The sequence below is a fragment of the Antedon mediterranea genome, chromosome 7, assembly GCF_964355755.1.
Source record: "Antedon mediterranea chromosome 7, ecAntMedi1.1, whole genome shotgun sequence".
NCBI classification, from domain to species: Eukaryota; Metazoa; Echinodermata; class Crinoidea; order Comatulida; family Antedonidae; genus Antedon; species Antedon mediterranea.
The window spans coordinates 25547344-25777561 of record NC_092676.1 but is presented as its reverse complement, the minus strand read 5'-3'; the positions used below and the strand labels follow the sequence as shown (position 1 = coordinate 25777561).

Here is a 230218-nt window from a genome sequence, read left to right as displayed (position 1 = left end):
AGTACAAAAGGTCTGAGGCATAGAATATGTCAAGTGGGGTCCAAGGACCATCAAACGGCCGTTCTTAAGTTTCCACCCCTGTATCAACTCTAGGGAGGGCATTCAAAATACCCCAAAATTTAAATTAATTAGCATAATCGAGTACATAAATGAAACCACTGCTAAAATGTTTATTTTTAGAGTCTAATTGAAGATCCATCATTCCTAAGTGTCAACTACCTAGTCCGCTTAAGAAAGCCACTAATTAGCCTTTTAATTAGCAATAGCATGTTCGAGTACATCGACAATACAATAAGTATGTTTACCCAACCGAGAAAACGTAAAGTGCCAACTCCTGTACCATGACCCCTTAAGAAAGGGTCATAGGTCAATGTATGTCCCACCTGAACTTTAATTAGCATAGTGAGTACCTGGGCTCCGGCCCATTGCCACCTGGCCTTTTGCCACCTGGCCTTTTGCCACCCGGCTTATAGCCGGCCTTTCGCCACCCGGTCTTTCGACACCTGCCTATTTCCACCCGGCCAATTACCACCCAGTCCATTTTGGCACCCGGCCTTTTGCCACCCAACCTTTTGCCTCCTGATCTGAGAGTGTCATTTGCCCTTCTTAATTAGGCCTGCAATTAAATTAAAATGAACGCCGTTGTCTCAATTCAAGATAAAAATGTGTAAATCATTTTAACTAATAAATTTCTTTTCTATGGTATAGACCCAGAAGTTTTCAGATAATTGTTAAAGTAGCCCACCTTGTTTACCACTTAATTTGTATTTATCTAAATAAATGTATACAATTTCGTTACCACCATTGGTCACAGGTGGGTCCCAGAAGGTTTAATGAATTGGCTCCCTAGTCACAAATAATTGTACTGAGAGCGGGGAAAAGTATAGACCTATATATTCGTCCAGACGCCACACGCCTTTGTCGCGCCACTCCAGTTTGCAGCAGGCCGGGTGGCAACTAAAGATCCATCACCTGTAGGCCTACCTATTCCGCATAGAAAGCCACTAATAATAATAATTTAAATATTAATGGACGAAGACGGAATCCCAAAAAGATGAAGATCTTGTGGCAGGATTGAATGGTGTTATTGGTAGCAAAAAGACGACATAAAAAAAAATAATACAAAAAAAAAAAAAAATAAATAAATACTAAAAAAATAAATAAAAAAATACACCTTGCTGGTAAAAGAATTAATGTCCGTGATCATTTGAGTATAAGACAGTGGATGGGCAGAATGAAAGGTTACGGATGCTTGTTGGGTTGGCCGAGACAATATTACGATAGCTCGAAAAAGGAAGGATGAGTTAAGGATAATGGGTTTTGAGAATACTAGCGGGGAGGATGCCAAGACACACTTTGTTCTAATTTTCTTAGAGAGTTTCCATGATGAGAGGCTGTTATTAATGATAACCCAATGACATTTAATAGATTTAACTGATTGTATTTCATGGTTTTCAATAATGTTTTAAGTATGGACACATCATTATTATAACTCCAAATAAGATGTTATGATTGGGTTGAGGGAGAGTTTGTTAGGAGTAAAGTAGTGGGACAAGGAGATAACATTATTACAGCAGTATAATTAGTATTAAAGGTGTCAAAAGAGTTTTTATGTTTTCATACAGTGGTATGCATCAGCGTAACAAAAAATTAATTTTACACCAGAGATGTAAAGAGTGAAAAGGGGCATCAGGTACTGATATTGCAGTCATCCTGCTATATTAGTGTGGTTAGATGTTGGAAGAAAAACCGTAGATTGATCAGCACCACCAATGTACGAGTTACTTTGACATCAGTTGTGTGTCGCGCTACCAGGATTCCATGCCTTTACGGGTGTAACTATCCCAGTTCATTTCTTCGTAAAGGAAAGGCCAGATCTGCGTTTGACATGTTGAAAAAAGACAAATAGGCTCAAAAAGCTTTTGAGGAGCTAACTAAAGAAAAAGTACAAAGTCAAAATAATCAGAAGATTCATAAAATATTGCTATCATGTAAGGAGCCAAGAAGTAAAACACCAAGTTGCCCTAAACAAACATACTGTAGATAGAAGATCTTTGAACAATTTTACAGATTAAAATCATCATCAAACAATCCATTGGAAAAACTGAAAACAAAAAATATCAGTTCCATTCCACTGTGTGAGGCAGAATCGAACTGTTTTTGTTACACAAATGTGTGAAAATGCTGATGAAACACCCATGTATCAAACGGTAGGGATCTGGAAAGTGGATATGACATGAAGGAACCCAGATGCCAGACCAGGAGAAAATGTGATGAATGATAACGACAACGCAGATTCTCTTCCGATTAGTTTGCCGCTGTGATTTGTAGTATTAAACTTTTACTACAATTCATAATTTTAAACTATTTAGACATAATTCTCATACTGTATTGCCATTTCATTTGCCAGGATTGATACGTACTGGAATTTAATTTTTTTAAATTTTATGTTTACTTAAATCTTAACAGAATACTACTAATTTTAATAAACGTTTTCAAAATGCAATGGTCTCTATCTATGTCCTTTAAAAGCATAACTTTTTATGCTATAGCCAATCCTGTGCCTGAGTGAAGTTTATAGCATACAATCATGCTAATTAATATTCTAATTAGCAGCTTTCTTTAGTGAAATTAGTTGACAGAAGTTTCCATTTAAGGAATATAAATCTGTGTTAGAAACTGAAAATAAATATTTTATAATTTTCTTCAAAAGTTTAGGGCTACTAAGTACAGTATGCATGCATAATCAAGTTTTTTTGCAACAGAAATAGACCTTTGACCCTTTCTTTAGGGGTCGTGGTACAGGATTTGGCACTTAAGAATTACGTTTTCTTGGTTGGGTAAACCATGGAGAAATCAGTTAGGAATTTCTCCATGGGTAAACATACTTATTGTATTGCCGAAGGTTATATATTGATATACTCGATTATGCTAATTAAAATGTTAATTAGCGATAATTAGTGGCTTTCTTAAGCGGACTTGGTACATGAGTTGACTTAAGAATGATAGATCTTCAATAAACTTAAATAGACGGAATCAAATACACGATAAAAATAAACATTTTAACATGGTTCCATTTATGTACTCGATTATGCTAATTAAATCAAATGTTTGGGTATTTTAAGCGCCCCTCCCTTGAGTTGGTACAGAGGCGTGAACTTAAGAAAGGTCGTTTGACGGTCCCTGGACCCTACCTGACATATTCTATGCCTCAGACCTTTGTACTCGCAATGCTAAACAAATCTTCATGGGCTCCCGGACGCGCCTCCCGGACTATATCGGGCCCTGCGCTAAGACGATCGCTGGGCTCGGAAAATTCCAAAATGCTTATGGGGTTAAAAAGGCACACACCGCCTAAACTACCCACCATCGGCATCAAAACTAAACTAAACTATAGCTAGGCTATATATAGGCTTAATCTAATTTCTATTGAGACGTGACATATATAGATTTAGATATAATATACCAGCTTTTTACTTTCAAAATCTCCCCGGAATTAACGTTGAGAGAGACTAACTCACCAGAGAAGGTTCGAGATGTCCGATGGTACAAATACAGTACAGTATAAATAAATGCGGGTTTTCCCCTTTTCTAAAGAGGGTCAAAGGTGAAAAAAACTGTTGCGCAAAATTTGCGCAACTTGAAACCAAGTACTGTACATAAATAATTAAATTTTGAATTCAAAATCATTTTTTGAATAATTATTGTTAAAAAATGTATTGATGACTTTCCGGATCCGAATTTCCTCCTGGGCCAACGATGATGGCGAGAGTTTTCCCAATATTCCCGATGCAATTTCCTCCCGGCCCGATATACCTAGACGATATTCGTGCTACGAAATAGAATTTTTTTTTTCACCGCTTCAAATCCATCGAAAAAACACGATTTTTAACGTTGATTTTTAGGCAATACCTATTTTCGATACCGCCCTCTACAGTTTGAATTTTTTTCCAAAATATTTTAGCGCCCTCTATAGTTTTTATATGATTTCTTAAAATATCTCGATGTTTCATTTTTCTAAGTTGGGAGGTCTAGGCAGTAAAATTGCGCTGAAAATCATGATTTTTTTGTGCAAGGATAGTACTGTATAGTATAAACTGCACATAATGCACTAAACAAAAGCAGCAGTATAACACATTAGCACACTAAATTAATAAATGCCGCTATAAAACCCCTATAAAACACCCCTATTTTGGGTGTTTCGAAACTAGAGACCCGAGACTAGAGACCAGAGACCCGAGACCCTATACGAAAAGGGAGACCCCACTATACGAAAAGGGAGACCCCAAATATACGAAAAGGGAGACCCCAAATATACGAAAAGGGAGACCCCAAATATACGAAAAGGGAGACCCAAATATACGAAAAGGGAGACCCAAATATACGAAAAGGGAGACCCAAATATACGAAAAGGGAGACCCAAATATACGAAAAGGGAGACCCAAAATACGAAAAGGGAGACCCCAAATATACGAAAAAGGAGATCCAAATATACGAAAAGGGAGACCCAAATATACGAAAAGGGAGACCCAAATGTTCGATAACTTAAATACGTCAATTTAATGTTTTTTTTAACTTTCTGGTTATCTGCTCGTGGCGTTATTGTCAGAAGGGTTTCTGCCATTTTGGTGTATCGCTTTTCACAAAAACTTACAAACAAAATATTACCATGATGCTGTTTACAGTTGCGCAACATTTCATGAATTTTGCGTATTTTATCAGAATGAGAATTTTGAATTTATGAGAATAGGTTGCGAGCTTACTTATAGTTTGAGCATATGAGGTTTTTTTTATGTATTGAATAGGCCTATCGTTTTTTAATATATTCATTTCTTTTTTTAGAGCGCAATCAAGTTTAAACTTTGTTATGTCCGACAGCCAATTCAGGCCCGTAGCCAGGGTGGATTTTTTATGGTTCGGGTGAAAGTATTTATTCTCTCGTTACTAATCATTATATCATTACCATTAAAATTATAATTTTACATTGTTTCATTATCCACATAAGTGTACATTGATTCATAATGAATTGATTGATTGTATTGATTGAAAACATATTTTCACAAATCATATTAAAGAAGAAACTTGATGTAAAAAAACATTGAGTAATAGCCTGGATTTATTTATATATGTTCAAATTCAAATATTCTTTATTCATCCTCTATCATGAAAATATACAACAACAATATATGAGAACATAAAAAGATGAAAAGGAAACACATAAAAACTCAAAAGAGCTTGATTAGTTGTGTCCCCCTATGTCCCTAACTAGCCTAAAAAACTAAAACATAAATAATAAAAAAGCTAAATCCTGCAACAAGTATAATTTTTAAAATTATTTGTAAAATGATAATAAATGTTCTTTAAACAATGATTTAAATATATATATTGATTTGGTACTTTGTAGTTCGTAATTCAAGTCATTCCACAATTTGGGTCCCACACATGACACAGTAAAACTAGTAGAAGTACGATTACGTTTTCTGAGTCTCATTTTGTCTTTAGATCTTGTATTATAATTATGGTAAGAACCATTTTTAATAAAGAGCGAGGAAAAACGCACGTCCTGATTAGTAGTAACATTATACATGAAAAGCCCAATTTGGTACTTATTGATATCCGCAATTTTAAGAAGTTTAAATTTATAGAAACATTCAGTCATTGAATCATTAAACTTTGACCATGTTATAGCTCGTAATGCCCTTTTCTGGAGTTTAAATAACTCATCTAAATAACTTGGAAATGTGCTACACCATATTATGTTGCAATAATTTAATACTGGTTCAATGAGTGATTTGTATATTGTCCAGAGAGCATAGGTTGGTAAAAAATGTCTTACTTTATATAGTATGCCTACATATCGAGATATTTTCCTAGCTGTAACATTGATGTGGTTCTTATATGTGAGAAATTCATCAATATGTACTCCAAGGAATTTAGTCGATTTAACTCTATCTATTCTTTTATTGTTGACATAAATATTTACATTCTCTAAATTACTTGGATTTCGCTGATTGCGGAAAATTATGTAATTAGTTTTTTTAACGTTGATTGATAGTTTATTGCACATGAACCAATCCGAAACATTTTTTAGTTCACCATTAACTAGTTCTATGAGCGTATCCAAGTTTTCGTGAGATGCAGATATGTTTGTGTCGTCAGCAAATAAAACAAAAGATAACGAGTTTGAGCAATTAAATACATCGTTAATGTACAAAATAAAAAGTAGAGGCCCCAGAATTGAACCCTGTGGTACACCGCAATTTATATCCATCAAACACGAACTTGTGTTATCAATAGACGTAAATTGTTTCCTTCCACTAATATAGTTTCTAAACCATTTAAGGGCCGTGCCTCTTATGCCATAGTGTTTTTAAGAAGTATATCATGGTTGATGGTGTCAAACGCTTTTGACAAATCAATAAATATTCCGATGGTATTTTTTTTCTTATCAAGCGCATCGGTTATTCGTTCAACCAGATCTATAACGGCCATAAAAGTAGAACTGTTTTTTCTGAAACCATATTGTGCATTATTAAGGATGTTAAACTTTGTGATATAATTATTTACTCTAATTTGAACAATTTTTTCAAGAATTTTTGAAGCGGTAGGCAGAATAGAGATCGGCCTATAATTACTGACGTCACTTTTATTGCCAGATTTAAAAATTGGAACTACTCTAGCTACTTTCATACTATCAGGGACCATGCCTGTCTCAAGAGAGAGGTTAAAGATATGTACAAGAGGAGATGCCACAGCAGCAATAATATGTTTTAGAATGCGATTACTTAAGTTATCAACACCTTCTGAATTTGAATTTTTGATTTGACTAACTATTTCAATGACCTCTTCTTCATTCGTAGGATTGAAAAATATGGATTGGGATTGACTCTCTTTCATATATTGTTTAAAGTCAGAATTGTTTACATTCGGTATTTTGTTTGCTAATTCATTTCCAATGTTGGAGAAGAAGTCATTAAAAGCGTCAGACATACCTTTTGGATCACATACCAAAGTTTTATTACTATGGTTAATTACCTCATTTGGCTTAACACTCGATTTTTTTCTATTTAGAACTTCATTTAAAACTTTCCATGTTTGCTTTGAATCGTGTCGAGCTGCATCCAGTTTTTTGGAATAATATTGTTTTTTTCCGAATTCTAATTAAATGAGTTAATTTATTTTTGTACTTTTTATATATATTTTTTAATAATTGTGTTGGGTTTTTAAGGTATTTTTTATAAAGTTTATTTTTCTTTTTTATTGAAATCAAAATTCCTGTTGTGATCCATGGTTTTTTCTTTGTATTACCATTTGGCTTATTACTTTTTGTAGGTATGTTATTATCTATGAGATTGGATAGTTTTTTAATAAATAGGTTATATGATGTATTGGTATCTGTGCATAAATATAGTTCACCCCAATCCTCATTAGAAATAGCAATAAGCAAGTTATTTAATGTTGTATCATTAATTATTTTTTGTTTTGTAATTGGAGCTTGTGTGTTAGTATTTAATGACAAGTGTGTTGTCATGAAAATGGGTAGATGATCGGTAATGTCAGTGACTATTACTCCACAATGCGAAATGTTATCATCATTTGTAATAATATTATCTAAAATTGTAGCAGAAGACGATGTTATTCTGGTGGGTAAGTTGATTAATGGATTAAAAGATGTTGAGTAAATAATGTTTGTGAATTCCTGTGTTGTTTTTTGAATGTCATATTTTAATAAGTCTTGATTAAAATCTCCTAAGATATAGCAGTTTTTGTTTTCGCGATTAAGTTTATGTAAGATTTCTTCCAGATCAGAGTTAAATGAGTTGACGTTTGAATTTGGTGGTCGATACAACATACCTACAATAGTATTTTTGCCGTTTGTGTTTATTATTTCTAGAAAAAGTGAATCAATGGAGTTATCATTAAATACAAAATCATCACGTGTTACGGTGTTGATTTGTTCTTTTAAATATAGACAAACTCCACCACCGACTCTACCTTCTCTATTACAAGTGTACATATTGTATCCATTGATACAGTGAAGCTTTTAACGCTGTGTAAATAAGCCTGCAAACTCTCCTCCTACCCATCCTAGTAAAATAAAATCACTCGCGCCGCTTCCTTATAGTAAGGGCAACAAGGGCCTTGTATATAATTACTAGCCCAGATACTAGCCAGGGCGGGAGTACGTTGTTGCATTGATGAAAGTTTAGAGAATCGACTGTCAATAGGAAATAATGATATATATTTCAATCTTTTGTGTTCCCATCTATTTTTATAAAATGTAAATATTAATTAATGCGAAAGAAGTAAAAATAGAATGTAACATTCTCGGCTGTATATTAAATAATACAGATGTTTATAACATCTGCTCTGTGTAATGTGTCATATTGGATAATGATTGAAATTGTTCGGGTCGCCTTCATAGGGTCAACTATATTGTGTTTTGAGAATATCCCCTTCCCAGCATGCCAAGCGAGCTGCCTGCCTGCGAGTTCGGCGGAAAACAACTGTTGTGAACGTTCGAAAGGCGACCCTCGGCCGACCTAAAACACTGACTGTGAACAAAACTTTGGTTTTGAGTTTTTACAGTTAAGGCGGCTCTGGGCCGACGTAATAACTGTATATTTTAGGTTTCCATTTTCGTATATTTGGGTCTCCCTTTTCGTATATTTGGGTCTCCCTTTTCGTATATTTGGGTCTCCCTTTTCGTATATTTGGGTCTCTGTTTTCGTATATTTGGGTCTCCCTTTTCGTATATTTGGGTCTCCCTTTTCGTATATTTGGGGTCTCCCTTTTCGTACATTTTGGGTCTCCCTTTTCGTATAGTGCGGTCTCCCTTTTCGTATTGGGTCTCGGGTCTCTGGTCTCGGGTCTCTAGTTTCGAACCCCCCCCCCCCCCTATTTTCCATCTTTTTATAATAGTCTAGTCCATAAAAGTACAGGTGGCCAAAAACCGGCACCTCGTAGCTGCGCAATAAAGAAATGCGCAATAAAGAAATGAACAAATCATTCAACTGCATGCGTTTTTGAATACGAAAAGTAAGTATCAAGGTTGATGCACTGTGAAATAAAAACGAATGAATGAAAATATACTGTAAATAATATTTTATTTTCGATTTAAGTGAACGGTCATCACACTTTACATTTTGTTGTGCTTATACATCCTTGTTTCGTTGTGCGCGTCTCCAGTGTGGCACTATCTGGATATATATATACTGTATACTTAACTATTATATGTGTACATGCCATGTACGAATATAATACATAAATATAATAATATATGTATATATGCACATTAATATAATTCTCTTATTTATGAGGTACATTGTTAAAAAAATACATATCTTTTGAACAGTATACATAAGACTAAGATTATTTTGATGTTAAAAAGTAACCACATTTACATTCATATATATTTTTAAAAATACAATTAATTAAAATATGTCGATGGCAATAAAATGACGATAAAAATTGATTTAAAAAAAACGTACTTATGAAAAAGTGATTATTGTTGTTCTATTCTGTTCGTGTCCGTGTCTGGGTAGAGAGGCTATAAACTCAGGGGAAGAGTATAAAGAATCTTCCCTTTTCACCAAGAAAAAAATGGATGAGATGAAAACGAAGAATGCAAAAGCTTGAAAAAAAGGGTGTTAAGAATGGATAGGATGGAATGATATATATAATGAAAACCGTTTTAAAAATTAATTTAGCAATAGTAACTCTGCCAGTGGTGGAACGGTTATGAGCAGTCACCCCAGAACATGAGCAGCCCCAATGCAACTACCCTTAAGAGTGCTAAACCTGCATTACACCACTGAACACATAACATCTACATAAAATATTTAATGAACTACATTAATAAATACAGCTTACTTACTTACTGAGTATATGAGCATATAATAATTATACAGTGTTATAGGAGTATAATATAATATAATATTAATCTATATATAAAATATAGTAATTTTTCTTTAAGTAGCATTAAAATTATACAAAAACATACTATTTTTTTTGGTCCCTGTTCCATCAAGTTCAAGGTTTTTCTTTATTTTGAAAGATCAATGATAAAAATCATGGACTGGCTTAAACTGGCTCGGAGTTTACAATCAATTACATCTGTAAATGGCAAGGGCATATGCTGGTTTACTTCAGCATGGAGTGGTTTTAAGTTTATAGAAATTGCTGGGGTGGAGAATGAGAATTTGAACCTGTACATGGAAATTTAAACCTGTACTTTTCTGGAAATTGCACATGTTCACTAAAAAATCCCAGTACTGCACTATATTCAATAGGATAAAAATACAATTAGTACAGATAATATAACCTGTACTATTGGGACAGAGTGGAGTTGTGGCTTGGTGGTTATGATGCTTGGCTACCATTCCAAGGGTCCTGGGTTCAAGTCCAGTCACATGTCAGGATTTTTTCTAAGGACCAAATTACAACTCCACTCCCAAAGACCTGTAATAAGACTTTGTTTATGTAGAGCATCTTGTGTATATATTTGTCTTATGAACCTCTGAGGGTCCCTAATGATCAGCATTAGCTGGATGGATCACCCTCATTAAATAAATTTACTTGCCCAGAATGGCAAAATTTTATAAATGAAAAACCTTGGCTCCAATGGTTGGCCGAGGTGGAATCACATTTTGAGAATATAGAACCTATTTCCCTGGAAATTGCACTATTCAACCATTTTACTGGTAATGTATGTATTTATTCAGAGGATTCAAAACAGTGCTGATCCACTGCGGGCAATGCCTCAGTGGGAGGGTACACATGCCCACTACGCCCTTGAAAGGGGTGAATTCCTCTATGCTTAAATACACATACCTCAAAACTACTTACTTTAAAAAAAAATAACTACTTAAATTTATATATTATAAAATTAGTAAAAACATCTAATAAAAAAACTACTCTATGTACAGTGTACTGATAAAATGCTTAAATGCAATTAATTATTTATTTATACAATACCTATTAATACTATGATCATGTCACTGAATTTTGTTTTATACAGTACATCATAGGTTTTGGCCAATACCCCAAATTTGAAGCACAGTACTGTATAAACAATGATTGATGTTTTGGTAAATTTGAGGTACTGTAATTTTTGTCTACCTGTCAAGAAGACTAAAACAATTCTTTTTTATACTATTATTAATTAAAACAATTAGTTAAATCCTTACAAATGTTATAAGCTATTGTACAAAACTGTATAAAATTTAGCTCATCATTATTAATCCACTTCAAACCACCATAAAAAATTAAAATAAGAAGAAACACACATGATGTTGTACATTGGCCTGAGAATGTAAACAGTTTACACACATTAATATCAAAATAATGGTATATTCCATACAATACTATTGAAAGGATGACCAGAATCACAGGAATTAGTACAGAAAGAAAAAACCAATTATCTGCAACAAAAAAAAACAAACAAATTTTAACAACCTAATAACCATTTGTTTCTAGGAAACTGCAGTAGGAAGGTTCTAAACCAATTTTACTGAATAAAAAAGTGTTTGGTTCATAAGATACAGTAGTGTAACAAGTTAACAGTTTTACCAATAATTTATTTATTATTTACCTCCGCCAAGGAGGTATATGTAATCGGTAGCGTGTGTTTGTTTGTTTGTTACTTGGCAAAAAGAATTTTGCCAAGTATAGTATTCACTTTGTTTGTTTGTGTGTATGTATGTTTGTATGTATGTTTGTTTGTTTGTTTTCAAGTTATCGTTCTGAATTTTTGGGTGTAGATAGGTTTATACTTTCAGACCATGCCTATTGAAAATCAACAACATTGGTTTATTAATAACTTCACAAATAACAAAAATGATATTATTTTCAGACCGGCTAGTGTTACAAGATAGGAGACAATTTTCAAAAGCCGGTGAGCAGTTTTAAAGTAACACGTAAACTGAAATTACATTTTCTCGAGAACTACAGTACTTGTCCAAAAAACCTCATTTTTGGACAAGAGGCAAGGGTTATAATTTGTGATTTGTAATTTTAAAACAAAAGTTGATTCAATGTACCGGCTTTTTCATACGAGTACCGTATATTTCGGTGTATAAGTCGCACTTTTGACACGCAAATTTGACCTCTAAATTAAGGGTGCGTCTTATACACCGAACATAAATGCCTCACCACACAGATTGTACATAGGCCTATGCTATCGTCACCTCGTTTGCTACTGCTAGGCTAGGCCTAGCTACAGTAACGAACTAACGTAACGGCAACCTGCTTCTGCCTAGTTTTCAAGGCATTTTAGCATGATGTTATACTAAATATGATGAAAAGATTTGTTCATTATGGCGCTCCCATAAAATTTCATTTGTAAACGTTTACGTACGATTAGAATAGTATTTATTTATACAGTAGTTATACGCACGATCGCCGTACCCCCAGCGCAAGCCCTTTCTTGGTGGCCACATGGTGTATTTATAGTTATACGCATGACCGCCGTACCCCTAGCCTAGCGCAAACCCTTCTTGGCGGCCACATGGTGTACGGTATTCGACTAGTATATTCTCCAGTTGATTATAGCATGGACCTAGCGTATACACTTCTCGGATACATAGATACTAATCGAATACGATTGTCCGTGAAAACGTGCGCCCTCTCGAAATGATCGAGCGAGGCTAGCCCACACACGTACGTGTTACACACACGGTCATCATGCACTCGATGTTGCGGCGAAACTCATGAATAACAAGTTAGAAAGAACTTGTTGAGGCTGGGCGCGGCCGAGCCTAGGTATGAAAAAACCTAAATAAAGGACGCCGTTGTAGATATAACAAAATATATTATTACAATAATATTGATTACAATTTAAAAAAACATTGTTTTGATGAAAAATAAGGTGCGTCTTATACATCGACGATATAAAAAATACCGATATTTTACTCTCAGTTAGGGGGTGCGTCTTATACACAGGTGCGACTTATACACCGAAATATACGGTAGTTTTAAAAAACCTGTTTCTTTTTAAATTCACCCGTTTGTTTTTGGCGTTGCTGTTCTATTGTTATTCAAATTTAACTATTGATAGTTGATAATTAGTTTTGTTAATACCAGTGTGTGTCCTTCCTTATTTCATTCTGTACATAGGTATATACTTACAGAACAAGCCTATTGATTTTCAGGTAAATTGATATATCTTTCGTACGATATATTAAATAGCACGCATTCTGTCTTCTTTTAACATGGACATATTCTTTAATATGGACCAAAACATTAGTCGACTGGTCAAGCGGTTAAGCTTACTACATGGGTTAAGGCAGAGGCGCCGCAAATCGGCACAGCTTCAAGGCACTCCTCGGTCATTATTCTGGTCAATCTTGATTTCAGAAAGGTCATTGTTGCAATGCCGAAATTGTTTGTATCAAAAAATTATTTAAACAAATTATTAACCCCAGCAGGATTTTAACAATATAAAGCTAATGCCTAAAGCAAAAAAAATGTATCTTTTAACATGCTCCGAGTCAGTGGATATATTTTGCCAAGTACTTCACTCAGTTTCTGAGTGCTTTCATTTGTTTGTTTGTTTGTTTGTTAGCAGGATTACTCAAAAAGTAATTACAAGATCTTTACCAAAATGAATATACGGATAGATATGTGGTCAAGGACCATTCTATTAAATTTTGGGACCATTTAGGACCATGGTCCCAATTCTGGACCACTTTTTCGTTTTTTTTTTTATGCGAGTAGTTTAAAAAACCTATTTCTTTTCAAATTCACTCGTTTGATTTTCACGTTGCTGTTCTATTGTTAGTCAACTGAAGCTATTGTTAATTGAAAGGCTTGTTACATAACCATTACACCAAACTCGCATACACATGCTTGTAGTGAAATTAGCCTAAATCACAAACAGCATTAAGACACAGACAAATATATATATATATATATTTCTTTTTCACCGGAGAAATCTTATGTAGGAGAATTTTACAGTAGGCGGAGGTATGCACTCTCGGAGTGTCTTTCTAGTTTATTTATATAAACAGTTACAGTACCTTCATTTTCCTGATCCTGAGACATTTGTTTACGTTTTGACTTCTTTTTTTGTTTTTTCTCCCATTTGGAGTTCTGATGTCTCTTTGGTCTAGATTTGATAAGCTTTTTCTTTTCAGTACGCCTATTGTTACAATCAGAAGCCCTTTCTTCTGATGATGCTGATGCGGAATGAGGATCCTCATTGAGGTCAGAGTCTTCAGTTTAAAAGAGAAAACAAGATTCTGATCTTTAGTTTTGTTTTTTAAAAGTTACATGAAATGGTAAAGACAAAATCTTTCGCTTCATAAACCTCATCTTTATTTATTTATATAAACAGTTACAGTACCTTCATTTTCCTGATCCTGAGAAATTTGCTTACGTTTTGACTTCTTTTTTTGTTTTTTCTCCCATTTGGAGTTCTGATGTCTCTTTGGTCCAGATTTGTTAGGCTTTTTCTTTTCAGTACGCCTATTGTTACAATCAGAAGCCCTTTCTTCTGATGATGCTGATGCGGAATGAGGATCCTCATTGAGGTCAGAGTCTTCAGTTTAAAAGAGAAAACAAGATTCTGATCTTTAGGTTTGTTTTTTAAAAGTTACATAAAATGGTAAAAACAAAATCTTTCGCTTCATCAACCTCATCTTTGAAGAAAAACACTATACCAGAATTAAAAATAAAGCCAATTCCTCAATAAAATTTCCATCAGATTCTACAAACAAGGCTGAAGTTGAAAGTATTAATTTACTAATATTATTATTTGTTACTTATAAAGCGCATTTACAAAGATCAAAGCACAGATTCACCATTCATAAGATTAAAGTGCTGAACAGAATTCATTTGTCTGTGATGAGATCAAAAAGAATTCTGTCTTCCCATCATTCAATCTATCAACCATCCAGGTTTTTTTTTATTTGAAGGACTAGTTTGTGCCGCATGTCGGTCACCAGGCACTTTAGGATTGCAGCTCATTACAGCTGTATTGTAGTTGTAATTACTGTACATTATATGACAATAATGTATAACGTCTTACACAAAAACTTTTAAATTTGATGATGGATCTGATGATGATCAGAAAATCCTGCTGATGATGCTGTTGGATAAGGAAGTCAGAATCTTCAGTTCAAAAGAGAAAAAAAGTGTAATCTTTGATCATTTTTTTGGTGTTGATTGTATTACTTATAAAATGATAATGGGAAAAACACTTCTCTGATTATATAAACTTTTCAAATCATTGATCAACTTCATGTCTTAAGGGAAAACTAATAATTACCTGAATTAAGATTTGACAAAGAATCAGACAATTCTTCACCGTCAACATTTTCATCAGATTGTACAGCAGCAAGGCTGAAGTTAAAAGTATTCAGAAGAGAAAATTATATGACAATAATATATAACAATGGAAGGTGGTAGCTACGATACTGCAATAAAATATAAGTAAATATTAAACTAGGAGAAAGGTCATTAAAAATAACAGAACCTGTTTGAACATTGGCCTGAAAACTTTCGTCACCAAATAAATGTAAACATTTATTATTGTTTTATAAAACAAAACAAACTATACAAAAAGTTGGGTAATTAGACACATTTACTGTATGATGATTCAATATTTCAAACTTTATTTGTTCATCTTCCTGAAAATGAACAAATAAAGTTTGAAATATTGAATGATAAACCAAACCAAATATTAATCATTGTCGAAGATACCATAGATAAGCAAGCTTAATTACCTTGAATGATGTGTCAGGCCTGGATGTGTGCTTCTTGAGAAATTGTCATTTACTGAAAAAAGTATAAGGTTAATACACTGTGATCACAGAACACAGAAATACAACAGTCTCTGATCATTTGATAGGAACTTTATGAAACAGGAAGCCACAGGACGGTGCTCATGAATAATTTATGCATGAGCTTTAACAAAGTGGGCGGAGCTTACGAGTGAAATTCTGTCGTCTTAACTTTTTGACGATACTTTGATAAAGTTGCCATTTACCCGTTTACGGAGAATGACTAGAAATAATACATTTCTAGTCCCAGTTATGGAGTAAGTATCCATAGTTTCACAACACCAAATATATATTTGATTTTTATTTGGTTTAAAAGCGGCCACCCTTGGGACCACAAGTGGCCGCTTACAGGAGGTTCTTGCTAATAGAGGGCTAAAATCATGTATTATGGCTACAAACGATATTTTTCAGCATTCTTAACGCAACAGGGCTCTACATTCTCCATTTTAAAATTGTTTATGATCAGGTGGTTTAGTATTATTTATGATTTTCAGACAAATTTTTAAAGCTTTATGCATAAAAATGATTGGTCAAAATCTGTGTAGTAAAAACACAGGAATGTTCTTCACAGTACAAATGACAAAATCATTACATAGTCACAACCATTTTCTTTTTCTATTTGCATAGTCTGAATCCTGTCATTTATTGTCACAAACCCTGAAAACAAAACAACAGCAGGCCTATTAAAAACGTCAGGTGTAGGCCTACTAGTATTTATCTTTATTTTCATTTATTAGTCGTGTGGACGCGACTCTATAGTTCACTATGTCGGTCGGTCGGTCTGTCTGTCGGTCCGGTATCACTATGCGTTTTATCGCTTTTCTGTACTTTTGAATTGTTTTGATGTACAGAAAAGTTTTAAAGTACATTACTTTTTGAAAGTTCATTTTTTCTGAGAGCACGCGACTTATGGCTGTTGTGTTGGCCTTGTTTTTTAACAAGTTTGGTAAATTTGGTAACAATAAAAACATGATTATGAAATAAGTGTCACAGGGCGTTTTATGTACCATCCTTGGTAATGATTTTGTACTGTTGTTATTTTATGTATGTGATTGATACGGTTACCAAATAAAATCAATCAGTTCATGGTTTGAAAAAATTACTAATTAACTGTTGTTTAGCAACACATTGGCTAATACTGTACGTCGCAGACATTAGCGACTGCTGTGAATAATTTTGGACACATCCATCCGCTTATGGGGAATGGCCGCATAAGAGATACCAAACGCACTAATTAGAATAGGAAGAACAGGCTTTTCAAAGTGTGGCCATTAATGTATAAGAGGTTTGGCATTAACAAACAACAAATACTCTACTTACAGTATTTCTCAACATACGTCTTGGCTTTATTCAAGTTCACAGTTTCCAGATATTCACAACATTTTTTTAGGTTTTTTTTGTCATTTTTCAAGACATTGCTATCCAAGAGGCATTGTAGGGTGCAGTATATACTTTTATTATGATTGATTTGAGGACATTTCTTTTTGTACATAAACAAAAAAGTTTCCCATCTATCTTTAAAAGGATCAATGTTTTTACAAACATTTATAAGCATTATTGTGAACGAGGAAACTAATTGAGATTTTTGTTTTGGCTTCTGTTTGCCTATTTTTTTTAAGAAAGCTTTTTGTAAGTCATTACGCCCCATGTATTGCAATGCGTCATATAGAATAGCAAAGTCTGTTTCAGAAAGAAACTGTTGATGTTGTAAACTCTGAAAAACGTTTATTGCTTTCGCTTTGAATTGGTTAACCAAAACAGAAGATCCAATAAATCGCAAACAGTCAAGCTCATCCTCTTCACAGATTTGTGTTGACAACCACACTAGACCGTGGTCAAAAATGGAACTAGCCATTTTTACTAAAATCTAGAAGAATTATAGATTAGTATTGTTTATAGCCACTAAAAAAAATCGGCAACATGATAAAAAAAGAATTAAAAAATACACAATTTATATATACTTTATAATATTATTTTGCCTGACGCATAATTAATAAGGGTCATTCTTCAGTAAGTGTCTAATTTCAGGTTTATAACAAAATCAATTGTAAAACTTGCATTTTTAAAATTTTAAAAGTTTATTCAGATAAATAAACATGTATTACATGGCAAGCGTATGTTTGGCGCAATCTTTATTATATATTTCGTATTTTATTCGTATTTATAAATACATGGTTCAATGTTGTTGTTGTCATATCCGTCACATTTATGGAATATACAAAGATAGAAAAAATAACGGGTTAGGAATTATTTTTAATGATGAATTTTCAGTCTCTATCACACTAAAGTATCGCCGGGACACGATTTTAGACACATACTTTACTGAAGATCACACTGCTAGCATACTGTACATACAATTATTAATTAAATCACTTCCTACAATAAATTTGGTAGCAATATGTAAGATTAGGCTTTAAAACAGAAGAATACCTAATAGGAAGAAACACCGATAGTAAATGGGAAGAATGCAAATACCTCGGTAGTAACTTGGACACAGAAAAAGACATTAAAAGAAGAAAATCACTAGCAGCTATGGTATAACAAGCTGAAGTCGTCGCTAGAACACAAAACGATGTCTATAGACGTGAAATGCCATTTGTTTGATGCATACATAGCAAGTATTTTCTTATATAACAGTGAACTCTGGGTACTAAACAAAAAATTACAAGAGAGTATAGATATGATTTCGATCCAAGTCGGCCCTATACCGTCTCGGCCAAAGTCAAGTCGGCCCCAAGTCAAGTCGGCCCCAGGTCAACTTGGCCTCACGTCAACTCGGCCAAAAAATAATCGGTCAACTCGGCCCCGTTAAAGTATGGAACGCAAAAAGTGCAAATGAAGGGGATTGATAAAATAATATTTATTCACATTTTTGATTGATTAATAAGCATTCATACTATTATTAATGATTATAATGAACATTTGGATAATAAATAGGAACACATTGTTGGCCCAATAATGATGATGCACGTACGTGGGCGCGTATGTTCGTTTGTGCGTCAAAATTCAATAAACATGTCCGATATGCGAGGACATTTATTAGGTGTAATAAGATTGTTTGGTTGAATCATTGATGTATAAAATAATGTTAACTCCATTGTTGAATCACGCGTAGATTTCTTCAGTGTATGCATTTGATTAGGCGACAACATCTGAGACCAATTCGTAGCTGCGCCTCCCTACCTGCGCCTTTGGCAGCTATTTCGATATACAACTGCTACGTGTTTTCGCTGGGGATTCCCCTTTTTTTAAAACGCAAATCATGGACAAAAACGATATGTACGATCATTTTTTCTATGGCCAAATGGTGGAACGTAGGCCTACGTTTTCGATTTACTAAAATGTGATAGGCCTACCTGCACGAGTTTTTGTAACACACAGGTACTTCTATTCATATCGGCAATGAGATCATTTTTTTATATTATATTTTTTATTTCTTCATTTTTTTTAAAGCGTGGATAGTAATAATCATAATAATATTAAGCACTTTTTGCGTTCCATACTTTATTGTGGCCGAGTTGACCGATTAGTTTTTGGCCAAGTTGACTTGAGGCCGAGTTGACTTGAGGCCGAGTTGACTTGGGGCCGACTTGACGTTGGGCCGACTTGACTTTGGCCGAAACGGTTTGGGGCCGAATTGACCTGCACCCATAGATATATATCACAGGAAAATGTTGCGAAAGATGATAAATATTAAATTAACAGATAGAGTGTGTAACATGAAAATATCCCTTACAAAAAGTTCTATAGAATTCTATAGAGTTCTATAGAACATTTTATAGAGCTCTATGGTATTCTATAGAAGTACAAAATTTCTATAGAAACATATTTCAATTTCTATAGAATTTATTTAGTGTCTATAGAATGTTTCTTTTTTTCTATAGAACCTATAATTTTATAGAATTTCTATAGGATTTATTTATGAATTTATATATGTGATTAATACATTGTCTCACCATTATTGAAAGATCATGGAATAAATTGGATTGATAATTACGTTTTTATTTTGCCAATAACAATAATACCGTACTTTTTTTTTCATCCCTTAAAAAAAATTATATGATAAGCAATTTTGCATGTAAAAGAATAGGATGTTTCTTTACCAGTTTATATGAGATAACAAAACAAGAAGAATGGAGTAAAAGAATTAAACGAAGGAGACTAAAATGGTATGGACACATAATTAGATTACCGGATGATACCCCAATCAAACAAACAATGAAGGAAACTAACAGGAAAGTAAAACGACCCGTAGGAAGACCAAGAAATAACTGGATGAATCAAATAAAGAAAGACTTATGCACTTGTCAATTGCATGACCCACTATACGACCCCCGGGAGAGGTGCGTCATTTGTCAGATGTGCGTCATACTTTTGAATACCATGACGCACCCGTGCGTCAAAAAGGTGACTTACCTTTAGGTGACCATGACGCACCCATTTTGACGCACTGTGGCCATGTTGTTTATGATATGGTGGGTGGTAAAGTGACGGACATTGACAAACCTTGTTCATTGATGTGACGTACCATCTAGGTTTTTTGACGCACCCCTGCGTCAGTAATTATTTGTAAATGACGCACCCATGACGCACCTCTCCCGGGGGTCGTATAGTGGGTCATACAATTGACAAGTGCATTACAAGGACATGTAGACACTAACACAATAACCATAGAGATATTATTATATCTCTATGCAATAACAAACCACCCTGCCGTAAACAGACAAAAATGGAAACAAATTGTGGAAAGCGTAATGTCGGAAGACAGAAAACGTTAAAAGAAGGAAGGAAAGGCTTTCTTCAAATTTTTAAATAAAACTTATTTTTCTATTATTATTATACCTAGGCTAGGCCAATAGCTAGCTAGCTATCTAACCGGGCCTATACTAGGCCTGCCGCCTACTACTACTCTAGGTAGGTACTAAGGAAAGGACTGTACTAAATTTCGCCTAGCCTAACCTCCCTCAGGGCAGGGCCCATCTAGGCCTAGCTAGGCTGTAGGCCTAGTTAAGTTAGGGATACTAAAATATAAATTAATTGGAGGAGTTTTTAAAAATCTTACCAGTAATAAATGATGGTCTTTATTTAGACTTTGGTTTGAAAATAATCAATCAAGGGAAAATTGTACGACTGCTATATTGCAACTAATTTACGATACACACAAGCCACGTACACGTTTGTTCTTTGGTGGCAGCAGCAGAAGCAGCAGCGAATCAGGGATTTCCCCCGTTTTGGGGTACGGTCGATGATGGCCAGCAGGGCCATGCCATGGTGACGCTGGAAAGACACAGGAAGAGTGTCTGACCAAAAAAATGGACCAAAACACACTGGAAGAAGTAAATTAAAACAAATGAATGACCGGAAATACCAATGTAAAGGCTGTGTAGGCCTAGGCAGGCTAGTAGAGTAGTCCTAGATTATAAAACTTCTAGAAGTAGCAACATGCTGCTGGCAGCAAGTTAGCGCGCGAGTAGTTGAATTTTGAAAATAGAGGGCGCAATATAGGCGACAATCACAGAGCCATAATAATTATTTCGGAACTTCACTTTTGTAGCAGTGGCACACTTCACATTTTGAAGGTGCATCCAACAAAAATATATAAAAAATGAAAAGCACAAAATAGACAAAAACATAGGTAATCTTACTTAAACTACATACGGTAACATGTAATAAAACCCATTCATTTCCCTCCTTCCCCTTCTCCCAATATAACAAGTAGGCCTACAACATATAATTTAAATAAAACCAATCACTAATAATGACACCCCCCCCCCCCCAACCCCCACCTTACGTACAACAACCATGACGGAAATATAATTACATATTAACGTTATTTTCTCCATAACTACAATAGAAAACATATAATAACCATACCAAATTAGCGTATCCAGATATTCACCCCCTGGACTTTTAACCCCCCGGAAAACTACCCCCCGGACAACCACCACCTGGACCACTACCCCCTTAGGACAACTACCCCTTTAGGACAACTACCCCTTTAGGACAACTACCCCCGGACAAATACCTCCTTAGGACAACAACCCCCTTAGGACAACAACCCCTTAGGACAACTACCCCCCGGACAACTACCCCCCGGACAACTACCCCCGGACAATTACCCCCTAGGAACAATTACCCCCCGGACAATTATCTCCCGGACAATTACCCCCCCCCCCCCCGGGTAATTACCCCGCGGACAACTACCTCTGACACAATACTCCCCGTAGGACAACTACTTCCTGGACAATACTCCGAGGGCAAATAATCTTTTAGGACAACTACCTCCGTAGGACAACTAACCCATGGACAACTACCCCCGGACAATTACCCCCTAGGAACAATTACCCCCCCCCCCCCTCCCCGGGTAATTACCCCGCGGACAACCACCTCTGACACAATACTCCCCGTAGGACAACTACCTCCTGGACCTGGACAATACTCCGAGGGAAAATAATCTTTTAGGACAACTAACCCCTGGGCAACTACCACCCAGAAAACTATCCCTTTAGAACAATTATCCCTTTAGAACAACTATCCCCCGGACGGACAACTACCACCCAGACCATTCAACAACCTGACTCTGCAACAGTGTATAATAGGAATTAATAACTATATTTTAATTCGTTACTTTGACGAATTACTATTCATTATTGTAAACAAAAGTAAAAGATTGAACATAAATATAGCCTGGTTTAAACTGAAGATTGTCACACATGATCATAGGATAGTCGAACGTATTATATAGTACTCCCTGTATTTACTGTAAAGACTGGGTTCGCTAATAATAATAATAATTTTTGCATCAGGACAATGCTTCGATAACCACTGGTCTTAAAAGAATTAATTTTTGTCTCAAATTTGTCATATATGTATTTTTGTACACTTGAAGAATAATATCACTTTTGATATTTGACCTCAATGTTCACTCACCGAATAAACGGCGATCTTTAAATAAATTCCCCTCAAATAAACGGTGATCATGTCACTCCCATGAAATATCATATGGAATAATCGGCGTCTATTTCCATTAGATTATACCCCCTCCCATTGAATAAACAACTTTCTTCCAATAAATGTCCACCTAAAAACCACCTAAACAATAAACAGCCCAGGCCGTTTTGTCAATAAATACGGTACTTTAAATCTAGCACATCTAGGGTCTAGCGTGCTGTTAAACAGAATAATCGGTTAAAAACGGGTGTTTCGAAACTAGAGACCAGAGACCAGAGACCCGAGACCCAAACGTACGAAAAGGGAGACCCCACTATACGAAAAGGGAGACCCCACTATAGGAAAAGGGAGACCCTAATATACGAAAAGGGAGACCCTAATATACGAAAAGGGAGACCCAAATATACGAAAAGGGAGACCCAAATATACAAAATGGGAGACCCAAATATACGAAAACGGAGACCCACTATAAAAAAAGGGAGACCCCACTATACGAAAAGAGAGACCACACTATACGAAAAGGGAAACCCTAATATACGAAAAGGGAGACCCAAATATAGGTCTCCCTTTTTGTATTGGGTCTCGTGTCAGGTCTCTGGTCTCGGGTCTCTAGTTTCGAAACACCCGTTAAAAACAGATGATTTCATTTTTACAGAAACCGGTCCTATATATTTTTCTACTTTTGGATTGGGGGTGGGGGGGGGGGGGGGGGTAGTTGACCGGGGGTAGTTACCCGGGGGGTAGTTATCCTAAGGGGGTAGTTGTCCGGGGGGTAGTTGTCCGGGGGTTGTTATCCTAACGGGGTAGTTGTCCTAAGGGGGTAGTTGTCCGGGGGTAGTTGTCCTAAGGGGGTAGTTGTCCGGGTGGTAAACATCTGGGGGATAACTGTCTAGGGGGTAGGTGTCCTAGAACCCTAATTAGATATAGAACCAGTATTGTTTATGCACTTAGACCATAACTGTTAATATGCATACTATTGTATTTACAGTAACTGTTTATACAAATATAACTAGGCAAAAGTATATAATAAATATATATATATTGAAACGATAAAGATGAGGAAATCTGTGAGAATGAGAAAAATCTGTTATAGAGTCGCTATCCAATCGAGTTTGAACAATACCATGAAGTGGTCTAATGGTTAGGACAACTGCATATCAAGCAGACGGTCCGAGTTCGAGTCTCGGTTGGGGTGACTTTTTCTCATTCTAACAGATTTCCTCATCTTTATCGTTTCAAATTAATTAATTAAATTTCAGTATATCACCGGGCTGTTTAGAATTAATGTTCTTTGCCCGATGTGTTTATATATATGGCTCTGGACAATCACACAGACGACATTCAGTTCACGGATTTTAGAAAGTCACGTGGTAAACTACCGGCCATCTTTGTGTCCAATATTCCTATGTAGAGCATGCCGTTGAATCTTGTTATAATCTAATAGACCACCTGCCAACTTGTTCATTGGCCAATTTCCGAGACATTAAATTAAGTGTTGGCAGGACGTATACCATTCAAAAGGCTTATTATTATTTTGGTAAAATAATAACGAAATTATAAAGTTACAGTGAAGATTTTAAACAACAAAACAAGATGTACAAATATTGCATTAATAACTATAGAGAATCGCTATGCAATATTTTGGACTACACAAAAATCAATCAATAACTCTTTCAATATGGCTGGACAATCCCAGGCAGCCATTAGGTTAGGGCCTATTTCTTGCTCTGGAATCTCAACAGTTTCTTGGCAAGGGCAGAATGGAGCAATTTATCAAGTAGGAGTTTATAGAAAAAAAAGGCACCATTAATATCAGTTCTGGTCGTCACACAAAATAAAAAGCTGATGTAATCAACTATAATCAAGGTTGAGGTTCCTTTTTTGCCCTCGCAGATTTTGATTTTTAAACGTTGCACATAAGAAAAAAGTTACGAATCTTTGATGTAAGCCATAAACTTTTACACTTTTACATCTTCAGCTCGACCCATATAAAATCTCATTCTATGTACTGTCACATCAATCTATTCCACAACATTGAGCAATTGTCAGTTATAAACACTTATATCCCTTTGAAATTTTCCAGCAATTCAACAAACAAATTGATATCCTTAATTGTTATCACTAAAAGGCAAATACCACCCAAAAGTATTGTCAGGAAACAAATAAAAAATACTAGTGTTTAAACTTTGTAAACACAGGCAAAAATTTATAGGGGAAAAAAAAGAATTTTTATTTTTATTATCTTCTTTAGGTTTTTTTTTTAATTTTATATTTTTATCGAAATCTTAAATTTTTATATACTGTAAAAGAATTTTATTGTAAATAGTGTTTTTCATAATTACCAAATCTATATATTTTTATATTGTATGAATGAGTTACTGACTCATTGGTTCATAGGTCGCTTTTGTTTTTCCTGACCTGATTATTTGTTGTTTTTTTTTGGTCAAATAAATAAATGAAAAATGAAATGAAATGGAGATTTACTCTACTCTAGATTTACTTTAATAATAACAAAATACAGGTACATATTTTCTGCAAATAAAAGTTTTAATACATGAGGCTTATAACCTGCTTTTCTATCTAATGTCACAATAATTGTTCTTTTCCTCTAAATTTCGAAATAAACAGTGATTTGATATATATAACAGTACATTTTAAAATTGCCTCTTTTTTTTATACAGTTTAGATTTTTATAAAAACACATTTTCTGCATCTTTTCATGTTTTTAATTAATTTGATATTCCATTTTTTGTACACAAAATGATTAATGCCAAAAAAAAAAGACACAAAAGTCAAATAAATTGTATGGAAATCATTGTCTGTGTTGATTAATATAAATGTATACATATTCCACAGTGTACTTATTACTTTTCATGGAAGTTAATGAGTTGAGATATGAATTTAAAATTTGGCCTATTAGATGTTGGATTACATCATGGGGCCAGGATTAGGTTCTGTGCACAAATTTCACATCATTTTGTAAAAATGACCTAACTCATCCTAGTAGCGAGTTCAAATCTAAATATAATTATTATTATCAATTAGTGTCTAAATTCACAAACCTCTAATTACCACAGAATGTATCGAGATATTTGGCCAACAAATCATTAGGATTGTTTACCTTGGAAAAATATAAGCTTACATAATATATAATACATAGAGCCCTAAGACTGTGGAACACTAGATTTATATAAACATGTTATATACTTGGTACATGATTGAATATTATTACAGATATATATTCTGATTCCAATACAGCATATTGGGATCAAATTTGAAATCACGGATTAACCACGGTGTTCCCACGAACAGCGTTCTTTATATTATTGACTACCGTTAAACAAAGAGATGCAGGTTAGTCATTTTATCTTTTACAGTTTTAAAACTAGCTGGAAGTCCCTATTTAATTTACACAATTATGATGGACATCTCCTTTTTAATGTGGCCATTTCTTGAAATACCGTCATTGTATTGCCTGTGCTTGATTTTAATTCTTTCCAAAAATTCTGCTTTTAGTTATTTATATTTTATCACCATAAACCATTGACACACTTTCAAAGAGCAACCTACTGTAGTAGTTTGTTTTTATCCACAATCAAATTTACAAATATATATACATTATAAAAACATGAATTACTAAATCACTTGAAATAAGGTCAATATTAAAGCATCACTGGAGTCCGGTGGTGTTTTTACTATAGATGGGTATGCAGTTGTCGTACACAACTCCACAGACGTGGTGTAGTGGGTTCACAATGCCACTGCCTAGTTGACATTCAAAGTGTATAATATGCCAGCTGTACGTGTGTACATGTTCATTTATTCTGTGGTTCAGTCGTAGAATCCCAAAAACATGTCAACTGAAGCTTTTTTTCAGTTTCAATCAAATTGAAATGTTGACATGTTGTCTCTCTGAAAAAAAATATAAACAAATGTTAAATAGGCCATTTTAAAGCTCAGGTACATGGCATGAATTGCAAATATAATATTTGGTAAAATGTACATAAATGAAATAACAGAAATTATGACAGAAAAAAACATAATTTCTCTTAAAATGAAGGTCAAATAAAGAAATTAGCAAACTTGTTCTATAAAAACCAGTCAATATTTTTTAATTTATTAAACTACAAAATGGTTTATTCAAATTTTAATTTGATTCATCTTTATTTTTCATGTTTTGGGGTTACAATACATCTTTAACGAAATTTGAAAGGAATGCTTCCAAGCTGTATAATCAGATAACTTTTATCTCTACGAACTTCATACTGTACCATTATTGTTCAAAACATGTCTTTCATAGCTTCTCTACAATATCTGTTCTTCCAACTTTCTTCAAGACTTCCCTTACTGTTTGCCACTGGTTCACATCATCATTCTGCTTGTCTCTCCATTGAATCAGAGAATGCATAGTTGCATCTACAATTGCCATTGGATATTTTTCTTTATTCTGTAACAATTTCTGTCTAGGAATTTCAAGTCTGATGCAAAATTCCATCCAATTTTCATCCATCATCTCAGAAATTGTTAAAAGATGTAAGTCTGTTAAGCATCCTGTGAAATAAATGAAGTTTACTCTAACAATTTAAAAGTGGACTAGATGTTTTTTCTATATGCCTACTTCAAATGGCATTTGATTGGAATTTGGTTTTTTTTTATTTTAAAATTATGATTGGTTTGCGATCGTACCTTAAATTATTTACCAACATTAATAGTGTAATCTATATTTATATTCATTTTTATTGATGGTTAAAATAAATGTTACAAATTGAAATTTATATTCATTCTCTAAATAATTGTGATAATGTAGTACAAGAAAGTTGACACAGTAAAATTGTATTATTATACAAATAATGAATGTTTATGAGTTGGATGGTGAGAAAATTTTACAAGTTGAAAGATTGACTTCTCTACTTTTAATGAGGCCGAGTTGAAAATATAAGAGCAGTCGATTTGTCATCGAATGAAATATTTTCTCCATTCAACGAATACAAAACATTCATTATTTGTTTTATAACAAACTTAATTTAACCATCATAAATCATTGACAAATGCTAGAGGAGAAGCTAGGTCCTTAAAAAAGCAAGTACTCAACTTTGGACACAGAGCAGAACAGTTACAGACGGTTGATTTTCGGACACGATCAGCCAACGTCACATGGCAAAAATTCTTAAAATGTTTACAAAAAGCTGAACGTGCATTAGAGCGGGTTAATTATCACCATTAGATATTACTTTTCTGTAAGGTAGGCTAATTCCAAATGACATGTAATGCGTACTTAACCAATCAAATTGCAAGAATACAAGGTGTGTTATAATTCAAAATGTATAGATACTATAGCAAGTACCATGTATGCTTATAGAACAGTATTATCTAACCATTTTTTGATTGGTCTTGAAATACTGCGACTTCTTCAAAACTCTTATTCTCTAAGTAGGCATGTCTTCTGCACAGGTCGCAAGCTAAACTATTAAGTTCTTGTTGTCTTAAAGCCTTGATTATTGTAGGAATTTGGTTTGCACATCTATCTCTCCAAGAAACCAGGGAATCCATCATGCTGTCTTTGATGTTTCTATTTGTGTCTGTGATTTTATCGATATCTATCCATTTAATGCCAAGTCGCACTGCTAGCCTTCTCCATTCCGAGCCTAAATGATTGCAGATAAATACAAGGTCTCTGTCTTCAAAGCATTCTGCCAAAGTCAGAAGAAAAGATAAATGAAAACAAATAATGTAGTTGATTGGATTTGTTTCAATAAAAAGTGCCAGTTGTGAAAAGTTTGATTACAACATCAGCAGGATAAAAGTTTTTAGTGGACTTTAACGCCCGTATTCTTAAACCGGACTTTAGTCGTAGTTCGAGCTAAAACTAAAAAAATGACGTCATTTTAATTCATAAACCGAACTTCAACTAAATCACCGACTAAATCAGGCCAACCTCGACTAAATCGAGACGGATTTTGATCGATTTTTTTAGTCCTGGAGGGGGCAGGCTAAATGGTCGACTAAATGGTTTTTAAACGATGTTTATAAAAAACATAACAGTCATTGAGTTGTTATATTGGCCAGATATTGAAGAATGAAATATCTATATTTATATTAGCTTAATTGTTATAATAATGAAAATCATCTTTATTTACAACTGTATACAAATTACATTATTTTCTTCGCGCAAGTCCGACTTGAGCTACGTCACGCCATAGCGACAATGGGAGATGCGGCAATTCACCACGCGATGGAATGTTTAGGGGGCCTAGCGCTTTCTTGTCACCCTATGAAGTGCGTGGTTCGTGGCGATCATACTTTGTTGGGGGCCTAGAAAATATAAAAGTTACCGTACCGCCATGGTTCCTAAATATATTTTGAAGATTTTATTTTTTGTTAATCAAATATACTTCACTGTTAAATTAATACTGATATTGTTCTAATAATTAACGATTAAAATTATTTTTCATGCATAGTCCTGATGCGTAAAAAGTGTTGTAAGAAATGGAAAGTGATATCAATGCGCAAAATTTCGTCTGCTCCTCAAATACTCTCTTGTCATTGGCCAATGTATAGCCTTTGTTACCCAGACGTGTGCAACTCGACTAAAAGCTCTACTTCATTAAGTCGAACTGCAAACTTCGACTACTTCGTTTTTTAATCGAATTTGAAGTAATAGCTCGAACTACGACTTTTTCAAGTCGAACTTCGAACTACGACTAAAGTCCGGTTTAAGAATACGGGCGATAATCCTGGGAAGCATGGTTATAATTTTGAATGATATTTACAAACCATAATCTTATGTAAATTGAAATATTATATGGATGCCTGGAATCATAACATTTTATAACGATAATACATACCTGCTTTTGTTTCACCAAATAGCCAATCAGCAAGGTTTGTTAATCCATGTTCTGTTAGAGCCTTGTGCAATACTGCAAGTTGATTTTGTTTACTACTTGTAGTTTTTCCCCTCCAATGATGCATCATTTTGTCAGAAGCCTCAAACTCTTTTGTCTCTGTATAACTAAATCCTAAACAAACACCAAATTGTTTCCAGTTGTCGTTTATTTCCTCGCATACTCTTTGAATTGTCAAGTCATCTACACACCCTATGAATTGTAAATAAGAGATCATGTTGTACAATGGTGACTATAAATCGGTTTAAAGTTAGGCACATTTTGAACAAAACTTGAATGCTGCTATATTATGAAAAAAGAGAATCATGATGACTTTGTCTCACTTTTTTTGTTTGTTTTATATTACAATATGTATTTGTATTTTTCCCCAACTTCCTAAACAAAATTGCTTGTTTGAATGGTCTTATATTTGAAGTAAAATATATTTTTGATATACCATATAAACACACACACACACCCCATACAATGCTTTCATTTTCTTATCTAGATTTCATGTAAACCCTTTTATCCAAAACTGATACATTATTTTGTTGTCAACTATTATGTGAGTTTTAAACTACAGTATTATCATGCATTGTGAAACTTATATTGTCAGTTTCTGTGACGTCCCCAATCAAGGGTAAAGACATGCAATGCATTTACCTTGCGGTACTGCACTATCACCTTGCGGTACTACACTATCAGCAAACAATCTACAGTAATGAGTCACATCCATTGCATTGCCTCCACAAGGCAATACAGCTTGGTCAAACTTGCTAATAATATGCAGATGAGCATTTTCAATGTTTGGACTACATGCACAAGGGATGTACATCTTAGCTTTAAGACCTTGTGTGTTACTCTGACTGAACACTTTTAATTCAGTTTGAAGGAAGCTTAGCACCTAGAAAACATTATAGAATAAATAGACGCAGAATAGGCAAGTTATTTAAAAAACATATGACTATCAATATAATACAATGAAGGCATTACAAAAAATATTATAACAATATTATTAAAAATATTATAGGTATCCTAAAGCTATGTTAGTGATTTTTAAATATAAATATTTTTGAGAAAGATAACTTTCTTGTTGTATCATAAAGGGAATTTGTAGAAATGTATTGACCTACTTTCTTACAGACAGAAGGTTCTGGTTTATCTTCTGCAGACTCCACATTGAGGATTTTTGTTCTGACTATTGTTGTCTACAATAAGAAACAAACAAAATTACAATTAAATGATGATGTGAGCATTTATAAAAGGCGAAAGGCCGAGCTGCGCTGAATTTTCTTGCCATTGGTTGGTGGATCAGTTCAATTTTACCCTCCAAAAAAAGACATTTTTAAATTCAAGAACTATGAAAACAACGTTGAATTCCAGATTAACAAACAAAAGAATAACATACAATCTAATAATATTTACATCATTTACCGAACCAGAAGTACATTATTTTCGGGGACTTCCCCTTGATGTTTCCATTAAACGCAAAATACAATTGTTTTGCCGATTCCTAGCACGCTATGGGAGTGTCATTTCCGGCCAACTAGAGGTACCATTTATCATAAATTTTACATGCGAGAGTAATATTTCCGGCCATCTAGGAGTGCTAGTGAAATAAATTTGCTTCGTCAAAAGCCCCACGAGGGGGAGGTGGCAAAATACTTTGTCTCTGAACCAGAATGGAGGCAGAAATATCAATGGATCGATGTAAACAAATACATTGCAACATACATAATAAATTATTTGTATTCATTATTCTTTGCAGGTACATAAATGTACATTGTAATGTACAGAAAAATCAAATTGAATGTATATTTATAGTTAGAAACATAATAACATAAGTACTGAATCCTTTTGTTTCTATTTTTTACTAATGCCAATTAATTTATGTTCTAGGCTTTTGCTGCTACCTATTAAATGAAAAAAAATGTACCTGTAACATACGGCGCTGTCTAATGGTAGCCACATACAGAATGACTTGATGATGTCCATCAATATTCAACTGTACATGCTCAAAAGATAGTTGAGGTTCATAATTATCGATTTGGAATTTCTCAACAAATTTAGTTGCAGCACGTTGAAACAGATCATCTGGAAGGTAGCTACCGAAATCATGAAAAAGAGAAACGGCACGCTCTCTGTCATATTTAGGTGGTGCTGAGGCTTCAGGTTTCAAGCGTGAAAGAACATAGAAAATTCTTCCCTTGTCCTATTAAAAAAAAACAAGTGAAAAAAGGGAATTTTGTCAATTTTCAGTCAATTTTTTATATAAAATAAAAATTTAGATGGTTTGTCAAAAGAAGTGATTGAAACTAAGTGTCACATAGATGTTTATAGGAAATCTGAACTTTCCAATCATAAAACTTTTTTTTATCAAGTAAAGGGATAAAGAAAACTACAAAAGAGATTTTTTAAATGTGTCTGTAACCTTATTTAAAACTATTTAAAAAAAAACAATTTTAAACTTTTTATGATTTTCTTGTCTTCATACCTTTGTATGCTTTTTTTCACACAGTAAACCAAACTTTTCCATGAGGGACACAAAGAAGTTAAATGTTTTATCATCTGATGAATCACAGAACTCCTCCTTCTCCCATAGATGCCTCAACAGATGTTCCTCTAAAATACCAGTGTTCAGCTTTATCCAAGCATCTCTCAAAGCTGTTGTCTATATTTAAAATTTATAACAAATTGAGTTTGACAATGACAACGTCTTTTACTTTCTTTGAACAATAACAATTTAAAATTAAATTTACTGATTTAAACAAAGAAAAATGTGAAAATTCAAGAAGCAAATTCTTATAAAAGAACCCCATTTAAATATCAATTTCATTAATATGAAAATCAGTTCTTAATAAAAATTGCAAAAGGTTTTTCAACAAAATACAACACTAATTCTATGCAAATAAATTTTAAATTTTCATTCAATTTTTCATCAGTTGACTTTTAATTTGTCATAGACATTAATGGGAATTGTTAATTACAGTATACTAATTTGATTTACTGTGTCACTCATTTTAATGAAGATACTTGGTACATATAATACAGAGCACCAGATAGTAAAACAAAGATTTTCTGGGGTTAAAATGCAAAAACTAATACTACTTTCAAATCGCACAAATATGCAAATGTTTAACCATTTACTTACTATACAACATATATTTGCTAACCTGAAGCTTTGGATCTTCAACAGTGATGACTGTTTTAAACATGTCAACTAAACGCATCAAATTTAAGACTATTATATCCTTTAGAGCCTCATCATCTGGATAATAGAGAATCTCACCAATGTCATGTAAATACTGGAGCAGAACATCTTGGTTATGTATTACTTCTAAGCTGACAACTAAATCAAATATCTGATGGACAAAAAAGTTTTATTACAACATTTATTTAAAAAAAATAAATCTGAAAATGAGTTTTTTACTCATTTTTCACTTAATTACATGTGTTTTTCTTCCGATCTGTATATTTAATGTTTATCTATTGAATAATTAGTAGTTCTCGTCGTGCTTAAATTTGCAATATACTGAATGACAGTACTGAGAATATAATTAAGTATGCAATTGAGGTCATATTCATTTTAAGAAAGCAGGTTTCATATTATTTACATATTTTGATTTAAATTAGTTTTTAAACATGTTTATACCTGCTTAGTTAGATAGAGGTAGATAGATGTGTTTCTTCTTTAACTTTTGAATTTCCTGCTGGATTTGCAGCCATTTTATTGGTAAAATTTGAATCATTTTCCTTGATAAATCAAGTATTTCTTTTATGATGTCACAACCATTGCTCCTTGAAAATGGTAAACTGTTTTCAATGGTAAAGATAGTTGAGCGCACAAGAGCAGCAAATGGTTTGCCTGCCAGGGCCTGCCAGATTTGATTCTTTATTTGTGCAACCTGAAATAAAGATTCATCTGCTGTACATCTGTACACTACTGTACACCTAAAATATGCACTGACAATAACTTGTAAAATGTTAGTAAGTGGCCAGCAGTTAAGACAGTGGAATCCTAATAACGTAGCCATAACATCGGCAAGGGTTTGAGGCTCACTTGCTCCATAGTTCTGGTGGTAGAACAAGTCTTCTTGGATAAGGACTATAAACCATAGGTCCAGTGTACACATCTAGCGCATGTGCACTTTAAAGGACCTACTGTAGTACACCTTTTGAGACGAGTAGTGGGTTACTCAGGTCTACTAGTACATCACAGCCACTGATCATAACTCGCAAACCTGGGAGACCAGTCTTGACTGAAGAGGGCGCCCAGTATAAAAAACTGATAACAAGACATTACATCAAAATAATATAATGGAAGTGGAGCACCAAGGTTAATTATTTATATCACAGTGCATTTTACATTGTTTATATACTATACTATACCCTTTTTTTCTTTTCTGCTTCGGTTCCTTTAAGGCTATTAAAATGTGTACCAATCAGAAATATAGGAGGAGAAGGCTGACCATCATTTGTCTTTGCGTCAGGTCTACTGTTTGTGTATGCAGACTGAATCCAATGAAGAATGAACTCAAGATTTGTCATTCGATGATCATACACCTCACCCTAAATGCAACATTTCATAGAAACCTTTTTAAAAATATTTTTATCTTTCAATTCTTTTATTAAGAGAATTGACAAATTACCTTCTGCTTTGGTTTTCTAAATATGTAATATACAATAAGGGTCATTCCATCTCAGTTCACCCAAAAAAAATGGAATTTTAAACCCTACCTCTTCCAATTTTGATGAAATTTGGTATATGGGTGATTCATAGCAATTAAAGCCAAAATTTCAAATTTTAACTTTATCGGACCAACGGTTTTCGAGATATCGCAATTTCAATTTTCGGTTTTTACGCAAAAAAGGGAGCGGCCGCCACGTTTCAAAGAGCTGTATCTCGGGAACTATAGGTTCGATTTTAAAAACAAAGGTATTTTTGTAAAGGGGAGACCATAAGGAACCTAAATATACTAATTGTGTGTGTTTTATGTTAATTTTAAGTTGAATAAAACTTTGACATATATTTTGACCTTGAAATTGACCCCGTGGAACACGCCCGATTTGTTGGTGACTATCACGAAAAATGTAGCCCTACTTGTCAACTACAACATATAACAAAATTGGAGGGGTTTTTTTGTTTGTTTCCATGAAATTACAATTTGAAGTTGACATACCTCTTCCTTTTAGTGTATTTTTGGTGTTGTTATATACTTATACACAGTGTGAACACTAACTGTTAAGGTGTCTTATTGTTACGCTTTCTCATCAGGCCCACTTAAACAGTAGATATACTTTGATATGAGAAATACTGGGTAACTCACATACTTTTCAAATCAATTTTGACACATAGTTTAGTGTCCTTACTATGTTATTATGCATATTAATGCATAATAAGTGATTGCAGAGAACATACATCAGTTACTGATGCCTTTTTAAAGGTTGTCATCCCCTATTTAAAATCAAAACTACCAACCATGAAAAAAGTTCATTATTTCACAGATGGATGTGGCGGCCAATACAAAAACAAATATAACTTTATTAACCTTTGCCACCACCAGGAAGATTTTGGTTTAGACGCCGAGGGGAATTTTTTCGCTACATCACATGGCAAGAGTGCATGTGATGGCATAGGTGGAACAGTTAAGAGGCTTGTCACTAAGAGAAGCTTACAGCGTTTGACTGAATGTCATATTCTCACATCTCTCAGTATGTTCGACTACTGTGTAATTTTTTATTTTTATTTATGTCTTTAGGCAATGTGGCCAAGGATTACCAATAGTGAATTAATCACTGTCCTATCAGATAGGTGGTAATCCCCCTGATACAGGGGCTATTGTGTGAACCAGTTCACCGGGATAACCCCCTACTCTTTTTCGAATAATGAACTGGGTTCTTTAAAGTACACACAGGTTATAACTGTGTACACTGGACCTACGGTTTATAGTCCTTATCTGAGAAGACTTGTTCCACCACCAGAACTAGGAGCGAGTCGGCCTCGAACCCTTGCCGATGTTGTTGTTGGCTCTTTAGGTACGGTAAACGACGCCCCTGCCTTAACCGCTCGGCCATATGACTCGCTCATATGGACATTCCAGGCATCAACTTTTTTCATGTGGGAATAGATGAGGTATCTACTGTGGAAAAAGAAATAAAGCCGAGATTCAACCTCGCCCAGACCATCAAGGGTACATTACAATATCATCGCTTTGTTCACGTTTATCTGGCACAGATGCAGGTCTACAAACTTAGTACCCAGATAAACCCTCCGGATGTGGTAGTGATTCAAGAATCTTTCAGTGATGAAAATGAAATTGTTGCTGATACACAACCCACCATTATTAGACTTCAGAATTTGTGTGCTGTAGTTATGATGGTGTCCCATTTGGTTGTGGATGTCTCAGAAGAGTTTGGGGATTATCAAATTAAATTTATGCATCCTCATGGGCCAGCGAAAATCTTTTATTGGCCGTCCAAAGAAGACTGTTGTTGGATTCCTGAATCAAATGTACATTGTATTATAGCCTCTCCGTTTATAAAATCCTCTTCGACTAGGAATTACAGTAATTTCCCAAAATGAACGCCACAACATTTCTAAATACTGTTTGAATTGGCCAGATGACAAGGAGTAAAGGCCAGACATAGACAATTGTAACATTATAATAATATTTAGTTTGTAAATAAAATTATTTTTGGAATACATCAAATTGACATTGAAGTAATGCATGGACAGACACCAAAATACACTAAAATAACATAGTAAGGACACTAAACTATGTGTCAAAATTGATTTGAAAAGTATGTGAGTTACCCAGTATTTCTCATATCAAAATATATCTACTGTAGTGTTTAAGTGGGCCTGATGAGAAAGCGTAACAATAAGACACCTTAACAGTTAGTGTTCACACTGTGTATAAGTATATAACAACACCAAAAAATACACTAAAAGGAAGAGGTATGTCAACTTCAAATTGTAATTTCATGGAAACAAAGAAAAAAACCCCTCCAATTTTTTTATATGTTGTAGTTGACACGTAGGGCTACATTTTTCGTGATAGTCACCAACAAATCGGGCGTGTTCCACGGTGTCAATTTCAAGGTCAAAATATATTTCAAAGTTTTATTAAACTTAAAATTAACATAAAACACACACAATTAGTATATTTAGATTCCTTATGGTCTCCCCTTTACAAAAATACCTTTGCTTTTAAAATTGAACCTATAGTTCCCGAGATACAGCTCTTTGAAACGTGGCGGACGCGCCCTTTTTTGCGTAAAAACCGAAAATTGAAATTGCGATATCTCGAAAACCGTTGGTCCGATAAAGTTAAAATTTGAAATTTTGACTTTAATTGCTATGAATCACCCATATACCAAATTTCATCAAAATTGGAAGAGGTAGGGTTTAACTCATTGGGTGATCTGAGATGGAATGACCCATAAACTAGTTTATAAAGAAACTTAACTGTGAGATAAAAATATAAATTTAAATTCTTACAGTTGTTGGATTCAAAACCTTTGCTGGGGCATCAAGATCATCACACAGGTTGAATACTACACAGACAACAGCAAAAGATACCATGAAGATCTGAGATACATGACAATTAAAATAATGAAATTAATAGCTGAATAATATAATAAATAACACACATGTATATGAGTTCTGCCCATTGAATATCTTGTGATCTCAATGGTTAAATCAAAATAAGTTGTTCTATGTTTATTCTATTTCTATTTTTTGGGATACCAAAATTAACTCTGCTTGAGCCTTCTGTTGTACTCATGATTTAATAGTACAAATAGAGTAAGTTATGTTCAAATCAAATGCCTGTGATTCTTCCTATTATTTTCAAGATTCTTTTAGCACATTTTCATGGCACATGGTGTGAATATGATGTTGTTTTAAGGCTGATAAATTTTTGTTTTTTAAAACCAAAGGAAATTAAACAATTTTTCGTTCCAAAACTATAGGATAGTATTTTTTTAAATCCAATAAAAAATCCAATCAATAAGAACAATAAAATCGATAATCATCACGGTAATATTGCTCTAGTCTCTCTTATTGATCATGTCATTTGATTGGACGTGTGAAAATATTATTTTCATCAAAGGTGGCATAGATGGTTATCCTATAGTTCTAGGATGAAAACTTTTTAGATTTCCTTTGTTTTATGTAGGAAAATGCATTATTTTTTTTATCGTCAATCATTATCATCCTAGTGCAAATGGGCCTTGAGTCTACCATATTTATTTTTAAACAAATTAGTGAGGAGAAATATACTTATATGTATCATTTTTGTTTTCCAACTATTTATTCAACAACTAATTTTATTCTCATCAAATACCAATGAATTTTTACACTTTCCCACAATCTTTTGGCACAATCAAGCTATTTGTTGTTGTTTGAAATTTGTATTGTTTAGATAAGTTCTGCATCAAAATGTTCATATCTCGTTGATTTGTTTTTTATGGTATACTAATAAAGTGTATAGCCCTTTTATTTTCCAATTTTCCAAAAATATTCAATAACAGAAGGTTTTTAAATTTTAAATTTGTTGATAAATTGTGTGACTTGATGTCATCAGTTGGTAAAGCAAAACAAGAACAATTTGTTGCCCATCAGCTGACTTGTTCATTTTGAGTCCACTAATCCAAATAGTTGTGTTCATATATTTAGTTTTTTGTTCTTATACTATTTTAGGCCTCAGTCTTTGTATATCTTTATATCTATATATTGTACTGGAAACCTCTACCCCACAAAAACAAAGTAAAATTTATTTAAGCAAACTTGATTAATTTACCCGCTGCATCACATGATAGATTGGTTGGCCTCCAAAGTCCCAGATATTCATAACAAATTCTTTGCTTGTCACCTTTGAGTCACCTTCCTTTTGAAACACAATCTCTCTTTCTCTTTTTTTAAGTTTTTCCTCCACAGTTTTTTGGATGTTTTTAGGCATTTCTGTCTTTTTTTCTGATGAAATTAGTAAAAAATGTTGATTGTTAATTCTAATTCTAAAATGCATTTAATTTTTAGATTGAAGGTTGCCCGAAAAAGGTCATGGTCACTTGCAATATCAATCAGTGCTTGAAAATGTACTTGTTTGTGCCTGTGTCTCCTCTCCAAGCTCCTGACTGCAGCCGAAAGCCACTCATATAGTGTAAGTGGCTTCACTCAGAAAGAAATCTGATGGAATGCAAAGTAACCATCAAAACAAAAAATGCCCTTCTAACAATATTGTTTCCCCCACTTAAATTTATTAAATCTGTGTGGTTACGTTCATAATGTATTATAACATTTTGACCTGTTCACCAGCATTTGTTTTTTTTCTATTCATTTTTAAAACCTATTTTTCATTCTTCAAAGCAACCTGCTTAATTAATGTGTGTGAATTAATATATTAGAATTTATAAATTATAATAAATATCGGATTTAAAGGATCTCTCTATTGCCCAGATAAATTAACTGCATGTGCATAGCACGTATAACGCATGTAAGCATGTTAACAATTTTTACAATTTTCAAAATTCATTTTCAACAAAAATTAGAGTATGTTTTAGGCAATTTTAAACATTTCAAATATTGCTACGAATGCAAGTATTTTTACACGATTACTGTTTTACAACCTTTTCGTTGACAATTTTATCCTATTTTATTCACTTTTCAACTTGAAATAGCATTATACGAGCATGTTAAAAGTGACAGGCCATGCACATGTAAGGCAAACAGAATGTTAAGAAATATGCTTAATTTTAAAATAAGACGTGTTTGATCGATGACAAAACATGCTGTGCAGGGAAGTGTAACCAACAGAAATAATAATTTATTTTACCCATTCAGTAATGTAGGCCATAATGTATGCATCTAGTAAAAATTATTGCGGTATGTAATAATCTTATATCTGCACATAGCAAATGCACGGAGGGATCTTTCTTTAGGTTTTATTGAAGTGTAGGTGGCTCGATGTGAAGTGATACTGGTTATAGTATTTGTGGTACCAAGATTGAATTCAATCAAGGGGAAAATATAATTGTCACTAAATGAGAGAAAATCCTATTTTAGTGTGATTTTCGTTTTTCTTTGCATTGTTATTTTTTGGATATGAAATTTTGCTATTCTGAAATCAAATAATCAATCAATATATTATTCTGACAAAATCAATGCATATAACCATGGATAAAATAGCAAAAGGATATGTAGCAGTGCCGTTTAGAATAGGCTAGCACATTAGAAAATCTCTTTATGTCACCGTCGATATATTCTTGTTATTTGATCCATGATATAAACCTATAATACGTCACAGAGGCAAATTAAATCTATTTTATTCCAGAATTATTTCTGAAAATGTTATAGTTACTCTCTTCAACTGTGTTCATAGGACTGTACCATTAACTTTATAGTCTACATGAATTGTAGGATGCTAAATACTTACCTTGTTTTGTACGTTTTGACGTGTCTTTATGCTTCCCTTTTTTTTTTCGCTTGGATCCCCGATTTGACTTTTCTGGTACGTCTACTTTATATTCCTTTTGGGGTTCACTCTCTAACAGTGGTTTTATAGATGTTTCTCCTTCAGAATTGTCAGAATCAAAAGCTGCTTTTATTGATGCTTCGCTCAGTCTCTTCCTCTCTAAAATTGTCACCATTTCGTCTGCGATAGCATTCTCATAAAGGCCATAAGCTTCAATTATAAAAGAAAAATAGTGTCTTAATGTTCCATACAGAAGTATGTTTTGTTGCATACAAAAGAAAAGCACTCTTTATTATTCATTACTCAACTTCATGATACAGGGGCAGACTTGGAGTGGGAGGGGATTTGGGGCTCCATCATCGTTATCGTTATTTATTTTTAACTTTAACCATGTGAAAATTCAATGCAACTCAACGCAACTTGTCATAACGTTACATCGACAGGAAAACAGCCTTTATATTAAATATAGTCTATAAAATGCACTATATTCATATAACTATATGACAAGAATCGACCGGTCAAAACGACTCAGATAATATCTCCGGGCATCTAGAAAAAAAGACGTATATTTTCCCATATCTGTCCCCTCTTTATCAAAATCCTAAATCCGCCCCTGTGATAGCCTAGTAAAGTAGTGACAATGCCGTGATATTATACAGAAATTGCCTGCTTAGATCTTTCATTTGAGATCTTTCAAAGCAATTATTTCATAAATACAGTCCAGAGAGATATTTTTCTCAAGGAGGATCTAAACTGTTATAATACAACTGTTAAAAAGGAAATATCGGTTATATAGCCAAAATGTTTCTATAGCCTATGACTTTGGAAAATCGGCCTAGAGTGTTATAATGCAGTTAAAAATCATCAGGTCTTGATTCAACAATATTCTTAGAGAATTTTAAAGCAACTTTACATTGTCAAAAGGATGCAATGCAAGGACGTGACCAAACCAAACTGTTGCTTGCTTTGTGTACGTTGTTTTTTTAGTCCAATTAGGAATCAATCTTTACAGGAGGTAAACTATACTAAAAAAAGTATAAAAATTGCACACAAAAAAAGTCCACTATGAGAGTCACTAATTGCAATGATTAGATAGGAAGAACAACAAGGCATTTGACTACTGCACACTTACAAGTATCTTGTGATTTTTCTTCCAACATTGTTTCATCAGCAGCATCTTGAGTGCACACAAGCTTTGTTGTTGCTATGGCATCAGTTATTTCTTGCTTAGCATTAAAACTATCCAAAACAAAAATGTTTACATGAAAGTATTATAATTTAAACTACTGTATACAATGCTTTCATGTTTTTAAATTAACTGTACAGTAGGAGAGAAACGATAAAAATTATAGATTATTTACACAGCAATATAAAACTGTTTATGCTAGTTAACAGACCTCCAACTCCAATTTCATCTTTCTATCACTTAATTATCAGTATCCTGAAATACTTCAAAATTAAGCTTACAGTATGTCTTTGTAAATAAACTTAATTTGAGAGATGCTTACTCTTTCCGTAACAGAGAATTGATAGTAGAAGTTTTTCCAACTCTTTCAAGGCCTACAAAAATAGTTCTTCCTTGCTTAACTTCAGTTTCCCCTTCCTTCAGAGCTTCATTAAATGCTTTTAATGCTTCTGGTCCTCGTGAAAGTATTTCTGCTGGAGTGGATTCTTGGAAATCAAAATAGAAACAATTAGCACACATTTAGCAATAAAGTATAATTACATCTTTACTATAATTTTGTCAGTGATGTCGACTGCTACACTCTCTTACATTAAATAATTCAACCATCAGACTTAAGATTGACGCATTGCAAACAAATTTAAAATCAGAATGTCATAGAAACAGAGAAGTTTACAGACTTTTAAATTTTATAACCAAATAAATCGCAAAGGGCAGAGGTCAACATTCTATAAATACTCTAAAACAAAAAACTAGAATACATATAAACCTTTCAAAACTACTTTCCAAATGGATGTTTTTGAAGAAGATTGCACTGTACCTTTATAATTGTTGACCGCATAATAATTAGAGACTTTACGCACAACCAGCGAAGCGCTAGATGACGACAATTTAAAATAAAGCCCTGCCTACTTTTAGACTACGCATGTCACCATCTCCCATCCACAAAACCGTGCTTTAGTGGGATGGCTATTCACCGATCGCTAGGAATGAAGGAATCACATTTCACACTCTGGCGAACACAGACACTCTATTATGAATATTATTACCACTTCCCAAGTTTATATAAACCCATATGGCATTTTTTTCAAATATTACTTTCTAAGATCTTTGGTTCTACGGAAAAGTGATAACAAATAGTATTAATGAACATTCAGCTTTTGTAAACAGCCGATAGGCCGGCTAGAAGATAAAAATGCAATAATTAAGTCCTACTGTATAGCGTGTGCAGCCTGTAATTTCTAGTGCCACCTACAGACGTATTTGACATTCAATACGGCAGAATTATCTCAAATACATTTTCGGAGACTTATTTAAATTAACCAATTTGTCTGATTTTGGAATGGAGAGAATCAACGTACATTCATTAATTATTTGTATTAACACCTAAAGTAGATCCTTGTCATTTGATATGGTCACATGATATTCAATTAATACTGATAATGGAGGATTTGATCTTGTTCAGAAAAATGTGCAATCCACGGTTTTCCATGCAATAGTAATGTTTTCCATTAGGACGCAGCATACGTCGGGACGTACTGTGTACAATTTTTCATGTTAAATGCTATTTGGATATTATACAATTATTGGTTTCATGCAATTTATTTAGTAAAAAACTGCCAAATAGACAGTTCACATCAACTGCCGGGCACTTTGTTGAGGAATTTTTATGAAGGATAGTTTAATAATATTTCAATATTTGACTTGTTTCTGGTAGAAAAAAAAAATATTAAATAATTTTAACTGTTAAAACTGTTAAAAACATTGTCGCCTATTATTAACATGTATTTTATAGTAATTGACATCATAAACACATACTTACCGTACTGACGCGGGTATAAGCCCACCCCCCTTGAACATGAAATCACGTCAAGTTTGGGGGGTGGGCTTATACCCGAGGATCCAAAAATGCAGAATGTCAAAAACAGCACATGGACACTGTGTATTTCCACCATGCGAGCGAGCGCCCTCACGAGGGGTTGCGATGTGTAATACGATGTTGCCTCTAAATACACAGGGTGTAGAGTGTCGGAAAATTAAGCTTATAGTTCGTGTAATTTATCGTAGAATATCTTATTTTAAACATCAATTGAACAAGAATTTATCAAGCAGAAAAGCAAGTGTACAATGTTCGTTAAATAGAAATGTACCAATGAAATTTAATAAGCTTGTTTATGGCAGCCGATACCAAATAGTGGTTTTCCGTTTTGGCGACTTGTAGCGTCATGTGAAGCGATCTTCGACCGCGATGGAGTGTAAACAAAACAGGACCGCTAGGCCTCATATGGCCTAGCGTATATTAGCCTAGCTTGGTTATGATCAAAGGTATGTGTATTCGGTGTATGGACTTCGCCAAATACAAAATAATGTATTACGGCACACACTGTAGATCTTCGAATTAATTGGTGGGCTTTTACCTGAGTGCTTCATTTTTCATGAAAATTAGTCAAAAGTCGGGGTGGGCTTATACCCGAGTATGGGCTTATACTCGCGTCAGTACGGTAATTAATGGGTGTATATTAGTATGCGGCAATGGCAAAGAACAAGCAATTCTGGGTAATGCATGGTTGATTTTTCTTGTTGCTGTTGAGCCTTTCTTTGTGAACTAATTTAGCATGGTGGTAAAATAATTTGTTTCTAAAAGTAAATGTACAATAATTTGTTATTAAATATTTTCTATGAAATGTTATATAATTGCAAAATATATTATTATAATTTTATTTAATGTACTGTATAATATCTACTGTATGTAAATTTAGTCTCAGGTATACATCCGCTCAAGTGAGGGCACCTATACTATGTTAAAAGTGCTACAAATGCAATGCAAACACCACGGATTGCTCATTATTCTGGTATTATTCTTTTTTCAGATTTATTGTTTATCCGCACTTGGCGGATAACCCCTTGTTATTGTCACGATCTTTTTTTTTCTTTCTATATTCTTCTTTCTTTCCCAGAATTTTGTGTCACGTGTATCTCATATTCTTATCAACATTACATCGTATAACTTTGTCAGAAGATTGGCCTCTAACTGTAGAAGTGCAGGACATTTCGTTTTTTGACTTTAGAGTCGCGCAGCATAAGTTACGCGCAATTTTATGAATTTCAATGATTGATCATAGATTAAAAACCAAAAGTCATTTTGTATTGACACTTGGATTAAAATGGCATGTTTCACACAAAGTTAAAATTTCAAAATGCGAAAAATCATTCCACGCGTTTCATGTCATTTTAAGCATGTTAAAAATTCCCACGCATGCGCAATTTTTTACGCACGTAGCGCTAAAAAACACTTTTTTAGCTTGATTTATGTTTTTTCAGCCTTTTCTAGTAATTTTACCAACTTTCAAACAATTTCGACTTAAAATCACGTCATACGAGCGCGTAGAATTGGACAATTTGCGCGCATTTATTCCTTTCTAAACTACATGATGAAGTTTATTTTTTATTACATATTCTGGAAGTAGATAAGTTGTTGATATCGGATCATGCATCAACATGGCTAACTGGACATTGTGACTTCATCGTATGGCCACTCAAATATAAAATATAGGATTTTTGTCTCTTTCGACATAGCTCATCACATTTAATAGAGCGCATCTCCACTTATCCGTATTCCATTTTCCCCCATTTTTTTATATTGTCTAGGTCAATCAATTATCTTTCGCATGATTTAAAATTTTTTAAATTATGATGACATCATCATGTGCAAAAGCGTCAATAACTTTGGTCACTTATTTTCACCTATTCTGCACTGTATGTAGTACGTAAACAGTATAAGTGTATACTTTATACACTTAGATGCGACACAAAATAGAGAGCGCACTAACATTTTTTCACTGGCATAATCGTTTTTCTGTGCACAATATTCTAACGTATGACATGCACGTGGCGTTTGCGCTGCGGATAACCTAACTCGTCTGTAGTGACGAGTTCAAATCTAGTTTAAATGGTGGTTGCTCATTTGCATTATACATACAGTTATTTTCTAATTTTTTCCGTATTATAAAACAGCTAATTTGATCAAATCTACACTAATTATGTGCTATAAACTACTCTACCAATTTTCATTACATCTGTACCATTGTGATACAAATAATAATATTAGTTCTTTTATACTATATAACCTACCTTTATATTTGTGAAGACTATTTAGCAAATCAATATAATGATTCATTATTTCTTGGCTAGAATATTCATCACGTTTACTCGAAGATGGTTGACCTTCATCAACATCAATCCTTTTCCTTCTTTTAAGTGTTACGGGTATTTGGACATCTTTAATACAAACAAATAAAATGGTTGTTGAGATAAACAATATTGTTTGCACTCTTTACAATAGACTATTTGCTAGAGCAAATTTAGTACAGTAACAATTATACACACATTTGTTACATCTTGTATAGAGTGATATCCATTTAAGTGTAGCATTAAAGCAAAAATTTTAAATTATTATAACATATATTTAATTGTTATAATAATGTTACTTAATTACTTCAGGTTACTAAAACTAACAATGGGGGAAAAATATTGCTTCATATTTTGTTTGTTTTGTTTATATATTTAGGCAAATTGCCAAGGATAACCATAAGCGAATTTATTCACTATCCTTAAGTTCTTAAAGGTGGCAATCCTGTTCACAAGACAAACATATACACAAGATGCTCTACATAAACAAAGTCTTATTACACGTCTTTAGGTGTGGAGTTGTAATTTGTCATTAGAAAAAATCGTGACATGACAGGACTTGTACCTACAGTAGTACCCTTGGATTGGCCAAGCAACATAACCACCAATCTTAGCATTTCATAAGAATTTTCAATTAATATATAATAAGTTAAATAACTTACAGATAAATGACTTATTTTTCCAAAACTGACATTTTAATCGGTTAATAACTACATGCTAAAATGTCCATCCGTAACATAAAAAATGTAAATAAGTTTTTGCATGATCCTGTAAACATTATAATATTTCCAAAAAACATTTACTGTAACTAAACTGTATCTCATTGGGTTTGATAGATAAAATGTATGGAAATTGCTCTCCAAGCAAGCAACATCGACATACCTTTGACAAGACTTCTCACAGCTCTATGTAGTCCAAGACCTTTTAAGGCATTAACAAATTCATCCATTATTTCCTCTTCTTCACAAATAATTTGTCTGTACTGTAAATCCATGATAAGACTCCATGCGTTTTGATAGTTGTTGGGTGGATCATTGTACATATTATCAATTTTTTTCACATCCTCTTGTGTCAGTGAATTTCCAAAATCCAGAATCTTTAGTTGATGATGGCTGAATTTTGTAATAATGATATCTTTAACATTAGGAAAATAAGGAATGTAAAATATAAGTTGGTCTACAATACCAAACTGTTTAGTGGCCTTTATGGTATCATACAGAATGGTGAGATCTGTTGGACTCAGCTCTCCAGAATCAATTAAATGATTCATCAAGTCCATTGTTGTAGAGGCATTATCTAAGTCAACTTCTGCAATGTGACCATTATACAACACTTTCAGTTTCCTGGTGAGTCTTCGGTCATCATACCAAGTTGAAAAACATAATAAAGTCTGATTAAAAGATTTGCGAGATATTCCTAGAAAAAAGTAAGAAAACACATTAGAAACACTTTTCAAAATAATGTTTGACAATTTATCAGAATCTCTATTCTTATTACTACTGTACCATACTGTAGCTATCAAGTTGCTAGGGATGAGGAGTACATTAAGCAAATTAGGAGCAAATAGGTACCACATTATAATTATACTGTAATAGGAAAAGACACCATCTTTTGTTGTCTGAATGAGGTACAGTGAGTACCATATGATTACGTTATTCTAATCTGTAAGAATGGATATGATTTTAAAATTCAGGATTTGAAAATTGACTAGCACTTTTAATAAGGATCTACTGTACCTGATGCAGCCATCTTATCAAACAATACTTAGTTTCTATCGTCTTTATTTTACTTCTGAAGAAATATAACAAATAACAATGTTGGTTAGCACTATTTGGAAATGTCATTCCCTATCAGATTAGCTTATTTTTTAGTCTAGGACAGTATGTTAGAGTAGTATACTTAATTACAGTATAATTTTAGATTACAAATTTTGACATGCATTTAAAACAAATATGATACAGTTATGACCATGCCTCAATTGAATATACAGTAATAACAAACTTACTGCAGTACTTTAGAAATAAAACGCATTCATCACATCGCATTAAATTGATTTTAAAAATGAAAGTACTGTAGACAAAAACAAATAAATTAAATCTTATTCACTTTTTGTACATTTTGCTAAAACCTAATTCAGAACAATCCAGTGGCGTAAGGCAGAGGCCTGAGGCCCCTGGTTTAGGAACTCTAAGTGTGCCTCCAACACTTGAGGCATTGGGCGTTTTTCGACACATTTTAATGCCTGTAAATTCCGGGGCCCCTGGGTTTAGCCAGTGAGTGCTCATAACCGTTACGCCATTGGAACTGTAAGAGATACAGTACAGTATGCGCTATACAGTAGGTAACATTCAATCCATTGAGTCAAACGGCCAAGCGGTTAAGGCAGGGGCGCCGTTTAACGTACTTAAAAAGCCAACAACATCGGCAAGGGTCTATTAATAATTTGTTATATAATGTGAGTGGCCGAGCGGTTAAGACAGTGGAACCGTAATCACGTAGCCATAACATCGGCAGGGGTTCGAGGCTCACTCACTCCATGGTTCTGGTGGTAGAACGAGTCTTCTCGGATAAGTTCTATAAACCGTAGGTCCAGTGTACACAACTTGCTCGTGTGCACTTTAAAGAACCTAGTACATCTTTCGAGACGAGTAGGGGGTTACCCTGGTATATTAGTACATCACAGCCACTGATCACCAACTGGGCCCTCTGGGAGATCAGTCTTTGACTGAAGAGGTCACCCAGTATAAAGATAAAACAAACAAACTAACATAATGAACTGTTAAAATTTCTTGGTTTTTATTTGACTTTTAATTTCAACTAAGTTTGTGACTTAGGAAACACTTATTAAAGTAAGTTATACTAGTTAAATATCAAATTGTATGGGCAGCCATTGGGTCAATCTAAAACAATTTTTAAGTAAATAATTTTTATACCCCAGCCCGCAACTTCAACTCTTGCATTAACCAACATGTTGTAAAAGAAATTTAATTTAATAATTAGAATGAATTTTCTGTACAATTTAAATCAAGTAATTAAAATATAATTGTATTTATACACCTTTCACATCGCTTAGCAAAACTTAACAAAAAAGAAGTTTACAAATTACACATTTTGTCACTTATGGTGTGAATAAAAACAATTCGAACAAACTCCAGAGTTCAAAACATCAGAGTTGAACAACTGAATGCAATTCGTTCTACAAACTTCAGAAAAGCACCGAGGATAAAAAGTATCGACTCTAAATGATGGTGTTGTTCCGAGTCACAAGGTAATCCTCAGCTGAAAATTTATTTTTTTAATTGTATTAAAATTATTTTTAATACAATTTTTATTGAATGTTTTTAATTGTAATTTTTTTCTATGTATGATGTAATTGTGAATGTTTTGTTTGTTTTCCCATATTTTCTGTCGAGGAAAACAATTTTTCCATGTACACATTTTATATATGGAATAAATAAAGATTTTATTTGACAAATTTCGAGCCAGAGTGTTGACGAAATAAATAATTGAATTAAACTCTGGTATTGCAGAACAACATCATCATTCACACTAAATGTGAATAGGGTCTCTCTGGAGTCGATGTAAAGTCTAATACTAACAGCGTCTCTCTGGAATTTAATGTGAAAAAAGTTCAACATAAACCATAAACAAAATCCAAGATAACAATAATGAACCAGAAGTATATAATAATAATCGTCATTACAGCCAAAAGATACTTAAAAAACACTGCAGTGATAATAATCTGACCCATCCCTGCTTTATACTAAAAGGCCTGTAAACAAGGAGTTTGGTAACAGAGTGGTTAGGACATACTGTCATACAGAGAGACCATGAGGGTTCAATTCCCGAAAACTCCCAGTCTACTTAGCTGTAAATGAGTACCTGGTTGAAAATACTAGGGAGGATAGGCATAGGAACTGGCCACCCTACCACATAATGCCTAGGCTTAGTGACATGAGCTCCTAACACTAGCTCTACCCTACATTCAGAAATTAATACAGGACTTACCTTTACCTCCTTACGTATAATATAACTAAAAATGCTGATAACAACATGTATTCCGGGTTCAAACTCAAGAATAATATAATAAACAAACAAATGCTGTAAGCGTCAGCGTCACCACATGATATGTTACAGCCAATCAATAGGCCTACTGCTACTGCATATTCCTCAATATAATTTTTTTGTTTATTGTTATGCCAATTACCTAAATGAATGCCATGGTTGAAATTTATACTGTTCACTGCACACAGGCAAAAATTATATTCACAAGGTCATACAGTAGGAAATAGATTATATAAATACCCACCACCTAGATTGATTTGTTAAATTTCTGTTGATGAATTAGGGTCGTTTTTTTTGGCTTATGTATGCCATAACATTTTACTTTATATAAATAACACTAAACTTAGTATTAGTATTACCATGAAGTTTATGAATATGATATAAAATATAAAAACATGTAGGATAGGCCTAAGACTTACAAATTGAAATAGAAAGAGTTTTTTTTTTGGTGGCGTAACTTCACCACTACTTTTATTCATATTTATTATTAACTTTAAAACAAATTAAGGATGACTATATGTTACTGTAGTTTGGACCACTATTTTTTGAAAAGCTTTGACTTGTTGCAGTTTATAGAAGGGAATGGCGACTTCTTTTTCTTCCATCCGACCCTAGCTAGGCTACCTACCTAGCCTAGGATTTCTAAAAAAAACCTCTATTAATAGGTAGATCCCAAGGCTGGGTGGGGTCTTAGCTAGGCTAGTTTTACAGTAGCTATCGTAGCTAGGCCTAGGAGGAGTGTTGACAAAGTGCGAGGCAGCGAGGCAAGCGAGGCATGCCAAATATTTGTGCGAGGCATCATTTTATCATTTCCAAAAGTGCGAGGCATGCGAGGCATATAGTTTACAATTTCAAAAAGGTGCGAGGCATATCTTAACGTGCTATTATGCTATATTATAGGCCTAATAATCAATCGATACAAGCGTATCTAAATAGATTCGTGTATACACTCATCATGTTGTTTATTTTTATGTAACGATTGTTTTTTCATTCAAGTCATATCGTGTCAAATTTTACTTTTACAAAAGTGCCCAAACTACGGTTCAAAAATCTGAACGACAGTCTTCAACTTTCGATAAACAATAATTGTTATAGCGACACACTCATTAAATGACTGCAATGTTTGTTGGCATTTCGAGCGTGTTCACTCACATGTCTGTCGAACATAGCAGAGTGAAAATAATATTTTGTCACACCCCTGCGCCTAGATCCGGTAGACCCGAGAGATGGAAAATCCCTCTTTACTATTTAGCAGGTAGCGGAATGATTCAGCCCTCAGCTCAGAGGATTGTGGTGCATTCCCCTCCTATAGCACGTGGTTTCAGCAGCAACGCACACTACAGACTTCTCTCTGAGCGGCGTGCCAAAGACATTTTTGACATTCCATTCTCTAGGAACAACATGTGTACCTCTCTCGCAAATAAGGTGAACAGCGATTGCCAGGACAAGTTCAATAACTGGCGGTGAATAAAAGGTAACTGATATGCCGATCCAATAACATGCCGCAAAGAAAAAAATTGCGACAGAAATCTGGAGCGCGTGTGAAAAAAGGCTTACGTCCGACAATTGTAATACTAGGCCTAAAATTAAACTTTAGCTAATATGCTTAGCCCTAACCTAGATAAGAGGCCTATGTAGAAAATAATTTAATAAATTTTGATATAATAATAATTGGTGTAATATTTAATAATGATACACTATTCCTGTTTTAGTAAGCTAGGTATATTACGAACGATTTTATTTATTGTTGTCCATGTACGTACTAATAAACCTGGCGCTAGTTTCCTTCGCTTGTATTTTTACTCCAAATTTGATAACTAACTTTATCGTGTGAATACCACACCTTAGAAGTATACCTCATGAGTACTTTAATGAAAGAATCACATAAAAAGTAACAAATAAATCCTTAAATTAATTATTTTACAGGCGTGTTTCTCGCACACTGTTCGCGAATTTCACTTATTCAATGTTCAATATTTTTGTTTCTATGGAGCGCCAAAAGAGCAACGATAATAGAGGACTAAAACTCAGTGGAATGCGTCAATTTCTCAATGCATTTATTGGTGAAAAACACGTTTTATTTCAATATATTTGTTAATTTGTCAATAAAAATGTTGTAATATGTTACTGCTGATACTGTTCTGTTTTCAAAGAATAATAATCGATCCTAAATCAACATCACTACCTAGTCTAGACCTAGGACATCCTACTAAGGATATTATGATGAATTTTTCTATTTTATTCTTTAAAAGGTTAACGAAACCGTGTATATTATCAACAGTAACATTTTTCCTTACTGACAGTGACAAAATCTATTGAAATTGTACTTGATTTTCACCAAATAATGCGTTAAATATAAATGGATTCCACAGAGTTTTTAGCCCTCTAATTAATTTTGCTCTTTTGGCGTTCCATAGAAACCAAAATATTGAACATTGAGTGTGCGAAATGCGAGAAAAACAACGTCTGTAAAATCACCAATTTAATGGATTTATTGTTACTTTATGTGATTTTTCTTCATTAAAGTAGGCCTACTAATTCTAAGCTGTGGTATTCAGGATAAAGTTGGTTAAAATACAAGGCAGGTGCAAAAGGAAACTAGCCTAGCGGGCCTAGGCCTAGGCTACTTCAATTTCGGTGATTTCCTGCCTTGCAATTTTGAGAAATGATAAAATGATGCCTCGCATTTTTTGATGATGGTAAAACGATGCCTCGCATAAATTTCTGACTTGCCTCGCATGCCTTCCCTGCCTCGCGTGCCTCGCACTTTGTTACTACCCGCCTAGGAGGGGCCTACTGTCGCCTATATAGTTAGGCTAAATGGCTGTATTATTTAACGCCGTGGTTAGGATTCCGGCACCGGAACCCAACTGCCCAGCGTTAGGGAATCCGACACGCTATTGCGCATGCCCAGAGCGAGGTAATCGGCGACTCTATACTATACCAATTCTTTGACTATACAGCGATGGATCATTTCATAGTTGCGCCACACGGCGAACTAGCCTAGATGCCTACTAATGCGGGATCCACTAATCTAGGCTAGGGCTACCAGTTAGGCGTGACCAGTGGGCCTATTTATTTTGTAATTAAAAAGTGGTTGTTCATTCATATATAAACTTCATATCATTATGAATTATATAATTACATGACTAGTTTTATGATTTTTCATAACGCATTTAATATACTGTACATAACATGCAATCACAAGTTGATTTGTTGACGGCAGCCACCGCCATGTGAAAAAACTGTTCGGAAATTCGGGGTCGCAACGTTAAAAACAGCATTACGATTCTTAGATAGATACCGATTCTTATTAATATCATTATAATTATTTTAACGCGTGGCGTAGTCGTATTTTAATTATTAATTCATGTATGGCATAGGCCAAGTTTCATCCATCTCTCGCTCGCGCAACGACTCGACTATCTAGGCTACAGTAAATCCCTATAACACTCCGACTCTCGGTGGTGTGGTGTGTGGCACTATTAGTGCAAGCTATAATTCACTTCCCAGAGTTCTGGGCATGCGCAATATCGTGTCGGATTCCCTAACGGTGGGCAGTTGAGTTCCGGTGCCGGAATCCTAACCACGGCGATTATTTAAAGGAGGCCCTAGCCTACTAGGAAGGTTACCTCAACTCAGTCTCACTCAGCTGAGCCTCAGTGTCCAGTAACTGCCAGGGCCTAGAAGCAGAGCCTAGACCTAGTTCCCATCATAACAATTATTTATAATTACTAATTTAAACTAACATTAATTAATTGGCAAATATTTTACAGTACTCACTCACAAGTCTTGAATGCGAACTGTACTGGTAGTACAAATTGTGGGACCACAGGAGCTACTAACTAGGCCTACCGCCCCATATATCATCCACGCACGTTTTGAGTCGAGTCAAAGAATATATATCACAAGAATGAGTATTCCGCGATTTTTGCATGAGAAACTTGTAACAGAGAGCTCCAGTGAATGATGCCCGCCCTCATAAGGGCGGATGTATACATACTAAATAAGACTTGATTTAATAGACATGATACATGTCGCATTAAATAGAATTATGATGATAGTTTTTGCAATTGTAAACTATTTTATAATACATATTTATTAACAAACTAGTGTTTATTCACTTTTACAGACAATTATTTACTAACATGCTAAGTTAGTTCACAAAAAAGGCCTAACACAGCAACACCAAAAATCAACGAATATTACTCAGCACGGCATATTCTTTACCATTGCCGTGTACTACTGTACGCCCGGTAAATTAAGTATTGTTTTTATGATATAAATTAGTATAAAACACATGTTATTAATAGGAGAAAATGTTAAATGTCATTAACATTTATTTGTTTTACCAGAAACAAGTTAAATATAGGAATATTATTAAACTATCCTTCGTGAAAACGCGTAAACACCAACACGCCCGGTCACGCTATCGTAGCGCCCGGTTGATAAAGCAAACTGTTTATACGGCAGTTTTTACTAAATAAATTGCATAAAACGAACAATTAAATATCCAAATAGTATTTAACATGATGTTGGCATGTAGTTGATAACATTTTTATCATCGGAAAATACTCCGGTGGTCCAGCCTTTGATTAGTGAAACCTTCACAAAAAGTTGTATACATCCCAGATACATCCACACTTATGGCGGCGCCCTACCACATGGACAATATTACTGTTACAGGGAAAATCGCGGATTACTCATTCTTGTGATATATATTCTTTGGTCGAGTACACAAAATTGTTTCTCGGAAAAAAACACATGCAATAAAAAAGTACGATAAAGATTTTTGATTGGTCAAAATCGGTATAGAAGGGAGGGGCAGCGGCGGCGTATTTATACCACTCTCCATATTTTATATAGATTTAACATATACAACAAATTCAAATTCGAACCCGAAACCATTACATTTGAAAAAAAAAAAATGTTGGTGGCTGGGTCATATGTATCTGGAATAGGCCTATAGCATGTACGAGTACTTGGTTTTGTAAATAATAAATACAGACCATTTTCCTATACTATTCTTTAGTTTTATTAATCACATAATACAATTTTAAGACAGACGAACCTGACCAGCAGGCCGCGTTTAGGAAACTTTAAATTTGCATCAACCAGAAGAAGAATGAAGCAGATCAGATGATTAATTTGTTACTGGAAACTGAATCCTAGAAATTCATCGCACTACACAGATCTCCACATGAAAAAGAGAATTATTGTGATGGGTGGTTAGAATTTGCATTTAAAATTCATATATTCCTGGAGACCTGCATTGCGATGGCTGTTATGCTTTAAAAATATAACCATTGACCTTATTTTTAAAAAGTAAGAATGTTTCTAATACTCAGTTATACTGTATAACATTTTAAAACTGGCCTGCAATTTTATGGCAAATTGATATGTAGTTTAAGTAGACAGTGTAAATAGTATCATAATGAAATATACAATCATACCTCCCTAAATCACAGAAAATTATTACATTTTTTTTAAAAAGAACCGTCAAGTAATATTTCATAATAATGTTCAATCTACATTCATAATACATTTGCTATAAAAATTAACACCATTTAAAAAACACAATTAATGGCGCCACAGCTTAGTGCTTAGTATGCTTCCAAAGCCCATAGTGCGGGGTTCAAATCATAGCTTTTGCCACATATCAGTGTTTTTTTCAAGGCCAATTTTTATTAGTCTTTTTTTTAAATCAAGTTAAATATTTGGAATCAATATTCAAGCTAGCATACATTGTATCTATTACAGTTACACATAATACAGTATACAACAATCCAAATGAATTAACTTTCATTAGACAGAATTTCACAATAATAATTCTAATATTGATATGTAAAGGTTACAGCAAAATCAATCTTTTGAAAATAATATTTTTGCAATTGTAAAAGTAGGAATGTTCAGGGTAAATAAGGCACTGCATTTTTAAATATGTTTGTAGTGACTTTAACAACATGATAGTTTCCATTTAAAATTATCTTAAAAGATGCAGGGTTGAGCATAGCTCACAATGTGACTATTTGACCTACAAAAGTCTAAAGACACTTGAAATTATTCTATTTGATTTTGGTCTCAAATTATAAAGGTATCCCTTAATAATTTAATCTCTTAAACAATTTTGAAAACCATGACAATGTTATACTTGGCACTTTCTAAGCACAATGTAAAAGGCAAAAACATAAAATGGTTTAAAGCAAGAGAAAAGATAATTCAAATCAAGCGAAAAGATAATTCAAATCAAGCTTTTGTTGCTGATGATGTGCGTCTTGTTTACTGGCCATGTTTATACTGACCACGCACACTATATGGCAACATCATATAGCCTACCATAATGCTGATTGGAGAATGCCATCCATTACAGTATACAGTATACTGACCACTGTGCTCATGGCTTACTGTACAGTATGTTGATGTGTTAATTTGTTAGGCTTGGCTACCACTCCAAGGGCCCTGGGTTCAAGACCCGTCAGGATTTTTTCTAAGAACAAATTTACAACTCCACTCCCAAAGACTTGTAATAAGACTTTGTTTATGTAGAGCATCTTGTGTATATGTTTGTCTTGTGAACCTCTGAGGGTCCCTAATGATCAGCAATTGCTGGATGGATCACCCTCATTAAATATGGTCAAAAAAAATAAATTAAACTGTATTATAATACATCTGATTGTATTCATACAATTATATTGGTTAAATACACATCACATGACATTTGGAATTAGCTCTATCTCATGGAAAAGTGATATCTAATGGTAATAATGAACGGCTTTATTGCACGTCCAGCTTTATTTAAAATAGAGCAGTCAATTTTTCAACTAGTAAAATATTCTCACCATCCAACTCATGAACATTCATTATTTATATACAGTCGACTCTCCCAATACCGGACTCTCTGAAAACCAGAAACTCTCACTATACCACACTTTTCTTGAGGACCAAGGTCCCAAATTCTTTTTGACAATTAAAAACACATTCCGAATACCGTAATTTCAGGAAAACCAGACATTTTGGCCAGCCCAAAGTTGTTTGGTTTTGGGAGAGTTGACTGTACTATATTATATACTAATTAGGAACAGAACCATTGACCAATCATTCTTATATAGTGATTTCTGGTATCTAATGTTATCAATATTCCACTTAGTAGTGCATTGAAGCATGAGGTCCAATAGAATCTAATGTTACCAATATTCTACTTCTATGTACATTGAAGGTCCAGTACAAATCAATAGCTCTTTAATGCGAGTGCTTAACCCTAGCCAGGTACAAAGCCAACAGTTGCTTCGGCGTCTTCTTCAATGCTACTATAATATTCAAACGTGAGCTTTGTTGTTGCTTACTTGATGACTCTAGCTCACCTACAAGATATAAAGGTCATCATTACTTCATATACACTATGATTGCCATCAAGATGGGAGCTAATGGATCTTAAGAATTTCTGGTTTTGGTAGAGTTTCTTGTTTTTAAAAACTGAGGTTTTAGTAGTTGCATTACGACAAAATCTCTATTCTGCTATAGCATGTATCAAGCATGTGCACGTCTATTAAAGGTTTATCGCAAATAGCTTGATTTCGCGAAGAACACCATTTCATAGTGTATAATAATGGGAAGAGCAAATGTCACGACGCGTACATACAAACAAAGACTCATGTACGTTGTAACGTTTGCTCCCCAACCCTTCCCATCATGCGTCGCTCACGTTATTTGTGATAAACCTTATTGCATTGTAATAATAATAATAAAAATAGTGTCACTTAATGCAAATATAAAATGTCTCAATAAGTATAAGGATTATCACAAATACCTTAATTTCGCAAAGAACGCCATTGTACAGTGCATAATGGAAAGGGATTAGGAACAAATGTCACAACATGTACAAACAACAAATCACATACATACCCGTCTAGACTTGCCCCAAGTCTGTATTTATTGTCTTTTTTTTTTATTTATTTGTTTTTATTTCGACCGCGATTTTTGTCTGAAAATACAGACTTGTGAAACACGTATAGAAATCGATTTGCAAACCGCAAACATCCAATAAGAATGACGTAGGTTATCATACCGTATTTGGCTATATGGGGCGGGCGGTATGTAAATATGGATTTCGAATCAACCAATGATCATTTTGTTTCAAAATAAAAAAGATCGAGTACGTACGTACAGTATGCTGAATCATAGAGATATTCTCTATGGCTGAATGTACGATGAGACTGAACAACTGTTGAAATATAAAATCGTGTTGCCAAGTTGTTTTGTTTATTAATTGTTTAGTCCTGGCCTAGGCCTCCTTCGTAGGGCTACTCAACTCGTACGTATGACCTTCCAAATAAAACGCCAATAAGGTAGGCCTACATACCACCACCGACCGGCACACAACAGGCTACACCACCACATAGAACAGGACAGGGTCTGGGTGGGAATTAAATCTAATTTTTTTCGCATAATAAATGATCCATTCAATGTTTGATTTGGCGGAGAAGCTAGCCTATCATATTAAGACGAGTTTTCATTTTCTTGGGAAAAATCTCATCAAATGTTTACCAGACTACTAGGCATATAAAATCATTTTTAGCCTTCGGAAACTTTCATCAATGTACCCAAGTACACATTGTCTAAACGTAACATAGCGCATGCGCATCGTCTTAGACGTTGAGTCTTTGAAATTCTGAAATATGAATATTAAAACGATGTACGAGTGAGCAGCCAATGGCATGCGGCTGAAACTAGTCAACTGGATAATTTATGCACCAAGAATTCTTGGTGTCAAACCACGTGACTTATGCGTGTTTCCCCAGACGGAGTATCCAAACTCAAGTAATACACGTATGAAACGCCATATGTGCAAAAATATTTATATTTTTACAAAACTCCGTCTGGAGCCCAGACTAATACCCGTCGTGACAATTAGTTCCCACACCTTTCCCATCATGCATTGTGCACACTATTTGCGATAAACCTTATTGCATTGTAATAATGATAGTGGCAAATATATAATATCTTGGTTACCTTGATGAATGGATGTTCTAAAAGTTTGTTAGCAGTCCACCTGTCCTCAGGGTTATGCTGAAGGCAGTGAGATAGGAAATCTTTAGCCTCATCACTAGCTGTGTCGGGAATCTTTGGTATAGCGCCGTCTCCTACCTTGTACACAATGTTGTATTCATGTTTGTACTCGTGCCAAGGGCGCTGGAAAATTGAAGATAGAAAATACAGGATGAGAGTAAAACTGCTCAAACAAGTTGTTTATTAAGATAGAAAATAACATAATCAGACAACATACAGTAAATATTTCCAATTCTAGTGGGATTAACAACTATTACAGTTAACTCTCCCAATACCAGAAACCTTTGGGCTGGCCTAATTTGTCTGGTTATCGGGAAAGTCTATTCGGTATTCGGAACGTGTTTTTAATGATAAAGATGAATTTGGAACTCTTTGGACCTAAAGAAAAGTCTGGTTTTGGGAGAGCGTCCGGTATTCAGGGAGTCCTGTATTGGGAGAATTGATTGTATAAGACAGATTATCAAGAAATAAGAAATAGAAAGCACAACATTTTATACACAATTGCATAGAAGTCAAAACAAGCCTTACCTTTCCAGTGAGCATTTCTATACCTACACATCCTATACTCCAGATGTCTGAAGCACGACCATAGCCCTCTTTCTTCTCACTCTGTTTGATCACCTACAGTAATTAAATAAATTAATCAATTACAATCATTGCGGTGAGGTGATATTTTTTAGCAAACATACATGAGAGTCTACATGGCCACATCTGCAGCGTAGTTAGGATTGAGAATTTTACAGAATATGGCTACCTAAGCTGCTGAATATTATCGTAAGTGGTACCATTGATGGTTAACATGTTTGCTTAGAAATCACACGATCCTGGGTTGAAATCTGTACTGTACATATTCCATGCTCTCTTTATTCTAGTATGGGTAAAAGCTATGTACACATTGAGTCCAGATTTCGGTGTGGTGGCTTGTAGTGTTTAGGAATAGAACCATTCACACTAACTTAGCCCAGAGTGTTCTCCAGCAATCTGACCAAATCTGTGTTTAGTGTGCGTGTTTACATGATAAACTGATAGTTGATTAACACTTACTTCTGGTGCCATATATGCTGGAGTTCCAAGGTATTCTGATACCTCACCAGGCAGTGTATGGCGTGTGCTCAACTTAATTGCACTACCAAAGTCACCCAACTTAAGGTGACCATCGGACGAAAGAAATATATTTGCACCTATCAAGAATAAAAATTTGAATATTAATTATTTAAGGTATTACTTCCTCAAATAAGTGCCAGGCACAGACTGTGTATCTTTCAAAAAATAAATTATAGTGCATGTGTGTGTTCATGTGAATAAACATCAGTCTACTCTTAACAATCTCAGGATTTTATTTGAGCAGAATTGTATCAAATCATACTCCCAGAAAACTAAGAATGTTCTTATTGTCACAAATCTCTTTTACTTTTTAAAATTAGGTACATTCTGGGAGATCAAGATATTGGGCTTGTACAAGTATATTCTTAAATTGAAAGAATCTTATTAAATGTCTTGCCTTTTATATCTCTATGAATAATGCCACGCTCGTGTAGCACACTAACAGCAGTCACAATCTCATACATATAGTGCCTGATCATGTCTTCTGGTAGACACTCTTCTGCAGCATCACCTAATGTACCGTCATCGCAGTATTCCATGAAAATCAACAATTCCTCCTAGAAAATATATTATAAGTTATATCAATATTATTAAACTCTGTCTACATTATCAAACCTTATGTGACAAAAAAATGTGATGTGCCCATAAATGGACATGTTGTCAAATCACTACTGTATTTGGGCATATCACCACCATATTTGTGATCACACATTTTTGTCAAACTAGTTTGATAGTCTAGACAAAACGTTAGTTTCCTTTCCAAGTATTCAAATTTTGCTTCCCAATCCATGAAATACACCAAGCCATTTTACCAAATATAATTACAGGATTTGTAGACTCATCTCAAACTTAAGCTATGTCCGCACGGGTCTACCATTTTGTGGAAACAGAACAGGTATGACTGTATCTCTATGATGTAATCTTATGCATACCAGGATACTCACCCTGTGAATCTCAACACCATAATATTTCACAAGATTTGGATGTATAATGCTTTCAAATATCTTAATCTCATCTGCAAGGTCCCTTAATGCACTGTGATCATCAAAACGCTGTAGTCGGATCTTAAAAGAAAAATAAAATGTTAAATGTATTTTTCTGATCCGCAAGCTTAACTGAAAACTGAGGAAATTTGGATTAGGCCCTACACGGCAGCCAGCAGCCAGCACTGGGAGACAATTCCCTACTCTTTTTTAATAGTGTACCGAGTTCTTTAACGTGCACTGTTAAGTACACGGGACCAACAGCTTTACATCTAATGAGAGTAAAGCATCTTGCCCAAAGCGTGGTTCCCACTAGCGACGCAACGCAAGAACGTAAGGCAACGCAAGTGAATTGACTGCTAACTGTCTATAACTTCGGTTGCCATTGGTTAAAACGCTTGCGTTGCGTTTACGTCCTTGCGTTACGTTCTAGTGGGAACCAAGCTTTAGGATGCAATGGACGATACAAATAACCTTGAACCCATGCCTATCAAATGCTATTCCGATATTATCATTAAACTCATCACATTATCACTCTCTGGTTAATATACAGCACCCGGTCTCCCATCCAGAATGCAACCGGGCCCAACGTTGCTTAACTCAGTTAGGACCAAAACCAACAGCAGACTGGAAATATGCACTAAGGTGTTAATGGTTATGATGAATGAATGGTCTAGGGTAATCTGAATGTCCTATTTACCTCCTTGACAGCAAGTGTTTCACCAGTATCCATATTGATGCATGCATAGACAGTTGTTCCTTGTTGTCCCTCACCTTGAAAAAGAACAATGAATTAACATTAACAAGATACTAGCGATCTATCTGTCTGCCATATCAATTTATTTTTATGGTGCATTAAGCTCTGTCTACACTATCAAATTAGTTTTACAAAAAAAATGTGATGTGCCCAAATATGGTAGTGATATGACATAATTGTGTCCATATATGGGCACATCACATTTTTTTGTCATATAAAATTTGATTTTTCATTTCAAAAAGACATTTATTTTCCTCCATAGCAATACAATACAAAATAGATTATGTAGACAGAGCTTTACACAATATAAGATTGAACTTTGACCAATAAGCTTTAATCATTACCTATTTTGAATCCTCTCTGCCACCTAAATTTGACCTTACGACAGTTGAACACCATGTTGTTATTGCTTGAATGGTTACTGACATGACCTATGACCCCATCTTCTTGTAGCTTTTTCATGCGTGCTTCTTCCAGCACCGATACAGACTTGCGCATTTGTACAATACGTTTGCTAGGAACCTTATCGCTGAATTGAATTGGACTTGGTCGTTTATCCACTGGTTTGAAATTTAATTCTGTTTTTAAAGAGATAGAAGATGATAAGTAAGATAAGTAGGCCTATGGAGGAAGAATAATATAATAAGGGAACAACATCACCAAACTACTAAAATACGTTTGCCATAAATCTATCTAAATAATATTTGTGTTTCTTATTTGTTGCTCTTCATCAAATACAAAAATGCAACTATAAATATATACATATAAACAGGATGAGAGCAAGAGTATAACCATAAGCTCTACAGCTTGTTTCCATAGGGGTCCCAATAATATCAGTGCCATATATATATGACCAAGATAATAGTCCCAGGGGTGCAGGCTACAACAACATTGTGGAAAAATTAAGGATTGGAATTATAGTATTGCATTAAGAATGGATTCTTGTGTTAGCCTACATTTGAAAATTTGAGCAAGGGATTATTGGCTATAGAGTATAGAGTATAGTTATTTACCAAGTCTATCTTCTGTGGGGCTACAGACAGGCCTGAATACGTCACTAGTGCTGCGGTGAAAGTCACTTGGCACTGGTGAACCTGGTGTAGAATGAATGCTAAGCCGTGCAGACTTGCTCATTGCAAGACTCTCCGGGGTTGGACTTGCTGGCCGATGAGTAGGGGCTATAACAACAACAAAACATGTTATTTTCAACTCTATTTGGTGACAATATCATATTCAAGAATATTTTCAAACAATCTTTGAATTTTTAAAATGAAAACAATTTGAAACGTTTTCCATCATTACGCTTTTCACGATTATTTTTCTGTTTTAGGCAGGATGGTTTGTTATTGTGCTAACGTCTGCATTTTGTCTTTTTAATTCTTTTTTTATTAAATAAAAAATAGAGTGCTATAAATAAAAACTCGGCTTACCTGGGCTAGCAGGGCAAGAGGTAGCTGGTGGTGATCCAATTACATACTGAATACACTTATACATAAGAGTCTTTATTTCCTAGTAAACAATAATAAAAAAAGTTCGTTTACTCTAAAGGTCTGTCTAATCAAACTTCATGTGACAAAAAAGTGTGATGTGCCCATATATGGACATGATGATGTCATATCACTACCATATTTGGGTATTATCACACTTCAACCTAATTGATAGTGTGGACAGAACTTTACAAATGCATGGACTAAATGTGAAGCATGTTTTATCTTTCCTTCTTTGACCAACGAATGAAATCAATGTTGTGTACACAGCTTTCGTCAACAAGCAAATGGCAAAATATTAAATAATTTATTTAGGCTTGCAAATTAAAATCCAACTTCAGTACCCAGTAATAATGATGCCTAAATAATAATGCATACCTCCTAATTGAATCTGATGTACCTACCTGAAATTCACCATCCTCTAGATGAGCTATGTTCTTTGGATCACAGGCAATGATAAGAAAATCTAAGCCATGCTGAGCCCATCTACACAGAAAGAAATCACAAAATAATGTTACAGTTATTGTTGTAACCATGGACCTATCTAATTTATAGGTCCATGTTGTAACTACAGTACCATCAGACAACATGTGCATTAATACACAAGTACTGTAATTTGTAAAAGTACTGTAAAATCAACGTTAATGTACAAAAATAAGTGTTGAAAAGTTCACGAAGAGACATAGTAGAAATATGAGATGCTGAGAAACATACCAAAAATTAAGATACAGAGAGACACACCAACAACATGGAACACAGAATTTTACAAATAGTTGTAGTAGTGCTAGAGTAATTGTATTCTGGGAGCAGGAAGGAGCGTTGGTATTGCTTCCTGCCTGAATGTTTTACCTTCCTGTTTAGGGCAAGGTGTGAGAACTTTCTTTGAATTGTGTTCATAAATAAAGAGAATTAGATAAATTGTAGCTATTTTTTTTTCAGGTGTGCTTTTCTGTACTGATTTTGAATAAGAAATTTAATTAATTAAATTTTGCAACTTCATAAGCTCTGTCAACACTATCAAACTTTATGTGACAAAAAAAGTGTGATGTTCCCAAATATGGTAGTGATATGCCCAAATATGGTAGTGATATGACATCATCATGTCCATATATAGGCACATCACATATTTTTGTTGCGGAATAAAGTTTGATAGTGTAGACATGTTTTTTATTATATATATGTTGTTTTGATTTTATCAATCCATTCAAAAGATGATCATAACATCATCATCATCATAACAGGAAACCTGAATGTCAGCCAATAATAAGTTTCTAAAATTAGTTTGAAGTTCCTTGTTTATAACCTTTATCCCATCCTTATTTTACCTGATGATGATTTATTTCAATACAACAAATTAATACAACTAGATGGTACGCTCGCTTCGCTCGCGTACCATCTAGGTCGTGCCCACAGATGGTTCTCGAATACATAATAATTTCAGCGTTAAAGAACTGGCGATTTCAAATGTACAACAATAATACATGTCGTTTACAGGAACGAATAAATAGACACTGTGATTTATGTACTCAACTAACATTAGCACCCTGGAAATATACATCCGAAAGAGAAACTTGTCACAAAATGAGACACATTGTTTAAGTCAAATTTAAACAAACTTAATTTGTGTTTTGTATGTAACATTAGGGTTGAGGGATGGGGAAGAGGATGGGTGCAAAGAAGAACAATTTTTAAATATATTCTTTATCCATTTAGTAACGAAATATTAATTGTTTTCATGTTTTACAAATAATATACCACTATACACAGTAAAACATTGCGATTTAATACTTGTTGAAACTATCACCGTCGATTGAAATAGTATAGTACATGTAACGATACATCACTACGACGTGTATGTTTATATAATTTAAAACAATTTGTGAAAACCACCTCTATTCGGGGCAAAATCATAAATTCGATTTAATGGTCAATAAATATTAAATTATCTAACTCAACTTAATTAGTAGGCATAATGGTTTTCAATTGTTTCTTAGAGCCAATTCATACTTAAGTTGGTTCCTACCCTACCCTCCAAAGTTGTTCTGCGTTTAGTTAGGGCATGTGATGTACCGTAAAGGCCCATCCTCTACTGGTTTTACAACGCTACTCATGCCAGCGAGGGAAGGGTGGTGATGTGGGTGGTTTAACTGCAATAATAAAGATGTGTACATAATATACGGCGAGTGAAAGCGCTAGCTCATTATCTGTTAAAAAAAATGTATATCCAACCTCTGCAGCACAGATTGAAATGGTTGGGTTGGTTGAAAAAAAAATGGATCGAATTTCTGTTATGAGTATACAGTACTTGCCTTTACGACGCCTGAGGGAATAGACACTTGTGGAACAGAGATTGGAATGTTCCATTCATCGCAAATCAATACATTTATTTGTATAAACGTATATTAAATCTATCAAATTAGTATTTTTTTTTTTTAATCGGCCTGTCTTCAACATTATGATGCTGTACTCGAGCTGTTCAACCGGTTTTCAGCCATTAAAAACAATTATCGTAGGAGGAGATAGAAAAATGCGAAGCATCCTCGTATTATCGTCTGCGGGTATTTTTCAAGACGGACATCCATTAGACAGTGTATACCGCGATCGAAAAACACCCCTATTTGGGGCAAATCGTTGAACCTAAATTCGTTTTAATCGTCAATAACTAATTATCAAACTCAATTTAATTAGTAAACAGGGTTACATCTGGCGGTTAAAATCAGTACCGAAAGTACGAACCAACTTTATATACCATCGAGTAAACATTCTAGAAATAACGCGTGATTCACCGAATTTTGCCCTTACGTAAATTTATATATAGATACCTAGGTTTTCTTCCTTTGCCTTTTTCACATTTATCTACAACAAATTTCATCCAAGTTGTAGCAAACGTGAGAGATGATTTGCCTAGCCGTTGACGCAATTCACCGGACAGAAGTCGTGCCACTTCTTTATGATACTACAAATTTAAAAATAAAATCATAATAACATTTTTTTGAGAAATGAAAGTAAAGGGAATGGTTTTACTCAACATTTTATTTTGTTGTATCTAAAGCTCTGTCTACACTATCAAACTAGTTTGACAAAAAAAGTGTGATGTGCCAAAATATGGTAGTGATATGACATCATCATGCCCATATATCACATTTTTTCGTGTAGTGTAGACAGATCTTAATGTTTTATTTTACTGCTTGCTTAATGCAAGCAGTAAACAGCAGGACACTGAGCTTGCCTTACCAAGATATGAACTCGTAAAAGTCCTTTGATCTTATGTCTGGCTGTGACAAATACCAACATTACTGTATTATACAGATTCCTCGCACTACTCTGTGTCTGTTAAGGGGTGTGAAACTGAGCGTGTCACAGCCACAGATAAACTCTTTGATCTTCAGAGTTCAGCATCCTGTTGTTAGATTGCCTTGCTTAATGTAACATAATCTCTTTAATCTATTCTCAGTAATAATTTATAATTACCTCAAATCCAACGGCAAAGCATCTATGCATAGTTTCTTTGAAATACTTGCAGAGTCTAGACGTGTCGTTAGGGTCAATATCATGGATGCGGTCAATGTCAAGATTCTCACGTATCTTATAAATACATGCAGTTAACGTTTCACCATGCTTCAAGGCATTTGTCTGTCAAAATAGATAATATTTGTATTAAAGTACTTTTACAAAATTACATAGAAATTACTATTCAGGTATTATAATTTGAAAATGTCTATTAAGCTCTATCTACACTATCAAACTTTATGTGACAAAAAATGTGATGTGCCTATAAATGGACAGGATGATGTCATATCACTACCATTTTTGGGCATATCACCAACATATTTGGGCACATCACACTTTATTTATCAAACTAGTTTGAAAGTGCAGACAGAGCTTTAGAGATAATGTGATTATGAAGCGGACTGTAATACTTAAGTAGGATTTTCACCTTAAGTTCTGACAAGGCATCTGATATTGTGTTATGACTTGAGGTAGTTTCAATGACTAGAGCAACATCACTACCCACAGCTTTCTCAAAAGCTTTGCGTTGGCTTGACAGTTGAGACGAATGGTTAACAACCAGTAAAAGATTTTCAACCTAAATTTTAGAAAACACAAATATAAGAAAAAAGTCATTCATTCATTTAAACCATTGAACATTCTTGGTCTTGTCCATAGACTAGTTTTTAAAATGCAAAATAAGCACTTTACAAAGTGTAAATGATCTTGTTAGGTGTACTATGATCTTCAAATCTCTTCACTAAATGGGAGAACATTTTAGTGTGATTTTCCATTTTGTATTGTTTGTTGTATATATGGAATTTTTATTCTGAAATAAAGTGATCAATCAATCAATTCAATCTAAAAGTCACAAAAAATGTATAGACACTGAATCTGTACAGAAATCCAAATTACCTGTATATCGACCAGTGCTATAGTTCTCTCAACATTTAGGGGAACATCCACACAATCTCCACGCCAAATGTCAACTTCTTCAGATTTGACCAATAACAGATAGCCTTCCTCGCTGGATGGACTTGACTGGATGAAGTCGTCACGACCGCAGAGGTCGCTCAGTAGCTGACGAATCTGTTGGATATTCTCTTTGATATGTTCCGGCACAAACAACATGTGACCAGGACTGTCTAGTTTAATCTATCAAGAAAATACCAATATGGTTATTTTTTTAAATAATAAAGTCATATTAAATATTTTATTGTAAATTTTATTTGGCATAAAAGAGTTTTAAACTCTGTCTACACTATCAAACTAGTTTGACAAAAAAAGATGTAATGTGCCATATATTGTTTGTTTCTTGTTATTTATTTATACTGGGCGACCTCTTAAGTCAAAAGACTGGTCTTCCAAAGGGTCCAGTTATGATCAGTGGCTATGATGTACTAGTACACCGGTGTATGGACAGGATGATGTCATATCACTACCATATTTGAGCATATCACTACCATATTTGGACAAATCACGCTTTATTTGTCAAACTAGTTTAAAAGTGTAGACAGAGCTTTACTTATACATACTATATTTCTATTAACATGGTGACTTTATTATTTCAGGAATAATATATTTTTAGAAAAATCAAATTATAATAATATAATAATAATACTTACCCTAACATGTTTTGAATTCTCTAAATCTTGAAGCAGTCTGCCCGTTGAAACTGATAAATGAAACTCAGCTGCAATTTCCAAATCCTGCAAAGAGGTCAACAAAACAAATCATGATGCTCCGTTTACACTATCACATTTTATGTGACAAAAAAATGTGATGCACCCAATATATGGACATGATAATGTCATATCACTACCATATTTGGGCATATCACTACCATATTTGGGCATATCATTATCATATTTGGGCACATCACACTTTAAAATAAAGTTACCTATAATCTTTCTCTGCAAGCTGATGACATACAGATTACAAAATTCTAAAATTAAACAGTCATTTATTCAGTACATGACTACAAAAATCATAATAATAAATAAGTCTTACTTTTCGCAACATTTTAGCAAAACTCAGCGCTCTTGAGGTTCTCTCCCTTGCTTCATAAAATAGCTGTTTTATTCTTCTACAATAATCTCTTGTGCTCTTTCTGAGAAGGTAAAAACAAAGATCAAGAAGGGTGTTTATGTACTCAACTTTAGGCGAAAATACACTAAAGCAACTAAAATAAATCCATTTTACGTTCAAACTATAAATTATTCAGTTATTCTTTATAATGGGTAGCTTCTTCAGTCAAAGAGTGCCAGTGTAGTACTATGTTGAGTTTGTGAAAGTGGCTGTGTGTGAACTAGTATACCGGGGTAACCGCCTACTCATTTTAAATGACGTACTAGGTTCATTAAAGTGCACATGAACCAGATGTGTACACTGGACTTACAAATACATAGTTAACATAGATGTAGCCATGTCGCTATGTATACAGTATTTGTACTCCTTAAAGCTTGTGATATGACTTATATAAAGTCATTAAATTGCAACTTACATAATATTTTTAAGATCCAATGTGCTGTCTTGAAGTCCAGAGCATATTTCATCAGTGTCGCCCTCAAGGTATTCACTTGTAGAAGCCAGAAGACTCTTTGCCATAATGCTATATAATAACAAATGTTGACTAGTTCACTTATTGCTATTGTTAAGCTCTGTCTACACTATCAAATTAGTTTGATGTGCTCAAATAAAGTGTGATATACCCAAATATGGTAGTGATATGACAACATCATCTCTATATATGGGCACATCATATTTCGTTGTAACATTAAGATTTATAGTGTTGTCATAGCTTTAAGCTCAGTGTACACTATCAAATTAGTTTGACAAAAAAAGTGTGATGTGCCCAAATATGGTAGTGATATGACATCAGCATTATGGGCACATCACATTTTGTCACATAAAGTTTGATAGTGTTAGGCATGGCTTTTAAATAAAGTCTTCTTTTGAGTAGAAAAAAGTTCTCAATATACAGTCTTTGTTCAGTCATGCATTGCTAATGAGTTACTTATAATTTATATTGATTTTAAACTCTAAAAAGATCTAAAAATCTATTACAAGTTAAGTACAACTTCTTACCAAAATCTTTTCCCAGCCTCGGATTCTCCACTTCTGATATGAGGGCAGAATTCTTTTGAGAAAGCCCACTCCTCTTCTAAAATGTTCTTCAAACTCGCTGAAGCACGAGGTGATCGTTGAAGCATAGACATCCATATATGGAGATATTCAAAATACACCTATAACAAAGAGGTTATATAATTTACTAGAGAGTGAACTCCAATGTCATCTTATGGTCAAAAAGTGATTCACCATGAGGAGTGTCCACATGATACGGTTGCTGAGAATTGTTCTTATCACTTAGCTGCTGATAACTGTGTAATACTGTATTACAATCATCATCTTATCATCAGAATTGCCCTTGCATCTAAATCACAAAAGGCCAGTAGCTAAACATTAATTCATTTTAAAGACGAAAATATGCAAAGATGAAAATATTAAAAGATGAAAATTTGTAAGATTTAATTTATTTAGCTAGATACCCACATCACTGAGAACACCTGTGAGTTGAAATTTTTTTATGAAATTTATATATTTATACTGGGTAACCTCTTCAGTCAAAGACTGGTCTCCCAGAGGGCCCAGTTGGTGATCAGTGGCTGTGATGTACTAATACACCGGGGTAACCCCCTACTCGTCTCGAAAGATGTACTAGGTTCTTTAAAGTGCACACGAGTTAGATGTGTACACTGGATCTACGGTTTATAGTCCTTATCCGAGAAGACTCGTTCTACCACCAGAACCATGGAGTGAGTGAGCCTCGAACGCCTGCCGATGTTATGGCTACGTAATTACGGTTCCACTGTCTTAACCGCTCGGCCACTCACTCACTCTTACGGTTCCACTGTCTTAACCGCTCGGCCACTCACTCACTCAGTTATGTACTGGCTGGTCTATGCACCTTAAATTGCTGGTAAACGGAAGCAGTGAGGTGGGTTCGATTGGTCTTGTTTTTAATTTGGTTTTTTGTCAAAATTATCAGTTGTATTTAGGTTAAGGTTAATATGTTTCATGATTTTCACAAGCGCCTTGAGCACTTTAGTGGATATGTGCGCTGTATAAATCTTATTATTATTATTATTATAAAATATACAAAGATATCCAAAGTACCTCAAGCATATTCTTTAAGTTTTCTTCATACTCTTCAATGTCTGTGTCAGCATCCAGACTGCCACAGGCAACGGCTTGCACCATTCTATGGTAGTAACCTTTGACCCAGACCGCCCATCGAATCACCTCTTTACACTCGTGTATTAGCTGAGAAACAAGAACCACACAATCACAATCATACACATAGCATGGAACTATCTACCTACCTATAGCTACATGTTTATAGCCAGTGCTAACAGAATTGACTGCCCGATATCCCGCGGCAATTCCTAATATACTTATATATCGTCTATGTTGTAGGAAAGGTGACCCCTGAATTTTCTCAGGTGTGCTTTTGGAAGTTATCCATTCTACTAGATGAAGCATAGCTGCTTGGTTGACGGTTTCTTTGAATGCCAGATAAAAATTGTCAATTCAATTCAACTTTATTTCAGACAAACTGTCCATATGAAACATATAAATACAAAAACAAAATAATACAAAGCATTATGTGACAACCGTCATGGAGAGAGGACTAATAATTATTTGTTGACATATAGTGCCTCTTAAAATACATGTGGATTATGTTTTGGGATTTATTGGATGTAGACTGTAGACATTATTATATTATTGATTACATTATAAACATTATATTTATCCATATGGGTAGATCACATTTTTTGTCACATAAAATTTGATAGCGTAGATAGAGCTTAAGACACAAAATACAATATTTACCTGATTTATACTGTGGATAGAAGGTTCTGCAACTGCAGCTGGTTTTTGTGCAAGGCGGAACTGTAAGCTTTCATGCATGACATCCAACAGAACACGAAGCAGAAACAGATAAGCATTCCTAACGAACAAAACATCGGAGAAAATGTGAATATAGTCAAAGGAGAATGGGTTCATTGTCTATTTATGAGGGAGGAAGGGTGTTTTATGTCAAAGTACAGGTGGCTGATGAGTAATTATAAGTTAATACAGTGTAGTTGTCATTATAAGAAGTACAGGTGGATGATGGGTAATGACTTGATACAGTGTAGTTGTCATTATAACATTGGAAATACCCATATATCATTTAAACCACCTTGATACCACTCTAGACTCACTTCTGAATGTGTTCATCAATAAACTATACCTGAATGATGGTAGATTCATTTCTTGAAATTCTTGGCTGTGACAGCCATGTTTAATAAAGCAAGAAGTCTTTGGATCATTGAGACTAGCTGAGCAGGTATCCAGACAAGGGTGGCTAGGATATTCCTCAACCTGCAAGGAAGTTAAATATAAATTTAACCATCATTAAAAAGTATACTCAGCCTCAGACAGAACTTCCTGTATTACATTATAATCTTTGGGACCCAAAAAAAGAGTAATACTGATAGTAGTATTCCCTGATATAGGAGTTGAGAGTCCCCTCAAAAGAGGTCCCCTGAATAGGAGTTGAGAGTCCCCTCAAAAGAGGTCCCCTGAATAGGGGTTAAAAAGAGTCCCCTCAATAGAGGTCTCTCCTAAATAGGGGTTTCCCCTTGTTCATTTCATTTGAAAGAGTTCCCTGAATAGGGGTTGGCTGTAGTATTAAAACATATTTCCTCTTGTTTGTTTCATGTTAAACTGTTTCCTTAATAGGGGTGTTTAAAAAAAGGGAGTTCTACTGTAAGATTGGTTAAGATCAATGTGGATAGTCTACAGTAGTGCTGTATATTGTTAAGTAGTTGCTACTGCATTCATATGGAAATACAGCATACAGACAGATGTAGACTCCCACTTCTAGCCCATGATCAACTTTGTATTTCTCGTTCAACTTACCTTTGAGGAATCAGTGACGATATCGAATTGTGATGGTTTTTCAAGCGCCATTTTTGCTCGTGTTAAAGTTGGACCTATGATGGACTGCAGCGCAATCATTGTTTTTTCCAAACCGTTATGCTTCAGACCGCTGTCCACGTAAGGTCTATACATATACGCTGTACCCTCCTCATCAAAACTAAAATGACATGAACTGAAAATGCGCGTAATTGGTGATTTTTCCGACTTAGGGGTATTGACCGGGGTGCTGCTAGGTGTGTCATCAGAGAGGGCAACTGGTGTGTTTTCGGGTGTGTCATCAGTAGATGACAGAACATCATCTTCTATCTCCAGATCTTGATGATCGGCAGAGTCTTCTCGAACACTCGCCAGACTCCGACGACTTTTTTTCGCATACGGTTTAACGATATCCGAATTGCCGTTAATTGAGTATTGTGCGTTGTATGCCATCCCAGGCCAGTTACCCGTGCCATAAACATCAAGATGATGGCCTAGCAATTTCAATTTATGTGAAATATCGACAGTAATGTTAATCCATAAATTCAAAGTGTTAATCTGTCGGGTAAACGATGGGTTGGTAAAGTCTGATATACCGCCCTCTAGAGCTCTCGAAGATATGAACAATTTTTGTACATTCTCAAAATCTCGCAATAGAGGATGGATTTGTCGGTGAGCTAATTGCATCATTTTCATCATTGCTGTTACTTCAAAGCCGAACGCAAGCGAACATCTTCGTAACATGGGAGCCGAATCCGAGGTATCTGAAAATATGCTCCCTTCTCTGCCTCTGTCAATATTGGAATCTGAAAGACTATGTGGAATGTGAGACATGTCATCGTCTTCGTCTCCAAGAGCAGAATCATCGTTGCCATCAGAACTAAATAAACGACGAGTCGTCTGCAGTGATTTGCTCCGCTGTATCCCGGATATTATTGGCTCGAATCTAAATTTCAATATTCTATCGACAACTTCCTTTGCTTTTAAACGAGCTTGGTATAATAATACATCTTGTTGTTCCATGTCTACACAGTTATGCCACGCTTGCAGTTCCAACCATAACAACTCCGACAGCTCAGCCTGCCAGAACTCCAGTTGTTGACTGTTCTGTCTCTGCACACTCAGCTTACTGCTGATATCTGTACTTTTTTCCTTTTTCGAATTACTTGCTCCCATTTTGATAAGTAACGAAAACGTTTTATGGAAGGTAAGGCGGTCTTCTGAACATTCACTTATTTGACTTCCAGTTGATGTTGGTCGTTTCTTCGAGGCATTATTCGGTGAAAGAGGAAGACTAACTTGTTGGTATGTTAAACTCTTGAAACGATTACTTGAGTAACTTGACAACGTTTTCATCGGTTCCTGTACAATACAACTTTTATTATCTCTGATTGAGATCTTCTCCTCCCGTTGTTGGTCTCGTTCCTTCATCATATTTATCTTCTTTCTATTGTACATCTCCTTCGCATCGCCTCCGCAACCCTCCTGCGAGTTTTTACGTGTTACAGGTGGGAAATCACATTCATTAAAAGAATTATTCTGTCCTTTGAACTTGTTCGGTTTTGAATACCCGCCATAAATGACTTTTGCTTTTTCTTTTCTGCCAGCACGTTTCAGTTCTCGTTGATTGAGAGGCGGAGTTGTTCCATAAGTGTAATTACGAGCGATCTCTATGTCTAGAGAATGGAATGGTCCGTCATCATCGTAACTGTTGGATGCATCTCTTTCTATATCCAAAACTTCAAACTCATCATCATGGTCTTGTAATCTGCAAGAACAAAATATGTACACACTGCAGAAAGGCACAAGAACCTGCTCTAAAAGGGGTGGGGTTGCAGTGACATTGCATCAAGCCTAAATAGGATTGTACCCCACTCTTAAACTCAGATCTGCATCACTTGATTAATTAGGTTGATTAGGTCCCTCATCTTGTTTATTAAAAATATGAAATGAGCTTTTAAATAATATGTAAAATACTGTATTAAGATTATAAAGGACTAGGTAAGGTACAGCAGCTACTCTACCCCCAAACTTGACAATTATGCCTCCTACTGTAACTTGAAAGCATTAATCTGATCAACCATAGTAGGCTAATATCCTGTCCTTAGACCTGTATGTAGCCTATCCTATGCGTCCGTTTGTCTGTTCCGATTGATTGTGATGTAGGCTAGACTGGCCTCTAGCCTACCTATTTACTAAATAATCATATTGGCATAAATCCAAGCACGGCAACCTCAATTAAGTCATTCTTCGAGTGGTTTATTAATAAATAATAATAATTGTGCCAAATAAAATCAATTTCCAACCTCTTATCATCATCAAAATAACTTTTTTCCTTGACCCTAGCCATTTCACGTCAAAACATTGTTGTTCTTCCGAAAAAGGAAAAAAATAAATAATCGTATACAGCATAGAGGGCGGTACTAATGTTTTTTAAATTATCACACACACACTCAGTACAGAACACAGGTGGTCGGTCGTCAAAGTTGTCAATTATAAAAATTAAATATTGATAAATCAGCTATCAAAAATGGAAACTCAGTCCTCGCCTTTATCATAAAAATACACAAAGTGTTTTGTTTACATATAGCAAATAAATAAAATATCCAAAACAGAAATTTAGTTCTTTTTTTAATTATTTTTAGAGCATTAGGCTATTATAGAAAAACTATACATAGGCCTAATCATATTATCCAGAGTAACATACTTTTCTAGGATGTAGTTATTTCTAGTGACGTCTTTGAAGAATAGATTTTATACTTCAGTTACTTAAATTATGCGTTTACCATTATTTCATATTAATTTGAGTTGTTGTTTGCATTCCGATTTTTCCCAACTGACGGTTCTTTTGAGGAACTACAGACTACAATTCAGACTTTTCTTTGGCTTTTATGAAACCATTATCTTTTATGATTTGAGCAAAAGCCTTGGCTGATGCACGTGCTGTTCTAGGTCTATCCGGATCGTTAAAGTCCACATGGAAGAGACCAAATCGCTCGTTGTACCCTTCGGCCCATTCAAAGTTGTCCATCAAAGTCCAGGCGATATAACCTTTTAAATTCACCCCATCAATCTGTTGAGCTAAAAAAAAACCACATAAAATGATTATGGTGCTATAAGGTGATGGTGACGTCAATGAAGACACTTCATTGCCGAAGATGACCATTGACACGACGACAGTGATATTTTACCTTTTAATATCTCATTGATGTACGCTCTATAATACGTAACTCTGTCCGTATCCTCCAATCTCACTGGCCCGTCATTCTCCGACATTCCATTTTCCGTAATGTATACTGGTATATCACCATACGTCTTCTTGATCCATTTAAGAGTCCTACGCAACCCCCATGGAACCGGTCTCAACCACCAAGAACCAGTTCTGTCCCAAGAATCGTCTTCGCTGGCTTTGTAGTCAAGGTCGGACATGATGTTGGGGATCAAAGAGGCATCTACCTTATTTTCGATGTAACTGGTCGAGTAATGGTTCAAGCCAAAGAAATCCGCCGAACCTTTCAACATCTGTTTCTCTTCCTCTGTAAATTCTGGGAATCTAGATGATGTTAGGCCGACTGCTCGGCTCTTTGCGGCAATTAGTTCCTTTGCAACTTCAGGATAATCCCCCGTTAGGAAGACCGGATGAGCAAACCAGCCAAGTTCACCAGTTAATGCACGTTGGGCAGCTGCACGGTCAGCATCAGTGTCCGTTTTAGGCTCGTACCAACGCGCGTGAAGAGTAATACCAACAACTCCATTTTGCGATGCTCTGTATTTTTTATCGTACAGATGATAAGCGCTTGCATGTGCTTTTAGGACAATGTGACCGGCTCGGTAAGCACCCCAGCCCAGGTGGGTCTTTCCAGGTGCGTGGTAACCGATCTCGTAGCCAAAAACAGTGAACACGGTTGGTTCATTGAAGGTAATCCACTTCGTAACCTTTCCTCCGTATTCATTAAAGCAAAAATCTGCGTACGCTACGAATAACGCATGCATAAGTTCGTTTTCCCAGCCGCCGATATCCATCAACACCTGTGGCATATCCCAGTGGTAGAGCGTCACCATTGGTTGGATGTTAGCAGCAAGAAGAGCATCGATCAGGTCATGGTAATACTGTACGCCAGCTGGATTGATCTCATCTGGTGTTCCTTTTGGCATGATGCGAGACCAGGACAGTGAGAACCTGTAATGATTGACACCCAATTCTTTAAGATTTTTTACGTCTTCTGCGATCTTGTGGTAACTATCACATGTCACATCGGCTGTCTGGTTCAAATGCGTCTTTCCAGGTGTATGGGCGAAAGTATCCCAAACACTTGGCCCCTTGCCGTCTTCGTTCCACGCCCCTTCGATCTGGTACGATGCCGTGGCAACTCCCCAAGCAAAGTCTTCCTGGAACTTTCCGTAGTGGAATGCATCTCGTTCGGGATCTGTGAACTGTTTGTAAAGAAACTCGTCTTCTGCCAACGTCTCAACGCACAAGGTGACGAAGAGTATAGCAAACATCAACTGCCCCTGCATATCGGACCCTATTCAGTCTGTAAACTATAACAAAAAAATACACAAAGTAACATTAATTGTTATATAATCTGAGCACGACGAAACAGAAAGAATGAAGCCGGTATTATTAAATTCGATTTACACGTGGTAATTCGTAAGGCATGTACAGGATTTTATTTCGAAGATCTCCTTGCACAGCCGGCCACAAAAAAGTACATGCTAATTTTTCTGTTGCATAGTTCTGATTTGGAAACTGTGTGAGGATCTAATGTACGTATATAAAACGGCAACTAGTGCTAAAAGTCTTGTCTTAAAACAACAATATAAATGTTAATTTTACCTCTTTTGAGATCGCCCAGTACACCTACTGAAAAACCCCCGGTAGGAAAGAATCCAATAATCTATGCAAAAATTGAACAAATACGCCGCGTGAATACAGTTCAATATCGGGTTATCTGCAAATGTAAAGTTTAGTCTGACCATGGAGGAAACTGAACCCTTGTAATGTACATATCAGATTAATATTATCAGGCCTTTTGTTAGATAACTAGTCAGTTGTGCCCAATTCCGGTGGATAGGGTGCGGTCGGCCTGGGACACTGGTAGCTTTTTCGGCGAGTGTACACTTCCCAGTCGAGTCGCGTGCAAACGCAACTCTACATCCCACTATGTCGTCGGTTGGTCGGTCGGTAAACACTAAACTCAAATTTGCGCACGCAACTGCAGCCATGTATATGACCTTTTTAACTTCCAATTATCTATTTAGTTCTGCACATTTTGTATATAGAATGCATGTTGTGCTCTTTTATTTGTGATGCGCGACGGCACTTATTAAAATTCTTTGGAATGTTGTTTTTGTTATTTTATTACACGGCCTTAAATACGTTCGTATTGTGGAATAAGGCAAATAAACCTGTACATGTCCAACATGTCAAATTGTGAAACACAAAAACACTGTATACAAAATTACATAAACTGCTTTATCTTTTAATCGTAAAATTTAAACATGCCACAAAAGAAAATTAATGCATAATGAAAATATAAAATAATATAAATTATAATTTCTTTGAATATTCTGTACAGAAATATATATTACACATGGGATTCATAAAATGCCCATTTGATTCTATTATATAACGTATCTATTAGGTATTACGGTGGCCAAATGAATACATACAAATCAACAGTCAAAAGGTGTATTGTAATGATTTCTATTTATTGGTGGTGTAACGACATGATTTTTTAAATTTGATTTAATTTAGGAACATCCAATGCTGGGTAGTTGTATTGGGTTGCTCATGCTCTGGAGCCCTGAGTTTAGCATTCCTAAGGGGCCCTCCAACGCTGGGTAGTGGTATTGGACTGCTCATTCTCTGGAGCCCCTGGGTTTAGCACTCCTAAGGGGCCCTCCAACGCTGGGTAGTTGTATTGGACTGCTCATTCTCTGGAGCCTCTGGGTTAAGAACTCCTAAGGGGCCCTCCAACGCTGGGTAGTTGACTGCTCATACTCTGAGGCGTCTGGGTTTTGCCAGTGAGCACTCATAGCTGTTACGCCACTGGTGACATCTTGGCAACTAACTCATGTTCACTCTCCATTTAAAAATTAATCTTCTTTTACCCCTTCTTTCAGACACCCCTATTCAGGGGACAGTACATCCTTATTCAGGGAACACTCCTATTTAGGAGACACACCTATTCAGGAGACACTCCTATTCAGGAGACACTCCTATTCAGGAGACACACCTATTCAGGAGACACACCTATTCAGGAGACACTCCTATGCAGGAGACACTCCTATTCAGGAGATACTCCTATTCAGGAGATACTCCTATTCAGGAGATACTCCTATTCAGGAGACACTCCTATTCAGGAGACACTCCTATTCAGGAGACACACCTATTCAGGAGACACTCCTATTCAGGAGACACTCCTATTCAGGAGACACTCCTATTCAGGAGACACACCTATTCAGGAGACACACCTATTCAGGAGACACTCCTATTCAGGAGATACTCCTATTCAGGAGACACTCCTATTCAGGAGATACTCCTATTCAGGAGACACTCCTATTCAGGAGACACTCCTATTCAGGAGACACACCTATTCAGGAGACACTCCTATTCAGGAGACACACCTATTCAGGAGACACTCCTATTCAGGAGACACACCTATTCAGGAGACACTCCTATTCAGGAGACACACCTATTCAGGAGACACTCCTATTCAGGAGACACTCCTATTCAGGAGACACTCCTATTCAGGAGACACTTTTCTGTGAAATGAACAAGGGGAAATATATGTTTAACACTACAGCCAACACCTATTCAGGGTGCACTTATATTAAAGGGACACTTTCCGGTGAAACGAACGGGCAAAATACCCTATTCATGGGACTCCCCTATTAAGGCGACATTTGGATCCCAAATGTTTCCCCTTAAAAGGAATTCTACTGTATATAAAATTGTATAAATATTTTTATACGATACGTCCACAACTAAAAAATAGCAAAATGCCAATAGGCTACGATATAAAGTTGCAATAAAACACGGACCATAATAAATAAACTATAAACTAAAATATAAATAAAATCATTAAAATTTACATTTTTGTATATGCAACAAAATCATTATCTATGAGAATTTTAGCATCCAAAATTTGACATAGAAACACGACAATATCGAAACAATATTGATAACTACTAAAATTAAATTTCTTTTTGTTAATATATTCCAGTCAAATTGTATTTCCTTCCATAAGCCTTACCTAATAATATTTGTCATTTTTTTCTTGCAGATCTTTATCAGTCATAGAGACTTAAGCCGATTTTCCATTAGGTGAATTTGTTCAAGCGAATTCAATGCTTCGCAGAAAAAAAAATCTTCCACTCAAGAGCAAATAGCTGCGATTTTCATGTTCATAGCATGTCTTTTTTCGATTCGCATGAGTGCTCATGAATGCATCATAGCTCATTTCCCGAGTTCTGATTGGTTGCCAAATTCGTCGCTTTGCAAAAAGTAGAAACAATTCGAACTACCAATTTTGCTGAAGCAAAAAACTCAAGGAACTAAATATTTGTCGCAGAGATGGATTTGGAAGATGGAAACATGAATACGCATGTGTATAAGCTGACGCTTTTGATTCGCATGAACAAATTTTCATAGTGGAAAATAGGATGTAAGTCTGGACCAAGAAATGCTCTGTCACGGTGCTGCTTATTCTCTTATTGTAATTAAGCTATCTCTGTTACACTTGCATAATATTTTGAGTATATTTCATAGATTGTTGGTATTTAAAATTGTCTGTAAATTGTTAACTGGTGGGTTCATTTTATCATAGGTTTAATTGTACAGTACTTGCTCTAAGCTAGGCCACCTCTCTTCACTAAGTGATTGCATGGCTCAACAACTGATTCTTGTCTATTCCCAAAGATCCTCAGTTCGGCCAAACTTGAATATCATTGAACTAAAAAAAAATGTTTAAAAAATGTATTAAATTTCTATGCATTCGGTGTCTGGGGACTTTTCTCGTTACACTTATATTTTTCCATTTTAATGTATATAAGTTAATAGAGCGGTAATGTAGAATATTGTTTTCTACTGATTCCATTTCATTTTATATACAGAAGGCTCCGGGTTCGAATCTTGGCAGGTTGAGTCGACTTTTTCTCATTCTCACAAATTTTCTCATATTTATCGTTTCAAATTAATGAATTAGATTTCAGTAAAAATGGTGAGAATGACCCCAAACGTGATTCCAACGCGGAACCTTCTGCTTGATATGCAGATGTCCTAACCATTAGACCACTGGGGCTTTGATTGAAATGGAACTTTGGTAGTAAAGTATATGATTTAGACTATTAATAATAAAGTGTTTACTTACGCAATAAATATAAAAAAATTCTGCAAAAAGATGGCAACTCCAGGATACACAGCTTCAAAATTATCTACAATTAATTAATAATTAAGATGATAATTAATTACTTATATGTTTCTAATATAGGACACCCTTGGGCTGGGCTAGTAGGTCTGGGATAGGAACTTTTTGAACCCTTCCCCATTCTCCTCCCCCCCCCCCCCACTAAAAAAAAAAGTATTTTTTGGGAAAATTAGAAAATTACTAGAGAAAACTGTGAATCTTATATATTAAATATTTTAATAAATGTGCATGATGGTCATTGGTGTATAACAAAGTAATTAGTTGGTTGCATAACAGTTTATTAAGAAAATAACAGAAGACAAAATAAGCCACACCCATGAAATGAAGCAGCAAAGCAAAGAATCTGTAGTTATTGATACTTATTATGTAAAGAGATGCTACTTAACTAATGTAAATGAAAGTTTTAGTAATAATTTAGACCAACAAGTTAGTGATAATGGCAAATTTAAGTAGCAACAGCAAATGCACAAAAATAGTGTTGAAAAAAGCAATTTTAATGTGATGTGCACATATGGACCTGGTGATGTGATATCACTACCATATTTAGGCATATCACACTTTTGTCGAACTAGTTTGATAGTGTGAACAGAGCTTTGAAGCAGCATGGAAATTTGTAATTCCTCAAAATGTATGTCACACAGAATTCTGAAATGGTGCTTCGGAAAAAAATTGTGGGCTGTTAACTTTTGATGTACAATATATGTTATGAGAAAATGGATGGAATAGAATGAGATCTTGTAACTATGGGTGTTGTAGGTAAAGAAAGTGTAACGAAATGAAGCATATATTGAAGTGGCTCTATTTAAACATGTTTTAAACCAAACAGAATGCTTAGTTAAATGGGAACCTTTTTCCTCACCCACAAGTATGACTTATTGCACTCAATTTGTGCTATTAGCCAGGGTAATACTTCACACTCATGTGACTGTAAGCACAACTGATGTTGAAGAATGCCAGAGCAACCAACAACCAACAAAATAGTGGAGTTAAAAGTAGGTCACAGGTGGGACAGGCAACATATGCTAAACTTATAATGGATGGATGCATGATAAGTACTAAGCATTGTATGTAGTAATGTTAAAATTGTATCTGTTTTGTTTTTACCCTCCTGTTACTGACATTTAAGGCAGTTTGCCTATTTTATCAAATGCCTCACTATCGTTTTTTTAACTCGAAATTTCTTTTTGCTGTTGGTTGGGTTTGGAAATAAAATAATAGAAACAAATTAAAAAAATAGATGCATGATTAGTACTAAACAATGTATTGTACATTAATGTTAGAATGGAGGATGCATGATTACCATATATCAAGCAACAACATTTACATTTCTTACCCTCTAACGTTGTTGTCATTATTGAAGTAGTAGGACTTACAGTTGAGTTGTTTATAGGGCTACTAGGGGATACATCATGTTTATCTATAAACACCAAACAGTTAAATACAACATAATATTAGATGATAACTCAAAAATAAATAACACAACACCTTAGGGTTTAAAATAACATACAGTAGAACTCCTATAAGCTTGGTTCCCACTAGAGACGTGACGCAAAGACATTGACTCAATACATGCGAGTTGACCAATGACAAGTGACAGTTAATAATCCATCGCTTTTGGTCATTGTTCAAAATCGGTTGCGTTGCGTTTACTGTATATCCTTTCATTGCGTCGTAGTGGGAATCAAGCTTATATGGGACACCTACAAGGATACTATTAAAAAAATAACTCCTATTAAGGGGGACATCTTTGCAAGTGTTCACTTAATAGGGGTGTCCCTAGAGTATGGATTGACCCCTAAGTAGGGGTAAGCCGTAAAAAAAATATTTCCCCCTTTTTTTTGTTTCTTAGGAAACATGAATTGGGCATCTCCTGAATGGTGGGTGTGTCCTGAATGGTGGGTGTGTCCTGAATTGTGGGTGTCTCCTGAATTGAGGGGTGTCTCCTGAATTGGGGTGTGTCTCCTGAATTGGGGTGTGTCTCCTGAATTGTGGGTGTCCCAGAGGAGAGGTTCTACTACAAACACGTTTCATAGGAAATATATCTTCAAATAACTAAATATAAAATATAAATAAAATTAAACTGAAATAACTTTGAATAATACATGAAAAATGACAGAAGAAGCCTTAAAAATGATTTGTTTGCAGTCAATCTCTGGCCAAATTTTCTTTTTTTCATGAACAAAATAACTAAGATATTTTATTACAATTGTAGTCAAATTCGTATCGGTATATGTAACTTGAAAAAAGTGATGAACAAACTATAGGTATTGTATTGAGCTTTGGAGAGCATTATCATTTTCCATTTGACAGCAAACAAACAGATTTTGAAGGCCATTATTTTATATCCTTTCATGCTAATATATTATGAAGCAAACATTGGGAATTGAATAAAAGGATAATTGGAGGGAATTGGATGGAGATGGAGAATTTTATAACCAATAGATCAGTATATGATCTGTATATTAGATAAAGAACTCGCAGCAAAGAACAAGTAATCAGAAAACTATAGTGAAATCTTCATGACTTACTTGTGACGTATCCGCCAAAGAGTATCCAGCAGGAGCCAATCAGGGATCCAAATGCGAGCATGAACCCAATGAAGAGCCAAATCCTCGCACCTATTTGGTAACAAAAAACACCCCAAATTCATTTGGATGTGAGAGCCATGAGGAGAAAGGGTTTAGATATTTATTAATGGAGCTTGATCTGTGTATTGAAAAACCCACTGTATGTGAGTATATAGAATGAATACAAGCTCTGTATTATTAAGCATTTTGTATAGTTAAAAGGTCCATCCTGCCCATAACAGAGGAGAATGGCAAAAGATAGTGGAAAGTGTCATGACAACAGGCATAACTGATGATGATGATGATGAATTAAAAGATGTTACAAAGAGCTCAAAATTTGTTAAATCTCTGTCTACACTATCAAAAAAGTGTGATTTGCACAAATATGGTAGTGATATCATGTCCATATATGGGCATGTCACATTTTTTTGTCACATAAAGTTTGATAGTGTAGACAGAGTTTAACAAATCAAACTTAGTGCCAATGTTTTTTTTTCACCATGCCGGTTTTACTTCTGTATTTAGCAGACTGACCTGTTTGACCTAAACATCCCGAATTGTAGTTATCACCTCTAATCTGACCACTTGACACCGCATTTATCCTGTAAAAACAAATAAATAAACAATATTATTTTATTAATTACTTTATAATATTGTTGATTTTTGCTAAAAGATACAGCGTTTATCTATACTATTCATGTTAGTTTTAATACCCTCTATCACTCTGGTTGCTTACCATACAAAACGTTGGCATCCCGATGAGTGTAAACTCCCGAGATTTAGGCCTACTGAGGCGATGTAAAAGGGGGATAGGTTCTACACAGCTTCAACATTAGATTAACTTACATAAAAAATGCCACCGTAGAAAATATGCCAACTACGTGGTAGGCATGCTTCATCTGGCTGTTATCTGGATACAGAACAGCAGCATCGATGATGATCCACCAACCGTGAAAAAACTATGAGACAAAGAAAACAAATTACTTTTATTTTCTGATGGCAACTCAAGGCCGTAGCAAGAGGTTAAAAACAGACAAGGCAAAGATGCTTTAAATATAACTATTAATATCAATATGACGTTCTCTGCTGGGGAATTGGGGTGGGTGGTTAAAATTGAACATTTCAGACTTGGCTCGTCTGTCTCATGTTGGCTACGGTTCTGCAACCAGTTGCTGCAACTGTAATATCAGGGATCAAGGATGTTAAAAAGGGGGTGTTTAGGAGATAGAAAGAAAGAGACACCCTCAAATTAACATATTCTATTTATTATATTCTTGTTTGATGACCGACTTACAAATATTCCAGCCAACACTGATGCAATAGCATTTCTCTTGTCCCCAATGCGACAGCATTCTGGCAGGTGGCATTGCACATTATCCAAACAACCCGACATGATTCACGACACGATTCACGACACTTGTTTACGATGATAAATTTCTAAAAATCTAAAAAGATACAAGATTAAGAATCTAAAAACAGTAAAAAAACATACCTAGGTTTAATTTAAATTCACTTACAAATAAAAGTCTTATTTATTTAGGTTCACCTAGTTAGAATAATAATAAATATTCATATTATATTTTTCAAGGATCATGCATGGAGGTATAAAAACAGCAATTATTGTTATCACTTAGCCTAGCACTGGGGGAACAACCAACCACAGCAAATTACTTCTGCAGCAGCAGAAATATGCGGGTGGTAAAGCCCAACGGGGAACAGACGATCGGGACCACGGACGATTGGGCCCAAGACGATCGGGCCCAGAAAATGTGGTCCCGATCGTCATACCAGTTGGGCCCGATCGTTCAGTGTTTTTAGAACCACGTTGGGCCCAATCGTCTTACCAGTTGGTCCCGATAGTCTTTTGTGTTATATAAAATAATGTGCCACATTTCATCATTTTTCATTCCTAGTGCTTACTTAGTGCCAACGTGCTTTTCTTGCGTAATTAAGATTTTAATTAAAAAGGTTATAAATTAGATTTTTTCTGATTTATCATAATTTTCCCCTATTAACACAACTGGTTTTAAGAATTTCTTACCAATACTCTCGATTTATGAATAAATGTGATTGATTTTGATTGTTATTATTGTGTCTGTATTCGCATATTTATTTTTTTTAATTTTCCGAGAATGTTTTTGGCCCGATTGTCTTGTTTGTTGGGCCCGATCGTCTTTCACCGTCTCACGATTTGGGCCCGATCGTCTTGAAGTGGGCCCGATCGTCTGGGCCCGATCGTCCGTGGTCCCGATCGTCTGGGCCCGATCGTCCGTGGTCCCGATCGTCTGATAACCAGCCCAACGAAGATGGATTATTAGGCCTAATTATAGGCTAGGTAGTCTACATAATATTATAATTTATGACGTTATCCTGTAATGTATATCTAGTTATGCATATTTTCTATTATCAACGAATGTTGGTGTACAACATTAGATACTTTTTAACCAAATGAAAAGGGGAAACATACCCTTTTAAACAACAAAATCATGTAGGCCTCAGCTAGCTCTCTCCATCTACAAATAATGAGAAATCCAAATAATTACTCACTCCATTAAAAAAAACATGTTAGCGCCCTCAACATAGGTCTATGTACGTACTATAATGTTCTGTCCCTAAAAACATTGTGCTCCAAAGGCTTTCAAACAAACAAGGTGATGGATGGAATATGTTATGTATTTTCTCCATTTGATTAGTATTATAAATCGAAAGATTATGTTGCTAATATCATCACCATTGCAAACCAATTATTGTGATGGTTGCAAAACCTCAGAGCATTGGAACTCTTCATTTGTGTATAATCCTCTATTTGTGAATTTCTTTATACATTATAGTAGAAAACGTAGTCACATTCAGGTATATTTAGTCACATTTATTTTATTCCGCCTTATTGACTATATACATTATTGAAACATTTCTTTAAAAACTTTTACGTATAAAGACAAAAAAAAATACCATCATTTTTTAACGGAAGAATAATTCATTACTAGGAAATTATGTGACAGTATATTAAATACAGAAATTTGCTTTCATAATTTAGTAAGCCTAGTCTAGACTATCATCATAGTTTGACATAAAAGTGTGATGTGCCCTAATATGTTAGTGATATGACATCATCGTGTCCATATATGGGCACATACATTTTTTTTCACATAAAGTTTGATAGTGTAGATAGAGCTTATAGCAAATGGTTACAACACAATTATTTGTTCTTTTCAGAAATTTAAATTATATACACAAACACTTTGAAAAATTAATGTTAAAATTATAATTATATTAAATAGTTTTTAATTTCAAGAAGAAAGCAAAATATAAACAAATCTAGTAAAAGAAAAAACCAAGTGAAATTTTGAAAAAATGAATAAATCTATAAATATATCAAAGTATAAAATACTTGAAAATGATAGAAAGTACCAAGTTCTTATTATTTATTTACATTATACTGTACACATTAATAGTTTATTTTAGGTTTAAATATAGTTAAGAGTAAAATTCAAATGTAATACATTTGTTTATGAAGGGCAAACATCCGTTGTTGTATTAAACAGTAGAATCTCCCATTTGTGACACTTTTATTGAGACGACATACTTGTCCGAGAAATAAAGGCGATATATAATTTGACACTAGTCAGGGGATACCCACAGACGAGAAGAACGGTAATTGGAAAACCGTAGAGCTTGTCCCAAATAGAATTATATCTATCATGAGCAGAAACCCCCTGTCTGTGTTTTGTATAAGAAATAACAGATTCTAAATTTGCATTACAGTTACTGTCCGTCTGTGCAAATTGGCCTGTAAGGGGACAATCTGTTGGGCCTGTAAGGGGACAATCTGTTGGGCCTAGAAGGTATTCCTATTACTAATAACACTGTAGTACCTTATATTCAACAGTATTATAGAATTCATTTTAAGCTTACATATAATATCATAAATCAGTTCTCAGAGTTTTAAACAGCTTCTGGGTTGTTTGACAAAGAGCGTATTTATACTAAAAAATGCAGGGGATCGGTTTTCATGCACGGCTCATCATTTACAAATCACAATATTAATAAACTGTGAATGTTGTGTGTTTTATTCATGTTGTATGACTGCGTGGTAGGCGTGTCTCAACAGAGCGTAGGGAAAACAGGATTCAAGCAAGTCTTGCGTTAAGTACGGCGATTCTTGCACAATCTAAAAAGGAAAAAAAAAATTTTATGATGATACAACAATTTAATATTTTAACAAATCTGTATTGCAACAAGACAATCTCATACATGAGTGGGGGTCATAGGGGTCCTGACCCCCTAATTTTTAGAGAAAAAAATGTGAACACATCATCCCCTTCACAAAAAATCGTAATTTTATCAACTTAAAAATTGAAACAAATGATGTATCAATACAAATTGCTGCACAATACTCTATTATTTGTTGACACTCCCCCTCCTTGATTTCAGCGCTGGCTGCGCCCCTGACTATAATAATAATGTAATCTTGTATAATATCTAAAATAATGATCTGTACCTGATCCAGAAGTAGGTAGACAGACTCTCGACCTTTCATTGACACTTTGTCCGTCTCTTGGCTAAGACGAAGTAAGCTTGATGATGCCAACTACAACAAGGATATTAAAAATCATTATTTTATTCATAAGTAATGGTAGAGAGGGGAATTCTTAACTCCTAACATAATTATTTGTAAAGTAGTGGTAGGGAATCTCCAGATCCTCATAATTCACATGCATGTTGAAATATGTCTTTATGATCAGATACAACATTCTAAGTTAAGCTCAAAAATTGCCCAAATATGGTAGTGATATGCCCAAATACGGTACTGATATGACATCATCATGACCATATTTGTTGTCACATAAAGTTTGATAGTGTAAACAGAGCTTTAACCAATGGTTTTGAACAGGGAAAGCGCTAACATATAATATTAATAGTCTTTCAAAAGTGGGGATCCTAGCACTCTCTTCCCTCAGTTACATAAACAGAACAGTATCTACACTCACAGCAAGAAATTCTTGAAGTCTCTCTTCTGTGTCATTCTTATTGTGTATAACAAACAGTGATGCTGCGATAGTGTTAATAGCCTTAGCTAGACAATGGCTGTTGTTGGGGTGGGCATCCAGAACAGAGTTGTACACTGTCTGTTCACTCTTTGCTAGCGTTCGTAAGCTCAACGCTATGAACACGATCAGGAGACACGAATAATTGTAATCTTGATCAGGGTCAACTGAAATAAAAATTGTACATTGTAAAAAATAAAATCCATTCTTAAATTTACAGGTATTAGTTCAACATACACAGAAATATCGGAAGTTATGATGTCTGAAGCTATACTAAGAATTGGGGTCAGTTATGCAATCTATCACAACACAAATTTATTAGGAATGCTAAGAGTTTGTATTTACGTTCTATTGGTTTTATAGTAAAATATAGTGTGGTGTAATTGAAAGATTCTTATTCTTAAAGATGTATTGTCCCCCTGAAAAAATAATTCTTAAAAAAATTTTGTTGAATATTCCATTTTAATGCAACATAATAGTTATCCACTTTGACCAAAAATTGGATTGAAAAAATATGTATTTACCTGAAAAAATGTAATTGAAGGCAAAAAATTGTCAAATTGGCTGCCAGCCAATGCATTTTTGGTTGAATTTAACCATTTATTTTGTCATTTTACTAGTGAAAACATAATTTTTTTTTGTTTTTTTTTTCTTTTTTTTCATAGTGTACACAGAGCTTAACTACAAATTTGTTGATGTAAATAATGTCGATTTAATATGTGGATAATCAATAAAAATATAAACCAACTTACTGCTTTTCTCAGATTGCAAAGCACGTACAAGTGCTGGGTCTACATTCACAGAAAGGCCAACGCTGGAGGCCAACTCGTTAACGATCATGGAGCTACCATCCGGCACATGTTCACGGAAGTCGATGACCGAGTTGTTTAGGAACGGTACTCGTATACCCAGCACCTAAATTGTTAATAACCATTAGGTAAATAATTTGTAATTTATTGCAGTAAAAATAATGTAAGATAAAGGAATTTGGACAGTATTTAACAGGTTTAATTTATACAAATTACACTTACATCAGCTAAAGCCTCTTGAGTGAGACATTTAAAGGCCAAAATGACACCAATAATGTTCAGTCGAGTCATCAAGTTATCAACATCTAAAAGCAAGACAACAAAAATGATTAACTAAAATTATTTAAAGCTAGCTCTGTCAATAAAGCTCAGTTAAAGTAAATTAGTATAGCTTTGTCAAGGGACTATTGCAAATATTATTTCTTCAAAGAAATGTTGTTTTTGAAAATATTTTCAGAGAGAGATTTTTTTTAGCAATATGTCTCGTATATTACTATTAAGGGTGGTATAATAGTAGAAAACATTGTTTTAAATCACCTACAGTATAGCAAGTTACAGTTAAGTTTAATCATGTATATCAACTTACATTTAAGTTGCTGGAAGAGTTCTGTCATTTTCTCTGGCTGGTCAAAACTTGTTCTGAGTTGTTGGAGAACATCATGATTTTCTACGACCAATTTCTATCAGAAAAAGAAACAAAATAATTATCAACAATAATAAGTATGGACCTTTTCAGAAGATAATTGTTCTCATTAGAAGTTAAATGAAGATGGTGGAAACTTTATTGCATTGACCTTACCTTGAGCTCACCAATCTGACTTGCGATATGCCACATCAAACTCTCACGCAGAAACTTCATTCCGTAAGCACCAAGCAATTCTGCCAAAGCCCGTAACTCTGAAACATAATCATCATTATAACCATCAATATCTTATATCGTTTGCATGACAAAATTCACTCCAGAGGACGATCAAAATATATTGATCAAAATGTCGCAAACTAAACTACTGTATGTGGTGTAACGCAAACTTTATATTAACATTTGATTTTGCCATGCAAATCTTAACAATAAACTATTGTAAATATGTGGTGTGATCATATTGATTTCGCCATCTTCCCATCATAGATCCTGTCTGTTACAGATTAGTTATAAACAAATTAAAGTAGAAGAATTGTATATTAAGGGCACCTGTGATATCAGTGTACTCCTCAGCATTGAATGGAAGCTGTGGGTCTGGAGCCAGGCTGACGAAGGCCTTTTGGTAGGGAGAGTAGCAGATCTGGCCAGCAGTCACACGGCGCAGCAATGTCTCTAAATACCTGTTAGGAAAAAAGCGAAACACAATAACACAAGCGAAAGGAGTAATAAACCAAGATTGATAAAACTGTAAGAACAGACATAGACATAGGAATAGACATGTAGGGACATAGAGACATAGGGCACATACAGACATAGGCACATAGAGACATAGTAGGCACATAGAGGCATTAGGCACATAGAGGCATTAGACACTTAATGACATACAGGTATATACATAGATACGTTTCTATGAATATGTCAGTACTCAAGGTTCGTACTCTGCATTGAAGCTGATTGGTGACTGGTTAGCATAATAAAAGTCTTCCACTATTTCATTTTTTAATATACCTTACCATTTCTGTTTATTATTTTGTATTGTATTGCTATGGAGGAAAATAAATGTCTTTTGAATTGAATTTAATTTAATTGAATAGATAAAACTACAGTATTTAAATAAATTAACATTGTTACATGGTTTTATTCCAAATTCTAGTCATGGTAGCTAACAAGACAACAATTGGTTTTGGAGCAAGTTTCTGACAGCCATCACCGACGGCAATGAGTACAAACTTACCAGTTTGTGTAGTTGAGTGTTATTGTCTTTTCACCATGTGCATCTTGTTGTTGTGTCTGCTGCAGTAACACACTGTTGAACACTCGAGTTATATCAATATGAACTAAAAAAAATGTATAAATACACCATTATTTTATTATTAATATTCAATTCCTTTATTGGATCAAGTAAACAGTGATGAAGTTGACATAAATATTTAAAAAAACTTTATCAAAGAAAAAAAAAGAAAAAAAAACATAGTATAACACAAATCAAACAAGTTACTAAAATATATCATAGTCCACAAATCAGTCTTTCAATGGCCATCATAGTACGTCCAGGAACATAAACCAAAAGGGGTTCACAATTTGCTTATCATAACTCAGTTTCTGATCATTCAACAATCATTGAAAACTCCGTGGAAAGTAATGAAGTTTTTTGTGTGTTGTGTCCTGACTTTGGGGAGGGTGAACATGTCATTTGTCTCGCATTCAAAAATCAACATATCAACAATTACAGGATGAAAACACATGCTTTATAAACCAAGTCTCAGTGTGAGGTAGGCATAGAGCCATCTGATTGGCCATACTCAGTTGTCCATTGTCTATAGTAAGTTGTATAATACCTCTATAGAGATAGTGTAATATATTTTACCTTGGTTCTCAATGCTCTGTAGTACACCCATGTATGTTTTAACACTAAGCAGTAACTCAGACGGCTTGGCTATTTCTTTAGTGTCTGGATTGTACATCATCATTCCCACAAGGGCTCTGTGAATCAGAAATTAAAACAAATTGTATTGATTTACTGATAACGTATGAATGTAACATAATAAGATTATTGGTACGTCAAAAAAGGAAGGATTTTAACATTTAACTGTTAATTATCTACATTTGCTGAATGCCTGATGACGAACCCTGCAAAGAGTACGCTTTGTATGTTCCTCAACATGGGAAAAGAAAATGAGGAAGGCAGAGAACCAACTTTCTGAGATACATCCAACAGCTTTTAGGGGATGAAGGAGGCATGATTACAACTGATAAGCTGTCAGTGTTAGCCAAGGACCGTTGTGGCTGGAGAAAGCTTGTAGTCGCCTGCTCCGCAGCCGACTGATGATGATCTACATTTGCTAATTATTCCTCTTTTGATTTGAATCACTAAAATATGATATTTAACTTAATTCTGCTTAAGCCGTCTACACTGTAGGGAGTGAGTGGCCGAGCGGTTAAGACAGTGGAACCGTAATTACGTAGCCATAACATCGGCAGCGGTTCGAGGCTCACTCACTCCGTGGTTCTGGTGGTAGAACGAGTCTTCTCGGATAAGGACTATAAACCGTAGGTCCAGTGTACACATCTAGCTCGTGTGCACTTTAAAGAACCTAGTGCATCTTTCGAGACGAGTAGGGGGTTACCCAGTATAAATATATATTCAATCAATTCAATCAAACTATAAAAAATGACAAAAAAATGTGACATCATATCACTACTATACTTAGGCACATCACCATCATATTTGGGCACACACCTTTTTTGTCACATAAAGTTGATAGTGTAGACAGAGCTTTAGATGTGAGATGAGTACAAAATTAAAAGAATTGTCAATTACTTTGAGAAGCGAGACTCAAGATGCTGAATGAGATATTCTCTTGGAGAGAACACATGATCCCAGACAGTGATGGACGATGAATAATTAATGGCGAAGCAAAGCTCTGTCAGCTGAGTGTGAAGTTCATCAATTCTATAATAACAAAAAACAAACTGTTAACTTCATATGGTATTGTACAATTGGTACGTTTTTTTTACCTTTATCTTATAAAGTGAAGTAATGAAGTTTAAAAAATAATAACTGCAGTCTTATATAGCACCTAATACAATGTTTTACACACAAATATGATACATAAAATATCCTAAAGCTCTGTCTACAATATCAAACTAGTTTGACAAAAAAAGTGTACAAAAATATAGTATTGATATGCCAAAAGTAAGGTAGTGATATGACATCATCATGTGACTGTCCATATATGGGCATATCACATTTTGTTTGTCACATAAACTTTGATAGTGTAAACAGAGCTTTAACAGAGCGATAACCAAAAAAGGAAAAAGAATCAGAGGAACAATTTTCACCGCTCTGTTCTCCGGAACAGAATTCATAGAGTAAATCAAGTTTGAATTGTTGGTCTTACTCTGTGACGTCTTCTCTGGTCTTTCGGAAGCTTTCTAGTCCAGGTTTCCGAGGCGATTGTACGTTCTTTAACTTCTTGTTTAATTCTTTAATTGCATTCTTCTTTTGGAGGTCAATAACCAGAACAATTGCTGCATTTTTCGGGAGAAGCTACATTCAAGAAAATCACAAATAATAAGAAAATATAATGTATAACACACACACACTATGTTGGTGGAATATAATTTCTCCATGGGACAACTATTTGAAAAATGACATGAACTATCGCTGAACCTCGAGTAAGATGGTTATGAGAAAAAAGACAGTGAAAATTAAAGCAACTCTTAGAGTGGCTAGAATAACTGTATTTTTATTTCCCAAGAAACAAAAGGTATTAATTACCTGATCGCTGAGAGTGCATTGCTCTGAACAGATCTTGGTAACAACATTCTTCACCGACTTGGCCATTTCATCTAAGAACAAATTTGTCACAGATACACTTCTCTCACCAATATGATAACGCTGTTAAAAAAAACCATCATTATTCAACTCCAAATTTGTTTCAAAACCCTTCTGCCTGATTGGTGCTTACATGCAACATACCATTTGGTAAAAAATACCCAAGAAATATTTAATTATTTTAACTTTATTTTTCAATGTTGAATGTGGTTATCTATCCAAAAATGTTCAGATTGACTAAATCATTAATTCCATAATGTGTATAAGGTCTTCAATGTTTGGTATGTGTTACCCTACACTGTATTATGCTGTAGTACGGTATCATTAACCATTTGCAGTTGTTGCTATTTAGTATTAATGAAGACAATAGGGTAATTCATGTTTGGGGTGCGCAGTACATCATGGACTGTTCCATTCCATTATGAGGGCTGAATTTACCTTTCCTAAGAACACAAACCATTTCTACACATGTTAACCCTGTGTTTCATGCTCTCTTAACAAATCATTATCTAAATTTTGTTTCTAGTACATCAGAAATTTAAAATCTCATGCACATGACAAAACAATCAGAAAAAAAACAATGCAATGAACAAATAAAAACAAAAACAACCACACAAAAAGAGACGTTTATATTTTTATATGAAAATATTACTGTTTGTTTCTAAAATGTATTATAACTATGTTGGTGCAATCATGATATTTATTGTCTGCTTGAATGATCAAGTAATGACCTTTGACCCATTGTTAACAGCCTTCATTGACCTTTCTGACATTCTTTCAATAATGAAAATTTTATAAAGACTCAAGCTATGTCTTTTTTTTGGTGACAACATTCAATTTCTAAAAAATTAAAATACATCGTTATGACTAATGATCTTAAATAAATAATATAATTCACAAAAAATAAAAAATGATACAAAGCTACTGAACTCAAATTTAACAACTAGAAATTAAAAAATTGCAACCAAACACTGTGAACAACTTTAGGGTGGGCAACCAACAATCCAAATGGTGGATTCTTTTTTTTTTTCTTACCAAATCCATGAAATAGGTTTTGTTTTCACGGAAGTCCCATGGCATTTTCTGAAACAATTATTTAGATTACCGTATCATAACTGAATAAACTGCGCATCAAAACATAAAAATAAATAGCGGGAAAAAATCTATAAAATTTATACGCCAGACAGATAACTTTACCAAGCCTAACTGGGGTAAAAGTCAACCTTAAATTAGAATAACGTTGGATTTGAGACAAATTAAAAAAAATTTAAACTTAAATAAACAATGGAAACCGTATAATTAAAAAAATTACAAATAATGTACATTACAAAGAAAAGTACAGTAATCATTGATAACATGAAAAATAGTTCCTACCACATGACTAATATTATAGATGACAATTTGACTTATTTTGGAAACAGACAGATTTATTACTGATAATATAACCTTTTCCATTTTTAGATAACGATAACGAATACTGCCTTGATATAAAAAGAAATCAAACTTACCTCTTCAGGGCAAAGGTCGTGAGTACAATCAATGAAGTGTGAGCATATGAGAGGGTATGCAATGGTGTAGCGTATCTGGGAGAAATCCTTAAGGCCTTGTTCAAATGACTTCTCAAAGAATCGGCCAAAGTGACTGAAAAAAATAAGTCTTTGATTTTAACTGTAATTATATAACAAACTTTATAAGAAAATTCATTGAAAAATAAAAACAGTAAAACTCTGTCTACACTATAGTGTAATGTGTCCAAATATGGTAGTGATATGCCCAATTATGGTAGTGATATGCCCAAATATGGTAGTGATATATGATGTCATCATGTCCATATGGGCACATCACATTTTTTGTCACATTAAGTTTGATATTGTAGCCAGAGCTTTCTTCTTTGCCTTGAATGCAAAATATGATAAACTGAACTCACCAGAAGACGCTGAGATCAGAAGTCTCCAGAAGAAGTTCATCCAGATGATCCACCATCATGGTATGAAAGACAATGGAATTCATTGTTCTACCAAGATCCTGGTTGTCAGTCAACATCAGCGTTGCCTTACTGACGCTGGTGTAGGCTTGCAGACGGAACCAATCCAGTCGGAATCCACGGAAATCAAAGATTTCTCCCTCTTCAACTACGAGATACAAAAGATCATGCTAAATTAAGATGAGCAATTTACACGCTTTTGATTTGCGACTACCTTGCTAGGTCAGGTCAATCGATGTATCATTGGTCGTCACCTAGACTTACTATAGAGACCATCTAAACAATGACAAGTTGGGGAAGGAGGAAACACATCACAATACAGTACTTTGGCATACTCACACTGAATTAACATGACATACTTTGGTCGTCGGTCGTCACAAATTGATCCCACTAGAGAGGCAATGCAAGGACGTAACACAATGCAGGTGATTTGACCAATCACAATCGATGGATTATTCAAACGGTCGCTTGTCATTGGTCACTCGCCTTGCCTCTCTAATGAGAACCAAGTCTAATAATGGGTATGTTTAAGTAACTTGATGCTCAACACAATCTGTAACACTTAATTATTACGGTGTTTAATGTGTACAGATTGATGCTAGCAATGTAAAGTGGGCGAGTACTTACTCTGTTTCACACTAAGACTTTCCATTGTGTTGACAAATGATGTTAAGATAACAGACTCATCTTCAGGACATACAGTTAGACTCTAAAAAATACAAAAACAATTTAATATATAATTATAAGATGAGGGTGTATCAATTTGATCTGTGGGGACTAGTGCTGTTCTGCCGTAACGTGCCGAGAGTGTTAAAGAGTCGCTATCCATTTGAGTTTAAACAATACCATGAAAACTCCAGTGGTCTAATGGTTAAGACATCTGCATATCAAGAAGAAGGTTCTGGGTTCGAATCTCGGTTGGGGTTATTTTTTCTCATTCTCACAGATTTCCTGATCTTTATCGTTTCAAATTAATTAATTAAATTTCAATATATCACTGGGAGGTTTAGAATTTATTCTGTGCCTGTGCTGTTTATATATATATATATAAACACAAAATGCACATACAAAAAAGATTTGTAACAAGACAACACAAAAAAAAAAAATGCAATAATTTTACCTTGACAATGTTGTTCAGCACAATGGCGTCATACCCTCTCAAGTACTGAAGATAATAACGTTGAAATACCTGGTTGTATTTTTTAACAAGACCTGAAATATAAATAAACAAATGTTTTTTTTATTCTGAAATTATTAAAATCGCTAGTCCAAAGTTGGGCAAGTTGACAGTTAAGAATTTGTGATTTTTATTTTTTTCTGTAACATTATTTGCCATAATCTGTTGATACTTACTGCGTAATTCCTCCACTAGGAATAAAAGCTCCGGAAGATTTTCATCTACTAGATCGTCAGTGTTAATCTTGACCTTTGACCTAGGTGGTCTGTATTCAGAGTGTCTGACAAGCCACAATATTTCATCCTTTGTGAATGACAAGGCCATAAAGACATACAATGCCTAAGGACAAAAATGTAATATTTGTAATTTTAATTATTTCAGAATTTTCTGGCCGATTTTAGATTGGTTGTTCTTATATATATAATCTACCGGTATGGTATACTGAATATTTTTACCTTAGGACCAAGGAGTCCAGGCTGGTCACTAAGAATGGTCACCAACTCTCTTAACGCCATCCTCAAGTATTTGCGTCGTTCGCGATGCACTTCCGGCCTGAAATTGAAAGGTAGAAAAGAACATAAAGTATATATGTACCAAGATGTACTGTAATTTTAAAAAAGCTGGTTTGAACAACTAGAAATGACATACATTTCAGATGGTACATGTGAATTTTTTTGTTTATTTTTGTGCTAGTGTTTGTATAAAGAAACTTACGCATTCTGCAAAGCATGTATACTGCATTCTTTGACTTCGGCCGCTTTCTTGTTATACCTGAAAAAACCCATAGTAATGGCATTATATCCATGCTGTAAATATCAAGTATCAAGCATCATAATACCCATATATAGTAATGGCATCTCCAAATTTGGACTTCCATATATAGTAAAGGTAAGATGATGTATTAAAATCATTGAAGCGTGGTTCTCACTATAGCATGCAACTGACACAACGTAAGAAAATGCCCTTCCAATAATTTTGTTTGCTGCCGCCTGCGTGAAATCTAACCTGCTTGTTGCGCGTCAATGTTACTTGCAGGTAGACTTTGACCTGGTTCACCCCGGATACTGTTTTCCAGTGTCCTTTTGACTTGCGTTGCATCAAACGATGTTTCCCACTTGTGATTACGCAATACATCACTTTGCCTCGAGACATCACTGCGTTACATTCTAGTGGGAACCACGCTTGAGATGCTATTCTCCGAGAATAAAAATGATGATGTACTTACCCCTTGATAGAATCAAAGAAGACTTCAATGTATTTGTGAAATGTAAGGATTTCGTCACGAAACAAGGTGATACAATAACCACCTTGCAGAGCTGGCTTCCACAGATGGACAGCTCTAGGTTGATTCAGTAAGTTAGGGCACACCATAAAACCCACTATAATAATAAAGACAAGACAATTTCAATTCTACATGATAGCATAGAATTCTGGGCTTCTTTATGTTTCTCAAACATAAGTGCATTCTAATTTTCACAAAAAACACTGTAATATTATTTCACAATGATGTATGTTATGAAAATAAATTGAATTGAATTCTATAAATGGTAATTTGTACAGTACGGTTTGATCATTTGTGTGAGTTTATTTATGGAATTAAATGAGGCAATTCAATGAAACATGGAAACCCTAACCCTAACACTAACCCCAACCCCTAACCCTAACCCTAACCCCTAACCATTTTATGCCAGCTATACACTTACACACACCAATCTTGATTACTGTATATTTTGTATTTTAAATGATGTATTTTATCTGTATTTTAAAAGATGTGTTTTACCTGTATTTTATCACAACTTTTTAACTCATTTTTGTATTTTTATGTGAATTTTTAACTTCTAATGAAAATAATTTCAAACTATGTACTATATTTTACAGTGTTTGACCATGAATAAATGAATTGTGAATTTGTATATTTTGAAATGTATAGAAATCAACTTACAAATAATCCAACGCTCCATTGCATCTAAGGAAAAGTATTCACAACGCATCTATTAAAACAACCATTATATTATAATTAGGTACAAATATAGTTCATATATTTTGAATAATATTATACGATTGATATCATCATTACATAAGACAGTCCTGTAAAATATGTTTAAGTGCCAATTACTTTCCATTTGTCTGGAGAAAGTTCTGAAACTATCCACAGATCAACAGTTAAAAATCATACATATTCATGACTTTATATCATAATGCCCATAGTATTGTATCTCCATATTTGGTTATAGATGTAAAAATGCCCACATATAGTAATTGTATCTCCATATTTGGTCATAACATATGTCATAATGCCCACATATAGTAATTGTATCTCCATATTTAATGCCCATATATAGTAATTGTATCTCCATATTTGGTTATTAAGGTATGTCATAATGCCCATATATAGTAATTGTATCTCCATATTTGGTTATTAAGGTATGTCATAATGCCCATATAGTAATTGTATCTCCATATTTGGTTATTAAGGTATGTCATAATGCCCACATATAGTAATTGTATCTCCATATTTTGGTTATTAAGGTATGTCATAATGCCCATATATAGTAATTGTATCTCCATATCTGTTTATAACTCATTCTGGTCATAATGCCCATGTATATAGTAAAGTCGAATGATAATTTCATAACATGAAAAATATCATAATGCCTAATCTATTTAAAAAACAAAAATGTTGCAGGATGTAAATTATTATTCTAATAATTATTATTTTAAAGTTTAAAATATATTCATAATATTTAAAGTGTCAAATCAATATACAATAGAACTCCTTTTTTAGACCCCCCCCCCCCTATTTAGGAGACCTCCTTTTAAGGGGACACCCTTTAAGGGGACCACTTTGTAGGGTCCTGAAGGTAGGAGTTCTACTGTTTATCAAAAATACTCTCAACATGCTTCCTTGCTTATGAGTTTATGGCAAACATTTCTGTTAATGAATAAAAATAAAAACATGCAATTTTGAATTAAGTAATCAGGCAAAATGCAGGTCATTCAACTTTTGGATATGCAAATCAGTCTACCTGTAATAAAATACCCACAATGCAACTATGCCAAATATAGGGGTTTCTGCTTTATGCAAATCAGTCCACTTGTAATAAAATACTACCCATAATGCAACTATGCCAAATATAGGATTTTCAGCTTTTTATGCAAATCAGTCCACATGTATATCATATTACCCATAATATAACCATGCCAATGCAGGTCATTCAGCTTTATGCAAATTTATGTAAATCAGCCCACCTGTCTATTATAATAACCATAGAAATCTATGGACGTTGTACTATTTCTATTGGCCACAAGACGCGGTTCTTCCTGATGCAAAGAAAATGTCAGTTTAAGAACTACAGTACTTCAAATAATATAGTAAAACAAACAGTCAATGAATAGCACACAATACTGTAATGCTTGCTGCAGTAACTGCAGCAGAGTAAATCTTACAAAGATCATTCCCCCTAAGGACTTCTATTCTTTAGCAGCACTGTATAGCTCAACTTAATTACTAGGCAAAGAGAGTAAAGCATCTTGCCTAAAGCTCTGTCTACACTATCAAACTAGTTTGACAAAAAAAGTGTGATGTTCCCAAATATGGTAGTGATATGACATCATCATTTCCATATATGGGCACATCACTTTAATTTTACTTACTGTATCACTTTGAGCTGGGTTAAGCATTACTGCAGGTTTTGTGATGATACTCAGCATTTCTTGCGCCCTCCATTGCTCAGCACCAAGATTCCGTCGTGGGTAGATTTTTTCCAGAGAGAACAGTGCAGAACTCAGGCACTATTGAAAGAAAAGAAAAAAAGTGAAGAAATTATACTTTGTAAGTAAACAAATTGAAGCAATGTAATTTACTGTAAATAGTTTTGCTTTTTATTGTTTATATTTTATTTATTTTTATTTTATTCAATCGAAGCCAACAGCGATAATTACCGCCAAAAAACAGGTTTGATACAAACAAAGCCAGGATTGTTTAAAGCACCTTGATTGGTCCTAACATTGATCAAGGGCTTCGCTCGTCCAGTGCCCACCTTCACCAGAGGAAAGGCAGATACTAGATGTAGGGGCTGTCATAAGAGTCAGCAATGCTGATTTCAAATGCCTAACGGGACCCCAGCTCCATATACAGCACCCGATATTCCCAGATGGTCTCCCATCCAAGCTCTAACCAGGCCCAACGACGCTTAACTTCGGTGATCTGACGAGAACCGGTGTTTCAACATGGTAAAGCCTTATATATTATATATATATACTTGCACTGATGAAGGGCTAGTGTTGCCCGAATGCTCTGCTAACTTTTCTGGCTGTTTTACTTATCGTTTTGATTTAGCTGTTCTCTCTTTTTTTTTGTATCTCCATTGAGATCCAGCCACTGATGATACCCACAGTATTGTCATTTTCATTGCATATTTTGTTTGTACAGTACCTCCATTGTGATCCAGCCACTGATACCCACAGCATTGTCATTTTTTCAGTAATTTGCCTTTAGATTTATATATATATCAAATATGTTTATTGTAATGTAGTTTCAATTGTTGTTCTGTAATTTTTAATGCAAGCAATGGAATTTACAGAAATGGATGAGAATAAAATTTGATGAATCTTGAATATCTCTATGTTATTGATGTGTTCAGACAATAACACTGACATTAGATAAATTTTATTGTTATTCAATATTATTATAATTTTACTATAATAACAAGTATTTGGCTGTAACTACAACACAAACAAAACAGAGGTAATAACTAATATGCATAATGGCAATTACATTCTTACTCCTGAGGAAAATCGACGTATATTATATAACGTCGAGAAACTCAACAGTTCTGTTCAGAACTATATATACGTGGTGTACCACAAACTTTATATCAACAATTACGATGTAGATATAAAAATACAAATTTGTATGCTGTATAACCACCATACAGTATCATTAAATACAGTAGAAGGAAAAACAAATGATTATAACCTTTGTGTGAGGCGTGAATTCTTCCAACAACTTCCTTGTTGGTTGTTCAAAATCAACAATTAGTTTACCAAGCCGGTGGAAATTAGGTTCCCTATAAATAAAATATTTTTAGAACGTCATTCAAAAATAAAAGAGAAAAGGAAGTAATCTCTAAAGCTCTGTCTACACTATCAAACTTTATGCAACTAAACCATTTGATGTGGCCATATCACTGCCATATTTGGTCATACCAGTGGCATATTTGGGCACATCACATATTTTGTCAAACTAGTTTGATGCTGTAATGTAGACGGAGCTTAAAATTAACATAAAAAATCAACACGTTACGCTACAATAATGTTAAAACTCTGGATAAAAAAAAACAAATAAAAAACCACAGTGTGGTTAGAGAGATCACTTTCTAAACTGTCATGGATGCAGGGGTGAGCTCCATGTGGTGGCAGCTCTACATGAAAGGGACCTTAAAGCTCTGTCATTCTCTTACTTTCTTAAGCTCTGTCTACACTATCAAACTAGTTTGACAACAAAAGTGATGTGCCCAAATATGGTAGTAATATGACATCATTGAGTCCATATTATGGGCACACCACATTTTTTTTGTTGCATAAAGTTTTTGATAATGTAGACAGAGCTAAAGTATGTAACATCTAGTGCACTAAACTTTAAGATGGTTACATATAAAGGAGTAATATATTAAATACATTAGCAAAATCTTATCTTACACTTTGTGATTGGAGAGATGATAAGCCTGGTTGTAAAGACCCAACATGGCCTTACGATCTTCTACTCTTGCTAGCATTATCATTAAGGAGATGTAGATGCAGACCAGGTCTAGGTAGCACTTGGTTAAATCAAAATTAGTTGTCTGCAAAATTGAATTGAGTGAAGACACAATAAGTATATTAGCAAAAGGACAAATGATCATGATACTATCGGTGGGATAATAAAAGTGGTAGAATTTCTTTTAAAAAGATTTGCAAAGACTGTGCTACTGTAAATTAGTAGGCATAGCGCATATAACTAAATCAAGTAGCTAACAGTGTAAATCTGTGTGTTTGGAAGGTATGTATGCCAGCTAATTATTAAATTTTCAATATTTTTTTGGGAGTGTAATAAATTTGTAAACTTACAATATCAAACCGGACGTTACAAGCATCAATAATCACCATTAATTCGGCTACATGATCCTATAAAAAAGAAGATATCAATGTATATTGGTTTGCATTGGATTTGGTTTGATGCAAATTTGTACCCATTTTTTTACATGTTTGGTGGGATCATAGAGATGGTGGGATTGGTTCAATCAGCCCAAAGGAAGATGCGTAACTATCAAGGTTTTTACTCGACATTGATAGACTGTAACTAAATCCAAATAGAACACCTACCTTATAGTCCAGAATATCTCTAAATGTTAAGTAATATATGGAGAGAACTTTCATGATGTCTCCTTTCCTATGATCTACAGCATTTAACTGACCCTGTTAAGTAAAAAAAAAAAATTAATACATAACCATGGTTACTGTAGGTTTTGCAGTGATATATTTTATTATAATTAAATAATATTAAAATTATATTTTTTGATGGGTTTTTTATGGAAAATTAAAATAAAGTACTGTACATGATCATTGTTCATATCCGTCTGTGGAAACTTATGAACAATCTTTTTCACACATGCTTCTAACGCCTTCTCGGACAAGAATGGAGGTTTTGATTTTGGATCTTGACATGCCTGAAAAAAAATATGGTTCCTTGATTAATTAAAGATATTTTCCATGCATGGCTGATCTAGGCATCATCAGATACACGTCATAGCGCTACTGCACTAAAAATAATATTTGCATAATTATTTCTCAATTTAAAAAGCTGACTTGTCACTTGTGTGCAATTTAGAAATTGTGCAAATTCATTGTTTGAATCCGGGACAATTCGGCACTGAGACGATTCTGTTTAATGTGAAATTGCAGAAATATCTTTGAATAAACAAATTCTGCAACCGTCGTAATTATTTTTTGAGCAAAATCACAAGTAAAAACTTTATTCAAACAAATTGTTGTATATAATTACATTAATAAGGCTTTTATGCCTGGCTACCAACAATTGAAAATATTGTAAGTGCCTAGCCTTATTCTTTAATAATAGACAGCAGCTGTGTATGCTACAATACAGTACATGCAGGATCAGTTGCTCACTCAACTCTAAATCTGCAACCTATTCAACTGACAGGCCTAAAAATAAACAAAGTGGAGGCCATAATTATGAATTCAGATGTTACCTTTTTAATGTTATAAAGGCGAGCAACCATTCCAATGCCACGCTCATTTAAGATTGTTAATTTCTCAGCCAGCTTTTGTTGGCTCTGATTTAGCTGTCGAGACATGTTTTTGGGTACGTTTTCAAGCTAATTTCAACACTCAAATCAACTCCATCAACGCCCCGTCGTGAACCCGGAAACAGCCTCGGTCGCGGCTCGCGGCTCTTTTTATCGTAGGTACGTTTTGTGTTGCGGAAGCCTAGCCTAGGCGTGGTGGTTCTGGATAAACGAGGCTACTACTTTTTGGATTCGTCCATTATTTGTAAAATTTCTCAATTAATTTTATTTGAAAGAGTAACACATTTCTTTTGTTTAAAAAAAAATAATTTAGTAAAATCATTATTTTGTATTTATGTAAATATTTTTGGTCATAAGTGATGCGAATATAAATCAAAATAGAAAGTGCAATCATGTTTTTTAAACAATTTATGACATATTTACAAACTGAAAAGATTCAAAATACTGAATATTAAAGATGTATTGTCCCTTTGTCAAATTCAAAAAAAATAAAAATAAAAAGATTTCGAAAAAAAGTGGGTCATTTTGAAGTATCATAATAGTTATTAACTTTCACCAAAAATTAGTCGGAAAAAAAATCATTTAACTGAAATACAGACGTTTTTTGGTTCAAAAAATAACTTTGACTTCCAGTCAAAGTTTTGATCAAAACATATCTTATAATGCAATGCGCTTATTTGGCTACTCTGTATGCATAATCATAAAACTTCCTCGCGATCTGTGTGAAAACACCTTCTCAACCGTGACAAGTTGTAAACAATCCTAATTAGCATCATGCATAATGTATACTCATGGTTTAAAATCTTTGTTTACTTTTAATCGCGACTAAGTCAATAACTTTAATATTACTTTGATATGGCCAATAAAAATTTAGTATATTTTGACTTTTTTTGTGTTTCAAGGGACAATACATCTTTAAAAGTAAAAACAAATATTTCTCTTTCTTTCAAACCTGTTAAATTTATTCAATTTCTTTTGCTTTTATGTATATTATGATAAATAGCTTGAAATAATTATAAAATAAAAGTACTAATGTACATCTACACAGACTGAAGGCACTAGTAGAATATAAAATAATACAGTTAAATAAATGAAACAAATAAAAACAAGAGACATGATTTGTTAAAGTACATAAGTGGAGCTAACAAAAGCGAACACATTGTGAGTTGCTCATGAATAAGAAACTTTTTGTTTAAATTTGATACAGCAGTATTTTAATAACCAACATTATGAATTACCACACCATCCTTATTTGCATAAGTAGAGCTATATATACAGTATATCCATAAATGTTATTTTTTTAAAAACTTAATTTGCTTACTTCTTTATTATTATTGAAACTTAATTATTTATATACTGCATAATTACAATTTGTTGACATTTTTATTCGCAGCCATCGAGTGAAACATGTGACAAGTTAGTACATAATTGGCCTTAAGTTCAAACTTTATATTTTTTAGAGAATGTTTCTAAGAAACACAGTTAGTTCTTAAAGAGGGAAATTAAAACAAAATAAGTTAAAATGAACAAAATATTTGTTATGTACAGTAAGTGTTTAGATATACAAAAAAAAAAAATAATTAAGATAAAAACACTGTTGTAGCTATATTAAATATAGTACTTTGTAATAGACTATAATGTGTCTACAACTTAATGCAATCAACGTCTTAAAATGAAAAACTTTCTTAAATTCTTATATCATTATTTTCTTATAAATAATCAACAATCCACATGACACTATTTTTATAAACACCTAAAACTTACTAGTTTTCAATATCAGTGATGAGGTATAGTCCCGGGTATAGTCAATAACTTTTACGCTAATTTTCCAACTGTGTGGTGGAAGGTATGTTATCCGAGAGACACTTCTATACCTAGTGACTTACTAGCAATAGAAGTGTGAGTGAAGTATAGCTTACTGTGAATATACTCATGAAAAAACAGGTATCACTCACAGGCAATGAGCCCCTGGTTTAGCACTCCTAAAGCCTTGTCTGTAGCACTATCAAACTTTATGTGACAACAAAATTTGATGGGTACATCACATTTGACCATATCACTACCAAATTTGGGCACATCACACTTTTTTTTATCAAACTAGTTTGATAGTGTAGACAAAGCTTTAAGAACCCTATAACACTGGTTAGTTGCAGTGGACGGCTCATGCTCGGGGGCGCTGGGTTTAGTCAATGAGTGCTCATAGCAGTTACGCTACTGACGGGTATAATGCTAGCACACGGCAAGCTTTACATGACATTTTTTTGGGACAATTTCATTACATGCTTCAGTCTATAAAAGCTACAGCAATTAGCATTGTAAGAAATTACTTACTACAAATAATTCATATAAAGATAATAGTAATGGCAGTGTTCTATGTTTTTAACAGGGACATATAAAGTCAAATGTAGCACCAACATTTCGGAGATGATCTTGTTTTAATGTGAAAACCATGTTTTAATCTATTTAGAAAAAGCATTAAGTCTTAATAAAAATAGGTGACCTGACAATATACGCTCAATAAAAAAAAATCACTATTCCCTTTTCTTTAGAGGCAAAAAGTTATTACTAAGTTTACAATGAGTAAAATAAAGAAGTCAAATATATTTCTACTGATAAACTATATTAAAGATATTTTGTCCCCTGAAAATTAGATGAATTAAAGACATTCTTAAGCTCTGTCTACACTATCAAACTTGATTTGACAAAAAGATGTAATTTGTCTATATATGGACATGATGTCATATCACTACCATATTCGAGCACATCACAATTTTTGTCAAACTAGTTTGATAGTGTGGACAAAGCTTAAGGTAAAATGTCAAAATTATTCTACTGCAGTTAACTACATATAACTGTAATAACAAATGGATTTAGATTTTTTCAATATAAAAGTTTATGAGGCAGTCACTGCAATAAAAATTGTGTATGATTACCCAAAAAAAGTTTGCTGATTTCATAAACAGCTTTAAAGAGTAAACAAAATACAGTTATACTGCAGTATAATAATTTTTACATTGTTCCCAACAAGAATTTATAAATAAATTTATCATATTTGTATTTATTTTGCAATAACATAAGCAAGTAAATTAGTTTACTTTTAAAATACATAGAAATTTTTCTTAGTTTAACTAAATGCAGTTAATTAAGGCTAATGAATCAAAAGAGCATAAGAGATAGAATTCATAAGATCATTAATCATAGTATCAGATTGCAAATTTAACAAAATATTATGATTATCAGGACTGTAAAAAATTTTTGTTTTAAAATTCTATATTCAGGTTGGCAGGTGTAAATATGAATACCTTATTAGGAACTGTGTTTTAGTGAACAGTCTTAAAATCACCCCTAATGGGCCTTTCACACCTGCTCCGGCACGGTCCCGTGACGACAAATCCAATCGAACGTCAATGTTTCGTTTTTACGCGGCTACGCGCACATCGATTGGTGCTTGGCCGCGTGAAGCGTCGTGAAAATGAAACATTGGCGTTTGATTCGCCGGACCGGAACAGGTGTGAAAGGCCCCTAAAACTTGTTGATACATGACACCAACATTTTACAGTCCAGATATCACAATTAATTTTTTGTTTATGATTCTTTGGTCTTCGTTTCAGGGGACATTTTTCTTTACCTGATTTTACCCATTCGATAAAGTTGCTTAAACTATCAAATATTTTTATATATAATATTTACAAGGACAATAAAACAGCTGCACGAAATGTTCATTCTTGTGAAAATGTGCTACCCTGTCTCATTGTCGCTCTAAAGTTGTAGTACCATAAGAACTATGTTTTTGGATAGAGCTCCGTAAAATGCTTCTTTGGCTCTCTAACACGGAACGATTTGCGTACTTTAACTTTAGAGTCCCTGCATCTGGTACAAATAAAAATATCGGGAACACTCGTTTTGCGGATTTTAGCGCATGATAAGTGAATCCATGTGAGGCATTCGGAACATTCAATCATGGGGCGTCCGGCAAATGGTTTACTGCAGTAACACGTTACTAGTTCCCAATCTTCATCTGCAAGAAAAAACATAAAATGTATGCAATATATGAATAAACAACATCGCTAAAAAGGGCATGATTAAATATGATAACACACCTGACACACATTTGATTTGGTTAATTAAATCACGTGCCATTCAATATTAGTTTTACTAAAGTGATATTTAATGGTGATCTTTAATGGTACTTATGTAGCATTGATTCAAAATGAAAGCAATGTATTAATTAAATAAAGTTTACTTTAAAACAGTAGAGGTGTCAAATAAGGACTATTTTGTATTTGTTGAATAGGGAGACTATTCACTCTGTCATGAAATATCCCTCCCTAATCAACTCATATAAACATTCATTATCTGTATACTACTGTATTGCATCTAGATTCTGAACTAAGATTTTTCTCTTACTGAGTTTCTTTGAACCTTGGCTCTGCATTCTCTTAGTTGGTAAGCAAGGTACACTAATCTCTGATCCACTTGCAATGCTGTTCCCTTCACTATCTTGAGGACTACGACTTCGCTTGTAGTTTCTAGATTTCTGCGAAGAGAAAAAGTATCACTGTTTCATTTAAAGATATATTGTCCCCCTGAAAAAATATTTGTTTTCAATTTTTGTTGTTGAAAATGCCATTTTGATGTTCCATATATGACTACGCTTGTAGTTTCTAGATTTCTGCGAAGAGAAAAAGTATCACTGTTTCATTTAAAGATATATTGTCCCCCTGAAAAAATATTTTTTTCAATTTTTGTTGTTGTTGAAAATGCCATTTTGATGTTCCATAATAGTTATTCACTTTTACCAAAAATTAGATAAACTAAAAAAGTTATTTACCTATAAAAACTGTAATTTAAAGCAAAAATTAGTCACATTTACTGGAAGTCAATGGGTTTTTGGTTGAACTTAACCTTTTCGTTTATTCAATAAATTCAACTCTGTACATATTACAAAATTGTATATTTTTTATTCTAGGTTTTATATACTCATATTTGCTAATTTACCTCTCTCTTTTGAAGTGAAGCCTCATAGTCTAACACCCATGTACAAAACGTGTTGAAATCTGTCATTGTCCGACGTTTCTTTGTTTTATTATGCTGAAAATCAAATAAATGTTAAAATGTTAAAAATTATTTTACTAAGAAAAGCTTAGAACATAGTCTACAAGATGTAAATATACAGTGAGATCACAACCATAACTACAGGCAATTATCCCAATACCAGGAAACCAGAAACTCTCTCTAACATAACTGGATCGATGGATACCCTATTTGGTGATGCAAAATATAATTATAAAGCTTATAATTAATATTTGTTTAAAGGTTTATAAAAATGATATATTATACTAACCTCAAAATAATTAATGTCTTCTACTTCTTCTTTTATTGGAGATGGACGTTTCAAAACGGGCGATGAAACTAAGAATCAAAATAAATGAATTAGTATATAAATTGATTGTTGGTTGATAAATAGAATTTATGGTATTAAAAGGATGATCACACTCAATTAACAAATAAAGACAATTATACAATCAGCTGAATTACATGATTAAATAAAAAAAATCTATGGGGAAACTGTATCTTAATTGCAGTACTGGACAAACACAGTCAAGATATTTACCCTTAAATTAAAAGTATAGTCTATATTACAATTTAAGTATCGCATATCAAATCAAGTTTAGTAAGAGTATTTCTGGTATTCACTGTAACCCATAACATCAACTAACATAGAGTTGTAATTTAATCCCTTCAGTATAGGAAAACACGATAATCGCTAATGTCAATTTGCCGAGAAGCGGCAGTTGTTGTTCTCTCCAACGCCCAAATGTTACCAGTGTCCACTGCGTAAATGGGTCCGAGAGGCCTAGACACCCACGGCTCGCATCAAATTGTTGTCAAAATATGTTCCAAGTTTGCGTTAGAAATAGCAGACATAATACCAACTTCCAAGCATGCTATGCTACATTAAAACAATCAGTTTTCAATGCTGAACTTATAAACAATAAATATTAGTGATAATAACACATATTTTGACACTAAATCTACATATTTTGAAAGGTGATTGCTGATTTTGTCCTTCTAGCCAGCTGGTTGCCTAAAGTGTTGCAGTAAGAAAAGAGGTGGGTTAGAAAACGACTGCAAACTATTTATTTACAAAGAGAAGACATTTTCTTTTACCTGATAACATATCGGCATATATTCATGTGCACTCTGTTAGTCTTGAATCTAGGAAAATGACTTAATTAAAGACAAATTCTGCTTCTTTTCAACACTGTTCCTGTATTTTTTCACCTTTCTCGACACTTTCGGTAACCGCTTTCTTGACATACAAGGTCAATCTCATTTGCATAGGTCAACAGTCCTGACGTCACGCGTCACAGACGGGCAGAAAATGCAACTACCCCCTCTATAATTTTCTCTAATTGAATTTGAACAAATTCTCCATCATTGTAGTAACTACTAGTATACTAAGTAGTATGCTTAATGGGATTAAGAGAATTGTTTTTCACAGCGCTTTCAGACCTTTTTTTCCATTTTTAAAATTCATAATCCTTAAATCCAATTTGTTTAATGACCAACTAATGCAATATGAACATACACGCAGTACCCCACACCAAATCTTTTATTGGTCTTTTCCAGATACAAAACTAAAACCATATCAAGTAATATGTAGTAATTGTCCATACTTCCCTGATGGAAGGTGATTGGCTGTTATTAATTGTTAAATAAACAGGACATCTGTAGGCATACAGAATTGTAGTTTACTAGCATACTGGCTATATGCAATACAGTGATGTAGCCATGAGAAATAAAGTGGTGCGGTTTTCGCGAGAAATGGAACAATCTCTAAGCCACTGAGTTGTCAAAGATCTCTGTGAAAAAATAGTCAGGTTGAAACCTTACCAACTGTACTAGTGGCTATGGTCTTTATAGCTACATAAAAATACATTCTATGACAAAAAGAAATAAAAAACTGACTTAAAATCCAATTTCTTTTATTATTAAATATAATATGCTTTAATGAGAACAGAATTATCCATATACAAAAAACTCGTAAAATGTCATACATGTGATTAACCACTCCTAGTTTTTTTGGATTAAAAACATCATATTTAAAAACATTATTAAATGACATGATTAGATCTATAATAATTAATTAGTGTGATGAATTGTTATTATATTTTCAATGAGTATTAAATTTAGCAGTAATAAATAAATTCTTCCATACAACTAAACTAGTTTAAAAATACACATAAAACATTATAAATGACACAAACATGAAGGAAAAACATGAATATTAATTTACATTAAGTTGCTCATAAATGTTCACCAATTTTATGAAGAACAAATGTTTAAAGCTCTGTCTACACTATCAAACTAGTGTGATGTTCCCAAATATGGTAGTGACATGCCCAAATATGGTAGTTATATGATGTCATCATGTCCACATATGGTCACATCACATTTTGTTGTCACATAAAGTTTGATAGTGTAGTCAGAGCTTTACACATATGATGTTTTAAAAAAGTTAAAAAACAGATCATGGCCGCCTAATCAGCAGGTCAGGTAATGTTTACACATTTTTCTATATTAATATCTTGTATTTTTTCCCTCATTTTTCAATTGTTTCAATCATAAAAATCACTATAAAATATTGTTTGGCTGTGTAAATGCTACCACCTGCTATCCACTACCATCCAAACATATACTCCATCGTTTTCGTAAGTACATTATTTGATTTCTTTGGCGTATTGCTGTCAGGCACAACCTATAAACATAAAAAAAAATGACACTTAATTCATTGACTTCATTCCTGCATTGTTACATATATTTAATTTACTGCATGTATATTCAACAAAAAAACATTACATACCTCAATTTCACTGTTAACTGTTTTATATGCAGAGGTTAAAGGTCGAATGGGTTTTTTAACTGGCGTTGTTGAATTGCGATTATACGTCGTAGATGAGGGCGTACAAGGAGTTAAGTGACCCGTAACATTCGCTTGACTATTGCTTCCTTCCATCACACTCTGTAAAAAAAAAAAAACATTTTGATATAATTATTCTAATTTTGAATTTTTATTTTTTGTTTGTTTTGTCCATTTGTTTGATGTGACAAGTTTTTTCTTCTTGTAAAATCCACTATTAATGGTATTTTTTGGTTGAATTATTTTGTTATTGTTATTTTCTATGCATTATTAATAGAAATAAATGTTTATGAAATGAATGTAATTTACCTTGTTTATACAGGGCGTGACACCAACCATGATACTATTGCCAAAGATCTTTCCGTTTTTACTCAACGCTTTCCTTGCTTGAATTTTAGATGTGTACTGAATGTGAAGCCAGTTTCCATTGCTTGCCACCTAAGAATAAAAAAAAATAAAATTAACACAGATAATAATATAAAAAAAGATTTGGATGAGAATAAAAAGACCTATAATAAAAATAAGAATATGGTGTTCTTTCTTTTATATGTATTATGCTTCAAGAATCTTCCTATTTTCTTTTAATTTTTTGAATTTACTTCAATAAAATGTGGTAAACAAGGGTGGGTCCATCCAGTCGAAGCTGAACAACAAAAATAAAACATGACAAGATATAAACATGTAACAATAAAATCAAAATAAAATAAACAAACAAATTTAGAATAAAAAATAAAATGAATTAAATAAAATGAATTTATCTTTGTTAAAAACAATATATTTATTTGTTATATTATCATTTGTAATTTCATCGAACAAAGAAAAGATGTTGTCATCGTCATAGTTGTGGACAGTCACATCTATTTCTTTACACAGTTATATACAAAATTAAATTATTTGATGTGGAGTCAGAATACTTACCACATGTTTGACAATATTGCCATATTGCGAGAACTGCTGAATAATAAATGATACGGCAGCAGAGGGTACTCTACAAAATAAACATATTTACATAGAAATAAATAGTTTTGAAAAGTTTTTAAACACAATATGAAGATATATCATGCATAATACCACCAAACTTGCGAGTTAGGATGACTATAACGAGGCATTTAATAAAAAGGCAAATTGCCTTAAAATGTAAATGTGACATGTTTCGAGAAACTATTCTCATCATCAGAACAGTAAACAACGCCTAGAGTGCTTATATACCAATAGGACATGTGTATGTAAATAAGTAAGTAATTAGCATAATAAGATATGAACACAAAAAACGAGAAGAAACTCAATTTTATATTATTGCTTATTGTTATTTATTAAGATTCAAGATTCAAATTTTATTCTCATCCATTTCTGGAAATTCCATTGCTTGCATTAAAAATTACAGAACAACAATTACAATACAATACAATAAACATATTCAAATTAATTAATTAAATTTCAGTATATCACCGGGCGGTTTAGAATTAATGTTCATTGCCTGATGTGTATATATATAAATATATATATATAAACACAATAGGCAAAGAACATTAATTCTAAACCGCCCGGTATATATATAAATATATATATATATATATAAACAATAAAAAGCATGAACTATTTACAGTATGCTAACATTTTTGTGTTTTTTTAAACTAGCTTGACAAATGAATGAATGAATGACTGATGTAAGAGAGCTGTGCTGTTGACTGTGAAAATCTGGCAGGGCTTTTAAAAATTCTTTCTTTCAATGTATTTAATATTGACTTACCCGAACACAGTTACCCATGTATCATTCAGTTGATCTCCTAAAGATATTGATTCTCTACAACAACAAAAATAAATTATAACAAAATTTCATCAAGATTTACTATTGCATAGACTGTGTGTGGTCTACTTGACTTTGTAGTAGACTTCTTACAAAAAAACATGGTCATTGCGTACTACTCACCCTTGTGTATAAAATGGATCAATTTGAGCTGGTGATGCTGGGGTGGGTGTTTGATGGCTGAAGAAACTGCCAGTTCCTGGGGATTGCACCTGACTTGGCGTACCTATCAAGAAAGTGTATATTTGAATACCCTGAGACTAGGGATATTCTTTGCTATAAAATCATGAAATACTATTTATAGATTAATATAAGAATCATGGACCTATGCATGCTTACCAACTGAGCTATATAATGGAGTTCTTGAAAAAGATGCGGATAAAGGCGGTGGGATATGGCCCTTGGAATCCATCTAGAAGAAAATATTGTACAAAATGATAAATTGCACAATTTGATACAACACTCTTTATACTTCCAATTTAAATACCAGTTTATAATTACATGTGTTATGTAAATTAATTTTGCAAATTTTACAATATTTTGAATAAAATGTTTACCTGTCGTCTGTCAGGTGATGCGGCATAGGATGTGTGGACTGCTGGACTTCCTCTCATCGCATTGACGTTGTCAAAGAGACCGGCCACTGGTGGCGCTCCAGATTTATCTTTAGGGGTATGGGTAATTGAACCCCTGGAAAAAGAGCAATTAATAATTATAATAGATTAGTGTGATATACCCAAATATGGTAGTGATATGCACAAATATGGTAGTGATATACCCAAATATGGTAGTGATATGCACAAATATGGTAGTGATATGCACAAATATGGTAGTGATATACCCAAATATGGTAGTGATATGCTTACATATTACATATGACTGATAGCATTTTATTATTTTTGTTGAAACGTTTCAATCAGAGGTTTAATTTCTGAGGGATTATTAAAGGCAAGCTCCTTAATCACTTCTTAGCATTTCTTAATCATTTTTTACCTTGTAATGTTTCTGCTTTCTGATCTATCAAATCTTGGTGTACTGTCCCTTGGTCCAAGTGTTGATGGCGTGAGAGCTTTTGATGGACTAGTTGACCACAGCCGATTAGCCGATGGCTGAAAAAAAATGAACAGTTTAATAAGTTTAATACATTTTACTGATGATGTAGATGTTTTTGGTCAGAAAACTTGCTTTATTAACAGTGGGTACAAAATGTTTAAGTACAAAATGTTGAGTTGAATTTTACATACTACGTCAGTATATACTTGCATGATGGTAATGAGTCGATTAACAACCTAAATAGCTTTTATGACCCTTCCTTTGTTTCTATGCATCACAACTATTAGTCAAGACTAACTGTGGGTACGTTCGTTGTGCCACACAATACTTACAGATGCTGTGGGTGTGGGATCTCCCATTAGGAATCCTGGGAGGTAGGCGGTATTGGAATGTTGACTACCACTTGAAATTGGAGAACCAAGAGTCATTGGTTCTATTCCAGGATGACTGCTGCTATGGTAACCACCTAAAAACAGATCAATAAATATTTATGCAATATTTTACCATGATATAATTATTATATAGATTCAAAATGATTGAAATCTGTCACGTTTTATGTTGGTTACGATAAAACTTCTTCTGCTATTTTAAATTGGGTTAAGATCTTATTAATACTTGGACAAGTGCTGGCAATGGCGAATTAAGATGATGATGATGGCGAGTTCAGCTGGCCTAACACATGTACTCAATAAAAAGAGAGTAAAATGTACAGTAGCAGCACTCCATGGACCATGGACTTTTTTGCCATGGTCCATGACATACTCACGTTGATTTTATTTTTTTAATCTATTCTTTAATTTATTTCAATTTCAAAGGCCTATACTTTTTACTTTTCATTAGGCCTAGTCTCATTTATGCTCTATCTTTAGAATAAGATTGAAAGTCGTATAGATATGGTAGGACTAGGCTAGGCCTAGCCTATATCACAAAACAGAAAACATGCACACGAGCCTACTCCAAACATTGCTGTGGTCGTCTCAGTGTCAACCACCACGTTCATCATACATAATGAGATGGGCTAGCCTAGGCCTAGCCTTTCAATCAAGATATAGACTATCCTTGAGTTATACTTAACCAAACATCGGTAGTTTATAAGCTAATATTATAACGGAACTTGAGATGTCTTACTTTGAGCATCCATTATTATTATAAACAAAAAATATATCTTTATGAAACTAACAAATATTAAAAATGTGCGCTCGCATGCACTTTTTTGATGGTTGAAAAATTGAAATCCCTAGCCTCTCATGTACAGCCACGTAGTTTCAACTTCATTAAAATAATAAGACTAATAAACTTGCGTAGTTTTTCCAATCGATGAGGGCTCACAACCAAAATTTGCAACCGGCCATCAGGGAAGAAATGCCCATCACACCGGGAAGTACAAAATTGCATTTTCAGTTGTAGTTGTTGTTATACTTTAATTAGAAATCTATTATATCTAGGCCTAGTAAGTATTATATATAAACATACAAATTCATACATGTTTCAGAAACACTGCGTGATAATATATTCCACAAAAGAAAAGGGATAAACTGTCTATACCTAGCTAGGGCCTAGCTAGGCTAGCTAGGCCTAGGCCCAGATCACTTCCTGTAGGAAGTAGACCCAGGCCCAAACTATGTAATTTAAATATAATAGGCCTAGGAGGTGGTAGACTAGAGTCTATACAGTACTATAATATTGTGGTGTGTTACGGGACGAGGAAAGTGATATACACTGTAAGCGAGCCCTAGTCCTAGCATAATTTATCTTGGTGTAGACTGCTAGCTAGGCATATGGTTTGATATATGATGAGGTTGTAATCAAATGTTTATACATGATTTGCGCAATTTGAAATTCTGCATTTATTTTTTAATACTGAAGAAAAATATTAACGCTGTTTCAAATTGTAATAACAATAATTACTTAAAAAATTAGTCAAAAACTAAGTGAAATACTCGGCAAAACGCAGAGAAGGCCACAGAAGAGGGCGTGCTATTTTAAAATATGATTGGCATCCCATTTGAAAGATACAGATGAGATGAGATGAGCCAAACTAAAGATTTCCTGAAAATCAAAAGGCATGGTGTGTTGGTATACCTATAATGCTAAATAAAATGATTGACTATAATTTAAAAAATTGTAGAAATTATCCTAATATATACAAACATACAAATGAAGTACTATAAAAATGTTTTTGCAAGCATTTTTTCAAGTAATAATTTACAGGTAATTTCACATTCCCGACACAGGTATGCTAGATTTTATGCTTCTCTTAGAATAAGTGCATGTGTCATAAATGGCAATACCTTTATGTTGTCATTAGCCATGTAATATCTCCCTTATGACTTATAAACCATAAACTGTGGCATGTATCCATATCTTTAATTAGAACTTTCCCATTTAGATGTGTTTTATTTCGGTTCGTAGTCCTATTTATGAAATGTCACGAATTAAAGGAATGTATTATATAATCTTACTTCCTCTTGCAAAATTGCTCTAAGTGCACATTTCTTAATGTTGCAACTATCGTCTGATTGGTTAGATTTTCCGCAAGTCTGTAGTTGTCTAGTTTATGTTATTCCATCAGTCTGATTTTCTCAGGTAGTATACGTATGAAACACAGTATGTGCCAAAATATTTATCTTTTTACTATAAAGTCAAAACTCTGTCTAGAACCTACACTAATTATCAGTTTTTACTTTAATCATCTGCTGTTGCCCATGTTTGTGTTTTTGTTTTGATGATCAAAAACTGTTAAAATATTGTCTAAACTAACATAGTTTTTTTTTGGTAATATCATATCTCACCTCTTTCAACAATGTCTGATTTATTAAGAAAAAAAATTTTGATATAAATTATAGTCTAGTTAGTTTTTCACGCTGCTGCTCTAGCCCGCTACGTCCCATTAGGACTACTCAATCAGAAGCTAAAGCAAGCAGCAGTTATAGTTCTAAGGACAGACAGTTTTGTGAAAATGGAAACTCCACTATGATTTATTGATTCACAGTAGACCCAAAAAACGGCTGGGAAAGAGTCTATTAGGACATGTCATGCTAAAATTACAAATCCCTATATTCACTGTCAGTGTCAGATATTCATTGAATTATTATCGAAACAGTCAATTAAAGTTTGTGTTTGTAATAGGATACTTCACAATTGAAATATCTAGGGTGATGAAGTGACCCCCAGATTTGACCTTAGCAATAAAATTAACTAAAGTGACAGAAATTGAGTATTCACTTCTGTAACAAAAATATAATATTTATTCACATATAAAAAAAGAAAAGAAACCCAAAAACCATTGTCTGACAGACAATTTAAGTATTTGTTGCTTTAAGTTACATTTTTTTCAGGCAAAATAACTATTATGTGACAATAAAATGACACATTAAAAAACATTTGAAATAAAAAATATTTTTCAATAAGCTAGCAGCGTTTTTTGTAAGAAATATTTCTTGTTTTATGTTACTTTACCTTAGTCATCACAGACATACAGTATTTAATTTACACTACTGTACTAGTGTGTGTTTAATTTGAATTTTAACATTTTATAAATCATGCATCTAAGTAAAGTTGTAACTTAATTAGTATAATTAATCATATTTTAATTTCTTTTTCTTGACAGGTATTCGCAATATGTGACGTTAGCTTGTGAGATTTTTTATTGGTGAGTTGCAAAATCCTGTTTTAAATCCGTTCATTACACTTGAATAGCACATGAAAGCCTCTGTACGGCAAGTGTGACCATTAGCTGTGGTTTTTTTAAGCTATTAATTTTTTATAATAGCATTTGCAGTAAAAAGTGAACTAGAGTGCTTGGAGCCGACGTGTCAAGAAGAAGTGGATTAGTGTCTTTCTCACTCTATCCTCGTGTTTAATTATTACTACTATTTGGACACTCGTTGAAAGATTTTCGTTGCCGCGTTCGACATTTTTCTTTTTTCGTATATATTACTATGCTCAGATTCAAAAATTGATGCTAAGTTGTATTTACTTAATTCGAAATTGCAAACTAAAATATTTTTTAAACGCGGACATTTAGAGAATTTGGGATAATAACAATGGCATTAAATTGTATTCATAAGAGAAGTTGGTATAGCACATGTAAGTATCGTTTGTACTATATTTGTCTTTTGAATTGTTCAGCTGGTAGCAGCCCTTCCATAGAATTACCAAAAAGTAGGCCTACAGAGAGATGTAAATTATTGATTATTGTCTCCCTGTAGGCTTGTGAAAATGAGTGGTCTTGTAAATGATGCCCTCTAGTTTAAACATGAAGACATAAATTGGGTTAGAGCACAGGGAAACTGGACTAGATGTCTTATTTATAGATAGATGGGGTATTTAATGGAAAGATAGTCAAATTTGACATTTTATTTTTTTGTTAGCTTGTATTGGTAGTAGTAGTAATGTGAGCAAATTTACATTAAAAATAATATTAGTAAATTAAATTGCATTACATAAGATTCTAAGAATATAGATTTTTTATTTATAATATTTCATATTCTTTATCGTTTCAAAAATTAATTAAATAATTTTCAGTGTATCACCGGGCAGTTTGGAATTTATTTTTATGCCTGTTGTGTTTATATATAAAAGTATCTCTCGAGATCCTGCTTAGTGAATAAATATACTGAATTATAAATGAGGGCGTATCAATTTGATCTCTGGTGCGCGTGCGTACAACTGAGGACTAGTTGTGTTCCAACCGTACCACGCCGAGAATGTTAAAGGGTCGTTATCCGATCGAGTTAAAGAACAATACCATGAAAGCCCCAGTGGTCTAATGGTTAGGGCAACTGCATATCAAGCAGACGGTCCGAGTTCGAGTCTCGGTTGGGGCGACTTTTTCTCATTCTCCCAGATTTCCTCATCTTTATCGTTTCAAAATTTAATTAAATAATTTTCAGTGTATCACCGGGCGGTTTGGAATTTATTTCTATGCCTGTTGTGTTTATATATTCTAATTATAATATATATTTCTTTGTTTTATGTGCTAAATCAGTAAATAATCTCACATTATGGTTTTTATAAAAGAAAAATATGATTTGTAATAAACAAATAAAAGAAAAACCACTGCAAAAATCATTGTTTCTGACCTTCTATCTATACTGTACTTAATACACTTGAACACAATATAATCCTATTAGTTAAACAATGTTTACAAATCTGTTAAACAAACTGACTCAAGTGTCCACATTCTTATGTGACCTTGTAGTTTTGTTTAAAAATTATACCAAAGTAGTAGTACTATTAGTACTATTAGTACATAGAACGCTTATAGGCAAACCTTGCCATGAACTTGACACTGGCACCCAGCTCAACTATTCCAGTAAACTTACAAACAAATTTATTTTCCAAATTCGTCCACAAATAAACAGAAGTTTAAAAGGAATCAACAACGTGATGAATTTTCAACGTAGTTTCTCGGCTCGGATGAGCAGAGCTAGAGACAGGGAAGGTAGGGTTTTGTTGTAGCTATTATTAGCTCTCTTTAATTAACACATTACATATTGTACAGTAATATTTTTGCATCATTTTGTTGTTAACATTGATGGTTTTAATTATTTGGTATTCATTAACTGTTTGGAAATCATAATTAATCTAAAGCTCTGTTTACACTATCAAACTTTATGTGACAAACAAGCACGAATGTGCGATACTCGGGGTACAGCATTTAAAGAAACTTTAATGACATCATAAGACGGGATGTGACGTCACATACACATCAATAACCTCGGTATCAAATACGGCTATACGGTACCATCTTTGAGACGTCATATGGCTGCATCCGGTTTGAAATTTAAAAATTCTATAGCTTTGAGGACATGTTCCTGTAGTATATTCATGCCAAATCCCAGCTCAATACTACAACGAATAAGGGAGGAGTAGTACTTTATAAATCCCACTTTTTACTCAATAGTGTCGGATGGAGGAGAAGATGAGAGAGTCCTAGACACGGGTACCCCAAGTAAAAAATGTGTTGTGCTCATATATGGACATGATGATGTCGTATCACTACCATATTTAAGCATATCACTACCACATTTGGGCACATCATACTTTTTTGTCAAACTAGTTTGATAGTGTAGACAGAGCTTGATACAAACAAATTAATTTTCAAACATTTAGTCTTTTCTATTCGGAAATAAATAAAGTGTAAACATTTATTTTGGCACATCAAGCCATTTTCAAGATGTGCAGTTTGACAGAATGAGGTCGTTCAATAAACTTGAGATAATTTAAAAAGCTCTCCATTTACAGACATGTTAAAAAAGTCAAACATCTCAAAACACATGAAAGTCACGAAGAAAGTGTTTTTGTAGAAGCTAGGTATTTTCTTTATTTAAAAAAATAAATAATTGAATTTGGTGTATTAGTGTATTTCACACCAGTCAGTGAAAGCCCAGGCAGAATCATCCTGATATAGTAAGTAACATCTCCCTGTTCCTGTTTGAAATCCATTATTTAATGGCTTTCCTTCCAGTGTAAGTAAACTCGGCCTAGCTAACTTTTAAATAATCATCCTCGTATTTTTCAAATCTTTTTATTAACAACTTTTCCCCCACTCGTAAAAACAACAACAAAACAAAACTCAACAGAATCTTTTGAACCCTGGCAGTCACATCTTTTCTTTTGTCAAAGTATTCTTTAATCAATTTGACAGACATTTTAAGCTCTGTCTACACTATCAAACTTTATGTGACAACAAAATATGATGTGCCCATAAATGGACATGATGATTTGGGCATATCACTATCATATTTGGGCATATCACTATCATATTTGGGCATATCACTATCATATTTGGGTATATCACTATCATATTTGGGCACATCAAACTTTTTTTTTTTCAAACTAGTTTGATAGTGTAGACAGAGCTTTATAAAAGAAATCTACAGCAGGTAATTAAACTACATCTCCCTTACACAATATCTTAATAATGTTAGAAGTCAGATCTCATAGAATAAGGAAACATCACAGAGAAAGTTTGTATGAGAATCTAGTACAGTTTGATGTTAATTAGTTATGTCACTTGAAGCTCCATGTGTTGTATGTTGTCCTCCATTGTTCCTGGAGCAATTGGATGATACCCATCTTGCCTGACATACGTACGTGTCGCTAAATATTAGTTTTTGGGAGTAATTGGTAGTAGAAGAACTAGATTTAAAAGTGAGTATGGTTTGGGGAGTGAATAGATTTGTTTAGTAGAATTCCATTTATTGACGAAATGTCATATCATGTAATGTATCATTTCTGCAGCAATGTTTCTCATATTCAAAGTTTTGCTTTTTAGAAAAATGTTGTTTTTTTGTATCTAACCACTAATTTTCACTGTATAGTGTCACATGGTATACACTGTGTATGACTGAGTATATAATCCCATACTCAAGTATAATCCCACCTCCTAATTTAGGCAAATTATGGACACAAAATTCCCATCAATATAATCCAAGTATAATCCCACCCGATAATGTTCTCTAAATTGTCTGTGACTATATACTTATAGTGATGTAGCCACGAGAAATAAAATGGTCCGGTTTTCACAAGAAAAAGGGAACAATCTCTGTTCAAGCCACTGGGTTGTCAAAAGCCTCTGTGAAAAAGTAGTCGGGTTCAAACCTTACCAAACGTACTGGTGGCTACAGCCCTGACTTTGTCATGATAGTATCACCCATCTTGAATGAATGCATTTTATTCCTTAATTACAACTATAATAGCCATCAGATAGACAATTAATGTATAGATGAAGAGCATTCTTAAAACAAATAAGCACACACACCTTTCCTCCAGGTGTGCCTTAAGGGCCAGCTGTCCACCTGTCTATCATCAACATCTTCTTGATGGCTAAGGCAGGTGTAACAATTTGTCATTAATACTGCAATAGTGCTTCTGCACCTCACACGTTTGTTTATTTACTTGTTTTTTGTTTCAGTGAATTTGAAATAGTGTTTTATTGGCGCCAGAATGTTCCTAAGGTCCGAAATTTTGCCCCAAATTTAAAACCCTTTAAAATGCATTACGAATACCAATCTTTCCAGAAATGATGTTTTGGTGTGTAGATTTGGAAAAGTACCAATCATTCACATAACATTTATTCATCATGTAAAAATTAGTGTTCATGTTTATAACAATTTTATGTTGAGTATTTTTAAAATTAAAAGTTGGTTTAAACAAAACGAATATGTTTTAATTCATACAGCAATGATGTGTAGATTTGAAAAGTACCCATCATTTACATAACATTCATCATGTAAAAATTAGTGTTCATCAGGGAACATTTTCGCCAGTGTAGCATAGCAAAAAGCTAAACAAAACAACCTTATTGCTACACATTTTGAAAATTGTGTAGCAAAAAATACAATGTTTTTCGACTTAAAAATCAGTTTGATTAGCAATATTGCTAAACAAAATTTTTAAATGAAATTTTTCCCTGTTCATTATGCATTTTATGTTGAGTATTTCTAAAATTGGTAATTCATTTATGGTTGAAATTTACATTGTTTTTAACACCATTAATATTTTTTTTTTAACGGACAGCATTTAGTACTTTCTATATTAAAACCCTCAGCACGCTATCTGTGCAAACTGTTTACCTTGCAACATGATAGATACCTAGAAACAACCTATGAGTTTCTGAAATTAGAAGCTTAACTGCCATACCAGGGGTCTATACCTTGCAGCGGATGTGCTCATCATGCCTATAATCACGAATGTAGGCCTAGCCACAGCCGACTAAATCCTCTTTCTAATAAAGTTTATTTAATATCGTTTAATAATGAAGTTTTATACTTTTAACAACAGATACGTTCTTATGTATTTATATGTTCATATACTAACCAATTAATCATTGTGTATTTAAATTGTTAATTGCCCTTTTAATTTTTTTGGGACCCTATTGATATAATGAACTCTTCCATATGTAAGATGGTTTGTCATATCATTTAATATCTGTCATATCATGGAAGGATTAACGTCGGTCATCATGTTTTGTTTATAATCTAGCCACAATGAGTCGTTTATCCACCGCTTCCATTAGTAACCTCGCTATGTTTTATTTAGGGCGGCTACAAGACTTTTCGGGAACGTTAAGGCGCCGTAGTAGCACCCATCGCCAGTCACTGAACCGGAGTAATTCATTTGCGGGTTTTCGAAGTGATCCATTGATTAACCCGCTATTGGTAAGTCTCTCAAAACTTTTTAAAAATAAATTGGCTTATAAATTATATATTTCCCGGCATATTTTCATTCAAATATTTTTTTGTGTCATGTAATTATGGGCTTTATGGTGTGAAATCCAATGTAAACCTCCCCAATTGTCTGGCTCATGACCCCCAACCAAGGCTTTGCCCTTTAACCTTTGTACCCCCTTCAGTCTTTTTACAGTAACGTGTGGGCAACCCTCTTCAATTTATCTTTATTATTGGCTAGTATTTCTAACCCTTTACTAGCCATGCATTTTTGCTAGTCCAAAATTAACAATAACAATTTCTATACCCACTATATAAAGCATGGCAGTTCACTAGCCCAAGTCTCAACAGAGCCTCGGAGTGGCTTGCCCGTGATTTTTACTGAACAGAATTAAGTTCTTTGATAAAGTTATTAATAGACCAAAAATGTAAAAATAAACTGTTTATTTTTGTATCATAATCAATTTGACAGCAGTATTAAAATGTTTCTAAAAATACCAGTGACCATCTGATGCAAATTTTTCAGCCAAGGAGCCAGACAGAAACTTGTGGTTTTTCTTTGAAATATTTGTCCACATGCCAAGCCATAGGAAGGTGTATTATCAAAACAAACAGAATGTTTGATGTTTCACCAAACTTATCAAAGCTCTGTCTACCCTATCAAACATGATGTGCCCATATATGGACATGATGATGTCATATCACTACCATTTTAGGGCATATGACTACCATATTTGGTTTTTCTCAAACAAGTTTGATAGTGTAGACTACATAAATGTGTTGTGCTACCCTCTATTTTTAACAAATAATTAAAAGATTGAATTACCTTTTGAATAATAATTCAAATGTACATTAAGGATAATGTGCCGTTTAACATCATAGCCAATTTTTAGTAGCCCAGTGACATATTTCACCCATGAAGAAATCGGGCTACAAACTAGTTTTACCGAGCTATCTAATAAGCAATTTCAGTTAAAACTCAGCTGCAAGATAATAAATAAGTCGCAATGAATAATTTAACCACATTTTCTCAGTCACATCCTCAGCTGTATAAGATATACAATTATAACATCTGTTCTTACTATCAATTTTAATTTAATGATCCCTTTTTATTGACCAATTAAGAAAATATGAAAATTATAAATCCATAAAAAATATTCATCCAAAAAATTATTAAATTTAAGTTCGACTTTTTAGTACAAACAACTCAACAATCTTCTGTGTGTAAAATCTTGTGTTTATCATTTGTTTCTTGTTTAATTTTTCTATCTTTCCTTTTTTTTATGTCTATTTTATATCCTACCTATGAGTAAGTGACCAGCATTTACATAATCTATGGTATTATACTGTAAGATACATTTATTTCGCCAAATTTAAAATACAGTACAAAGAAAGATATAAAAACAGTACAAAAGTAAATCAATGAGGCACCTAAATGTTATAAATAAAAATAACCGTCGAGAGGCTCTCCACATCGAAATACATAAATATTAATAATAAATGAATTACACACATAAAAAACATGAATTCCTGTAATGTAATATATTAAAAGATAAAACATTAAAATTCTGTGACCCTCGCCAGCTTCTTAGTATTCACTTTCAAGTTGTTGTCACACACCAGTGAATTGTAAGAAGTTGCTTTTTCAGTATCCTAGTGCGTAGTTCCGTGAGTTTGATGGCACCATTGCTTGTAAACACACTATGTAGCCTAACACACCTGTCTGTCGGATATTAGCAGAAGCAGCCAAACTACAGTCGACAAGGTCTCAAATGACGTGCCTTCTCCGCGGGACATCAAGAAAACAAATCAGTTTAACTTCAGTACAGGTTATTCTGTCTCATCTTTGGCTGTTTCAATTGGCATTTTGGTTACCTTTGTGCTTACTGTTATGTACTTTTTTTCCATTCGAATGTAAAGTTTAATGAACTTATTATGTTGCGAAATACTGTATTAACTCAGTAGTTCAATGTTTAAATCTCTAACAAATGTCATTTCGTTTATTGCATCATACTTCAGTGGTAGAATTTACATAAAAAACCAACTTATTCCATAGAATATGAACCATGATGACTGTGGAACAAGTATAAAAACATTTAAAAGTACAGTAATGTGTTGATAGTGATAATAGGATGTCCCTGGGTTGGCCAAGAATTTGTTAAAAAACTAAAGTAGAAAGATGAAAAATTAGCATATTAACTTTAGGCTTAAAAAAATTAACTATTATTATTTAAAAAAACAATTTTGTTTGGTTTAATATCTGATTATTTAAATAAAGGAATTCTTCAATTGTCATTCAATTGATAGAACAGATTGCATGCTGAATGGAGCTACTTTTTTGCAGGGGTCTTTCAATTAAATATTACTTTGATAGTGTAGTGTATCCTCTTGTGTTTTAATCAGGCTACGAGATATTCAAGTTTTTAATCTAGATAGGTAAGCTACCTATTGTCTATTAAATAAATTGATTTTGTTAAGCCTATTCGGTTACTATTGTGCTATCAATGTAAGAATAGGTTGACATGGTTGAGTGAAAACTAACAAATACTTTTAGACTGTGCTCCTTGGCATTGTACAGTATGTAATCTGTCTTTGGTTTGTCTCCTCTCTGTGAGGTCTGGGTACAGTATAAAATGGCAGTTTATGTTTAAATTATGTTCCCTTGGAGTTGAGATATAATTAGTCTTTTCACAGTCTTTACAATTGGAGCATATTCAATTGGTTCTTGTGCATCAGTGTGTCAACATCTTGATAACATTTTGTCGGTGAAAACATGGTCTTATTACAAGAGGAAATATTGTCAATATTCATTACTATCAGTGTTTATTCTCATGAAAACCTTGTGTAAATAGTTGCTATGCGAGTTCCTTGGAATTGTTCATACATCTATAGGTTTGTGTTTGCTATTTATTAATAGATGGTAATAAAAGGATTGAATTTCTGTTTACAAGTGGTTAGAGTTAAATAATGTGGACTTACTATTGAGTGTTTAAGCAAGAAGATCTAAATGTCTCTACTATCAAAACTTTGGCGATCCAGTGGTGATGTTTCATCGCAAAGAAATATTAAGTCTCCAGATGAAATACTTAAAGTGGATTATATTGAAAGAAAAGATGTAGCGGAAAATAGATTTAGGCATGAGGTCAGTAGAGGAAAAAGTGCTGCAAATGGCATGTGTGATATTGGAAGTAGACCAAAGTCAAGAAATGGTCAGGTACATTTTAAACAACAGAAAGATTCTATGTTATATATAACCCAGAAACATGATAAGGTTAAGTCAGCAATTTCTGCAAGAAAGCACGAACAAGATGCAACAAAGGAATTGCCATATAGTAGAGAAAATCTTAAATTGAAACAGCCTAGAACTACTCAGCAGAGGAGAACATCACATTCTGGAGATATTTCTTCTCAAAATCAAAGTTCATCAAAAAACTATGTTGCTGCAATATCTTCCAGGACGAGTATTCCAAAACAAAAGAATACAACTAGGCAAATGTCTGTTTCTGTAAACAGTAGAATGACTACATCGGAAAAACAACCTTCATCAAGACACGTTGATAATAGTCATCATATTCAGAAACAGATTACATCTAGAAAACAATTAAATTTCTCTAACAATCATAGTAGGCCTACATCGAAACAATCAACATCTTCTCACCACATTCCTATTAGAAGTTCAGCATCTCAAAGAACTGTTTCAGCAGAAAAAGTCCATGTTTCAAAAAGCTCTAGTAATATTAATCGAAAAGGAAGTGTTGCAACAACAAACCAAGTTCATATTTCTAAGCAGTCTTTAACTAATACTTCGCATAAACCTTTTCCATCAAAAACTCAAGATCATCGTAGAGTTGATGCTTCTCGAAAAATTGTTTCACCAAGAAATAGCTTCCACATTTCTAAAAAGTCTACAGTTGATTCTTCTAAAAAACAGATTTCTTCAAAAGACAATGTTTTGAAGAATCGTAGTGTCCAAAAACAGACTTCATCACTGCAAGTGCATTTTGTGAAGAATCATAGAGATCATCCTCGAAAGCAGATGTCACCAGGAGGCCATGTTTTTAAAAATGAAATGTCAGCAACGCAAAGTCTTTCCACTGGAAATATTCCATCTTCACAAAAATTGTCACAGCCATTGGAGCTACCATCAAAATATAATGAAACACAAAACGTTGTTTCCTTTAAAGAAGCAGTTTCAAAATCTCAAAAGTCAAATGTAAAATCAATCAGTCCTGACAGACTCTATTCCAACTTAAAAAGACGTGTGACTTCTGAGAATTTGACAAATCCTTCAAGTAAAGCTGAATTAAATATTTCATCTTCCTCTACTCAGGACAATGTGCCATCTAAAAAACCAACTGTCACTGTCGGTCAAGATTTTCCTAACAAGAAAGCATCCTCTAATTTATCCTATTCTACTCAGGACAATTTGTCGTCTAAAAAGCCAACTATAACTGTCGGTCAAGACTTTCCCAACAAGAAAGCACCCTCTAATTTAAAACATTTAACATATCCTCCAAAGACGCTGTATAGTAAACAAAATCACCAATCTCAAGGAACCAGTACCAGAAGATGTCAGTCTTTACCAGAAGATTTAAACAAACACATCAACTGTGAAATATGGCGTTGGCCAAACAAATCCTTAAATTGGATATTACAGAGTGACTCCTTTACTGAACCATCTTTAAATGGCAGTCTAGATGTCAGTCCACCAGAAACAACAAGTGGAAATATTTCAGTAAGTACTGAAGAGGGCGAAGTTGTATCTAGTCCTTCTGCCGATACATCCTTAGCTAGTCATACTATGAGATCAGTGAGAAGTCCTGCTCCAAACACTTGGATCTACCCTACTATCGTAAACTCAAGTAGAGGCGTTAGTCCAGATATCACAAATTCCAGTTATCTTTCTGACCAGCCATCAAATCAAGAATATAGAAAATCTAAAGAGTTAGATAAATTTTCTAATGCGTTTAAAACAAAGGATATAGATCATGTTGAGAATGCTAAAGATAGTTTAGATGGACAACTCAGATCAAACAATTTTGTTAAAGAACAAAAACAGAAATTTGGCAGGAAAACCTCGCAAGAGAAATTGGAACCGAATCAGTCATCTGCGATAAACAAAATGCAGAAATCAAGTGTTCAGTGGAGCCATTTCAAAAATGTACTGAAAAGATCAAAAACTGAAGAAAACAGTAAAGTAATGGATTATTATGATGATATAGATATAGGCGGATCTGATGTGAGAGAAGCTGAATTCAAAGATATTGTTAAAGGTGAAGAATCTATGAATATGTGTGAGCAAAAGCATTCAAAGGTAAGCAAAGGGTTTGCTGACAGTGTTAAAAGTTGGGTCTTAATCATAGAGCGAGTAAACATATAAATCTGCTTATTGCAATGCAAGTGATTTTTTTTTTCATACAAATCCAACAGTGAGTACAAACTCGCCAATTACACAGGATGAATAAACTATTTCATAATTTATCGTGTTTATAAACTAAGTTTTGAGGCTTTTAGGGAGTGGAGTTGAAATATGAGTTACAGCCCTGGCACTAGGATTGAACCCCAGACCTTGGGATTGGAAGGCAAGCATGTTAACCACCAAGCTATAGCTCAATTTCAAATATTGTTAGAAGAAAGAAATGTGGGGTGGATGGAGGGACGTGGTGATTTAAGATATTTATATTAGCCTACAGTACCTACATATATTTTGACTTCATGAATATTTAATTAATTTTATAAAATATAAATTTGTTCAAATACAAATCAATTGACAATAATAATTGATAACAATAATACCACTCAAATAGAGAAATTATAATTAAGTTATAGACTTAAAACTGCAAATATAATTTACAATAAATTTTATTTGAATTATTTAATACTTAAATACAATTATCACTTTATAAACAAAATGCAAATTAATTTATAATACACATGCATATACACATGTATTTCGTACGACAGTGAATATCTAGTAGGCTCAATCATCACTCTTTAAAATGTGATGGTTAGTCGATAACCAGTGACAGCCTGTCTATTGAAATGTAAGCTTTATGACTTCCTGTACTGTGAGCACATGTTGCAGATCCTACCCCTATCCCCTAAAGGCTGTTGTTGCCATATGAACGGTGTATGCAACAGACAGCCACTATGAAATAGTACTCAATATAGGAAGTAATAGAAATAGTATCTCAGCATAATGTGTTACATTTGTGTATATTTATCTGGTGAAGAATCTACTGTGTAGATCATATGACTTTATATAGAGACTTGGTGGTTTGTGGATTTCTCTAGATGTTCACTTGTTGTGCTGAATGTTCTGATAGATCTGATCGGTTTTGTTTGTGGATATTTATTAAGTCTATTCGTGATTGTTCAGTCATCAATCATCAATAAATGACAATGGTAAGATTAATGTTCTGTCTTTAATATTATTAATATCATCGGTATTATTACAATACATATGTTCACTGATGTCAAACCACCCAGGTTCAACATTTTACATTTCGTTTGGTGTTGGATTGTTTAAACTCATAGATTTCCTGTTATATTTTTTTTACCACACAAATTCATATTTGTTTTCAATTAATTAGATGTTTTAATTTATTTCTTCAGATTCAGATTTATTTGGTCCTTGCAGAAATTCATGAAAGTTATTCAAAGTTTGAATAACTGTCATGAATTTCTGCAAGGACCAAATAAATCTGAATCTGAAGAAAAATGTTTGTCTAGAAATGTTCCAGTCATTTAACAATTGATAACAGGTTATTCAATTCAATTCAATAAACTGTCCATATGAAACATATACATACAACAATAAAGAAAAATAAAGAAAAGACGTACAAAGCATTATCTGACATTGAAAACCGTAATATAGAGAGAGGACCAAGAATTATTTGTCTCCACTCTCTCCACTTAAAATACATTTTTTCTGTACTTTAACTTGAAAAATAACCCGAAAACGGAAGCTTTATCAAGTCTCTGCATTAAAATTTGTTCACCGAAGCTCTGTTATGGTCATAGACCATGGTATCAGGTAATACATTTTTTAGTAGAGTGGTTTTGTGGCTAATATGGAAAATAAGCTGCAAAACGTGACTTATGTCATTCTATACTGTGGTTAGCTCTGTCTGAAAGGAATAGCAAAGCACAGCTTTTTAATAACGAGCACTAACAAGGAGTCATATCAATCCCGATATCATTAAACAAAGTATATTCCATCTACATGCTTTTGCCTGTATACTTTAGTGTTATAACGCCCTCTATAGTTTCTTATGGATAATCTGTAGTTTTAAGGACAAGGGCATAGTATTTATTTAAATGTTTCTAAATATAAATTTAACAAAAAAACTTTGATATACTGTAGTAAATTAGCTTGATCCAAACTGCGCATTTTCTCACTCAAACTCGAAATATTTTGGCCATATTTGTCAAAGAAATCACTATTCTATTTGCATTGCACCTAACAAATATCCCAACAAAAGCTCTGTCTACACTATCAAACTTTATGTGACAGAAAAATGTGATGTGCCCATATATGTACATGATGATGTCATATTACTACCATATTTGGGCATATCACTACCATATTTGTGCACATCTCACTTTTTTTTTTCAAACTAGTTTGATAATGTAGAGAGAAACAATGTCCTTTCTTACATAAGAAAACATCCTAAAGTTTATTACTTTAGATCATTATTATTTAAAAGAAGGTCATGCGTTGTCAAGCCGTATTAAAAACAAGTTTTATCACTGCTATAAAGTTTCCTTCCTTTAGAAGACCATGGCGCACGACATAAAACCTTCAAGGGCAATTTTAAAATCAATGAAAATGGAAAACTTTAATTTGATTAGAATTTAATTTTCAAAGTGAATACTTTGATTTTCACACTTCATCAAATTTTTATAAATATATATGTGTAAATCCAAAGGCAAATTACTGAAAAAAATAAATAGTAAAAGTAAACAAGGGGTTAAAATTTGAGATATAAGGTTGACTTAATTGAAATCCAGGATCTACCCCGGGCGATCGAATTTGAAGCAAGGTTCGAATCTCATTTGTGTGGGCTTTTTCTTATTTTTTTCACAGATTTCTTCATCTTTACCGCATAAAAGATTATTCAATTTCTAGTATTTCACTGGACGGTAACTCTTTTTTCCTAGTATACAGTACAAATTGAAATGTCATTGTCATTAAATATCACAATAGCTGTCTTTGTATAATTTTTATTATTATTAAATAATGTTAGTAATTCTTCTCGGAATGTCTAATTCTGTACTTAAGTAGTAGTACTATTTTCTTTATTAAACCATCTGGTTGCCATTGACCCACAACCTTATAAATGATGTCATAATAACATCACAACTACACAACTGCTCTTGTTACATTTAAATTGAGGAAGCAATATTCCATATTCATATTTTAACATTGGATGACGTAATAGATACAAGAACTTATTAATTATATATTTTACCTATTTCATAATAGAATAGTCCAGTTTGTGACCTGTTTGTTAATGAGAAGACTGTTAGGTTTCTAGTTATAGGTCTTTGTATTCTGTTTATTAGGGATGCCCAGCATAATCTTGTATGACTCATCATAAGTCACTGAAACTAGCCAAGGTCATGCCAGAGGCCATAATAATTTACACAGGCCCTTGGTAGTGGTATAGTACATTCATAAAGCATTGTTTTGGTAGGAGGAATACAGTCTACAGAAAAAAAGCAAACAATATATTCTTGACTGCAAAACTACAGTTCCTTTGTTTGATTCAAAACGTGAGTCAATTGTAACACGTTTTACTTGGATGGTGTAAGTATACAAATAAGGTTTTATTTTTCATCCTTAAAAGGAGATGATATCTATACAAAGAGATTCAATTCCCAAGAAACATCTTAAATTGTGTTAAATTCATAAATTTTCTTAACCCCGATAGAGTCCTTAAATACAGATGTATAATTTTCGTTCCAGTATTAAATGGTTTGAATCTCTCCCAAAGGAAGGGAATTTAATTTAATTAATTGTAGATAGGTGTTGAGTAGGATTGTTTATGCCTTCAGGAAAAAAAGTAGGAAAGGTCGATAGGAAGTTGTGTGTTTTCCTTTGACTCTGTGGTGAGGAGCCGTACAACAAACAGCCATTGTTTAGGGGTGTGTTTTTAAACATATTGTTGTAATTACTCAGCAGCCCAGAGGAGCATGCTTGTTTTTTCATGTGGTAGTTCATTTTCAATCAAAGCCTAGAGGACTAAACAATATTATTGCTGGTAGTATTCAGGAGTTTTTTTCAGTTTTTGTATGTAATTTTTGTTTTAAATTTTTGTTTGCTATTTTGTCTTTATAGAAGGAATACTAAAAAATAATTAACTGTTTGTTTTATTTTTATTTTAGTTCATTTGTAAGCAATTGTTTTAATTGGTACTTACTACTTATTGTTTTCCTGTTAGTGTTTATTTATAACAAATTTTTATTATTTAAAAAAAGTTTGATTTAAACATATTTAGATTTATAATTCAAATATGTTCTGTGAGATTGATATTTTAGGAAAAGTGTGTGTTAAACAATGTTTATTTTAAAACCATAGCAACACAGGAAAAACAAATTTAAAGATGCTAGATTAATCAAGTATAGAAGAATTTCCAACAAGCTAAATGATATTAGAAAGTGATATTGTTAGTGTTTGTTTAGTTTATTTAGTCCATTGTTTATTTTCAATGTCATCTTTCGATAGCATTTTTTCTTTCATTCCTTATAGAAACGCAGTACAGTATGTTTCATTAGTTTTTATCAAATCTGGAGGAGCTGAATTTAAACCAATTGTTCTTATATTAATCACCAAAATTATATATTTATTGCACAAATCTCAACAAACCGTATATCATACTACAGTATTTTTGATTATTAACTACTAAGTATGGAGACAGTAATACCGGTTCTTGATGACAATTTGTTGACGCCCAACGGCGGGGGTGCGTTGAAATATCAACACCTCCGTAACTGGAACAAACGAAAAAGTCGCGAACAGCGTGAATTGGACGCTTTACGTAGGCGTTCGTTCGATCCACAACATCTAGAAGTTCCAAATCTTCTTCACAAGACGGATAGTTTAAACAGTATAAATTCTGCGTCATCCGTCGAGAGTTTGCTTTCTGATTTTAAAGATGATTCTATTAAGCGATGCGCGATTGATGTGTTGTCGGTTGATCCAGATCCAGTTGATTTACAGTTTCGTTCTTCGTCGCCGGTGCCGCAGCAGATGACCAAGGTATGCAGAATTCATTACGCATGCGTTATCATTCTTTTAGTTTCATTTCATTCCAGTTTCCATTTTAGTCGTTCAGAATTTTCATTTATGATGATAAAAATATTAATGTCTTTTTTAATGAATTATTTTTCTTTTTCCTGTGTCTTGAATTTAAAGTTTATATCACGTGAAGCATATTTTCAATTATGTTTCTGGATTGTTTTCCATATTTTGCTAGAAAATTTTTTTTATTTTTTTTGTATTTTACCTAACACACTTTTTTTTTCATTATTTCTTTCATTGTAGATTGTTTGAATTCAAATATTAAATTTTTATTTTTTTTAAAATTGCTTTAACTTCAAATATTGGTCATAAACATTTTCAAATTTTACTTGTTTATTTTTAACTAACAATATTTAATTCATTAATATTTTTACCAGTTAATAATTAATATCAATAATTAACTAATGTGATTGCTATTTGGTAAACTTGTGTAGGAAGAACCATATTATTCCTGTTAGCTTGTTTGTTCCTTAGAAATATTAATAATTTGGTCTACCTTGAAAATACCAAACCCAAACAATATTAAAACCTTTTCAGGGACATCGCAACAAACGTCACAAAATGTCTACCCACCTCCAATCATTTATTTATTAAAGGATGTTTGAAAACTTGGTTAATTTCGTACTATTTGAGAAGAAGAAAAGAAGTTACAATTATTATTTTCTATCAATTATTAAATTTTTTAAGCTTCAGTAGCAATTGATTCGGTCTTGTTGACTTACTGAGAGTTAGAGTTGCAGTTTTTTACATACATTTAGATACAAGTATGTACTGTATGGTTAGTACAGTACATTCATTTCTATTGTGTTAAAAGAATGTTGTCTTCAATAGGGATTGCAAAGACAGAGCCTCATGTTGAATAAAATAGAGAATCATCTAGTATAATATTTGTATTTAAAAAGTAAAAATAAATTGGTTGAAATATCTTTTTTTCTCTCAAATTTTTCTCTCAAGTGCTGTACACGACTTACCTGTAATAATAGTTTTAAAAAAATTATCTGTTTTTATTCGCATCCAACAGCAAGTAACTCACCCATTACATTACAGGATGGATAAACTATTTTAAAATTTATAATTTTGGATGCATTGTACTACTGTATGTTGATATTTTCTGCCAAGAAGTATTTTTATGTCGACCTTCTTTTTAATTCATTTCTCATTCTATTTCTGTCTATTTTATATACCAGCATCTTTGTTTAATGTGTAATAGTTCTTATCCTAGTTTTATATTTTTAGAATCAGTTGTACATTATATTTTACAACTTCAAATAAATCAACATTTTATTTCTCTTCACTGACAAGATGTTTGAAATACAACAATTCAATTTAGAGATTAAGGTTTTCTGTAATTTAAAGAAAAAACTTAAGCAATCCCGCCATAAGATTTTTATATTTTTGGAATTCTGCTTTTGTCCACTTGTTTGTTTCATTCATTCATTCATTTTTCATTCATTCATTTTATTTCACAATCTGTATTATATTTATTTCGTCTTTACTGTTCGTTGGATGGAAAAAAATGTCTTGAATTTATTTTGACACCACATACAAGTAAATTACAGTAAAATATGTGACTTCATTTGAGACTCGAATATAAAACGTTCCTATTATCATTTGACCTTACAGTATTAATTAAAGTATATCAATTTTCATTGATGCGTACTACCAAAGTTTTGTAACATTATTTCAAAAGGTTTTCCTTTAATAAACAAGTATGGTTTAATTAATCCTTGGAAAGATTCAATCGGTTGTTAATAAAAATAAAATATAATGGTTTATATCTCAACCATATTTACTGTTGCAACCTACGGTTGAGATATAAATTATTATTATTAACTGTTATATTATTTTTTGGTTTTTTTAATGAATAAATTATGTAACTTGAGACTAATTAACAGAAATGAACATCATTAATATTCAAAAATCTGTTACAATTCATTAGTTATTTTGACACGATTTAACCTTTTTCTGCTGTACTGTAGATTAATAATCCTCAGAATAGCACATGTGTGGGCTTGGCTTTATCATTCCATTGATTTACAGTCAAATCGGCAGAATCCTAAAGCAAAAAACCTTCGCATTAACACAGTATCATTGACAATACGGCCTATTGAATATGTATTACTATACAACAGATGTCAGCGCAGGACACCAAATATACAGATTGATTTTGGTGCTTATTGCTTATATACAGTACTAACTTATATTCTGTGGATCTAAACTTTTAGGATTTTAAAGACAATTTACATCGTGTGTGTAAAGCGATTGTTTTTCAATATTATCACATTGTTGAAGAAAAGGTTTAGCTTGTTGTTTGGGATGTTCCTTGGATTTATATAATGCTGTTTTTCGGGCTTTAATGTTAACATTTCTATGTACCTATAGTTCATTTTGTTTACCAATCCGTGTTCTAATATCGTAATTAGATTTTAAAACAAATATCTCAGCAAAGTAATATCTGGATGTTCGTGCCTAGCTTTAGTAATTATAAGTCAACATTGCCAAAGTCTGTGTGTTTTTGACTTTAACACATTATTCACCATTTTAAAAGCTTTGCGTGTATAATTTTTGATATTCTCCTGATGATCCTCGTCATTAGATCGCTGACAGTTTAAATCTTCGTTCTCATTATGGAATTTGTCATTTAGCAGTTAATCGTTATCTTCCGACTAATATGTCACAGTAGAGTTGGCGAACACTGCGGCGTCAAGTCGTTTGTCTCCGATAGTTTATGTGCATATTAACTTATTTCTTTCTATGGATGCCCATACACATGTTGTATAATGCGTGGGGTGTCGGTTCCACCTAGACGCCGTGTAGTAGGCTACCAACAGGTAAGGCACGGATTCTTAACTTTGTATTATGTATTATACTGTACATGATGTGAAATCAGTTTGGTTTAGGTTTAAACTTTTCATTGATTAGGAATTTTATCTTTCCATATGGATTCTGAACAGTTCACATGCTGCTTTAAACAGATTTGTTGTTGTTGTACACATGATCTTCTATAGAATGTAGTGTTATTAGGCAACCTATAATAAAACATAGGTCCATGTATAAACCATGTTTTCATATTTCATATGTTCAAAATCTTACCCCCTGACCCACCCCTAACTACTGACCAAGTAGGTTTTGACATTGAACACAAGCATTAACAAAAACTTACTGTTTAATAACATGAAAAAAGTATAATAAATAATTTATCAAAATCTAAGATTAAGAAAGAGAATTAGTTTTATTTTCAAGAGCTAAATTAAATTAGCTCTTCTTGTCATGAACAATTTTATGACACTTTCAATTTCATAAGTTGGCCTTTTTGATACGATATTCTGGAATCTATTATAAACCAAGATTATCTTTAATCTATTGTAGCTTCCTACATATTGAGCTAAGGTCACATAAAAGTTTAGTGAACGAAATATACCTTATTAAAAACCTTAAAATACGCATTTTGTTTTAGTTTTTAATAGATTTAGTATTCTAATCTTGTCAAGCATTTTTTTTGTTATGATATTTTGTTTTCATGAAAAAATTATGTTTCATATTAAATAGTTATTCACTTTTTCTGCAGAAGGGATTAGCTTGATTTTATTAATCGTCATTTTTCATGTTTTTGGGGAAATACATCTTTAAAAAATTAAATAAAGTAAAATTGTTGCATTTAAATTTCTTGAAAACCCCAGGTACTATATTCTTTTGTTAAACTATTTTTCTAACAATTTTTTTAAATCCAATTGTTAAAAAATAGTATCGGTATTGAATAAATGACAAGCAACTTGTGAATATAAAAGAAATTGTTTCTTTGATATTTACTGACGCAGAACATTGGTTCAATTTAAGATTGTATTGCTACCTGAATGAGTATTGAACCCATTGATTTGTTTGACAAATCTATTTCTGCTGTCAAGTCAGGAGTAATTAGCCATGTTAAATATGTTTTGATGTTTTGTTCAATAATTGCAGTGTTATTTATTACAGTAGGACTTGTTTTTAGTCGGCCGACAATGACTTAAGTAATATTAAGTATATTATAAATATTTTAAATGTATATATTGAAAATGTGTGTGTTTTTCAAGGAAAGGAAGAAATCAAACACAATAATCAAACAAATTTGGAAAATGCAAACAATTTATGCTTTAGTGTGTTATATTTACCTTATTTGTCATTGATTTACAATAATACTGTATAATTTACTATAATTGATAATTATGAAATGAAATTATTGGAAAGATTAAATAACAAAATATCAATTTTAATTTCCGTTTTTAGCTGAACTAGCCTTTTTTAGCCTGTCTATGATATTTTATTATCTAAAACTCTGTTTACACTATCAAACTTTATGTAACAAAAAATGTGATGTGCCCATATATGGACATGATGATGTCATAGCACTACCATATTTAGACATATCACCACCATATTTGGGCACATCACATTTTTTTGTCAAACTAGTTTGATAGTGTAGACAGAGCTTAAAGGCTTCCTGTATAATTACTTCTTGAGTTTTTTTTATGTTAACCATCTTTTAATTAGATTCTATTAAGACTACATTTAATTAATTCATGGTTACTGTACATGCAGCTCACAGGAAAATGTTAATTAGGAGTGATATTTTGCAGGAAAATCTTGAATTCTGAGCCTGATTATTTTAATGATATGTGATTGTATAAAAGTACAGTAAAACTCATTCATGTTAGATTCAGATTCAGATTCAGATAATATTTATTTAGATAATGAATGAATATATACAAAATAGAAAAAAGATATTAAAGTGAACATAGATAAAGCAGTAATTGGTAGTCATTATTATCATGGATCCCTTCTAGAAGTTAAAAACTTGTCTCGTAGGGACCCACAACAAAACACATTACTAAAAAAATAAAAAGAACCTAGAATATATAATTATATAATTTAGGATAAAAAATTACAGTATAATGGGGTTCAATTGTTTTTGGAAGGAAATGTCACATATCTGGTGTACTATTCATTTTTAGAAAAATTATACTTGTATTTTGTAAAAAAAAAAAAAATATATAGCAGTTTAAACTTAACAAGTGGTAAAAATAGTAAATAGTATAATGAGGTCATTGAACTCTATCAAAACAACATATCTTATAGGATATTTCCATAAATAATAGAATTAGGAACCAGCACATGTGATATGTTCAAGTGAATGGAAAATCTATTGAACGCACTACTAGTACTAAGTTAATGTATGAATGGTGGTCTATATATTAGTACAAAGACTTCATTAGGGACAATAATAGCCAGTAAGAATATATTGATATTGTGCAATGATGCGGAACAATCGGGAGGGATATAGCAATAATAGTCAACCAGGTAATCACATGCTAGGAAGACTGTATTGTTAGGGTGTTAGTAGCTATAATAGTGCAATATTAAGTTGTTACTTGCCTCATTCGGAATTATAGGAATTAACAAACTGGATATTACTCAGATTATTCTGTTTGATGTGTGGTAAGTGTTTGCCCGAAGCATGTAGTCAATATTTGCATCTTTTCTCAGGTGTTTGGCAACCAAAAACATTTGTTGTCGTCATGTCTATGAACTATTTTATCCATAGTACAGTCAACTGTCTCGAAATCCATCTCTCTGAGAACTTGAGACTGAAACATTTTCGCATTTGTTTTTATGATGTTTTTTTTTTTTTAATCTACATATAGTCTGTATTATACAAAAATCACAATAGATTTAGGATGACTATGACCCATGTAAATCCTTACAAAGAATCAGTTTCCATACTTCCAATTAATTGTCGTAGACCTTTATGGTATCTTTACTTGCTGTCTAAAGTTGTTTTAATTCTTAAAATGGTTTTATACATATGTACTGCGCCTATGAGCAATCATTGATTAGGCGTTGTAAATGCTTTTTTATTATTTTAATGTTTATAATACATCTTGAAAATTGTGACTTTCTGAATATAACCAGACAATTCAGACTGAGAGTGCCCTTTGCCCTTTTAGAAGCATTGACTTTATTGTGAACTATAATATCTCTATGATCTGGTATACCGTAACCATGTTGGAATTTCTAACCAAATAAACCTGTGATATTATTGTTGAACAAGATTAAATCTATTGGTTTAATTGTTCATTATCATGAATATCTGTAAATTAATATATTTACACAAAGTATGAGATATTAATATAAAATGTAAATATAAGTAGTGATGCTTATTTCAAGCTATTTTCTTAATTAGGCTACATGACCAACATACTGTATAATTTATAGGTACAGTATCAGTCTCCTTTCAAATGTCAATTTTACCATCTTTCAATTCAAATGGAAAATAAAATGTACTGTATTACTTAGGTAGTTCAGCTAGGTTTTTATTTTCAATGCACACATATGGTATATATGCACACATATGGTATATATGCACACATATGGTATATATGCACACATATGGTATATATGCACACATATGGTATATATGCACACATATGGTATATTTGGTGGGTGATGGAAATTGTATTGTAAGATCATGTGCTGTACACAGACCAAAGACCAGTTTTTAAACAATTAGCTATTGTTTTTATTTCACACAAAATCACACTATTATTGTTATTTTACATATACCCTATTATTTCCAGATGGGTCTACAAAAGCTGTGATACTGTAGGTCTATTGTACAACAGTAATTAATGTTACTGAATATGATTATTTGACAAAATTAATATATTTTCATAGTTTCAGCGTAATCAAAGTTTTAATATTTCATAAGTGTAATGTTAATGTTGGTTGTGGCCACAGAAATAACCTTTGCATTGACGTCATAATATTACTGTATCCACAGAGAATAGTCAGTTACTGTACTGTAGATAGATCAAATTGAGACTATTACTGCGTTGCGAAATTTCTCCATGGAACCTGATTTAGGGTTAAAAACAGTTTTTAAGATCAGTTCTTTTTTGTGATATTTCTGCTGGCAAGGAAATAGGAATTCTTCAAATATACTATTCCATATTCTGTTCAATAGAAACAAGCTGTTTGGTTTTGATTGGACCCGCATCTTCCTGTTGTAGTGTATTTGTAGTGCAGTCAGAGTCTCAAAGTAGAGTTTAACCATTTTTGTAATTACCCATCAACAGGCTGTTTAAAACACTGTAGACTACTTCACATTTCTTCTTCAAATCTGTGAACGTGATGTAATACAACTAATTGACGGATATTACATGTCCAACATGTTTATTTTATTTCATTTCCTTATCATTGTGTAGTTATGTATTGTATTATTTGAATAATAAACTTTGTCAGATATTAACAATAGATCATAACTGGTGGAAGCAATCAATACGCACTTCCAGATATGTTTGTTTTGTTTGTAAAACTGAAACTATTTTTCTTTTCTTAGCATTGATTTGAAAATCATATTTTTGTAAGACAATTTATATTCTATATTTGGTCAAAATATTGTACAGAAAGGAACGGATAATAAATATTAATCGGTATAAAAATGGTTGGAGCAGGATGGTTAACTTGCTTGCCTTCCAATCCCAAGGTCCTGGGTTCAATCCTGACTTAGTGTGTCAGGGTTTTAAATTAACGTTTTCTGCTCCACTTCCTAACCTCAAATGAGACTAAAGCTCTGTCTTTATGTGCCCATATATGGACATGATGATGTGATATCACTACCATATTTGAGTATATCACTTCCTTATTTGGGCACTTCACACTTTTTTTCTCAAACTAGTTTGATAGTGTAGACAGAGCTTTAGTTATAGGATATCCATCAATCCTGGAATTAGGCAAGTTTCTCACTATTACATGCGTATGACACGGAAAAAAGGAAAAAAATTGAGACTCGTAATACGACTATATCTATCAAATTCATAATTCAGAGGTACTATACAGTAAAGTCAGTGACCCAGACTGTAATTACAATGCCTATACTCCGAAATAATATCTTTCAAACTTTATAATAGCTTTTTAACTTAACCAGTCACATAGAATAATCGTCTTGACCCTAATAATATATTTTAAGATTTCAATGACCATAAAATATGACTAATATCAAAAATATGTTTTAACACTTTCATCTAAAAAAAGTGCCGAAAACATCATCATACTAGAAATCTTGAAATTCAATACCAGATGAAACTTGGGTCAATAACTTGATGGTCGTTGACCTACTGCGATTGTGTGTTTAATGGGTGTTCAAATGCTGATGAAACTGAAAGATAAAACAAAGGCTTGTGGTAATCAAAATAACATGGTCAGCTTTAATTATTTGGCAAATATAATACCCTTAAATTTGAATTTTAATATTTATTTTTTACATAATTGTGTTAATAAGAAAGCATCATTCTTAATTTTATTTTATTTTATTGGTATAGCTGTTTTTATTATGAAATTGTATCTTTGTCTGTATAAAGGTTGAGTGAACTTTTACAGTACAACTTTAAAATTTAATGAGGAGGCATGTCCGTACCCTAAAGCTATACTATAGTAACAATGTGAATGTGTTTTTTTTAATTGCTTGGGAGTATGACCTACTGTACTTCAAAATTGTTATCCCAACATTGGGTGTCTAGAAATCTCAGATATATCTGAGATCCGAGTTTTCTAAATATTCTAAACATTCTATAGTATCAAATATCCCCTCTGAGAAGTTTACCCTTTCCCCCTCCCAGTTGTATTCATTTCCCTTTCCAGTAATTCAGGCATCCCATCACAGGAATTCACCCTTTCCTTCCTGGAGTTCCCTTCCTGGAGTTCCCTTCCTGGAGTTCCCTTCCTGGATTTCCCTTCCTGGATTTCCCTTCCTGGAGTTCCCTTCCTGGAGTTCCCTTCCTGGAGTTCCCTCCCTGGAGTTCCCTTCCTGGAGTTCCCTTGAGTACAGTAATTTTGAGTATAGTTACTGTACATGTTTTAAAAGTTTGTATACTCTACAAAATAACTGAAAATTAGAATTAACCTGTTCTTGAATTAACCAACTACTTTCTCCTTTAAAGAACTTTCAATACTATGGTTGAATGGAAAGAATACAAAAAATTATTAATTTAATTTTGTGTAAATTACAATAGTTATTAAACGACGGAAGAAACTCTATTGAAAGATATGTGGCGTACTACATACAAAAGTGGTTTTAATGGTTAAAACCTTGACCAACAATAATGTATTGACAGATTATATTTCCTTACTGAGTACGCTGTAGACACTAAAAAAAACTTTGCATTATGAACCGTCAGGATACCTTAATTTGCGTTGGTGGCACCACTTACAACAGTCGTCCTTAGCTAATACTCTGTTGACTGGCTTGCTATAGATAAGGCAAGCTCGCTGTTAGTTGTGGCAAGACTTCTGTGGATCCTTTTGTAACTGCAGAACAATTTACGGTATAAATGTTAGTTTTCGAAACAGACGTGACTCCATAAATAAGGCAGGCTTGGTGGCGTGTGATACAGTATTCATAGTGGCAAGTTGTATTGTGGAATCATTTCAGTACAGTATATATTGTTTGTACAGTAGCATGTACAGTATTTTTACAGTATTACTGTAGATTGTTTGTACAGTAGCATGTACAATATTTTACAGTATTACTGTAGATTGTTTGTACAGTAGCATGTACAGTATTTTTACAGTATTACTGTAGATTGTTTGTACAGTAGCATGTACAGTATTTTTACAGTATTACTGTAGATTATTTGTACAGTAGCATATACAGTATTTTTTACAGTATTACTGTAATTTTTTTGTACAGTAGCATGTACAGTATTTTTACAGTATTACTGTAGATTGTTTGTACAGTAGCATGTACAGTATTTTTACACTACTCGTGCTGAATTATTTAATTTTAAGCAAGCTACAGTAGTAATTTTTAAAGGTTTTACACAAATACTGTAAATATTAGAATTAACCTGATTCTTAAATTATAATTATAAGTGGACTTGAGTTTAGAAGAGGTCCCTGGATATAATCAACTTGAGGTTAGTACCCCTTATTATATCCTGGATCATTTTCGCCCTGGTTGGAAGCAGATAACACACAAAGTGTAAGTGTGTTATTAGGCGAGAAAAATAGTCATCGATACAGTAGTTTAAAGAATGAAAGTTGTACAGTACATACAATGATCATCCATATCCTTCCTTAATATTATACCTATAGTACTGTAGTCTATAGTAGGTTCTAAAGAAGAAAAACATTTTGGCACACATGGCGTGTCATACCTACTGTATACATAGTTTAAAATATTATAATGCCGGCTACTACTAAAAAGATTATAACTTTTGGCAAGTTAAGCTCAACCTCCTGTGAAAACCATAAATATATTCATCAGTGGAAAATGTCTTCAATATATTGTCATTTGCGTACTGTATAAAAATACACAGAAATTATGTTTGCTCTGAGATACAAAAACAGATAAATGAAAAATAAGAAATCATAACTTTGTAATATTTTTAAAGTTTAATTATTGTATTTTATTAGATATGAAAAGTAACTTTCTTAATATATTAACGTTTTAAAACAGAAAATATTATTAGAGCGTGCCTCGGGATGTTTTTGAGACCTGGATCTTCCTGATTAAATTTATCATTTCTGAAGATATTTTTTTTTTCTCGGATACATTTTTTTCTCGGACTAATTTTCAGTAATGAAAGAAAATCTTTTCCTGTCACTCATTGAGAATTTAACATTTTTTTCTTTTATTTTATAAAGAAGTAAAAGTAGAATTTAACATTATCTTAGTTTAACAGGAACTGATAGGAACTTAATTTTAGAATTTTGAAAATATTTTAAAACTTTATATCTGCAAAAAGATGTGTGAACAAATGTTTTAATGTACTGACCTACGCCCGTATTCTTAAACCGGACTTTAGTCGTAGTTCGAAGTTCGACTTGAAAAAGTCGTAGTTCGAGCTATTACTTCAAATTCGATTCAAAAACGAATTAGTCGAAGTTTGCAGTTCGACTTAATGAAGTCGAGCTTTTAGTCGAGTTGCACACGTCTGGGTAACAAAGGCTATACATTGGCCAATGACAAGAGAGTATTTGAGGAGCAGACGAAATTTTGCGCATTGATATCACTTTCCATTTTCTTACAACACTTTTTACACATCGGGACTATATACATGAAAAATAATTTTAATCGTTAATTATTAGAACAAGATCAGTATTAATTTAACAGTGAAGTATATTTGATTAACAACAAACAAAATCTTCAAAATATATTTAGGAACCATGGCGGTACGGTAACTTTTATATTTTCTAGGACCCCAACAAAGTATGATCGTGACGAACCACGCACTTCATAGCGTGACAAGAAAGCGCTAGGCCCCCTAAACATTCCATCGCGTGGTGAATTGCCGCATCTGTCATTGTCGCTATGGCGTGACGTAGCTCAAGTCGGACTTGCGCGAAGAAAATAATGTAATTTGTATACAGTTGTAAATAAAGATGATTTTCATTATTATAATTTACACCAATGTATATTTAATTAAGCTAATATAAATATAGATATTTCATTCTTCAATATCTGGCCAATATAACAACTCAATGACTGTTACGTTTTTTATAAACATCGTTTAAAACCATTTAGTCGACCATTTAGTCTGCCCCCTCCAGGACTAAAAAAATCGATCAAAATCCGTCTCGATTTAGTCGAGGTTGGCCTGATTTAGTCGGTGATTTAGTTGAAGTTCGGTTTATGAATTAAAATGACGTCATTTTTTTAGTTTTAGCTCGAACTACGACTAAAGTCCGGTTTAAGAATACGGGCGTTAATCTCTCCCCAAACTGAAACTCCTGAAAAAATAGAAAATCTCTCAAAACAGGATAACTATTTGACTACCGTACATAGAAAGTAAAAAAAATGTAAAGAAAAGTTGAAACTATTTCCTTACTTTCTGGACCGCCACGGACACTGTTGGCTAGGCCAGGACACAAGTCCCTACAGTACAGGAGTGCATATTTCAATAAAGTAGTATAAGTACTTTAATACCTTCCTTACACTATTATCTTACTTTACCTTCCTATTATCAACGTTAAAAACGTTACTACTGTATAAGCATCAACTTTCTATTATCAAAGTTAATATGATATATTTCTGTTCATTTCATATCTTACAGTATATTAATTATCTGACAGTGTAAATCTTAATACCTTGAATTGGCGCCAGATTTCTTTTCTAAAACCATGTGCTAAAAAGAAAGTTCAAATTTCGTTTTTAGCATCTAAGACTTTTGACATTTCCTTTGTAGATCGTTCTTTGAATACCTGCAGATTGCAGATGAAACTTTTAGTAATTATTTCAACATGCGTTATCGATAGATTTGACATTTATAGAATGGATATTATTATCCATAAATGGACTTTTCATGTGTTAAAGTCTGTGGAGGACTGATAATGATTTTGTTCCAACAGACGACTATATTAACTTTTGCATTTGTTTTAAATTCATTTTCTTATTAACCTCACAGTGGTGCTAATTAAGTGACAATCGCCTTTAAGGATTTATTTACTTTTCTTTACTGAATTGTTCTTTGTTGAATGTATCCATGTATAATTGTGGATGTTTTGAGTTGTTTTTTCGTTGCTTTGATCGCAAGCTACAGGTAAATCACTCTTTCATAGATATTGTTTAAATGTTAAGTTAGACGGAATGTTAACTTTTTATTAAAACGTTTACTTTACTGTAAGTTATAACTATAGAGCTGTCTGAAAGACTTGATTTTAAACCGTTTTATGCCCACTATTTGGGGCAAGGTAAATAAAGTTAGATTTATTTTAATTACATGTAATACAGTTTGTGTTTACATTAAGCAAGAAAAATGTAATTATTATATAAATTATACTGTACTGTACAATGAATTTTCTCCAGTTTTTAGGACAATAGTTGTTGTGTTTTAATAAACCACACTGTGCACACAATTTAATGATACAGTAACTATGTTTAAACATATTTCGATCAATCAATGTATTTGGACTATTGAATATATTCATATATTCATATTCATTTATTATCCAGAAAAAATAAAACAAAACAAAAAAATACAAAAAGCATTTAAATAACATAGAACAACAACAAGCAGAGAAAAAGCGCAGAACACTATCCTGGCGGATTGTCAAAAAGCAAAAAATATCGCTATAAAAGACTCTCCTGATAGTGCTGGTGGCAAAATAACATTAACAAGGATAAACATAAATATATAATTCTATACTGTAGTTAATCATCAAATTGGGTGTTCTATACAGACACCCAGAGGCAGTGCATTATTCAAACTTGAGACCAACAGTAAAAGCATGGCTCATAAAAATATTTGACCCACTCCTTCATTTACTGTAGACCAAAAAAATATTTTCTTTCGTAGCCTCTCCCCACCCCCCTCTCGTTGGTCCCCAAGGTCATAGTGCTTGCTTAACACTCTCTCTCTTTCCTCCTTTTTTGGGAAAAGCACCTCTCTGTAAACAAAGCTAAAGGCTTGATACGGACGCCAGCCTACTACTAAATAAATCTCTATGTATACATGCATGAAAATGAAAGTTCAAACTGCGCTATTAATGGTATCTGTTGTGCTGATAGATATAATGTTATCATACCGTCTTGCTTTCACTTATAAACTACATCACATGATAATGTTGGTCGTTGCTGTATAGCATCATCAGTGTGAAAGGAAAAGGTCACAATCTATTTGGATAGGCAGTTAATAACTTTGTCACAAAATCATTAATTAAAAGTGAATTACGTTTTTACTAGGAACATTATAATTGTACTACTGTATGACGGTACTACCAAAGTAATATAGTTTATTTACTGTATATGCCTGAAAGTGAAAGGTAATTAATGTTGTTGTTGTCTGTGAAATGACGCATTTATTGATGCTATTACTACATACCATAATCATTAATCTTATTTTAAAAGAGTCGTTTTATATTTTTTTATGGACACTTTCTTCTGCCAAAACAATGTCTCTTTTGTAATGTTAAAAAAAAACGGACTACACAGTGGGTGGGCGACTACTGTAGTACCGCACTGTGTATATTGTCTAGAAAAATAAATACTGTGCTTATTTAGTAACAGAACACTGTTTTTATGAAGTTTGTTTTTCCTTATTTGAACATTTCATTCTCATCCAAGTTTCTTAATTTAGTTTGGCAAGTCTACTAATAAACAACATTGATTTCATCATTTTTTTTTTAATGAAATGTCTTAATTTTACTGCTTCTATTTAAAAAAAACTGATATATCAATTTAATTAGAGTTTTGTTTTTCTGTCTGTAGAACATCGGTAGCTTTGCTAGCCCTCCGGTGCAGCGACGGCTCAAACACAAGAAGCCGATGAGAATGAACCAGCTGGGCCGGAACATTCACAAAATCATGCCCAGAATACCCAGGCCTCAGCGAACACAGCTTATCCTAGACAGCCTAAAAACTGGACTCAAGTGAGTTTAATTTCAGATCAGATTTTTTCATATTATTTTATGCTTGATGTTTGTAACATACTTTTCTCTTCAGGCTATGTAATAGACCCCATTTACACTTACGTTTGGGTCCAGGGCCGGTCCTGGGCCGGTTGCAAATATTTACCTTTTAGGCCGGCCCCAGAGCGTTTACACTAGCGACGCAGATTACTGGTCGTAAATAATTTTATCGGAAGTACCATTGCATGCTGGGATACGAAGTACAGTTTGTTTACATTTTTCTCTCTCGATCGTCAATTCAACTCTCCGCGCGAACCGACCGTTTTATATTTATACTGTATTGTTGTTTTTTGTCCCATTAAAAACAAAATGAACCCCACTGTTTTATATATATTATGGCTATATTTTATGTATATGCGAAACAAGCGGAGGAATACTTTATTGAAAGAAGATGTCTGAAAATAAATTTAACTATATAATGAAGAAAACAAATTGTCGCCCGAAAAGGAGGAAGGTACGGTATGTACTGAGAATGTCGGATCGTCATAACAACAACCTCATAAAAAGGTCAAACGTTGTTCACGGTTCACTGCGCAAGCCGGCCCAAACGTAAAAGCCGCTCCTGAACCTACCTGGAGAGGTGGCCCAGATCTGCGTCCGGCCCAGGGCCGGCCTAACTTTTTGGAGTATTTACACTTATCAATTGCCGACCCAGGGCCGACCCAGGGCCGGCCTAAATCGTAAGTGTAAATGGGGTCTAGTAACCATTTTTTGGAAGAAACTTTCCCTTCCCCCCCCCCCTTCTCCCCTTATTGATCAGTCAAGTCAGTGTGATCCCTATTTACTTTTGGTTCATCAAATTAATTATTTTATTAATTAAATGAACATATCTAGTAATCAAATAACTGTTTTCCCATCATAATTTATATACAAAGTTTTGATAAACATTATACATTGTACATTCCTATCCTAACAAACTATTCTAAACTTTCTATTATTTAAAAAAAAGTCGAAGAAAGTCAGGTCTGGGGTCCATCCTATAGTCGCCACAGATTGACTTCTTCATCAGTACTTTTATGAATGGATGATTAGTTGGGAACATAAACGTTAGTTGATCGCTATTTTGATCGTACGATCATTCAGAAAAACACATCGCAACATTAAATTTGTAATATATACAGAAGTGTCACTGCAGATTCTTTAATAATGTGAATATTGAAATAAGTTGAATATTAAAATGAATGACTTGTTATCTTCTTGTAAAATTAATAAATAATAATGTAATACAGGATTAATAAATATGAATTATAATTGAATTAGTTTGACAAGGAGAGGAAATTAAAATTGGATTTAAAAGTGCAATATCATCGTTATCTAAGAAGTCCAGATAAATAGATTACAAATCTGCTTTCAGATTATAATTACAGAGTATGGTCATGTGAGTGTACCTGAAAATTATGCAGTGACATCATTGAAATGTTGCTGTTTGCAATTTTCATTTTGGCTCCTTTGACCTACTTAACAAATTCGATCTCATTTATGAAATGTCGACGATATTACTGTAATAAACCATCAACTCTCTCAAAATGATCAATTATCAGAATTTTCATATTGGTCCCGAATTCCTTACAATTCAGAATACATTGTGAAAAAGAATAATTTGAGAAACCCAGATTTTACCTGTAGCCCAGAGTGTCCAGTGAAAAAGAAAAGAAAGAGTGGAAAATCATAGATTTTGACACTTTCATGGTGTAGGGTTTTGCTAAACTGTGCAAAACCCCAAAAAACTGCGCAAACCTCCTTCAAACCAATTAATATTGATTAGATCACAACTAAAAACAATAAAAGGAGACAATTTATGAGAAAAAAAAATTGAAATTGCTGTAGTGTAAGTTTGCCTTTTTTTATGTGAAAAACTTCATTCAACATTTTTTTGGGGAAAAAATTGCTGTAGGATTTAATGGTGCTATAGAAACTAAAAGCATTTTATAATAGTGATATGATTTACAGAATAAAACTTGGTTCAAAGAAAAATGATGCACAAGATACCTGTAGGAAAGGAATATTGTACATGGATAATTGTCATATACTGTATTGATAGAGAAACTGTCAGAAAAGCATTGTAAGAAGGAGACAAAGAGTTGTTAAAGGTTCTAGGTTTATGGAAGAAATAGACATTTACAGTAAAGCTGATAGGAGACAGACCAGAAAATGAAACGTTGATTTATTCATGAACGTGGTATATCTATTGCATATACATGTCGCTTTACATATGACGGCCGCTTTACAATTATTATTCTCATCGTATTTCAAACCTACGACCTCGCTCTAATACTCAAGAGCTACTGGTATCTACGCACGTAATCTGTACGTTCTTTGTTGCCAACAAGAAATACAAAACCAGTTAGCACGGTAGGGCGGTTGGCCGAGCAACGGGATATCAGTAATACATAACAGCTCTTGTAACATGCTTGTCAATATTATCAGAAGGGTCCATTTCAACATAAAGGTAGTTTTTGCATGTCACATCTGTGTACCCTTTTGTTTTGTATGTAAATCTACCAGTTAAAATTCAACAGTCATACTACTGTATGTATTGTACTATTTATAATTTAATGATCATAATTTAGTCACCACACCCATGTTTGGCATTAAAATTACAGTCTATAAAATATAATAGTTAAATAGTCTGTTGCTAAAGTTTTATAGTGTAGTGGGTCATACTGTAAAGGCTTATCCAGTATTCAAGTAAACCTTCCTTTGGGACACCCCTCTTCTGGGGACACTCCTATTAAGAGGGTACTTTTCTTGTGAAACGAATGAGGAAAATATATGTTTTACCACTAAGGCCCATTCACTATTCAGGGGACACTCCTATGCAGATACTTTCTTGCGTCCCTCAATTAAGCCCCTGTCACTGTGGACAGACGTACAGGCACCGTTTGGTGACAGCACTCAACAACGAGGAAACCCTTAGGGGAGTAGAAAGTTTTGGTATGTGTTGTCCACGTTTCTGCGCAATTCAGCCTAGGTTATTCCCCCATTTACATTCTATTGTGTTTCAATTACAGTATATTTTTACCTCCGCCAAGGAGGTTATGTTTTCACCCCTGTATGTTTGTGTGTGTGTGTGTTTGTGTGTGTGTCTGTGAACAGCCTGGAGGCCACAGTTTTTATCCGATTCTAACCAAATTTGGACACAATGATCTATGCCCAAAAAGCTTGGACGAGTTCGAATTTGAGGGGGAAAGGTCATAGGTCAAGGTCACAACTAACAAAAAACTATTTTACTGCCTAGAGACCACAGTTTTGATCTGATTGTCACCAAACTTAGCCACAATGATCAATGACACATCATATAATTGTGGTTAAATTTTGAAGGGTCAGGGTCAAAGATCAAGGTCCACAAAAAACAAAAACAAAAAGAAATAAGAAAATAATAAAAAAAAAAAAAATCCTCAGTGGGACTTGAACCAGCGATCTCAACTGTGAGAGGCTGGATACATAACCATTACACCACACTGTCATCCACAACTTTGTAGTGTGCAGTTTTTAACATATTTACACTTAGAACTAATAAAAAAAAATGTAAACAAAAAAATATTCAGGGGGAATTTTATGTAGGGGAATTTTACAGTAGGCGGAGGTTTGTACTCTCGGAGTACCCTCTAGTTGTTTATGTGTTCCTATTGTTGTATTTTTGTTTATGTGTTCCTATTGTTGTAGGATAGCATCAGATGCATATACTAGAGACCTTCCTATGCTATTTGTTGTAACATTTCACACTACAATATTGACGTTTGCACCTAGTTAAATGTACTTGCAACCAAGCATAAATTGACTGCACGATTCAAACGCTCTTGATCTAATCGTTCGGAACAGTGGCGTACTGTCGGTGTTTTAAATCAATCAAGTTGTTTGAGCACCAGTAATTAACCTAATTATAATGTTAATTAACTGATAATAGGTTTACTTTATAAATTGGAATACCACACATGTACAGTTACTAATGTACTCCAGCTGATGTGAACATTACTTTTAATTTTGATAAATTAATACAGTAGTTTTTAATTAGTAATTTAATATTAGTTTAGTTTGACCTTATTAGTGCCTTCTGGCTATCTTATATTTGATAATATAAGTATATAAAGTATAAAAAGCACTCGAATACCTCTACAAAAACACAAAATATAATTTATAGACCTCTAATTAGAGACCATAAGAAACAAAACTCTGAACCTGCTAGTAGTAAGGTAAACATAAACATGTATTCTCCCCCAAAAACCTGAAAAATGAAGATTAATTAAATTAGACTTGCTTTTAAAAAAAAGACAAAATAAATGGTTAAATTCAATTCAACCAAAAATCCATTGAATTTTTTTTATTAAAATTACATTTTTTTCAGGTAAATCATATTTTTGTCGATCTAATTTTTTGGCAAAGTGGATATGTGACATTAAAATGGCATATTCTACACACAAAAAAAATTCTTTTAATTGTCTGTAAAAGAAATTATATTGAGAGTAAAAATATCATCATACCAAACAGAGGTCTTATTATAAGTTTACTTGACTCTTATACTATAGTCTGTGACATGTTTTTGTTTAAATTATAGTATTACACAACAGTACTATTTCACAAACAAGATAATAAAATAGTTAGCTTGAATAACATCATAAGAAAATAGTACAAATCAAGTCAACAACTCCTTTCAGAAGTATTGAATAGATTTGTTTAATAGGTTATTTTATTATCATTTAGCAGCGAGACTATATCAGCAGACGTCTTGAAGATTAATGTGAGACCTGGATTTATTATATTGTTGAACGTGGTCACCTGCTGTTGCTTGCTGTAAAATATACTAGACTTGCTTAAATAACATTGTAATTTAATGCTATCCGATTTTCATTTTTATTACCCATTTATCAAGACATAAGCAATAATGAGAAATTTGTAGTAATTGAGTTGCTTTACTGATGTTAAGAAACTTATTTGTTTACAGTTATTGTCTTAAGTGGTTATTACTTTTTTAAATGTTGTAAACTTGTAAACACATTTTAGAAGTTCCCAAATAAGTTGATCAGCACACAATTCAATAGTTAAAGACAATTTTGAATATTTATCTGCTAAATATTTATTAGTTTTAAAACAGAAATATAGTAGGATATTAATGGGACACCTGAGATATCCCTCAAAGCGTCCCCTTATAGGGATGACTCCTTTCATAGTTGTAGTTAAATAAAACATGGCCCCTTGTATTATTTTAAAACTGTCTCCTTTAATATGAATCTTCCCAAGGAGGCATTACTTTTACTGTATATAATATAATATGTATTTGTTATTATATTCAGGCAAAAAAAAGATAATGTCCCATCACTTATAGTATGGCACGGGAAAAGTGAGGCATAGGCAAAGATGACATTACAATATTATTTGTAATATTTGTACTATTGTTTTTTGTATCATAGTTCATGCATTTTCTCAGATAGCACAATCCAACACATGAGTCCATGTGATTGGTTGATATTAGATCCTTCTATGATGTCATAGCAATTATTCATCCCTGTACAAAGGTACAGAAAGTGCTAATAACGCCTCATTAATTGACTGTTTGTCAACAACTTGTGTTTGCTAGCATATACCATGGAGTAAAGATTACTCCATGCATATATAGTGTAGATAACTAATCTGATGATGTTACAAATTCATGAATGTGTATCATATACAGTAGAATTGATTTTTATGGTACTTTACTGTACAGTATATTCATTTTTTATGCTACAGTAATATATGAAACACATTTATTTTTTAAAATTGTTGATTGTTTTATTTAAAATGAACTAACAGAAATATCCACCTCCATAAAGAGTTATTTGTGGTGACAATCTATTTAATACGACATGCATTTGTGCTCATTTTCCATTGAATAAAATAAAAAATACTTTAATTAATTTTTAATGGCAAAATCAACATTTTTTTATTGAATTTCAGGAGAAACAAACATTACCGTATTATTATTGAAGGTACAATATTAAAATTGTTATATTTACATTCTGGTATAAAATGAACTTAATATCAAAAGGTATAAAAAAACAAACAACAAAGACATATTTATATATCGAGAATATAAAATTATCTAAAATATAGAACGTACTGTCACACAAAGTTATGAAAAATAAATGACACATCATTCCTCATTTTTACCATGCCCAGTGTGTCCAAGACAAAATAAAAGCAACCAACAAACAAACAAAAGGTCACTGCTACTTTTTAGGGTCATCATCCTTGTATCCGTGAAACGTGTGAATAAATCAGTCACAAAATTAAAATCATCGTACTCATCTCCAATAGTACTATGCTGTACTGAATACACAAGCAGATAATGGACATATCACCAGCTGTGGAATTGCCTTACAGTTAACGCCCAATATGCATACAAATCATGATAATTAGATGCTGTAACGTAATTAACACTACAGTGGGAAAATTTATCGTTACTGAATAATTGGAAAAGGATCTAGTTTTATGTTTCCTTCTCAAAATGTTTAGGGTGCCTACATTTACAAGTGATAAAATTATTCAGGATTTTAGACCCAATCCTTTTAAAAGTGGGTTTGGATAGGTTCTTTTGCCAATTTTCATTTTAATACAGTCCTTTGGAACATTTTCCTGAGAAACGAATACAGTATAATTACCTTTTTGTATGTTTCCTATTGTACTTTTCTGTGTTTTAACATATATTTATATCTAAATGTTTTTAAGGCATCCTATAATTGGGTGATTTTTCGCTCTTGGATGTACAGTAGTTGAAATAAAATAAATAAAATTTAAACACTAAAACCAACCCTATTAAGGGGACACTTTTTTTGGGGCCTAAAATTTTCCCCTTGATATTAGCATTCTACTATACAGTTTACAAATTATTTTTAACTAACAATTTCCTACAAGGCAATGTGTTTAGAGTTGCAAGAATTATTTGATTGCTCTCGCCAGATACATAAGATTAAGTTTCAGTGAACGCCCAATATTCATACAGATCAATATAATGAGATGCACAATGTAATTAGCAGAAAATTGTTGTTCATTTGATGATTCTAGTTTCACAAGCTCAATTTTGTTGTGCTAGAAAGAGACTTTATTACTGAAATAATTGGCAAACACATTATCTGTACAAAATAATAAATCTCTTTTGATAATTCTTTTTAATTATTTTAAGTGCAATTATTAATGGTGCTTTTAACATTAGAATGAGTCACAAGCAGATTATTAATGTTTAAGTTAAAAACAACATAATAGGGATAGAATTATTATGACTACGCCTATTATGTTGTTTTAAAATGTTGTAGCAGTGACGTACAGTACTGCCTAAGCTGATGTGATTTATGAGGTAGTCATATTGTTGAGTGTCTGTCAATGATGAATATATCATGATTATGATGAATGAAGGATAGCAACAGCCTTATTAATAATGAAAAAAAAAATATTTATGAGGCTGATGATTGGTTATGATGATATTGATTGGTATAATCCTATACTTGGTCATAAGCCCACATGTGTAAATACATGTTAGGTATAAGCCCACCCCTTCAAGCATGCCACAAAGCTTTGTCTACACTATGAAACTTTATGTGACAAAAAAATCAGATGTGCCCATATATGGACATGATGATTTCATATCATTACCATTATGTGGGCATATCACTACCATATTTGGTTAAATCATACTTTTTTTTGTCAAACTAGTTTGATAGTGTAGACAGAGCTTTACACAAGATGTTATATGAAGTCAGGATATCAATGTTAAAATGATACATGTTGATATTGTGATGATATTATTGGAATGTTGTCAGCAAAATTGCTGATTCTTTTAGGTTATCTATTTATTTTTTCTTCTTCAGGGAAAGTATTACAAATAGTCAACAAAAGTTAGAGACAATCAAGGTGCGACAGCTAGATACAAAATCAACAGTAAGCTCTAGACAGGTAAGAATAATCCTATTGTTACTTAAGCTCTGTCTACACTATCATACTTTATGTGACAAAAACATGTGATGTGCCCATAATGGACATGATGATGTCATATTACTACCATATTTGAGCATATCACTACCCTATTTGGGCACATCATCCTTTTTTTGTCAAACTAGTTTGATAGTGCAGACCGTAGACCTTAAGATGGGGTGATAAATCTGGGCTTATGGCAATGTACCCATCACATCACTAGAACCAAAGTAAATATAATACCAACATTTTATTTTTGCCATGATGAATAATACTGTTGCTGTCTTAATTATGAATCCATAAGTCAGTATTGTACGGTAGTTACCTTTTAATAAAATAAACATGTGTATTTAAATATAACACCTTTCTTTATGTTTTCGAAATCTAACTGTTGTTTAATTCATGTTTAACCTTTATTTGTAGTTAGTGTATAGTATGGGTTAAATGTTTCTTAATGTGGTTTACAAATTCAAAACAATTTTTGTCTTTTTTTTATAGGGTTTTCACTACAACCTTGACAAGGTAAGAATCATTATAATATAAATTTTACAATCAATATGTGCAATATGTATTTCCTTATATTAATAAATTCTGACTTAGTAGTAGTTTTTATGTGTTTTCCTGTCTTCTATTTTAAATAAATAAATGCCACTCAATCTAAAAAGGAATGAAACTGCATGTGTATGTATGACCAGTAACAAAAATAAACTGTACAACAGGGAATGTAGTAATTTCAGTATTAGAGGGACAAACTCTGTAGGCATGGAATGATTCCCCGATTATAGTTTACCAAACGGTGTTGTACCAAAAGGTTTACCATTAATAGGAGTATAAACAATACGCCTATTACTATACTTTATACATACTGTATTTGTCGCTATAAATTGAAATAGATGTTTTACTATGAGCATGGACCTATAAATTAGAACTACTATAGCTCCATGCATGTACCTCTGAGTAGGGGTTTTACTATATTTTCTAATTTTCATTCTGTTTTCTACTTCCTTACAGCAAGTTAAAAACAATGAAAGATACATAAGGTATGTATATTATTTTAATATTTAATTTAGTAACCGTGAAAGAAAACACATTTTGCTTAAATAGTAGAATACTTTTTTTTTAATTGTTGATATTTCTGTGTAAAACAGGTATTATATTTATTATTAATATTATTATTATTTTTTCCCTAGGAAATTGCAATTTCATTTAGCAAAAGTTGAAGAGCTCCAAGAGCACTATGAAAAGGAGCTTAAAGTGCGAGAAGGTACTAATACAGTCATTAAAATATTGTTGTCAAAAGTAGCCAACATTAAATGAATCATTATTTTCTACAATCCATCGTTAATGATTGAAACAACTATGGAAGTATTTTTATAAAGGAAGTTTCTTATTGATATTATTAGGTGCAGTAAATATGGTGAGGGCGTATTCTGATCATGCACGTAAAAAGAAAGAACCTGTTAACGAAGCAAAGAGTGGCGTCAAAGACTGTACACAGGTAATACAGGAGCATACAGGTGTCTTAGTAAAACGTATCATTAAAGCTATGTTTACACTATCAAACTAGTGACAACAAAATGTGGTGTTCCCATATATGGACACGATGATGTCATATCACTACAATATTTGGGCATATCACTACCATATTTGGGCACATTTTCAAACTAGTTTGATATTGTTGACAAAGCTTAAGGATTTGTTATAACCTACGCACCTAAAAATCTACCAAAATGGTCTTAAGAGATTAAATAAAGAAGCATGTCCCTGTTCACAATTAACTGACTAAAGGCCAACTCAGATAGCGTCGTAGACGAGGCCTGACAAGAAAATTAAACATGTTTAAAGTTCTCCCAAAGACCTAAGAACTACGCCCTGACGCTTTCTCAAGATGTCTCTTCGGGATTCAATTCATACAGCACCGACAAGCCAAGACGTTTTGTCAGGCCTCGTCGTATGACGCTGTCTGAGTTGATCTTAAGTCCTAATACTAGGATGATGATTATTTATTTTATTCTATTCATTGTTACGTCCCTAGGTGTCAGTTAAAGCTTGTCACTGTCAGTGAAAATGGTAATTTGTTAATATATATTCAAATTCGGGTCCTTATTCTTTAGGCTCTTTGCTACATGGAGGCTGAATTGGAGGCTAATCTTGGAATGTTTCTAATCAAAATAGAGGGCATCGCAGGTTTTGCCAGAGTCTGCAGAGGAGATATATTTGAGGTATGATAAAAGGACAAACAATTTATAATGGTCTATTTTAAGTGTTTTTATTGGAGGACAAAAAGTGGTTTGGAAATGGAAATAGTTTATCAACTCCACTGTTGCTGTTATTGAATTAGAAATTCAAATTAAGCTTCAATGCTATTGCCAAAATAACATCTAATACTATTTCCTTTCTAGATTACGTTCAAGTATGGACAGCAAAAGTGGAAATCAAGATGCAAAGTAGAAAAAGACTTAAGCCAAAGCTGGGAACATGATGAGATAGTATTGTTTCCATTAATAGGAGAATTCCTTACTGTAAAGGTAAAAAAATTAAAAAAACAAACCACCAGTAATACTGTTGAATAAATTAGAAACGGGCAGATATTTAAAATTTCATAATCAAAAAAATAAATTCTCATAAATAATCACTATTTCATATAATTGTTTCTTACCTTAGTAATTCTTAACTTAGTAAAGTAAAGAGGCATGAGTAAAACTCGTAAGGGGCCCCTTCTCTCATAAAAAATTTGTGTTTATCAAGGGTGTTTTTAAATGAATTAATACTTTTGTTTTGAAAGATTGTTTTAAAAATGTGTGTAATAATGCATTTGCAAACGTTTTTAACAGGTAACTGAAATTCGAGGAATCGGCAGAGCCAACATGGTGATAGGAAATTTAGAGTTTGACACATCAGACTTCTACCAATCGGAACCACAGGTAAGCTATCAGTATGAACAGGACCACAATGCAATGCAGGTTTTTCTTTACCTGATGGTGTAATCCTGGATAAAGATGTTGTTAAATAAATGTTGTTAAATAAATGTTGTTAAATAAATGTTGTTAAATAAATGAAAAAACTGGAATAAAAACAATGTATTTTATGGGGAACAACAATTAGTTCATTGTTGCAAAACTGAATTGCAATTTTATTTATATTTTTGTAATTAAATTTGTCTATATTTGTTTCAGAATCTGACGATTAACGTAAATGAAAATGGTACCATTAAAATGAATATGACCGTGTCATGGTGGTAAGATTTTGTGTTTGTTTTGATGACAATTAAGAACACACTATTGTATATAGTCAGAACTAAACAAATAATACAATTGAACCTCTATTCAGAGGACACCCCTATTTAAAAGAAACCTTTGTTAAGAAGACACTTCAATAAATATATACAAAGGAGAAATATATGTTTTGATACTTCTATTCTTGGAACCAATTGGTGGCTCCTGACAGCCTCTTCATATAGTTCTACTGTAGGTTGAAGATCCTCACAATTATTCCATATAATTTTAAGCAATTCCATTAAACCAGGACCCGTATAGCATTTTTAATAAGTTTTTCTAATATTTTTAAAGCCCATTCCAAACTCAAGATGAGGAACAAGTACGCAGTCCCAAAGGAGGAACGTTTGGACGAAGAGAACGAGCCTACACAGAGTCATCTGGTAGTCATCCTGTAGAAAATGTATGTCTTTGATAATCTTAAGTTCTGTCTACACTATCAAACTAGTTTGACAAAAGAAAAGTGTGATGTGCCCAAATATGGTAGTAATATGCCCAAATATGGTAGCGATATGACATCATCATGTCCATATATGGGTACATCTTTTTGATAGTGTAGTGTTTTACCCATCTACACAAAAATATGCGGCGTGTCATGAGATAAGCAAACTGTTAAGCACAATCTTAAAGCTTGGTTCGCACTAGGACGTAACGCTATGATGTAAATGCGCAGCAAAAGTGATTTGACCAATCACAGGCGATAGATTATTTAAATTTTCACTTATCATTGGTTGACTCGCCTTCCGTTAGCGGTCACGTCCTTGCATTGTGTTCATGTGGGAAGCTTTAAGTTCCAGCTCACCTGGACATGAAAAGTCTATTGACTATGCCTAGAGCATGCGTAAATAGATTCTTGTTAGTTTTAGTTTACGGCATCGGAATCATAGAATACTGCCACCAATGCATATATGCACATATATTTAATTTGCTTATTTAAATTAATTTACAGAAGCGTTCACATAGTATGGAAGAAAAAGTTATGAGTCAAACGACTAACCGCCCCAAATCACGTCATTTTGATATGCACACGGCACCAATCTTAACCTTAGAAGAAGCACTGCATAATGTCTATAGACTTTTGGAGATCTTAAATGGACAGTATGCAGAGCTAAAATGCCTAGACATGCAGGTTAACAATTTGGATAGGATGCTGAAGGTATGTTCAAAGGTCATGTCAGGAAGTATCTTTGACAGTGATCGCTGTATCTTTCTATTCCTCTGGAATTCTACCATTCCATTTACCATGCCATCTTTTTTTCCTGCTGCTAAATTTTATGAATGTATTTTGTATGTATAAAATTGAATTGAATAAAATATACCAGTGATATGTGTATTCTCTATTCTTTCCTTTTCAAAATTGCCTCCTATTAGTTCTGAGGTAGTTTAGTCCACATTAAAACTATTGTTACACTGATAACATGTGTTTTTATCAATAAATTGTTATTAATTCAACTTATGTTTTCTATGACAGAGGAAAACAGAAGACATAAAGATTGAAACTGAGGCTAATGTGTCAATCAAGAACGCCCTCGATAGTTTCGACTTTCTGGACGATATCGAGGAAGCGTTGAGTGACACTGATCAAATAGACAGTAGCAGTTATGAGTGAGTCATCCTTTTATTTTCATTCATAAATATTTCGATTTAGAACCTTACGCATATTGTTGATTGTCGTCTGGAACTAAAATCGGCAAATATGTTTCAAGAAATCAAGCAAAGAAGTATATTTCAATGTCTATGTATGCACATAACAAATTAACATGATGTAACTAGGTTCTTCACAAATCAAATACTCCCTGCAATTTTCATAATTGAAGAACAATGTACAGTATATCATGTCAAATATTATAATTCTTCTTTCCAGAAATATTAGTATTGATGAAGAGGCACCACCTTCTCCTGTGGAGATAAAAACACTTGACGAATTCACAAAACTAGCTATCAGTAAAAATAACATTAATGAGACAGATGCTAGCTTATTAAACAAACAAAGCATTACCGACTCACAAGAAAATAAGCAAAATAATAATAGGAACAGTATTCATAACCATGTCGATGCAACGGGACGGGATGACGTATCCGACAAAACAAACAAATTATCCGCATGGAGCGGGCAAAGAGAGAGCCGCTTTATTGAATTTATGGAAAAACGTGACAGTTGGTTGTTTGACGGTAACTTCCGAGCCAGTCGGCTATTTGAAATGTCCGAACAGCGTGGAGAGTGTCGGTTGATTGACATGTGTGATGATGTGCTTGGTAAGTCAAGTACGAGCTTGGCACATTTGACCACCGGAGATGAAGGCGTTGATCAAGCACTTGTGCAACATCTTCAGTTTATCGAATACCTACTAACAGTAAGTTTTTTGTAAACATATCTTTAAAATCGTTCTATCTAATTGTACAATCTAATTCTTGTACTACTGATCTGGTCTTAGGATTTATGAAGAGGCCAATGCAAAATGTTAATATAATGACGCCTGAAAAGTTACATATCCTAGATTGGAATCTGTAGTCTTAATTTTCTTTGTTGGTTGTTGTTGATGTTATTTATGTTTTGTCCATTGTTCTGTGTACCTCTTGTCTCAGGCAGCCCCGTCTCAAGTATTTTTCTTTAATCCTGTCTTAATTTCACCTATATTTATTATATATGTGCTTTTCCCTTTTTTTATTCTATTATCGTTCACATAAAATAAATGTTGTATTGAATTTAAATTAAATTTGCTCATAGATGTTAATTTATTTTGAATATTATTTTGATAGCATCTTGGTGCGTTTGGTCCTTTGAAAGTGAAGGAAACGATAGCTTTAGAGAAGTTACAGAAGCAAGCTAGTATTTTATCACAACTCAACTTGTTAGTTGAAAATAAAATCAAGGTTACTACACCTGAAGCAGGTAAGGGATCATGTCCAAATTATTCTGCTGCAGTTACTGCAGTAACTTCAACTTTTACTGGAGGCAGTCCATGCAATAAGCTGTGTATGATTACCAAAAAAGGCTTGCTAAATAATTGCCATAAAAAGGTTTAAGAGTAAATAGTTACTGCATTAACTGCAGTAGAATGATTTTGATATATAGTATATACAGTATTTTGTAGTTTAATGCATACATTAGAACACTGTATAGATAAATATACAATTCGTAAATTAATTCGTAATTAAATCGTAATTAAATGGCATTATTTTAAATGTAGTTTAAGCTAAAACTTGATTTAGAACCTTTGCTTCATATTGGATATGGTTATTAATATCCATTCAAAAGGCAAATTCTATTCCTACATATTTATAGTTAAAATGTTACACACCATTTTACCCATTCTTTGCTTTGGATGTAGTAACAAGTTTTGTTTTCCTTTATAGTGTATCCTGAATTGAAATCAAATGCTGAACTTGTTCATTTCTGGGAGTGTTGTTCAGAGAAAGAAATACTTTATGTAAATACAGACTCGTTCTTGCTACATCTTGATGTTAAGTTTGGTGCTAAACTACGAACAAATCATCCAGACATTGCTGACAGAGGTGAGATAGTTTGTTTAATCCACTCTGAAGAGAAACTAGAAGGGCCTCAGAGAGCGAAAACCTCTACCTAGGCATATGAAAATATGTTTCCCATACATGAAACCTCCTTTACAATCTTTTTAAAATAAGGCAATAACTTTTTGATTAATCCTGCTATAGGCATATGAAAATTGAATCATGTGTTCTAGCTATGAAACCTTCTTAAAATCTTATGAAAATCGGGCAATAACTTTTTGAGTATTCCTGCTATAGGCATATGAAAATTGAATCATGTGTTCTAGCTATGAAACCTTCTTAAAATCTTATGAAAATCAGGCAATAACTTTTTGAGTATCCTGCTAACATAGAAAGAAACAAACACACCCGATTGACCTCATGACCTCTCGCCATTCTGGCGTTAGTAAAAAGTGTCTTGTACAACGAATAGAAATATTTAATTTGTTGTTATTTAATTAATAATAATTGTTTTTTCCCAGTGTTTCAAAATCTTACACAACAGATAATTGAGAGGCCTGTCAATCTACTCAACCCCAAAACAGTCATAACACTGTTCCAATACGTCACATTTTTCCTGGAAGACGACAGAAAAAACCCAGAGAAATACGTAGCAGATATTACAAATGAATGTATGCATATTTATTTTCACTCTATTCATATATTTATTCATCATTTATATATAAATTATATACATTCAGTCCTTCATTTATTAATTATGTTTTTACTATCAAGTTGAATAAAAACAAATTATCAAAGAAGAAGAATAGTATCGTCTATTCTCCTGACTCCCATTTGATTTGAATTTTTTGGAAAATCATTCTAAAAAATACATATAATAGTATAAAAAATACAAAAGTGATATCATTAACTACTGAAATTACAGAGAAAAACATTTATAGAAGATTTTCAAGGATAGCCCAAACAGCTTATTTCTATTGTGTTTATGCATGGAGAATTTCTCCATGGTTTATGGAATGAAATAAATAAATAAATAAAAATAAATACGTATAAGAAACTTATTGTATCTACTATTACAGATGAGCTGACTGCCAACCTACATCCTGCCAATCCAGATCTTCCCAAGGTTCTCAAGAAGCTTCCAAGAGGTATTCTGCTTCCCTCTGGAAACCTCCAAGCTCTTGGAATACTCCTGTTGGAAAGCAGCTCCACATTCCAAACTGGTGTTAGAATGTACCTAGAATCTATTAATCAGAATGATGAAATTAGGCAAAAAGTAAGTGATAACCTGGCAACTTGTGTTAGAATGTACCTAGAATCTATTAATCAGAATGATGAAATTAGGCAAAAAGTAAGTGATAACCTGGCAACTTGTGTTAGAATGTACCTAGAATCTATTAATTGGAATGATGAAATTAGGCAAAAAGTAAGTGAAAACCTGGCAACTTGTGTTAGAATGTACCTAGAATCTATTAATCCGAATGATGAAATTATTATGCAAAAGTAAGTGATAACACAGAATGTAGTCGAAAATAGTCAATAATCCTTACTTGAATAAATTATGGCTTCATATATACCAGTTTATATTAATAATCTGTTATTATTTATATTATTTTAGGTAATTAATATATATCTTGAGTGTCTGGAAGAGAGAGACCAATCTATGAGGCAAGCTGGTTGTGCTGCCCTCGCTGCTATGAAGGTACGTAAACAAACTGTAATCTTTATAACCTGTGCTCTACCTTTCTGAACTGTACTAAGTTATTGTGCTACTTGTTTAGCAAACTAAAAAGTATTAATTAAAAATGGTATAACTCACGATTTTCTTTGGAAATATTCTCTTTGCAGGATGGATGTCTTGTAAAATTAAATAAAAATGCCTGCTTGTTATTCCTATAATATTATGAATAGTCTGTAGTAAGTGTTTGATTTTTAGCAGGCAATGTCTTACTGTTTCTTGTTTTCTTCCAGGCATCAGAGGCCCTTGACCAGCTTGTGTATTTACTAAGATGTGATGTTGATGATGTGAAGACAACGGCCAAGGAGGCATTGGAAGCATTTGGTAAATTATTTATTAGTCAATTTCATTTTTTCTTGTCATTCTTAAAGCTACCAAAATACTTGAATTGTTTATTACCTCCATAATGGCGGTTCCCACTAGAGACACAACACAATGACAAAAAGCAACGTAAGGAATTTGACCAATCACAAGCGATGGATTATTTGAACTGTCACTTGTTATTGGTCAACTCGCTTGCGTTGCGTCCTAGTGAGGAACCAATTTAACATTTAGCTTGAAGGAGAAGGACTTAATCTTTTGTCCATTTTCCCTCTAGTAACAAAGAATTGATATTTTCAGTGAGAATAATTTATATATTTATCATATATTTCAGGAGATGAAGGCCACGAAGCATTTGAACGTGTGTCGTTTCCGTACTTCGGAAGCAGCGTTGCGCATTATCCCGTAGATGTTCCACTAATGACAACCGAACTGTAGAGCGCCATCTCTACAATCAACGTGCATTTTGTTTCTGTTGTAATTTATTGTGTACATAATTTGTTGATAGTTGTAAAAGAAATAGTATTTACAATAATATAATGTTTACATGTTGCCATATATTGTTTTCATATGTGTTTATTTTTATAAAAACCAAAAGAACTTATTCAATGACCTCTCAGCCTAGTTTATTCAGTGATGTTTCGTCATAGTTTTAACTTATTTATTTGACTTCAAAATGATATGCTATGATTATGATATTGATAACAAATAAGATAAAGTGTGCTTGTGGATTTTAGGTTATTCCAACCGATCTGCAATAAGAACACATTAGACAGGGTTTATTTGAAGTATTTGGGGAATTTTCATTGATTTTTTCTTCCCAAGTGCACAAATTTGGCCAATTACCTCACATGCATGACTTCATTTCCATAAATTCATAATTTAAATATTATAATAATGATATTCCCAATCAGAATTATGAAAACTAAAAATACAATCAATGAAAAAAAATGTATTTTATCTTTATTTAAAAGAGAGGAATTTTATTTTGCGTTATCTTGTTGAAACTGAAATAATGCATAAATATTATTAGAAATTATACTAAATAACAATATGATACACAATACATTTGTTTTATTAAGACGAAGATGTTTATTGACTAAATTATGTTTACCAATATAGAAATTGAATACTATTAATTAATAAACATGCAAGTACAATTGTAATGGGTCTTTTTGTATAAAATGTATGGTTTTCACATTCAACAACCGTTTGTTTAAATATTGAATCAACTTATGCTATGCTTCCATTTTACACACCTAATCCTGTCTACACCGACGCAAACTATGATCCGCGACCGGAAACATTTTTGGAGGACTGTGGCTTGAGAAATTGAAAAATTGTTTTAGCCTAGTTATAGCGCCTTTATTTTAGCCATACGCAGCTTATGACAAACAGCGAAGTGTCGAGATTATTAATGATGTTTGTTTGTTACATGGTTTGTACCACTAAACTCCACTAATATATAAAGTTTCTGGAGTAGGAGCATTTGTACTGGTGAATGCAATGTGGTGTAAAATCCTGTGAACTGACGACTCGAAACGGTGTCATGTACGTTATAAAGGGAAACCTCGGGCTGCGCTGAATTTTTTTCTTGATTGGATGGTGGATCCGCGTAATTTTTATCCTATAAAAATGTAAATTCAATTTCCAGGGATCTAGAGGTACATCTAAAATGTTCTGACGTCAGCTCTAGCTATGGTGGGGCTGAAGTGGCAGACTATTTTTATATTAGTCTCATTTAACGTCGGGCAAACTGGTTGATTGGGTTTTCGGATCGGAGCGTTGGTCTACACTATCAAACTTTATGTGACAAAAAAGAGTGATGTGCCCAAATAGGGTACCGTAGTAGTACATAACATCATCGTGTCCATATAGTGGCACATCAATTTTTGTTGTCACATAAAGTTTAATAGTGTAGGTGGAGCTTAAGTTTATCTTTTCCATTTGATTGGTTAGCTTCGTATCACTTATTTTCTCCTATTTCAACAATTTAACGTATTATTACATTCTCAGCTTGTTTAAATTGTTGTTCAATTTGCTATTATAGGTATGAATATTGCGCAACAGGTCAATCTTTCAACTCAAAAAAACTGTACTCATAACAAATATATCTATGCAATCGGCTCTGTAAACAAAACAAGTGATTTATTTGCGGTACAAATAAAAAAGATATTTAAACATTAGCAGGAAAGGGCGATTATAATTCAAATATTATATAAATTATGACCCTTCATCAAATCGACCCTTCACATGCATATAGTATGAGTACTATAAAATGAATGATTTTGGAAGCAACAAGCGGCGTCACATTGTAGAGTTTTTACTTCATCTTATACAACGTTATATGAATTTTTAATATAAGTTGTTGGTTACTGGAGGATATATTCACGAATATTGCGACAGTCGATGACCCGAATTTGAATGTTACATATTGAGTAGTATTAATTCTATCTTATTTGATATTTCGAATTGGTTCAATCAATTAACAAACATTATCTTATTTGAACAAACCTATAATATATTTTAGCAAGAAACACAGATCACAAGTAGTGTGTAATTTACCATTTACATTCCCTGAATTAAAACTGAGACAAAGAGTACTAAGAGATACGAGATTTACATCAAGGAAGAAAGAAAGAATGAATGGCCACGGAATTAACCAACTCACGTTATAGTGGGGAACCTAATGTAATTCCGTGAGATTTTAATGCATTTATTCAATCAACGGAAGAAATAATACAACAAATAAGGGGTCAACATTATTTAGGCATATAGGCCTACGGTACGCATACGGTACACTTAGACACATATTATTTACAATCAGACACTTCGAGACCTTGCTAAAAACAAATTCACATAGAAAAACCTTTGAGATATATAATGAGAGATCTCAATAATGACATAATGATAAGAAACTACAGGTATTTACAATTTCACATTAATATTCTGTATATAATAATAATTAAAATACCCTTTCTGTGACTTTAGACAAACATACAATATGTTTAATCTCTACTAAAAGGAAAAAAATGCAAATAAGTTGTGTTACTTTGTTAATAATAAAGAACATATTGAGTATATCTTCATCAAAGGTTCAGAGAAAAACCAAAGTAACCAAATTAGTTATGATACTGTATACAAGTAGTTAGTAGGCCTAGTTCAACAAAATCAGTCTTTTTGTACATGAATGTAATGAATAAATGCTTTGACTTTAATTACGGGAAAAAATCATTTTTTACTTTTTTCACTTTGCATTTGCAATACACACTTTTTCAATTCACGGATTTCGGAATCTGAATGCTCTTTACGTCTGGATGATTCGTTTGTCATTTCTCCTAACTTTCTTACAAGATCCCCGATTCTAAATGTGGCCACCTGTAATTTTTCATCCTTTTGAATAATTTCTATGTCTCTAGTTTGGGTTTCTGAATGCTCCCCAAGTCTAGACGATTCCGTTTTCACTTCTTGCAAACCACTTTCAAGATCCAGTATTCTTTCAGTGGCTACTTGTAAGTTATTGTCGCTTTTTTCTTTCATTCTTTCAAGTTTTTCTATTTCTGTAATTTTGTCTTTTGAAAGCTGTCTAAGCTTGAACGTTTCCACATTCATTTTGTGCAGAGTTTTTTCAAGATTTTGAATTTTGTCAGTGGCCATTCGTAATTCACTGCTGATGTTCGTATTCATACTTTGAAGATTTTTTATTTCTTTGGTCTGGTTGTTTGAATACGATCTTAGTTCTGATGATTTCACGTCCGATTCTTGTAGCCTTCCTTCAAGATGTTGTATTCTGTCAGTGGCTCTTCGTAATTTACTACCGATTTCTTCATTTATACTTTGAATATTTGCTACCTTTGTAGATTGTTTGTTTGAAAGCTCTCTGACCCTGGTTGTTTCTTCATCCATTCTCTCCATACTTCTGTTAAGCTCTTGTAGTCTGTAAGTGGCTATTTGTAAGTCATTTTCTCTTCTTCTTTCAATAGTTTGTATTTTTTCATTGGCATTTTTTATTTGAAGGTCACGTTGTTTTAGTTTACGTTTTACCTTTTCATAGGCCTCTGTGAAACTCATCACCATTTCATGGTTCCTATGTTGTGGCTGATTCGAACAATCGAAGCAAATGTAATCCATGCATGTTTCACACCACTTGCTCAAGACCTTGGTATGACCAGGTTTTCTGCAGACTGGAATTTGAACAATAACAAATCCTTGTTTTTCAGCAATGTCCAGGCATTTAGTAGCGTTTGCTGTCACATCAAATTGTTGGAGTTGTCGCATACCCTTTTTTGAAATTTCGTTTTCTTGTTTACAAACAATGCATTTGATAGTTATAATGTCTGGAAGGATGAATCTCTCCTGTATGCCTTTTTCCCGATCCAGACATTTAAAGCAACACCAATGTCCACATTCAAGACGTTTAGCATCGTATACCATACTTTGATCACACGTTGAACATGTTGTAAGGGCTCTTCGAAAAGCCTCCGAGTCGTACTCATTGTTTGTTGCCATTTTGACTTAAGAATAAACTGTCATTACTTGACAAAACATTACTGCAGATGTTACCTACAGTATTCATCAGCTATTCAGTAGCAATAAGCTGGTTTCGTGCGCTAATTTATATACGTGTGTTCATGTGCCATGTAACCAATCAGGAATGCTCGATTTTGCATAATCACGAAGACCACTGACGAAACGGGGTGGTCCGTAATCTGAATGCAGGATTGTTTTGATTTGTCAAAATTATTGATATGTGATTACGGGTGTTGAAATCCAAATATTACGGCAATTTGTTATTGGCTATTGTTATAGGTCATAATGCATATAAGCAGATTTCATATCGGTATACTGTCATGTAGTGGCCTGTTTTATACCTCCTTGGTTTATTCCAGAGAAGAGTGAAATTACACTCTTCTCTGATGCTACATACTAATCGCCACACGAAGTAGACCTACAAACAAAATTACGATGGCAGATGACAGAATGCAACGTTTGAAAGACCAAATTACATGTAGCATATGTTATAACATATTGGAACATCCTAAACATCTTTTTTGTCGTCATACATTTTGTTTAGAATGCTTACGCCAACACTGTCGCATCCAAAATTGGCGTGTGAACATTGAATGCGCTTTGTGTAGAGACACAACGCCGATTCCACTAAATGGACTAGAAGCACTTCCAACACCGTGTTGGATCGTTGTTTCCAAAGAGTTATTTGAACAAGCTAACAGCGCAGTTACAATACCTTTATTATTCTGTAAAAAACCTGACCATACTAATGCTGTTTTGGACAAGTGGTGTGAAACATGCGAGGAATTATTATGCCTCAATTGTTCCAACCAAATATCACATGAAGGTCATGTGGTAAGAAGTCAGGTGAGTACAACAGAGGCATTAGAGAAATACCATGAATGTAAAAGAAACAAGAAGAAAAGTGGAATAGACTTACTGATAGAGGATGTTAAAAAGGTAGAATGTAAACTTAACCAAATGGAGTCGAAGAATTATAATCTCGAGACAAATTTATTGGCCCGAGTTACAACAATAAACAATCTTGACGGCAATGTGAGACAATACAACAACAGGTTACAAAACACAATTCAACGATTAAACAATCTTGATAGTATGATAGAGCGAGTAGATACAACCTTATCCAGAGTTGAAAAAGACTTAGGTACCCGAGCTACAGAAACCAAATTGATTGCAAGAACGGATGAAAAAAGGAACAGTGAATTACGTAACGCCACTCAAAAATGTCATGGTCTAGAAGGTAAAACGAAAGAAATGAATACAGAATTATCCTTGGTTAAAATAGACTTAGATGTCAAAGCTCCTCAAAAGATAAAAAATCTTGCAAGAAGTGAGGAAAAAAGCCGCATTAAATTACAAAACGCAAATCAACAACTAGATACTCTTAAAAGTACGAAGGAACAAATAACTGCGGATTTATCGATCGTTGGAAGAGCTTTAACGGACCGAGCTCCAGAAATAGAAATTATCAAAACTAACGAACAACGCCACACTGCCATACAAAAGGCTACTGAAAAAGTATTAAGTCTTGAAGCTAAGACAAAAGAACTGGGATGGGCGACATCCCGCACAAAAAGAGATTTAGACACTCAAATTCGTGAATTAAAAGAGAGTTTATCGGACATACAAAGGAAAAAAAAGGCGTTATCATTCGTTCGAAAGAAGCCGTCAAAACGATAAATACAAAACATCGAAGTAAATTTCTATAATAATGTTCAAGAATGGTCTTTTTTTTTCTTGTTGACCAAAGAAAATGTTTTCATAACATTAACTTCAATATGTCAACATAAAAAATATAACAATATAAGGTACAATAAGAACATAACGAAGTGACAATTTATTCTATACCATCATCACTTAAATTTATTTCTTTTGACTAATGTAATATTCTTATGTATGTTTATATATATTTTTTTCAAAACCATTTTAAAATATTAATAATACAGTAGTACAATTATTATTTAACAATCACATGATAATAACATTTTTGCCTTTGCTACCTTTTACTGATGATTGTTTTTTAACGGCAATCCTTTCCAAAAATTTTTTTTTAAAAATAAATATATATTCTTGTTCTCATTCATTTCAATATACGGTGAAACATAGGCCTAAATACTATAACTAATACTAATCTTATTCTATGACTACAAGTAGGCCTACATAACGTAATTGATAATTCATTTAATATCATCACTTAAATTAGTATCGTATGTATGCATTTTTAAAGATTTATTGTAAGTTTTTCATGTTTACATTTATATTATTAGTTAATCTTCAACAATCCTTTTGCTGATATAATTTTTGATTCAATCCTTACCTATATTTAAGCTCAGAATACAACATACAATATCGGTAAGGTGGGGTTTAAGTTGGTTTTTCATGATTTTTACCATGTTTTATAAATAAAGAATTGTCTTAATTTAATGAGACTGTGTCATAAATTTTAAATTTGCTTAAGCTTTCAACGTTTGACTTTTTGTAGTATAGCCTTAAGTAATAATATCGTATGGGACATATTATTTATTGTCTGCCTCATAGCAATCAACATGTCATAGTGTATATGTCGCCAAATAGGTGGAAACAAACAGTATAGGCCTTTAAAAAATAATAAACCATATTTTGGAGTGTGTAAAATAATAAAGACAACAAAATACGAACAAGTTTCTAATATTTTATTATTTGACTCCTTTTAAATAACTATAGGTGCTTATGTTATAAATTGTTAACATTAGATAAAAATATAAAAAAAATCCTCTGGTGGGGGTATTGCAGTGTTTATTCACGTGATCATTTAATGCAAGCTTTTTTTTATGTCGATGATATATAAAACAAAATAAGGATATAATATTAAATCATCACCAACCTTTTTGAAAAAAAAAATACAAAAAATATTTATCCATTAATATTGATTAGATAGTTAATAAGTTTACTCTGAATGGAATTTATATCTTACTTTTTCTATTCTATTGATATTCTAATAAAATCTATTTGACTTTTCTGTTTTTTTTTAGAAAGCAATTTTACGTTACCATGTACAATGTAGGCCCTTAATGTCTTTTGGAAACTCAGACTTAAAGCTCTTTTTGGCTTAGTTGAGATTCCACAAATAAAAAAAGACAGGTTTTTTCTTTATCATTTTCTTTTCTTACTGTATGTGGAACAATAAAAAATGAATGAACAAATACTCAACTTTATTATAATGGTATATGTGCAGCGGTTCGGCAAACACGTGACACCTTGTGCAATATACAGTTGCCCCTTTACCTTTTGAACCTATTTTCCCAAAATTTTACCATAGTCAATATTGAAGTTCAAAACAAATTGCCACGATGTCGGCAAACATGCACTTGTTTCATAAGAATTTATAATTCTGTATTGCAATGTGCAGTGTTTACTCACGTGATCCTAGTAAAACAACAATTAAACTATATACAATCGGATAAACTATCTAGAACAACAAATAAAGATATAAAAATGAACCTATAAATTAGAAATAAATATTTATCATTGGTTATAAAGTGTGTAGGCTACACTAGATTGATTGTCAATATGATTTTGAGTGCACCATAAATACCATAGTCTATCATTGGATAAGTTCAAAGAGGATTTGCTATCTTACAGTGTAATTGTTATTTTCTTCTGTATCATTGTTTTCTATGATTACAGAATATTCCACTTGGAGATCATTCGAGTTGTGTTTACAATTATTTAGTAAGCAAGATACTGTTTAGTAATTAAATATTTTAACATTATTTTCTCCTAAGTTTGCAATTGTCAGTCTTTTTGGTCTATTAGCGATTATTGTAATGCCGCATGGAAATTTAATTTCATCAAATTCCATCATCTTTATTATCTATTCGTTTGACAAAAACACCATTTTTTATCAAATAATTGTAGTTTATGAGCACTGGATACAATTATATTTTCATCCGTGTCCATTACTATACACAAAGGACTTTCCCATCTTCTTCGCCCGGATCAATAAGTGTTTCTAAATACGTACCATTTGCATCAAACAGTTGTATTCTATTATTACCAGACTCAGTAATCATTAAATTACCTTCCCTTATTAGGGTGACATATTGTGGAATATACAGTTGTCCTTCTTCACTACCTTTTGAACCTATCTTACCCAAAAGGTTACCATCGTCAATATCGAAATTAAAAACACTGTGTGCCTCTGCTACGTATAAGAATATCATTGTTAACCGTTAAACATTTAGGGAGGACTTTCAATATTTGTTTCCCAAATTGAGAGATTTCTTCAAATTTATTATTACACATTACGACACTCTTTGTGAGTGTATCACTGTATAGAACACATCCATCATCTATTCTATGCATTCTATTGATCTTAGCATTCTTGTATATCGCCGACATGTTTATCTAACATTGCTATTAAGTACATAGGCCTATAGCTATAGGTCTACACTTTAAAGAGAGGAATAAAGTACAGTAGTATCAAGATGCTGATTGTGCGACCTACGTATATTTGGGGAGCCAGAAGGGGTTTACCTGCACCCTCTACCAAACTATGCCAACAATGTTTTTTTGCTTCCTTATATCAATACAAATCAATTTTTTGTAATAACATGTCTTGTGACTCCCTAGACGGTGAAAAAAGATGGGGGATATACGGTGGATAATTTTTGCTTTTGCATGAAAATAAATATCTGAAGTTGAATAAAAATATCAGAAATGTAATATTCAAGTTATATTACCTATATTTAGTCATCTGATAACATTTTTTACCACACCGTTTATTTTTCATAGCTTTTAAAAAATGCCTCTCTATTTACAAAATGTGTGTACAAAAGAATAGAGATTTTACTGTGTAATTTGAACTATCCCCCCACTGATAAGAAAGTGCTTATTTTCAACAAGCTCGTGTAACACAAATAAAATCCCAAAAAATTATGAAACATAGGGGAAACTATAGATCGATAATTATTGGAATGTATGATCAATAGAAATGTTTTGCCCGCACCTGGCCTTTAAGCTTTCAACGTTTGACTTTTTGTAGTATAGCCTTAAGTATAATATCGTATCGACATATTATTTATTGTCTGCCTACATAACAATCAACATGTCATGGTGTATATGTCGCCAAATAGGTGGAAACAATACGGTACCGTATAGGCCTTTAAAAAATAATAAACCTTATTTTGGAGTGTGTAAAATAATAAAGACAACAAAATACGAACAAGTTTCTAATATTTTATTATTTGACTCCTTTTAAATAACTATAGGTGCTTATGTTATAAATTGTTAACATTAGATAAAAATATAAAAAAAATCCTCTGGTGGGGTATTGCAGTGTTTATTCACGTGATCATTTAATGCAAGCTTTTTTTTATGTCGATGATATATAAAACAAAATAAGGATATAATATTAAATCATCACCAACCTTTTTGAAAAAAAAAAATACAAAAAATATTTATCCATTAATATTGATTAGATAGTTAATAAGTTTACTCTGAATGGAATTTATATCTTACTTTTTCTATTCTATTGATATTCTAATAAAATCTATTTGACTTTTCTGTTTTTTTTTTTAGAAAGCAATTTTACGTTACCATGTACAATGTAGGCCCTTAATGTCTTTTGGAAACTCAGACTTAAAGCTCTTTTTGGCTTAGTTGAGATTCTACAAATAAACAAAGACAGGTTTTTTCTTGATCATTTTCTTTTCTTACTTTATGTGGAACAATAAAAAATGAATGAACAAATACTCAACTTTATTATAATGGTATATGTGCAGCGGTTCGGCAAACACGTGACACCTTGTGCAATATACAGTTGCCCCTTTACCTTTTGAACCTATTTTCCCAAAATTTTACCATAGTCAATATTGAAATTCAAAACAAATTGCCACGATGTCGGCAAACATGCACTTGTTTCATAAGAATTTATAATTCTGTATTGCAATGTGCAGTGTTTACTCACGTGATCCTAATAAAACAACAATTAAACTATATACAATCGGATAAACTATCTAGAACAACAAATAAAGATATAAAAATGGACCTATCAATTAGAAATAAATATTTATCATTGGTTATAAAGTGTGTAGGCTACACTAGATTGATTGTCAATATGATTTTGAGTGCACCATAAATACCATAGTCTATCATTGGATAAGTTCAAAGGGGATTTGCTATCTTACAGTGTAATTGTTATTTTCTTCTGTATCATTGTTTTCTATGATTACAGAATATTCCACTTGGAGATCATTTGAGTTGTGTTTACAATTATTTAGTAAGCAAGATACTGTTTAGTAATTAAATATTTTAACATTATTTTCTCCTAAGTTTGCAATTGTCAGTCGTCTTGGTCTATTAGCGATTATTGTAATGCCGCATGGAAATTTAATTTCATCAAATTCCATCATCTTTATTATCTATTCGTTTGACAAAAACACCATTTTTTATCAAATAATTGTAGTTTATGAGCACTGGATACAATTATATTTTCATCCGTGTCCATTACTATACACAAAGGACTTTCCCATCTTCTTCGCCCGGATCAATATGTGTTTCTAAATACGTACCATTTGCATCAAACAGTTGTATTCTATTATTACCAGACTCAGTAATCATTAAATTACCTTCCCTTATTAGGGTGACATATTGTGGAATATACAGTTGTCCTTCTTCACTACCCTTTGAACCTATCTTACCCAGAAGGTTACCATCGTCAATATCGAAATTAAAAACACTGTGTGCCTCTGCTACGTATAAGAATATCATTGTTTACCGTTAAACATTTAGGGAGGACTTTCAATATTTGTTTGCCAAATTGAGATATTTCTTCAAATTTATTATTACACATTACGACACTTTTTTTGAGTGTATCACTGTATAGAACACATCCATCATCTATTCTATGCATTCTATTGATCTTAGCATTCTTGTATATCACCGACATGTTTATCTAACATTGCTATTAAGTACATAGGCCTAGCTATAGGTCTACACTTTAAAGAGAGGAATAAAGTACAGTAGTATCAAGATGCTGATTGTGCGACCTACGTATAGTTGGGGAGCCAGAAGGGTTTTACCTGCACCCTCTAGCAAACTATGCCAACAATGTTTTTTTGCTTCCTTATATCAATACAAATCAATTTTTTGTAATAACATGTCTGGTGACTCCCTAGACGGTGAAAAAAGATGTGGGATATACGGTGGATAATTTTTGCTTTTGCATGAAAATAAATATCTGAAGTTGAATAAAAATATCAGAAATGTAATATTCAAGTTATATTACCTATATTTAGTCATCTGATAACATTTTTTACCACACCGTTTATTTTTCATAGCTTTTAAAAAATGCCTCTCTATTTACAAAATGTGTGTACAAAAGAATAGAGATTTTACTGTGTAATTTGAACTATCCCCCCACTGATAAGAAAGTGCTTATTTTCAACAAGCTCGTGTAACACAAATAAAATCCCAAAAAATTATGAAACATAGGGGAAACTATAGATCGATAATTATTGGAATGTATGATCAATAGAAATGTTTTGCCCGCACCTGGCCTTTAAGCTTTCAACGTTTGACTTTTTGTAGTATAGCCTTAAGTAATAAATTGTCTGCCTACATAACAATCAACATGTCATGGTGTACATGTTGCCAAATAGGTGGAAACAATACGGTACCGTATAGGCCTTTAAAAAATAATAAACCATATTTTGGAGTGTGTAAAATAATAAAGACAACAATATACGAACAAGTTTCTAATATTTTATTATTTGACTCCTTTTAAATAACTATAGGTGCTTATGTTATAAATTTTTAACATTAGATAAAAATGTTTAAAAAAATCCTCTGGTTGGGTATTGCAGTGTTTATTCACGTGATCATTTAATGCAAGCTTTTTTTTATGTCGATGATATATAAAACAAAATAAGGATATAATATTAAATCATCACTAACCTTTTTGAAAAAAAAAAATACAAAAAATATTTATCCATTAATATTTATTAGATAGTTAATAAGTTTACTCTGAATGGAATTTATATATTACTTTTTCTATTCTATTGATATTCTAATAAAATCTATTTGACTTTTCTGGTTTTTTTTTAGAAAGCAATTTTACGTTACCATGTACAATGTAGGCCCTTAATGTCTTTTGGAAACTCAGACTTTAAGCTCTTTTTGGCTTAGTTGAGATTCCACAAATAAACAAAGACAGGTTTTTTCTTGATCATTTTCTTTTCTTACTTTATGTGGAACAATAAAAAATGAATGAACAAATACTCAACTTTATTATAATGGTATATGTGCAGCGGTTCGGCAAACACGTGACACCTTGTGCAATATACAGTTGCCCCTTTACCTTTTGAACCTATTTTCCCAAAATTTTACCATAGTCAATATTGAAATTCAAAACAAATTGCCACGATGTCGGCAAACATGCACTTGTTTCATAAGAATTTATAATTCTGTATTGCAATGTGCAGTGTTTACTCACGTGATCCTAATAAAACAACAATTAAACTATATACAATCGGATAAACTATCTAGAACAACAAATAAAGATATAAAAATGGACCTATCAATTAGAAATAAATATTTATCATTGGTTATAAAGTGTGTAGGCTACACTAGATTGATTGTCAATATGATTTTGAGTGCACCATAAATACCATAGTCTATCATTGGATAAGTTCAAAGGGGATTTGCTATCTTACAGTGTAATTGTTATTTTCTTCTGTATCATTGTTTTCTATGATTACAGAATATTCCACTTGGAGATCATTCGAGTTGTGTTTACAATTATTTAGTAAGCAAGATACTGTTTAGTAATTAAATATTTTAACATTATTTTCTCCTAAGTTTGCAATTGTCAGTCGTCTTGGTCTATTAGCGATTATTGTAATGCCGCATGGAAATTTAATTTCATCAAATTTCATCATCTTTATTATCTATTCGTTTGACAAAAACACCATTTTTTATCAAATAATTGTAGTTTATGAGCACTGGATACAATTATATTTTCATCCGTGTCCATTACTATACACAAAGGACTTTCCCATCTTCTTCGCCCGGATCAATATGTGTTTCTAAATACGTACCATTTGCATCAAACAGTTGTATTCTATTATTACCAGACTCAGTAATCATTAAATTACCTTCCCTTATTAGGGTGACATATTGTGGAATATACAGTTGTCCTTCTTCACTACCTTTTGAACCTATCTTACCCAGGAAGGTTACCATCGTCAATATCGAAATTAAAAACACTTAGGGAGGACTTTCAATATTTGTTTGCCAAATTGAGATATTTCTTCAAATTTATTATTACACATTACGACACTCTTTTTGAGTGTATCACTGTATAGAACACATCCATCATCTATTCTATGCATTCTATTGATCTTAGCATTCTTGTATATCACCGACATGTTTATCTAACATTGCTATTAAGTACATAGGCCTAGCTATAGGTCTACACTTTAAAGAGAGGAATAAAGTACAGTAGTATCAAGATGCTGATTGTGCGACCTACGTATAGTTGGGGAGCCACAAGGGGTTTACCTGCACCCTCTAGCAAACTATGCCAACAATGTTTTTTTGCTTCCTTATATCAATACAAATCAATTTTTTGCTGTTGGCCGAAAAAAATTGGGATGCTCGGTCAGTACAAGGGCCAAAAGGTCAATATGGTCAAAGTTAAGACTTTGCGTAACTTGGTAACTACTGGGTGTATTGGAATATTTTTTTGTATCAAACTACTCAGAAGACCCATATTTCTATTCAATCTAATGGCAAACTTTTGCCAAAAGTGGACAGAAACCCCTTTTCTGACCACTGGTCAATAAATTGGACATATAAATATCTCAGCAACCAGTGGTCAGAAAGTGATAATTGTGGTCTCAAATTACTCGCAAAGTATATGTTTATATTTGTTCTAATGTAATAAAAATCATAAAACTGTCAATAAACCCTTAATTTTGACCTTTGACATATAGCCGGCACAAATATTTTTGGCTTGGAGCACACTTTTCATATCTCAGAAATTTGTGGGTAGATATGGTCATAGTTGGTGTCAAAACACTCAAAATATACATATTTCTATCACTTTAATGGACAACTTTTGCCAAAAAATGACAGTGAAACTTTATTTTTGACCATTGGTCAAGAAAATAGCCAAATCAATATCTCAGCAACCACTAGTCAGAAAGTTATAATTTTAGTCTCAAATTTCTCGCAATATATATAATTATATTTGCTCTAATACAACAGAAATACACAAAATGTTTAAAAACACCTTATTTTGACATTTAACCTATAGCGGGTACAAACATTTTTTCGTGGAGCACACTTCCTATTCAAATCATAAACATTCATTTATTTGTACACCCTACGAACACAGTTAGGTACATAATAATAATCAGTGCATATGGTCTGGAAATTACATGTACATTCTCATAGCAATGAGATATTGACCATGGACAACAAACAATAAAACAAACAATCAAACAAAAAATAAACACTCCAAGGGTCCTGGGTTCAAGTCCCGTCACATGTCAGGATTTTTTCTAAGGACAAACTCCACTCCCAAAGACTTGTAATAAGACTTTGTTTATGTAGAGCATCTTGTGTGTATGTTTGTCTTGTTTGTTTGTTTGTTTGTTTTATCTTTATACTGGGTGACCTCTTCAGTCAAAGACTGATCTCCCAGAGGGCCCAGTTGGTGATCAGTGGCTGTGATGTACTAATACACCGGGGTAACCCCCTACTCGTCTCGAAAGATGTACTAGGTTCTTTAAAGTGCACACGAGCAAGTTGTGTACACTGGACCTACGGTTTATAGTCCTTATCCGAGAAGACTCGTTCTACCACCAGAACCATGGAGTGAGTGAGCCTCGAACCCCTGCCGATGTTACGGCTACGTGATTACGGTTCCACTGTCTTAACCGCTCGGCCACTCACTCACTTGTGAGTTTCCGATGGTGGTCCTGAACACAACTTAACTTTGTAAATTCTTACGAAGTCACAAACATTATAGTTTGTGAATAAACCTAATCAAAAGCGAAATCATAATTGACGCTATTAGTTTTTAATCTAGACATTTTATCACTTTATCTGTTGACAGTACCGGCAAGTTCACAATTTATAGATCACTTGTTGCAATATCGTTATGTTCAATTATAATGAATATGCATATTATACTCGAATAAACCACATAGTACTTTTATACAAAGTAAGATTTATGAAATGAAGACTGGGGGACTATGAGTTTCCGTTTCCCAACTAAATCGGACAACTGCAAACAAATTCAGAGTAATTCTGGCCATGTTGATACTCCATTACCGTCACAACCCACAACCTCTCCCTGGCAGTTTTCAATGTATTTAAAACATTCGTACACTGATTCCGGTAATTTTGAAACGCCATTACTCCCCCACCCAAACCCTCCAACCTCCCTCCAGGGATGGCGGATAATGTTTCAAACTTTAAACATTTCGAGTGCAATGAATTACAGTCATTTTTATACCCCAGTACGGATGCGTGCAGTCTAATGGGGAAAAAACAATTGGACCAATGTACAGTAATCCTGATATGGGTTAATTGATTTAACTGTAACGTTTTCGGCACTTTCCAAAAATTACAGAAATTAATTACGAATTAATACGGTCAGTATATGCCTCGTTATTGATTCAAACTATCGGCTTATCTATAATGGGGGTTAAATTTAATTTATTGCACCTGTTTATTAGTAGTTAATACTCATACGATGATATGCTTGCAAGATGTTGAAACTAACACAGAGAAAAAATAATACAATAGTCAATAAAAGTTATCTTCATATACAGTTTAGTATCAATTTATTAATTCTAAAATTTGATTGAAAAGCATACCTTACTTTTTTTGAATAATCTTCCGATAAAATACAATTTCCTCCCGACATTTTCGTTAAACAAAAAATATCCCAACATTTCTAATTTCTTTTACTCTTGATAAATAGTTTTAAAAGAAAGGTCTACATGATGTTTGTAATTAAACATTTTTGTATTGTTTAAAAAGTGAAATAATGAGCTGGCATCGTTTTTTCCGCCTTTCAGTGTGCACCCATATTTTCCGCGCCGGAAACAACAACAATAAAACGTCTGGTGATATCGTATTTAAAAGAATACTAACAACGTAATTGTAGCTTCCAATTATTACAAACAACAGGGAAACTTCAATTTAACTAAATTATACATATTTAATTAATCGACTTTCTAATAAATATTTGTCCCAGCTCACACAATTGCAAAAAGACTGGGAAAAAAAAACAACTGTAGGCGTACATGGTTTAGCTAGATTTGATTATTAAACTCCGATAATGTTACATTAAATTTTGAAAACAAGTTTAGAATTGGGAGTTTATTACTTTATTTACTCATTTACTCTACATTATGGCCTAAAAATCCAAAGAACCTAAATTGTTTGTTCTGAAATTTACAAAATGTGATAATTTACTGAGATCTACACGTGAATTTGTAATACAATGTAGGCTACTGTTTGAGTTTTGATTGCTCCGCATCTTGCCGCACAAGCTGTCTTCACCCAATGAAATCATCGAAAGAATTATGTCTTCGTCTTCGGAATCGATTTCTCGCTGCAGAAAAAACATTTATTTTCTTTTTTCTTTTTTGAGTGTGCTCTTGTAATTCAATTTGTTCTTGCTTTCTTTCAAGAATTTCTAAATTTTTAGTTTGAGCATCAGAATCTTCTTTAAGACTGGAAGTTTTCAGGTTAATTTCTTCCATCTTACCTTCAAGATCTTCTATTTTTTGTTTTACGTTTTGTACTACACTATTGTTTTGTTCTTTTATTTGTTCAAGATCGTGTATGTCTCTAGTTTGTGTTTCAGAATTGTCTCTAAGCTGGTTTACTTTTTCCAACGTTAAATCAACATGTTGTATTCTTTCATAAGCGTTTCTAAAGTCACTCTCGGTTTGTTCATTCAATTGTTGAAGTTCTTGTACTTGTTGCTTGGCCCTTTGTAAGTCACGGTCGCTCTGTGTTTTCAATCGTTGAAGTTCTTGTACTTGTTGCTTGGCCGTTTGTAAGTCACTGTCGCTCTGTGTTTTCAATCGTTGAAGTTTTTGTACTTGTTGCCTGGCTCTTTGTTCCTTTTTTTGTCCTATTGATTCATTGGACTCTTTTAATAGTTTATTTTCTCTTTCAATTTTGCGTATTCTTTGTTTCACCTTTTCATGGGCCTCTAAGAAATCGATATTTGAACTAAAGTGGCAGTACTGATTATGATCTTCTCGCCTAGGCCTATGTGAACACCTACTGCATATGTAAACCATACATGTTTCACACCACAAGACATCGTTATGAAGAGGGTTTGTGCATGCTGGAAGTTTAACAAAAATGAATGCATTTTGCTGAGCTATATTAAAACATTCAGTTGCGGTAGCAATCAAATTAGGCTTTTGAAGTTCCTTAGCACCCTTTTTAGGAATTATACTTGAACTATGACAGACAACACACCTAATGTTAGTATCGACAGCAAAGAATGATTTACTCGCCTTTTGCATGGTTTTATGTTTCTGATCTAAACAATTACAGCAAAACGAATGACCACATTCAAGAAGTCTGGGATCTACCTTTGTTTCACGGCACATTGAACATATTGTAGAAAATCTAACCAATTCCTCCGAATCCGCGTATGTTGACATTTTGACGTGAAAATGAATTGTCGAAAGTCGAAAACAATAATCGATGCCGAAAATTGTATTCAGAGATCTTTTATCTGACCTGTTTTATTGTTGTGGCGGCCAGCCACTCACGAAATGACATGCACCGACGAACCCATTACAAATGGGGGTGTTTAAAAGACGCATATTCATCTTCAAATATCCAACATTCAAGTGGATTTACCCGATGGAAAGTTTTTTAGGGTAGGAAACCGATGGACAGTAACAGATAAGTTTTGTCTTTTGATAAATAATCACATCATTGATAATAAATAAAAGGAAGACCTTGTTTATTCTAGATGACAATCTTTGTCTACGAACTGATACCTAAACTGATGCTTACAAAATATAGGCGCGGAAATGTATCGTGGTGGAAATAACGCAGAATAATTAAACTGTACTGAAACGTGGTGAGACGTACGAAACGTGGTTGTCCGTTAATCAATTTGACTGGTTACTGTTTTTACCGAAGAAAGCAGGTCAGCTCCCTATAAAGTTATTATATAAGGGCTAAAAGTTTAAATCGTAAGTAAGTACAACATGGCAGAGCCAGACGACCCAATTACATTTTTAAAGGAGATTACTCAATGTAAAATGTGTTTGGAGCAAATGGAACAGCCTAAACGTCTTTTGTGTGGACACTCGTTTTGCTTAAAATGCATAATTCAATATGAAGAATGTAGAGAGGACCCTAATGAATTCAAAATTGAATGTGCTTTGTGTAGAAGGGAAACCCAAATTCCAATGAATGGTTTAGAAGAACTTCCACCGGATTTTTTGGTTAATAACGCTAAGGAATGCTTGATTAAAGCTATAGAATCAGGGCGAACTTTTACTAGAAACAACATGAACATTGAAAGACTGAAAGATGCTCTTAACAAGGTAGAAAATGAACAAGGCCTAAATGAAATTAAATCAATGATGGATGAGATGATGACAAATTCAGATGCCCGAGCTATACAAATTGAAGACCTTGCAAGAACGAGGGACGAACTAAAAAATGAATTACAAAACGTTACTCAACAACTACAAAATCTTGAAAGTACGCTTACACAAAGGATTACAGAAGTATCCAGTGTTGAAAGAGATTTAAAGGCTCGAGCTAAGAAAATAACAAATCTTAAAATAAGAATAAAAAAGAAAAACAGAAAGGGGATTAAAACAAAGTTTTTAGCACTAATGAATCCATTCCGAAGACGAAATCGGTTGATAGAAATTGTCTGTATATCATTAAATAATCTTCATTCGGTTCATCGACCAGAGGAGGGTGAGGAGGAGCAGCAGGATGATGAAGAGGAGCAGCAGTGTGAACAAGAGGAGCAGCAGCAGGATGAGGAGGGTGAAGCTGCAGGAGATAGAGGAAACAACGGAATACCGTTTTATTATTATCAAGGCCTAAGTTATGAAGATATAGATAGTATAAATTTCGATTGATGAATTTATGTATGATTCATCTGCAAGTAATGAAATTTCACATTGCAAAAGCTATCACCAGACTTCCTATTCTCAATTCCTATTTTCTGAATTTCGGCAGATCTTTCTCTTCGTACAGATTTTTTGTACCTATTATCTAAGCACATTTCAATCTCACATTTTTTTAAATATTATTCACATAATAAAAACTTGCTTTATAAAGCTGATACAGTTATATTGTTTTCTTTAAATTTCCACGTCAAGCTAAACAATTATTTGTGTAAACATGCCATTTTTTTAAATCTCTATGAGCTTCTCGGAATAAAAGGGGACCTCCATTTTTAAAAGTTATTTGTAAAGCCTAATTTTTAGATATCTTGTACAATTTTGACGTACAAAGGGTAAGATAAACAATTTGATCTTATTTTCATTTGACCTCTAGTACCAAAAAGTAATACTGATATTGTATTGTTTATTAATAATTGATGAATTATTTTACATTAGTCAGGAGATGAAGTCACGAGTGACAACCGAATGAATGGAATTTTGCTTGTTTTAGACATACTATGACAATTATTATATATGATACATTGGTGTACAAAGTAGATGTTTTTTAAATTCTAATGAATGTCAATATTCCAAATTGATCACGTCTAATAATATTCGTGGTACCGAGATCGCGTTTACGAATAAATATTTTGTTTTATATCCGCATTTGTTCAATTTGATTTCTTAGTGTATAAGTTATACGTATGATTTATAATGAAATTTTGAGAAAAGTGATTTATGTTTTCATTATTGTAATTATCTATATGCATAATGGTTTACGACGTACGCGGAAGGATCTCTGGTTGTGTATGGTGGCTCGATGTTCAGTGTTTGCGGCAACAAGATTTTATCTTTCTTTACTAATTATAAATTCTGACAAAATCAATGAATTACTATCTTTAAAAAATTAAATTATCCTTATTTAAATCAATGCATATAACTTATAATTCGTCATAGGGATGAATTAAATCTAGTTTCTTTTACTCACACCGTATTCCTCTCAACGTTATATTTAACATTTTGTTTTTAGGGAGTTTCATCTACCTTGTTTGTTTAGTCAGATACTCTTTATAAAGGTGGTAACTATGAACCTAATGAGTGCAAAAGCAAACCAATATATTTACTATTAGTAGGCGGAACGTTTGACAAATACATATAAAATGATTAGCAAGAAAACCAACACTCCAATCATCAAATTAGGCCTATCTTTTTTTGGTAAATTTTCGAAACAATCCATTTGTAATCATAAACTGAGTTCAAAGAGAGATATTGCTTTAAAGTTAATGTATTGATATTTGCTTTATCGTTTGCTATGTTTACACAATATTCCTATTGGACTGTTAAAGGTCATTCGATCCGAGTTTACAATTATTTTATAAGTATGATGCTAAAAAACTAAAACTTTTATTGAACAAACGCTTTTGTATCAGCGTTTATAAGGCAATTTAAACACAAAAAGAAAAGACATTTAAGTCTTAAATAAGAAGCGAATTATACAAGTAAAATGAAATAGTAAAAACAAGATAATCTTACAGATCGAACAATCTATATGACCTATATGATGTAGTTAATTTTATTATCTATTTATTATCATTATTTTTGTTGTCAATATTATTAATATTTTCAAGTTTAAAGCGAATATTATCATTATTATTATTAAAAAATATAATTGATAATTAATTTTAATATACTGTTGTTATTAAAATTAATGCAACTGTTATATGATTATTTGTTCTTATTATATTTAATTTTAATAGTTATTTGTAATTTAATTAAACGTGATACTATTTTTATATTATTTAGTCTTATTTTTCGTACTGTATTATTTATTTATATTATTTAATTTAGATTTAGGTTAGATTATATAATTTTGGAGAAAGAAAACAAAATTTAAAAAAATATATATAATATATATATTATTGAATTAGATAAATGGTAAAATAAAAGTTAGTAGATAATATGGTGGGCGGTAAACATTTATATATTATATATATAATTATATAAGTGTAGTCTTTCTATGTCTCCATGCAGCAGCTAAGTATTGTTTACAGTGATTGTCTACAATTTCACCTATTCTCTCAAATGGAAATATGATGTTGGTAGTCGATTGTACCACTTCTAAAATTCTCCCAGAATGTATCATAACCACAATACAATAAATCAATTTTTAGTTAAAATGTGTATCTCCTACATTTTTAAGGTTTGAACATTCAAGTAGAAAATGGTCTGTAGTTTAAATTACCTGATTGTTGCATAGCTTGCAAAAACCAGGCTCATTTTCTGACCATGTATTTTATCTACCTTCTAAATCAAGAGAGTTAGACCTCGCTTTAAACTTTAAACTAAAGGAGTCAAAATTCACCATATCAAGCATGCTTTAGGTTCGTGTTTATATTTCAAATATTCGGAGAGGGTTTACTTTGTTTATGCACCTTTTAACCATTCCTTAATATTTTCTAGAGAGTTGGCATGTGTAAAACTCTTAAACCATTGACTTTCCGGATTTAAATTAAACTTATTTCCTAAATCAAATTTACATAATAAATCTTTGATATGGTTAATCCACTTCCATTTCACCTTAGCTTCTACATCCATTATAGATTTACATAGGAGTTTTTGACACATTTGGTCGTCCATATTTTAAATTCTGTTAAAGTAGGACATCCCAAACTTATTTTGAATGGTGTAGAGTGTCTCCCATCCTAGGTCACCATCAACGTTTCTTGGTGCCTTCAAAGCCATTTGGTATTGTAAATTTTCTAACTTATTTAGTGAGCCTTTAAAGTTACATAACCATATTGCAGAGGCGTAATTAATTGTTGGTAGTCCTTGTTCTCCATAAAAGATGACCGTAGTATGCTATACCCTATTGAAATCATTCTGATTGTTTACAATAGAGGTAATAAGCTATAGGCTATTATCCTATTTCCCTTTTTTATTATTTGTTTTATGTACCCAAAAATCCGGGCGATTTCCGCTAAACGGCATGAAATCACCAAAAAACAGCAATTTTTTTGGTTTTTCAATGTAACTTTGTTATTAATTGACCGATTTTTATGGCTGTTTCGACATTGTAATGCCTAATTAAGTACCTACAATAACATGTTATTTTAAACATTTTTTAATATTTTAATTTAAAAAAACTTCGTCGGCATTGATTTTTAAAGTTAGACGATTTGAAAATTGCCCTGTTTTAAAGAATAGGCTTGTTCTGCCAATTTGTTGAGATTTTTACAAAAACGTTCATAACGTTTGACCTAGTTATCCAATGATATTGGCTGTTCCACCATGCAAAAGCTAATCAATCAAGCTTTCTAATGACCTAATGTAAAATGTGATTGGTTCAGATACTTTGTCGGCACAGCCCCTTTTTTGAAGCAGTGTTTTGGTTTGTCAGTGACCGGATAGTGTTAAAGGATAGGGGAAAATTTTCGAAGTCGCCAAACCTTTCCTGAGCAGTCAGAATGTAACATTAAAACTAAAATTACATTTGCTAAAAAACTACTTAACCAAAACGCTTTATTTTTCCACAAAAGTTAAGAGTTATTATCCCTTATTTGTAATATGTAACTGTATTTAAGATTAGGGTACAGGATTTTTTATATAAGTAGTTTTAAAACACTTGGTTTACAATAGGCCCAAAAAACAAAAACAAATTGTAACGATATTGTCTGAATCTGTATGAACGTAATATTATTACACCAAGATATTTATACATTTCCATTTCTGTGATATAATGATTACCAAGGCTCCATGTTCTATGTGGATTAACTCTTTGCCCTGTGACCTGAGCACATTTGATTTGTCAAAATTAAACTCTAATTTCCATTTTTGTGAATAATCACTTGTTACTTTAAGTAGTTTCACAAGTTCTGACTCATTGTCACCGATTAAAAACCACGTCATCAGCAAAGAATATTGCACCTATTTGTGTGTCATAGATTTGAACACCTAGTTTATAACTTTTGATTAGGTTATTTAGTTCGTTAATGTAAATAGAAAAAGAACTGGTGACAATGAACAGCCTTGTTTCACTCCTTCATTAATGCTAAAATGACTAAAGTCATTGAACAAAACTCATCAATCATAGTACATATTTCTTATTAAGTTAAGAAGTTTACCACGGATACCAATTCTTTTGGCAGCAGTAATTAACCCTTATCGCCAAACTGAAACAAAGGCTTTTTTAAAGTTCAAAAAGACTAGAAATGTTTTTTTTACCCTCAGCACGCCTTGTGGCGATAATGCTTTTCAAGACAAAAATGGGGTCTTCACATCTGTCTGTCCGAAAGCCCCATTGGACTTCACCAAGGATGTCATTTTCTTCTAAAATTTAAGAAATATTATATACAATAATTCGATAATAAATTTTAGAAACACGTGAATTAAGTGTGATACCTCGATAGTTGTTGAGATCACGTCGATCTCCTTTTTAAAATATTGGGATAATTATCCCTTCATTCCATTCATTCGGTGTAGTTTCAGTTTGTATAATGCTGTTTAGTAATTAAAACATTTTAACATTTAAAATTTAAAGTAGAGATTATTAAACCTAACGAACAAGGCCACACATACATACAAAACTCTACCGAAAAAATACGAAATCTTGAACCTACGACGAAAGAACTTGAATCGGCGTTATCCCGTACAAAAACAGATTTAGACATTCAAATTAGTGAATTAAAAGAGAGTTTATCGGACATATAAAGGAAAACAAAGTTATCATTCTTTCGAAAGAAGAAAAAGATAATATAGGACATCAAAGTAATTTGCTACAATAATATAAATGAGACTTAAGTGTAATAAAATACAATTAATTTTTTAACGTTTGACTTTTTTTTAGTATAGGGCCTAAAAAGTAATAATAATCGTATCGATATATTATTTATTGTCTGCCTACAATCAACATGGTGAATATCATTTCACCGAATAACATAAGTCATAACAGAAAGGCATTATCAATAATAATACAACCATATTTTGGAGTGTGTAAAATAATGAAGACAAACAAAATACAAACAAGTTTAACATTGTATCATTTGACTCACTTTAAATAACCATAGGCGCTTATGTTTATAATTAAAATATATATTAACATTATAGAAATAAAAAGCGAATTAACAACATCCTCTGGTGTTATTGCAGTGTTTATTCACGTGATCATTTAATGCAAGCGTTTTTTTTATGTCGGTGATATACAAAACAAATTAAGGATATAACATTAAAACAAAAATACAAAAATATTTAACCATTAATATTGATTAGATAGTTAATAAGTTTACTCCTATGGAATTTATATCTTACTTTGTCTATTCTATTGATATCAAATAAAATCTGTTTGGATTTTTTTCTTCTTTTTTTTTTAGAAAGCAATTCTACGTTACCATGTACAATGTAGGCCCAATGTGTTTTGGAAACTCAGCCTTAAAGACCTCATTGGCTTATTTGAGATTCCACACATAAACAAAGACTTAATCAGGTTTTTTCTTGATCTTTTTTTTCTTACTTTATGTGGAACAATAAAAAAATGAATGAACAAATACTCAACTTTATTATAACGGTATATAATGCAGCGCTTTGACAAACACGTGACACCTTGTACAGTTGCCCCTTTTGAACCTATTTTCCCAACATTTTACCATCGTCAATATTGAAATTAAAAACAAATTGCCCCGATAATAAACTTGTTTCTGTATTGCAATGTGCAGTGTTTATTCACGCGATCCTAATAAAACAGCACTCAATCTAGGCCTATATACAAATACAAATATCTAGAACAACAAATAAAGATATAAAAATTAGAAATAAATATTTATCATTGGGTTCAAGTATGTACAGTAGATTGTCAATATGATTTTGAGTGCAATTAATATTAATTGCGGCACATAAATAAACCTACACATTAGCAGAAAGAAACACTTAATCTTTTGAAAATTTTCTAAAAAATCCCCAACACCATAAATACTATAGTTTATCATTGGATAAGTTCAAAGGGGATTTGCTATCTTACAGTGTAATTGTTATTTTCTTCTGTATCATTGTTTTCTATGATTACAGAATATTCCACTTGGAGATCATTCGAGTTGTGTTTACAATTATTTAGTAAGCAAGATACTGGTTAGTAATTAAATATTTTAACATTATTTTCTCCTAAGTTTGCAATTGTCAGTCTTCTTGGTCTATTAGCGATTATTGTAATGCCGCATGGAAATTTAATTTCATCAAATTCCATCATCTTTATTATCTATTCGTTTGACAAAAACACCATTTTTTATCAAATAATTGTAGTTTATGAGCACTGGATACAATTATATTTTCATCCGTGTCCATTACTATACACAAAGGACTTTCCCATCTTCTTCGCCCGGATCAATAAGTGTTTCTAAATACGTACCATTTGCATCAAACAGTTGTATTCTATTATTACCAGACTCAGTAATCATTAAATTACCTTCCCTTATTAGGGTGACATATTGTGGAATATACAGTTGTCCTTCTTCACTACCTTTTGAACCTATCTTACCCAGAAGGTTACCATCGTCAATATCGAAATTAAAAACACTGTGTGCCTCTGCTACGTATAAGAATATCATTGTTAACCGTTAAACATTTAGGGAGGACTTTCAATATTTGTTTCCCAAATTGAGAGATTTCTTCAAATTTATTATTACACATTACGACACTCTTTGTGAGTGTATCACTGTATAGAACACATCCATCATCTATTCTATGCATTCTATTGATCTTAGCATTCTTGTATATTGCCGACATGTTTATCTAACATTGCTATTAAGTACATAGGCCTATAGCTATAGGTCTACACTTTAAAGAGAGGAATAAAGTACAGTAGTATCAAGATGCTGATTGTGCGACCTACGTATATTTGGGGAGCCAGAAGGGGTTTACCTGCACCCTCTACCAAACTATGCCAACAATGTTTTTTTGCTTCCTTATATCAATACAAATCAATTTTTTGTAATAACATGTCTTGTGACTCCCTAGACGGTGAAAAAAGATGGGGGATATACGGTGGATAATTTTTGCTTTTGCATGAAAATAAATATCTGAAGTTGAATAAAAATATCAGAAATGTAATATTCAAGTTATATTACCTATATTTAGTCATCTGATAACATTTTTTACCACACCGTTTATTTTTCATAGCTTTTAAAAAATGCCTCTCTATTTACAAAATGTGTGTACAAAAGAATAGAGATTTTACTGTGTAATTTGAACTATCCCCCCACTGATAAGAAAGTGCTTATTTTCAACAAGCTCGTGTAACACAAATAAAATCCCAAAAAATTATGAAACATAGGGGAAACTATAGATCGATAATTATTGGAATGTATGATCAATAGAAATGTTTTGCCCGCACCTGGCCTTTAAGCTTTCAACGTTTGACTTTTTGTAGTATAGCCTTAAGTATAATATCGTATCGACATATTATTTATTGTCTGCCTACATAACAATCAACATGTCATGGTGTATATGTCGCCAAATAGGTGGAAACAATACGGTACCGTATAGGCCTTTAAAAAATAATAAACCTTATTTTGGAGTGTGTAAAATAATAAAGACAACAAAATACGAACAAGTTTCTAATATTTTATTATTTGACTCCTTTTAAATAACTATAGGTGCTTATGTTATAAATTGTTAACATTAGATAAAAATATAAAAAAAATCCTCTGGTGGGGTATTGCAGTGTTTATTCACGTGATCATTTAATGCAAGCTTTTTTTTATGTCGATGATATATAAAACAAAATAAGGATATAATATTAAATCATCACCAACCTTTTTGAAAAAAAAAAATACAAAAAATATTTATCCATTAATATTGATTAGATAGTTAATAAGTTTACTCTGAATGGAATTTATATCTTACTTTTTCTATTCTATTGATATTCTAATAAAATCTATTTGACTTTTCTGTTTTTTTTTTTAGAAAGCAATTTTACGTTACCATGTACAATGTAGGCCCTTAATGTCTTTTGGAAACTCAGACTTAAAGCTCTTTTTGGCTTAGTTGAGATTCCACAAATAAACAAAGACAGGTTTTTTCTTGATCATTTTCTTTTCTTACTTTATGTGGAACAATAAAAAATGAATGAACAAATACTCAACTTTATTATAATGGTATATGTGCAGCGGTTCGGCAAACACGTGACACCTTGTGCAATATACAGTTGCCCCTTTACCTTTTGAACCTATTTTCCCAAAATTTTACCATAGTCAATATTGAAATTCAAAACAAATTGCCACGATGTCGGCAAACATGCACTTGTTTCATAAGAATTTATAATTCTGTATTGCAATGTGCAGTGTTTACTCACGTGATCCTAATAAAACAACAATTAAACTATATACAATCGGATAAACTATCTAGAACAACAAATAAAGATATAAAAATGGACCTATCAATTAGAAATAAATATTTATCATTGGTTATAAAGTGTGTAGGCTACACTAGATTGATTGTCAATATGATTTTGAGTGCACCATAAATACCATAGTCTATCATTGGATAAGTTCAAAGGGGATTTGCTATCTTACAGTGTAATTGTTATTTTCTTCTGTATCATTGTTTTCTATGATTACAGAATATTCCACTTGGAGATCATTCGAGTTGTGTTTACAATTATTTAGTAAGCAAGATACTGTTTAGTAATTAAATATTTTAACATTATTTTCTCCTAAGTTTGCAATTGTCAGTCGTCTTGGTCTATTAGCGATTATTGTAATGCCGCATGGAAATTTAATTTCATCAAATTCCATCATCTTTATTATCTATTCGTTTGACAAAAACACCATTTTTTATCAAATAATTGTAGTTTATGAGCACTGGATACAATTATATTTTCATCCGTGTCCATTACTATACACAAAGGACTTTCCCATCTTCTTCGCCCGGATCAATATGTGTTTCTAAATACATACCATTTGCATCAAACAGTTGTATTCTATTATTACCAGACTCAGTAATCATTAAATTACCTTCCCTTATTAGGGTGACATATTGTGGAATATACAGTTGTCCTTCTTCACTACCTTTTGAACCTATCTTACCCAGAAGGTTACCATCGTCAATATCGAAATTAAAAACACTTAGGGAGGACTTTCAATATTTGTTTGCCAAATTGAGATATTTCTTCAAATTTATTATTACACATTACGACACTCTTTTTGAGTGTATCACTGTATAGAACACATCCATCATCTATTCTATGCATTCTATTGATCTTAGCATTCTTGTATATCACCGACATGTTTATCTAACATTGCTATTAAGTACATAGGCCTAGCTATAGGTCTACACTTTAAAGAGAGGAATAAAGTACAGTAGTATCAAGATGCTGATTGTGCGACCTACGTATAGTTGGGGAGCCACAAGGGGTTTACCTGCACCCTCTAGCAAACTATGCCAACAATGTTTTTTTGCTTCCTTATATCAATACAAATCAATTTTTTGCTGTTGGCCGAAAAAAATTGGGATGCTCGGTCAGTACAAGGGCCAAAAGGTCAATATGGTCAAAGTTAAGACTTTGCGTAACTTGGTAACTACTGGGTGTATTGGAATATTTTTTTGTATCAAACTACTCAGAAGACCCATATTTCTATTCAATCTAATGGCAAACTTTTGCCAAAAGTGGACAGAAACCCCTTTTCTGACCACTGGTCAATAAATTGGACATATAAATATCTCAGCAACCAGTGGTCAGAAAGTGATAATTGTGGTCTCAAATTACTCGCAAAGTATATGTTTATATTTGTTCTAATGTAATAAAAATCATAAAACTGTCAATAAACCCTTAATTTTGACCTTTGACATATAGCCGGCACAAATATTTTTGGCTTGGAGCACACTTTTCATATCTCAGAAATTTGTGGGTAGATATGGTCATAGTTGGTGTCAAAACACTCAAAATATACATATTTCTATCACTTTAATGGACAACTTTTGCCAAAAAATGACTGTGAAACTTTATTTTTGACCATTGGTCAAGAAAATAGCCAAATCAATATCTCAGCAACCACTAGTCAGAAAGTTATAATTTTAGTCTCAAATTTCTCGCAATATATATAATTATATTTGCTCTAATACAACAGAAATACACAAAATGTTTAAAAACACCTTATTTTGACATTTAACCTATAGCGGGTACAAACATTTTTTCGTGGAGCACACTTCCTATTCAAATCATAAACATTCATTTATTTGTACACCCTACGAACACAGTTAGGTACATAATAATAATCAGTGCATATGGTCTGGAAATTACATGTACATTCTCATAGCAATGAGATATTGACCATGGACAACAAACAATAAAACAAACAATCAAACAAAAAATAAACACTCCAAGGGTCCTGGGTTCAAGTCCCGTCACATGTCAGGATTTTTTCTAAGGACAAACTCCACTCCCAAAGACTTGTAATAAGACTTTGTTTATGTAGAGCATCTTGTGTGTATGTTTGTCTTGTTTGTTTGTTTGTTTGTTTTATCTTTATACTGGGTGACCTCTTCAGTCAAAGACTGATCTCCCAGAGGGCCCAGTTGGTGATCAGTGGCTGTGATGTACTAATACACCGGGGTAACCCCCTACTCGTCTCGAAAAATGTACTAGGTTCTTTAAAGTGCACACGAGCAAGTTGTGTACACTGGACCTACGGTTTATAGTCCTTATCCGAGAAGACTCGTTCTACCACCAGAACCATGGAGTGAGTGAGCCTCGAACCCCTGCCGATGTTACGGCTACGTGATTACGGTTCCACTGTCTTAACCGCTCGGCCACTCACTCACTTGTGAGTTTCCGATGGTGGTCCTGAACACAACTTAACTTTGTAAATTCTTACGAAGTCACAAACATTATAGTTTGTGAATAAACCTAATCAAAAGCGAAATCATAATTGACGCTATTAGTTTTTAATCTAGACATTTTATCACTTTATCTGTTGACAGTACCGGCAAGTTCACAATTTATAGATCACTTGTTGCAATATCGTTATGTTCAATTATAATGAATATGCATATTATACTCGAATAAACCACATAGTACTTTTATACAAAGTAAGATTTATGAAATGAAGACTGGGGGACTATGAGTTTCCGTTTCCCAACTAAATCGGACAACTGCAAACAAATTCAGAGTAATTCTGGCCATGTTGATACTCCATTACCGTCACAACCCACAACCTCTCCCTGGCAGTTTTCAATGTATTTAAAACATTCGTACACTGATTCCGGTAATTTTGAAACGCCATTACTCTCCCACCCAAACCCTCCAACCTCCCTCCAGGGATGGCGGATAATGTTTCAAACTTTAAACATTTCGAGTGCAATGAATTACAGTCATTTTTATACCCCAGTACGGATGCGTGCAGTCTAATGGGGAAAAAACAATTGGACCAATGTACAGTAATCCTGATATGGGTTAATTGATTTAACTGTAACGTTTTCGGCACTTTCCAAAAATTACAGAAATTAATTACGAATTAATACGGTCAGTATATGCCTCGTTATTGATTCAAACTATCGGCTTATCTATAATGGGGGTTAAATTTAATTTATTGCACCTGTTTATTAGTAGTTAATACTCATACGATGATATGCTTGCAAGATGTTGAAACTAACACAGAGAAAAAATAATACAATAGTCAATAAAAGTTATCTTCATATACAGTTTAGTATCAATTTATTAATTCTAAAATTTGATTGAAAAGCATACCTTACTTTTTTTGAATAATCTTCCGATAAAATACAATTTCCTCCCGACATTTTCGTTAAACAAAAAATATCCCAACATTTCTAATTTCTTTTACTCTTGATAAATAGTTTTAAAAGAAAGGTCTACATGATGTTTGTAATTAAACATTTTTGTATTGTTTAAAAAGTGAAATAATGAGCTGGCATCGTTTTTTCCGCCTTTCAGTGTGCACCCATATTTTCCGCGCCGGAAACAACAACAATAAAACGTCTGGTGATATCGTATTTAAAAGAATACTAACAACGTAATTGTAGCTTCCAATTATTACAAACAACAGGGAAACTTCAATTTAACTAAATTATACATATTTAATTAATCGACTTTCTAATAAATATTTGTCCCAGCTCACACAATTGCAAAAAGACTGGGAAAAAAAAACAACTGTAGGCGTACATGGTTTAGCTAGATTTGATTATTAAACTCCGATAATGTTACATTAAATTTTGAAAACAAGTTTAGAATTGGGAGTTTATTACTTTATTTACTCATTTACTCTACATTATGGCCTAAAAATCCAAAGAACCTAAATTGTTTGTTCTGAAATTTACAAAATGTGATAATTTACTGAGATCTACACGTGAATTTGTAATACAATGTAGGCTACTGTTTGAGTTTTGATTGCTCCGCATCTTGCCGCACAAGCTGTCTTCACCCAATGAAATCATCGAAAGAATTATGTCTTCGTCTTCGGAATCGATTTCTCGCTGCAGAAAAAACATTTATTTTCTTTTTTCTTTTTTGAGTGTGCTCTTGTAATTCAATTTGTTCTTGCTTTCTTTCAAGAATTTCTAAATTTTTAGTTTGAGCATCAGAATCTTCTTTAAGACTGGAAGTTTTCAGGTTAATTTCTTCCATCTTACCTTCAAGATCTTCTATTTTTTGTTTTACGTTTTGTACTACACTATTGTTTTGTTCTTTTATTTGTTCAAGATCGTGTATGTCTCTAGTTTGTGTTTCAGAATTGTCTCTAAGCTGGTTTACTTTTTCCAACGTTAAATCAACATGTTGTATTCTTTCATAAGCGTTTCTAAAGTCACTCTCGGTTTGTTCATTCAATTGTTGAAGTTCTTGTACTTGTTGCTTGGCCCTTTGTAAGTCACGGTCGCTCTGTGTTTTCAATCGTTGAAGTTCTTGTACTTGTTGCTTGGCCGTTTGTAAGTCACTGTCGCTCTGTGTTTTCAATCGTTGAAGTTTTTGTACTTGTTGCCTGGCTCTTTGTTCCTTTTTTTGTCCTATTGATTCATTGGACTCTTTTAATAGTTTATTTTCTCTTTCAATTTTGCGTATTCTTTGTTTCACCTTTTCATGGGCCTCTAAGAAATCGATATTTGAACTAAAGTGGCAGTACTGATTATGATCTTCTCGCCTAGGCCTATGTGAACACCTACTGCATATGTAAACCATACATGTTTCACACCACAAGACATCGTTATGAAGAGGGTTTGTGCATGCTGGAAGTTTAACAAAAATGAATGCATTTTGCTGAGCTATATTAAAACATTCAGTTGCGGTAGCAATCAAATTAGGCTTTTGAAGTTCCTTAGCACCCTTTTTAGGAATTATACTTGAACTATGACAAACAACACACCTAATGTTAGTATCGACAGCAAAGAATGATTTACTCGCCTTTTGCATGGTTTTATGTTTCTGATCTAAACAATTACAGCAAAACGAATGACCACATTCAAGAAGTCTGGGATCTACCTTTGTTTCACGGCACATTGAACATATTGTAGAAAATCTAACCAATTCCTCCGAATCCGCGTATGTTGACATTTTGACGTGAAAATGAATTGTCGAAAGTCGAAAACAATAATCGATGCCGAAAATTGTATTCAGAGATCTTTTATCTGACCTGTTTTATTGTTGTGGCGGCCAGCCACTCACGAAATGACATGCACCGACGAACCCATTACAAATGGGGGTGTTTAAAAGACGCATATTCATCTTCAAATATCCAACATTCAAGTGGATTTACCCGATGGAAAGTTTTTTAGGGTAGGAAACCGATGGACAGTAACAGATAAGTTTTGTCTTTTGATAAATAATCACATCATTGATAATAATTAAAAGGAAGACCTTGTTTATTCTAGATGACAATCTTTGTCTACGAACTGATACCTAAACTGATGCTTACAAAATATAGGCGCGGAAATGTATCGTGGTGGAAATAACGCAGAATAATTAAACTGTACTGAAACGTGGTGAGACGTACGAAACGTGGTTGTCCGTTAATCAATTTGACTGGTTACTGTTTTTACCGAAGAAAGCAGGTCAGCTCCCTATAAAGTTATTATATAAGGGCTAAAAGTTTAAATCGTAAGTAAGTACAACATGGCAGAGCCAGACGACCCAATTACATTTTTAAAGGAGATTACTCAATGTAAAATGTGTTTGGAGCAAATGGAACAGCCTAAACGTCTTTTGTGTGGACACTCGTTTTGCTTAAAATGCATAATTCAATATGAAGAATGTAGAGAGGACCCTAATGAATTCAAAATTGAATGTGCTTTGTGTAGAAGGGAAACCCAAATTCCAATGAATGGTTTAGAAGAACTTCCACCGGATTTTTTGGTTAATAACGCTAAGGAATGCTTGATTAAAGCTATAGAATCAGGGCGAACTTTTACTAGAAACAACATGAACATTGAAAGACTGAAAGATGCTCTTAACAAGGTAGAAAATGAACAAGGCCTAAATGAAATTAAATCAATGATGGATGAGATGATGACAAATTCAGATGCCCGAGCTATACAAATTGAAGACCTTGCAAGAACGAGGGACGAACTAAAAAATGAATTACAAAACGTTACTCAACAACTACAAAATCTTGAAAGTACGCTTACACAAAGGATTACAGAAGTATCCAGTGTTGAAAGAGATTTAAAGGCTCGAGCTAAGAAAATAACAAATCTTAAAATAAGAATAAAAAAGAAAAACAGAAAGGGGATTAAAACGAAGTTTTTAGCACTAATGAATCCATTCCGAAGACGAAATCGGTTGATAGAAATTGTCTGTATATCATTAAATAATCTTCATTCGGTTCATCGACCAGAGGAGGGTGAGGAGGAGCAGCAGGATGATGAAGAGGAGCAGCGGTGTGAACAAGAGGAGCAGCAGCAGGATGAGGAGGGTGAAGCTGCAGGAGATAGAGGAAACAACGGAATACCGTTTTATTATTATCAAGGCCTAAGTTATGAAGATATAGATAGTATAAATTTCGATTGATGAATTTATGTATGATTCATCTGCAAGTAATGAAATTTCACATTGCAAAAGCTATCACCAGACTTCCTATTCTCAATTCCTATTTTCTGAATTTCGGCAGATCTTTCTCTTCGTACAGATTTTTTGTACCTATTATCTAAGCACATTTCAATCTCACATTTTTTTAAATATTATTCACATAATAAAAACTTGCTTTATAAAGCTGATACAGTTATATTGTTTTCTTTAAATTTCCACGTCAAGCTAAACAATTATTTGTGTAAACATGCCATTTTTTTAAATCTCTATGAGCTTCTCGGAATAAAAGGGGACCTCCATTTTTAAAAGTTATTTGTAAAGCCTAATTTTTAGATATCTTGTACAATTTTGGCGTACAAAGGGTAAGATAAACAATTTGATCTTATTTTCATTTGACCTCTAGTACCAAAAAGTAATACTGATATTGTATTGTTTATTAATAATTGATGAATTATTTTACATTAGTCAGGAGATGAAGTCACGAGTGACAACCGAATGAATGGAATTTTGCTTGTTTTAGACATACTATGACAATTATTATATATGATACATTGGTGTACAAAGTAGATGTTTTTTAAATTCTAATGAATGTCAATATTCCAAATTGATCACGTCTAATAATATTCGTGGTACCGAGATCGCGTTTACGAATAAATATTTTGTTTTATATCCGCATTTGTTCAATTTGGTTTCTTAGTGTATAAGTTATACGTATGATTTATAATGAAATTTTGAGAAAAGTGATTTATGTTTTCATTATTGTAATTATCTATATGCATAATGGTTTACGACGTACGCGGAAGGATCTCTGGTTGTGTATGGTGGCTCGATGTTCAGTGTTTGCGGCAACAAGATTTTATCTTTCTTTACTAATTATAAATTCTGACAAAATCAATGAATTACTATCTTTAAAAAATTAAATTATCCTTATTTAAATCAATGCATATAACTTATAATTCGTCATAGGGATGAATTAAATCTAGTTTCTTTTACTCACACCGTATTCCTCTCAACGTTATATTTAACATTTTGTTTTTAGGGAGTTTCATCTACCTTGTTTGTTTAGTCAGATACTCTTTATAAAGGTGGTAACTATGAACCTAATGAGTGCAAAAGCAAACCAATATATTTACTATTAGTAGGCGGAACGTTTGACAAATACATATAAAATGATTAGCAAGAAAACCAACACTCCAATCATCAAATTAGGCCTATCTTTTTTTGGTAAATTTTCGAAACAATCCATTTGTAATCATAAACTGAGTTCAAAGAGAGATATTGCTTTAAAGTTAATGTATTGATATTTGCTTTATCGTTTGCTATGTTTACACAATATTCCTATTGGACTGTTAAAGGTCATTCGATCCGAGTTTACAATTATTTTATAAGTATGATGCTAAAAAACTAAAACTTTTATTGAACAAACGCTTTTGTATCAGCGTTTATAAGGCAATTTAAACACAAAAAGAAAAGACATTTAAGTCTTAAATAAGAAGCGAATTATACAAGTAAAATGAAATAGTAAAAACAAGATAATCTTACAGATCGAACAATCTATATGACCTATATGATGTAGTTAATTTTATTATCTATTTATTATCATTATTTTTGTTGTCAGTATTATTAATATTTTCAAGTTTAAAGCGAATATTATCATTATTATTATTAAAAAATATAATTGATAATTAATTTTAATATACTGTTGTTATTAAAATTAATGCAACTGTTATATGATTATTTGTTCTTATTATATTTAATTTTAATAGTTATTTGTAATTTAATTAAACGTGATACTATTTTTATTATATTATTTAGTCTTATTTTTCGTACTGTATTATTTATTTATATTATTTAATTTAGATTTAGGTTAGATTATATAATTTTGGAGAAAGAAAACAAAATTTAAAAAAATATATATAATATATATATTATTGAATTAGATAAATGGTAAAATAAAAGTTAGTAGATAATATGGTGGGCGGTAAACATTTATATATTATATATATAATTATATAAGTGTAGTCTTTCTATGTCTCCATGCAGCAGCTAAGTATTGTTTACAGTGATTGTCTACAATTTCACCTATTCTCTCAAATGGAAATATGATGTTGGTAGTCGATTGTACCACTTCTAAAATTCTCCCAGAATGTATCATAACCACAATACAATAAATCAATTTTTAGTTAAAATGTGTATCTCCTACATTTTTAAGGTTTGAACATTCAAGTAGAAAATGGTCTGTAGTTTAAATTACCTGATTGTTGCATAGCTTGCAAAAACCAGGCTCATTTTCTGACCATGTATTTTATCTACCTTCTAAATCAAGAGAGTTAGACCTCGCTTTAAACTTTAAACTAAAGGAGTCAAAATTCACCATATCAAGCATGCTTTAGGTTCGTGTTTATATTTCAAATATTCGGAGAGGGTTTACTTTGTTTATGCACCTTTTAACCATTCCTTAATATTTTCTAGAGAGTTGGCATGTGTAAAACTCTTAAACCATTGACTTTCCGGATTTAAATTAAACTTATTTCCTAAATCAAATTTACATAATAAATCTTTGATATGGTTAATCCACTTCCATTTCACCTTAGCTTCTACATCCATTATAGATTTACATAGGAGTTTTTGACACATTTGGTCGTCCATATTTTAAATTCTGTTAAAGTAGGACATCCCAAACTTATTTTGAATGGTGTAGAGTGTCTCCCATCCTAGGTCACCATCAACGTTTCTTGGTGCCTTCAAAGCCATTTGGTATTGTAAATTTTCTAACTTATTTAGTGAGCCTTTAAAGTTACATAACCATATTGCAGAGGCGTAATTAATTGTTGGTAGTCCTTGTTCTCCATAAAAGATGACCGTAGTATGCTATACCCTATTGAAATCATTCTGATTGTTTACAATAGAGGTAATAAGCTATAGGCTATTATCCTATTTCCCTTTTTTATTATTTGTTTTATGTACCCAAAAATCCGGGCGATTTCCGCTAAACGGCATGAAATCACCAAAAAACAGCAATTTTTTTGGTTTTTCAATGTAACTTTGTTATTAATTGACCGATTTTTATGGCTGTTTCGACATTGTAATGCCTAATTAAGTACCTACAATAACATGTTATTTTAAACATTTTTTAATATTTTAATTTAAAAAAACTTCGTCGGCATTGATTTTTAAAGTTAGACGATTTGAAAATTGCCCTGTTTTAAAGAATAGGCTTGTTCTGCCAATTTGTTGAGATTTTTACAAAAACGTTCATAACGTTTGACCTAGTTATCCAATGATATTGGCTGTTCCACCATGCAAAAGCTAATCAATCAAGCTTTCTAATGACCTAATGTAAAATGTGATTGGTTCAGATACTTTGTCGGCACAGCCCCTTTTTTGAAGCAGTGTTTTGGTTTGTCAGTGACCGGATAGTGTTAAAGGATAGGGGAAAATTTTCGAAGTCGCCAAACCTTTCCTGAGCAGTCAGAATGTAACATTAAAACTAAAATTACATTTGCTAAAAAACTACTTAACCAAAACGCTTTATTTTTCCAAAAAAGTTAAGAGTTATTATCCCTTATTTGTAATATGTAACTGTATTTAAGATTAGGGTACAGGATTTTTTATATAAGTAGTTTTAAAACACTTGGTTTACAATAGGCCCAAAAAACAAAAACAAATTGTAACGATATTGTCTGAATCTGTATGAACGTAATATTATTACACCAAGATATTTATACATTTCCATTTCTGTGATATAATGATTACCAAGGCTCCATGTTCTATGTGGATTAACTCTTTGCCCTGTGACCTGAGCACATTTGATTTGTCAAAATTAAACTCTAATTTCCATTTTTGTGAATAATCACTTGTTACTTTAAGTAGTTTCACAAGTTCTGACTCATTGTCACCGATTAAAAACCACGTCATCAGCAAAGAATATTGCACCTATTTGTGTGTCATAGATTTGAACACCTAGTTTATAACTTTTGATTAGGTTATTTAGTTCGTTAATGTAAATAGAAAAAGAACTGGTGACAATGAACAGCCTTGTTTCACTCCTTCATTAATGCTAAAATGACTAAAGTCATTGAACAAAACTCATCAATCATAGTACATATTTCTTATTAAGTTAAGAAGTTTACCACGGATACCAATTCTTTTGGCAGCAGTAATTAACCCTTATCGCCAAACTGAAACAAAGGCTTTTTTAAAGTTCAAAAAGACTAGAAATGTTTTTTTTACCCTCAGCACGCCTTGTGGCGATAATGCTTTTCAAGACAAAAATGGGGTCTTCACATCTGTCTGTCCGAAAGCCCCATTGGACTTCACCAAGGATGTCATTTTCTTCTAAAATTTAAGAAATATTATATACAATAATTCGATAATAAATTTTAGAAACACGTGAATTAAGTGTGATACCTCGATAGTTGTTGAGATCACGTCGATCTCCTTTTTAAAATATTGGGATAATTATCCCTTCATTCCATTCATTCGGTGTAGTTTCAGTTTGTATAATGCTGTTTAGTAATTAAAACATTTTAACATTTAAAATTTAAAGTAGAGATTATTAAACCTAACGAACAAGGCCACACATACATACAAAACTCTACCGAAAAAATACGAAATCTTGAACCTACGACGAAAGAACTTGAATCGGCGTTATCCCGTACAAAAACAGATTTAGACATTCAAATTAGTGAATTAAAAGAGAGTTTATCGGACATATAAAGGAAAACAAAGTTATCATTCTTTCGAAAGAAGAAAAAGATAATATAGGACATCAAAGTAATTTGCTACAATAATATAAATGAGACTTAAGTGTAATAAAATACAATTAATTTTTTAACGTTTGACTTTTTTTTAGTATAGGGCCTAAAAAGTAATAATAATCGTATCGATATATTATTTATTGTCTGCCTACAATCAACATGGTGAATATCATTTCACCGAATAACATAAGTCATAACAGAAAGGCATTATCAATAATAATACAACCATATTTTGGAGTGTGTAAAATAATGAAGACAAACAAAATACAAACAAGTTTAACATTGTATCATTTGACTCACTTTAAATAACTATAGGCGCTTATGTTTATAATTAAAATATATATTAACATTATAGAAATAAAAAGCGAATTAACAACATCCTCTGGTGTTATTGCAGTGTTTATTCACGTGATCATTTAATGCAAGCGTTTTTTTTATGTCGGTGATATACAAAACAAATTAAGGATATAACATTAAAACAAAAATACAAAAATATTTAACCATTAATATTGATTAGATAGTTAATAAGTTTACTCCTATGGAATTTATATCTTACTTTGTCTATTCTATTGATATCAAATAAAATCTGTTTGGATTTTTTTCTTCTTTTTTTTTTAGAAAGCAATTCTACGTTACCATGTACAATGTAGGCCCAATGTGTTTTGGAAACTCAGCCTTAAAGACCTCATTGGCTTATTTGAGATTCCACACATAAACAAAGACTTAATCAGGTTTTTTCTTGATCTTTTTTTTCTTACTTTATGTGGAACAATAAAAAAATGAATGAACAAATACTCAACTTTATTATAACGGTATATAATGCAGCGCTTTGACAAACACGTGACACCTTGTACAGTTGCCCCTTTTGAACCTATTTTCCCAACATTTTACCATCGTCAATATTGAAATTAAAAACAAATTGCCCCGATAATAAACTTGTTTCTGTATTGCAATGTGCAGTGTTTATTCACGCGATCCTAATAAAACAGCACTCAATCTAGGCCTATATACAAATACAAATATCTAGAACAACAAATAAAGATATAAAAATTAGAAATAAATATTTATCATTGGGTTCAAGTATGTACAGTAGATTGTCAATATGATTTTGAGTGCAATTAATATTAATTGCGGCACATAAATAAACCTACACATTAGCAGAAAGAAACACTTAATCTTTTGAAAATTTTCTAAAAAATCCCCAACACCATAAATACTATAGTTTATCATTGGATAAGTTCAAAGGGGATTTGCTATCTTACAGTGTAATTGTTATTTTCTTCTGTATCATTGTTTTCTATGATTACAGAATATTCCACTTGGAGATCATTCGAGTTGTGTTTACAATTATTTAGTAAGCAAGATACTGGTTAGTAATTAAATATTTTAACATTATTTTCTCCTAAGTTTGCAATTGTCAGTCTTCTTGGTCTATTAGCGATTATTGTAATGCCGCATGGAAATTTAATTTCATCAAATTCCATCATCTTTATTATCTATTCGTTTGACAAAAACACCATTTTTTATCAAATAATTGTAGTTTATGAGCACTGGATACAATTATATTTTCATCCGTGTCCATTACTATACACAAAGGACTTTCCCATCTTCTTCGCCCGGATCAATAAGTGTTTCTAAATACGTACCATTTGCATCAAACAGTTGTATTCTATTATTACCAGACTCAGTAATCATTAAATTACCTTCCCTTATTAGGGTGACATATTGTGGAATATACAGTTGTCCTTCTTCACTACCTTTTGAACCTATCTTACCCAGAAGGTTACCATCGTCAATATCGAAATTAAAAACACTGTGTGCCTCTGCTACGTATAAGAATATCATTGTTAACCGTTAAACATTTAGGGAGGACTTTCAATATTTGTTTCCCAAATTGAGAGATTTCTTCAAATTTATTATTACACATTACGACACTCTTTGTGAGTGTATCACTGTATAGAACACATCCATCATCTATTCTATGCATTCTATTGATCTTAGCATTCTTGTATATCGCCGACATGTTTATCTAACATTGCTATTAAGTACATAGGCCTATAGCTATAGGTCTACACTTTAAAGAGAGGAATAAAGTACAGTAGTATCAAGATGCTGATTGTGCGACCTACGTATATTTGGGGAGCCAGAAGGGGTTTACCTGCACCCTCTACCAAACTATGCCAACAATGTTTTTTTGCTTCCTTATATCAATACAAATCAATTTTTTGTAATAACATGTCTTGTGACTCCCTAGACGGTGAAAAAAGATGGGGGATATACGGTGGATAATTTTTGCTTTTGCATGAAAATAAATATCTGAAGTTGAATAAAAATATCAGAAATGTAATATTCAAGTTATATTACCTATATTTAGTCATCTGATAACATTTTTTACCACACCGTTTATTTTTCATAGCTTTTAAAAAATGCCTCTCTATTTACAAAATGTGTGTACAAAAGAATAGAGATTTTACTGTGTAATTTGAACTATCCCCCCACTGATAAGAAAGTGCTTAATTTCAACAAGCTCGTGTAACACAAATAAAATCCCAAAAAATTATGAAACATAGGGGAAACTATAGATCGATAATTATTGGAATGTATGATCAATAGAAATGTTTTGCCCGCACCTGGCCTTTAAGCTTTCAACGTTTGACTTTTTGTAGTATAGCCTTAAGTAATAAATTGTCTGCCTACATAACAATCAACATGTCATGGTGTACATGTTGCCAAATAGGTGGAAACAATACGGTACCGTATAGGCCTTTAAAAAATAATAAACCATATTTTGGAGTGTGTAAAATAATAAAGACAACAATATACGAACAAGTTTCTAATATTTTATTATTTGACTCCTTTTAAATAACTATAGGTGCTTATGTTATAAATTTTTAACATTAGATAAAAATGTTAAAAAAAATCCTCTGGTTGGGTATTGCAGTGTTTATTCACGTGATCATTTAATGCAAGCTTTTTTTTATGTCGATGATATATAAAACAAAATAAGGATATAATATTAAATCATCACTAACCTTTTTGAAAAAAAAAATACAAAAAATATTTATCCATTAATATTTATTAGATAGTTAATAAGTTTACTCTGAATGGAATTTATATATTACTTTTTCTATTCTATTGATATTCTAATAAAATCTATTTGACTTTTCTGGTTTTTTTTTAGAAAGCAATTTTACGTTACCATGTACAATGTAGGCCCTTAATGTCTTTTGGAAACTCAGACTTTAAGCTCTTTTTGGCTTAGTTGAGATTCCACAAATAAACAAAGACAGGTTTTTTCTTGATCATTTTCTTTTCTTACTTTATGTGGAACAATAAAAAATGAATGAACAAATACTCAACTTTATTATAATGGTATATGTGCAGCGGTTCGGCAAACACGTGACACCTTGTGCAATATACAGTTGCCCCTTTACCTTTTGAACCTATTTTCCCAAAATTTTACCATAGTCAATATTGAAATTCAAAACAAATTGCCACGATGTCGGCAAACATGCACTTGTTTCATAAGAATTTATAATTCTGTATTGCAATGTGCAGTGTTTACTCACGTGATCCTAATAAAACAACAATTAAACTATATACAATCGGATAAACTATCTAGAACAACAAATAAAGATATAAAAATGGACCTATCAATTAGAAATAAATATTTATCATTGGTTATAAAGTGTGTAGGCTACACTAGATTGATTGTCAATATGATTTTGAGTGCACCATAAATACCATAGTCTATCATTGGATAAGTTCAAAGGGGATTTGCTATCTTACAGTGTAATTGTTATTTTCTTCTGTATCATTGTTTTCTATGATTACAGAATATTCCACTTGGAGATCATTCGAGTTGTGTTTACAATTATTTAGTAAGCAAGATACTGTTTAGTAATTAAATATTTTAACATTATTTTCTCCTAAGTTTGCAATTGTCAGTCGTCTTGGTCTATTAGCGATTATTGTAATGCCGCATGGAAATTTAATTTCATCAAATTCCATCATCTTTATTATCTATTCGTTTGACAAAAACACCATTTTTTATCAAATAATTGTAGTTTATGAGCACTGGATACAATTATATTTTCATCCGTGTCCATTACTATACACAAAGGACTTTCCCATCTTCTTCGCCCGGATCAATATGTGTTTCTAAATACATACCATTTGCATCAAACAGTTGTATTCTATTATTACCAGACTCAGTAATCATTAAATTACCTTCCCTTATTAGGGTGACATATTGTGGAATATACAGTTGTCCTTCTTCACTACCTTTTGAACCTATCTTACCCAGAAGGTTACCATCGTCAATATCGAAATTAAAAACACTTAGGGAGGACTTTCAATATTTGTTTGCCAAATTGAGATATTTCTTCAAATTTATTATTACACATTACGACACTCTTTTTGAGTGTATCACTGTATAGAACACATCCATCATCTATTCTATGCATTCTATTGATCTTAGCATTCTTGTATATCACCGACATGTTTATCTAACATTGCTATTAAGTACATAGGCCTAGCTATAGGTCTACACTTTAAAGAGAGGAATAAAGTACAGTAGTATCAAGATGCTGATTGTGCGACCTACGTATAGTTGGGGAGCCACAAGGGGTTTACCTGCACCCTCTAGCAAACTATGCCAACAATGTTTTTTTGCTTCCTTATATCAATACAAATCAATTTTTTGCTGTTGGCCGAAAAAAATTGGGATGCTCGGTCAGTACAAGGGCCAAAAGGTCAATATGGTCAAAGTTAAGACTTTGCGTAACTTGGTAACTACTGGGTGTATTGGAATATTTTTTTTTATCAAACTACTCAGAAGACCCATATTTCTATTCAATCTAATGGCAAACTTTTGCCAAAAGTGGACAGAAACCCCTTTTCTGACCACTGGTCAATAAATTGGACATATAAATATCTCAGCAACCAGTGGTCAGAAAGTGATAATTGTGGTCTCAAATTACTCGCAAAGTATATGTTTATATTTGTTCTAATGTAATAAAAATCATAAAACTGTCAATAAACCCTTAATTTTGACCTTTGACATATAGCCGGCACAAATATTTTTGGCTTGGAGCACACTTTTCATATCTCAGAAATTTGTGGGTAGATATGGTCATAGTTGGTGTCAAAACACTCAAAATATACATATTTCTATCACTTTAATGGACAACTTTTGCCAAAAAATGACAGTGAAACTTTATTTTTGACCATTGGTCAAGAAAATAGCCAAATCAATATCTCAGCAACCACTAGTCAGAAAGTTATAATTTTAGTCTCAAATTTCTCGCAATATATATAATTATATTTGCTCTAATACAACAGAAATACACAAAATGTTTAAAAACACCTTATTTTGACATTTAACCTATAGCGGGTACAAACATTTTTTCGTGGAGCACACTTCCTATTCAAATCATAAACATTCATTTATTTGTACACCCTACGAACACAGTTAGGTACATAATAATAATCAGTGCATATGGTCTGGAAATTACATGTACATTCTCATAGCAATGAGATATTGACCATGGACAACAAACAATAAAACAAACAATCAAACAAAAAATAAACACTCCAAGGGTCCTGGGTTCAAGTCCCGTCACATGTCAGGATTTTTTCTAAGGACAAACTCCACTCCCAAAGACTTGTAATAAGACTTTGTTTATGTAGAGCATCTTGTGTGTATGTTTGTCTTGTTTGTTTGTTTGTTTGTTTTATCTTTATACTGGGTGACCTCTTCAGTCAAAGACTGATCTCCCAGAGGGCCCAGTTGGTGATCAGTGGCTGTGATGTACTAATACACCGGGGTAACCCCCTACTCGTCTCGAAAGATGTACTAGGTTCTTTAAAGTGCACACGAGCAAGTTGTGTACACTGGACCTACGGTTTATAGTCCTTATCCGAGAAGACTCGTTCTACCACCAGAACCATGGAGTGAGTGAGCCTCGAACCCCTGCCGATGTTACGGCTACGTGATTACGGTTCCACTGTCTTAACCGCTCGGCCACTCACTCACTTGTGAGTTTCCGATGGTGGTCCTGAACACAACTTAACTTTGTAAATTCTTACGAAGTCACAAACATTATAGTTTGTGAATAAACCTAATCAAAAGCGAAATCATAATTGACGCTATTAGTTTTTAATCTAGACATTTTATCACTTTATCTGTTGACAGTACCGGCAAGTTCACAATTTATAGATCACTTGTTGCAATATCGTTATGTTCAATTATAATGAATATGCATATTATACTCGAATAAACCACATAGTACTTTTATACAAAGTAAGATTTATGAAATGAAGACTGGGGGACTATGAGTTTCCGTTTCCCAACTAAATCGGACAACTGCAAACAAATTCAGAGTAATTCTGGCCATGTTGATACTCCATTACCGTCACAACCCACAACCTCTCCCTGGCAGTTTTCAATGTATTTAAAACATTCGTACACTGATTCCGGTAATTTTGAAACGCCATTACTCCCCCACCCAAACCCTCCAACCTCCCTCCAGGGATGGCGGATAATGTTTCAAACTTTAAACATTTCGAGTGCAATGAATTACAGTCATTTTTATACCCCAGTACGGATGCGTGCAGTCTAATGGGGAAAAAAACAATTGGACCAATGTACAGTAATCCTGATATGGGTTAATTGATTTAACTGTAACGTTTTCGGCACTTTCCAAAAATTACAGAAATTAATTACGAATTAATACGGTCAGTATATGCCTCGTTATTGATTCAAACTATCGGCTTATCTATAATGGGGGTTAAATTTAATTTATTGCACCTGTTTATTAGTAGTTAATACTCATACGATGATATGCTTGCAAGATGTTGAAACTAACACAGAGAAAAAATAATACAATAGTCAATAAAAGTTATCTTCATATACAGTTTAGTATCAATTTATTAATTCTAAAATTTGATTGAAAAGCATACCTTACTTTTTTTGAATAATCTTCCGATAAAATACAATTTCCTCCCGACATTTTCGTTAAACAAAAAATATCCCAACATTTCTAATTTCTTTTACTCTTGATAAATAGTTTTAAAAGAAAGGTCTACATGATGTTTGTAATTAAACATTTTTGTATTGTTTAAAAAGTGAAATAATGAGCTGGCATCGTTTTTTCCGCCTTTCAGTGTGCACCCATATTTTCCGCGCCGGAAACAACAACAATAAAACGTCTGGTGATATCGTATTTAAAAGAATACTAACAACGTAATTGTAGCTTCCAATTATTACAAACAACAGGGAAACTTCAATTTAACTAAATTATACATATTTAATTAATCGACTTTCTAATAAATATTTGTCCCAGCTCACACAATTGCAAAAAGACTGGGAAAAAAAAACAACTGTAGGCGTACATGGTTTAGCTAGATTTGATTATTAAACTCCGATAATGTTACATTAAATTTTGAAAACAAGTTTAGAATTGGGAGTTTATTACTTTATTTACTCATTTACTCTACATTATGGCCTAAAAATCCAAAGAACCTAAATTGTTTGTTCTGAAATTTACAAAATGTGATAATTTACTGAGATCTACACGTGAATTTGTAATACAATGTAGGCTACTGTTTGAGTTTTGATTGCTCCGCATCTTGCCGCACAAGCTGTCTTCACCCAATGAAATCATCGAAAGAATTATGTCTTCGTCTTCGGAATCGATTTCTCGCTGCAGAAAAAACATTTATTTTCTTTTTTCTTTTTTGAGTGTGCTCTTGTAATTCAATTTGTTCTTGCTTTCTTTCAAGAATTTCTAAATTTTTAGTTTGAGCATCAGAATCTTCTTTAAGACTGGAAGTTTTCAGGTTAATTTCTTCCATCTTACCTTCAAGATCTTCTATTTTTTGTTTTACGTTTTGTACTACACTATTGTTTTGTTCTTTTATTTGTTCAAGATCGTGTATGTCTCTAGTTTGTGTTTCAGAATTGTCTCTAAGCTGGTTTACTTTTTCCAACGTTAAATCAACATGTTGTATTCTTTCATAAGCGTTTCTAAAGTCACTCTCGGTTTGTTCATTCAATTGTTGAAGTTCTTGTACTTGTTGCTTGGCCCTTTGTAAGTCACGGTCGCTCTGTGTTTTCAATCGTTGAAGTTCTTGTACTTGTTGCTTGGCCGTTTGTAAGTCACTGTCGCTCTGTGTTTTCAATCGTTGAAGTTTTTGTACTTGTTGCCTGGCTCTTTGTTCCTTTTTTTGTCCTATTGATTCATTGGACTCTTTTAATAGTTTATTTTCTCTTTCAATTTTGCGTATTCTTTGTTTCACCTTTTCATGGGCCTCTAAGAAATCGATATTTGAACTAAAGTGGCAGTACTGATTATGATCTTCTCGCCTAGGCCTATGTGAACACCTACTGCATATGTAAACCATACATGTTTCACACCACAAGACATCGTTATGAAGAGGGTTTGTGCATGCTGGAAGTTTAACAAAAATGAATGCATTTTGCTGAGCTATATTAAAACATTCAGTTGCGGTAGCAATCAAATTAGGCTTTTGAAGTTCCTTAGCACCCTTTTTAGGAATTATACTTGAACTATGACAAACAACACACCTAATGTTAGTATCGACAGCAAAGAATGATTTACTCGCCTTTTGCATGGTTTTATGTTTCTGATCTAAACAATTACAGCAAAACGAATGACCACATTCAAGAAGTCTGGGATCTACCTTTGTTTCACGGCACATTGAACATATTGTAGAAAATCTAACCAATTCCTCCGAATCCGCGTATGTTGACATTTTGACGTGAAAATGAATTGTCGAAAGTCGAAAACAATAATCGATGCCGAAAATTGTATTCAGAGATCTTTTATCTGACCTGTTTTATTGTTGTGGCGGCCAGCCACTCACGAAATGACATGCACCGACGAACCCATTACAAATGGGGGTGTTTAAAAGACGCATATTCATCTTCAAATATCCAACATTCAAGTGGATTTACCCGATGGAAAGTTTTTTAGGGTAGGAAACCGATGGACAGTAACAGATAAGTTTTGTCTTTTGATAAATAATCACATCATTGATAATAAATAAAAGGAAGACCTTGTTTATTCTAGATGACAATCTTTGTCTACGAACTGATACCTAAACTGATGCTTACAAAATATAGGCGCGGAAATGTATCGTGGTGGAAATAACGCAGAATAATTAAACTGTACTGAAACGTGGTGAGACGTACGAAACGTGGTTGTCCGTTAATCAATTTGACTGGTTACTGTTTTTACCGAAGAAAGCAGGTCAGCTCCCTATAAAGTTATTATATAAGGGCTAAAAGTTTAAATCGTAAGTAAGTACAACATGGCAGAGCCAGACGACCCAATTACATTTTTAAAGGAGATTACTCAATGTAAAATGTGTTTGGAGCAAATGGAACAGCCTAAACGTCTTTTGTGTGGACACTCGTTTTGCTTAAAATGCATAATTCAATATGAAGAATGTAGAGAGGACCCTAATGAATTCAAAATTGAATGTGCTTTGTGTAGAAGGGAAACCCAAATTCCAATGAATGGTTTAGAAGAACTTCCACCGGATTTTTTGGTTAATAACGCTAAGGAATGCTTGATTAAAGCTATAGAATCAGGGCGAACTTTTACTAGAAACAACATGAACATTGAAAGACTGAAAGATGCTCTTAACAAGGTAGAAAATGAACAAGGCCTAAATGAAATTAAATCAATGATGGATGAGATGATGACAAATTCAGATGCCCGAGCTATACAAATTGAAGACCTTGCAAGAACGAGGGACGAACTAAAAAATGAATTACAAAACGTTACTCAACAACTACAAAATCTTGAAAAAACGCTTACACAAAGGATTACAGAAGTATCCAGTGTTGAAAGAGATTTAAAGGCTCGAGCTAAGAAAATAACAAATCTTAAAATAAGAATAAAAAAGAAAAACAGAAAGGGGATTAAAACGAAGTTTTTAGCACTAATGAATCCATTCCGAAGACGAAATCGGTTGATAGAAATTGTCTGTATATCATTAAATAATCTTCATTCGGTTCATCGACCAGAGGAGGGTGAGGAGGAGCAGCAGGATGATGAAGAGGAGCAGCGGTGTGAACAAGAGGAGCAGCAGCAGGATGAGGAGGGTGAAGCTGCAGGAGATAGAGGAAACAACGGAATACCGTTTTATTATTATCAAGGCCTAAGTTATGAAGATATAGATAGTATAAATTTCGATTGATGAATTTATGTATGATTCATCTGCAAGTAATGAAATTTCACATTGCAAAAGCTATCACCAGACTTCCTATTCTCAATTCCTATTTTCTGAATTTCGGCAGATCTTTCTCTTCGTACAGATTTTTTGTACCTATTATCTAAGCACATTTCAATCTCACATTTTTTTAAATATTATTCACATAATAAAAACTTGCTTTATAAAGCTGATACAGTTATATTGTTTTCTTTAAATTTCCACGTCAAGCTAAACAATTATTTGTGTAAACATGCCATTTTTTTAAATCTCTATGAGCTTCTCGGAATAAAAGGGGACCTCCATTTTTAAAAGTTATTTGTAAAGCCTAATTTTTAGATATCTTGTACAATTTTGGCGTACAAAGGGTAAGATAAACAATTTGATCTTATTTTCATTTGACCTCTAGTACCAAAAAGTAATACTGATATTGTATTGTTTATTAATAATTGATGAATTATTTTACATTAGTCAGGAGATGAAGTCACGAGTGACAACCGAATGAATGGAATTTTGCTTGTTTTAGACATACTATGACAATTATTATATATGATACATTGGTGTACAAAGTAGATGTTTTTTAAATTCTAATGAATGTCAATATTCCAAATTGATCACGTCTAATAATATTCGTGGTACCGAGATCGCGTTTACGAATAAATATTTTGTTTTATATCCGCATTTGTTCAATTTGGTTTCTTAGTGTATAAGTTATACGTATGATTTATAATGAAATTTTGAGAAAAGTGATTTATGTTTTCATTATTGTAATTATCTATATGCATAATGGTTTACGACGTACGCGGAAGGATCTCTGGTTGTGTATGGTGGCTCGATGTTCAGTGTTTGCGGCAACAAGATTTTATCTTTCTTTACTAATTATAAATTCTGACAAAATCAATGAATTACTATCTTTAAAAAATTAAATTATCCTTATTTAAATCAATGCATATAACTTATAATTCGTCATAGGGATGAATTAAATCTAGTTTCTTTTACTCACACCGTATTCCTCTCAACGTTATATTTAACATTTTGTTTTTAGGGAGTTTCATCTACCTTGTTTGTTTAGTCAGATACTCTTTATAAAGGTGGTAACTATGAACCTAATGAGTGCAAAAGCAAACCAATATATTTACTATTAGTAGGCGGAACGTTTGACAAATACATATAAAATGATTAGCAAGAAAACCAACACTCCAATCATCAAATTAGGCCTATCTTTTTTTGGTAAATTTTCGAAACAATCCATTTGTAATCATAAACTGAGTTCAAAGAGAGATATTGCTTTAAAGTTAATGTATTGATATTTGCTTTATCGTTTGCTATGTTTACACAATATTCCTATTGGACTGTTAAAGGTCATTCGATCCGAGTTTACAATTATTTTATAAGTATGATGCTAAAAAACTAAAACTTTTATTGAACAAACGCTTTTGTATCAGCGTTTATAAGGCAATTTAAACACAAAAAGAAAAGACATTTAAGTCTTAAATAAGAAGCGAATTATACAAGTAAAATGAAATAGTAAAAACAAGATAATCTTACAGATCGAACAATCTATATGACCTATATGATGTAGTTAATTTTATTATCTATTTATTATCATTATTTTTGTTGTCAGTATTATTAATATTTTCAAGTTTAAAGCGAATATTATCATTATTATTATTAAAAAATATAATTGATAATTAATTTTAATATACTGTTGTTATTAAAATTAATGCAACTGTTATATGATTATTTGTTCTTATTATATTTAATTTTAATAGTTATTTGTAATTTAATTAAACGTGATACTATTTTTATTATATTATTTAGTCTTATTTTTCGTACTGTATTATTTATTTATATTATTTAATTTAGATTTAGGTTAGATTATATAATTTTGGAGAAAGAAAACAAAATTTAAAAAAATATATATAATATATATATTATTGAATTAGATAAATGGTAAAATAAAAGTTAGTAGATAATATGGTGGGCGGTAAACATTTATATATTATATATATAATTATATAAGTGTAGTCTTTCTATGTCTCCATGCAGCAGCTAAGTATTGTTTACAGTGATTGTCTACAATTTCACCTATTCTCTCAAATGGAAATATGATGTTGGTAGTCGATTGTACCACTTCTAAAATTCTCCCAGAATGTATCATAACCACAATACAATAAATCAATTTTTAGTTAAAATGTGTATCTCCTACATTTTTAAGGTTTGAACATTCAAGTAGAAAATGGTCTGTAGTTTAAATTACCTGATTGTTGCATAGCTTGCAAAAACCAGGCTCATTTTCTGACCATGTATTTTATCTACCTTCTAAATCAAGAGAGTTAGACCTCGCTTTAAACTTTAAACTAAAGGAGTCAAAATTCACCATATCAAGCATGCTTTAGGTTCGTGTTTATATTTCAAATATTCGGAGAGGGTTTACTTTGTTTATGCACCTTTTAACCATTCCTTAATATTTTCTAGAGAGTTGGCATGTGTAAAACTCTTAAACCATTGACTTTCCGGATTTAAATTAAACTTATTTCCTAAATCAAATTTACATAATAAATCTTTGATATGGTTAATCCACTTCCATTTCACCTTAGCTTCTACATCCATTATAGATTTACATAGGAGTTTTTGACACATTTGGTCGTCCATATTTTAAATTCTGTTAAAGTAGGACATCCCAAACTTATTTTGAATGGTGTAGAGTGTCTCCCATCCTAGGTCACCATCAACGTTTCTTGGTGCCTTCAAAGCCATTTGGTATTGTAAATTTTCTAACTTATTTAGTGAGCCTTTAAAGTTACATAACCATATTGCAGAGGCGTAATTAATTGTTGGTAGTCCTTGTTCTCCATAAAAGATGACCGTAGTATGCTATACCCTATTGAAATCATTCTGATTGTTTACAATAGAGGTAATAAGCTATAGGCTATTATCCTATTTCCCTTTTTTATTATTTGTTTTATGTACCCAAAAATCCGGGCGATTTCCGCTAAACGGCATGAAATCACCAAAAAACAGCAATTTTTTTGGTTTTTCAATGTAACTTTGTTATTAATTGACCGATTTTTATGGCTGTTTCGACATTGTAATGCCTAATTAAGTACCTACAATAACATGTTATTTTAAACATTTTTTAATATTTTAATTTAAAAAAACTTCGTCGGCATTGATTTTTAAAGTTAGACGATTTGAAAATTGCCCTGTTTTAAAGAATAGGCTTGTTCTGCCAATTTGTTGAGATTTTTACAAAAACGTTCATAACGTTTGACCTAGTTATCCAATGATATTGGCTGTTCCACCATGCAAAAGCTAATCAATCAAGCTTTCTAATGACCTAATGTAAAATGTGATTGGTTCAGATACTTTGTCGGCACAGCCCCTTTTTTGAAGCAGTGTTTTGGTTTGTCAGTGACCGGATAGTGTTAAAGGATAGGGGAAAATTTTCGAAGTCGCCAAACCTTTCCTGAGCAGTCAGAATGTAACATTAAAACTAAAATTACATTTGCTAAAAAACTACTTAACCAAAACGCTTTATTTTTCCAAAAAAGTTAAGAGTTATTATCCCTTATTTGTAATATGTAACTGTATTTAAGATTAGGGTACAGGATTTTTTATATAAGTAGTTTTAAAACACTTGGTTTACAATAGGCCCAAAAAACAAAAACAAATTGTAACGATATTGTCTGAATCTGTATGAACGTAATATTATTACACCAAGATATTTATACATTTCCATTTCTGTGATATAATGATTACCAAGGCTCCATGTTCTATGTGGATTAACTCTTTGCCCTGTGACCTGAGCACATTTGATTTGTCAAAATTAAACTCTAATTTCCATTTTTGTGAATAATCACTTGTTACTTTAAGTAGTTTCACAAGTTCTGACTCATTGTCACCGATTAAAAACCACGTCATCAGCAAAGAATATTGCACCTATTTGTGTGTCATAGATTTGAACACCTAGTTTATAACTTTTGATTAGGTTATTTAGTTCGTTAATGTAAATAGAAAAAGAACTGGTGACAATGAACAGCCTTGTTTCACTCCTTCATTAATGCTAAAATGACTAAAGTCATTGAACAAAACTCATCAATCATAGTACATATTTCTTATTAAGTTAAGAAGTTTACCACGGATACCAATTCTTTTGGCAGCAGTAATTAACCCTTATCGCCAAACTGAAACAAAGGCTTTTTTAAAGTTCAAAAAGACTAGAAATGTTTTTTTTACCCTCAGCACGCCTTGTGGCGATAATGCTTTTCAAGACAAAAATGGGGTCTTCACATCTGTCTGTCCGAAAGCCCCATTGGACTTCACCAAGGATGTCATTTTCTTCTAAAATTTAAGAAATATTATATACAATAATTCGATAATAAATTTTAGAAACACGTGAATTAAGTGTGATACCTCGATAGTTGTTGAGATCACGTCGATCTCCTTTTTAAAATATTGGGATAATTATCCCTTCATTCCATTCATTCGGTGTAGTTTCAGTTTGTATAATGCTGTTTAGTAATTAAAACATTTTAACATTTAAAATTTAAAGTAGAGATTATTAAACCTAACGAACAAGGCCACACATACATACAAAACTCTACCGAAAAAATACGAAATCTTGAACCTACGACGAAAGAACTTGAATCGGCGTTATCCCGTACAAAAACAGATTTAGACATTCAAATTAGTGAATTAAAAGAGAGTTTATCGGACATATAAAGGAAAACAAAGTTATCATTCTTTCGAAAGAAGAAAAAGATAATATAGGACATCAAAGTAATTTGCTACAATAATATAAATGAGACTTAAGTGTAATAAAATACAATTAATTTTTTAACGTTTGACTTTTTTTTAGTATAGGGCCTAAAAAGTAATAATAATCGTATCGATATATTATTTATTGTCTGCCTACAATCAACATGGTGAATATCATTTCACCGAATAACATAAGTCATAACAGAAAGGCATTATCAATAATAATACAACCATATTTTGGAGTGTGTAAAATAATGAAGACAAACAAAATACAAACAAGTTTAACATTGTATCATTTGACTCACTTTAAATAACTATAGGCGCTTATGTTTATAATTAAAATATATATTAACATTATAGAAATAAAAAGCGAATTAACAACATCCTCTGGTGTTATTGCAGTGTTTATTCACGTGATCATTTAATGCAAGCGTTTTTTTTATGTCGGTGATATACAAAACAAATTAAGGATATAACATTAAAACAAAAATACAAAAATATTTAACCATTAATATTGATTAGATAGTTAATAAGTTTACTCCTATGGAATTTATATCTTACTTTGTCTATTCTATTGATATCAAATAAAATCTGTTTGGATTTTTTTCTTCTTTTTTTTTTAGAAAGCAATTCTACGTTACCATGTACAATGTAGGCCCAATGTGTTTTGGAAACTCAGCCTTAAAGACCTCATTGGCTTATTTGAGATTCCACACATAAACAAAGACTTAATCAGGTTTTTTCTTGATCTTTTTTTTCTTACTTTATGTGGAACAATAAAAAAATGAATGAACAAATACTCAACTTTATTATAACGGTATATAATGCAGCGCTTTGACAAACACGTGACACCTTGTACAGTTGCCCCTTTTGAACCTATTTTCCCAACATTTTACCATCGTCAATATTGAAATTAAAAACAAATTGCCCCGATAATAAACTTGTTTCTGTATTGCAATGTGCAGTGTTTATTCACGCGATCCTAATAAAACAGCACTCAATCTAGGCCTATATACAAATACAAATATCTAGAACAACAAATAAAGATATAAAAATTAGAAATAAATATTTATCATTGGGTTCAAGTATGTACAGTAGATTGTCAATATGATTTTGAGTGCAATTAATATTAATTGCGGCACATAAATAAACCTACACATTAGCAGAAAGAAACACTTAATCTTTTGAAAATTTTCTAAAAAATCCCCAACACCATAAATACTATAGTTTATCATTGGATAAGTTCAAAGGGGATTTGCTATCTTACAGTGTAATTGTTATTTTCTTCTGTATCATTGTTTTCTATGATTACAGAATATTCCACTTGGAGATCATTCGAGTTGTGTTTACAATTATTTAGTAAGCAAGATACTGGTTAGTAATTAAATATTTTAACATTATTTTCTCCTAAGTTTGCAATTGTCAGTCTTCTTGGTCTATTAGCGATTATTGTAATGCCGCATGGAAATTTAATTTCATCAAATTCCATCATCTTTATTATCTATTCGTTTGACAAAAACACCATTTTTTATCAAATAATTGTAGTTTATGAGCACTGGATACAATTATATTTTCATCCGTGTCCATTACTATACACAAAGGACTTTCCCATCTTCTTCGCCCGGATCAATAAGTGTTTCTAAATACGTACCATTTGCATCAAACAGTTGTATTCTATTATTACCAGACTCAGTAATCATTAAATTACCTTCCCTTATTAGGGTGACATATTGTGGAATATACAGTTGTCCTTCTTCACTACCTTTTGAACCTATCTTACCCAGAAGGTTACCATCGTCAATATCGAAATTAAAAACACTGTGTGCCTCTGCTACGTATAAGAATATCATTGTTAACCGTTAAACATTTAGGGAGGACTTTCAATATTTGTTTCCCAAATTGAGAGATTTCTTCAAATTTATTATTACACATTACGACACTCTTTGTGAGTGTATCACTGTATAGAACACATCCATCATCTATTCTATGCATTCTATTGATCTTAGCATTCTTGTATATCGCCGACATGTTTATCTAACATTGCTATTAAGTACATAGGCCTATAGCTATAGGTCTACACTTTAAAGAGAGGAATAAAGTACAGTAGTATCAAGATGCTGATTGTGCGACCTACGTATATTTGGGGAGCCAGAAGGGGTTTACCTGCACCCTCTACCAAACTATGCCAACAATGTTTTTTTGCTTCCTTATATCAATACAAATCAATTTTTTGTAATAACATGTCTTGTGACTCCCTAGACGGTGAAAAAAGATGGGGGATATACGGTGGATAATTTTTGCTTTTGCATGAAAATAAATATCTGAAGTTGAATAAAAATATCAGAAATGTAATATTCAAGTTATATTACCTATATTTAGTCATCTGATAACATTTTTTACCACACCGTTTATTTTTCATAGCTTTTAAAAAATGCCTCTCTATTTACAAAATGTGTGTACAAAAGAATAGAGATTTTACTGTGTAATTTGAACTATCCCCCCACTGATAAGAAAGTGCTTAATTTCAACAAGCTCGTGTAACACAAATAAAATCCCAAAAAATTATGAAACATAGGGGAAACTATAGATCGATAATTATTGGAATGTATGATCAATAGAAATGTTTTGCCCGCACCTGGCCTTTAAGCTTTCAACGTTTGACTTTTTGTAGTATAGCCTTAAGTAATAAATTGTCTGCCTACATAACAATCAACATGTCATGGTGTACATGTTGCCAAATAGGTGGAAACAATACGGTACCGTATAGGCCTTTAAAAAATAATAAACCATATTTTGGAGTGTGTAAAATAATAAAGACAACAATATACGAACAAGTTTCTAATATTTTATTATTTGACTCCTTTTAAATAACTATAGGTGCTTATGTTATAAATTTTTAACATTAGATAAAAATGTTTAAAAAAATCCTCTGGTTGGGTATTGCAGTGTTTATTCACGTGATCATTTAATGCAAGCTTTTTTTTATGTCGATGATATATAAAACAAAATAAGGATATAATATTAAATCATCACTAACCTTTTTGAAAAAAAAAATACAAAAAATATTTATCCATTAATATTTATTAGATAGTTAATAAGTTTACTCTGAATGGAATTTATATATTACTTTTTCTATTCTATTGATATTCTAATAAAATCTATTTGACTTTTCTGGTTTTTTTTTAGAAAGCAATTTTACGTTACCATGTACAATGTAGGCCCTTAATGTCTTTTGGAAACTCAGACTTTAAGCTCTTTTTGGCTTAGTTGAGATTCCACAAATAAACAAAGACAGGTTTTTTCTTGATCATTTTCTTTTCTTACTTTATGTGGAACAATAAAAAATGAATGAACAAATACTCAACTTTATTATAATGGTATATGTGCAGCGGTTCGGCAAACACGTGACACCTTGTGCAATATACAGTTGCCCCTTTACCTTTTGAACCTATTTTCCCAAAATTTTACCATAGTCAATATTGAAATTCAAAACAAATTGCCACGATGTCGGCAAACATGCACTTGTTTCATAAGAATTTATAATTCTGTATTGCAATGTGCAGTGTTTACTCACGTGATCCTAATAAAACAACAATTAAACTATATACAATCGGATAAACTATCTAGAACAACAAATAAAGATATAAAAATGGACCTATCAATTAGAAATAAATATTTATCATTGGTTATAAAGTGTGTAGGCTACACTAGATTGATTGTCAATATGATTTTGAGTGCACCATAAATACCATAGTCTATCATTGGATAAGTTCAAAGGGGATTTGCTATCTTACAGTGTAATTGTTATTTTCTTCTGTATCATTGTTTTCTATGATTACAGAATATTCCACTTGGAGATCATTCGAGTTGTGTTTACAATTATTTAGTAAGCAAGATACTGTTTAGTAATTAAATATTTTAACATTATTTTCTCCTAAGTTTGCAATTGTCAGTCGTCTTGGTCTATTAGCGATTATTGTAATGCCGCATGGAAATTTAATTTCATCAAATTTCATCATCTTTATTATCTATTCGTTTGACAAAAACATCATTTTTTATCAAATAATTGTAGTTTATGAGCACTGGATACAATTGTATTTTCATCCGTGTCCATTACTATACACAAAGGACTTTCCCATCTTCTTCGCCCGGATCAATATGTGTTTCTAAATACATACCATTTGCATCAAACAGTTGTATTCTATTATTACCAGACTCAGTAATCATTAAATTACCTTCCCTTATTAGGGTGACATATTGTGGAATATACAGTTGTCCTTCTTCACTACCTTTTGAAACTATCTTACCCAGAAGGTTACCATCGTCAATATCGAAATTAAAAACACTTAGGGAGGACTTTCAATATTTGTTTGCCAAATTGAGATATTTCTTCAAATTTATTATTACACATTACGACACTCTTTTTGAGTGTATCACTGTATAGAACACATCCATCATCTATTCTATGCATTCTATTGATCTTAGCATTCTTGTATATCACCGACATGTTTATCTAACATTGCTATTAAGTACATAGGCCTAGCTATAGGTCTACACTTTAAAGAGAGGAATAAAGTACAGTAGTATCAAGATGCTGATTGTGCGACCTACGTATAGTTGGGGAGCCACAAGGGGTTTACCTGCACCCTCTAGCAAACTATGCCAACAATGTTTTTTTGCTTCCTTATATCAATACAAATCAATTTTTTGCTGTTGGCCGAAAAAAATTGGGATGCTCGGTCAGTACAAGGGCCAAAAGGTCAATATGGTCAAAGTTAAGACTTTGCGTAACTTGGTAACTACTGGGTGTATTGGAATATTTTTTTGTATCAAACTACTCAGAAGACCCATATTTCTATTCAATCTAATGGCAAACTTTTGCCAAAAGTGGACAGAAACCCCTTTTCTGACCACTGGTCAATAAATTGGACATATAAATATCTCAGCAACCAGTGGTCAGAAAGTGATAATTGTGGTCTCAAATTACTCGCAAAGTATATGTTTATATTTGTTCTAATGTAATAAAAATCATAAAACTGTCAATAAACCCTTAATTTTGACCTTTGACATATAGCCGGCACAAATATTTTTGGCTTGGAGCACACTTTTCATATCTCAGAAATTTGTGGGTAGATATGGTCATAGTTGGTGTCAAAACACTCAAAATATACATATTTCTATCACTTTAATGGACAACTTTTGCCAAAAAATGACAGTGAAACTTTATTTTTGACCATTGGTCAAGAAAATAGCCAAATCAATATCTCAGCAACCACTAGTCAGAAAGTTATAATTTTAGTCTCAAATTTCTCGCAATATATATAATTATATTTGCTCTAATACAACAGAAATACACAAAATGTTTAAAAACACCTTATTTTGACATTTAACCTATAGCGGGTACAAACATTTTTTCGTGGAGCACACTTCCTATTCAAATCATAAACATTCATTTATTTGTACACCCTACGAACACAGTTAGGTACATAATAATAATCAGTGCATATGGTCTGGAAATTACATGTACATTCTCATAGCAATGAGATATTGACCATGGACAACAAACAATAAAACAAACAATCAAACAAAAAATAAACACTCCAAGGGTCCTGGGTTCAAGTCCCGTCACATGTCAGGATTTTTTCTAAGGACAAACTCCACTCCCAAAGACTTGTAATAAGACTTTGTTTATGTAGAGCATCTTGTGTGTATGTTTGTCTTGTTTGTTTGTTTGTTTGTTTTATCTTTATACTGGGTGACCTCTTCAGTCAAAGACTGATCTCCCAGAGGGCCCAGTTGGTGATCAGTGGCTGTGATGTACTAATACACCGGGGTAACCCCCTACTCGTCTCGAAAGATGTACTAGGTTCTTTAAAGTGCACACGAGCAAGTTGTGTACACTGGACCTACGGTTTATAGTCCTTATCCGAGAAGACTCGTTCTACCACCAGAACCATGGAGTGAGTGAGCCTCGAACCCCTGCCGATGTTACGGCTACGTGATTACGGTTCCACTGTCTTAACCGCTCGGCCACTCACTCACTTGTGAGTTTCCGATGGTGGTCCTGAACACAACTTAACTTTGTAAATTCTTACGAAGTCACAAACATTATAGTTTGTGAATAAACCTAATCAAAAGCGAAATCATAATTGACGCTATTAGTTTTTAATCTAGACATTTTATCACTTTATCTGTTGACAGTACCGGCAAGTTCACAATTTATAGATCACTTGTTGCAATATCGTTATGTTCAATTATAATGAATATGCATATTATACTCGAATAAACCACATAGTACTTTTATACAAAGTAAGATTTATGAAATGAAGACTGGGGGACTATGAGTTTCCGTTTCCCAACTAAATCGGACAACTGCAAACAAATTCAGAGTAATTCTGGCCATGTTGATACTCCATTACCGTCACAACCCACAACCTCTCCCTGGCAGTTTTCAATGTATTTAAAACATTCGTACACTGATTCCGGTAATTTTGAAACGCCATTACTCCCCCACCCAAACCCTCCAACCTCCCTCCAGGGATGGCGGATAATGTTTCAAACTTTAAACATTTCGAGTGCAATGAATTACAGTCATTTTTATACCCCAGTACGGATGCGTGCAGTCTAATGGGGAAAAAACAATTGGACCAATGTACAGTAATCCTGATATGGGTTAATTGATTTAACTGTAACGTTTTCGGCACTTTCCAAAAATTACAGAAATTAATTACGAATTAATACGGTCAGTATATGCCTCGTTATTGATTCAAACTATCGGCTTATCTATAATGGGGGTTAAATTTAATTTATTGCACCTGTTTATTAGTAGTTAATACTCATACGATGATATGCTTGCAAGATGTTGAAACTAACACAGAGAAAAAATAATACAATAGTCAATAAAAGTTATCTTCATATACAGTTTAGTATCAATTTATTAATTCTAAAATTTGATTGAAAAGCATACCTTACTTTTTTTGAATAATCTTCCGATAAAATACAATTTCCTCCCGACATTTTCGTTAAACAAAAAATATCCCAACATTTCTAATTTCTTTTACTCTTGATAAATAGTTTTAAAAGAAAGGTCTACATGATGTTTGTAATTAAACATTTTTGTATTGTTTAAAAAGTGAAATAATGAGCTGGCATCGTTTTTTCCGCCTTTCAGTGTGCACCCATATTTTCCGCGCCGGAAACAACAACAATAAAACGTCTGGTGATATCGTATTTAAAAGAATACTAACAACGTAATTGTAGCTTCCAATTATTACAAACAACAGGGAAACTTCAATTTAACTAAATTATACATATTTAATTAATCGACTTTCTAATAAATATTTGTCCCAGCTCACACAATTGCAAAAAGACTGGGAAAAAAAAACAACTGTAGGCGTACATGGTTTAGCTAGATTTGATTATTAAACTCCGATAATGTTACATTAAATTTTGAAAACAAGTTTAGAATTGGGAGTTTATTACTTTATTTACTCATTTACTCTACATTATGGCCTAAAAATCCAAAGAACCTAAATTGTTTGTTCTGAAATTTACAAAATGTGATAATTTACTGAGATCTACACGTGAATTTGTAATACAATGTAGGCTACTGTTTGAGTTTTGATTGCTCCGCATCTTGCCGCACAAGCTGTCTTCACCCAATGAAATCATCGAAAGAATTATGTCTTCGTCTTCGGAATCGATTTCTCGCTGCAGAAAAAACATTTATTTTCTTTTTTCTTTTTTGAGTGTGCTCTTGTAATTCAATTTGTTCTTGCTTTCTTTCAAGAATTTCTAAATTTTTAGTTTGAGCATCAGAATCTTCTTTAAGACTGGAAGTTTTCAGGTTAATTTCTTCCATCTTACCTTCAAGATCTTCTATTTTTTGTTTTACGTTTTGTACTACACTATTGTTTTGTTCTTTTATTTGTTCAAGATCGTGTATGTCTCTAGTTTGTGTTTCAGAATTGTCTCTAAGCTGGTTTACTTTTTCCAACGTTAAATCAACATGTTGTATTCTTTCATAAGCGTTTCTAAAGTCACTCTCGGTTTGTTCATTCAATTGTTGAAGTTCTTGTACTTGTTGCTTGGCCCTTTGTAAGTCACGGTCGCTCTGTGTTTTCAATCGTTGAAGTTCTTGTACTTGTTGCTTGGCCGTTTGTAAGTCACTGTCGCTCTGTGTTTTCAATCGTTGAAGTTTTTGTACTTGTTGCCTGGCTCTTTGTTCCTTTTTTTGTCCTATTGATTCATTGGACTCTTTTAATAGTTTATTTTCTCTTTCAATTTTGCGTATTCTTTGTTTCACCTTTTCATGGGCCTCTAAGAAATCGATATTTGAACTAAAGTGGCAGTACTGATTATGATCTTCTCGCCTAGGCCTATGTGAACACCTACTGCATATGTAAACCATACATGTTTCACACCACAAGACATCGTTATGAAGAGGGTTTGTGCATGCTGGAAGTTTAACAAAAATGAATGCATTTTGCTGAGCTATATTAAAACATTCAGTTGCGGTAGCAATCAAATTAGGCTTTTGAAGTTCCTTAGCACCCTTTTTAGGAATTATACTTGAACTATGACAGACAACACACCTAATGTTAGTATCGACAGCAAAGAATGATTTACTCGCCTTTTGCATGGTTTTATGTTTCTGATCTAAACAATTACAGCAAAACGAATGACCACATTCAAGAAGTCTGGGATCTACCTTTGTTTCACGGCACATTGAACATATTGTAGAAAATCTAACCAATTCCTCCGAATCCGCGTATGTTGACATTTTGACGTGAAAATGAATTGTCGAAAGTCGAAAACAATAATCGATGCCGAAAATTGTATTCAGAGATCTTTTATCTGACCTGTTTTATTGTTGTGGCGGCCAGCCACTCACGAAATGACATGCACCGACGAACCCATTACAAATGGGGGTGTTTAAAAGACGCATATTCATCTTCAAATATCCAACATTCAAGTGGATTTACCCGATGGAAAGTTTTTTAGGGTAGGAAACCGATGGACAGTAACAGATAAGTTTTGTCTTTTGATAAATAATCACATCATTGATAATAAATAAAAGGAAGACCTTGTTTATTCTAGATGACAATCTTTGTCTACGAACTGATACCTAAACTGATGCTTACAAAATATAGGCGCGGAAATGTATCGTGGTGGAAATAACGCAGAATAATTAAACTGTACTGAAACGTGGTGAGACGTACGAAACGTGGTTGTCCGTTAATCAATTTGACTGGTTACTGTTTTTACCGAAGAAAGCAGGTCAGCTCCCTATAAAGTTATTATATAAGGGCTAAAAGTTTAAATCGTAAGTAAGTACAACATGGCAGAGCCAGACGACCCAATTACATTTTTAAAGGAGATTACTCAATGTAAAATGTGTTTGGAGCAAATGGAACAGCCTAAACGTCTTTTGTGTGGACACTCGTTTTGCTTAAAATGCATAATTCAATATGAAGAATGTAGAGAGGACCCTAATGAATTCAAAATTGAATGTGCTTTGTGTAGAAGGGAAACCCAAATTCCAATGAATGGTTTAGAAGAACTTCCACCGGATTTTTTGGTTAATAACGCTAAGGAATGCTTGATTAAAGCTATAGAATCAGGGCGAACTTTTACTAGAAACAACATGAACATTGAAAGACTGAAAGATGCTCTTAACAAGGTAGAAAATGAACAAGGCCTAAATGAAATTAAATCAATGATGGATGAGATGATGACAAATTCAGATGCCCGAGCTATACAAATTGAAGACCTTGCAAGAACGAGGGACGAACTAAAAAATGAATTACAAAACGTTACTCAACAACTACAAAATCTTGAAAGTACGCTTACACAAAGGATTACAGAAGTATCCAGTGTTGAAAGAGATTTAAAGGCTCGAGCTAAGAAAATAACAAATCTTAAAATAAGAATAAAAAAGAAAAACAGAAAGGGGATTAAAACAAAGTTTTTAGCACTAATGAATCCATTCCGAAGACGAAATCGGTTGATAGAAATTGTCTGTATATCATTAAATAATCTTCATTCGGTTCATCGACCAGAGGAGGGTGAGGAGGAGCAGCAGGATGATGAAGAGGAGCAGCAGTGTGAACAAGAG

General features: G+C 33.0%; 9 protein-coding genes, 1 long non-coding RNA gene and 1 pseudogene across 18 annotated transcripts; 1 reads left to right on the top strand and 10 right to left on the bottom strand.

The window, feature by feature from the left end:
* Window positions 1–14516: 14516 nt before the first annotated feature.
* Window positions 14517–15777, bottom strand: LOC140055109 (uncharacterized). Its single transcript, XR_011846625.1, has 3 exons — window positions 15726–15777; window positions 15269–15342; window positions 14517–14539 (listed from the first exon to the last, which is right to left on the bottom strand). It is a non-coding gene; the product is annotated as an uncharacterized lncRNA (long non-coding RNA).
* Window positions 15778–25271: 9494 nt separating this feature from the next.
* LOC140055556 (uncharacterized) lies at window positions 25272–33193 on the bottom strand. The gene is made up of 10 exons (XM_072100892.1): window positions 33161–33193; window positions 32788–32976; window positions 32109–32285; window positions 31551–31826; window positions 30748–30822; window positions 30278–30518; window positions 29579–29827; window positions 28109–28423; window positions 27082–27284; window positions 25272–26645 (listed from the first exon to the last, which is right to left on the bottom strand). The coding sequence occupies exons 1-10, from the start codon at window positions 33191–33193 to the stop codon at window positions 26613–26615; spliced, it is 1791 nt and encodes a 596-aa protein (XP_071956993.1). The 3' UTR covers window positions 25272–26612.
* On the bottom strand, window positions 32837–53391 carry LOC140054394 (uncharacterized). Its single transcript, XM_072099372.1, has 11 exons — window positions 53309–53391; window positions 46343–46876; window positions 45404–45550; window positions 41598–41760; window positions 41222–41328; window positions 40051–40299; window positions 38419–38591; window positions 37116–37205; window positions 34004–34183; window positions 33267–33519; window positions 32837–32976 (listed from the first exon to the last, which is right to left on the bottom strand). The coding sequence occupies exons 2-10, from the start codon at window positions 46737–46739 to the stop codon at window positions 33271–33273; spliced, it is 1755 nt and encodes a 584-aa protein (XP_071955473.1). The 5' UTR covers window positions 46740–46876; window positions 53309–53391; the 3' UTR covers window positions 32837–32976; window positions 33267–33270.
* Window positions 53392–54545: 1154 nt separating this feature from the next.
* Window positions 54546–74917, bottom strand: LOC140054257 (mitogen-activated protein kinase kinase kinase 4-like). Of its 2 annotated transcripts, XM_072099177.1 has the most exons (24): window positions 74682–74917; window positions 72379–74143; window positions 71708–71838; window positions 71305–71422; window positions 70588–70734; window positions 69499–69656; window positions 68915–69022; window positions 68422–68521; window positions 68037–68120; window positions 67327–67566; window positions 66860–67009; window positions 66394–66555; window positions 65745–65878; window positions 63327–63408; window positions 62866–62944; window positions 62449–62613; window positions 61780–62013; window positions 61379–61452; window positions 60640–60759; window positions 60093–60252; window positions 59636–59772; window positions 59120–59212; window positions 58535–58714; window positions 54546–56886 (listed from the first exon to the last, which is right to left on the bottom strand). In XM_072099177.1, the coding sequence occupies exons 1-24, from the start codon at window positions 74723–74725 to the stop codon at window positions 56878–56880; spliced, it is 4674 nt and encodes a 1557-aa protein (XP_071955278.1). In that variant the 5' UTR covers window positions 74726–74917; the 3' UTR covers window positions 54546–56877. The 2 variants fall into 2 exon arrangements, with proteins under 2 accessions (XP_071955278.1, XP_071955279.1); XM_072099178.1 differs by lacking the exon at window positions 61780–62013.
* A 140-nt stretch (window positions 74918–75057) lies between these two features.
* Window positions 75058–76974, bottom strand: LOC140055048 (cytosolic beta-glucosidase-like). Its single transcript, XM_072100219.1, has 2 exons — window positions 75567–76974; window positions 75058–75456 (listed from the first exon to the last, which is right to left on the bottom strand). Exons 1-2 carry the CDS (start codon window positions 76891–76893, stop codon window positions 75239–75241), a joined length of 1545 nt encoding a protein of 514 aa, XP_071956320.1. The 5' UTR covers window positions 76894–76974; the 3' UTR covers window positions 75058–75238.
* A 1094-nt stretch (window positions 76975–78068) lies between these two features.
* Window positions 78069–85924, bottom strand: LOC140054501 (transmembrane protein 50A-like). 2 transcript variants are annotated; one of them, XM_072099509.1, is made up of 8 exons: window positions 85842–85924; window positions 84669–84819; window positions 84221–84333; window positions 83909–83976; window positions 83336–83425; window positions 82141–82224; window positions 80751–80814; window positions 78069–80333 (listed from the first exon to the last, which is right to left on the bottom strand). In XM_072099509.1, the coding sequence occupies exons 2-8, from the start codon at window positions 84765–84767 to the stop codon at window positions 80288–80290; spliced, it is 564 nt and encodes a 187-aa protein (XP_071955610.1). In that variant the 5' UTR covers window positions 84768–84819; window positions 85842–85924; the 3' UTR covers window positions 78069–80287. The 2 variants fall into 2 exon arrangements, with proteins under 2 accessions (XP_071955610.1, XP_071955611.1); XM_072099510.1 differs by lacking the exon at window positions 82141–82224.
* Window positions 85925–86208: 284 nt separating this feature from the next.
* On the bottom strand, window positions 86209–104288 carry LOC140054113 (nck-associated protein 1-like). Of its 2 annotated transcripts, XM_072098988.1 has the most exons (30): window positions 104121–104288; window positions 103467–103577; window positions 103234–103326; window positions 102979–103035; window positions 102571–102713; window positions 101849–101939; window positions 100525–100662; window positions 100120–100191; window positions 98813–98861; window positions 98096–98249; window positions 97585–97641; window positions 97326–97422; window positions 97047–97209; window positions 96814–96905; window positions 96321–96402; window positions 95637–95841; window positions 95218–95350; window positions 93653–93772; window positions 93273–93421; window positions 92693–92824; window positions 91739–91854; window positions 91106–91208; window positions 90421–90551; window positions 90031–90128; window positions 89818–89911; window positions 89454–89536; window positions 89175–89337; window positions 88366–88589; window positions 87876–87965; window positions 86209–87545 (listed from the first exon to the last, which is right to left on the bottom strand). In XM_072098988.1, exons 1-30 carry the CDS (start codon window positions 104223–104225, stop codon window positions 87444–87446), a joined length of 3447 nt encoding a protein of 1148 aa, XP_071955089.1. In that variant the 5' UTR covers window positions 104226–104288; the 3' UTR covers window positions 86209–87443. The 2 variants fall into 2 exon arrangements, with proteins under 2 accessions (XP_071955089.1, XP_071955090.1); XM_072098989.1 differs by lacking the exon at window positions 100120–100191.
* LOC140055794 (5S ribosomal RNA) lies at window positions 101000–101117 on the bottom strand (annotated as a pseudogene).
* Window positions 104289–105136: 848 nt separating the features above from the next.
* Window positions 105137–110494, bottom strand: LOC140054179 (PHD finger protein 23-like). Its single transcript, XM_072099073.1, has 5 exons — window positions 110349–110494; window positions 109522–109589; window positions 109176–109268; window positions 108585–108714; window positions 105137–108195 (listed from the first exon to the last, which is right to left on the bottom strand). The coding sequence occupies exons 1-5, from the start codon at window positions 110356–110358 to the stop codon at window positions 107960–107962; spliced, it is 537 nt and encodes a 178-aa protein (XP_071955174.1). The 5' UTR covers window positions 110359–110494; the 3' UTR covers window positions 105137–107959.
* An 843-nt stretch (window positions 110495–111337) lies between these two features.
* On the bottom strand, window positions 111338–116194 carry LOC140054630 (nucleoporin NUP35-like). The gene is made up of 11 exons (XM_072099695.1): window positions 116090–116194; window positions 115294–115427; window positions 114902–115017; window positions 114466–114598; window positions 114248–114320; window positions 114032–114134; window positions 113852–113905; window positions 113020–113089; window positions 112411–112539; window positions 112045–112203; window positions 111338–111939 (listed from the first exon to the last, which is right to left on the bottom strand). Exons 1-11 carry the CDS (start codon window positions 116100–116102, stop codon window positions 111862–111864), a joined length of 1062 nt encoding a protein of 353 aa, XP_071955796.1. The 5' UTR covers window positions 116103–116194; the 3' UTR covers window positions 111338–111861.
* Window positions 116195–123897: 7703 nt separating this feature from the next.
* On the top strand, window positions 123898–166764 carry LOC140054461 (rho family-interacting cell polarization regulator 2-like). 6 transcript variants are annotated; one of them, XM_072099453.1, is made up of 22 exons: window positions 123898–124128; window positions 148686–148846; window positions 156724–156808; window positions 157325–157348; window positions 157838–157866; window positions 158017–158090; window positions 158230–158324; window positions 158941–159048; window positions 159229–159354; window positions 159661–159750; window positions 160003–160064; window positions 160396–160504; window positions 161051–161257; window positions 161573–161706; window positions 161966–162455; window positions 162862–162994; window positions 163459–163617; window positions 164094–164243; window positions 164652–164848; window positions 165191–165274; window positions 165544–165634; window positions 165966–166762. In XM_072099453.1, the coding sequence occupies exons 1-22, from the start codon at window positions 123958–123960 to the stop codon at window positions 166067–166069; spliced, it is 2883 nt and encodes a 960-aa protein (XP_071955554.1). In that variant the 5' UTR covers window positions 123898–123957; the 3' UTR covers window positions 166070–166762. The 6 variants fall into 6 exon arrangements, with proteins under 6 accessions (XP_071955554.1, XP_071955553.1, XP_071955556.1 ...); XM_072099452.1 differs by lacking the exon at window positions 123898–124128 and adding an exon at window positions 134036–134401 and having other exon boundaries at window positions 165966–166764; XM_072099455.1 differs by lacking the exon at window positions 123898–124128 and adding an exon at window positions 137140–137274 and having other exon boundaries at window positions 165966–166761.
* The last annotated feature ends 63454 nt before the right edge of the window (window positions 166765–230218 follow it).

What these genes read in the sequence shown, in the direction of transcription:
- LOC140054113 (XM_072098988.1), bottom strand. Translation starts at nt 104,225, where the DNA reads ATGTCTCGACAGCTAAATCAGAGCCAACAAAAGCTGGCTGAGAAATTA. An exon ending in GTCAGATTGGTGAGCTCAAG is followed by an intron (nt 89,912 to 90,030) that starts GTAAGGTCAATG and finishes TTTTTCTGATAG; the next exon opens with AAATTGGTCGTAGAAAATCA. An exon ending in ACTCTTCCAGCAACTTAAAT is followed by an intron (nt 89,537 to 89,817) that starts GTAAGTTGATAT and finishes TCTTGCTTTTAG; the next exon opens with ATGTTGATAACTTGATGACT.
- LOC140055556 (XM_072100892.1), bottom strand. Translation starts at nt 33,193, where the DNA reads ATGACCTCAATTGCATACTTAATTATATTCTCA. An exon ending in TGATAGTGCAGTACCGCAAG is followed by an intron (nt 29,828 to 30,277) that starts GTAAATGCATTG and finishes TACAATTCATAG; the next exon opens with GGTGTGTAGATGACTTGACA. An exon ending in TCAAGACCAATCAAAAAATG is followed by an intron (nt 27,285 to 28,108) that starts GTTAGATAATAC and finishes TTTATTTCACAG; the next exon opens with GATGCTTAACAGACTTACAT.
- LOC140054257 (XM_072099177.1), bottom strand. Translation starts at nt 74,725, where the DNA reads ATGGCTAGGGTCAAGGAAAAAAGTTATTTTGATGATGATAAGAG. An exon ending in TCGTCACTGATTCCTCAAAG is followed by an intron (nt 71,839 to 72,378) that starts GTAAGTTGAACG and finishes ACTTCCTTGCAG; the next exon opens with GTTGAGGAATATCCTAGCCA. An exon ending in GCTTTGCCGTTGGATTTGAG is followed by an intron (nt 65,879 to 66,393) that starts GTAATTATAAAT and finishes TTAAATTTGTAG; the next exon opens with TATCATAAAGAAGTGGCACG.
- LOC140054179 (XM_072099073.1), bottom strand. An exon ending in AAGACATTAATTATTTTGAG is followed by an intron (nt 109,269 to 109,521) that starts GTTAGTATAATA and finishes TTTGATTTTCAG; the next exon opens with CATAATAAAACAAAGAAACG. An exon ending in CTTCACTTCAAAAGAGAGAG is followed by an intron (nt 108,715 to 109,175) that starts GTAAATTAGCAA and finishes TTCTCTTCGCAG; the next exon opens with AAATCTAGAAACTACAAGCG.
- LOC140054630 (XM_072099695.1), bottom strand. An exon ending in GAAAGCAGAAACATTACAAG is followed by an intron (nt 114,599 to 114,901) that starts GTAAAAAATGAT and finishes CTCTTTTTCCAG; the next exon opens with GGGTTCAATTACCCATACCC. An exon ending in GATCCATTTTATACACAAGG is followed by an intron (nt 113,906 to 114,031) that starts GTGAGTAGTACG and finishes TTGTTGTTGTAG; the next exon opens with AGAATCAATATCTTTAGGAG.
- LOC140054394 (XM_072099372.1), bottom strand. Translation starts at nt 46,739, where the DNA reads ATGGACTTGATGAATCATTTAATTGATTCTGGAGAGCTGAGTCCAACA. An exon ending in AATTCTCTGTTACGGAAAGA is followed by an intron (nt 41,329 to 41,597) that starts GTAAGCATCTCT and finishes TGTTTTGGATAG; the next exon opens with TTTTAATGCTAAGCAAGAAA. An exon ending in TCTATCATGTGATGCAGCGG is followed by an intron (nt 37,206 to 38,418) that starts GTAAATTAATCA and finishes CATGTATCTCAG; the next exon opens with ATCTTCATGGTATCTTTTGC.
- LOC140054501 (XM_072099509.1), bottom strand. Translation starts at nt 84,767, where the DNA reads ATGTCGGGTTGTTTGGATAATGTGCAATGCCACCTGCCAGAATGCTGT. An exon ending in CAGTGTTGGCTGGAATATTT is followed by an intron (nt 84,334 to 84,668) that starts GTAAGTCGGTCA and finishes TTTGTCTCATAG; the next exon opens with TTTTTTCACGGTTGGTGGAT. An exon ending in GGGATGTTTAGGTCAAACAG is followed by an intron (nt 83,426 to 83,908) that starts GTCAGTCTGCTA and finishes GTTACCAAATAG; the next exon opens with GTGCGAGGATTTGGCTCTTC.
- LOC140054461 (XM_072099452.1), top strand. Translation starts at nt 134,051, where the DNA reads ATGGAGACAGTAATACCGGTTCTTGATGACAATTTGTTGACGCCCAAC. An exon ending in GGTTACTACACCTGAAGCAG is followed by an intron (nt 162,995 to 163,458) that starts GTAAGGGATCAT and finishes TTTCCTTTATAG; the next exon opens with TGTATCCTGAATTGAAATCA. An exon ending in AGCAGATATTACAAATGAAT is followed by an intron (nt 164,244 to 164,651) that starts GTATGCATATTT and finishes CTACTATTACAG; the next exon opens with ATGAGCTGACTGCCAACCTA.
- LOC140055048 (XM_072100219.1), bottom strand. Translation starts at nt 76,893, where the DNA reads ATGCAGGGGCAGTTGATGTTTGCTATACTCTTCGTCACCTTGTGCGTT. An exon ending in CATCAATGAGATATTAAAAG is followed by an intron (nt 75,457 to 75,566) that starts GTAAAATATCAC and finishes GTTTTTTTTTAG; the next exon opens with CTCAACAGATTGATGGGGTG.